Source organism: Pelophylax lessonae (assembly GCF_965119305.1).
Source record: "Pelophylax lessonae genome assembly, chromosome: 10".
NCBI classification, from domain to species: Eukaryota; Metazoa; Chordata; class Amphibia; order Anura; family Ranidae; genus Pelophylax; species Pelophylax lessonae.
The window spans coordinates 161705089-161968810 of record NC_138777.1 but is presented as its reverse complement, the minus strand read 5'-3'; the positions used below and the strand labels follow the sequence as shown (position 1 = coordinate 161968810).

The 263722-nt window shown below is 45.4% G+C and overlaps 2 protein-coding genes across 2 annotated transcripts; one reads left to right on the top strand and one right to left on the bottom strand.

Annotated features, from left to right (window-relative positions):
• Positions 1–25968: 25968 nt before the first annotated feature.
• Positions 25969–144411, bottom strand: DPP3 (dipeptidyl peptidase 3). Its single transcript, XM_082269641.1, has 18 exons — positions 144334–144411; positions 133305–133597; positions 108370–108459; positions 108133–108270; positions 99150–99224; positions 98940–99033; positions 98591–98724; positions 97890–98020; positions 89909–89967; positions 78833–79027; positions 77401–77513; positions 71212–71304; positions 59080–59142; positions 55058–55182; positions 48243–48363; positions 41931–42110; positions 39297–39459; positions 25969–26154 (listed from the first exon to the last, which is right to left on the bottom strand). Exons 2-18 carry the CDS (start codon positions 133575–133577, stop codon positions 25997–25999), a joined length of 2205 nt encoding a protein of 734 aa, XP_082125767.1. The 5' UTR covers positions 133578–133597; positions 144334–144411; the 3' UTR covers positions 25969–25996.
• A 21188-nt stretch (positions 144412–165599) lies between these two features.
• MRPL11 (mitochondrial ribosomal protein L11) lies at positions 165600–224788 on the top strand. Its single transcript, XM_082269740.1, has 6 exons — positions 165600–165757; positions 173070–173194; positions 189581–189676; positions 195540–195633; positions 216050–216209; positions 224500–224788. The coding sequence occupies exons 2-6, from the start codon at positions 173072–173074 to the stop codon at positions 224603–224605; spliced, it is 579 nt and encodes a 192-aa protein (XP_082125866.1). The 5' UTR covers positions 165600–165757; positions 173070–173071; the 3' UTR covers positions 224606–224788.
• The last annotated feature ends 38934 nt before the right edge of the window (positions 224789–263722 follow it).

Sequence of the window (263722 nt, the reverse complement as noted above, 5' to 3'; positions counted from 1 at the left end):
ACATTGATGGTCAGTGGGAAGAATGGTCCTTACATTGATGGTCAGTGGGAAGAATGTCCCTTACATTGGTGATCAGTGAGAAGAATGTCCCTTACATTGGTGTTCAGTGGGAAGAATGTCCCTTACATTGGTGTTCAGTGGGAAGAATGTCCCTTACATTGGTGTTCAGTGGGAAGAATGTCCCTTACATTGGTGATCAGTGAGAAGAATGTCCCTTACATTGGTGTTCAGTGGGAAGAATGTCCCTTACATTGGTGATCAGTGAGAAGAATGTCCCTTACATTGGTGTTCAGTGGGAAGAATGTTCCTTACATTGGTGGTCAGTGGGAAGAATGTGCCTTACATTGGTGGTCAGTAGGAAGAATTCCCCTTACAATGGTGGTCGATTGGGAGGAATGGCCCCCTTACATTGGTGGTCAGTGAAAATTATATAAAGTAAATAAAAATTGTTAAAAAAATGATTGTAAAGCACATCCAGGTAGAGGGCTATGTAGGATGAGCACACATATGTGAACAATAATGGTGGCACATATGTATGGTATCATCGGGAACGTCGCACTGAGCGCAATTCTAGGGCCATCATTTTGTAACATGCTGGTCAGAGCTTTTTATTTTTTGTATTTTTTTTTTATTAAACTGTTCAGCTAAGAAGACATTGGTTGCACCTATTATATTGTGTTAATTCATGAAAACCTTAGGCTCGGTTCACATATATGCGATGCGGGAAGGCTGCGAATTCGCAGCCTGTTCCCGCATCGCACACGCACCCCCGGCAGTTCACACTGCCATATGCGATCCGCTGGGGGTGTCAATGTAATCTTAACGACACCCCCAGTTTGATCGCATATCGCAGTGCGATCGTGCAGTTCGCACAGGATCGGATCGCACAAGTGTGAACCGCGGTGCGATCCGATCCTGATGCGGCAGCAAAAATGCCTCCAGTGCGTGTTTGCTGCGGGTGCGATGCGAATTTAGCCATACAAACTGTATGGCTAAACTCGCACCGCACAGCTGATCGCAAGTCATGTCGGAGCAGTGCGCTCCGACATGACATGCGAACCCCGCACACGCAGTAGTGTGAACCGGGGCTTAATTTTGGAAATGTACCATTGTTGCACTTTATTTAATGTAAGTTTATTTTCTTTTTTTTCTATAATATACATTTATTTTGAACATAGTGTAGAGAAATTCTGTGACAAACAAATGTAATGTGGGCAGTGCAAGATGTAGGCGGGGCTTTGTGTGGGTGTGGCTTGAGTGTGGGCGGGGACACATGGGGCCCATGATCTCTTATTGCCCGGGGGCCCCATGAGTTGTCAGTCCGCCCCTGGGCGGGCGGCAAGTGGTTAAAGATGAAAAACGGACAATAATGCATCCCTATTGAAAAACGGATGATCATTCATTTACATTCACTTCCGTCAACATCAGTTTTTAAAAATGGATCAAAGCTCTATTTTTGTTTGTTAAAAAGGAGGAGGAAAAATGGACGTAAGTGGACAAACAGTCTGTTTTTACATGAAAAAATGCCTTCTGGACTCAAGTGGTTAAGGACTCTAGTTGGTAGATTTAAAAAAACAATGTAAAAAAAAAAAGGATGAAAAACTGATGTAAACTTCTTCCATTTTCTTCTGTAAAAAACCATGACTGAGCTGATGAAACGAACGGTCCGCCTGTGTTAGTGGGGCCTAAAGCTTATTTCCCTCAAAATAATAAACACGTTATACTCACCTGCTCTGTTCAATGGTTTTTGCACTGAGCGACCCCAAACCTCCTCTTCTGGGGTCCGCCGATAGTGCTCCTGGCTCATCCCCTTCTCCAATTGCCTCCATAGCAAGCCAATTGCTATGAGGAGCACACATGGGAGCTTGATCCTGTCCATAGACACATACAGAGCAGCTTGGCCCCACCCCCTCCTCAAAGGATTTGAATGAAAGCAGGAAGAACCATTGGTTCCCACTGCTGCCGAGTCTCCTGTAATAAGAGGGGAGGGGGGGGGGGGGGGGTGCTGTAGACTGGCACAGTGCTGGACCAAGATCACGCTGAGGTAATTGTTTAAGTTGTTTAAGGGCGGGCTGGAACGTTTTTTTATACCTCAGTGCAGAGAATGCATTAGGGTACAGTGCCTTGCCAAAGTATTCGGCCCCCTTGAACTTTGTGACCTTTTGCCACATTTCAGGGTCAAACAAAGATATAAAACTGTAATTTTTTGTGAAGAATTAACAAGTGGGACACAATCATGAAGTGGAACAAAATTTATTGGATATTTCAAACTTTTTTGACAAATAATAAACTGAAAAATTGGGCGTGCAAAATTATTCAGCCCCTCTACTTTCAGTGCAGCAAACTCTCTCCAGAAGTTCAGTGAGGATCTCTGAATGATCCAATGTTGACTGAAATGACTAATGATGATAAATAGAATCCACCTGTGTGTAATCAAGTCTCTGTATAAATGCACCTGCACTGCCATAGTCTCAGAGGTCCGTTTAAAGCGCAGAGAGCATCATGAAGAACAAGGAACACACCAGGCAGGTCCAAGATACTGTTGTGGAGAAGTTTAAAGCCGGATTTGGATACAAAAAGATTTCCCAAGCTTTAAACATCCCAAGGAGCATTGTGCAAGCGATAATATTGAAATGGAAGGAGTATCAGACCACTGCAAATCTACGAAGACCTGGCCGTCCCTCTAAACTTTCAGCTCATAGAAGGAGAAGACTGATCAGAGATGCAGCCAAGAGGCCCATGGTCACTCTGGATGAACTGCAGAGATCTACAGCTGAGGTGGGAGACTCTGTCCATAGGACAACAATCAATCGTGTACTGCACAAATCTGGCCTTTATGGAAGAGTGGCAAGAAGAAAGCCATTTCTTAAAGATATCCATAAAAAAGTGTCGTTTAAGGTTTGCCACAAGCCACCTGGGAGACACACCAAACATGTGGAAGAAGGTGCTCTGGTCAGATGAACCCAAAATCAAACTTTTTGGCAACAATGCAAAACGTTATGTTTGGCGTAAAAGCAACACAGCTCATCACCCTGAACACACCATCCCCACTGTCAAACATGGTGGTGGCAGCATCATGGTTTGGGCCTGCTTTTCTTCAACAGGGACAGGGAAGATGGTTAAAATTGATGGGAAGATGAATGGAGCCAAATACAGGACCATTCTGGAAGAAAACCTGATGGAGTCTGCAAAAGACCTGAGACTGGGACGGAGATTTGTCTTCCAACAAGACAATGATCCAAAACATAAAGCAAAATCTACAATGGAATGGTTCACAAATAAACATATCCAGGTGTTAGAATGGCCATGTCAAAGCACAGACCTGAATCCAATCGAGAATCTGTGGAAAGCACTGAAAACTGCTGTTCACAAACGCTCTCCATCCAACCTCACTGAGCTTGAGCTGTTTTGCAAGGAGGAATGGGAAAAAATTTCAGTCTCTCGATGTGCAAAAGTGATAGAGACATACCCCAAGCGACTTACAGCAGTAATCGCAGCAAAAGGTGGCGCTACAAAGTATTAACTTAAGGGGGCTGAATAATTTTGCACACCCAATTTTTTCAGTTTTTTATTTGTTAATGCCCAATAAATTTCGTTCCACTTCATGATTGTGTCCCACTTGTTGTTGGTTCTTCACAAAAAATTACAGTTTTAGATCTTTATGTTTGAAGCCTGATATGTGGCGAAAGGTCGTAAAGTTGAAGGGGGCTGAATACTTTCGCAAGGCACTGTATATATATAAAAAATAAAAGCCTTTATGCTTTTGTAAACCACTTTTTTTTTTAAAATATTTTTTTTAAAAATGTTTTTTTCAATTTTGCATAAGGTGTACAAGAGACAGTACAACAGGCCCCTGCCAAGAAAAGAAAAAAAAAAAACATAAAAACCTTGACTGCAGCTCCACTCTTAGGCTTGGTTCACACCTATGCAGGTTGCAGTTTGCATATTCCAGGTGCATTTTGTTTTTCAATACACGTTTTTGATCTATTAAAGTCAATGGAACCAAAAAAAAAAAAAAAATAGTGGAGCAGCAGCAGCAGCAGCAGAGTGAAGGTGCTTCTGCAACGCTGAATAGTGGGAAAGAGCATGGCGCATGCCGAACATTCCAATCAAAGGGTACCAGCGCTTAGTCCCTCAGCATTAATCCTTTCTGTGGTGAGACTGATGAAAAGCAGGGATTTTACTGGCGCCAAGCTATCTTTTTTTTTTTTTTTTTCAAAACCAAGCTATCCTAATAGTAAGGTAACTTCCAGGGTTCAGCTCACACAGCTTAGGGTCCTTTCACACGACCGCTCCGATCAGATCCGCCTGTCAGTTTTTTTGGCGGATCTGATCGGATGCTCCATGCATCCCTATGGGGCAGCGGATGTCAGCAGAGACATCTCCGCTGACACCAGCTGCCATCCGCATCCGATCCTGTCCGTGAAATCTAGACGGATAGAAACCCTATTTTCCATCCATCCAGGGGATCGGATGGGATCGGATGAGAGCGGAAAGGCGGTCCGCTCTCATCTGATTCCCCCATAGAGACGCATGGGGCTCTGACACCTCCCTTTCCGCTCATAGAGCGGAAAGGGAGCTGTCACCTTCCTGCTCAGCGGGGATCTGTGTTTACGGAGGCGGACCGTGTGAAAGGACCCTTACTCACTTATGGAGTCTTCAGAGACAGAGTCACAGTTTGGGCTTTGCCACAGCTCTGCACTTGGAGAACACTCCTTGACTTAAACCAGTTCACTCTGGTCTGGAAGGCACTACAATGCACAGCCCAGTACCCAAAAGGTCACATTTTACGCTAGCCTGTAACGTTTGGTGCAGTAAGTTCTGGGTATGGCACTCCAAAGTCAAGCTGAGACATTGATTCAAATAGCTATATATATATTATATACATATATATATATATATATATATATATATATACATATACCTGCTCAAACAACAATGGTAGGAATCTTGAATTAAGAAAAAAAAAGAAGGAGTAGCTAGTAAAAGAGGATAGACTTTTTTTCAGCAGAGTATTGCAAGCATTCATCTTCCTGGACAATAGCAAAAACAACCGAAGCATAAATTCCTATGGCCAACAGGTGAGAAAGAAATACTTTTTGCAAGTCAATATTGCCAAAAGAAAGCCGAGCTTGGCCTGAATAAATATAGTGTAAATGTAAAAATTGCTTTGGTTCATAAGCAGTAAAAAGGTATTAGCGCTAAAGTGGTTAAAAAGTAAAAGTATTTTTGGGCTAAGACTCCTGCCAGTGAAAGCAGTCCTAGTACCTACCACTTGATGAAAACATTTAGTGTTATTGTTAAAACTTCCAGAAGAATAGCCTCTTATCTCATTGTTATCATATTTAAAGGATTGTATTGTGCGGCACATCACACTGTCCCGGGAAAACACAAATTGACTAAACATACGGTATGTGGGGCAAGGATACGATTTGCTGTCATGCTGCGTTGGGTTAGTGCTTGCGGTAATGGTCATGTTGGAGCACATCCAGCTTTAATCTTATGCTTTTATACTGGTCTCTAGACACCTTAGCTTGCGAGTGCAATACTTTTAATACATTTTAAAGTTATTTAAAAAGGTTTTTATGGTACACGAGCAATCTAAATGGGGAGGAACGTAAAAAAAAAAAAAAAAAAAACACGATATTGTTGTAAGAACGTATCGTAAAATCCTTTTCTCTTGAGTTCATTGGCAGACGCAGCCCTTATGCTTCTTATACCATTGGGTTATGCTGCCCCCTAAAGGAGAAATACTAGGGAGGAAATAAATCAATTCACCACGCCCAAGGGGGCTGTCCCAATAAGCATAACCCCACACACCCTGCTCCAGCAAACCAGTTTTATTGCAAGCAGTGAAAAAAAGACACAAACCATCCCCATATCAGAGGGGCGGGTGCTGCGTCTGTCAATGGACTCAAGAGAAAAGGATTTTACAGTAAGTTCTCACAAAAATCCAGTTTTCTCTATCGTCCATTGACAGATGCAGCCATTATGCTTCTTATACCATTGGGACATCCCAAAGCAGTGTAGGCATGAGGGGTGGGGAGAACGCAACCAGATAGTAAATACCGAAGGCTAAACTTAGCCAACTGAGTAACATGAAGCTCAACCAGGAACAGGAGCTCACCCATGAAAGAAAAAAAACCCCTAAAGAGAAATAAACATTTCTCTTATGAAACAGCAGCCTGTAAAACCTTGCCGCCAAAGGAAGCATCCGAAGATACCAACAAATCTACCTTGTAGAATTTTGTAAAAGAGTGCACAGACGACCAAATCGCTGCTTTACAAACTTGCACTACTGAGACCTGATGGCGAAAAGCCCAAGAGGCACTCAGTGCTCTAGCAGAATGAGCCTTCACAGGGAAAGGAGGAACCCGACCCTTCAGTGAATAAGCCTGAACAACCGTCTGCTTGATCCATCTGGATATGGTTGCAGCAGACGCAGCCAAACCTTTGAGGTCCTTCGGTAAGAACAAAGAGAGAGTCCGATTTCCTAAGACTCAGTTACCGTCAGATAACACCTTATCGCCCGAACTACATCTAGATCCAGAGGAAGGCGAAAACCCCAGCAAAGCATGATCCAATTTGCTACAGCAGGGGAAAATTTTTCTTCCTGATCCCGAGAGGCAATAGGATTTTTCTTGGATCAACATTACCTATAAATGTTAGTACCCAGTTATATTATGTACACCTAGGAAATATCCCAGGCCTTTTTTAAAGCAATCTACTAAGATGGCCAGAACCACCTCTGGAGGGAGTATATTCCACATGTTCACAGCTCTTACTGTGAAGAAACCTTTCCGTATTTGGAGATGAAATCTCTTCTTGGGATGCTTAGGCTGAGGACATAGGGAAGGCAACACAATGACTTCATTAAGATTAAAACCCAACACCACCTTAGCAAGAAGACGGATTAGGTCGGAGTACCACTTTATCTCCGTGGACCACCAAATAAGGTGAACGACAGGACAGTGCTGCCAACTCAGACACTGCGGGCAGAAGTAATTGCCACCAGAAAAGCAACCTTCCGTGACAAAGAAAGCAGAGAAATCTTCCTAATGTTCTCAAAAGGAGGCTTTTGAAGAACAGACAAAACCAGATCTAGATCCCACAGAGGCAATGGAGATCTCCTCAGAGGAGCCAGATGATGCACCCCCTAAATAAAAGTGTAAATCAAGCTATTAGTAGCCAACGGACGTTGGAAGTAAATAGCCAAGGCCGACACTTGTCCCTTGATAGTGCCCAAAGCCAACCGCTGCTCAACCTCTTTTTGTAAAAAGGCCAAAACCCTAGCTACAGAAAACAAGCGAGGGTGCAAGCTGCAGCGATTCACACCATGGAATGTACAATTTCCACGTACGATCATAGCTCTTCCTGGACATCAACTTCCTGGTCTTCAATAGTGTAGGAATCACTGAATCAGAAAGACATCTATCTCTCAACACTTTGCTTTCAACAGCCATGCCGTTAAAGCCAGCAACCATAAAAGCAGGATGGAAGATCAGTCCCTGGGACAGCAGATCCTCCCGCAGAGAAAGTCTCCACGGAAGATCTACGACCAATTTTACTAGGTCTGCATACCAAGACTGACAAGGCCAGTCTGGGGCCACCAGAACGACCGCAATTTCTTCTGACGCCACCCTGCCAAGAAACCTCGGCAGGAGTTTGATCAGAGGGAAGGCATTAATCAGCCAATACTGGCTCCAAGGAGCCACCAAGGTGTCTGTGGCGTCGGCCAGAGGGTCCCGAGACCTGGCCAGAAACCTCTTGACTCTTTTGTTGAGGCGAGACACAAATCGATCTACCTCCAGAGTTCCCCAGTGGACACACAGGAGATGAAACATCTCCAGATGAAGGGACCATTCTCTGTGATCCAGCACCTGACGACTCAGAAAATCCGCTTGCCAATTCTCCACACCAGGAATGTGGATTGCGGAGAGAGCCGGAACATGGTCTTCCGCCCATATTAGAATCTCGGCCACCTCCGTGGCTGCCAGGACACTCGTGGTGCCACCTTGATGATTGATGTAAGCCACGGGCGTGGCATTGTCCGATTGGAGAAATGCGTAGCCGATTCGTCCAGTGGAACAGGCAAAGCTTGATAGCTCTGAGCTCCAGAATATTGATCGGTAAGGAGGACTCCTCTATCAACCAAGTCCCCTGGGCACAGAGCATCCCGAGCACTCCACCCCAGCCTGGCAGGCTGGCATTCGTGGTGATCACCATCCAAAACAGCGGCAGGAAGAACTTGCCCTGATGCAAAGCTGGTGACTGGATCCAACAGGATAGAGCAGACCCCGTGAGGTGCTCAAACGCATCATCTTGTCTAAAGACCGTGGATCCCTGTTCCATTTCGCAAGAATCTCTTTTTGTAGAGGTCTCGAGTGAGACTGAGCAAATGGTACCACCTCGAAGATTGATACCGTCAGACCCAGGGCTCTCATGCAAGTCCATAGGGAAGACCGATCGGTTTCCAACAGCAACCTGATCGCACCCTGCAATTTCTGAAGTTTTTCCAAGGGAAGAAATACCCTCGCCAAAGCGGAATCTAGAGTCAGCCCAAATAAGTCAACCATATTGAGGGCATCAGAGCAGATTTTTTTTAAATTGATCGTCCACCCCGAAATATCTGAAGGGTCTGAACTGTAATTGACAGGTCGCCCAACAGAGCCGAGTGAGAGTCTGCTCTTAATAGGAGATAGTCCAGATATCCCAGGATCGCAACCCCTTTCCGACGTAACAAGACCAACACCGGGCCCAGAACCTTGGTAAAGACTCTGGGAGCAAATCGCTGGTGTCCCCCGTAGATGGGGATGTGCAAATATGCCTATTTGATATCGATGGAGGCCAGAAAATCCCCTTATTCATAGATGCTACCACCGACCGAATGGACTCCATTCGAAACTTCTGCACCCGTACAAAATAGTTCAGAGCCTGAGGTCCAGGATTGGACGCACCTTGCCGTCTTTTCTGGGCACCGTGAACAGGTTTGAATAGAAACCTTGAAAGCATTCCTGCGGAGGAAACGGCACGATCACTCCTTGAGCAAGGAGATCCTGCACTGCGTCCTGAAGAGCCTTTAAACGATCTGGAGATCTGGCGAAGATTTGACTGAAAAAACCTGTCCGCCGGCCAGGACCGAAATTCGATCTCATACCCAGAACGAATCAGTTTGTGAAACCATTTGTCTTGAAAAAAGGAACTCCAGGGTTCCTGAAAGAAGCACAGACATCCCCCCACCCCAGAAACAGGTGAGGGCGCCCCTTCATGCTGAAGAGGACTTGTCTGTAGAACCGGACTGACTGGTCTTGGGCTTGTCTGACCAGGACTTCTTAGCCCCTCCAGAAGTTCTGAACAACTTACCTTTTTCTTGTGCCCCTGAGGCACGAAAAAAACGTCTATGAGTGGTAAAGGAAGTCCCCTGCTTATTACGGGGTGTTTTACCTTTGGAGGAAGAAGAGTACTCTTCCCCAACAGTTAGACCCTTGATCAACGAATCCAGCGAGTCGCCAAACAATCGCTCTCCCAGGAAAGGAAGATCTGTTAAGGCCTTCTTGGAAGCCTGGGCAGCCGACCAGCTTTTCAGCCACACCATGGCAAACCTAAGGCAATCCCAACAGCTGACACTCTGGCCACCAGGGGAGCCGCATCCAAGGACGCATCACACAGGAACACCAAAGCCTGGGCCACCTGGTCCATAAGTTACATCAGCTCTGGGGGAATTAAGTCAGGATCCAAGCTCCCCTTCAGAACCTTTACCCATTCCGTAACCGTCTGTGATACCAAAACAGACACAAAAACCAGTTTCAGGATTGAACCCCGCCAACACATGAAGGTGGCGGGAAAAGGATTTTACCCGCCTGTCCACCAGATCCGTGAATACCGTGATTCCGGGAGTCGTCCACAGGCACTATAGTAGAGTTGTTCAACCTGGAAACAGGATGATCCACCTTAGGCGGTACATAGGGAAGGCAACACAATGTCTTCATTCAAATGGAAATCTGGCTCTTGATGGTACTCAAGGTCAGGCCCTGCTCAACCCTACATTGGAGGAAAACCAATAGCCAAGCCACCGAAAAGGAGTGAGGGTGAACCCTAAGAGACTCACACCACGAAATGTATGTCTTCCAAGTGCAATAGTAGATCCTCCTGGAGGTAGATTTTCTAGCCTTTAACTGTGTAGGAATCACCAATTCAGACAAACCTCTATCCTTCAGCACCTGGGTTTCAACAGCCAAGCCGTTAAAGCCAGCGACTGTAAAGCACAATGGAAGATTGTCCCTTGGGACAACAGATCTTCCCTGAGAGGAAGAATCCAAGGAGCATCAGTGACCAGCCGTACCAGATCGGTGTACCAAGACCGACGAGCCCAGCCTGGAGCCACTAGAATGACTGGAATCCCTTATGCCTTGATCCTGTGCAGGAGTCTTGCCAGAAGTTTGAGAGGGTGGAAGGCGTAAATCAGACGATACTGACTCCAAGAAGCCACTAATGCGTCTGTGGCATCGGCCAGAGGATGCTGAGACCGTGCCACAAACCTCTTTACCTTCCTGTTGAGACAAGAGGCCAACACAGGGTTCATACACATTTTTACCAATAAAATTCCATGACTTTACGTAAATATTCATGACCTAAAGTTTCATGAAATGTCTATGTATACATGTTAAATAAGAAGAAAATCCATGTCACACCCAGCATATTTTTACTAAAATAAATTACAAGCTTTGTAGTGTACAGTACCTCTGCAATTAGGGTTTCGTTTCTGGATACAGCGTGACTCAAAATGGTCCCTTGTTTTACAGTGGATGAGATGGAAGCATCGTTGCCACAGCTGGGAGCCGGTGTCACTTCAGGCGCACGGGTGAAAAAGCCAGCGATCGGATTGGAAGCTGTTGAGCACGCAGCTGCAGACTGGTGCTTTGCACCTTTAGCGTGGCTAGACAGCGCTGCCTCTCCCATGTTCGAAATTTCAAACATTTTACGACACACACTGTACATTTAGCACGTCCCGGCTCCTGATCTTTCTCCAGCCACCTCTCATACTTTTCATCATGAAGCCATACATTTTAAAGCTGCATTTCCCTGGCATTGCTACCCTGTGAATACACTAACTAGCTGAAACTGTGTTACCCCCATAAAGTTAACTTGTAATTTGACCAATATACTGTAACTGGAGAAAGAAGATTAATGGCTGCTCCTGCTTGGGGAAAAAGCTTCAGTTTAGGCAGTCATGATGGAGGTGCACCTGGACTGGTATGGATGGCACAGTCAGATGCACAAAATGCGGCGCTTGCTCTTTAGGCCCAAGCCACAGTCATGATGGAGGTGCAGGTGGACTGGTATGGATGGCACAGATGCAAATGCGGCGCTTACTCTTGTCTATACTCAGGGGTCAAGTCCTGGGAAAAAAAGTGTGGGGCTGTGGACATGATACAGGAGGTGGTCAAAGGCTGCAGACATGGTACAGGAGATGGTCAGAGGTTGCGGACATGGTAGAAGAGATGGTCAGAGACTGCAGACATGATACAAGAGAATGTCAAGAACTGCGGACATGATAGAAGAGAACCAGGGAGGCTGGAGAGCACAGGGGGAAAGAGGAGAGCACTGGAGGAGCTGAATGGCACGGAGGGGGGAGGGCTGGAGAGAATTAAGGGGGGGTTTGGAAAGCATTGCAGGGGGGGTGAAAGCAGGGAAAACCAGGGGGATGGATAGCACAGGGGGAGGGGGGAACTGGAGAGCACTGTCTGGGGGGGAACTGGAAATAACTAAGGGTGGGGGGAGCCAGGGAGCACAGGGGGGTGGAGAGCACTGGGGGAGCCAGAGAGCATGGGGGGGGGGGAGATGAAAAGCACTGTGGGGAGCTGAAGAGCACTGGGGGGGCTAAGAGCGTGGGGGGGCTAAAGAGCACTGAGGGGGGCCAGCAAAGGAAGTTGTACAGGAGGGGGATGGGGCAGCTGCATATAGATGAATTGAACTTTCCATATTCCCCCTGCAGCCGCTGAGAGGAATAACAAGCATTCAGCGACAGCATGAGGAATAAATATGGAAAGTTCAATTCATCTCTATGTAGCTTCCCCATCCCATCCCCCTCCTATGCAGCACACAAAACGAGACTCCTCAGGCACTGACCTCCTTCCTGCTGCTGCCTTCTAAGAAGTTTTCCTGCCGCTGCCTTCTAAGAAGTTCTTCACATGGAGATGCGGACACCGGCCTGACACCCATCAGTGCGGCGATGCGGGCGGCCCGGCGGACACCAGCCTGACACCCCCCAGTGCGGCGATGTGGGTGGCCTGGCGGACACCGGCCTGGAAAGTGTCATGTCAAAATCCCATGACTTTTCATGACCGTACGAACCCTGCCAACAGGTCCACCTCGGGAGTACCTCACCGGAGACACAACTGATGAAAGGCCTGCGGGTGAAGTGACCATTCCCCCCGGTCATATACCTGTCGACTGAGGTAATCTGCTTGCCAATTTTCCACCCTTGGAATATGTACAGCAGAGAGTGCTGGAACTAATTGTTCTGCCCACCTTACTTCCCGAGTCACCAGGGCACTTCTTGTGCCCCCTTGGTGATTGACATAGGCCACGACCGTGGCATTGACCGATTGAATTAGTACCGGACACCACTGAAGACGAATTGCCTAATGACAAAGTCTGATCGCTCTGAGCTCCAGTATATTGATTGGCAGTCCAGACCCCTTAAGCACAAACTGTGCCGAGGACGCCTCCCCACCCGGACAGGCTGGCATCCATGGTGACAACCGTCCAGTACCGGGGGAGAAGGGATTGAAGTGCTGGAAAACGAAGCCACCAGATCAGGGACCCTCTCGTACCCTGGCTCAACAGCATCAGATTGGCTACAAACTGTGGGGTTTTGTCCCATTTCACCAGAATCTTTTTGCAGAGATCTTGTTTGGAACTGTGCAAATGGAATGGCCTCGAAGGTAGACACCATCAAGCCCAGCAACCGCATGCAAGCCCGGAGTGATGACCGTCTGCTGGACAACAGAAGCTGGATTGCCTCCTGCAATTTCTGAAGTTTTTCCAGAGGAAGAAAAACTCTGGCTGAGGCCGAATCCAGAATCAGACCCAGATAGTCCAGTCTTGTGGACGGAACCAGAGCAGACTTCTGGAGGTTCAGAATCAAACCGATCTCCCTCAGAATTCGAATGCTGTAATGGACAACTTGGAGATTACTCTGCGGAGACTCTACTCGCAGAAGAGGATCGTTCAGGTACCCCAGTACCGCAATCCCCTGCTGACGAAACAGTGTTAGTACCAGGGACACCACTTTTGTGAAGACCCGAGGAGTGGAGGCGAGACCAAAGGGTCATGCCACAAACGGATAATGCTCCTCGACCACAGAAAAGCGGAGGAATCGCTAGTAAGGTACATATTGGAATGGGAAGGTAGGTGCCCTTAATGTCGATAGAAGCGAGAAAATCCCCCTGATGTAGGGATGCCACTACCTTGCAAATGGACTGCATTCAAAACTTCTGTACCTGCACAAAGCAGTTTAGCGCCTTGAGGTCCAGAATTGGACGTACCTTGCCTTCTTTCCTGAGAACTAGAGCTGCACGATTCTGGAAAAAATGAGAATCACAATTTTTTTGCTTAGAATAAAGAGCATGATTCTCTCACGAATCTCGGCGTTACATCTTTTACACTATACAAAAAAATTGGGCTAACTTTATGGTTTCGTTTTTTAAAATTCATTAAAGTGTATTTTTCCCCAAAAAACTGCATTTAAAAGACATCTGTGCAAATACAGTGTGACATAAAAGATTGCAAGGATCGACATTTTATTCTCTAGGGTCTCTGCAAAAAAAAAAAATATATATATACACACATATATTTATACACACACCACACACACACACACACATACATACATACATACATACATACATATATATATATATATATATATATATATATATATATATATATATATATATATATATATATATATATATTACACACACACATATGAAGTGCCTTGCGAAAGTATTCGGCCCCCTTGAACTTTGCGACCCTTTGCCACATTTCAGGCTTCAAACAAAGATATAAAACTGTAATTTTTTGTGAAGAATCAACAACAAGTGGGACACAATCATGAAGTGGAACGAAATTTATTGGATATTTCAAACTTTTTTAACAAAAAACTGAAAAATTGGGCGTGCAAAATTATTCAGCCCCCTTAAGTTAATACTTTGTAGCGTCACCTTTTGCTGCGATTACAGCTGTAAGTCGCTTGGGGTATGTCTCTATCAGTTTTGCACATCGAGAGACTGACATTTTTGCCCATTCCTCCTTGCAAAACAGCTCGAGCTCAGTGAGGTTGGATGGAGGGCGTTTGTGAACAGCAGTTTTCAGTTCTTTCCACAGATTCTCGATTGGATTCAGGTCTGGAATTTGACTTGGCCATTCTAACACCTGGATATGTTTATTTGTGAACCATTCCATAGATTTTGCTTTATGTTTTGGATCATTGTCTTGTTGGAAGACAAATCTCTGTCCCAGTCTCAAGTCTTTTGCAGACTCCATCAGGTTTTCTTCCAGAATGGTCCTGTATTTGGCTCCATCCATCTTCCCATCAATTTTAACCATCTTCCCTGTCCCTGCTGAAGAAAAGCAGGCCCAAACCATGATGCTGCCACCACGTTTGATAGTGGGGATGGTGTGTTCAGGGTGATGAGCTGTGTTGCTTTTATGCCAAACATAACGGTTTGCATTGTCAAAAAGTTTGATTTTGGTTTCATATGACCAGAGCACCTTCTGCCACATATTTGGTATGTCTCCTAGGTGGCTTGTGGCAAACTTTAAACGACACTTTTTATGGATATCTTCAAGAAATGGCTTTCTTCTTGCAAATCTTCTATAAAGGCCAGATTTGTGCAGTATATGACTTATTGTTGTCCTATGGACAGAGTCTCCCACTTCAGCTGTAGATCTCTGCAGTTCATCCAGAGTGATCATGGGCCTCTTGGCAGCATCTCTGATCAGTCTTCTCCTTGTATGAGCTGAAAGTTTAGAGGGACGGCCAGGTCTTCGTAGATTTGCAGTGGTCTGATACTCCTTCCATTTCAATATTATCTCTTGCACAGTGCTCCTTGGGATGTTTAAAGCTTGGGAAATCTTTTTGTATCCAAATCCGGCTTTAAACTTCTCCACAACAGTATCTAGGACCTGCCTGGTGTGTTCCTTGTTCTTCATGATGCTCTCTGCGCTTTAAACGGACCTCTGAGACTATCACAGTGCAGGTGCATTTATACAGAGACTTGATTACACACAGGTGGATTCTATTTATCATCATTAGTCATTTAGGTCAACATTGGATCATTTAGAGATCCTCACTGAACTTCTGGAGAGAGTTTGCTGTACTGAAAGTAAAGGGGCTGAATAAATTTTGCACGCCCAATTTTTCAGTTTTTTATTTGTTAAAGTTTGAAATATCCAATAAATTTCGTTCCACTTCATGATTGTGTCCCACTTGTTGTTGATTCTTCACAAAAAATTACAGTTTTATATTGTTTTATGTTTGAAGCCTGAAATGTGGCAAAAGGTCGCAAAGTTCAAGGGGGCGAATACTTTCGCAAGGCACTGTGTGTGTATATATGTATATATTTATATACACACATATATACACACACCGTTTGGGGGTTCTAAGAAATTTTCTAGCAAAAAATACTGATTTTTAACTTGTAGGCAGACAAGTCCCCCCACCCCAGATAAGGGTGAGGGCGCCCCTTCAAGCAGAAGCCTTGTCCGCAGGTCTGGAAGAGCCCACTCGTGACTTACCAGACCAGGTCCTCCTGGGACCTCCGGTGGAGGCTCTGAAGGGCTTAGATCCTTTATCTTGAAACCCTGAGGGATGAAAAGGCCTCTTATGAGCCGAGAAGAATGGCCCACATCTAAGACGGAGCTCCTTGCCCTTTGAAAGCCTGCAAAAGAAGTACTCTCCCCTCCAAGTGAGGCCCATAATGATGTCATTCAAGGAAGCTCCAAATAGGCGATGCCCCCCACAAATAGGAGATCAGATAAGGTCTGATCCGCAGACCAGCATTTCAGCCAGATAATACGCCAAAGGACCACTGCTGAGACAGACAGTCCAGAAATCCAAGGACCGCATCCAAAGAGGCATCAGACAAACTGTAGCCCCTGGACCAATTGATCTGCCAGCTCCGCAAAGGCAGGGGGAAGCCGTTTCTCCCCCCCCCCCAGCGTAAAAGTTTAGTCCACTCAGTCAGAGTTTGCAACACCAGGGAAATAGTAAATACGGGCTTAAGTGCCGAACCAGCCACCGGGAACATATGGCGGGCCAGAGCCTCCGACCTCCTATCAGCCGGATCGTTAAAGGCCGGAGACTTCTCAGCTGGAATTAGGGTAGCTTTAATTAAGCTGGAACCTGGCGATTCCACTACAGGTGGAACCATCCACTTTTTAAGCAGGGAATCCTCATAAGGATACCTCATCGCAAAACGCTTAGGGACAACCCCGCTGTTTAGTGACAATATTATCAAAGTAAGTGGGAAAGGGGAACACCCTCGCTGCCGTGGAGGGCCTGTGAGTGACAAAAGGGATCGGCGCCTCTGACGCAGCATCAGCCACATCCTCAATTTTTAAAGTTTCGTGCACTGACACAATCAGCGCATCCACCAGCGCCTTTTTCATGTGCGGCTAGAGGAGCAAAGGAATCATCCTCACTATCTGAGCATGCAGGCTGTGTGGACACAGACCCAGAACGGTAACTCGCATCCGCGTCAGCCGAATCAGATTCACAATCGGATGAAGCAGGTGAAGGCAGGGGACGCTTTGTGCTAGCCCATTTTCCAAGGACCAATTCCACCTTGGACACTAAGGACTGCAGGACTGCCACCAGTGCTGTCAGGGATTGTTGGGACCCGGAGGGCCCGGCAGCCTCAGAGGGGATTAGGTGGGGAAATGTGCTACAGCGACTCCATTAGAAAAGAGGGGGACTCACGCAAAAAAAAGGAAGTGTATACCACTGCAAGGGACACCCATAAAGTGCTGGCGGCACCACAGGGTCCAGCATAGTGCACTACCACTGCTATAGCAGAGACAGAGGAAGAGAAAACCCCCAAAAAAGACTCGCCACCACCGATCAGGCACTTATAGCACCAGGCAAACTGCACACCATGCGGCAATCAGGAAGAGAAAGATCCAGGAGTCAGCACTAGGTGATGAGGGGCTCCCACTGCCAAAATCACCGCCCATATAGCTTCAAAAACATGGTCACTGCTTTTTTCAATGAGAAAACACACAAGAAAATGGCCACCGAGGCTACACAAACATGGCCGCCAATATGCAGCACAAAAGGCCACAAGAAAATGGCAACCCCACGCGGCTCCCAGGGGGGACCCAAGGGGCACCGAACGCGATCCCAGTAAAAAGGGGGGTCCTGACAGGAGCCCCCACCAGGTTCAGACCCCACCCAAAAGGTCGATCATCTGGTCGCTGGCAGCACACTCCCCCCACCTCCATCGCCAGCTTGACACCCCAGACCGATCTAAAATGTATGGCCATCCCACGGGAGGGAGGGTGTTGGCAGAAGATGGGTAACAAGTCTGCAGAGGACCACCGAGAAGAGGGGGGCGCTGCATGGTAAGGAGAGGAACCCGTGGATCTGACCTTCCCAGGGAGGGGCCCACGTCCACCCCAAAAACCTCCAGTGTTAGAGGGGGGACAGCTACTTACCATACCAGGACCAGGGTGGGCACCGCTCCTGACAGACCACGGCTCTATCAGAATAAGGGGGGATGTCGGCCAGGAGGAACGCTGTGACTCAGGCTGAGGACAGGTTGTATGCGCCCTTGCAAGACGTTTAACTCGCAGGCCAGCCCCCGTCCAGTGGGGCTATGTCACGGCCAACCTAGCGCAGAGCTGAGGCCTGCGCACACTTGGGGGGACCCGCTGGATCTAAATTATCAAGTCGGTCGCCCAGTCCGGCAGTTGATAGTAGATAACAGGAACAAAATAAAGATAGGAAAAAATTTAGTTTAAAAACTTGCAACATCTGTGGCATTGTGCTGTGTGATAAAACTGCACGTTTCAGAGTGGCCTTTTATTGTGGCCAGCCTAAGGCAAACCTGTGCAATAATCATGCTGTCTAATAAGCATCTTTATATGCCACACCTGTGAGGTGGATGTATTATCTCGGCAAAGGAGAAGTGCTGACTAACACAGATTTAGCCAGATTTGTGAATATTTAAAAGAAATAGGCCTTGGTAATGCTGCCCCCTAAAGGAGTAGGACAAAGCTTTACCACACATATGGGGCAGTCCCAGGAGGTATATTTCCACTTCCTGCTATAGGCATTTAGTTTTGTTGCAAGCAGTGTCAAAGAATAACCCAACTCAATAGACGGGTTGGTGCTGTGTCCATCAATGAACATCAGAGAAAAGGATTTTACGGTAAGATCAAAATCCAATTTTCTGTTTCAGTCATTGACGGACACAGCTCCAGAATCTTCTTGACCATTAAGACGTCCCAAAGCAGTGTTAAACATGAGGGGTGGAAAAAAACACAGCAGAAAAAAATCCCAAAGGCTAAACCTAGCCAACCAGGTAACATGTAGCTCAACCAGGAACAGCTGGAGCTCACCTGAAAACAATACATCCTCTAAGAGGACCAAGTCCTCTCAAACAGCGGCCTGAAAAACCTTGCGGCCAAAAGCAGCATCCGCATATGCCAACACATCTTTGTATAATTTTGTAAAAGTGTGCACAGATGACCAGGTGGCCACCTTGCAAACCTGTATCACTGACGCCTGATGGCAGAAGGCCCAGGAGGCACTAAACGCCCACGTAGAATACGCCTTAACAAGGAAAGTAGGAACCTGACCGTTGATTCAATAGGCCTGCACTACCGTCTGTCTGATCCATATGGAAATGGTCGCAGCAGACACGGCCAGCCCCTTTGCAAGGACCATCCATGAGGACAAAAAATTAGTCAGATTTCCTAAACGACTCGGTTGCCGCCAGGTATACCCTGATCGCCCGAACCACATCCAGAGAATGCAAGGCAATCTTCTTAGGATGCTTAGGCTTAGGACACAGGGAAGGCAACACAATGTCTTCATTCAGATGAAAACCAGAGACAGCCTTAGGAAGGAACGACTGACAAAGGCAAAGCACCACTTTATCTCTGTGACCCACCAAATAAGATGAACGACAAAAAAAAGCTGCCAGCTCGAACACCCTGTGTGCGGATATATTTGCCACCAAGAAGGCTACCTTCTGAGACAATGTAAGCAGAGGAATCTCGTGAATATTTTCAAAAGGCGGTTTCTGAAGAGCCGACAGTACCAAATTGAGGTCCCACGGTGGCAACGGAGACCGCACAGGTGGAGCCAAGTGGCGAACCCCCAGAACAAATGTGCGAACCAAGGAATGCATAGCCAAAGGACGTTCAAAGAAAAATTTCCAAAGCCGAAACCTGGCCCTTGATGGTACCCAAGGCCAGGTGCTGTTCCACACCTCTTTGGAGGAACACCAAAATTCGAGCCACTGAAAAGGAACAGGGAGAAACCCCCAGAGACTCACACCACGCAATATATGACTTCCAGACACGAAGGTAGTGGGAATCACAGAGTCAGACAACCCCCTATCCTTCAGCACCTGGCTTTCAACAGCCAAGCCGTTAAAGCCAGCGACTATAAGGCAGGATGGAAGATGGGCCCTTGGGCCAACAGGTCTTCCCTGAGAGGGAGTCGCCAAGGGACATTGGGGATGACTGGAATTCCTTCTGCCTCTATCCTTCACAGAAGTCACGGCAGAAGTTTGAGGGGAGGAAAGGCGCATATCAGAGGCTACTGACCCCAAGGAGCCATCAGTTCATCCGTAGCATCGGCCAGAGGTCCCAACACCTTGCTACAAATCTCTGCACCTACAACTCAGGCCAACAAGTCCACCTTGGGAGTTTCCCACTGGAGAGACAGCTGATGAAACACCTCAGGATGAAGTGACCATTTTCCTTGGTCCAAGGCCTATCAACCAAAGTAAGCCGCCTGCCAATTTTCCACCCCCTGATATCCGTGGTGATCACTGTCCAGTACAGGGGAAGGAAGTGTAATGGACCGTTTCAGCAGACAAGGGGTTAAAATCCGTTTAGGCGATATGCCCCTTTGAGAGACAGGCACAGCTACTTGCAGGACACCAAACTCCCGAACTGGATACAAAATAGCACTCCAACCTGGAACCTCACGAATAGCTGCTAGCAGACGAACAGGAAAAGCATACATCAGCTTACACTCCTAGCAATCAGTCTCCAACAGTCTACAGTGAATCCCCCCAAGAACGAGACAAGGCTCCGTGTGAGGCTCAAGCAGTGGTCTGACTTAGAACTGTTTATTAAATCCACACAAACACATTATATACACTATCAGGTAATGGGAGTCTCATTGCATTAGCATATGCAGATAGATTTGTAAACAGGCACAAAATAACACTAAACTAATTATCTAGCCACCTGGCCAGAACAATGCAAGGTCATTAGCATGTAAGAATGGAACAGGAATACTTAGCACACCCGACAATAGGTGAATGCAAAGCCACCTCTGACCAAAAGCAACATTTTCATAACTTCTAAAATATGCATCACATTCAAATAAAAAAACTTACATTTTCAGAATCAGCATACTTCAAATGCAAACATAACCAAAAATCATAGAAATCCCTCCAGGGGTTAAAAAGTTAGACGGAAGTCCTTTTCTAACCGACCGCAGGCACATTTTCATGCCCAAATACAGTCTTAAAGGGGTAAAAGCCCCTAGGTCCATAGTCATATTGCAGGAGGCAAGCAACCAGGCTTCTCCAACGCCCAGTGGCGAGATTGGTCTCGTCACAGGAAGTATTTTCCCTGTTGAAGAGATGGAGATCGAAGCCACCAAATCAGGGACCCTCTCGTACCCCCGACTCAACAGGATAAGATTGTCTAGAGACTGTGGATTCTTGTTCCACTCAGCAAGAATCTCTCTCTGCAGAGATCTTGTGTTGAACTGAGCAAATTAAACTATCTTGAAGGTAGACGCCATCAGGCCCAGCACCCGCATGCAAGTCCTGAGAGACTACCAACTGCTGGACAACAGGAGTCGAATGGCATCCTGCAGCTTCTGGAACTTGTCCAGCAGGAGAAACACCATGGCTGAGGCCGAGTCCAGAGTCAGACCCAGATAGTCCAACTTGGTCAACGGAACCAGAGCAGACTTCTGCAAATTCAGAGTCCACCCAAATGCCTGCAGAGTCCACACATGGATGTCCAGGTTGTCCCGTAGACTCTGTTCGTAGAAAAATATCGTCCAGGTACCCCAGCACCACAATCTCCCGCTGTCGCAACAATGCCAGCGCTGGGGCCAACACTTTTTTTTAACACCATTGGAGCTGAGGCGAGACCAAAGGGTAATGCCGCAAATTGATAATGCTCCTCGTCCACAGCAAAGCAGGGAAAGCGCTGATGTCGGACATATATCAGGATATGGAGGTAAGCATCCTTGATATCGATAGAGGCCAGAAGATCCCCTTGATGAAGTGATGCCACTACCTTGCGCATGGACTCCATCCGCAACTTCTGTACCCGCACAAAGCAGTTTTGGGATTTGAGATCCAGGATTGGACGAACTTTGCCTTCCTTCCTGAGAACTGTAAACAAGTTTGAATAAAAACCCCAAAAATGTTCAGAGTTTGGAACCGCTACAATCACTCCTTGCAGTAGCAAGTCCTGTACCGCCCCGAAGAGACCACGCAAGTGGTCTGGGAACAAATGCAGGTTGGGAAGAAAAAAACTCTCTGGAAGATAAGACCGAAATTCGATCTTGTAGCCGGACTGAATCAGCTCGTGGACCCACCTGTCTTGAATCAAAGATGTCCACTGGTCTGGAAAAAAACAAAGACGTCCCCCCCACCCCAGATGCGGGTGAGGGTGCCCCTTCAGGCAGGCCTGGATGGACCTGCTCTTGGCCTACCAGGCCAGGGCCTCTTGGAACCTCCGGAGACGTTCCGAAACGGATTTGCCCCAGGAAGCCTGTGGGAGGAGAATACTCTTCCCTCCTGTGGCTCCCATAATGATTTCATCCAGGGAAGACCCAAACAGGCAATCCCCCATAAAGGGGATCCGCTAAGGCCTTCTTGGAAGCTTGGCTAGCAGACCAGCATTTCAGACATATCATGCGTCGAAGCATCACTGCTGTCACAGACAGCCTAGAAACGAAGGTAGCCGCATCCAGAGAGGCGTCGCAGAGAAACTACAACCTCTGGACCAACTGGTCTGCCAGCTCTGCAAAGGCAGAGGGAAGCGGTTTCCTCTCCAGATCTTGGCGCAAAAGCTTAGCCCACTCAGTCAAGGTCTGGGACACCAAGGCAATGGTGAACACCGGCCTCAGGACTGAACTGGCCATAGTAAACACGTGGCGGACCAAGATCTCCGCCTTCCTATCAAAAGGGTCTTTAAAAGCCGGAGACTCCTCCACCGGAATCAGGGTGGATTTGTTCAGCCTGGAAACCGGGGAATCCGCCATAGGTGGGATCCTCCACTTTAACAGGGACTCTTCAAAAGGGGTACCTTCTAGCGAAATGCTTGGGAACCAAGACATTGCATTTAGGATAACCCCACTGATTTGCGACAATTTTGTCAAAATAGGTGGGAAAAGGAAAAACTTTTGCCGCTCGAGGATTTTCGGGTACCGACGGTGACTGGCACCTCCGACTCAGCCGCATCCTCCATTTTTAAAGTTTCCTGCACAGATACAACCAGTGCCTCTTCATGCGCGGCTGTAGTGAAAGAGGAATCATCCTCACTATCAAAGCACTCAGCAGGGTGACTCGCGCCTGCCAGATCAGACTAAGAATCCGAGGGAACAGAAGAGGCAGGTGAGGGCGGTGGATGCTTTTTTGCAGGACCAAGTCAACCTTGGACACGAATGACTTCACACCTGCCGCCATTGCAGACAGGGTGGACTGGGACCCAGAAAGGCCCGCCACCTCTGAGATGAGATCAGGGGTGAAATTTGCTCCAAGGACTCCATGTTAACCAGGGAACCACACAGGCAATCCATAAAAAAAAAAAATCACTGCTAAGGGAACCCCCGCCGCCGCACTACAAGTCCCAGCACAGCTGAATTGCTGCTATAGCAGAGAAAGGGAGATCTGCCCAGGGCACCCGCAATAACTTACTACCGCTGGTTAGCACAGAGCAGAGTGCTGGAATCTGTACAACATGCGGCGATCAGAGAGAAAGAGGAAGTCCAAGAGTCAGCACTAGAGGTCCACCGCCACAGTCACTGCCCACAAGGCTCCGAAAACATGGCCGCCGTCCTGTTCAATGGGAAACCACATTAAAACGGCCACCGGACAACACAAACATGGACGCCGAAAACACAGCTAGCCATCCATGGCAAAACGGCGGGCCGAAGCAGCTCCCGGGACCCACAGGGGACACTAAGGGACATTGTACATTAAAGGGGTGCCCTGGCAGGACAAAACACCAGGACCCCCCCCCCCTCAACAGACCGCGTGTTCGTCTGCCAGTGGCACGCCCCCTGGCCCCCATCGCCCGCTCCGCAAAACACCCCTGGACAGGTCTGGCCGCCCCCTGAGGGGGAGCAAGCTGTGGGCAGAGAGACTAGGGGGGTGGTCCACAGGGGACCACAAACACATGGGGAGGACGCTGTGTGGGAAGGAAGGGAACCTGGGGGTCTGACCGTCCCAGGGAGGGGCCCACGTCCATCCCGAACGGCCACCAGGGAAGGGGTGACACTACTTACCATACCATGGAAATGGATAGGCACCGCCCCAGACAGACCACCTCTCCATCAGAATGGGGGTGCTGCAGGCCAGGAGGCATGCTGTAACTTAGGCCTGGACCAGGTCCTTGTGAGACGTTTAACTCACAGGCCAGTCCCTGTCCAGTGGGGCCATGTTGCAGCTGACCCAGCGCAGAGCGAAGGTCACTGGCCAGACTGATGAGACCATAAGAATCTAGAATATCCAGTCCGTCTCCCAGTCCAGCAGTTGATTGTAGTTCTCACAGGAACAGAAAATAAGGAGGAAAAAAATCCATTTAAAAAAGAAAAAAATACTAGGACCATAGATCTCAGCAAGGAACTAGGTCCTTCTGACTAGGCAGAAAAAAAACTGAATGCCTATAGCAGGAAGTGGGAATATACCCACTGGGACTGCCCCATAGGCGTGGTAAAGCTTTTTCCTGCCTAGTGTCCTACTCCTGTAGGGGGCAGCATAACCCAATGGTCAAGAAGATTCTGGAGCTGTGTCCATCAATGAATGAAAGAGAAATAGGGATTTCTCCATCCTTTTAATCTCACTAGTCTTTATCCAAAAAAAAATATATAAAAAGCTTACAGCAAAATCAACTCTAGAAAACCACCACAAACCTGAATTCACTTAAAGGGGTGACAAAGAGCAGTCCCAAACTCAGAGGGAAATTTACAGCTCCTATACTTTGTTTTGGACCAATCTTATTAAAAACATATCCGCTTACAGTTTTATACTATATATATATTAGATGCAACTAAAGCAGAATATATGGAGCAAGTAAATATTTTTTCAAACAATTTGATTTGAAGACAAATTGTGTTTGGAGTTGGAGATTTAAAAGTTTTTACTGAACTTTTACTGGAATTGTGAGAGTGTTTATTGTTTATATGGACATATGACTTTTATAGAACGAATGGGCATAATTTTATATATATATATCTTGATTTAGCGTTTTTTTTTTTCATACCAAAGTATTGTTTTCCAGTCTGATTTAAAAATGCAATGGAGTTTCACTAATTACTAGCGCTGTACAGGTTAATGATTTTGGAGTTCCACTAACTTCAACTTCACATTGTTTAGGGGTACTTTTAGTACTGCAGCTGTTGGGGTATTATTGTCTTTTTTGCTTTTTGTTGTGTGGATTTAGCCACTAGTTCATAGAAGTATTATCAAGATAAATTTATGACTTATTAAAAGAGCTGGACTAGCTGTAAAACAGCTAGCCAAATTGCAGATTGGGGCGCCCTCTCAATAAAATCTGCAGGTCATGGCTATCTTAGCTAGTCTTGCTCAGTGTATTAGGGCTCATGCATACTGCATCTCAAAGAAGCTGCTACTCAGGCTTTTGAGCTCCCTTTTTTTCTGCCTGGAAACTCCCCTCCATGTTAGCCAATATGTACATGCACACTATGGCTTTTTCAGGAGTTTACAGGTATATTGCTCTTACAGGCAGAAAAAAACCCCACCAAACTCGCATTTTTGAGAGTAGCTTTCGGGCAGAAGAGATGCCTAAGTGCCCAAAAATGCACGAAAAAGCATGAGAATGCTGGAAACCACACACAAATAAATAGGAAAAATGAGCTGAAGGAAGGGTTTGTTAAAAAAAAAAAAAATGCTTAGGTTTAAAAAAGATCAATAAAACTGTGCAAGAGCACAAAAAAGCACAAGCTTCTTCAAGCTTTTAGGCTGAGAAATAAAAGCTCAAACGCCTGTAAAAGCAGCTTTCATTTTTGAGCTGCACTGTGCATGAGCTCTTAGGAGTGCTTGATTCACAGAGCAGAGGCCTTCAAACATAAAAGGATTTTTTTTCTGTTGCATCACCTTGTTTACTAAGAAAGTCACAGCAACAATTAGCAAGCAAAAAAAAAAAAGAAAATCGAATAAAAGAAACCGAGTCTGGTTTGGTAAAATTATTTATATTTTTTAATGCATTCAGTTTTAGTCCTTATCTCATGTTTGAGCCACAAAAACCTGTACTTGTCAGACCTACATGACCCACTGCAATACAAAGAAGGTCCTTGCCATTCTTTCCTTAAGGAATTTCAATCTTGACATGTTCCCATTAAATTTTTTTCCATAATCATTATAAATGAATACACACAAACCCATTCCCTGCATTGGCCTGCCATATTGCGAATTACACCCAATCCAAGCTGAATGCCTGCAGAGTACAGCTCTGCAGAATGTGATCTAGAAGCCAGTGATCATCCACTGCACTCCTTCCCCCAGAAATGGGCATCTGCACAGCTCATTTCTAGCATTAAGCGCTCCAGCTCCTCTTCGTCATCAGGGAATCGCTCTATGACAGACTGGATCAGACCTGAAGGACTGCTTTCATACCGCAGGGCTTCTACAGCTGCCCCTGTAGAGAAAAAGAAACAGCATTTTTGTACTCACCAAATAACCCTTTTCTTGGAGTCCACTGAGATCACGTGGAGTCTCAAACTGCTTTATAAAAGCATTATAGGAAGTAAAACAAAAACAACTAGGAACCATTAGAGAGTTTGTATATGTGCTGTAAATCTCTGCAGTCACCATGCTGCTTTATTTCTGACTTTCTTAGTTGCCTACTAGCAAGTAGTGACATGCCTACAGCTTGGACACTGGTAAACAATCTGTAGCCCAACTCAGAATAACCCTTCCTACTCCTTGCATGCCTCGGTTTGTAGCAAGTGGTGCCAAGAGAAAGATCATAAAGGATGGTGAGACCTGTGTCCCTCAATGTACTCCAAGAATATTTTCTTTTTACTGGTACTTATCCATGGCAGCATACCTATGATAAAGCGGTCATCCAAACTCCTTCCCCAGGTGCAGTGAATAGCATAAAAGAAAAGACTAAGACATGCCCAAGAATTCTTCCCTAGGTCTTTTGGGGTTAGCAGGAGTCTTCACTAGGAGCATTTTTCTCTGCCAAATTTTTAACATGGTGTTAAGTTTTTGATCAAGGCCAGGAGAGCAGCACACTTACCTTGCTTTTCATCCTTTCCCACTTTATTGTGCTTGTCCTTCCTTCCTACTCTGTGGCAGACACTGACCTATCTCAGCCAGGGTCATCAACTAGCAGCCTCCCTCTTCCTATGTCAAGACGAACATCCAAGGAATTTCCAGAAAAAAAAAATCTTCAAAAGATTCATAGCCATCTGGCTTTAATTTAGTGGTTGTAAAGGTAGAAGTTTTTTTTTTTTTTTTACCTAAATGCATTCTATGTCTATGCCCTCATAGCAAGTGGCTTGGTATAGGAGCACTTGGCAGGGGGAAGAAGCCAGTAGCACCGGCGGGAGACCCCAGTAGAGAAGGACCTGGGCTGCTCTGTGATAAACCATTGCACAGAGCAGGTAAGTATGCCATGATTGTTATTAAAAGTTAAAGTCACTTTTAGTTTCTCCCTAGTGCAGCCTTATTTTCAGGCAGTCAAACATGCCATCAAGGTTGGGATGTTAAAAATTAAAAGAAATTAAAGAACTGATAGAGGAGGAAGATTTTCTCTAAATTGACGGAACAAATGCAACCTGTGTTTTTTGTAGCAGTGGTCCTTTTAGCCAAAAATATACCATTACCCACGGAGGACTCCGTGTCTTTCAAAGACCCTCTTGATAGGTGCATCAATCAATAACCTGGAGATAACTTATCGAGCAGCAGGGGGTGCATATAAACATAGCTCTTACATCAGTCTCTGACGCTACCAAGTTATACTGTATACAGAAAACACAGAGGCAGCGATGTATCCAAGGAACACATAATCACGGGACCATTCGTTGTTGTCTGGGAAAAGTCCAGATAAACAATCTGTTTCTATGCTCTAGGTTAGATGATACCCCCTGTCTCTGAATGTATGAGACCATAGCTCTGTTGTCTATCTGTAAGAGTACCAGACAGTTCTTGATTTGTGCTAAAAAAGCCTCCGGAATGTCTAGCACATTTGATAGGACATCTGTAGTGGGAGATTGCCACATCCCTTGAACTTTCCCCAGTGTGCCCCCCGGCCCTTCATACTGGCATTTGACGTAAGTATGGTCCATGAGACAGGACCTAAAAAGGCGAGACATTCGGAGTACTTCTTTCTTAATCCACCAGAGAAGGCCATACTGCATGACAGTAGTTATTTGTATTAGCAGAGGTGAAGCCTCTTTTATTGAGTTAGGATTCCCATCTGGAAATGTCTGAGGTGCCAGTGGGCCCACGGCACTAGGGGGATGCAAGCGGACATAATGCCTATCAGACTCAAATATTGTGATGCTGTTAGATGGGAATAGGTCAACACTCTAATCATTCTCTGTAAAATGACTGATACTTTCTGTGGTGGGAGAGATACTGATCGTTTCAGGGTGCAAAATATTGCAGCCAGATACACAATCTGTTGTACTGGGGATAACTGACTTTTTTCTTAGTTGATTAACCAGTCGAATTTCCTAAATGTCTTTGTTGATCGTGAGCTGCTCTGGACTTTTTGTCAGGAGTTGAATGATGTCCAGGTAATGACATACACTGAGATCCCTTTCTCTTAGGGGGGATAAGACAGATATGAGGACTTTTGTGAAAACTCGGTGCGGAGTTAAAAAGACAGACATTGAAATTGTAGATAGACTTGATTGACTGCCAATTTCAGACACTTCTGGAATGTAGACAGGATATGGATATGTAGGTAGGCATCTTTGGAGGTCTGTTGACACCATCTGATCCCCCGGTTGGACAGCCTAAATAAGTATTTGTAGTAACTCAGTAATGAGGTCCTCAAGGCATATGTTACAATTTATTCTCTTTAAATCTTTTACCGGTCTCCATCCAGTTTCTCTTTTGTACCAAGAACAGGTTGGAGCCTGTAAACTTTTTGGAGGAAGGTATCAGAATAGCTGCTCCCTGCACCTGTAGTGAGGTTAAAAACTGCTGAAGAATTCCTACTTTCTCTTGGGTGAGGATGGCACCTTTGTGGGGGCAAATGAATTGCAAGATGGCGAGCGTGACAAAGTCCAAAAGTGTCTGAAACAGATCAAAACAGAAAAGTGCAGCACTATAAATAAATGAAAAAAAAATCCAAAATTGAATGCGATAAAGAACTTAAAATATAGAAGCCAATGCGAGGGTTAAACGGGTAGAGATCCAAAAAGAGCCACCCCCAACACACTGCCTCTTACCCCTGATAGTGGACCTCCTGTAAGGGAGGTCAAATGAGCATAAGGATATCCTCAGCGATTAAGGAGGTAAGGTTAACCAGGTAAGATTTATTAGAAATAATAAAATACTCTCATAGTATACTCACATTGCAGTGGAGAAGCCTGTTTGTTTCCAGAAAACCTATTGTTTCCAACCTAAAAGATGGTCGATACGTCCGGGTGTGCGATGACGTTGCACGTCTAACCTCCTCCCAACGTGTTTCGTCAGGGATGACATCATTAGGGGTGTGGTTAGTGTGCGGCATCGCACCATTTATAAGAAAGTAAGACCAGCGGCCGAAAGTTGAATTGATTGCGTTCCAACAAGCGGAAGGAAGGAAGGGTAACGATCCTCCCACACCACAATATACCATAGCAGGCCATGCATCCCAATGACAAGATGCAAAGACCATAAGTGGGGAGAATTTTAAAAGCTGGTCTAACAGTCCACATTCAAGTGACAGACCACACTTTTTAAATATAAGGCAACTGATAAAAACTAAACGGATCGTTGAAATCACCCAAAGGTCCCGACACTGATCTACCCAGACTCTTGCATGATGTTTCACAGCCTGGCTCCAACCGGGAGCGTCCAGGCAGGCCTCATGTCAAAAACACTTTTTTGACTCTTAGGGGGTAAAAAGGGTCTTCTGTTTATGTGCCTTCAGGAAGGTCACCTGAGTGTTCCTCAAGGTCCTTTTAGCATCTTTACCCTTTCCCGAGACGGTCAGAAGTCTCCGACTCTTTATGCTGGATACTCACAGAAAATGCCCTGGAATGCCTTAACCATCTGTTTTGAGGCAAAAGACCTGATTTACCTCCTGTTACACACAAATAATATCCTTCTCTTTTGTTTAGATGTGGGTTGGCTGACCAAAGATTCAGCCATAAGACACCAAACTGCCAAGGTTTATCTCATGCCTCCTCCATCAACTAGAGGAAGGGGCAGATGCTCTCTCATACCCATGCAGGTGCAGTCTAGTATACCCCTTCCCTCCATGGACTTATCTTGAAGTTCATCTTGTGACTTTCAACTGAAGCAATAACAGTCATATTGGTTTAACCACATTGGCCAGGGCCGAGATTCCTTCTGGTGATGCAACTCAGTGACATTTCCTCTTGTCCCTCACACATTGACACAAGGAAGGTTTTCAGTCACCGACACCCTCATAAGCTGGACCTTGAAATTTGAAGGTTGAAAGGAAGAGGTTTGAGTTCCTAGGGTGCTTATCGGAAGAAAGAAAAGAAAAAACTTTTTTTGGAACTGTAGTATGTAGCTCAAGAGAAGAATGTCCACCAATAACAGGTGCCTCCTGAAAGTGGAAAGTGAAATCCTTGACAGTCCAAAAACTTTAAAAGATTAAGTCTTCAGGATAAAGACTACCTGATCCTCAGAGGCTGGCAATTCAGAAAAAGACCCACCCCAGTGGATGCAGAGGCTGAGGTAGATTGGTGAAAAAGGGGGATTCTAAAAAAATAAATAAAAAAAAGGCACCAGGGAAAACACACTATAACTAACACCCTGGAGAACATCTATTATTTAGGGGCGACAGAGAAGTCAAAGCCCTAGGTAGGATAGTAATCGGTAAGTACTCATCCTAGCGGACCATAAAAGTCAGAGGGTTCCTCTTGGGAAGGCCAGGGGTGATGAATTTGATGAAAACTAAAACACAACTGATTGCTTCTTATGTCCAAAGGGGTTATAACTAGGAATCGACCGATTATCGGGGGCCGATATGCACTTTCCCTGATATATCGGAATTGGCCCTAAGTTGCCAATATTGCCGATCTTTTCGGGACGTTATTGCTTATGTTGCGCTGCACACATTCTGCCTTCTCAGACCGCCTCCCACGCCTCAGACAGCCTCGTGTGCAGCCAGCTGTAGTCCGGTTCACGATGCCAGCCAGCCAGCCAGCCACAGCACAGGCCCTGGCCTCAGCCACCCACCACAGGGTGCCAGCCACCAGCCATCCGACCACAACAGAACAGGGTGCCAGGCCAGAATCCAGCCACCCACCCCTCAACAGGGTGCTGGCAGCCAGCTCACAACAGGGTTCCAGCAAACCAGCCACCCAGATGACACCAAGCCAGCCACCCACAACAGGCAAGGGTGAGTGACACCAAGCCAGCCACCCACCCACCAACCACAGGGTGACACCAAGCCAGCCACCCACCCACCACAGGATGACACCAAGCCAGCCACCCACCCACCCCACAGGGTGACACCAGGCCAGCCACCCACCCACCCCACAGGGTGACACCAGGCCAGCCACCCACCCCACAGGGTGACACCAGGCCAGCCACCCACCCCACAGGGTGACACCAGGCCAGCCACCCACAACAGGGTGACACCAGGCCAGCCACCCACAACAGGGTGACACCAAGCCAGCCATCCACAACAGTGTTCCAGCAAGCCCGCCACCCACAACAGGGTGACGCCACGCCAGCCACCCACCACAGTGTTCCATGCAAGCAAGCCACCCACCACAGTGTTCCAGCAAGCAAGCCACCCACCACAGTGTTCCAGCAAGCAAGCCACCCACCACAGTGTTCCAGCAAGCAAGCCACCCACAACAGGGTGACACCAAGCCAGCTACCCACCACAGTGTTCCAGCAAGCAAGCCACCCACAACAGGGTGACACCAAGCCAGCCACCCACCACAGTGCTCCAGCAAGCCAGCCACCCACCACAGTGTTCCAGCAAGCCACCCACCCACCACAGTGTTCCAGTAAGCCAGCCACCCACAACAGGGTGCCAGCCAGCCACCCGTACTGCCAGGCATCAGCCACCGACCCACAACAGGGTGACAGCAGCCAGCCACCCCACAACAGGGTGCCAGCAAGCCACCCACACTGCCAGGCGTCAGCCACCAACCCACAACAGGGTGACAGCCAGCCACACACCCACACTGCCAGGTGTCAGCCACCAACCAACAGGGTGCCAGCAAGCCACCCACACTGCCAGGCGTCAGCCACCGCCTCACAACAGGGTGCCAGCCAGCCACCCGCCCACACTGCCAGGCGTCAGCCACCGACCCACAAAAGGGTAACAGCAGTCAGCCACCCCACAACAGGGTGCCAGCAAGCAAGTCACCCACACTGCCAGGCATCAGCCACCGACCCACAATAGGGTGCAAGCCAACCACCAACACTGCCAGGCGTCAGCCACCGACCGACCTTAACAGGGTGCCAGCAAGCCACCCACAGCAGGGCAGGGTGCCAGGCCAGAAGCCAGCTAGCCATTTTTTTTTACTTTTTTTTGTCTCTTTCAAATTGCAATGAAGATGGATGAGGACAGAAAAAGTAAAATTGTGGTCTGGGACTATTTCTCGTCTCAATCATCTCCAGGAAAAGCAGCATTGTGCAACATATGCACAAACAATATAAACATGGGATCAGTAACTGCAAAAAACAAAAATACGTCAAATCTTTGGGCCCATCTAAGAGTCAATCAATTATATCATGCAGCACAGAAAAAACAAAATGAATATCAATGTGATTTTGAAATACCTCCTCCACTATCCCAGGCAACAATAAGCAACAATAAAAAAAAAAAAGTGTCACTGTCTAGATTCAGATGGAAGATCCCAACTGCTGGACAGAGTAATCACAGAGATGATTGTCACTGATAACCAGCCATTTACAATGGTGTCGGACTCGGGATTCAAGCAGTTGATGTCTATACTTGTGCCAAGCTACACACTGAAGAGTGAGAAGTATTATCAAACAGAAATGCCGGGAAAGATTTACCAAAAGGTAGTTGAGAAAGTAAATGCTATGCTGCAACCAGAGAATGCTGGCAACTCACTCTCATTCACGACGGACTGCTGGTCATCAGGACAAACAAAATCAGAGTCACTAATGATTCTTACATGCCACTTCATTAGACAGCGAATGGACAAAAAGGCAATTGGTGTCGAATACAAAAGTGATGCAAGGATCCCACACTGAGTACAGTAGAGAAATGTTTCTAGGCATGCTTGAAGACTGGGGAATCAACAAAGACCGAGTGATGCCTGTTCTACTTCGAGACAGTGGAGCAAACATGCGGAAAGGAATGAGGCTTGCTGATATGTCAGACATCAGTGTCATGGCACACAACACCCTCCAACTTTCAAATGATGGTCTGTCAAGCCAAAGAGCTTTGATTTATTTATGTTTTAAGAAGCATGAAGAGATTGAAAATGTTGTGCTTGCAAGTCTTTTGAATCCTCAAAACAAGAACCATGCATTCTCTTCTGATGATGTACTGGCTAAGGCAAAACAATGGCTGACAGAAGATGTTCAACAGGAGGTGCAGGAGGTTCCTGCCGAAAAGACAAGTCCAGAACACCATTTTTAAAATCTGAAAGAGCAGCATGCTGCAAAACAGAAAAATGTCCAAAAATAAGTCAACAAACAGAAGAGAATCATCTTCATCGTGGTCAAATTGATCAGGACATTTTCAGTGGATTATGAACTTCATCCCTATTTGAAGGGACCAGTAATTGACAGAAGAAGTGATCCTCTTCAGTGGTGGAAAGGAAATGAGGCACGCTACAAAAGACTTGCTTCCCATGCTAGAAGATACCCCTCTCTCTCTGCTCCTCTGTCCTCCTCTCCTCCTGAGCATGTTAATGAAGTGGCAGCATTATATGAACAAAACAGAAGCTGTTTAACAGGTGACCATGGACATGCTGAAATGTTCTGCTTCCTGAAGTATAATATTGTTCTACTTAACTGGGAGTATTGAAAAGTGTAGTAGTAGTGTCCACTCCAATCCACTGTGTAACCTTTGTCTAGCTTTTTTCTTGCAGTTTTGCACTGACTGCAGTAGTTGCACTGAGTGCCCTACTGCAGCGGTAGTCCACTGACTCCAGTCCAATCCACTGTTGGTAACAAGGCCAGCACGGGGGCCAGGACCTTGGTAAAAGCCGAGGCGAGACCAAAGGGCTGCGCCACAAATTGAAAGTGCTCCTCTGCCACCACAAAGTGGAGAAATCGCTGATGTCCCTTGAATATGGGGACATGGAGATACACATCTTTAAGATCGATGAAAGCCAGAAAATCCCCCTAATTCAAAGATGTTACCACCGACCGAATGGACTCCATTCAAAACTTCTGCACCCGCACAAAGCAATAGGACGCACCTTGCCCTCCTTTCTGGGCACAGTAAACAGGTTTGAATAGAAACCTTGAGAGCATTCCTGTGGAGGAACTGGCACAATCACCCCTTGAGCCAGGAGATCTCGTACAGCCTCCCGCAGATCCTTCAAACGCTCCGGAGACAGGTGAAGATTTGACTGAAAGAACCTGTCCCCTGGCCGAGACCAAAATTCAATCTTGTACCCAGAGCAAATCAGTTTGCAAACCCAATCGTCTGGAATGAAGGAAGCCCAGGGTTCCTGAAAGAAGCACAGACGTCCCCCCACCCCTGACACGGGTGAGGGCGCCCCTTCATGCTATAGAGGACTTGTCTGCTGCACAAGACTGGCTGGCCTTGCCCTAGGGCTTCTTAGCTCCTCCAGAAGTTCTGAACGGCTTGCCCTATTCTAGCGCCCCGGAGGCACGTAAAAAAACGTTTATGAGCAGAAAAGGAGGGACCCCGCTTAGCACGGGGTGTCTTACCCTTAGAGGATTGAGGAAGAAGAGTACTCTTACCGCCAGTCAGGCCCTTGATTAACTCATCTAATGAGTCGCCAAACAACCAGTCTCCTAAAAAAGGGAGATCAGCTAAGGCTTTCTTAGAAGCTTGATCAGTCGACCAGCTCTTCAACCAAACCATGCGTCTTAAAACAATGCCCATGGCCGAGACCCTGGCCACCAGAGGAGCTGCATCCATAGATGCATCACACAGGAACACCAGCCTGGATCACCTGGTCCAACAGTTCCAGCTGTTCCGGGGGAACAGTTTTGGGGTCCAAGGACTCCCGCAAACCCCTAATCCATTCCCTCACCATCTGTGACACTAACAGACACAAAAACCGGTTTCAAAATGGAACCCGCCAGCAGATGAAGATGATGGGAAAGGCATTCCACCCGCCTGTCCACTGGATTCATAAAAATTGGGGAATCCTCCACAGGCACAAGGGTAGATTGGTTCAATCTGGAAACAGGATGGTCCACTTTAGGTGGCACCATCCAATGGTTGGAGACCTTTTCAGCAAAAGGGTACCGGTGTTTAAAGCGTTTAGGCACCACTAACACGTGCTTAACGCGCTGCCATTGGTCATGCACAATATCGTGAAAGGTGTTAGAACAAGGGAAAACCCTGTCAGATTTTGGAGACTTCTGGGAGCCAAAAGCTACCCGCGTCCCTGCCAGCGTGGGCACATCAGTCAATTTTAAAGTATCCCGCACTGAAATAATCAGGGCTTCCACTACAGCACGTTCCCGCGCTGCAGCTGAAGACAGGTCCTCTTCACTATCTGACTGCGAGGACAGCGACCCCTCAGGTACAGGGGCGTCCGGGGTGACCCCATCAGCCTCTGAATCAGAGGAAACCTCTATAGAAGGAGAAGGCAGTGGCCGTTTTCAGCCATCAACCTTTTTCATGACTATATCAACTTTAGTCGCCGGGCTTTCCAGGGGCAGCACAAATTGGGACTCCATATTTCAATTTTCAAAAAATTATGTACTGCCATTTTAGGAGCGCCGATCGCGGTATCCACCACCGATTGCAGCGGTCTGCAGGGAACCCCTTTAAACCAAACTGACAGCAGAAAGTGCTAAGATATGCCTGCAGGGACCCCAAGTACTGTACCCCCTCAGACAAACCGACCTCCTGAATCCTTCAGCAGCATGGAGAGAAAGGCAGGAAGTGACCTCGGCTCAGCAGCAGGAAATGACTACACAGGAAGTGATGTCGCCTGAATAAGGTTACACTGCTGGGTATAGCACCAGGGCTACACAAAGATGGATGCCCATACAAAACAATAGAAAGCTTCAGGGAAAATGGCTGCCCCATACAAGTCTATGGGGGAAAAATATCACATTGCCCACACTTAAGATGGCGGCGCCCACGACGAACCATGCGGCTAGGGACCGACACATGAAGGCCTCAGGAACCACAACAGGTACCAGCAAGCCCAAGGTACCATGTCACCCCCCCCCCCCCCCCCCAGAGTGCCAGGGCACTCCAAACATACAGACCGGGCAGGCCAGGGGGATCTTTTGGGAGGCACAAATCCCATTATCCCCAGGAGAGGGCCCAGATCCCCCCAAGGCCGGCAGGGGCAAAGGGGGTATATTTACTCACCATACCATGGACCAGGTGGGCTCCGCTCCGAGCAAACTGCCTCCCACCAGAAGTGGGGGTGCTGCCAGCCGAGGGGTACGCTGTGACTCAGGGCGTTCCAGGTTGTCGCGTCCCGGCGAGGCATCTGCTCGCAGGCTCGTTCCCCTCCAGCAAAGGGAGACCGTTGTGGCTAGGCCTAGGTTGGAACTATAACCTGCTCACACTCGTATGCCAGACTGGGGGGACCATAAGGATCTAGGATTATCCAGTGCGAAGCCCAAGCCGGCATCGTTGCTTGCAGATCACCAGAAAAATTCTTCCCTAAACACTAGCTAGCAAGCGAGTAAAGAGAAATAAAAGTAAAATATTCTTAAAAGAAATAAAAAACTGAGACCGGAGTCCCAGCAGGAAACCTAGGTCCTACTCCTTCTCTAGGCAGAAACAAACGGATGTGCTGGGCTATGGCAGTGGGGGTTATGCCTGGAGGAACAGCCCCTAGGGCGTGTACATTCAAATTTTCCTGCCTAGACTACTCCTGATGGGAGGAGCATAACCCACTCAGCTCATGGAGATGGGGCTGCATCTGTTGATGGACGATAGAAAAAGTGTATTTTTTCCAAAAAAATTGCGTTTGTAAGACCGTTGCTCAAATACGGTGTGATAAAAAATATTGCAACTATCTCCATTTTATGCTCTAGGGTCTCTGCTAAAAAAATATATATAAAATGTTTGGGGGTTCTAAGTAATTTTCTAGCAAAAAAAAAAAAATTTTACCTTGTAAACAACAAGTGTCAGAAAAAGGCCCGGTTCTTATGCCCTCTACTGGTCTAGTGGTTACTCAGTTAAGATCGGCTATTCGCAGATCCATGGTGGGTTTAGACCACTGTGTAACAAATTCCTTCCCAAGCAGGAACAGATCCAGTAAATGCTCAGGGTGGTCCCTGGGCCCGCTGTAGTGTTTTCAATCTCTGTTGAAGAATACCTCAAAGAGCAACAGAAAGTTAGCTGCAGCTGTACGAGTTCTGAAAGCTTGGAGTCCAACAAGCTGATCCAATAAATGCAAACATTTGTCCTGCATTAATAGCGCCTGAGATGGTTTCCTGTAAATCTGGGAAAACGGCAGAAGACTGCAATCTCTCTGGTCATATCCAGGAGAGACCAAGGTGACCCCGTATCAGAGTCCGATATCACCGCAACTGGTGGCTCAGTCACTTTCAAGAAAGATAGGAAAGCAGATAGGAAACTTTTCTGCAGGGGAAGGCGAGGGAGTGCACTTAAGAGTCTTTGCAGTCAGCACCAGCGAGGAACACAGTGAATTTGCCTGCAAAGTCTTGAGTGACTGCAGTACAGACCCCAGACAAAACCGCAAGGGACTAACCTTCATCAGGCAGGCAGAGCCAAGGAGGACTTGGAGGACGAGGTGGACCCTGTATTTATAGGGCAACTGGATTCCATATTGCAGACATCAGAGCTTTCAAAAGACAGAAAAATTCCAAGGAACCACTAGAGCAGGGATATGCAAAATGTGGCCCTCCAGCTGTTGCAGAACGACAAGTCCCACGAGGCATAGCAAGACTGACAGCCACAAGCATGAAACCCAGAGGCATGATGGGGCTTGTAGAGGGCCATAGTTTTCATATCCCTGTACTAGAGGAATGTGGGCTGAGACCATCTGTAGCAGTAGGTCTGTCCCCTCTGTCTAGCAGGGTCTGGGTATGGCAATCCAAAGCTTGGCTGAGGAAAGGCCAGTCCAGAGAGCTGTTGTTGTAGAGACCAGTTTAAGCACCAATTAGGCATGGAACCTTGACTATAGAAAAAAATAAATAAAAAAAGTAGGAAAAAAATGCTAGCAAAAAAAAAAAAAAAAACTAGGTTAGATTTTTACAAGTTGAGCTGGGGAAAATGTGTGCATCCCGCTAGGACACTAACAAAAACACTGAGACATGCTGCCAGTAGATGAGGTAACCCTGCTCTGGCCTACACTTTTTTTGGTTGCAAGCATCCAATCTTCCAATAGGTAGCAGTAAAAACCGCATCTACTACGTCTCTTAACAGATAAGAAAGAAACAAGATTAGATACAGCTTTAGGCCTCTTTTTGCAACTTTCTTGATGCTGCAGTGGTTAGAACTGTTCTGTGTCATTACTTGCAGGTAGGCAAATAGGAAAGTCAAAAACTAAGCATTATGATAACTGCAAAATGTAAATTAAAACCTACAGTACTAATGTGCAAACATACACAAAGCCATAACTGGAGCTAGCAGTCATAAAAGCAAGCAGTTGTTTCTATTTCGCTACATACATGGTTTTTGTAAAGCACTTTTAAAGCCTCTGGATCATTGTGTTCAAATTTTAAATACGATTATATGTGCTGTTAACTTACAGTTATTGCTCTTTTGGCATACATTTTACTGTGTTCATCTATGAAAGGTAATAAGAATGCATTCTTAGCACATGGTAAATGCATCTACAGTAAAATAAAACCACTGAAAGTACCAGAGAGCATGGTGTCCTTGACTTGTTTGATAGTGTGATGTCAGTGCAAACCAACCTTAAAACTTATCATCAGGCAAAAACCAATTCACTTATGAAAATGTTTAATAGATGCTGCAGGAAGAAAAAGTTTAGAGGTGCGGTTAAGCTTGTGGAAGCTGCGGGGATAGACACGGCCCAGCCCCAAGCTCAAAGGAGTACAAAAAAGCCAGAGTTTGGAGTTTAGGTTAGAGATGAGTTTGAAGGATTGCCAAGCGCATCTCTAGTGCTGTTTAAAGTTATAGAATTAAACCTCAAATCTTAGCTAAACATCCCTCTACCCTGTAATCAATGAAATCATTGTCTCAGCCTAACACCATACAACCTGCCAAACATTCCTTAATAGATAATGCATTTAAAGAGTAAATCCACTCAAAGCGGACATCTCAGTTTTGGGCAGAATGTAGTTGTTGTTGAAGAAGGTGACACTTGACACTGTGGTGCAGATGACAAGACTATGGGCATTATTAAAATCTTTTTTCAACATCTCACAACAGTAATTTGATATCTAGCTGATTGCAGTTGGCTAACTGCACTTTATTCTATTTAATAAGCCTGCAGGCATTTTTCTTTTGTCCAGGAGTCTGCAGCCCTAGCAATTACTCACCTGTCAACCGTGTGTTTATCTGTACAAATGATTTGCGCTCCTCTTTTCTTAAGATCACAATGTCTCGCAGTGTTAGAAATTGATAGGGTTTGGAGTCTGTAACTGTGGAGTATCCATCATACATCTTACGTGCCCTGTCTACATCAGCTGTGGATTTATATACCTAAGAAAATCAGAGGCAATGTGGAATAATAAAAATGAATGCAAACCATAACCCATTTTATTTTAATTATATGCCTTTTTTATTTTAAAAATATTTAAGAAAAAAAAAAAAACTGTGATAATTTGGATACCAATATACCAGAGAATGCATTACTGTGTTACCAGGGAGATACCCATAAAAAAGGCAGTTCTGAGGTGGCATGAGAGACAGGACATTGCCACCCGGACAAAGTTTTTGAAGCTAAAATAATTGTAAAGTGGGTAAAAAGGCAAACAAATGTGACCATAGCAACATTTATATAGATTGCGTGGATTTCAAGTGAGATACAAAAGTATGCTAATCTTGAATATGTGAGATCTTTTAGTACAGAAGAAGATTATTAATTGTGTCAGCTGCTTCATTGCTCTATTTCAGAGACAGTAGGGTTTACAAAAGACAATTAGAAGGTTCACTTAGCAAGAGAGGCTATGCCTTGCAAGGGATTAAGGTAAAGTTTTGCCGACTTTCATCATCCAATCATGTGCAAGTAATGCTTTTTTTTAAAAAATTTTCCTTGCACATGATTGGGTATTCCTTGCATAGATAAATTTCCCCCTATTAAAGCGGAGTTCCACCCAAAAGCGGAACCTCCGCTTTAGGAGGTTCTAACCCCCTGACATGCCACATTTGGCATGTCATTTTTTTTGGGGGGGGGGGGGCGGGTACCCAGTTTTGACAGGTACCCGCTCCCACTTCCGCTCGGAGCGCCGCGGCGCCCTGAGCGGAAGTTCTCCTCTCCCCCTCCCTCCCTGCAATCTTCTGGGACATGTCAGAGGTCCCAGAAGATTGCCGGCCAATCACGGCGCGTAGAGCAACTGGCGCATGCGCAGTGCGTACCCGGCTGTGAAGCCGCAAACTGTCACAGCCGGGTGCCCACACCAGTGATGCCAGGGCCGCAGAGCAGAGAGGGAGAAGAGCGATGCTTCAGGCGGCCGCATCGCTGGACCGTTGGACAGGTGAGTGTGTGAGGCTGGAACTCCGCTTTAACTAAGCTCTGTGGAAAACTCCCTTGCAAAACGCAACTTTCATGAAAAAATTGAAATTAAATTTGGTGTCGGCAGTTTTGCAAAAACAGCCTTTTGAACCTCTGGGGCAGGTTCCCCTGGTTCTTTTGACCAAGAAATTGGTCTTTTTGATTGCGATAACTTCGGCTAGAAGGGTATCGGAACTAGCAGCTCTTTCTTGTAAAGAACCATTCTTGGTATTTTATCAAGATAGGGTGATTTTAGGTCCTCACCCAGAATTTTTTGCCCAAGGTAGTGTCCGCCTTTCATTTGAATGAGGACATTATACTACCTTCTTTTTTTCCAGATCCTCACTCTGGAGGAAAAGTTATTGCATTTCCTTGATGTAATACGTGCGCTTAAATTTTTTTTACAGGAAACAGCTCATATTTGTAAAACTGAGAGCTTGTTTGTGCTGCCAGAAGGCCCCAGGAAGGGGTTGGCAGCATCAAAATCTATGATTTCCTGTTGGATTCGCCAGGTTATTACCCAGGCATATGATTTAGTAGGAAAGGTTCTGCCTTTTCCTGTAAAGGCACATTCTACCAGAGGAGTAGGTGCCTCTTGGGCACATCGCCATCAAGCTTCTATGGCTCAGATTTGCAAAGCCGCGACCTGGTCGTCGGTGCATACGTTCACTCGTTTCTATAGAGTGGACGTTGGGACCCAGGAGGAGTCTGCTTTTGGCCGCAGTGTACTGCAGGCAGCGGTGTAATCCTTCTTTTAAGAGTCAGATGGCGGTATTGTTTTGGTGTCCCCCTCCCCTCAGATGCATTGCTTTGGGACGTCCCATATGTTATGATTATGGCTCTGTGTCCCGTGACCTACGAAAAGAAAAATGGATTTTTAATACAATTTACCTGTAAAATCCATTTCTTGAAGTACATCACGGGACACAGAGGTCCCTCCCCTCTTCTATGGGGTATTTTATTGCTTGCTACAAAACTGAGGTACTTCCTGTTTGGGAGGGAATATATAGGGGGGTCATCAATTCTGATTGGTTGCCAGTGCTTCACCTATAGGTGGCCTATATAACTCATATGTTATGATTATGGCTCTGTGTCCCGTGATGTACTTCAAGAAATGGATTTTACATTAAGTTGTATTAAAAATCCATTTTTTGTAAGAACAGCAGGCACAAGACTGTTTTGCTGCCCACAGAAATTAAATGATTGCAAATCCACAGAATTTCCCAGAACTCACTTGTTAATTGCTGACTGGGAAACAACTGTTCAAGGATAGAAATCTGCCCTGATATAAACAGTCCCTACCAGCAGGGCTGGTCTCTTCTCCATCTTAACAGAAATGTTCGGCGGAACATTTTTCTTCATGGAGCGCTCAGACAAGTGTCTGCTTGAACAACTGCTCTTCTATGGTTTTGGGCACTCTTACAGTTCTTTTTCATACTATGATAATATATACACACACCTGCAAACGCTGCAAAAAATTCTGGATTGCTGGTCGGCCCACACTCATAATCTTGCTTCTGTCCAGTGTCACCTGTACATCTGGTCGTCCATCAACTCCAACTTTCTGGGTGAGAGTGACAAAATTTTCTCCAGCTTCTAAGAGGACACGAAGAATGACAAATCGGGCCTGCATGTGAGCCTGGAAAAGTTAAACAACAAGCTGTGACACATAATTTTCTTGATAGACACAGTTACCAGCAGTGGTGCTTGATTTAAATAGTGTAGAGTAATGACCTTAAAGCTAGCCATGCCAAGCTTCCAGAAACATTAACATACCTCATATTTTACTGAAAAACAAGGACCTCTTCAAAAAGGAAAAGAGTTCAAACCTCTGCCTATTTTATCTTCGCTTCATTTCTGAAGTTAGATCAAAAAGGACTAACTGATTCAGTACATTAATTAAACTAATTCTCAGCGCTGCCCTGGGTTGTCCAGTGTAAAATGATTAAAATTAAAAATGTATTATACAGTGCCTTGCAAAAGTATTCACCCTCCTTGACTTTTTACCTAATTTGTTACATTACAGCCTTCAAGTTCAAGGTTTTGTTAATCTGAATTGTATGTGATGGATCAGAACACAATAGTCCAAGTTGGTGAAGTGAAAAGAGAAAAATATATACATAAAACTATTTTTTAAAAATAGAAAACAGAAAATTGGCATGTGCGTATGTATTCACCCTCTTTGTTATGAAGCCCATGAAAAGCTCTGGTGCAACCAATTACCTTCAGAAGTCACATAATTAGTGAAATGATGTCCACCTGTGTGCAATCTAAGTGTCACATGATCTGTCATTACATATATACACCTTTCTTGAAAGGCCCCAGAAGCTGCAACACCTAAGCAAGAGGCACCACTAACCAAACACTGCCATGAAGACCAAGGAACTCTCCTAACAAGTAAGGGACAATGTTGAGCAGTACAAGTCAGGGTTAGGTTATAAAAAAATATTCAAATCTTTGATGATCCCCAGGAGCACCATCAATTTGATCATAACCAAATGGAAAGAACATGGCACAACAGCAAACCTGCCAAGAAACGGCCACCCACCAAAACTCATGGACCGGGCAAGTAGGGCATTAATCAAAGAGGCAGCACAGAGACCTATAGTAACCCTGGAGGAGCTGCAGAGTTCCACAGCAGAGACTGGAGTATCTGTACATAGGGCGACAATAAGCCGTACACTCCATAGAGTTGGGCTTCATAGCAGAGTGGCCAGAAGAAAGCCATTACTTTCAGCAAAAAACAAAATGGCACATTTTGAGTTTGCCAAAAGGCATGTGGAAGACTCCCAAAATGTATGGAGGAAGGTGCTCTGGTCTGATGAGACTAAAATTGAACTTTTCAGCCATTAAAGAAATTGCTATGTCTGGCGCAAACCCAACACATCACATCACCCAAAGAACACCATCCCCACAGTGAAACATGGTGGTAGCATCATGCTGTGGGGATGTTTTTTCAGCAGCCGGGACTGGGAAATTGGTCATAGTGGAGGGAAAGATGGATGGTGCTAAATACAGGGATATTCTTGAGCAAAACCTGTACCACTCTATGCATGATTTGAGGCTAGGACGGAGGTTCACCTTCCAGCAGGAAAATGAACCCAAACACACTGCTAAAGCAACACTTTAGTGGTTTAAGGGGAAACATGTAAATGTGTTGGAATGGCCTAGTCAAAGCCCAGACCTCAATCCAATAGAAAATCTGTGGTCAGACTTAAAGATTGCTGTTCACAAGCACAAACCATCCAACTTGAAGGAGCTGGAGCAGTTTTGCAAGGAGGAATGGGCAAAAATCCCAGTGGTAAGATGTGGCAAGCTCACAGAGACTTATCCAAAGCGACTTGGAGCTGTGATTGCTGCAAAAGGTGGCTCTACAAAGTATTGACTTTAAGGGGGTGAATAGTTATGCACATTGACTTTTTCTGTTATTTTGTCCTTTTTGCTTGCTTCACAATAAAAAAATAAATTAAAAAAAAATCTTCAAAAGTTGTGGGCATGTTCTGTAAATTAAAAGATGCAAATCCTCAAACAATCCATGTTTCCATGGATTCAAATCCAATTCCAGGTTGTGAGGCAACAAAACACGAAAAAATGCCAAGGGGGCGAATTATTTTGCAAGGCACTGTATGTACATATGGGTGTACACATATACACAAAAAGAAAATCTATCAGGTGCCCAGTCTGGTTAAAATTCCAACTCCAAAATCAATCTAAAAGTTCCAACTCCAAAATCAATCTAAAAACCAATCCAAAATAACTGTGGTCTCAAATGGAAGCTAGGCAGCCTGCACAGGGGAGAGAGGCACCAGGCAACCAATAGTGTTTGGCACCTGTCAAACCTTGAGGAGAACAGACCAATTGGGCTGGCTGGGGCAAGGACTACTCCACGAGGGATCTTCACCATAGCCCCATCCAGGCATAGACTGCCACCACTGTCATCCTGTGAGTTGAACTGGTTATTGATTTTACATGTTTTTTACTCCATAAACTGTGCTACACTATTGGTTGCCTGGCGCCTCTCTCCCCTTCAACACATAAATTACTGCACATGGACCTTGGAGTTACATCGTCCTGGGATGCAATTCCATTCTTGCCAGCATATAGAAGCCAGGAGGAGTATACACCACATTGTGCATGAACTGCTTTTTTGTACTTCCAGTCAAATCTTTTTCTTTACTTCAAATAAACCACACAACACAGGTCTTGAAGATCTATTTAAACAATGAAAAAAATGCAGCTAGGTTTCCTGTGGTAACATGGATGAGTCAGTCTCACCAATTAGGCTCCATTGGTTTAAGAAAAAGGCAGCCCGCCTTAAAACGCACAACGTTATTTCCAGAGCCATGTAAATTCCACCAACTTCAGGTCATCCTTTGCCCTCCAAAGCTTCCACTGGCATCTACAGGAATCTAGCTGCTGTGGAACCCAGCCTGGCCTTTGTTTCCAGAAGAGCTGAGATACTGACGCACCTGTGTGAGTCTGACCCATCCATGTTACCATAATAAACTTAACTGCTGTGGAGCCCAGCCTAGCCTTTCTGTTTCTGAAGGAGATGAGAAACTAACAGACCAGTGTGAGGTTGACTAATTCATGTTACCTCAAGCCGAGATCCTGGAATTCCTTTAAGGAAGCGTGTCCTGCTGTGAATATTCATCCCCAGAAGCTGACATATGTGTGCTTGCATGCCTGTTATCACGTAAGTTGCTAATTGTCTACCTAAATAAATGTTTTTAATAAACATTACACTCATATGCGCCCTCTGCTGTCCATATCTGTTTCACTCAGGATTCTGCTAGTGAGATGTTTATTTATAACTTCTGGGTCAGAGTATATGCACTGGTATCTGATGACCTGGCAGAAACTGTGGACATAGTTGCATTGGTCAGTGTTTTCTTTATACTAAAGTGCACAGTTTGTCATCCCTGACAGATACTGTGGTATCTAAGAAGTTTGCATGTGTGCTTGAATAGTCCATTGCTAGTTTGAAAAAAATTGTAATTGATTGTAAAAGGTAAGTTTTTTTTTTTTTCTAAGCTTTTTTTCTCTCTTACAAAAAGTTATACTTACCTGCTCTGTGCAATGATTTTGCACAGGGCAGTCCCTTAACTCTTTTCAGCTGTGTGCTGGGGTGGGGGATACCCATGCAGGCACTGGCAAGGGAAACAACAGCTGGACCCCTCACAGAGAGAACACAGTCTTAAAGTGATAATAAAGACAACATTTTTATTTAAATCACAAACATGTTATACTTGCCAGCTCTGTGCAGCAGTTTTGCACAGAACAGCCCTGATCCTCCTCTTCTCGGGTCCCCTGCTGACACTCCTGCACTCAAAGCAAGCAGTTTGCAATGGGGGCCCCCCCGAGCAGGCACACTTCCGAGCTGCTGCTTTGTGTCCCCATTCATGCTTGGCCCCACCCCCTCTTTCTCATTGGCTCACTGGCTATGATTGAAAGCAGCAGAAGCCAATGGCTCCCACTGAAGTCTCAGCCAATGAGGGTGAGACGCAGCAGAGCTGAGGCTCCCGTGCATAGCGCTGGAGAAAGATCAGGCTCAAAAAATAATTTTGGGGGGGGGGGGGGGGCTAGGGGGTTGCTGCACAGGAAAGTTTTTTTTACCTGCATGCAAAGAATGCATTAAGGTAAAAGCTTGAGCCTTTAGAACCACTTAGAACCACTCTGCCTGAATGAGATCTGTCATGCCCGGCAGTTAAGCCCCGTACACAAGTGTCGAAATTTGGCAGGGAATTTTCGGCCAACGTCCGATCTGCCCATTTTCGGCTTGTTAGTATGCTTCCGACAACCAACTCCGACTTTTCGTCCAAAAAAAATCTGGTGTGCAGACTATAACATTTTTGTTGGCCGTCGACACAACGGCCGATTTTCGTGCAGTCAGTACAGATTTCGACAGGGAAAAATCTGATGAGCAAGTCTGGGCATGCTCAGTGAAGAAAAAACACAGAAAACAAACCAGCACATGACATCACTTCTGAAGTAGAATTTTGTTTGCCGAGAAAATTCGTGTGCAGTCTAGGCACATTCCAACCAACAAAACACAACTTGGACAAAAGTCAGACGATCAGTCGGCCGATGATCTTTGCATGTGTACGGGGCTTTACAGGAGGCCCTTAAAACAGGGAAGGATGGTGCTGCTGAAAATGGGGAGGATAATAGCAATATAACAATGTGCTCAGGCTCAGATGCATAAGATGATGCCGTGTGCTCGCCATGCACCCAGGAAAGCTGCCCCACACCCCAGCATCCTGGAAATGGCTTTCGATTACATCTCCAACTGGTGCTTGCCCCTGCCTTGAGTAAATATGGCTCCTGAGCTTCTGTTATATGACCCAAGTAAGCTTGGGGCTCCTGGGGCTAGTAAGTAGACAAAGTACATGTTTTCCCACATGAGATATTTCAAGGTACCCCTAAAATCCTGGACAGAGTTCTAACAGCTGAACCCTGTAGATGGCAGGAACTGCATGCACTTGCCAGCTGAACCCAGTCAGCAGTTTATTAAAGATCTAAGAAACAAATATATATATTATACACACACATATACACCCTGCAAAGATAAGGGAATGAAGATTCTGAGCACGAAGCTTAGGGGCATATTCTTGAGCTGTCTCTAGCAGATGGCTAGTTTAGCCGATAGTAGGGGCCATTCCTAGGTTGTGGTTTTGTTTTTTTGTGCTTCGCATTCTCCTCCTGGGGGAGGCACTATAATCCATCAGTCAAATCTTCAAGATCTACGCTGTGTTCTTCAAAAAACAGAAATAAAAAAAAATTGCTAGCAGACCAGTAAAGCAGTTTTTGCTTTTTAAAGTCTCCTCTATTAAAATAATCTACTGTCTAATGAATTAAAATAAAATAAAAAGATTAATGGAACAATTGAATTAAAAAAAAATTATGAAAGGATTTATATACAACTAAAATAAATAAAAGAATTGAGAAAGTTTTGATATCGCCTTTCTGTAATCCGCTGTACAATTGACTAGGAGAAAAAGGAACAGTCTTGTAAGGCAATCAGGATTTACTTCATTACATTTAACAATGAGAGAAGTCAGAGGAGAAGAAAGCAAATAACGATCTCTTAAATGTGCTGCTTATCTTCCCTATCCTTTCACAGGCTGGGTGGATCCTGGACCAAGCTGTGAAGCTCAACTGCAACTTAGACCGGCCAAAGACCATGCAATTTCTTTCTTGCACCCACGGGTTGCAGGAAAGAAATTTGCACGATTCCCCCATCAGACAGTTTTGACAGGGGAATCCCTCACCGGGAGAAGACCGTGCTTATTGCTAGCAGCTATAGGCTACATTCAATCTGCCCATACACAGTTTGAATCTCAGTCAGTTCCTGCTGAACCAATCGAGATTCGACTAGTCTATGGCCGGCCTTGGTCTACAGAATCTTTTAAAGGTATTTGGGGCATGGCTATGTTGTCTGGATCATTAAACTAGTTCACAAAAAAGCCAATTATCCAGTGATCAGTTTGCAGACAGCTCATCTGGGCTTTTAGAAGGCTTCAGAGCAAGGCTGTAGCCTTTTGCTTGTCAGTCTGGGCCACCTCCTGGCTTCACAAAGACTGCAGAAATGGAAATGAGTTAATTTATAAAATGATCAGGTGTGTAGCAGATTAGAACCGTCAAAAAATATGCATAATTCCGAGTATATAAAGATGGCCCCCTTTATTTTCAAATGGGAAATATTACAAGCTGCCTGTGACTGTTCAATGCTCCATTATGTGATTTCTTTTTTCAATAAGAATGCATTTACCTGTCTCCAACGCCCAGTCTCAGGTGTGTAGTATTCCAGTCCCATCAATCCAGCCCGTACCATGTTAAGCCAGTTAACATACAGAACATCTTGTGCCTCCTGAGCTTCATGGCCAAATATCCTGTGGTTTGCACAAACCATATAGTTAATAGATGGGTCAGTAGCTCTTCTCCAAGTGTGCCAGTTTATCTTATAATTGACATTATGGGGTTGGTTTGCTGAAACTAGAGTGTGTAAAAAAACTGGTGCAGCTCTGCACGGTAGCCAATCATGTTCTAACTTCAGCTTGTTCAATTAAGCTTTGACAAAAAACCTAGAAGCTGATTGATTTCTATGCAAAGCCGCAGCATATTTTGCACTCTCCAGTTTTAGTAAATTAACCCTTATATGACCATTAAAGTATGCTTTGAGCAAGTAAGCATTTGGGATTTTGCAGTAAGGACTGGCCAGAAAGGGATCACTGATGCGGTTGGCCAGCCTTAACCACTTAAGCCCCAGAGGATTTTCCTGCTAAACGACCAGGGGGTATTTTGCGATTCGGCACTGCGTGACTTTAACAGACAATTGCGCGGTCGTGCGACACTGTATCTAAACAAATTTGGCGTCCTTTTTGTCCCACAAACAGAGCTTTCTTTTGGTGGCATTTGATCACCCGTGCGATTTTTACTTTTTGCGCTATAAACAAAAAAAGAGCGTACATTTTGCAAAAATAACAATATTTTTCACATTTTTTATATGAAATTCCCCCCCCAAAAAAAAAATGTAAAAATCAAAATTTTTTAAAATTTTTGGCCAATTTGTTTTATGCTACCTATGTTTGGTAAAAAAAAAAAAAAAAAAAAAAAAAAAAAAAAAAAAAAAAAAAAAAATCGCAAAAAGCGTATTTTGATTGGTTTGCGCAAAAGTTATCGCGTTTACTAACAAAGGGAAAGATTTCTGTCATTTTTGGTGTTTTTTTTTTTTAACGTGTAATAGCGGCGATCTGCGATTTTTTTTGCGGTACTGCGACATTGGGGCGGACAGATCGGACCCTTAACTGACATTTTTGACACTTTTGGGGTTACCAGTGACATTTCTACAGTAATCAGTGCTATATATATGCACTGTTACTGTAAAAATACACTGGTAGTGAAGAGGTTAACTTTATTTGGGAGGGAGGGGCTGTGTGTGTCCCTAGGGGCTTGCTTTCTACTGTGATTGGCTGTGGCTTGAGCTGTAAGGACACTGATCAACGGATCTACATACTAGATCCGAGTGATCAGTGTCTTTACAGCGAGGAGAATGACAGGTGGCTTGTTTACACAAGCTGCCTGACATTCTCCCTCTCCTCCGCCGATCGCCGAGTGACCAGCGGACATCGGGTCCACTGGTCACACGCGTGGGGGGGTCCGTGACCGCGCGGGAGCGCTCGCTCGCTCCCCAGAGCCTCACAGGCGAGCGACGTAGACCTACGTCACTCTGCCTGTGAGGGGCCGACTGCCGCAGTAAATATACTGTGAGCAGTCGCCAAGCGGTTAACACGTAGTGCAATGTAAAAAAATCAAAAAACCTTTTTTATGAAAAAGTTTGCTATATGAGTACATAAGGTGCAGAGCAGTGTGCAGAGAGTTAGTTAGGAATTTTGGGGCACTTGAACTTTTGGGCTGGTTTGCCTGGCAACACACGTATGTATGCACTATATAGCAGCTTTGTGGCGTTTGATTCAGATCTGCGCAGTTTCAGTACTGAATGTGCAGGTGCTCGTGTGTGGAACAAGTTTCCTGGCAAGGCAAGCATGCATATGTTCTGCACAATACAACTATTGTTGGTTCTGAGGAAACAACCAACCAATACCTTGCAAATAGGTCTTTATTAAAAAGGTGCCTATAAACATTATACACCAACAATACTCTGATCTATTTCAACCAACATAATTATTTTGTTACATACAAATAGGATATATAATTTTATTTTCATAAACATGGTTCACAGCTATTGTATTCCATCCCACCCTGCCAGAGTCAAAATTTCTCATGCCAAAGCAATCTTGAATTGTATTATCGAGTTCCAACAGGAATAGAGAATCCAAGTGATATTGAGCAGGGTGCGATGGAATACGATAGCCGTGACACAGGTTTATTTAACAAAAAAAAAAAAAAGATGTATTCTATTTTTATGTAAAAAAATAATTATAAAATATGTGAACCCAGCGCGGTCTAACAATAAAAAACCTGTGCTAAACTACATATTATCGCTCTGTGCAAATTGTGTTGAAATCATCTGCATAAATGGAATATATAAATTAAAAAAAAAATCAAACAAAAGGTTTATATAGTGAAGCATATATCCGTGTATCTATTCAGCGCAAACAATTGAATTAGTCCTTCAACGTGCAATCTGTGCTTCAGTTTTCTTGTGCCAATGATGTGCAATAAAAAGTAATAAAGTGCTGTGCTCCCCTCCTCATGTGCCCTCACTCACCAACTCCCAACAGGTATAGCGCCTGTTAGCAGAGTGACAATCCTCAGATGTCTGTGATGGACAATTCACAACTCCATATGTTCCAGCAGGGTAACCGGTCCCTCATATGCATGATCATGCAAGGCAAATCAGGAGATATCCATAGCATAATTCCATTTTATTAATAAGATTTGTTTAAAAACAGTTTAACACCTACATATATTATTCTTGGGTCAATAGCATGCAACGCCTGGCTTGGAACACAACTTCCGCGGTTTGTGCTCCAAACACAGGCCGTGATGTCACCGGAAGTTCTCACCTAATGCATTTCGCTCCTCCCCAGAAGTGTCATCAGAGGTTAGGAACGACTGTGATGGGTAGAGGTGATTTTATTAGTGTATATATAGGCATTAGAATAATAATAATTTCATGTGATAAAAATCACATGAAATTGAGAGGTTGGGGTTGTTCGTATACATGAAAATAAGAAACAAATATGTTTACATTTTTAATGTCGCAAGCGTTAAATAATTATTTTATAATTTATATTTTTGTATACTTTCATATTTTTTTACTATTCATATTGACAATAGGGAATACCTATACAACACCCCACAGGTTTTTTGCATTACAGAACAATGATATAAGTGAAAAACAATGTTTGAATTATAAAATGCAAAGATGTAAAATGTCAGTTTTTAATAAGGGACATGCAAGGGTAAACGTTATGTTGGATTATTGTATTTGTAGGATAATTAAATTGCTAATTAAGAGTGGGATGAATGGAGCTTAAAGCGGAGTTCCGGGCACAAAATCGTTTTTTTTTTTAATGTCCCCCAAACAGTGACCCTTAGACCTCTATACATCCGCTAATCCTGTTTCTCACAATGAAATAATCGGTTTGCACGTATAAAAACTTACTTTATAAAATGTATGATGAGCGCCGCCATCTTTGTTCTAGATCGCCGAGTCCGTTGTGGGGAAATGTCTTCCCTTCTTCCTTGTTCTAGTGGGCGGAGGCCTGTGAGTCCAGCGCGAAATCTCGCGCATGCCCAGTACTATGCGATCGGCATAGTACTGGTTTCCATAGGGATGGCAATGTTGAGGAAGTTGCCGCCCCTATAAAGCCATCCTCCGCCTCCCGGAAGCTCAGAAAACGTGCAGGAGAGGAGAGAGAGGAGCAGACCGCCTAACATCGCGCCATTTCCTGTTTGGAAATAACGCGATGAGAAGAGCGGCCGGCTGCCTACGTCACTGCACATTGCATCCTAGGAGCGACGAGTAAGAGCTCCCAGGACGCATTGCGGGACAGGAAGTGCCGGGGCGAGCCGCCGCTCAGGAGGGAGGAAGTCGATGGAAAGGTGAGTATATAATGCTCTCTAAAAAGGTAAGGAAAAAAAAAAAAAAAAAGGCTGGGAATATCCAATTCTGGCACAGCAAAGGATAAGGAAGCCCATGCAGTAAATTCTACAGACACGATTCTGTGCCCGGAAATCCGCTTTAACAATAGGATTGTGAGCAGAACCTCTGCTGGATCATAACAGGGACGAGTATCAATGGGCAATATGCCCGAATTCCAGCTATGTAGTCATGGACAGTATGCCTGAATTCCTGCTATGTATCCACGTACCGCGTAAGCAACAACAGGGTGCATTGGGAGTATATATGTGAGGAGTAGGAGAAGTCACCTTAATAAATAGTCCACACCTCACCGGCGTTCCTAACCTCTGATGACGCTTCCGGGGAGGAGCGAAATGCATTAGGCAGGAACTTCCGGTGACGTCACATCCAGTGTTTGGAGCGCAAACCAGTAAAGTTGTATTCCAAGCCGGCATTGAGCCAAGAATATTATATGTGAGTGTTAAATCTGTTTTTAAACAAAGCTTTTTCATAAAATGGAATTATGCTATGGATATCTCCGGATTCTCCTTGCATGATAAAGCATATAAGAGACCTGTTACCCTGCTGGAAAATATGAAGGAGTTGTGAATTGCCCATCACAGACATCTGAGGATTGTCACTTTCCTAGCAGTCACTATACCAATTTGGAGTGGGTGAGTGAGCGCACATGAGGAGGGGAGCATAGCACTTTACTGCACATCATTGGCACAAGAAAATTGAAGCATAAACTGCACTTTAAAGAAATAATTCAATCATTTGCACTGAATAGATGTACTAGGCAGGAAAAAAGCTTAACCAAGCCTATGGGGCTGTCCCTGCAGGCATAACACCACACACTCTGCTATCGGCAAACAGTTTGGTTGCAAGCAGTGTTTAGAATACAAAAAAAAACCCCACTCAGTAGTAGAGGGGCAGGTGCTGCGTCTGTCGAACTTTAGAGAAAAGGATTTTACGATAAGTTCTTACAAAAATCCAGTTTTCTCTGTTGTTCATCGACAGACGCAGCTCCATCTCTTCAGAGACCATAGGGATGTCCCAAAGCAGTATATTCATGAGGGGTGGGAACACAACACAAAGAAGCCACAATTCCCCAAAGGCTAAACTTAGCTGACCAGGTAACATGGAGCTCACCCAGGAACAACAGGGGCTCACCCAGAAAAAAAATACACCCTCAAAGAGAAACAAAAAAGATTCTCTTCAAACAGCAGCATGCAAAACCTTGCGGCCACAGGAAGCATCCGAAGATGCCAACACATTAACTTTGTAGAATTTTGTGAAAGTATGCACAGACGACCAAGTTGCCACCCTGCACACTTGCAGCACTGACGCCTTATGGCGAAAAGCCAAAGAGTAGAACGTGCCTTCACATGGAAAGGAGGAACCTGACCCTTCAGTGAATAAGCGTGAACAACCGTCTGCATGATCCATCTGGATATGGTCGCAGCAGACGCAGCCAATCGTTTGAGGTCCTTCGGTAAGGACAAAGAGAGCATCCGATTTCCTGAAAGATTCAGTAGTCGCCAGGTAAACTCTAATGGCCCGAACCACATCCAAAGAATGCAAGGCAATTTCCTTAGGATGCTGGGGCTTAGGACAGAGTGAAGGCAACACAATGTCTTCATTCAAATGGAAATCAGAAACCACCTTAGGAAGAAACAACTGATTAGGTCGAAGTACCACTTTATCTCTGTGTACCACTAGATAAGGTGAGTGGCATGACAACCCTGCCAATTCAGACACTCTGCGAGCAGAAGTGATAGCCACCAAGAAGACAACCTTCTGGGACAATGAAAGCAGAGAAATCTCCCGAATGTTCTCAAAGGGAGGCTTTTGAAGAACAGACAACACAAAATTGAGATCCCACGGTGGTAGCGGGGACCGTCTCGGAGGTGCCATATGGCGTACTCCCTGAAGGTACAAATCAAGGCATGCATAGCTAATGGGTGTTGGAAATATACAACCAAAGCTGACACTTGGCCTTTGATAGTGCCCAAAGCCAACCGCTGGTCAACCCCTTTCTGCAGGAAGGCCAAAACCCTAGCGATCAAAAACAAGCAAGGGTGCACCTTCAGCGACTCACAGCGTGAAATGTACCATATCCACGTAAGATGATAGATCTTCCTGGAAGTAGGCTTCCTAGCCTTCAAAAGCATAGGAATCACAGAATCGGAAAGACCTCTATCTCTCAACACTTAGCTTTCAACAGCCACCCTGCCGTTAAAGCCAGCGACTGTAAAGCAGGATGTCATGCCTGCAGGGACAGCCCCATAGGCATGGTTAAGCTTTTTTCCTGCCTAGTGCCTATTCTTGTTTGGAGGAGCATAACCCTGTGGTCTCTGAAGAGATGGAGCTATGTCTGTCGATGAATAATAGAAATGTAGTTTAGCACAGGATTTTTATTGTTAAAAAGTGCTGGAATCACATATCTTAGCTTTACAAAAAGACACTGCACCATTTACCATAGCAGCAGTTTATATTACAATATATTACACTGGTACACATACACGTGGGGACACTAATACTTGAAAAAAAAAATAATAATAATTATGTTGGTTAAAATAGGCCATACATTTCTATCTTTTTATAGGATGTTGACATAGGATTGTGTATATGGGATTGTATGGTTGGGTTTTCATTACTGTTTTTTTTCTTGTTTGTTTTTTATTGGTTGAGCCAGATGGTCTTTTTTCAACCTAACTATGCATGCAATAAACTTTTGTACTTTATAAACATTTTGCACCAACAATAATCCTAGACACCTTTAAAGTCCCATACGCAAGGCGTTGGTTGTTTATTTGTTCATAGTTTTGGGGATTGCTAGTGCCCGTCAAGGCAGCCCTGACAACATGGACATACATGGTTGTTTGTTTGTCATGAGCATTAAAGCTAAAGCTTTATCACGTGCAAGCAGTATATCAATGCAGTTGAAGTTGGGGGTCACATTTAACTTTTACTGTAGTGGTCCACTTTCTTACCGAAGCACCTCTTCATTGACGCACAAATAAAGGCCAACACACTCTGCTCTGCATTCCTCATAGGTAGAGGCAATTGTTGAGAATTTACCATCCCAAGTTTCACCTGGTTTATACCAGCTCTTCACCTGTAGGTAGAAACGCAATATTAGAAACATAAGATAAGATATGGTTGTAAAGGCTAAAAGTTTTTACCTTAATGCGTTCTCTGCATTAAAGGTGGAAAATTTGATTTTTCCTACATCTTGCCTGTAAAATCCATTTCTTGGAGTAGATCACGGGACACAGAGCAGCCATAATAATTACTATCTGGGTTATATACCCCCTATAGGTGGACGGACACTGGCAACTAAAAAGACAGGAAGTCCCCCTCAATATAACCCCTCCCATACAGAAAGTACCTCAGTTTTGTAGCAAGCAACAAACTTCCCAGGCACGAGTGGATGGACCTCTGTGTCGCGTGTTGTACTCCAAGAAATTGATTTTACAGGTAAGATGTAGGAAAAAATTTGATTTTTTACTTACTGTAAAATTAATTTCTCTGATGCTCATTGACGGACACAGCACCCACCCCTCTGTGGAGTTGTAATTCTTCTGACACTGCTTGTAACAAAAATACCTATAGCAGAGAGAGGGAGTATACCCCCTGGGACTGCCCATAGGCTTAGCCAGACTTTTTCTGCCTAGTGTCTTACTCCTGTAGGGGGCAGTTTAACCCAATGGTTACATCAGGTCAAGAGCTGTTTCAGTCAATGAACGAAAGAGAAATAGCTAATTAGGAACTACGCATGCTGGCTGGATAGTGTGGAAAAATGTGTGTAAATCACAGCATTGGTTGTACAGAATTACAAACTATTTAGCTCTTTAAACAGTAAGCATACTCTGGGAAACCTTTACTTTCGATACCACCCACTGCCTGGTGGATTCAGATTGGTCCAACCAGTTTCATTTGAAGTCCTCAAAGGACAGATTCAACCTTCCATTCTGGAAGGCCTTTCAACTACACCACTTTCTCTTTCCCTGTCAGGTCCCACTGAATTTGCTGTAGGCTCACTGATTTTGAAAAAAATGTGCATTGGAGAGGGCACTCTTAGGCATTCTTTATCGCACATTTACTCCTCCCTGACCATGCCACACTATGATGGCCATCCTTCCTTTTATACATGGGAACAGGACCTGTACATCCCCATCTTCAGGCCATCTCCATAAAATATACCTTCTCACGTTTAAATCATTGATTTGTACCAAAATATAGGAATGCAATTTCAAAATAATTACTAGGTGGTATAGGACACCATCTCTACTTCATAAATGTAGGTCCTCCATTACAGAGGACTGTTGGAAATGTAGAGCAGCTAATGGAAACCTACTACATATTTTCTGGGACTGCCCCAACTCACAACTTTTTGGGACAGGGTGCAAAAAATTGCCCAATGATTTACACACTTCACGTTACTCAAAGATCCGGCTGTTTTTCCTCCTTCATTACAACTCGATCCCAATGAAAATATACCAGAAATTGATTCCATCCATTCCTGTGTGCTGGAAATCAGTATCTCCACCCTCAATCTAAATGTGGCTTCAGTGGGTCAAGAAAATTAGGAGAATGGAAGAGCTGACACACTCTCAGACACACTGGAGGCCAGTTCAAACACAAAGAAAAATCTGGCTGGCCGCACATTCGATAAAAATGCCTTTAACGATTCTTCATGTAAAAACACTTCCACAAAACATGATGGCAAAAACAGCAACTTCGGCGAACGTGTTTTGTTTCGAGCTCTATTAGCGCTTAGTCATAGCTCTGACTAAGGGCTAATGGAGCATGAAATGCATTAGTTTGAGTTGCTGCATTTCTCATCATGTTTTATGGAAGTGTTTTTACATGGAGAATCATTAAATAATGGTGATCTTATCTGATTTGCGGCCAACCATATTTTTCTTTGTTTCCTGAAGACTGTTGCGGATAGGGCCAGCACCTGCTACTGTGTGAGTGGTGGTGGAAGAGGGGACTGACCTAGAGCAGTGTTTTGCTTCCTAAGCCTTGTTCAAAACTTGGCGGCTCTGGCATATGTTTCTATTTTCGGAGGGCAAAGGGCTGATGGCTGGAGTGAAGTGAAGAAGAAGCACCGGGGTGGAAGCTTGTTAAGATTTCATCCTTTGTCATTATATTGCATGGGGGCCCTGCTGGCGCTCCCCCCCTTTTTTTTTTTTTTGCTTTCTTTTCCTCTTCTTATTTACACAATATTCCACAGTTATCTCCTTTTCCAACTTTAACAAAAAATGTGATGGCCAAACGAGATTATACCAAGTTGAGTAAAGAAACCTTCTGTTGTGAAGAGTGGTAAGGTAATAGTTTTTGCACTTTGATCATACCCAAACAATATAGCGTGACACTTTTACGTTTGCCAAATCTCTCTGCCTACTTGAGGTTTGTGAACTTTTGCTCAAAAACATGTACTGTTATTCAAGATGTGTGAATGCCTCATGATTTTTTTTTGTACTCTCATGTAAGCCTAATAAAGAATTAAAAAAAAAGTAAACATACAATATATAATCCCCTCTAGAGAGGATATCCCAAAGTCTGACTATATATTTTCCATTCCACAATTATCAGGAAGACAGACAAATACATCAAAATTTAAACATGTATTGGTATCTACTGCAGGAGGCATTTCCTTGCCTTGGTAGAATATCAGTCACCACTGTGGTCCTACACCATCTTGTCAGCAGCTGATCTTTTGCCCATATTATATTTCATGTGGAACACAGCATACAATCTCTATTGCTTGCCCTAAAAATACACACGTTTACCCATTTCTCTTACTAGGGTTGTTCTCCCTCTAACAATAAAGCTGATTTTTAATCCACTTATAATTTGCTTTCTCTGGCCCCCACCCCCTACTCCCATCAACATGCTAATCAAAGTTTTAAATAAAACATACCTTATTGTAGAGCTAGTGACATCATTACTGAATCTTTGTGGTTCCATATACAATGCAGGCATTATAGCTGGCGGGGAAGGGGGGTGCATTAACTAGCTTTCTGAAAACAGCACCATTCCTTGGTACACCTTGAAGGGGCTCTGAACCCTGATGCAATCAGAGAGTTAGTTATTGGGAGGAATTTAACAACTATAAAAAAGCCTTGGATGTGCACATGCCAAGCCTGATTGGTGGACATTCGTAGGCAGGCTTCATTTGTATGCATTCTGCCTTTGATACCACCCATATGGGATACGGAGTCTTCAGGACTTAAAGAAATAAAATCCAAAAAATGGGATGGGCCAGGGATAGTAAGGCTGGGGAGCTAGACACTGTTGAACGTCCGTCAGCCCGTAAACAAGGTGGACCATATTTCACATTCTGCAGTCAAATCCCTGTAAGCAGATTCAGTACAGGAGATGAGCCTGTTCAACTGTGTAAGGCTCAAGGCAATGCTGGAGTTAAAGTGGATGCAAACCCTCTCCTATACCCAGTGAATTAAATAGCCTCAGAGGATACACAGAGATGAAACAAATCTCCCTACATAAGTTTTACATGTATAACTTCGGTCTTCAGCTTTATATACATTTTACAAAGTATACTTTGTGTTAGATTTTTTTTTTCTTCCCGTTTCAGTTGTGGGAGTGTAGTCTTGGCATACACTGTGTGACAGTTGATTGGAGGAAAGGCACACACTCCCTCTCCACATAGGCAGAGGAAGGAAGGAATATGCAGAGATGTGTTGTGAATAGCTCTCTGCTAATCTCTTTATAGCACCCACCCAGATACAAATTTCCAGCTGCTTTTATCTCCCGTCTCGGAGAACTTGTCAGAAGTTATCATGCTGATAACAGAAGAACGGAGCAGCATAAAGAAACTGGACTTAGGGCTTTGGAGAAAGATAAGTAAACACAACAGATATATGTACCCAGGTCAAATTTCATGAATCGGGTTTACTTACGCTTTAACATTCACAGAAACTAAAATTCAACTGCATTTTAAATGAAAAAAAAAAAAAACACGTTTCTCAAACTTTATACTCACCAATTCCCCAGTTTCTGGGTTGATAACACTGTCTTTATCAAAGTTGAATCCTCCTTTCTCATCCTGCAAAAAAAATTTACCTATAGCATAAGGAAGCTGAATTGAATATAAACTCAATAAATATAAAGCCTAGATAAATATATCATTGAAATGTTTTGATATGTCTGTTCGATAAGTGCAAAAAAAAAAAAAAAACATACAAACACTGATTTAGCTAGAAATATTTTTACTTCCTGTGTTATCGGTCAGCAATATGAACAGATCTCTTTGTGGGTTAGAGAACAGCTCCCCCCAATAAATTATGAAGATGAAAAGAGGGGGGGGGGGGGTGTTCTGTAGTAGTGAACCATTATTTCTGACAAATGGATCTCTACTGTGGTTTATGCAAACTTAACGCAGTACAGCCACAAAATAAATGCTGACAATTGCAGTGTTCATTCACATTTCATTGGACTTTTGTAAAAAAAAGAGCTGCAAATGTTTTTTATTGGCAAGTGAATACAGGTTTCGGAATTGTTTTTCAAGTATTCAAGCTTTCAGGCCTTTTAAAGTATTTCACATTCTTTGCCCTACTTACAACAGGTCCTGTATACTGTACTTAACAGATCCAATATGGTATTAGACATAGACAGCATATTGCTGATTTTATACTGTAGATGGTTTCCAGTTTGGAAACTTTTTTGTTTGCTCATACTGCAAAAACTTAAGCAGATTTTCTTACTGTAAATATACTGAATTATAACCATAACAGGGTATATTTTTTATGCTGTATAAACAGTAAAGCAGGAAAAAAACAGAAAAGATAGGCGCTTGGTATATAATGTAGGATACCAAATATGAAGGTATTCCACCCCTCCTAGAGTTAGATGAAATACAACAAGGTGCCTGGTGCACCTAGTGTCAATATCAAATGACTAACTTCACAATAATGTAGAGCAACTCTGTTAAACATAAATGGATAAATGAGAAACTCCAATGGAATAAAATATACAATGATTAGCAATAGACTAGTTCTACTGGGAGAATAGTAAGTCCATGTATAATTAGCAATGAAATGCGTGAACAATAGAGAATACCAACTGTCCAAATACAATAAAGCACATGACTAAAAAGAATGTTGCCTGGAGATACTCCCAATCACCACTGGATTCACCGTGCAAAAACCCTGGCAGTGTCTACCTCATATAATCAGTGGTCAGTGCCTCCTCCACACACACCAGGTGCAGTATGGCTGCGGCTGGCAAAGCAGCCTTCACACAGTTAACTAGCGATCTTTCGGTTATGGTTCTTTTCTATTCAATCTCCTCCTCCAATATTTCCACTATGGGAACGGTTTCTTATGCCACAGTGCATAAAATAAAACACTCCCAGAGAAGGATCATTGCGCAACTCATTTATTAAAACAAGCATTTTAAACTCCAAAGAATAAAAATGTACTCACATTTTTTGGGTGTCTGTGAGATACCAACACATTCAGGCCAGCTAATGTCCTGTACAGCAGCGTGACCCGGTCCTATAGAAACAGGTCCCATAGAACCCATAGTGGAAGTATCGAAGGAGGAGATTGAAGAAAAAAGAACCATTAGAGGGATCACGATTTAACTGTTGGAAGGCTGCTTTGCCAGCCGCAGCCATCTAAGAGCATTCTGCACCTGGGGTGTGGAGGAGGCGCTTACCACCGATTATATGAGGTAGACACTGACATTTTTTTTCATTGTGGATCCAGTGGTGATTGAGAGTCTATCCAGGCAACATTCTTTTTAGTCAAGTGCTTTATTGTATATGGATTGTTGGTATTTTCTACTGTTTAAGCATTTTATTGCTAATTTTACATGGACTTACTATTCTCATAGTAAAGCTAGTCTATTGGTAATCATTGTATATTTTATTCTATTGGATTGTTTCTCATCTATCCATTTATGTATAACAGTTGCTCTACATTATTGTGAAGTTAGTCATTTGATAATACCGTTAGGTGCACCAGGCACACTGTTGTATTTCATCTAACTTTAGGAGGGTTGGATTACCTCCATATTGGGTATCATACATTATGTTTTTTTCCTGTTTACTAAAGGGGGGTTTTTACACCTTAAAGGGGCAGCTGATAGGCATTAGTGCCATTATTTTATCCACTAAGGCTTTTCAGCCCACTTTAGATCAGGGCAGCACCATCTTTTTTTGGTATTTATAAAAAATAAAAAAACAGAGGTTCTCTAATGCTTCGTTTCCACTGAGCGGTAAAGTTCAGTAAGCAATTTTTGCAGTTTCCATTGTCAAAAGTTTTGAATGGAACCCTAATTCCGAACCGTACCACTTTTTTGGGACCCTTTCGTTGGGGTACCAAGCACAATCGTACCGTACCAACAGGATGGAGCTACACTCTGCAGAACATTGATTGGTTGACAGAGAATCGTCACTTCCGCGGGCGACTTTTATAATGTTTACAGAAGTAACACAAATGTCGGTGCGCAGGGAAGTTTGGTCGACCCAAGAGGTGCAGATCTTCCTGGGTATCATTAGCGAGGAAAGGGTGCAAAGGGAACTCTATGGCATGGAAAGGAACGAAAAGTTGTTCCAGCATGTCTCTGAGAAGCAAGAACAAAATCTGCATTACTTCCTCCATTGTTGGTCGCTGTGTAGCTTTCTTTTTCGCGCGAGAATTCTCTACTTTCCAGCATACACCAACCATGCCTATCACCACGCCTATCAAGTGATGTCGATCACTACTTTCTGACTACTCCATGCCTATCATATAAGGGTACTGTTGGCGGTGGAAACACAAGCCTGATCAAGGTGTACCGTTCTGAACCATACTGAACTGTACCGAACATAAAAAAAATAGATTTTACAGTAAGTCAAAAATCCCATTTTTTCTTTTGTTCATTGATGGACACAGCTCCTTATATTCATAACCTTTGGGATGTCCCAAAGCAGTGTTAACATGAGGGGTGGAAACAACAAAAATTTCCCAAGGCTAAACATTAGCCAACCAGCAACAGGAGCTCAACCAAACAACTGGAGCCCACCTGACAAACAAAACACCCTCAAGGAGGATCAGGTCCCTAAACAGCAGCCTGCAAAACCTTGCGAACAAAAGAAGCATCTGCAGATGCCAACACATCCAATTTATAAAACTTTGTAAAAGTGTGCACCGACGACCAGGTGGCTGCCTTGCAAACCTCCGTCACTGACGCCTGATGACGGAAGGCCCAGGAGGCACTAAGCGCCTTAGTAGAGTGCGTCTTGACAGGGAAAGGAGACAACCTTTGGAAGGAATGATGGACAGGGGCGAAGAACCACCTTATCCCTGTGGCTACACCAATAGGCAATCCCTGTGAATAACCAGGTAAAGTGCACCTGGTATCCCTGTCAATAACAAGGTAAGGTAAACCCCAGAAGAACGCCGCCAGTTCCGACACCCTGCGTACAGAGGTTATAGCCACTAAAAGGTCACCTTCTGGGACAGCGTAAGCAGGGAAATCTCCTGAATATTTTCTAAGGGTGGCTTCTGTAGAGCTGAAAGCACCAAATTAAGATCCCAAGGCAGCAACGGAGCCTGCACTGGAGGAACCAAATGTCGGACACCCTGACGAAAGGTATGCACAAGGGAGTGTGTGGCCAAAGGCCGAAGAAGACCTGCAAAGCCGACACCTGGCCCTTGATGGTAGTCAAGGCCAATTTCTGTTCAACCCCTCGTTGAGGGAAGGTCAAGATCGGAGCCACCGAGAAGGAGCGAGGAAGTACCCCAATAGACTCACACCACGCAATGTATGTCTTCCACGTACGATGGTAGATCTTCCTAGAGGTAGATTTCCTAGCTTTCAACAGTGTAGGAATTACTGACTCCGATAAACCCCTATCCTTCAGCACCTGGCGTTCCAACAGCCAAGCCGTCAAAGCTAGCGACTGTAAAGCAGAATGGGAGATTGTTCCTTGGGACAGCAGATCCTCCCTGAGAGGTAGCTGCCAAGGAATGTCAGCGACCAGCCGCACCAGATCAGCGTACCAAGCCCGGCGAGGCCAGTCTGGAGCCACTAAGATGACCGGAATCCCTTCTGCCTCGATCCTGCAAAGAAGTATTAGCAAAAGCTTGAGAGGAGGGGCCACCAGCGTGTTTGTGGCATCTGCCGGAGGATCCCTTGACTGATCCACAAACCTCTGCACCTTTCTGTTGAGCCGAGATGCCAACAGATCCACCTCGGGGGTGCCCCACCGAAAACACAGCTGATGAAACACCTCCGGATGAAGGGACCACTCCCCGTGGTCCAATGCTTGCCGACTGAGGCAAATTTCCCACCATTCTGCCCACCTTAGAATTCTGGCTACCTCAAGAGCCGCCAGGACACTTCTTGTGCCCCCTTGGTGATTGACATAAGCCACGGCCATGGCATTGTCTGATTGAATGCGCACTGGACAACCCTGAAGACGATCCAGACACAGTCTGATCGCTCGGAGTTCCAAGACATTAATCAGGAGTCTGGACTCTTCTAGCGTCCAGATCCCCTAAGCAGAATCCTTACCAAGGACGCCTCCCCAGCCGAACAGGCTGGCATCCATGGTGACCACTGTCCAATACAAGGGGAGGAAGGAATTTCCCAGCCGAAGAACGAAGCCCCCATATCAGAGGCTTCTTCGTGTCCCGACTCTGCCGGATCTGATTGTCCAAAGACTGTCTTGTCCCATTTGGTCAGATTTTCCCTTTGCAGGGACCTTGTATGGAACTGTGCAAAATGGAACTGCCTGGAAGGTAGACACCATCAGGCCCAGCATCCGCATGCAAGTCCGGTGGGATGACCATTTTTTTGACAGCAGGAGGCGAATTGCAGCCTGCAATTTCTGGAGTTTGTCTAGAGGAAGGTGCACTCTGGCTACGGATGAGTACAGAGTCAGGCCCAGATAGTCCAGCTGGACAGAACCAGGGCAGCCTTCTGAAAACTTTGAATCCAACCGAACTCCTGCAGAGTTCGTATTGTGATCTCCAGGTTCTCCACCAGAGCAGAGGGAGACTCTGCTCACAGAAGGAGATCATCCAAGTAGCCCAGCACCACAGTCCCCCAACGGTCTAGCAAAGCTAGCACTGGAGCTAACACTTTTGTGAAGACCCGAGACCACCAAAGGGTAACGCCACAAACTGATAATGCTCCTCTCCCACACCAAAGCGGAGAAAACGCTGGTGACTGGCACATATTGGAATGTGAAGGGAGGCATCCTTGATATCGATAGAGGCGAGGAAATCCCCCTGACGCAGGGATACCACCACCATTCGAATGGACTCAATTCTGAACCTCTGTACCCGCAACAAAGCAGTTTAGCACCTTGAGGTCCAGGACTGGACGCAAATTGCCTTCCTTCCTGGGAACTGTGAAGTGGTGTGAGCAAAAACCCTGAAAACGTTCTGAGGTCTGAACTGGGACAATCACCCCTTGAAGGAACCGGTCTTGTACCGCCCCAAACAGGCCCTGTAAGCGGTCTGGGGACAGGCGCAAGTTGAAGGAAAAAAACCTTGCCGGGGAGACAAGAGCGAAACTCGATCTTGAAGCCGGACTGAATGACTACGTGGACCTACTTGTCTTGCACCAGGGAAGTCCATGGGTCTGGAAACCAGCAAAGATGTCCTCCCACCCTCGATATGGGTGAGGGTGCATCTTGGCTTGCCATACGAAGTTTCTTTGGATCCTCCAGAAGAGGCCCTGAAAGGCTTCGAGCCTTTGTCAGTCGACCCTGAGGGACGAAATAAACTTCTTATGAGCTGAGAAGGAAGGCCCACATCTACAACAAGGTTTCTTGCCCTTAGTAGCCTGTGGAAGAAAAGTACTCCTCCCCCCTGTGAGTCCTTTAATGATGTCATCCAGGGTAGCTCCAAACAGGCGATTTTCTTGAAAAAGGAAGATCAGTCAAGGCCTTTTTGAAGTCTGATCCTCAGAGCCAAAAAACCATGTTGGAGGACCATTGCCAAACAAACAAAACAGAGAGGTGAGCCATCAGGGGAGCCGCATCTAAAGAGGCATCACAGATAAACTGCAGCCCTCGTTTAACTTGCAGGCAAGCCCCCGTCCAGTGGGGCTATGTCCCGACCGACCTAGCGCGGAGCTGAGGTCTGCGCGTGCTCGCTGGCCAGACTGGGGTGGCCAATGGATCACGATTATTCTATCTAAAAAATGTTTACCAGGACCAAAGATCCCAGCAAGGAAATAGGTCCTTACTCCTGACTGAGTGGCTATAGTAGAGAGAGGGAGTATACCCCCTGGGACTGCCCATAGGTGTAGCCAGAATTGTTTTCTGCCTAGTGTCCTACTCCTGTAGGGGACAGTATAACCCAATGGTATGAATATCAGGAGCTGTGTCCGTCAATGAACGAAAGAGAAATTATAGCCGTGTTCTGTAGTCTAAACAGACAGCCTTTTAAAAATTTATGTCAAGCCAAAAACTTTACGATATACAGCAAATACAGACAGTTTTTTTACTTACCATTAAAAAAGTGGGTTACACTTCTAAAAACTAGAGGGATAGAAGGCATGGAAATGGGAGCCTTCTGAGCAGTAAAAAAAAAAAAGAAGGAGCAGAAGAATCAGTAAATTCTAACCTGTAAAGGGGAAAAATCCACCAGAAGAGTAAGCGTAGGTATCCCTTTAGGCCTCCTGCACACTGGTTTCTTGTAAATGCTTTTTCTCCTAACAGGAGAAAATCAGCAACTTAAACTCACCTAAGCTGCGTTATGTTTAAACAAGTTTAGTCGAGTTTAGTAGTGTTTGGAGTTTGGGCATTTATTTATTTAATTGGCCAGAACTTTAATTTATTCTAGCCATTGAAATAAACGCTGAAGTGCTAAACATGCCTAGCGTTTACATGCATTTAGCAGCATTCAGCTTTCTTGTGGTCAAAGTTCCTTCTCCTGAACACGATTTTAGGGTGTTCAGAAAACATCCTCTAAACTCCCCTGCTACTAAACTGCTAAAAACCTCCATGTGTGCATGGACACATAGAATTACATTAGTGGAGTTCAGGGTAGAAGAAAAATAGCCTAAACTAAAACGTGAGTTTAACAGCAGAAGTTTGCATGAGGCCTTAGGAACACTGCAAATAATAGTGTGAAAAAAGGACTAGAGGAGAAATCTATTTTTATAAACAGATCCCATGAATGCTTCTGGAAGTACAACATCCCAACAAGGGAAAAGAGTACTGTCAGTAATATAGAGATCTGTCTTCCTCCTTCTAAGGAGGAAGGTAAAACCCTGAGAAGAATGACTCTTGTGGTTGGAGATGAGAACGAAGCATCTGATTTAAGCCCCGTACACACACGCAGATCGTCGTCATACAAATGTTCGTCTTTTCTCCCCGGGATGTCGGTGTCTGTTGAAAAGTGCAAAGACAGCACAAGGACAGCACAAGAATTTTGTCTGCAGACTTCAGCTGACTGCAGAAGTGATGTCATGTAATGGTTAACTTTCCCTGTGTTTTTTATTTTCTGAGCATGCCCAGTCTTGCAAATCTGCGGTCTGTCGGCCGAATTCTGTACTGACAGGCGAACAATCGTCCGTTCTGGTGTCCGCAGACAAAAATTTTCATGTTTGCAAGAAAGACTTTTGTCCGCGGATTGTGCGCAGACAGCTGTCGGAGGCACCATACTAACACGCGTACAATCGGCAGATCTTTCGTCCGCCGACGTTTGTATGCCGACGATCGGTACGTGTGTACGGGCCTTTAGGGATCGGAAAATGATCTGCTTTATAGAAACAGACTAGAATTGTACTGTTCCCAGGGTGAAAGAAAAGATAGTCTTTACTGAAATCTGCAATTTTAATGGGGGGTCTGAAGGAAAAAACACTAGATAGATGGATAACCCAATTCAGATTCTACAAAAAAAAAAAAAAGAAATGACAATGTATAGAAGAAATTATGACAGGGAATTTTCCAGATTTATTCCACAGATCCTCTCAGAAGAGCAATGTGGAAGATTCTGATATACCCAAGAAAGGGCAGCAAGCCTTTCAAAGCAAGATAGGACATGGACTCCTTTCACTGAAAATATGGAAGGGTAGTCAAGAAATAGGAAACAGCAGGGAGAACCAAAAGTCCTTGCCATGAGTAGGAAAAGCAAAGACTATCAGAACACTGTAGAATCTGGTGTCATAATGGTTATCGAGTAATGGAAACTAGTTCCTGTTGATGTAGTAAGTTACGAAATCCATACAGAGAGGGATAGGGCTTGAAGAGAGTCAAAAGGTGGGAGAAGAAAAGTGGAGGGTGCTAGTAAATGACATTAATAATCTGTTCTCTCAGCCTCAACTGTCACCATGCGAAGGTGGGGACGGCGGGAACATTGAAAAAATGTGCAACTGTCCCACCTGTGAAGTAGCTTCTAATGCTTCAGTCCAACCGTCCTTAATTACTATGTGATTTCCTAAAGGCTGGGCACATCATGGGATGTGCCACAGCTCTCAACCTAAAGAGCACTTTGTAACTGACATTTTGCACTGAGATTTAGGAAGTACCCATATGTCACATTCAAGGGAAATGGATGGGTCATTGGATGTGACATCACACACGCTGTGTGGGGAGTTGGACGGGATCGCATGTACAGTGGGGAAAATCATGATCCCCTGCAGATTTTGTAAGTTTGCCCACTTACAAAGAAATTAAGGCACTATAATTTTTTATCATGGGTGTATTTTAAATGATAGAGACAGAATATCAACAAAAAACCCAAATGCAGTTCAGTGAGTAAAATAAGTATTTGATCCAAAAGCAAATAATGACTTAGTACTTGGTGGAGATACTCTTGTTGGCAAGCACAGAAGTAAGACATTTGTAGTTGGTGACCAGGTTTGCACACATCTCAGGAGGGGTTTTGGTCCACTCTTTACAGATCTTCTCTAAATCCTTAAGGTTTCTTGAATGTCTCTTGGCAACTCCAAGTTTCAGCTCCCTCCATAAATTTTCTATAGGATTAAGGTATGGAGTCTGACTAGGCCACTCCATGACCTTAATGTGCTTCTTCTTGAGCCACTCCTTGGTTGCCTTGGCGATAGGTTTTGGGTCATTGTCACGCTGGAAGACCCATTTACGACCAATCTTCAGTGTTCTGGCTGAGGGAAGCAGGTTTTTATCCAAGATTTTACAATACGTAGCCCCTACATTGGCCCCTCAATGTGGCAAAGTTGGCCTGTACCTTTGGCAGAGAAACATCCCCAAACCATCATGTTTCCACCTCTGTGCTTGACTGTAGGGGTGGTGTTCTTTGGGTCATAGTCAGAATTTTTCTTCCTCCAAACACGGCGAGTTTATGCCAAAGAACTCAATTTTGGTCTCATCTGACCACAACATCTTCTCCCAATTCTTCTCTGAATCATTTAGATGTTCATTGGCATACCTGTACATGTGCCTTCTTTAGGAGGGGGACTTGCCGTATTTGGAGGAAGAAAAATGCTGAATATGACCCTAATAACATCACTACAGTCAAGCAAGTAGGTAGAAACATCATGCTTTGGGGCGGTTTCTCTGCTAAAAGGTACAGACCGACTTTTGCCGCGTTGAGGGGCCAATGGATGGGCCATGTAAAATCTTGGATGAGAACCTTCTTCCCTCAGCCAGAGCACTGAACATGGGTCGTGGATGGGTCTTTCAGCATGACAATGACCCAAAACATACCGCCAAGGCAACAAAGGAGTGGCTCAAGAAGAAGCACATTAAAGTCATGGAGTGGCCTAGCCAGTCTCCAGACCTTAATCCTATAGAAAATGTATGGAGGAAGCTGAAACTTTCGAGTTGCTAAGCGACAGCCAAGAAACCCTAAGGATTTAGAGATCTGTAAACAAAAAAAAAAAAAAAAAAAAAAAAAGGAGTGGACCAAAATCCCTCCTGAGAGGTGTGCAAACCTGATCACTGACTACAAGAAACGTCTTCTGCGCTTGCCAACAAGGGTTTCTCAACTAAGTACTAAGTTATGTTTTGCCTCAGGATCAAAAACTTATTTTACTTATTAAACTGTGACTCAATTTATAATACTTGTATCATGTGTTTTTTCTGGATTTTTGGTTATTATTCTATCATTTAAAATACACCAACAATAAAAATTATAGATCCTTCATTTCTTTCTAAGTGGGCATATTTACAAAATCTGCAATTTTCCCCACTGTATTTTGTTGCGGTACTGCCTTAGATTGTTATTTTAATATATGAGCGCGCACTTTACTTTAATAACACACCATAGGTTTTTAAACTTTACTACTCTATGCGAGTTGTTTTCCCGCTATAGTTTATAATTGAGGGGGACTGGCAGATACTTCCCAGGATAGGTCTATGCTGGTGCAGTAGAGACCAGGAGACGTAAACCCTTCATGCTATGTTTGACAATTTGTTATACAGGGGTCATTTTGAGTTGGTAAGAGTCTTGTGCATTCATTGTGGGAAGCACTCGTTGTTGTGTCTCCTTCCTGATATTATACCTATCACATGGAGCAGACTGTTGGGTGTCTTTCCTGGACAGCACTTTTACAAGGAATGAAACACAAACACTTTTCCTTTGGACTTTTATTGATGCGATGAGTTGAGAATTAGGTTTTAATCAATCTTTTATATATCATTTATGTTAGGATGACAGTATTTGGGATTATTGGAATTTCAGGTATTTCATGTTTATATGGTGTATATATTTATGTTTACCTATATATTGGATTTGATACAAGATACAGAATACTTTATTAGTCCCGAATTGGGAAATTGTTGATACAGAATACTTTATTAGTCCCGAAGAGAAATTGTTGCAACAAATTTTAGTACTGCACTTTTTATTACACATAAAATTGGTATCACAAATTTTAGTATAGAGGGGATTTGATATGGCTCTATAAATGCCACTACATGGCTCTATTCATTAAATAGGTCACCTGGGAGATTATGCCATGGCTCTATACTTTGAGAGCACCCTGCTGCTAACACAGTACACAGATGTCTAGAAAGTGCTAAAAGGCAGACTCAGTGAGTGAAGGTCACATACTACACAAACCCACAAATTACAGTTCAGAGGGGTAAAAGTAGGGGTCCCCAAGCTATGCTAAGAAAATACCCAAGTGCTTCAACTGGAAGGCTTTGTTAAAGTAAAAGTATAGCTAAAGACAAAACTTTTTTTATTCAGTTTTGAAAAGAGTGGAGAGGGATTAGGACCCCTGTCAGTTTTTATAGCCGTCTGTGCCCCTGTTAAGGAAATCCACCCTCTCTATTTTCTCTGTTTACCAATATCCTCAAAAGTAAAAGAAAGTCCCAAATTTTGTGTTGTCCCCAGAACAGTAATAATAGAGGGGGAATCTTTTAATAGGAACCCTAGTTCTGGGGACCCTGGTGACAGCCAGGGATTCCCTCACTTTGGAGGGATTTCCTCTCCCTTCCTATTTTGCTTTCGGTCAGGAAGTGAAGGGAGTCCAGTGGCTGAAGTTCACGTTCCAAGCTAGCCCTGCAATCTTCAGTCCAGCAGAGTTGATTACGGCCTTCAAAGCGGTTGTTGAGGATAGTCTGATCTGGATAACTGCTGTGAAGAGACTAGCTGAAGAAGCAACCAAAGAAAAAATATCCATGGTGCAAAAAAATCTTGTATGAAGAGAAGGAATCACAAGAAAAATATTGTTTTCCACAGCAAAGTTGAGGAAAAGGCATCAAAACTCCTAGGACACTTGGCATGACATGACAGCTGGAGGCAGGGTTCTTTTTTTTTTTCAAACCTCTTGTAGGTAACAGTATAACCTATACGTTCTTCTCACTCCGTGTGCAGAGTCAGTAGGGCAAAAGTGAGGGGAATCTATTTAGTGGAGCCCCAGATAAAAGAAAGGATTTGAATTCTATCCAACACTAAGAAAAAAGATGGCTTGACATATGCTTTCCATATGGTATACATTTATATATATAGGTGCACCAAAGCAGGCCATAACACAATCGTGCAATGTAAAGAAACAGTGTAACATCATTTTGTAGCAATTCCTACACTGATTTCCATATGATTTACAAATACTAATTTAAGTATATTTTTATAAAATATTTTAGACGGCATATTGATTATATCACATGTAATTTACTAAAAGGATTCATGTACTAGATGAACATGTGTGTGAGACCATGAAGAATATACCTATAGTCACATACCTGAACAAAAAGCTTCCCACTGCCATGACCGAGTAATTCATGCAGACCAACCTGAACTTCAAAAGATGGTCCACGATACTTGATAAAAACATCCTGAAGAGAAAAAAAATACTCTGTCACTATCCCATTGCAGAAGAAGGAGGGTGAAAAAGAGTGGGATATTAAGTGTATCTCCAGATAAAGTTTTTTTCTTTAACAGATATACACTATATAATCACCTATATAATCACTAAAAACATTTTCTTCCTAAATCACAATAGCCCCAAATTTTGAACTTCACACAGCACTCAAAATCAACACGTTGCAATAATCCCTTCTTTTGCTAAAGGTTAGGCTCTCTCCTCTGTCACCATTTTCAACATGGGGTTGTCCATACATAGCTGTCTTGGACCCAATGTATGATATATCTTGCATGGGTGATTTGGTACCAACCCTACTGGGATCTATATACTGTATAATTTTGAGACTGAGGGCTCAATTTACCAAGTACATTTTTTTAAAAATAAAAAACATGTTATACTTACCTGGCCTGTGCAGTGGTTTTGCACAGAGCAACCCTAATACTCCTCTTCTCGGGTCCCCTGCTGGAGCTCCTACCTCATCCTCTTCTCTGTGTACCACCATAGAAAATCGCATCCTAAGGTGGCACATGAGTAGGCTTGATCCTGAACCAGGCTGTGCATTTCTATAGACATACACACAGTGCTGCTCGGCCCCACCTCCAGCTTCCTCGTCAATGGATTTGATTGACAGCAGCAGGAGCCAATGGTGAGAGAGAGAAAGAGAGAGACAGAGACAGAGACACGGTTCTCAGGCACAGCACTGAATCCAGATTGGGCTCAGGTAAGTATTTAGGGGGCTGGGGCTGACAATAGGAGGTTTTTTTTTTAACTTAAACCTTTCGCTGCCAGGTCTGTTGGGGAAGGGGGGGGGGGGTGTTAAACATGTTTTAGCAGCCCCCCCCCCCCTTTCCTGAAAGAATGCAGTCAGCAATCACTACAGAACGCTCCTGAATTATTTAATCACTGACATATAGTAAACTGTTTTACTTTGTGTCAGTTTTGTGAATTTGAACAATGTTTCATTTTACAAATCAATAGAGGTCTATTCAAATAGAGTGCAGCTCAGGAAGCAGAGAAAGAGACTGTCTTTAGTCTTTTTCTCAGTTTCAAAAAAGAGACAGAGGTCTGTTTAGACCCCCGATGTCTCTCCAAAGCGCCCCCACCCCCCAAAAAAAAAAAATAATAGTAAAGGTAAAGGTAGATGTAGACATGTGTCTAAGGCCCCTTTTACATGGGGCGGATCCATTTTGACGGACTCTGCTTTCTCAGCGGCGATCGCTCCTCTCATCCCCGGTGAGCAGGCAGTTGACAGGTCCATCTACGCTCACTGTGCAGAGATAGACCGGTCAAAGTCCTTCTCTCCTCTATGGTGAGATCGGATGAAAATGGAGCTATCCGATCCAACTCGCTGGATGGATGTCGAACGTATCGACATACGTCTGTTTTCAGCGGACATTGTTGGATTGGATGCCAGGCAGGTGTCAGCGGACATCTGCTTCTCCATAGAGGAGAATGGGTGGCCAGATTGGGTCAGTCTAAAAAACGGACAGGTGGAGCCGATTGGTTGGATCGTGTGAAAGGGTCCTAAATCTCCCTTGCCTCTGAAGCCCAATCCACAATTGGATCAAGCTTCAGAGGCTGACAGGCGGTGAGAAAGCAATGTGATGCTTCCTCACTGCCAGCTTTAACCCCATTTTACCAACAAATGCACTGCAAACACATGCATTGCACAAGGTTGCGGAGAGTTTGTGTCGCTTCCCCTTGACATGAATGTGTAGCGTTTGGTGGAAGACATTGCTACAAGTGTGGGTCAAGTTTGCCGTGGGCGCAAAGCATCACAGCATCAGCACCCTGTCCACTGCCTAGTACAGCTTAAAGCAAAACTCCAGCCAAGAGAGGAAGCTCTGCTTTTTTGCACCCTGTCCAGTACCACATTTGACACTTTTTGGGGGAAGGGGGGAGCGGGTACCTGGTTTGAAAATGTATCTGCTTCCACTTCTGGAACGGTCTTCAGTTCCTGCTTGTTCTTGGGGCATTTTTCCTTCAGTTTTGTCTTCAGCAAGTGAAATGCATGCTCAATCGGATTCAGGTCAGGCGATTGACTTGGCCATTGCATAACATTCCACTCCTTTCCCTTAAAAAACTCTTTGGTTGCTTTCGCAGTATGCTTCGGGTCATTGTCAATCTGCACTGTCAAGCGCCGTCCAATGAGTTCTGAAGCATTTGGCTGAATATGAGCAGATAATATTGCCCAAAACACTTCAGAATTCATCCTGCTGCTTTTGTCAACAGTCACATCATCAATAAATACGAGAACCAGTTCCATTGGCAGCCATACATGTCCAAGCCATGACACCACCACCATGCTTCACTGATGAGGTGGTAAGCTTTGGATCATGAGCAGTTCCTTTCCTTCTCCATACTCTTCTCATCACTGCGGTACAAGTGGATCTTGGTCTCATCTGTCCATAGAATGTTGTTCCAGAACTGTGAAGGCTTTTTTAGATGTTGTTTGGCAAACTCTAATCTGGCCTTCCTGTTTTGGAGGCTCACCAATGGTTTACATCTTGTGGTGAACCCTCTGTATTCACTCTGGTGAAGTCTTGTCTTAATTGTTGACTTTGACACACATACACCTACCTCCTGGAGAGTGTTCTTGATCTGGCCAACTGTTATGAAGGGTGTTTTCTTCACCAGGGAAAGAATTCTTCAGTCATCCACCACAGTTGTTTTCCGTGGTCTTCCGGGTCTTTTGGTGTGTCTGAGCTCACCGGTGTGTTCTTTCTTTTTAAGGATGTTCCAAACAGTTGATTTGGCCACACCTAATGTTTTTGTTATCTCTCTGATGGGTTTGTTTTTTCAGAAGATGGCTTGCTCTTTGGATCTCATATTGAGAGTTGACAGCAACAGATTCCAAATGCAAATAGCACACTTGAAATGGACTCTGGATCTTTTATCTGCTCCTTGTAGATGGGATAATGAGGGAATAACATACACCTGGCCATGGAACAGCTGAGCAGCCAATTGTCCCATTACTTTTGGTCCCTTAAAAAGTGGGAGGCACATATACAAACTGTTGCTATTCCTACACTTTTCACCTGATTTGGATGTAAATACCCTCAAATTAAAGCTGAAAGCCTGCAGGTAAAGCACATCTTGTTTAATTTCAAATACATTGTGGTGTATAGAGCCAAAAAGATTAGAGTTGTGTCGATGTCCCAATATTTATGGACCTGACTGTAAAAGTCTTAGATCCTTCTCCTGCGTGCTAGAGGCATGAAAGGGCAGCTTGTATGCTGAAAAAGAGGGACCCCATCGTGACGAGGTGCCTTGCAGATTAATAAAGAGAGTACTCTTTTCACCAGTAAGACCCTTGATAAGTTCATCCAAAGAAGAACCATGTAAGCGATCCTCTGTAAAGGACAGGTCTGACAGAGCCTTTTTGTAAACCTGGTCCGCAGACCAGCTTTTTAGCCACACCATGCGCCTCATGGTTACCCCTACCGTGGATACTCTAGCCGCAAGGGGGGCCACATCTAACAACGCATCACATATAAATTTTATACCTTGGATCATTTTGTCCACCAGTTCGGCAAGGTCAGGGGGAAGCGGTCTCGCTTCCAAATCACTCTTCAAGAGCTTTGCCCATTCCATAATGGTCTGGGACACCAGAGCGATCGTGAAGACTGGTCTAAGTTTTGAGCCCACTATCACATGTAAGTGGCAGGACAGAGCCTCATCCTTCTATAAACAGGATCTTTAAAGACCGGAGGCTCCTCCACCAGAATCACAGTTGATTAGTTCAGTCAGCAGACTGGGTGGTCCACCTTTCGTGAAACGCTTCGGCACCACTAACGTGTTTAAGGCATCCCCACTGTTTAGTGGCAATTTTCTCAAAAAGTTCCGGACAAGGAAAAACCTTGACTGACTCTGGGTTTTGCAGGTTCCAAAGACACATGCGCCCCCGACGCTGTAGAATCATCTGCCATTAAGGCAGACAAGGGTTGTGACCTGGAGGTCCCCGCAACACCAAAGAGGGGATTAGTAGGTGATACTTGCTCCTGGGATTCTATGCTAACCCGGGGACAGCGCAGTGTCACTTTAATGCTGCAAAAAAATGGCCCCACACCGCTGCACCAGCGGTACTACAAGCCCCAGCACACTAAGCTGCAATATAGCAGAGTGATGGAACCACCTACTGGACCCCAATAGACTCACCACCGCCCAATATTTGGGAGAGCAGAGCCGGTCTGAAGTGTACAGAAAACGATCCTCACAGGAAGAGGAAGTCAGCACCAGAGGTAAAGCTTTGCCACTCACTGCTGTACAGCATTCTTGGACTCTGAGAAAATGGCCGCCCAATGCATTTCAAGAAAAGGCAGCGTCCCCGGCACACCATGTGGTCTACAGGCACACCATGCGGCCTACAGGATCTCCTGAGGGGTCTAGCAATCAATCAGGCAAAGGGGGTCCTTGGCAAGGATCACCACGAGGGTTAACCTCCCCCCCCCCACCCCCCAGCGGATCGTGCGATCAGCGGCATCGGCGAGCAGCCCCCCCCAGCCTGCTACAGCTCCTGCACTGTACCCAACTAAGGTAGGGACCCCCTATGAAATAGTGGGGAGGATGACCTGCGGGGGGGGGGGGCCTTGAATGGCCGATGGTCCCTAGGGACCCCACAGACAAGGGAGGTACATGGGGGATGGGGGGTAACCCGAGGGTCCGACCGTCCCAGGGAGGGGCCCACATCCACCCTGAGTCGGCAAGAGAAATGGGGGACACTACTCCCCATACCAACCGTATTTGGGTGGGCGCCACTCCACCCGGGGTGGGTGTGCTGACGGCCAAGCCAAACCAGGTCGTGTGCTGGCAAGGTGTTTCACTCGCTGGCCAGCCCCCGTCCAGTGGGGCTATGTTGTGGTGAGACCTAGTGCGGAGCTGCGACCTGAACATGCTCTTTGACCAGACTGGGAGACCATAAGGATCTAGAATATCTAGTCCGACGCCCTGCCCGGCTGTTGTTTGTAAGTCTCAGGAACATAACTAGCTAAAAAAAAAATAAAATTTAGACAAAAGGTTCACTTTTTACATAAAAAAACACGCTAGGACCGAAGGCCCAGCAGGGAACTAGGTCCTTACTCCTGACTAGGTAGAAAAAAAATGGAATGCCTATAGCAGAGTGAGTAGGTGTATACCCCCCCCAGGGACTGCCCCATAGGCGTGGTAACGATTTTTCCTGCCTAGTGTCCTACTCCTGTAGGAGGCAGCATAACCCAATGGTTAAAAAGAATATGGAGCTGCGTGTCAATGAACGAGAGAGAAATGTGTATTTATTATATTTTGTTGCAGAAGCCTGGAAAATCTCCTGCATTCTGTTAGTGTATCAGTTTACCTGTACATCCCATACAAGTAAGCAAAAACTCCCTGACAGGAAGACTAAATGAGCTACCACAGCGCTCCACAGTGCTGTAGTTGTTCATTGAGAACTACAAGCTGACAGTTGCAAAGGATGCCGGAGCTTGTAATTCATTCAGACACACACACAGATGTGTGTCTGAATGACACAGCTGTGTGGGCGGAGCCTCGCACAGCCGCACGGTATTCAAATAGTGGCAGCTAGTAGCTTCCCATACTGCTGCCACAAGGAGGGGGGTAATGGTTGGCTGCTGGGAGCATGTTACATGTTTCACACTAAAATCGTTGAACTTATCCTTTAGGTAGGGTGGATCTGAGGGTAGCAAGCCAATGTCAACATTCAGTGAAGCTTATCCTCACCATCAGAAGCTCTGGTGAAGAACGCCTGACCCTTTGACTTCAAGCCCTGGGGAATCCTGCGTGACCTGCTCTTACAATAAACCATCTTTTCTCAGAGTCCTCCAGCGTGTTTCCAATTACGCAGATTCAATTTCCAGGTCTGATCTGCCCCATGGTGCCCTGACTCTAAAGAGAAGTGACTTTCAGACTTCTTGGGTACACCTACCATCTCTTTTGGGTATCTTTTATAGTGTAGCTAGAGGGCCCATATCTGCTGTCCCCTTGACACAAAATACATACACATTTACTATACAAATAAAAACAGAACTCTGGACTGTTTCCCATTTTAAGTCAATATGTTTGTATACTGCACCTTGTCTTCCTCCGATAAAAATGTCAGCTTTTCACGCTCAGTGGTTGATCCAACTGATAAAACATTTCCCAAAGAGACGTTCTTAAATCCAACACTCTGCCTGATATCATCATCTGAAACAAAAAAGAATAGTACCCATGGCATTCAGCATTATAACAAAACAAACCATGTCAAACTATGTGAAATTTTTATAAATACACCCCTAACAGAGAGATGTTAACTGTTAATTTTAAAAATTAGGTTATGTTTTAAGGCTTGGAAAAGAGGGCTATGTGTTAAAGAATTAGTTCATTTTTTACAAAAGAAAAAATAAATGCACATTTTTGCAGGTAAAAGAATTTGCAGTTTTTTTCTTAGGAGCATGCAGAGCATTGCACCCACAATCAGCAGCTCGCAGGTGCAATGCAAGGCTCCTGCACGCTCTCAGTGCAAATGTCTGTTCGTACCTCCCATACAGACAGTTACTGAAGCCAGGGAAGAACCAATGAACTACAAGAGTGCTCACCAGCGCCCTTGCAGTTCTTCGAGAACTACAAACCACATGCAGTGGTGACAAATGGGACTTGTACAGTAGTTAATTCACTCTGTGCGGAATCCTGCATGGCCATGCTGTTTTTAAAGTGGTATTAAACCTGAAAGCAAACATTTAAATTGCACTTTAGCATTACATACATTTGATGCATTCATTTTTATTTTTAGGCTTCCTTCTATTTTCATCAGGTGATCCAGCCAGCTTGTTTTTTAAAAGAACACATGAGCTCTCCAGCAGAATGTATCAGGTATAGAGATTAGACAAACCATTTACCACTGACATGGGTGCGTACAATGATCAGCTTTTATTTATGTAAACCTGTAACTTCTTATAAAGCGTTGTCTGGAGTTTGGCTTCAATTTGTTAGTGTATCTAAATCTGCTAGTATATCCAACAATCCTCTTCCCCCAGACTGACAATGCTTCTAATCAAAAGGTGCCCCCTAAGCTTCTTCATCCAGAGTGGGGGCACTTTATTACACGGGGCGTGTTACTGGCCTGATCAGCAGGAGGAAAAAAATAGTCTAAAATGAGAAAACGAATGCAGCCACCACATCTAATAATTGGTAAGCTGCAAAATATTACATTCTTGGATTTGGGTTTAATACCACTTTAAATTGTGACAGTAGGTGCAGGGAGAGGATCCCCTGTCCGCTGTCACAGAGAGGGGATCAGGGGAGGATACTGAACATGTTATGCCCCAAATATGAATGTAACATGTTCAGAAACATATCATTTAAGGTCTGTTGAAGAGTAAAGGGTAGGGGTTAAAGCATGCTACAAAATCATGTTTTTTAGCACTGAAAACCACCTCATCAATTTCTGTCCATCTTTAATTCACCATATACTGTTCTGTGGTCTAAACAAAGCACATACTGTTAGCAGAAGTTTAGCAACTCACAATTGGGTATGTTGATTCCAGCTGGGATGCCACTTCCACTAAATGTTACAACATCCAAGGAGGTGAAGTCTGGACGGAGGAAAGCATCCTTCTCATATGGAGATGGCCATGGAAGGCTTGCCACAAGGCTCTCTGCTGCGGACACAAGCTGAGCAAAACGAGCACTTACCAATTTGTTAACTACTGCTACAAAGCCTGTGAATACAGCAAAGTGTTTGTTACCAACAAGGAAGAAAGAAAGAAATAGTTTACACAATAAAATTATACCCTTCCAAATTTTAAACCCCTTTATTTACCAAAACTCTGAATCAATATCCTATCAATGTACGGTTTAACATTTGTTTAATTTTGAAGAAAACGGGGAGGGGTTGATTATAGTTTGGAATCATTTTTAGCAAAAAGAAAAAATGAATTCCCCACTGATTGGGACTATAATAACCTACATATGAAGTATAGGGGGTGAGTATGAAGTGTTGTATAAAAATATAAATTTTATTAATAATATTGGTAAAAACATGTACAGTGGGTACGGAAAGTATTCAGACCCCCTTAAATTTTTCACTCTTTGTTATATTGCAGCCATTTGCTAAAATCATTTAAGTTCATTCTTCTTCCTCATGAATATACACATAGCACCCCATACTGACAGAAAAACACAGAATTGTTGACATTGTTGCAGATTTATTAAAAAAGAAAAACTGAACTATCACATGGTCCTAAGTATTCAGACCCTTTGCTCAGTATTTAGTAGAAGCCCCCTTTTGATCTAATACAGCCAGGAGTCTTTTTGGGAAAGATGCAACAAGTCTTTCACACCTGGATTTGGGGATCCTCTGCCATTCCTCCTTGCAGATCCTCTCCAGTTCTGTCAGGTTGGATGGTAAACGTTGGTGGACAGCCATTTTTAGGTCTCTCCAGAGATGCTCAATTGGGTTTAAGTCAGGGCTCTGGCTGGGCCATTCAAGAACAGTCACGGAGTTGTTGTGAAGCCACTCCATTATTTTAGCTGTGTGCTTAGGGTCATTGTCTTGTTGGAAGGTAAACCTTCGGCCCAGTCTGAGGTCCAGAGCACTCTGGAGAAGGTTTTCGTCCAGGATATCCCTGTACTTGGCCGCATTCATCTTTCCCTCGATTGCAACCAGTCGTCCTGTCCCTGCAGCTGAAAAACACCCCCACAGCATGATGCTGCCACCGCCATGCTTCACTGTTGGGACTGTATTGGACAGGTGATGAGCAGTGCCTGGTTTTCTCCACACATACCGCTTAGAATTAAGGCCAAAAAGTTCTATTTTGGTCTCATCAGACCAGAGAATCTTATTTCTCACCATCTTGGAGTCCTTCAGGTGTTTTTTAGCAAACTCCATGCGGGCTTTCATGTGTCTTACACTGAGGAGAGGCTTCCGTCGGGCCACTCTGCCATAAAGCCCCGACTGGTGGAGGGCTGCAGTGATGGTTGACTTTCTACAACTTTCTCCCATCTCCTGACTGCATCTCTGGAGCTCAGCCACAGTGATCTTTGGGTTCTTCTTTACCTCTCTCACCAAGGCTCTTCTCCCCCGATAGCTCAGTTTGGCCGGACGGCCAGCTCTAGGAAGGGTTCTGGTCGTCCCAAACGTCTTCCATTTGAGGATTATTGAGGCCACTGTGCTCTTAGGAACCTTAAGTGCAGCAGAAATCTTTTTGTAACCTTGGCCAGATCTGTGCCTTGCCACAATTCTGAATCTGAGCTCTTCAGGCAGTTCCTTTGACCTCATGATTCTCATTTGCTCTGACATGCATTGTGATCTGGAAGGTCTTATATAGACAGGTGTGTGGCTTTCCTAATCAAGTCCAATCAGTATAATCAAACACAGCTGGACTCAAATGAAGGTGTAGAACCATCTCAAAGATGATCAGAAGAAATGGAAAGCACCTGAGTTAAATATATGAGTGTCACAGCAAAGGGTCTGAATACTTAGGACCATGTGATATTTCAGTTTTTCTTTTTTAATAAATCTGCAACAATGTCAACAATTCTGTGTTTTTCTGTCAGTATGGGGTGCTATGTATACATTCATGAGGAAGAAGAATGAACTTAAATGATTTTAGCAAATGGCTGCAATATAACAAAGAGTGAAAAATTTAAGGGGGTCTGAATACTTTCTGTACCCACTGTATATGTAGTCCAAAACAATTAGGACGTGATTGTTCATACAGCAGAGACATCAACATATCTGATACATAAATGCAAAATCTTCCATGCAACAATATAGCTGACACAAAGATGGACAGAATGTGTAGTGCAGAGGCTGACAAACCCAACGCGTTTCAAAATAATTGATTATTCCTTCTTCAGGGGGTTTTCGTATGTCTTGTAATAGCCTGATTGCTTCTATAAAAAAAAAAATTGAATAGATTATATTTTAGAACAAATTGATGCATAGTAAACTATGTAAGGTTGCTCCTCTCATAGCAACAAACACTGCATCTGATGGCAGCCATATATACTTACATAGCGGAAGTTGTTTAGAAGCATTAAGAACACATCACAAATTAAAACCATAAACGGGATAGCAGCGGACAAGGATATAGGACAGGAGGTTCCAATCCCAGAGCCCCCACAGCGGCATTCACTCTGACAAGACAAAGAATTAGTCTACAATATGTAAAAGATGTATATAAGCAATAAAAAAAAAAAAAAGCTACAAAAAATAGTGTTACGTCAAAATGAAGCGACCGAAAATGCCCCATAAATGTATAGGATATATTGTACAAAGTATGTCAGTACAAATTATGAATAAGATATTAGGCAAAATTTTGCAAATTATATGGGCATATGCATCTAAAAAACCCAATTTGTGCAACAGTTTTAAAAAAATAAAATAAGGTATAGGTGTGCAGAAAAAGCACATGGAAATATCAATGCTAATGCAGAGATCGCAATACCTGTGAAGCAGGAGGCAGTTAGGGAAAGAAACGAAAAAGGTTTTACGTGGGAGACAGGTATTTGCAACATTTTGCCCTTATATTGGGCGAATATCTTATTCATATTTTGTGCTGACATACTTTGTACAATATATCCTATACATTTATGGGGCATTTTCTGTCGCTTCATTTTGATATAGCTATTTTTTGTAGCTCTATTTTTTATTGCTTATATATATCTTTTACATATTGTAGACTAATTCTATATATCTTCATAGGTGGCCCTGCTCGGAGGCCATCTGGTCTTGTCAGAGTGAATGCCGCTGTAGGGGCTCTGGGATTGGAACCTATATTACCTGTCCTATATGGTTTTAATTTGTGATGTGTTCTTAATGCTTCTAAACAACTTCCACTATCTAAGTATATATGGCTGCCATCAGATGCAGTGTTTGTTGCTATGAGAGGAGCAAACTTACAATCAGGCTATTACAAGACATACGATACCCCTGAAGAAGGATTAATCAATTATTTCGAAACGCGTTGGCTTTGTCCGTTAGCTACACATTCTGTCCATCTTTGTGTCAGCTATATTGTTGCATGGAAGATTGTTTTGCATTTATGTATCAGACATGTTGATGTCTCTGCTGTATGAACAATCACGTCGGCACGTCCCAATTGTTTTTGACTACATATACATTATTTTACCAATATTATTGATAACATTTATATTTTTATACAACTCTTCATACTCACCCCTTATACTTCATATGTAGGTTATTATAGTTCCAATCAGTGGGGAATTTGTTTTCCTTTTTGCTAAACATTTGTTTAATTAACGCTAAATAAAACTATGGTGGTAAGCAGGTAGTCTAGGTACCTCTAGGCCCTAGAGGCAATTTCATACATTTAAGAGACTGCTTTTCCATAAAGACACTTCTCATACTACATTCATCATAAAGAGTAACACGTTTCTTTTCCTTGTGTCAAATATTCAGATGTGAAGGAGGCAGTGCTGTGTGTGTGGGGAGGGGAAGACGTGAAGGAGGCAGTGCTGTGTGTGGGGGGGGGAGATGTGAAGGGGGCAGTGCTGTGCGTGTGGGGAGGGGAAGATGTGAAGGAGGCAGTGCTGTGTGTGGGGGGGGGGGGAGATGTGAAGGGAGGTAGTGCTGTGTGTGGGGGGGGGGGGAGATGTGAAGGGAGGTAGTGCTGTGTGTGGGGAAGGGAAGATGTGAAGGAGGCAGTGCTGTGTGTGGGGGGGGGGGGGAGATGTGAAGGGAGGTAGTGCTGTGTGTGTGGCTGGAGATGTGAAGGAGGCAGTGCTGTGTGTGGGGAAGGGAAGATGTGAAGGAGGCAGTGCTGTGTGTGGGGGGGGGGGGGAGAGATGTGAAGGGAGGTAGTGCTGTGTGTGTGTGGCGGGAGATGTGAAGGGGGGCAGTGCTGTGTGTGTGGCGGGAGATGTGAAGGGAGGTAGTGCTGTGTGTGTGGCGGGAGATGTGAAGGGAGGCAGTGCTGTGTGTGTGGCGGGAGATGTGAAGGGAGGCAGTGCTGTGTGTGTGGCGGGAGATGTGAAGGGAGGCAGTGCTGTGTGTGGGGGGGGGGGGAGATGTGAAGGGAGGCAGTGCTGTGTGTGTGGCGGGAGATGTGAAGGGAGGCAGTGCTGTGTGTGTAGGGGGAGATGTGAAGGGAGGCAGTGCTGTGTGTGTGGGGAGGGGAAGATGTGAAGGGGGCAGTGCTGTGTGTGGGGGGAGGGGGTGAGGTTAAGGGGGCAGTGCTGTGTGTGGGGGGAGATGTGAAGGGAGGCAGTGCTGTGTGTGTGGGGAGGGGAAGATGTTAAGGGGGCAGTGCTGTGTGTGGGGGGAGATGTAAAGGGGGGCAGTGCTGTGTATGTAGGGTAAGGTGAAGGGGGCAGTGCTGTGTGTGTGGGTGATGTGAAGAGAGGCAGTGCTGTGTGTGTGGGGTGATGTGAAGGGGGCAGTGCTGTGTGTGGGGGTGATGTGAAGGGGGGCAGTGCTGTGTGTGGGGGTGATGTGAAGGGGGGGGGGTTCTGTGTGTGTCTGGGTGATGTGAAAGGGGGCAGTGCTGTGTGTCTGGGTGATGTGTAGGTAGGCAGTGCTGTGTGTGGGGTGATGTGAAGGGAGGTAGTGCTGTGTGTGGGGGTGAGGTGAAGGGAGGGGGTTCTGTGTGTGTCTGAGTGATGTGAAGGTGGGCAGTGCTGTGTGTGGGGTGATGTGAAGGGGGGCCGTGCTGTGTGTCTGGGTGATGTGAAGGGGGGCAGTGCTGTGTGTCTGGGTGATGTGAAGGTGGGCAGTGCTGTGTGTCTGGGTGATGTGAAGGTGGGCAGTGCTGTGTGTCTGGGTGATGTGAAGGTGGGCAGTGCTGTTTGTCTGGGTGATGTGAAGGTGGGCAGTGCTGTGGGTCTGGGTGATGTGAAGGTGGGCAGTGCTGTGGGTCTGGGTGATGTGAAGGGGGCAGTGAAGGGGGAGGGGGGGAAGTTCTGTGTGTGTATGGGTGATGTGAAAGGGGGCAGTGCTGTGTGTGTGGGGGTGAGGTGAAGGGGGAGGGGGGGAAGTTCTGTGTGTGTATGGGTGATGTGAAAGGGGGCAGTGCTGTGTGTCTGGGTGATGTGAAGGTGGGCAGTGCTGTGTGTCTGGGTGATGTGAAGGGGGGCAGTGCTGTGTGTCTGGGTGATGTGAAGGGAGGCAGTGCTGTGTGTCTGGGTGATGTGAAGGGGGGCAGTGCTGTGTGTCTGGGTGACGTGAAGGTGGGCAGTGCTGTGTGTCTGGGTGATGTGAAGGGGGGCAGTGCTGTGTGTCTGGGTGATGTGAAGGGGGGCAGTGCTGTGTGTCTGGGTGATGTGAAGGTGGGCAGTGCTGTGTGTGTGGGGGTGAGGGGGGGGGGGAGTTCTGTGTGTGTATGGGTGATGTGAAAGGGGGCAGTGCTGTGAAGGTGGGCAGTGCTGTGTGTCTGGGTGATGTGAAGGTGGGCAGTGCTGTGTGTGGGGTGATGTGAAGGGGGGCCGTGCTGTGTGTCTGGGTGATGTGAAGGGGGGCAGTGCTGTGTGTCTGGGTGATGTGAAGGGGGGCAGTGCTGTGTGTCTTGGTGATGTGAAGGTGGGCAGTGCTGTGTGTCTGGGTGATGTGAAGGTGGGCAGTGCTGTGTGTCTGGGTGATGTGAAGGTGGGCAGTGCTGTGTGTCTGGGTGATGTGAAGGTGGGCAGTGCTGTGGGTCTGGGTGATGTGAAGGTGGGCAGTGCTGTGGGTCTGGGTGATGTGAAGGGGGCAGTGAAGGGGGAGGGGGGGAAGTTCTGTGTGTGTATGGGTGATGTGAAAGGGGGCAGTGCTGTGTGTGTGGGGGTGAGGTGAAGGGGGAGGGGGGGAAGTTCTGTGTGTGTATGGGTGATGTGAAAGGGGGCAGTGCTGTGTGTCTGGGTGATGTGAAGGTGGGCAGTGCTGTGTATCTGGGTGATGTGAAGGGGGGCAGTGCTGTGTGTCTGGGTGATGTGAAGGGGGGCAGTGCTGTGTGTCTGGGTGATGTGAAGGGAGGCAGTGCTGTGTGTCTGGGTGATGTGAAGGGGGGCAGTGCTGTGTGTCTGGGTGACGTGAAGGTGGGCAGTGCTGTGTGTCTGGGTGATGTGAAGGGGGGCAGTGCTGTGTGTCTGGGTGATGTGAAGGGGGGCAGTGCTGTGTGTCTGGGTGATGTGAAGGTGGGCAGTGCTGTGTGTGTGGGGGTGAGGGGGGGGGGGGAGTTCTGTGTGTGTATGGGTGATGTGAAAGGGGGCAGTGCTGTGAAGGTGGGCAGTGCTGTGTGTCTGGGTGATGTGAAGGTGGGCAGTGCTGTGTGTCTGGGTGATGTGAAGGGGGCAGTGCTGTGTGTGGGGTGATGTGAAGGGGGGCCGTGCTGTGTGTCTGGGTGATGTGAAGGGGGGCAGTGCTGTGTGTCTTGGTGATGTGAAGGTGGGCAGTGCTGTGTGTCTGGGTGATGTGAAGGTGGGCAGTGCTGTGTGTCTGGGTGATGTGAAGGTGGGCAGTGCTGTGTGTCTGGGTGATGTGAAGGTGGGCAGTGCTGTGGGTCTGGGTGATGTGAAGGGGGCAGTGAAGGGGGAGGGGGGGAAGTTCTGTGTGTGTATGGGTGATGTGAAAGGGGGCAGTGCTGTGTGTGTGGGGGTGAGGTGAAGGGGGAGGGGGGGAAGTTCTGTGTGTGTATGGGTGATGTGAAAGGGGGCAGTGCTGTGTGTCTGGGTGATGTGAAGGGGGGCAGTGCTGTGTGTCTGGGTGATGTGAAGGTGGGCAGTGCTGTGTGTCTGGGTGATGTGAAGGTGGGCAGTGCTGTGTGTCTGGGTGATGTGAAGGTGGGCAGTGCTGTGTGTCTGGGTGATGTGAAGGTGGGCAGTGCTGTGTGTCTGGGTGATGTGAAGGGGGGCAGTGCTGTGTGTCTGGGTGATGTGAAGGGGGGCAGTGCTGTGTGTCTGGGTGACGTGAAGGTGGGCAGTGCTGTGTGTCTGGGTGATGTGAAGGGGGGCAGTGCTGTGTGTCTGGGTGATGTGAAGGGGGGCAGTGCTGTGTGTCTGGGTGATGTGAAGGTGGGCAGTGCTGTGTGTCTGGGTGATGTGAAGAGGGGCAGTGCTGTGTGTCTGGGTGATGTGAAGGTGGGCAGTGCTGGGTGTCTGGGTGATGTGAAGGTGGGCAGTGCTGTGTGTGTGGGGGTGAGGTGAAGGGGGGGGGGGGAGTTCTGTGTGTGTATGGGTGATGTGAAAGGGGGCAGTGCTGTGAAGGTGGGCAGTGCTGTGTGTCTGGGTGATGTGAAGGTGGGCAGTGCTGTGTGTCTGGGTGATGTGAAGGTGGGCAGTGCTGTGTGTGGGGTGATGTGAAAGGGCGCAGTGCTGTGTGTGGGGTGATGTGAAAGGGGGCAGTGCTGTGTGTGGGGTGATGTGAAGGGGGGCAGTGCTGTGTGTGTGGGGGTGAGGTGAAGGGGGAGGGGGGAAGTTCTGTGTGTGTATGGGTGATGTGAAGGGGGGCAGTGCTGTGTGTCTGGGTGATGTGAAGGGGGGCAGTGCTGTGTGTCTGGGTGATGTGAAGGTGGGCAGTGCTGTGTGTCTGGGTGATGTGAAGGTGGGCAGTGCTGTGTGTCTGGGTAAAGTGAAGGGGGGCAGTGCTGTGTGTCTGGGTGATGTGAAGGTGGGCAGTGCTGTGTGTCTGGGTGATGTGAAGGTGGGCAGTGCTGTGTGTCTGGGTGATGTGAAGGGGGGCAGTGCTGTGTGTGGGGTGATGTGAAGGGGGGCAGTGCTGTGTGTGGGGTGATGTGAAGGGGGGCAGTGCTGTGTGTGGGGTGATGTGAAGGGGGGCAGTGCTGTGTGTGGGGTGATGTGAAGGGGGGCAGTGCTGGGTGTGTCTGGGTGATGTGAAGAAGGGCAGTTCTGTGTGTGTGGGTGATGTGAAGGGGGGTAGTACTGTGTTTGTGGGGGAGGGGTAGATGTAAAGGGGGGCAGTGCTGTGTGTGTGGGGGAGATGTAAAGGGGGGCAGTGCTGCATATGTGCGGGGTGGGGGTGATTTGAAGTTGGCAGTGCTGTGCGCGTGCATGTTTGTGTGGTGACAAAGTTTTATGTGAGGTGAAGGGGGCAGAGGACACTACTGCGGGGGGTCATGTGAAGGGGCAATGGACAGTACTGTGGCAGAGGGATGATGTAAAGGGGCAGGAAAACAATACTGTGGGGGAGGGGGCTGTGAAAGAAGCAAAGGACACTACTGTGGTGGGGGTGGGGGTGGTAACTGCTGTGAACAAGGTCAGTGTGTAATGTGAAAGAGGTTCACAACACTACTGTGAAGGGGGTGATGTAAAGGGGGCCTGAACACTACTGTGAAAGGGAAACTGTAATGTGAAGTGGGGGACTGAGGACATGAATGTATGAACAGGATTGTGATATAGGAGAGGGATTTGATGTGAAGAAACTGAGGCCAGAACACATTGGCTCTATAAAAGATGACAAAGGGAATCTGGCTACAAAGGACAGAGCGAAGCAAAAGGTACTAAATAAATTCTTCTCAGTCTTCACAAAAGAATTGGGGGGTTACACTAACCCAACATGTAATGTTAAAATTGATAATACATCACAGGAAGCACCCCCTATGGTTAACAGAAATAGAAGACTCAGAACTAGACTTTGGTCTCCGGGGACCAAATGGCTTACACCCGAGGGTCCTTAAAGAACTCAGCCGGGTGATAGCTAGACCATTGTTCCTAGACCATTGTTCCTAATTTTTGATGGATAGTCTACTGACGGGAATGGTGCCAGCTGATTGGAAAAAAGCCAACGCGGTGCCAACATTTAAAATAGAGCTGAGATATATCCCGGGAAACTATAGGTCGGTTAGCCTAACAACAATAGTCTGTAAGATATTGTAGGGGATAAGAAGGGATTATATACAAGACTTTAGTAGTGAAAACGGTATTAGTAGTAATCAACATGGATTCATGAAGAATCCTTCTTGCCAGACCAATCTATTAACCTTCTATAAAGTAGTAAGCTGCCATCTAGATAAATTTAAGCCTGTGGATGTGGTGTATCTGGGCTTTGCAAAGGCATTTGATACAGTTCTGCACAATCGCTTACTGTACAAACTATGGTACATAGGTATGAACCATAGGATGAGTACCTGGATTGAAAACTGGCTCCAGATGTGAGTCCAGAGGGTGGTGATAAATAGTGAGTACTCAGATTGGTCAGGTGTGGAAAGTGGGGTCCCCCAAGGATCTGTCCTGGGACCAATCCAGTTTAATTTATTCATAAACAACCTAGAGGATGGGATATCTAGCACAATCTCTGTATTTGCGGACGATACTAAGCTAAGCAGGCCAATATCTTCTATACATGATGAGGCAACCATGCGAACAGACCTGAACAAAATATCAATGTGGGCAACTACATAGCAGATGAGGTTTAATGTTGAAAACTGTAAGGTAATGCACTTGGGTGTCAGCAATACGAACGCACGTTACTCGCTAGGGGGTGAACATCTGGGTGAATCTAGAAAAGGACCTGGGGGTCCTAGTAGACAACAGGCTTGGCAATGTCATGCAATGCCAAGCTGCTGCAAGCAAAGCCAACAGAATATTGGCATGTATAAAAAAGGGGATTCACACCAGAGATAAAAACGATTATTCTCCCACTCTACAAGACTGTGGTCCGGCCACATCTGGAGTATGCCGTCCAGTTCTAGGCACCGGTCCTCAGAAAGGGTGTGCTGAAACTGGAGAGAGTCCAGAGAAGGGCAACAAAGATAATTAGGGGAATGGAGGACATCAGTTATGAGGAAAGACTACAAGCATTGAACTTATTCTGTCTGGAGAAGAGACGATTGAGAGAGGATATGATATCAATGTACAAATACCAAACTGGTAACCCTAGCATAGGAAACAAACTTTTCAGAGAAAGGGAACTCAATAAGAAACTTTGCCACTCGCTAAGACTAGAAGAAAAGCGGTTTAACCTTAAGCTGCGTAAAGTGTTCTTTACTGTCAGAGCGATAAGGAAGTGGAATTCTGTTCCACAAGCAGTGGTATCAACAGGGAGCATTGAAAGTTTCAAAAAACTATTAAATGGGCACAATAAAGACCACAACATACATTGGTATACAATGGACGGTTAGCAGAAGACACACATGCAGACACACACACCATAGGTTGAACTGGATGTACTGGTGCCTTTTTTCAACCTCACTAACTATGTAAGGATCAAAGCAGAAAAATTTACTGACCGGACCTACATGAATTTTAATTCAATACCCCTGCTATATAACCAACCACGTTGATGTCCAAAAAACATTATCCAATTGTGGGACAAGACGGAGTTAGGGAGCACTGCACTAGCAGATACATTTCCCGAGCAGCTGTTACTTTCAAAGTAGATTTGTGACTGAAGGTGCCTATTTTTGTAAGACTATACTAAACATTTCCATTCACCAAAGCATTCCTGCATTTCCCTCACTATACAACTGCAGTGTTGTAATCCATTTTAGCTTTTATTGTCTTGGTATAAACCTGCAAACCTAATGACTGACAGTTGCAGCCTACTAAAGCAAATGGTATTTGCCTCCATTTAATTAATCCCAATTACTGAAAAAATCACCAATGTTCTATTAAGCATTAGGTTATTTAGTGCCTCTCTGCAAACTCACCTTCAAATTCTCCGCGGGAACCGAATGGATCTCTATAGCTCTCAATAAACCCAATGTAACTGAAAAGAAAATGTACTGTGAAAACACAAATTTCCCAAGAAATACTCACACTTATTTTTCTGTATATATGCCCACAGTTTACAGCTAAAGTCTAGGCAAAAAGCTAAACACACAATCAAAATACACATTTACGAGTCGTTTTTGCCAAAGAATTTTGTATTTTTGTCCATCCAGTCTTCCATTTTCCTAGCCTAATAGTAAAGGAGCAGCAGTTCATCCATTTGCTTATACTAAAAAATACTCTCAATATGATCCCTACGCTACACCTAACTGAAATAAACAAATATCAAAATTGCACGTGTCAAGAGCTGCTCATACTAATATGTACAAGCATTGCCCTCTCCTCCAGTCAGCAAGCTTTTTTCACCACATGTACATGCAAAGCAATTGACTTGCTCCTAGTTCTTCCATTCCTATCCCAGTCAGACAGTTTTAGTACAAGGGATTATAAGAGGCTGCCACAAGTCATATTTGAGGACCTAAAGCGAAACTAAAGTCCAGCTTTCAAAAACTGCAAGCAGACAAGATCTTTATTGCAGACGAGACATGCAATTTCTCTTCTGCAATAAAAGAACCTGGTTTGCTTGCAATCTCCTCTGGAATGTACACTGAGATGTGCAAGCGCTGCTCAGTTTGCGTTCTGGCACAGCGCCCATGTGCCAGGAGGAGTGCACTTATTGGCATGTGCCGGAGTGACGTCACCCTTGCCAGCCAATGAAGACGTCACTCAGAAAAAGCCAGGTGGAAGATGCCGGCACCGGCGAGGAATGTCTGACCATTGAAGGAGAGGTACGTTTTTTGGAGTTTAGTTCTGCATTAAATTAGCTGCTCTTAAATACATTTTGTTGTTGTTAATGAACACATAACTGAATTAATCAGTGTTTTTTAATACCTGCCATAATTTCAGCCTTAACTGAAGAAATTAAACTTCAGGCTTAACATAATGTCTAGTCTTGGTGAGGCTTCTAAATTTTTCTTTTTTTTTTTTTAATCAATGGCCTGAACACTATAGTGAAGTTTGATACCACAAGTGAATTACTTTTTACCACCTAATATTGACCAACTTATTCACTTGTCGTGCCCCCCACATCCTCACTCCCCCTTGCCCTTCTTTTTTTTTTTTGCTTTCCCGCTTTATTGTTGTACTTTCTTCCATGTCAAGAACGTAACCATTAACTCCTCACTTTCTACCCTCTAAATCAGGTGTTTCAAAACTGTGGCCATAGGCCAGATATGGCCCTTTGCTTGCCTTTATCTGGCCCTCGCAACACTATTCCTTCCACTGATATGTGGCACTCTTTCTTCCACTGACACCAAAGACAAGGCACTGTTCCTCCCACTGACACCAACAATGGGGTACTATTCCTCCCTCTGACACCAACAACGGGGCTCTATTGCTCCCACTGACACCAATGATGACATTTTTTTTACTCCCACTGACCACCAAGCCTTTGGTATTGACTACTCCCACTGGCCACAGTCTGGCCCCCTAAAGTTTGAAGGGCAGTAAACTGGCCCTTTGTTTTGAAAGTCTGGAGACCCCTGCTTTAAATAGTATGCGATCTATATAGTCACATCACTGAGTGTCCTATGCTTCCACATCCTGTATACCAGAATAAATGTATTTAGATCATGGTATTGCCAACAAGACAGAACTATTCAGTGTTAATTTCGTCGACTAAAACCGACTAAAACCTTTTCGTCGACTAAATTAACACAATTTTAGTCGACTAAAATACGACTAAAACTAAAACAATTCAGATGACTAAAATACGACTAAAACTAAAATGGCATTTTAGTCAAAAGACGAACTAAATCGAAATTTGCTGCCAAAATTAACACTGGTGCATGCTCAAAGCTTAATACCATAAATAATAACATATTAGATTTTTCACTCCAGGACCAGCAGTAGTATATAATGAGTTTGGAAATTGTAGAGAAATGCTTAAATAATGCATTAAAAATTACAATTGAACTACACCCATTCGATTATAGATGACTAAAATGTACTGGAGTTCTAGTCGACTAAAATGTACTGGAGTTCTAGTCGACTAAAATGTACTGGAGTTCTAGTCGACTAAAATGTACTGGAGTTCTAGTCGACTAAAATGTACTGGAGTTCTAGTCGACTAAAATGTACTGGAGTTCTAGTCGACTAAAATGTACTGGAGTTTTAGTCAACTAAAATGTACTGGAGTTTTAGTCGACTAAAATGTACTGGAGTTTTAGTCGACTAAAATGTACTGGAGTTTTAGTCGACTAAATACGAAAAACACTTGCAGAAGACTACCCATTCGATTATAGATGACTAAAATTTACTGGAGCTTTAGTCGACTAAAATGTACTGGAGTTTTAGTCGACTAAATACGAAAAACACTTGAAAACTAAAATGGGACTGAAACTAAAATTCCATTTTAGTCCTAAGACTAAGACTAAAAGTAAATTGAAATTTGCTGCCAAAATTAACACTGGAACTATTCCACATTTTAACCTAGGCGTATCATTTTATGTAACGCTCCAATGTCGTATAGGTATTGGCCTTGGTTGTTTGTCAATGCTGTACTTTACAAAAAATGTTGTATTTCTTTTAATCAGGGAAATTTGAAACACTGCATATTAATATTTACCGCTTACAGCCTGCAGGTTGTGCAATCAAGGCAAAAAAATAGAGCTCTGCTGAGTTATACTACTACACGGTGAATCGGACCTTCAGTTTCAGCTCAATTCACAACACACACAAGGTTAATGGGTCAGGCAGGAAACACGCCCGGTCTAGCAATATCGCTTCTAGCATTGAAAAAGTGACCAACCAAGTCTGAGCTTTCTTGCTATAAAGCCCAGCCGACTCTGTTAAAGCGTAAAAGGTAGTTTATTTGTGAAATATTGTTTTTATAGAAAACAAAAATTATGTATAGAAATCAGTTTACAAACATTACATCAAAATCAAAAAAGAATAGTTTGCTTTTAGTTTTTAATAGAGTGGGGAAGGGTTAGATCCTCTGCCAAGCTTTTATTGTGGCCTGTATCCCTGTTGAAGTGATTCACCCCTTTATTTGTCCTAGTAAGCATTTTCAATGAAACAGAAAGGAAGGGGAAAAACAGGATTTTTGTCTTCCCGTAAAACCCTTCTCTCTGAGGTTCACTGACGGACACAGCTCCATGTCTTCTAGACCCTTGGGCTTATGCTGCTCTATCTTCAGGAGATGGACTAGGCAGAAACAAATTTTCGGCTACACCCCTGAGGCAGTCCCAGGGGGTATATCATCACTTCCTGCTATAGGACCTCTGCAGTGTCAGAAGAATACATAACTCAACCCAACACAGGGAAGGGTGCTGTGTCCGTCAGTGAACCTCAGATAAAAGGATTTTACAGTAAGACAAAAATCCAGTTTTCTCTTTCAGTCACTGACGAACACAGCTCCATGTTTTCTAGACCCCTGGGATGTCCATAAGCAGTATCAACATCAGGGCTGGGAAAAAAATAGCAATACATATAATTCCCAACAAGGCTAAAACACAGCCAACCAGGTAAAACCGGAGCTCCCCCCGAGACTCACGCCAAGTAATGCGCGCCTTCCAAACTCGAAGATAAACCTTCCTGGAAGTAGATTTCCTAGCTTTTACCAGAGTAGGAATCACCGACTGACAGCCCTCTGTCCTACCGCACCTGGCTTTCAAAAGCCAACCTGTTAAAGCCAGCAACAGTAAAGCAGGATGGAAGATTGGTCCCTGAGACTGAAGATCTTCTCTGAGAGGATGTTTCCAAGGGACATCCACTACCAGCCTTACCACGCCTGCATACCAAGACCGGCGAGGCCAGTCTGGTGCCACCAGAATGACTGGAATCCCTTCTACCTTGATTCTGCATAGCAGTCTCGACAGAAGTTGTATTGGAGGAAAAGCGTAAATCAGACGATACTGACCCCAAGGCCACCAGGGCATCTGCGGCGTCAGCCAGAGGATCCCGAGACCTCAACACGAACCTCTGCACCTTCCTGTTGGGACGGGAGGCCAACAGGTCCAAAATTAGGGGTCCCCCACCGAAAACACAGCTGATGAAACACCTTCAGGTGAAGAGACCATTTTCCCTAAAACAACGTCTGTCGCCTAAGATAGGCCACTTGCCAATTCTCTACTTCCGGAATGTGCACAGCAGAAAGGGCCGAAACATACAGTTCCGCCCACTTTAGAATGCCAGCTACTTCCCGGGCCACCAGGGCACTCCTTGTGCCACTTGATGCTTGACATATGCCACCGTAATAGCATTGTCCGATTGTATCCTCACCGGGCATCCCTGCAGACAATCCGTCCACTGGGACAGACAAAGTCTGATCGCCAGAATCTCCAGAATGTTGATCGGCAGACTGGACTCCTCTCCAGTCCAAACACCTTGAGCCGAGTATACTCCTAAGACACCTCCCCATCCAGACAGACTGGCATCCATGGAAATCACTGTCCAATACAGGGGAAGAAAGGATTTTCCCAGGCAAAGCACCAGGGAGCTGAGCCACCATATCAGAGACCCCCCTTGAACCCTGACTCAACATGATCAGACCCAGCATTTGCATGCAAGTCCTGAGCGACGACTGACGGTTGGACAACAGGAGCTGAACCGCATTCTGCAACTTCAGAAGTTTCACCTGTGGAAGAAACACCTGGGCCGACACGCTGAATCCAGTGTCATACCCAGGTAGTCCAGCTTGGTGGACGGAGTGTCAAAGGCAATTTTTTTAAATTCAGTGTCCATCCGAACTCCTGCAGAGTTTGCACAGTAATGTCCAAGTTGACTTCTAGAGCCGAGGAAGACTCTGCACACAGAAGCAGATCGCAAAGGTAACCTAGTACAGTGATCCCCTTCTGCCGAAGCAAGGCCAACACCGGGCCAAGACCTTTGTGATCACCCTAGGAGCTAAAGCAAGACCATAAGGTAACGCCACAAATTGATAGTGCTCCTCGCCCACGGCAAAATGAAGAAAGCGCTGGTGCACGACATATATTGGAATATGAAGGTAAGCGTCCTTGAGATTGATGAAAGCCATAAAATCCCCCTGATCCATTTGTCCTGAATGAGCAAGCTCCAAGGGTCCGGAAAGAAGCGAAGACGTCCCCCCATCCCAGATGTGGGGGAGGGCGCCCCTTCAGGCTGGAGAAGACTTGTCTGCGGAACCAGTAGCGCCCACTTGACTTAACATTCTGGGGTCTCTTGGAGCCTCCCGCAAAGTCACGGGTGGATCGCGAACCCTTATCTTGCGATTTAGATGGACGAAAAAGGCCGCTTATTAGCAGAGAAAAAAGGACCACCTTTACCACGAGGTTCCTTGCCCTTAGCTACCTGCGGTAAGTAAAGTACTCTTACCTCCCGCAAGACCCTTAATGATTTCCTCCACAGAGGCACCGAACAGTCAACTACAAAAGGTAGATCAGTCAGCACCTTTTTACAAGCCTGGTCAGCCTACCAGTACTTAAGCCAAATCATGCGGTTTAGAATCACCACCGTCTCGGATACCCTGCCAGCCAAGGGAGCCGCATCCAAAGACACATTACAGATGTACTGTAGCCCCTGGATCAACTGATCCGCCAGCTCAGGAGGGTGTTGACCCCCTTCCAGGTCCTAGTGTAAAACCTTTGCCATTCCGTTAAGGTCTGAGATACCAAGGTGATAGCAAACACCAGCCTCAACATTGAACCTGCCATGATGAAAAGGTAAGGAACCAGAGCCTCAGCTCTCTCGTCCACAGGATCCTTAAAGGATGGAGAATCCTCTACCGGTAAAACCGTGGCCTTATTCAGTCTTGAAACCTGAGAGCCCACCGACGGTGGAACCATCAGTTTCTTTAAGAGAGACTCCTCTAAGAGATATCTCCCAGAGAAACGCTTAGGTATTCCAACCATGCGTTTCAGGGAACCTCACTGACTAGTGACAATTTTGTCCAAAATAGGCAGGAAAGGGGAACACCTTAGTCACCTTGGAAGATCTGCGGGTGCGAAACTGCACCGGCGTCGCCATCTCAGTATCAGCCCTCCAACTTTAAACTTTCCCGCACTGACACCATCAATGCCTCCACCAGCGCTTTTTCATACGCGGCTGCAGAGGGGGAGGATTCATCCTCACTGTTAGAGCACTCAGGGTGTGTGGATGCAGACCCAGTGGGCTGACTCGCGTCCGCGGCTGCCAAATCCACCTCAGACTCTGAGGAGGCAGAGGATAAGGGGTAAAGGCGGGGGGGGGGGGGGGGGGGCTTCTTGCAAGGCCGCCTTTACAGGGCCATATCAACCTTTGACACAAGTGACTGCAGGGCCGCCTTCATGGCCGCCACCGCAGACTGAAACCCAGATGGTCCCGCAGGTTCAAGGAGTGGGTCAGGTGGTGATACGCGTTCCAGGGGAATCATGGTTAAATCAAAGCCGCACTGTGCACACCGCTCGGAGCACCACAAGTAGCAGCGCACCCGTGGCGCTCTATATAGCAGAGGAAGGATCGTATACCCACAGAGACTCACCACCCCAGAGATAAAGAGCGCCAAACAGCCTGCCATACTGTGACCAAAGAGGAAGTGCCGACACTGACACTAGAGGCCCCCGCTGCACGTCACCACACCATATTATAAGAAAATGGCAGCCGCTATCCTTTACATAGGGAAACCCAAAGCATGGCCGCCGAGGACAGAAAAAAATCCATCAACGGCAAAATGGCAGCACCACGCGAACCCTGGGACCCCAGGGAAGTAATAATCCACCAGGGGGGAGCCCCCTAGGGACCCCCCCCCCACAGTGTAAAGAATGCAGGCACCCCTAAAAGGGGGCTGCCAGCGGTACACTCCCACCGCCCTCCGGCCCAACTCCAAAAAAACGCCCAAGCACCCCAAAAGGAGGACTAGGGGAGGGAACAGGTGAGGACGACCAATGTGGGGGAAACCCTGCTAGGGAGAGGGGGAAAAACGTGAGGGGAGGAAGAACATGGGGGGCTACCATACCCAGCAATTCCCAGAGAAAAGAGGGGGGCACTACTCACCACACCTTGGCATCAGGCGGGCACCACTCCCGGCAGTCCACCGCACCATCTTGGAATGGGGGTACGCTGCGACTCTGATCATGACTGCTGTCGTGACCAGGGCTATGCGACCTCGCGAGGTGTTTAACTCGCCGGCCAGCTCCGGGCCAGTGGGGCTATGTCAAGGCCAACCTAGCGTGGAGCCAATAGTTGGGTCGTGCTTACAGGCCAGACTGGGAAGACCATAAGGATCTAGGATATCCAGTGCATCGCCCAGTCCAGCTGTTGATTGTAGTTCACACAGGAACAGGTTGATTTTAGTTCACACAGGAACAGAAAATAACAAAGAAAAAGAAAAAAAAATTCCATTCAAAAAGAAAAAAAGATGCCAGGACCGCAGATCCTAGCAGGGAGCCAAGTCCTTACTCCTGACTAGACAGATAAAACTGAAGTCCTATAGCAGGAAGTGATGGTATACCCCCTGGGACTGCCTCAGGGGTGTAGCCAAAATGGTTTCCGCCTAGTCCTACTCCTGAAGAGAGCAGCATAAGCCCAAGGGTCTAGAAGACATGGAGCTGTGTCCGTCAGTGAACGAAAGAGAAATCCTAAATTTTAGAGTTGTCATGAGAGCAAGAAGTGAAGGGAAGTCATTCAATGGGGACACATTTTCTGATCACAATGGTCGAAGATGGGAATTCCCCTCACCATGTGGACACTTCCTCTCACCCCCTCTTGTGTCTTCAAGACAAATAATAACCTGATAGGAATTTAATCTGCTAGGGAATTAACCCTTCCCTACTCTAGGCAAAATAGAAAGAAAATGTAGTTATACATATACTTTAAAACTCGTACAATTACCAAAAAAAAAAATGCTTTTATTGACTATATGCCACTTTCTGCCTTCAGTCTACTTGGCCTTCAGGTACCCACCTTTCCACTATTGGTCCTTTGTCCTGCACCCAGTGCTTGGACCCTTCCTTATGAGCTTGGATGGATCCTTCCTGAAAACTGCGTCCATATTCATCCAGCATCTTTCTCTGATTATCATTGGAAGCATAGGCCTACGGATTTTGGATTACAAAGAAAACATGAAATAATGAGGATAACAGAAACCAAATGACACACCAAAGCGTGCAGATGATTGGAAAGTTCGCAACCATTCTTTTGACAATCTTTATTTCTGGATGAAGGGTCTCTGTGATCATGTAATAAAAAAGAAACGAGCTTGTCGATGTACTAACGGCATATCTTATCCATGGCATACACCGTGACCAGTCAGGAGTCATTGCAGTACCCCCTTAACCATTTGGTTATTTTCAGTATGGTGTGCAAATTGAATACTTATTTCCAAGAGGGTCCCCCATAAAGTAAGGAACCATTATGCTAGGCTAGTCGTATTCAGTATGTTGCCTATTATTGAGATTAATGATTTTTAGGACTGGATTTCACAGTACGTTTTTCTTGTAATCATATAGACTATCAATTTGGAAAGGATCACAAATTAATTTAAATTCTGTATGTTGACAGTTACAATGCAACTTTTGTTAAGTCCCAGTTTACATTTTAAAAATGGTTATCCTTTAAACTTCCACTGTTCACACCCATTTCCACACAGAAATAATAGTGATCACCTTTGCTTTTTCCAGGTTTTCCCTCACTCGGAGTAGTAAGGCAGAGTAATCGCCCCTTGTGACAATGATCTCATGGCCCTCAAACTCAAATGATCCCAAGAGGTTTGAAAGATCTGAAGACTTATCTGCAGTTCCTGGTTTGTGACATAAGGATAATGTGAGTGGGTGCAAAGAAAATATAGTACAGTGCAAACAAAACTTGTTGGTATTCACACTATGCCTGGAGAAGTGTTGATCAAGTATACATCATTAAGAGCAATGCTGCACCATGATGGAAAATCATGTAACTAAGATGACTTCTGTTTAGCAGCTAGACTAAACCATATTACTGTATTCATGAAACTCCCACCTTCTTTGGTAACAGATGCCAGTCGAACCTCATACTTAGCCCTGCCTCCTTCATCCTGAGTTTTAAACAGTCTAGTGTTGTAGGCACTAAGATTCTGGAGAGAAACAGAAAAAAGTACAGAATAAATTGTAAAAACCTTCCCATAGAAAAATGGTAATGTAAGCTGGATTGGCAACAACTAATAAAAAAAGCACAATGGTAACTGTATACCTTTGAGTCGAGGAACCTCTGAATCAGTTCTGCATCTGCTATAGTGCAATTTCCAGAGAAGTAAGTGGTAATTCCCTATGACAAATAAAAAAACACTATCATCACGCATCCTTGTTACACAGTCATTAAAAAGCAACTCCATGTGATGCAGCGTAGTTGGGAAGGGGGAGAAAAGTGTCAAATGTAAGTAGTATTAGGAACTGAAAATTTGTTTGATTCATTCTGGGATATGTGGATTTTGCCTCAATCTTCTGCTCAAGATAATTTTTTTGAGCAAAGAAAAACATATCAATTTACCTCATAGGACAAGGAACTTACTGGCAACTCTATTTCCAGTAGTCACCCAGGACCACTCCTAAGACGTAGAGCTCTTCCCACCAAGATAGGAAACAAATTACCCCACAAGCTTTAAAATGTTGTCCTCTAGTAGTGTCCACATAAGCTAGAAGATATCTCCAAACAATTATCAAGTTAAGACTCCTCTCTGTCTCCAGAAGGAGAATTGCAGAAAGTCAGCAATACAATATCCTGAGATCTATGAAAAGATAACCCAACCTTGGATAGAAAACCAGGGTCAGTTTTTAGAATAAGATTTTAAAAAATATGGAGAAAGAGTTCTCTAATATAAAGAGTCTGTAATCCACATTACTGCGGGCTGAAGTAATGGTAACTAGAAAAAATGTTTTCAAAGGCTTAAAAGGAGGAAATTGATAATAGCCTCAAAGACCAAGGATAGACCCCCCAGGCAGGACAAACTTTGATAGCTCTTTCACTTGCCATGAGCTCTCTCCAATTCAAGGAAGCTCTGGCTTTGCTCTTGGACCACTGTCCATGTGCCACTTTGCAGTTTAGATGAGCTTCCTAACCCCAAGATGTTGCATCCATTGTCACTGTTTGAGAGACCGGCCAACTCCTAAGAAGACCCTTGGATGTGCCTGGGATCTTCACCACCAGAGGGCTCACTTGACTTGTTTGAATCTCCACGGGTCTCTTTGAAGCCATTCCAAACTCCCAGAAGGAATGACTGCAGGGGCCTCTGGTGAAGACGGGCCCAAGGAACTGCTAGGATGGAAGCAATCACTAGCCCTACAACCACCATTACCATCCTTATAGAAACCAGCTTGTTCATCTACAGCCAGGCTATCTGCTGGTCTATCTTGAAAATCTTAACCTCTTAAAAGAAATTTTTTTATTTCTAGAATGGATGCTGTAACCCAGAAATTCAACTACCTGAGATTGAATCCTGCTTCATTTTTTCCATGTTAATTAACCATCCTAGGTCTGCATGCCCAGAAGATCGTCATAAATGTTCCTGTGACAGAGTAATGAGCAGGTGGTTATCTAGATAAGGGACAATGATGACCTCAATCTTAAATGTGTCAGAGCTTCCCCCAAACTCTTTGAAAAAAATCCTTGGCACTGGGGAGAGCCTGAAAAGGAAGTGCCCTACATTGATCATGATAAATCGTACCCCCTATCTTTACCGCAACTCGCAGAAACTTCTTAAAGTCCGTGTGGACAAGAATGTGAAGGTAAGTGTCCTTCAGATTCATCATGGCCATGAAATATTTGGGTTGAAGGACAGACCTGATTGAGAAGATCAACTCAATGCCATGGATCTGTTGAGAGGCTTTAGATTTAAAAAAAATCAGATGATTTTTCCCTGAGGGATCTTTATAACAAAAGGTGTGGGAATAAAACCTATGGCTCCTTTGTCGGTTAACAGGTACTAACACCTCCTGATCGACATAATTCCCCCCCGCCCCCCACACCTGGAGACACAAGGGTTTTTGCTTTGTCAGGATTCCTGAGCAGCTTGTTCACCAAAAAGCTCACGGGTGGAGGCCAATTGAACTCCAGCCTGTAGCATCTTTTGATCAGGTCTACAACAAATCCATTGGAGGTGATTAGTTTCAATTGTGGGAGGAATCCCCACAATCTTCCTCCCACAGGAGGAACTGAGTCATTGGCATTTGGCAGGCTGCTGAGGGGGTTTGAACAGGAAAACCCCAGTTCTCTGCCTCTATATGGCTTGTCCAATGCTTCTTAGGTCTCGCTTCCTTCTCCTGCTGGCTTTGAAACCTTTGGCCACAAAAAAACTGGATTTTTGACTTACCGTAAAATCCTTTTCTCTGAATTTCATTGGCAGACGCAGCGCCATATTCTTCTTAACCATTCGGTTATGCTGCCCCCTACTGGAGTAGGTCACTAGGCAAGAAAAAAAAAACAAAAAAAAACTTTACCACGCCTATGGGGCAGTCCCTGCAGGCATAGACCCACTCACTCTGCTCTAGGATTCAGTTTTGTTGCAAGCAGTGTCAGAAGTAAAAATCCCAACCCACGGCAAGTCAAAAAATCCAGTTTTCTCTATCGGTCATTGACAGACGCAGCTCCATATTCTTCTTATCCATTGGGACGTCCCAAAGCAGTTTTTGCATGAGGGGTGGGAAAACAACGCAGAGAAAGAAAGTAATACCCCAAAGGCTAAACTTAGCCAACCAGGAACAACTGGAGCTCACCTATAAACAACATACACCCTCAAAGAGAAAAAAATGCTCTTTTAAACAGCAGCCTGCAAAACCATGTGGCCAAAAGAAGCATCCCAGAATGCCAACACATCTATTTTGTAGAATTTAGCAAACGTGTGCACCGACGACGAAGTTGCCGCCTTGAAAACTGTATTACTGATGCCTGATGGCAAAAGGCCCTAGAGACACTCAGCGCCCTAGCAGAATGCGCCTTCACAGTGAAAGGTTGAACCTGACCCTTAAGTGAATACCCCTGTACCACCATTTGCCTGATCCATCTGGATATGGTCGCAGCAGACGCAGCCAATCCCTTCCAAGGTCCTTCTGTGAGGACAAACGGAGAGTCTGATTTCCTGAAAGACTCCGTAACCGCCAGGCAAACCCTAACTGCCCAAACCACAGCCAAAGAATGAAAGGCATTTTCCTTCAGATGCTTGGGTTTAAGACAGAGTGAAGGCAGCACAATGTCTTTATTCAATGGAAATCAGAAACCCCCTTAGGAAGAAACGACTGATTAGGTCGAAGTACCACTTAATCTCTGTGGACCACCAAAGAAGAACGGCAGGACAGCACCGCCAATTCAGACACTCTTCGGGCAGAGGTAAAAGCCACAAAAAGGGCTAACTTCTGTTACAGTGTAAGCAGAGGAATCTCCCAAAGTTTTCAAAGAGAGATTTTTTAAAGAACAGACAGTAACAAGTTAAGATCTCACAGAGGAAACGGGGAATGAATCGGAGGAGCCACTGGCTAGGAAGAGGGAGGAGACACACGGCTGGAGAAGCACAGCGGCTCAGCCGTCCAGCACTCCCCGGCTCGGACAGGGGGGAAGGAGGAGGTAAGGAGGCAAGCCATTCGGGGAGGGGGGGGTGCGTTGGTTTGCCCCCCCCCCCCAAATTACCGAGCACCAGCAGCCACTGGATAGGAGGGTGTAATACTGCTTTAAGGCTGTCAGCAGATAGGCCTCTACAAATTCAGAAGTGCCTAAAAATAGAAAGCAACTGAAAATGTGCAGAAGAGCAGGGTAAGACAGTGTATTAATGGATTTTAAACAGTATAGGCACTTATTTTTAATGTTTTACATAGCTATACCTGCAAAAGGGGCAGTCTGGCGTGATCTAGCAGGACTTAATTTTCTGACTAAAGTTCCACTTTAAAGTCAGTAAATTTCACTGATGCAAGACAACTCCCTATGCAGAGACACATAAAGTAGAAGAGTAAAATAAAACCACAGAAATACAGTATTGGGTCCACCATTTTCACTTTCTTATGAAATGCATATTAAATGAATATATATTATACATATAAACCTGATTCCAAAAAAGTTGGGACACTGTACAAATTGTGAATAAAAACAGAACGCAATGATGTTCAAGTTTCAAATTTCAATATTTTATTCAGAATACAACATAGATGACATATCAAATGTTTAAACTGAGAAAATGTATAATTTTAAGGGAAAAATAAGTTGATTTTAAATTTCATGGCATCAACATCTCAAAAAAGTTGGGACAAGGCCATGTCTACCACTGTGTGGCATCTCCTCTTCTTTTTATAATAGTCTGCAAACGTCTGGGGATGGAGGAGACAAGTTGGTCAAGTTTAGAAATAGGAATGTTGTCCCATTCTTGTCTAATCCAGGCTTCTAGTTGCTCCACTGTCTTAGGTCTTCTTTGTCGCATCTTCCTCTTTATAATGTGCCAAATATTTTTTCAGTACCCGAATCCTTCTTCTATGCAGCCATGATGTTGTAATTGATGCAGTATGTGGTCTGGCATTGTCATGTAGGAAAATGCAAGGTCTTCCCTGAAAGAGACGACGTCTGGATGGGAGCATATGTTGTTCTAGAATGTGGATATACCTTTTAGCATTTGTGCCTTTCCAGAGGTGTAAGCTACCCATGTCTCACACACTCATGCAACCCCATACCATCAGAGATGCAGGCTTCTGAACTGAGCATTGATAACAGCTTGGGTTGTCCTTGTCCTCTTAGTCCGGGTGACATGGAGTCCCAGTTTTCCAAAAAGAACTTCAAATTTTGATTCGTCTGACCACAGAACAGTTTTCCACTTTGCCACAGTCCATTGTAAATGAGCCTTGGCCCAGAGAAAATGCCTGCGCTTCTGGATCATGTTTAGATATGGCTTCTTTTCCGGCCTATAGAGTTTTAGCCGGCAACAGCGAATGGCACGGTGGATTGTGTTCACCGACAATGTTTTCTGGAAGGATTCCCAAGCCCATGTGATTTCCATTACAGTAACATTCCTATATGTGATGCAGTGCCATCTAAGGGTCCGAAGATCACGGGCATCCAGTATGGTTTTCCAGCCTTGACCCTTATGCACAGAGATTGTTCCAGATTCTCTAAATCTTTTGATGATAATATGCACTGTAGATGATGATAACTTCAACTCTTTGCAATTTTTTTCTGAGAAACTCCTTTCTGAAATTGCTACACTATTTTTCGCCACAGCATTGGGAGAATTGTTGATCCTCTGCCCATCTTGACTTTTGAGAGACACTGCCACTCTGAGTGGCTCTTTTTATAGCCAATCATGTTGCCAATTGACCTAATAAGTTGCAAATTGGTCCTCCAGCTGTTCCTTTGTGTATATATATATATATATATATACATACACATACATACATATATATATATATATATATATATATATATATATATATATATATATATATATATATATATACACACACACACACACATACATACATTTAACTTTTCCGGCCTCTTATTGCTACCTGTCACAACTTTTTTGGAATGTGTAGCTCTAATGAAATCCAAAATGAGCCAATATTTGGCATGACATCTCAAAATGTCTCACTTTCAACATTTGATATGTCTTCTATATTAGATTGTGAATAAAATATAAGTTTGAGATTTGTAAATTAGTCCATTCCTTTTTTACTCACAATTTGTACAGTGTCTCAACTTTTTGGAATTGGATTATTGGATTTGTATATTTATATATATATATATATATATATATATATATATATATATATATATATATATATATATATACACACACACACACACACACATATACATACACACATATACATACACATACATACATACATACATACATGTATATATTTATATACACATTACACTGCTCAAAAAAAATTTAAGAAACACTTTGAAAAACACAACAGGTTTCAAAGGGGAAAAATATCATGCTGGATACCTATACTGATACGGACTGGGTACCTATACTGATACGGACTGGGTAATGTGTTAGGTACGAAAGGATGCCACATTGTTTGATGGAAATGAAAATTATTCTATAGAGGGCGGATTTCAAAAACACCCAGAAAATCAAAGTGAAAAAATGATGCAACAGGCTAGTCCATTTTGCTGAAATTTCATTGCAGCAACTCAAAATGGTACTCAGTTTGTATGGCCCCCAGGTGCCAGTATGTATGCCTGACAACGTCGGGGCATGCTCCTTTTGAGACGACGGATGGTGTCCTGGGGTATTTCCTCCCAGATCTGGACCAAGGCATCAATGAGCTCCTGAACAGACTGAGGTGCAACCTGGCGGTGTCGGATGAACCGAAAAATAATGTCCCAGAGGTGTTCTATTAGATTTAGGTCAGGCAAGCATGGGGACCATTCAATGGTAACAATTCCTTCATCCTCTAGGAACTGGCTGCATACGCTGGCCACAGATCTACAGCAACTGCACTTCCAAGTGCACAGTGGATTTATCTTTAGTAATTAAACCCTAATGGTTACAAGGATTTTATCCTGATAACTAATGGCAGTCAGGGTGCCATTGTCTAGCCTGCTTCCCCAGACCATCACTAACCCACCAACAAACCGGTCATGCTGAATGATGTTACAGGCAGGATAACATTCTCCACGGCTTCTCCAGACCCTTTCACGTCTGTCACATGTGCTCAGGGTGAACCTACTCTAATCTGTGAAAAGCACAGGGCACCAGTGGCAGACCTGCCAATTCTGGAATTCATTGGAAAATTCCAATCTAGGTCCACGGTGCCAGGCAGTGAGGACAGGGCCTACAAGAGGACGTCGGGCACTCAGGCTACCCTCAAAAAGTCTATTTCTGATTGTTTGTTAAGGAAAATTCACACCAGTGGCCTGCTGGAGGTCATTTTGTAGGCCTCTGGCAGTGCTCATCCTGTTTCTCCTTGCATAAAGGAGCAGATACTGATCCTGCTCATGGGTTAAGGACCTTCTTTGGCCCTGTCCAGCTCTCCTAGAGTAACTGCCTGTCTCCTGGAATCTCCTTCATGCTCTTGAGACTGTGCTGGGAGACTCATCAAACCTTCTGGCAATGGCATGTATTAATCTGATAACCTGGAAGAGTAGGACTGCCTGTGCAACCTCTATTGGGTCCAGGTATCGCATCATGCAACCAGTAGTGACCCTAGCCAAATGCTAAACTAGTGAAGAATAGTCAGAAAAGAGGAGTAGGGAAAACAAAGGTCAGTGGCCTCCACCTGTAAAACTATTCCTGTTTTGGAGGTCATCTCATTGTTGTCCCATCTACTGCACCTGTTGTTAATTTCATTAACACCAAAGCAGCAGAAACTGATAAATAACCACCCTGCTACTTAACTGACCAGATCAATATCCCAGAAGTTTAATTGACTTGATGCTTAAGGCTCGATTCACACCTATACATGTTGCTTTTGAGCATTTCTGCAGTGCTATTTGTTGTGCTTTCCACATTTTTTTACCGTGATTTTGCTGCGATTTTATGTTTTTTTTTTTTTTTTTTTTGTTTTTTTTTTTAAATCGGTTAGGCAGATTTAAAAACACAAACCGCAAATCATGGCAAAAATTGCGGTAAAAACGTAAAACTTGCATTTTGGATGCAGGTCCATTGAAGTCTATAACATGCAAAACACTGCATTTTGCAGGGAAAAAAAAGTCTCTGACCCTTTCCAAAAATGCAGAGGCACAAAAATGCATTGATGTGAACATGTTCCATAGGAACCCATATTATAAAAATGAAATGCATTACTGCAAAAAGCATGAAAAAGCATTTGTGTGAATGGAGCCTTAGTGTTCCTTTAATTTTTTTTTTTTAGCAGTGTATATACAAACACTATTTTTACCAAAAGTAATGGCACGCCTGCCTTTACACGCAATTTAATTTTAATGGCATCCCAGTCTTAGTCTGTAAGGTTCAATATTGAATTGGCCCACCCTTTGCAGCTATAACAGCTTCAACTCTTCTGGGAAGGCTGTCCACAAGGTTTAGGAGTGTGTCTATGGGAATGTTTCAACATTCCATGTCTTTTTGGACTTTGCTTTGTGGACTGGTAGAAATCATTTGGTGTAGGGGGGGGGGGGTTATGGTGTGTGGGTGTTTTTCAGGGGTTGGAGTTGGCCCCTTAGTTCCAGTGAAGGGAACTTAAGGCATCAGCATACCAAGACATTTTAGACAATTTCATGCTACCAACATTATGGGAACAGTTTGGGGTTGGCCCCTTCCTGTTCCAATATGACTGCGCACCAGTGCACAAACAAGGTCCATAAAGACATAGATGAGCGAGTTTGGGGTGGAGGAACTTGACTGGCCTGCACAGAGTGACCTCAACCTGATAGAACACCTTTGGGATGAATTAGAGCAGAGACTACGAGCCAGGCCTTCTCGACCACATCAGTGCCTGACCTCACAAATGGGCTTCTGGAAGAATGTCTATGGGAATGTTTGACCACACTCCTAAACTTTGTTGACAGCCTTCATAGAAGAGTTTAAGCCATTATAGCTGCAAAGGGTGGGCCAAACCAATGCCGAACCCTATGGATTAAGATTGGGATGAGATTAAAGTTCATGTGCATGCAAAGGCAGGGGTTCCAATACTTTTGGTAATATAGTGTATATCAAAGCTTTTTCAAATCTTGCAAATGGAATTTCATATTTCCTAAAATATAATCTACCAATAGTTGCAGTTAGGTCATGCCATCTATGCTTAGTCTAAACCTGGAAATGTAACTCTCCTATATTTACGAAACCGGTCTGGACCTTTTTTTTTAACTCGGGCTAAAAATAAAAATTTTATCAGTCACTGATTTTAAAATTATATGGATATTAAACTGTAGTGAACTATGGCATTTTAAATTGTTAATGAACACACACAAATGTTCCTACAAACATTTAAGTAGTTCCCTGGGTTGCACATGGAGTCAATAATTCAATGGGGGCTTTGAGCCACACCTTGCTATTGGCTGCAAAATGTAACTGGAAACCTCAATCGACCCATGTTGAAGGCCCAGAACACCATCTCTCCCACACATTTGGCAAAGTGACAGAGCAAGGCTACCTCTCCAAGCGTTAAAACACAAGTATGTTTTCACAAGTCCACTTCCAAAGTATTTGATCCCAAAAAATGTATTTTTAACAAGAAATGAGAGAAGAAAATGCACACACTATATTGCGGTGCCTTCACCTGGTACTGACCTGGTCTCCCAGTCCTAGCTGCCTCTCACGTGGTTCTAGCGAGTACATATGTTCCTCGACAATTTTCCAAAGGCTTTCCGTTCCCTCCGGATCCTTAGCAAAAGCATCACTTGCCCGTAGTAACTTCTCTAATTTCTCCTGAGGGCAAACAATAGTCAAAATATAAATTTAAGAAAATATATATTTTTCATGGTCTTTGGAGAACTTGTGATTGTCATCACTGGAACAAGAACTTACTTTGGAGACATTGGGGACAAACTTCGTATCCCCAAAGGACTTGTAGTTTCCCATGTTTGCAAAGAAACCAGCAGCATATACCAAGAGAGCCTGTGGAATGAATGGTAAAATCTAAGTGAATACATGATATACACTAGGTACAGTGTGTATTATATATTAGATCTATATCTAGATATAGATCTATATCTATATATAATCAGCATAAAGAACTCCAAGCCCAATGCTAGAGAATTCAGGTGTGTCCACGTAGAAATAATGTCATTTCCATGACCTTCTTTCAGCATTCTGTGAACAAAATTCATAGCGCCTAGAGGTCACTTTGCTGATGAGGTCATTACATTTTCTTACCGGTTTGAAATCTTCCAGAAGGTTTTAAATTTTATGATCTGCTGTAAACATCATACAGATCTTTGCTTACCTTCAGAGTGCTGTTGATATTGGAAAGTCAGAAGCTATACCAGGACATTGTCACTTTCATAAACTTTCAATAACTCCCATGCTCATTGCTTTCTATTCCTATTATCTCAACTGATACCTTACTCAGACAAAAGGACTTGCATTCTATGTCTCAGTGAGCATGTTTTAACTGAAAATCCACTTTTTTCAAATGGTCTGTTATCACTAATACATTGCAGCAACTTTCAAAAAAATGCTTAATTTGAGCATAGTAAACAAATGGTAAGAAATATCAGCGCTCAACCCTATCAGATAGCAGCTGAACACTAAAACAGGCCCAGAAACAAAACCTGGGTAGCAAAAATATAAACGGTAAAACAGTGCAGCGCTCTAAAAATAATAAAAGTAATGAACAACAATGGAATAAAATCACAGATAAAATCGAAGATAAAACACAAAAGCAAAGTCCATCTATAAGTGCCAGATCAAAGGTCGGGTAAGAAGGATCAAAAAAGGTAATAGGAGTAATAGTCCTTATAAGGTGCAAAGATTCCTAATGGATTCACGAGGAGCCAGGTGCAGATAGCAGAAGACACACACACTCCCTCCACCTTCCAGAGTGGCCTCTCACCTTATTAAGGTATTACACGGGCATTGTAAACATAGACACATCACCAACTCCGACCTCTTGATAATCCTTCCAGTTATCAATGAAGGAAACCAATCTGTAGTAAGCATAAACCTACACAGCTTCGTACTGCACACTCCTGGATGTCTCTCCGATGGCAGGGTATTGAAAGTAAAAAAAAACGCCAGGATAGTGTAATACTAACTTTTAATATGGTTAAAACATCACAAAGTGGCCTCTTACTTGGTAAAGATGGACATCAGGCATAAAACAATAGAAGGACCGGGACAGCGGGACTCGCTCGGTGTCACTCGGTCTCCTCCGTGCCAGCGGGTGACGTCAGACGCTCGACTCCTCCTCCCTCCGCACGCGTATCGCCTCCGTGGTTGGAGGCTTCGTCAGCGATGAAGAGGATTGGTCCAACGTCACCATATAAATAATCCTCCCCTTAATCTGATTGGCCAGTCCTTCTAAAACGTTCCTATGGATAGCCTAATGCCGGAACTAGAGGGAAATCCCGGCTCAGACTTCAGACAATCCCGAGTATGGCTATAAACAAGATGAGAGGAAACTTAACCCCTTCTCCACCTTCGGGCAGCTTAATACACTCCCCAAAGCCAATTATTAACAGGATCAGGATGGATAGCACCCAATTAATGTGCTTAATTAAAGGTTTAAAATATAATACAACAGCGTATGACGCCGTATACCCGTTGGCACGGAAGTTGCATAAAAAATATATACATCGTAAAGATACATGTTAAAAACGATAAAAACTTTAAACATGATAATACAACTACTTAGGACACTGCACATATAGCTATATAAAAATAGAAATAGAAATGAACATAAAGGAATAATTTATCGATCAGAAATAAAACAATTCAAATCTAAATCCGTGTTCAGACCCCGGGGTACGGCAACCTTCATTTCATAAATCCAAAAGGATTCCCTTTTACTTAATTGGCGAATGAAGTTGCCGCCCCTCCAGTGCTTTTTAACTTTTTCAATGCCCCAGAATTTCATATCCTTGGGGTCTTTGTTGTGGAAGTTTTTGAAATGCTGGTACAGAAAATGGGGAGATTTTCCTTTTCTAATGCACCTAACATGTTCAGCCAGTCTTACTTGGAGGGCTCTTGAGGTCCTACTAACGTACTGTAGTCCACAACTACATTCGATCACATACACAACCCCAGTAGTCGCACAGGTAATAAGGTCATTGATCTTATACTCTCTACCTGTCGCCTGAGCCACAAAATCCTTCCTGCGTTTCACATTCTTTTTCGCAGAACGGCACACAATGCATTTGCCACATGCATAAAAACCTTTCAGGAAAGCAAACAATTTATTATGTGCCTCCACTGGAGGATCTACTACTCCTGGGGCTAAAATATTCCTCAAAGTGGGTGCCCGTTTATAAACAAAACGTGGTCTGGCTGGGAGATGGTCGCGTAGTACTCGGTCTTGCATCAAAATGGGCCAATGTTTGTCAAAAATACTTTCAATTTTTTTATATTGAATATTGTAATCTAAAACAATCCTTACATCACCCTTTGGTGCTTCTCGTTTGGGGCCACTAGTTAACAGCGTATTACGGTCAATCTCTTTGACACTTGAGAGGTCCTTAGATAGTCTCTCTTTGTTGTATTTATATGGTGACGTTGGACCAATCCTCTTCATCGCTGACGAAGCCTCCACCCACGGAGGCGATACGCGTGCGGAGGGAGGAGGAGTCGAGCATCTGACGTCACCCGCTGGCACGGAGGAGACCGAGAGACACCGAGCGAGTCCCGCTGTCCCGGTCCTTCTATTGTTTTATGCCTGATGTCCATCTTTACCAAGTAAGAGGCCACTTTGTGATGTTTTAACCATATTAAAAGTCAGTATTACACTATCCTGGCGTTTCTTTCCTTTCAATACCCTGCCATCGGAGAGACATCCAGGAGTGTGTAGTACGAAGCTGTGTAGGTTTATGCTTACTACAGATTGGTTTCCTTCATTGATAACTGGAAGGATTATCAAGAGGTCGGAGTTGGTGATGTGTCTATGTTTACAATGCCCGTGTAATACCTTAATAAGGTGAGAGGCCACTCTGGAAGGTGGAGGGAGTGTGTGTGTCTTCTGCTATCTGCACCTGGCTCCTCGTGAATTCATTAGGAATCTTTGCACCTTATAAGGACTATTACTCCTATTACCTTTTTTGATCCTTCTTACCCGACCTTTGATCTGGCACTTCTAGATGGACTTTGCTTTTGTGTTTTATCTTCGATTTTATCTGTGATTTTATTCCATTGTTGTTCATTACTTTTATTATTTTTAGAGCGCTGCACTGTTTTACCGTTTATAATTTGAGCATAGTTACATAGTTAGTGAGCTTGAAAAAAAAAAAACATCAGTCCATCCAGTTCAACCTATGATGTGTGTGTTTGCTTTTACCGTACATTGTATACCCCTGTATGTTGTGGTCTCTAATGTGCCCATCTAATAGTTTTTTGAAACTATCAATGCTCCCTGCTGATATGACTGCTTGTGGAAGAGAATTCCACATCCTTACCGCTCTTACAGTGAAGAACCCCTTCCGCACTTTAAGGTTAAACCGCCTTTCCTCTTGTTTTAGTGAGTGGCCACGTGTCTTATTGTATCTCCTTTCTCTGAATAGTTTGTTCCTTATGCTAGGGTCGCCAGTACAGTATTTGTACATTGATAGCATACTGACAAAGGAAAGTTTACCTTTCTACAAAAAAATAAATAAATGCACATCTTTTACCGGTAAAAAAAAAATGTGCATTTATTATTTTTCGTTGCAGGAGCCTGTAAAGCATTGCACCAACGATCAGCAGGTCTCCTGCACACTGTCACAGTGTATCTACTTGCTCGTACAGCCTGTACATGGAAGCCGATGCTCGCTGACAGGAAGACTACTTTTTTAATGGGCCCATCACTGGTCTGGGCAATCCTAGCTTGTGAACTATAGCGTGGTATTATCTCCAGTACACAGAAAGTACTGGCTGATCAGCTCAGTTTAAGGTAACATTATGTCACTATATCACCTTGTGGAAGGAACCCTGGATGGCCCCAAAACGTTGGCTTATTCAACTGATGTGACATTGCGCTAATAAAAATGAATATTCTAGCAACTAAGTGCTGGTGACACGTCATATTTTACGGATGACAGATGTAGGCACCAACAGTTGCTCACATGATCATTTGGACATTGTTCAAAGATATGAGCCACTTACAGACTAATTTCTACCATGAGACCCAACGTAATGGTCAGTAGCAGTTGTTTTTAACTCAACTGTCATAAGGATTTTGAATTCTCTTCAGCCAATCTTGAGGTTCACTCACCCCTACAGCACAACATAACCAAGTGTCTGAGCTCACTTTTATACGCTAGCGTGCGTGTAACCTTAAAGCTAAAAACACTGCTGACCTTTTCATGACTTTCTGCATAATCACTATCCATTCACAGGCTGGAACAGGTCTTTAGCCAAGCTGTAGGATAATACAGCTTGGTCAAGGACCTGTTTCAGCCTGTGAATGGCTAGTGATTATGCAGAAACTCACTAAAAAGGTCAGTAGTGCTTTAAGGCTCTATGCACAGTAGCGTTTTTTTAACCACTTAAGCCCCGGAAGATTTTACCCCCATTCGACCAGGGGGTATTTTGCGATTCGGCACTGCGTGACTTTAACGGACAATTGCGCGGTCGTGCGACGCTGTACCTAAACGAATTTGGCGTCCTTTTTTTCCCACAAACAGAGCTTTCTTTTGGTGGTATTTGATCACCTGTGCGATTTTTTGATCACGCGCTATAAACAAAAAAAGAGCGTCAATTTTGCAAAAATAGCAATATTTTTCACATTTTTTTATATGAAATTCCCCCCAAAAAAAATTTAAAAATCAAAATTTTTTTACTTTTTCGGCCAATTTGTTTTATGCTACCTATGTTTGGTAAAAAAAAAAAAAAAAAAAAAAAAAAAAAAAAAAAAAAAAAAAAAAAAAAAAATCGCAAAAAGCGTATTTTGATTGGTTTGCGCAAAAGTTATCGCGTTTACTAACAAAGGGAAAGATTTCTGTCATTTTTGTTGTTTTTTTTTTTTAACGTGTAATGGCGGCGATCTGCGATTTTTTTTGCGGTACTGCGACTTTGGGGCGGACAGATCGGACCCTTGACTGACATTTTTGACACTTTTGGGGTTACCAGTGACATTTCTACAGTAATCAGTGCTATATATATGCACTGTTACTGTAAAAATACACTGGTAGTGAAGGGGTTAACTTTATTTGGGAGGGAGGGGCTGTGTGTATCCCTAGGGGCGTGCTTTCTACTGTGATTGGCTGGGGCTTGAGCTGTATGGACACTGATCAACGGATCTACATACTAGATCCGAGTGATCAGTATCCTAACAGCAAGGAGAATGACAGGTGGCTTGTTTACACAAGCTGCCTGACATTCTCCCTCTCCCCCGCCGATCGCCGAGTGACCGGCGGACATCGGGTCCGCCGGTCACACGCGCGGGGGGGTCCGTGACCACGCGGAGGCGCGCGCTCGCTCCCTAGACCCTCACAAGCTAGTGACGTAGCCCTACGTCACTTTGCCTGTGAGGGGCTGACTGCCGACGTAGATCGGCGTTAGGCAGTCGGCAAGTGGTTAAGCTTAAAAAAAAAAAAAAAAACTGGATTAAAACGCTCATAATATTTTTGTGCCGGCTTGTAGTAGCGTTTTAGTAGCATTTAGTAGTGTTTAGCATTTTTCCTGCCGGGAAAATACTCACAAAAACTCTACAATTATTTTATTTTGCTCCTAAAATGTGGAAGGCTCAAAAGTGCTTCTAGCAAAAAAAAAAAAAAAAAAAGCATGCATGGACACAAAAGATAACACTTAGCATGTAGGAGCCAAAAAAAAATAAAAAAAAATGTTCATAATAGCTTCAAGAAGCTTAATAAAACGCTAGTATGCATGGAGCCTAAAAGTGAATCTAATTAGTTTACAGTGCTCCACATTACTTGCCAAGTCTGAATCCTGATGTGTATGGGGAAAGAAATTGGATTTTTGTCTTACCGTAAAATCCTTCTCTCTGAAATTCATTGACGGACACAGCTCTAAAATCTTCTTGATCATTGGGTTATGCTGCCCCCTACAGGAGTAGGACACTAGGCAAGACGTTTTACCAAACCTATGGGGCAGTCCCTGGGGGTATACTCCCACTTCCTGCTATAAGCATTCAGTTTAGTTGCAAGCAGTGTCAGAAGAAAAATAACCCAACTCAATAGAGGGGTGGGTGCTGTGTCCATCAATGAACATCAGAGAAAAAGGATTTTACGGTATGACAAAATTCCAATTTTCTCTTTCATTCAGTGACAGACACAGCTCCAGAATCTTCTTGACCATTGGGACATCCCAAAGCAGGTGTCAAAACATGAGGGGTGGGAAAAAACACAGCAAAAAAAATCCCAAAAAGCTAAACCTAGCCAACCATGTAACATGGAGCTCAACCAGGAACAACTGGCGCTCACCTGAAAAAAAAAAAAAAAATACACCCTCAAAGAGGACTAATCCTCTCAAACAGCAGCCTGCAAAATGTGGCCAAAAGCAGCATCCGCAGATACCAGCACATCTATTGTATACACCGGACACACAGTAGATGAAACAACTCCGGATGAAGGGACCATTCCCCTTGATCCAACACCTGATGACTCAGGTAATCCGCCTGCCAATTCTCCACACCCGGAATGTGGACTGCGGAAAGAGCTGGAACATTGGTTTCTGCCCAAACCAGAATCTCAGCCACCTCCCTAGCTGCCAGAGCACTCTTGGTCCCCCCTTGATGATTGACGTAAGCCACGGCTGTGGCATTGTCTGACTGAATCCGAACCGGAGAGCGGCATAGCTAACTCGTCCAGTGAAGCAGGCGGAGATTGATCGCCCTCAGTTCCAGAATATTGATAGGCAGGGAAGACCTTTCCGGCGTCCAAGTCCCCTGGGCACAGCGCTTCCCCAGCACTCCACCCCAGCCTGACAGGCTGGCGTCCGTGGTGACTATCGTCCAAAACACCAGTAGGAAGGATTTGCCCTGGCATAGGAGAGGAGACTGGAGCCACCAAGAGAGAGCTGACTTGGTGAGATGGCTCAACCGAATCTTCAGGTCCAATGACTGGAGATCCCTGTTCCATTTTGCCAGAATTTCCTTCTGCAACGGTCTTGAGTGAGACTGAGCATACAGGACTGCTTCAAAGGACAAGACCATCAGACCCAGGGCCCTCATGCAGGCCCGCAAAGAGGACTGATTGGTCTCCATCAGCAACCGGACCGCCCTTTGCATCTTCTGAAGCTTGTACAAGGGGAGGAAGACCCTCGCCAGAGTAGAGTCGAGGATCAGCCCCAGATAAGTGACCAGCACGGATGGTGTCAGAGCAGATTTTTAAAAAATTGATCGTCCACCCAAACTCTTGAAGGGTCTGAATAGTGATAGAGACATTGCCCAGCAGATCAGAGTGGGAAACTGCTCACAACAGGAGATCATCCAGATATCCCACAATTGAGATACCTCGCTGACACAACAAGGCCAGCACGGGGGCTAGGACCTTGGTAAAAACTCTGGGAGCCGAGGCGAGACCAAAGGGTAACACCACAAAATGAAAGTGCTCCTCTGCCACCACAAAGCAGAGGAAATGCTGAGGTCCCTCAAAAATAGGGACGTGGAGATACGCATCTTTGATATCGATGGAGGCCAGAAAATCCCCCTGATTCAAGGATGCCACCACTGACCGAATGGGCTCCATTCTAAACTTCTGCATCCGCACAAAGCGGTTCAAAGCCTTGAGGTCCAGGATTAGGCGCACCTTGCCCTCCTTTCTGGGCACCGTGAACAGGTTTGAATAGAAACCTCGAGAGCGTTCCTGCGGGGGAACTGGCACAATCACCCCTTGAGCCAGGAGATCTTGCACAGCCTCCCGCAGATCCTTCAAATTCTCCGGAGACAGGTGAAGATTCGACTGAAAAAAACCTGTCCCCTGGCCGGGACCAGAATTCGATCTTGTACCCGGAACAAATCAGTTCACAAACCCAATCATCCTGAATAAAGGAAGTCCAGGATCCTTGAAAGAAGTGCAGATGGGTGAGGGCGCCCCTTCATGCTGAAGAAGACTTGTCAGCAGCACCGGACCGACCAGCCTTGGGCTTGCCCCAATGCTTTTTAACCCCTTTCAGAAGCTCTGAACGGCTTACATTCCCCCCGAGGCGAGAAAAAAACGTTTGTGAGCAGAAAAGGAGTGAACCCGCTTACGAGGGGGTGTCTTATCTTGGGAGGATTGAGGAAGAAGAGTACTCTTCCCGCCAGTCAAGCCCTTGATCAACTCATCCAAAAGAGTCGCCAAACGCTCTCCCAGAAAAGGGAGATCTGCCATGATTTTCTTAGAAGCTTGGTCAGCCGACCAGCTCTTCAGCCAAACCACGCATCTCAAGGCAATTCCCACAGCCGAAACCCTGGTCACCAGGGGAGCCACATCCATAGACGCATCACACAGGAACACCAGTGCCTGGATTACCTGGTCCAAAAGTTACAGATGTTCTGGGGGAACAGTTGCAGTGTCCAAATACCCCCGCAAACTCTTAATCCATTCTTTCACCGTCTGCGAGACTAAAACCGACAAACACCAGTTTCAAAATAGAACCCGCCAGCACGTGAAGATGGAGGGAAAGGGATTCCACCCGCCTGTCCACCGGATCCGTAAAGACCGAAGAACCTTCCACAGGCACAAGGGTAGATTTGTTTAATCTGGAGACAGGATGGTCCACTTTAGGAGGCACCGTCCAAAGGTTGGAAAACTTTTCAGCAAAAGGGTACCGGTGTTTAAAGCGTTTTGGCATCACTAACACGTGCTTAACGCGCCGCCATTGGTCATTCACAAAATTGTGAAAAGTGTCCGGACAAGGGAAAAACGGAATTTTTGTAAAATCTTACCTGTAAAATTCCTTTCTCTGAGTCCTCCGACAGTCGCCGACCACTTCATATTCATCACCAATGGGTTATGTCCTTTATTCCGTAGGAGTAGCTAGGCAATAGAATATGTTAGTACAAAGACTTTTAACATATCCCACCCCCAGGGGGTGGTCCCCTCAGTACATAACCCTCCACTTCCTGTATCCAACTCAGTTTCAGTGGAATAGCAGTAGAGAGTACATCAAAACCCCAAAAGAGGGGCGGGGGCGGCGACTGTCGGAGGACTCAGAGAAAGGAATTTTACAGGTAAGATTTTACAAAAATTCCGTTTTCTCTTACGTCCTCCGACAGTCGCCGCCCACTTCATATTCATCACCAATGGGGATGTCCCAAAGCAGTATAAACATGAGGGGTGGGAAGAACTCAGCCGCGCCCAAGGAAACGCCGTCTCCCCATCAGAGAAAGGAACCTTACCAAAGGAAGGAAACCAGTTGGGCATAAGAACAAAACACTCGCTCAACAGGAGCAAGAAAACCCAGGGAAAAAAACAAAAATCCCAAAAAGCCAAAGAACCCGTAACAAGGGCTCTAGGAAACTGCCGCACTAAGAACCTTGCGGCCAAAGGAAGCATCAGCCGATGCCTGAACATCTACTCTGTAGAATATCGTGAAAGAGTGTACGGTCGACCAAGTCGCCGCCTCACACACCTGGGCCACAGAGGCCCCATGACGACAGGCCCAAGACGTACTCAGAGATCTGGTAGAGTGCGCCTTCACAGGTACAGGGGGAACTTTCCCCCTCAAAGCATAGGCCTGATCAATGGTCCGTCTGATCCATTTGGCGATTGTAGAAGCCGAGGCCGCCATGCCCTTCCGAGGACCTCCCGGAAGGACAAACAAGGCATCCGACTTGCGAGAAGACTTAGTCGATTTGAGATAGACTCTAATCGCCCGGACAACATCCAAGGAGTGAAGCAACACCTCCGTCGGATGCTTCGGCTTCGCGCAAAGCGAAGGTTTGACAATGTCCACATTGAGATGAAAGTCCGAAACCCTTTTTGGAAGAAAAGAAGGGTTAGGTCGCAAGACCACCTTGTCCAAATGCACAACCAGACACGGAGACTTGCAGGACAAGGTTGCCAGCCCCGACACTCGACGAGTCGAGGTGATAGCCACCAAAAAGGCGACCTTCTTGGATAACAAAGACAGCGAGATCTCCCTGAACCTTTAAAAAGGAGCACGCTGCAATACTGATAGAACTAGATTCAAGTCCCAAGGGGGAAGAGGGTCCCTCCTAGGAGGGATCAGATGACGTACCCCCCGCACAAAAGTGCTAACCAAAGAATCAGATGCCACAGGCCGTTGAAAAAGAACGGCCAAAGCAGACACCTGACCCTTGATCGTGGCCAGCGCCAGACGCTGGTCAACACCCGTCTGAAGGAAGGGCAACACCCTAGACACCGAATAAGTGTCAGGAGAGAAACCCCTGGATTCGCACCAGGCAAAATACGCCTTCCAAGTACGGTATTAAACCTTCCCCGAGGAACACTTCCTCGCATTTATTAAGGTGTGAATGAACTCAGGGGAAAGACCCCTGTTCTTCAGGACCTCGGTTTTAACAGCCAGGCCGTCAAGGCCAGCGACTGTAAAGCAGGATGGAAGATCGGTCCTTGCGACAGAAGATCGTCTCGAAGAGGCAGACGCCACAGGGCGTCGATTGCCAGATTTACGAGGTCTGCGTCCCAGGACCGGCGAGGCCAGTCCGGTGCCACAAGAATCACCGTGGCCGGTTCCGCGAAGGAACCTGGACAGCAATTGAATCGGCGGGAACGCATACATCAGTTGGTACTGATGCCACGGGGCAACCAACGCGTCCGACGCGTCTGCCCGAGGATCGCACGTCCTTGCCACGAACCGTGGTACTTTGTAGTTCAGACGAGACGCGAACAGGTCTACCTCCGGAAGACCCCACCTCGCGCACAACATCTGGAAGACAGCCGGGTGAAGGGACCATTCTCCCTGGTCCAGGGTTCGACGGCTCAGATAATCCGCCTGCCAAATTTTCACCCCCGGAATGTGACCTGCCGATATTGCCGGGACATGCGTCTCGGCCCAAGACAGAATCGCGGCCACTTCTCGAGCCGCCCGGGCACTCCTGGTGCCCCCTTGGTGATTGATGTAAGCCACCGCCGTGGCATTGTCCGTCTGCACCCGAACTGGGTAGCCGTGAAGATTGTCCGTCCAACGACGAAGACAGAGGAGTATCGCTCGCAGTTCCAGAACGTTGATCGGAAGGGAGGATTCCTCCGTCGACCAAACACCCTGGGTGGACAGAACGCCCAGAACACCACCCCAGCCCGACAGGCTGGCGTCCGTGGTGATCACCGTCCACGAAAGGGGACGAAAAGACTTGCCCCCCAATACTGAGGGGGATTGAAGCCACCACAGAAGATCCCTTCTGGTCTGAGAACTCAATGACATCTGGAGATCCAGAGACTGCGGACGCCCGTCCCACTTGGACAATATCTCCGCTTGGAGATCCCGTGTGTGAAACTGGGCGAAGGGAAATCGCCTCGAAAGCCGAGACCATCAATCCCAGACACCGCATGCACGTCCGAATGGACGAAGATGGAACGTCCCTGAGGGACCTGACTGCCTCCTGAAGAGCTGCGAGTTTTTCTTCCGGCAGGAAGACCTATGCCTGGACAGAGTCCAGAATCATACCCAGGTAAGAAATCCGAACCGATGGGCACAATGTCGACTTTGGAAAATTGATCGTCCAACCAAACTCCTGCAGAGTCTGCAACGTGACGGACAGATCCTTCTCCAGACTCTGGCTGGTCGCAGACCGAACCAGAATATCGTCCAGATACCCCAGAACCGAAATGCCCTGGGCCCTCAACAAAGCCAGAACCGGTGCCAGCACTTTGGTGAACACCCTTGGAGCCGAGGCGAGACCAAAAGGCAACGCCACAAATTGGTAATGATCTTCCGCTATGGCGAATCGAAGGTACCTCTGGTGACCCTCGAAAATCGGGATGTGAAGATACGCATCTTGCAAGTTGATGGAAGCCATGAACTCCCCCGGAACCAGGGCAGCCACCACCGACCGCAGGGATTCCATGCGGAACTTGCGCACCCGCACAAGGCGGTTCAGCGCCTTCAAGTCCAGAATCGGACGCACCTTGCCCTCCTTCCTGGGCACGGTGAGCAGATTGGAATAGAACCCCCGAAATCTGTCCCGATGAGGCACCGGGACCACCACTCCCTGAGCCCTCAGGTCCTGCACCGCTAGATGCAGGTCCCGCAAACGCTCCGGGGATAACAGAAGACTTGAGGGAAAAAATCTGCTCTCCGGCCGAGAGAGAAACTCGATCTAGTAGCCAGATCGAACGATTTCCTGTGAAGTGGGTGAGGGCGCCCCTTCAGGCCGCACTGTTGTGGGCCGCAGAACCGGATTGGCCGGACTTTTGCTTACCTGCCCACGGCTCCTTGCGGGAGCCTTGACCCTTGGACGGCTTGTCCCAAAATGTGGCCGAAAGGCACGAAAAGACCCCTGAGGGGGCCGAAAGAAAGCATTCTTTTTTCCAGGAGCTGTCTTAGTCTAGTGGGATTGAAGTAAGAGCGTGCTCTTACCCCCCGTGACCCCTTTAATTAGGGCATCCAGGGATTCGCCAAAAAGGCGAGAACCATCAAAAGGCAGATTGGCCAAGGTCTTACGGGAAGATTGATCCACAGACCAACACTTCAACCAAACCAGGCGGCGAGATAACACCGCCACACTGTGTACTCGTGCAGCCAACGGAACCATATCCAGGTCCGCATCACACAAATACATGACACCCTGGTGGATTTGATCCACCATATCCAAAGTCGCCTGGGGGGCAGAATCAGCCACCAGGACACGCCTAAGCACCTGCGTCCAGTTCGCGACCGCCTGGGCCGCCATAAGTGAAGCAATAAAGCTTTCAACATAGAACCCATAATAGAATAGGTACGACGGGCAAAGGACTCCATCCTCTTGTCCGTGGCATCCCGGAACACCGGGGTGTCTGCAGCAGGAATCGCAGTGGACTTGTTCAAAACTGCTAACGCCTGGTCCACCGGAGGTGGGACACACCAACGCCCACCAGTAGCGGGCGTAAAAGGATAGCGCAGCTTAAACCTACTTGGTACAGCAAAAGGTTTGCGTATATTACGCCATCGTTCTTTCACAGTGCGCTGAAAATCATCAGTGCATGGAAACATCTGCGATGATATGCGCCTTTTCTGCGTCCCATAAGCCGCCAAGGCAGCTGGAGGACCTGTTTCCTCCTCCAAACGCAGAGTTTGCTTGAGAGAAGTAACCAATTCATCCATGAGCGCAAGCTCTTCAGACGAGCCAGGGGGAGAATTATCAACCCCCTCTACCTCAGCCTCCATTTCTGACCCTATAAGGTCCCGGGAGGAACGAGACCCCGATAAGGAGATCTCTGCCCCAGCAGCCCCAGTACCATCACCCTCTGAAACAGAGGAAATTGAAAACTCTGGGCCTTTTAGAGGATTGAGCAACCACCAGCATTTGCACCTGAGTCGCAAGGCTAGCCACAATCGCAGCCAAATCCCCCCCCGGGGGGGGGGGAAACCGCAGTCCCCTGGCTTCCCACTAAATTGGCAGGAAACTAGTATTCCTGAGAATCCATGCCCTTGTAGCAGCAAAAATAAATGGGTGACCGCCCCTTTAAGAGAGCGCTGCGATCGTAGCCCACTCACACTAAGCATCCCACACAAGGGACCCCCACAGGGACAAGTATACCAAGGCAGGATACAGGGAATAAAAAGAAATGAACCTGGAGAGATCGGTGCTGCTGCTGCTGCCTGCGGTGCTCCTGAAGGAAAGGAAATGCTGGCATACAGGGTGCTCTATGAAAGCCTATGGAGGCTACAAGAAAATGGCCGCCATGCATGTAAAACATGCGGCCGGAGCGATCGCAGCCAAAATGGCGTCGTTTGGCGCCGAAACCGCCGCTCCCACACCCCATGAGGGAGAAGTAAAACACACCATCTGCCCAAAAAAGGAACATGGTAAACCGCCGCAGCGGCGCTGTAATGTGCCCCAAGCATGAGAAACTCAAGCCCCACAGCACACAGCCGTTCACACAGACAGAAAACTGACACAGAGTGCAGCCAGCCCCCCCTCCTGCAGCCCGCAGCTTGCAATGTGAGAGATAGGGAAAACGTAATAGTGTGAACACAGGGCAAGGTACACAGTCCCAGACTGACACCCCCCAGACAGACAGGTCCCCACATAAATGCACTTACCTCTCACATGGCGTGGGGGACCCGCACAGGCGAACAAACCGCTGCACATGAGGCAGGGAGAGTCGCATCCAGGACGCATCAGAAGGTGGGTTGAGAAACCGCACAGCGTCCAGTGAGGTAGCCACCTCACCTAGCATCCCTGCACGGAACAGGGATGGGTCGTTCAGATAACTCAGGAGCGATACCTGACTGAACGCTCGATGGCGGGCTGAGAAGCCACTGACCCACAGCCTGCTACCAGGGGGGTCAGCCCGAGACGCAGCCCGCATGATCCTCTTCATCAGAAGAACTAACTAATGCTGGTAAAATAACAGCTAACAAGAAAGAGAGAAAAAACTCAAATAAAATCCAAAGAAAGGAAAGAGAGCTGAGACAAGGTGCCCCAGCACAGAAACTTCCAGCTACTCCTGACAGCTAGACAAATGAAACTGAGTTGGATACAGGAAGTGGAGGGTTATGTACTGAGGGGACCACCCCCTGGGGGTGGGATATGTTAAAAGTCTTTGTACTAACATATTCTATTGCCTAGCTACTCCTACGGAATAAAGGACATAACCCATTGGTGATGAATATGAAGTGGGCGGCGACTGTCGGAGGACGTAAGAGAAACCTTGCCAGATTTCTGAGAATTTTGGGAGCCAAAAGCTACCCCTGTTCCTGCCTGTGCGGGCTCATCAGCAAATTTTAAATTTTCTCGTACTGAAATAATTAGGGCTTCCACTAAAGCGCGTTCACGCGCTGCAGTCGAAGAGGACAGGTCCTCTTCACCATCTGACTGCGAGGACAGCGACCCCTCAGGTAGGGTAGCATCTGGGGCAACCTCATCAGCCTCTGAATCAGAGGACACCCCCAAAGATGGAAAAGCCAGCGACCGTTTCTGGCTATCAACCTTTTTCATGACTAACATGACATGACTTCATCAACTTTTGTTGCCAGGCTTTCCAGAGCTGTTGAAATCGTGGCCAGGGACTGGCATCCGGACTGTCCGGGAGTCGCACAGTGTGGGTCTGAGGGTGAGTTCACAGTCTGGGCACTTTGCAAATTACAAAAAAAAAAAAAAAACGGAGTACTGTCGCTTTAAGAGCGGAGCTCGCGGTTCCCATCACCGATCGCAACAGTCTACGGAGTCCCCCTTTAAACTATAACAAAAGCAGAGTGTGCAGGGATTTGTCCACAAGGACTCTAGTACTGTACCACCTCAGAGAAAAGACCTCCCGAAAGTTCCCAACAGCATGGAGACAGGAAATGACCTTGGCCAGCAGCAGGAAACGGAGCACAGGAAGTGATCTTGCCTAAATGTAAGGTCAGGCTGCACAGAGCAGCCCAGAAGGCTACACAAACATGGATGCCCATAGAAGTGAATAAGAAGCTCAGGGAAAATGGCTGCCCCATGCAAGTCAATGGGGAAAATTCTACATTACCCACACCTAAGATGGCGGCGCCCACGGCTTGTCATGCGGCCAGGGACCGACACTATGAAGGCCTTAAGGATTGACGACAGGACCCAGCAATCCCAAAAGATACCCTGCCACCCCCCCCCCGGGCGCTAGGCACCCCAGACATATAGCCCCCCCCCTCGCGGGAAAGTGGGGGTCTGCCAGCCAAGGGGTACGCTGCGACTCAGGGCGTTCCAGGTCGTCACATCCCGGCGAGGCATCCGCTCGCAGGCTCGTCCCCATCCGGAAATGGGGCACCGTTGTGGCGAGGCCTAGTGCGGGACTATAACCTGCTCATGCTCATAGGCCATACTGGGGGGGGGGGACTATAAGAATCTAGATTATCCAGTGCAAACCCCCAGCCGGCATTGTTGCTTGTAGATCACCAGGAAATTCTTACCTGAACACTAGCTAGCAAATGAGTGAAAGAGAAATAAAAAGAAAATATTATGAAAAGAATAATAATAAAAAAAAAAAAAAAAAAACTAAGACCGGAGTCCCAGCAGGAAACCTAGGTCCTACTCCTTCTCTAGGCAGAAAAAAAACTGATGTTCTGGGCCGTTTGTGTGAGGGTTATGTCTGGAGGGACAGCCCCGTGGGCGTGTAAATGTAAAACTTTGGACAAATGTACTGCCTAGACTACTCCTGCAGGTGGCAGCATAACCCATATAGCTCATGAAGATGAGGCTGCGTCTGTCATTGGATGATAGAGAAATGCCAATTTTTAAAATTACTCAGAGAAGCATTAAAGACAAAATGGCAGATAGTGCCACAATATAGTTAATACCCAAATCCTCTGCCCCCTAAACTGCATAGCGCGTGATGCCCTGTGGATATTTTTGTATAAAAGCCAGGAACCAAAGTCTATATACAGGGAAACTGTTGTATCTTATCCACGACACTGGGCTTATTAAGATCCAGGCCTTGCCAGTCACGGTGGTCATAGCCCCCCAAAGGTGTTTTCAGGGTCTGGGAACCATATGAATTGACCATGGTCATGGACTTCATGCCAAGGTGAGTGCCTAATGCAGGGTCCAGTGCCCAAAGCAAACATTACAGGCTGGCCTCAAAGACACAATGAGGGTAACCAAGGTATGAGGTAAACAACAAGGGTAACTGATCTGGAAACCGGTAGGTAGCACAAGGCTATGCATAGTCAGATGTCAATAGAAGATTCAGATGAAAAAACTGGTGGAGAGGTGGACCTTTACCTAAGAACACTAGGCATAGGCAGATTATATGGCTTTAGGGGCAGCCCTAGTAAAAAATGTTGCCAGTGTACAATCAACTGGAGGCAGCAGCATATAACCCATGGTTTATGAATACTAGTCCTGTGTCCAGTACTGTATGATTAAAGTGATACTAAATTCTCTTTTTTTTTTGCTTAAAAAAAATAAAATATATATTTATATTTATTTATTCTTACCTGCTCTGTGCAGAGGTTTTTCACAAAGCAGCCCAGATCCTCCTCTTCTCGGGTCCCCCTTTGGCGCCCCAGGCCCCTCCCTCCTGATGAGTGCCCCCATGGCAAGCAGCTTCCTATGGGGGCACCTGAGCCAAGCCGCAGCTCCGTTTGTCCATTCAGACACGGAATCGCAGGTAGGCCCCACCCCCCTTCTCCTCATTGGCTCACTGACTTTGACACCAGTGGAAGCCAATGAGTAGGGAAGAGTCCCGGGCAGACGAATCTCTCCTGCAACATCGATGGATAGAAAAGGGGCTCAGGTATGTATTAGGGGGCTGCTGCACAAAGAAACTATCTTAATGCATAGAATGACTCAAGATAGGAAAAAAAAAAAGTGTCTGCCTTAACAACCACTTAAGGATAACATATTTAGGAAATTTTTATTAATCGAACAACAATTAAATGTACAAACCGGATTCCAAAAAAGTTGGAAAACTATACACATTGTGAATAAAAACAGAATGCAATGATGTTGAAGTTTCAAATATCAATATTTTATTCAGAATACAACATAGATGACATATCAAATGTTTAAAATGAGAAAATGTATCATTTTAAAAAAAGGGATAAATACGTCGATTTTAAATTTCATGGCATCAACATCTCAAAAATTTGGGACAAGGCCATGTTTACCACTGTGTGGCATCCCCTCTTCTTTTTATAACAGTCTGCAAAAGTCTGGGGACTGAGGAGACAAATTGTTCAAGTTTAGGAATAGGAATGTTGTCCCATTCTTGTCTAATACAGGCTTCCAGTTGCTCAACTGTCTTAGGTCTTCTTTGTCACATCTTCCTCTTTATGATGTGCCAAATGTTTTCTATGGGTGAAAGATCTGGACTGCAGGCTGGCCATTTCAGTACTCGGATCCTTCTTCTACGCAGCCATGATGTTGTAATTGATGCAGTATGTGGTCTGGCATTGTCATGTTGGAAAATGCAAGGTCTTCCCTGAAATAGATGACGTCTGGATGGGAGCATATGTTGTTCTAGAACTTGGATATACGTTTCAGCATTGATGGTGCCTTTCCAGATGTGTAAGTTGCCCATGCCACACACACTCATGCAACCTCATACCATCAGAGATCCAGGCTTCTGAACTGAGTGCTGATAACAGCTTGGGTCGTCCTTGTCCTCTTTAGTCCGGATGACATGGTGTCCCAGTTTTCCAAAAAGAAAATTTTGATTTGTCTGACCACAGAACAGTTTTCCACTTTGCCACAGTCCATTTTAAATATGCCTGCGCTTCTGGATCATGTTTAGATATGACTTCTTTTTTGGCCTATAGAGTTTTAGCAGGCAACGGCGAATGACAGTTCACCGACAATGTTTTCTGGAAGTATTCCTGAGCCCATGTTGTGATTTTCATTACAGTAGCATTCCAGTATGTGATGCAGTGCCGTCTAAGGGCCAGAAGATCACAGGCATCCAGTATGGTTTTCCGGCCTTGACCCTTACGCACAGAAATTGTTCCAGATTCTCTGAATCTTTGGATGATATTATGCACTGTAGATGATAACATAAAACGCTTTGCAATTTTTCTCTGAGAAACTCCTTTCTGATATTGCTCCACTATTTATCGCCGCAGCATTGGGGGAATTTGCGATCATCTGCCCACCTTGAATTCTGAGAGACACTGCCACTCTGAGAGGCTCTTTTTATACCCAATCATGTTGCCAATTGACCTAAGTAGTTGCAAATTGGTCCTCCTGCTGTTCCTTATATGTACATTTAACTTTTCCGGCCTTTTATTGCTACCTGTCCCAACTTTTTTGGAATGTGTAGCTCTCATGAAATCCAAAATGAGCCAATATTTGGCATGATATTTCAAAATGTCTCACTTTCAACATTTGATATGTTTTCTATATTATATTGTGAATAAAATATAAGTTTGAGATTTGTAAATTAGTCCATTCCTTTTTTACAACTTGTAGTGTCCCAACTTTTTTTGGAATTGGGTTTGTAGATCTTTGCCCATATTTTTAAACACTAGGAAAGGTACTAGTTTAGTTTCCATAAAAAGGTTAGTAAGCCACATTTTCCTACCAGTCCTCTTTGATGTTGCCGTCATTTTTTTCTAGAAGGTAAAGAATTATGTAGGACTTTCATCAGAGCGGAAAGATTTCACTCTGCTACAAAAAGATTAGTCAGTTGCAAGCAACCAGCCAGTCAGAACCAGTTAGGAAGTCTTTTACATTCCATGCTACTTCTGTGCAAGCTGAATATGTTGGGGACAGCTATATTGGAATATAGTTAATTGATCTCTATGGTAAAAGCATCCACAACATATACCCTCTTCAACTGGACATAGCAAAAATAAAGCATTTTTCATTAAATTAGCAATTAGTACTTAAAGCGGTTGTAAACCCTATAAAAAATAAAAAAAATAAAAAAAAAAAAAAACCTGAAAGACAAAAGGCATAATGAGCTAGTATGCATGGCCAGGAAGAGAAGGCTCCGGCGCGCTGATTGGCCGGAGCCGCGATGACGTCACTCCCGCGCATGCGCGCGGGAGTGATTTTTCCGGCAAGCTCCCGGCAACTTAATTGAAGGTTCCCCCAGACCTTCAGAGCGCATGCGCCGCTCGCGCGAGCGGCTGCATGCACTGTAAATATCTCCTAAACCGTGCCGGTTTAGGAGATATTATTTGTACCTACAGGTAAGCCTTATTATAGGCTTACCTGTAGGTAAAAGTGAAAAAGCGGGATACTACCGCTTTAAAGGAGAGATTGAAAGACTGAATGATCAATGGTACCTAAGAAGAGCACCAACCAGCCATCTTGTCATGTACATTATAGGCAGAAAGAATATGTATTTGTGCAGATTATGACACCTGAAAACCATTATTCTACATCGGTTACGCATTTTTCAGTATCTATAAACAAACATAAAATGTTAGCCTTCTGATCTGTCTGTTTTGGTGGACTGGCCAACAGTTTCATGCCTATGGGCAGCTTCAGACAGCCCTAGTTTACAGCACTTAGGGATGAAAGTGATGTTACAGGATTTAACCAGAACAAAGCAGGTTTGGAGCATGACAGTTGACTCTTTCTTGCATAAATTATATAAATATCCCCACACTATGGTATATTAGTGTGGTAATTACTAATCTTCCTTGCATAGTCTATAAAAAAATTGTGTGGCTCCAAAGTTTCTGTTTATGGCTTAATAGACATAAGACATTTTAATTATATAGTAGCTGAGGATGAATAAAGACGATAGTCCATCCAGTTCAACCTGTGTATGTGTGTGTGGACGCAATCATCTCGCATACCCCTGAATGTTTTGATCCTTGAGATGTACTCCCTGCAGTAACTACCATTTGTGGTAGAGAATTCCACAATCTTGTAGCCCTTACTGTAAAAAACCCCCTGCGTAGCCTAAGGTTAAATCTCAGCCCATTCAAGACCTCCACCCAGCCTGTGGGGTCTCCAGATAGCACCCCTCCCTAGGATCTTTGGGAAGAGGGTCACATTGACCGCCAACCTCTTGAGGCCTGTTTTGATCCCCCATTCTTGCATACCTCCTTCCGGCCACGGTCCACATTCTATCCCTCTCATTCCAGAGGTCCCTTCCTGAAAGCCTACTACCACGTTGTCTATAAAGAACTTATTGCCATGTGTGATTCTCGTGCTTTGCAGAGGTCTAATTGGTCACCATCTGAGTTGGACACTCTGAAAGCGCTTGAATCGAATGGTGACATCGTGAGGCAGTATCGTGGTCCAGGACCGTGAGGCCTACATCCAGGAATCCTTACGTTTAATATCGGCTAGCAGCATCTACATTGTCCTGCCTCAGGATCCCCTTTCCGAGTTTCAGTTGGCCCTTAGGGACATGGTACAAGCCGCAGTTGGGGCTGAGGTGCTCACTAAGAGGGAGAGTCTTTTTCTCTTACCAACAGCAGTTAGCACCCCTTATTTTTACTATCTCCCTAAGGTCCACAAATCTTTTCTCAAACCCCCAGGCAGACCTATCGTGGCCGGCACAGATCAGTGGATTGTCGCAGTACATTGATTGGTTTCTACAACAGATTGTTCAACAACTTCTTACATCCGCGACTCAAGTCACGTGTTGGACATATTACAATATCCCTGGGACAACCGTTATCTGTGGGCCTATTTAGATGTATGTTCACTTTATACATCAATTCCTCATGATGTGGGTATCCAAGCACTTAATTATTTTCTAACCAAGGACGCACAGTTGAACTCTCGACAGGCATCCTTTTTGGCAGAGGGAACGAAGTTTTGTTTGGACCACAATTACTTTGCTTTCCTAAATAAATTCTATCTGCAAACTAAGGGACCTAGCTTTGTGCCTTGCTATGCAAACCTCACCATGGGTTTTTGGGAAGAATTCAACATCTGGCAAAATAATCCCTTCTCACAACACATCATTTACTATGGAAGGTATATTATATTGATGATGTGCTCGTCATCTGGGACAGGGATGTTGACACCTTTCAGGCCTTTTGTCTCCCACTGTAACGCAAACGTTCTGGGCCTGACTTTTACAATCGTCATTGACCCGGTTCGCTTGGTGTTCCTGGATTTGCAGCTTAGGACGGCGCCATAGTCTCTCTTAATCACTCCAGGCCAGTGGCCGGCAACTCCTATTTACATTTTAGTAGTTGCCAGTGCCACCACGCCTCCTGGAAGAATAACATTCCTGGAGGGACTGTTCCTGAGACTTTGCAAGAACTGAACCCCGAAAGGAAGACTATGTTGCCCAAACGACAATCAATGCTGGCCAAGTTTCGTGAGAAGGGTTATCCTGAAGACCTCCTACAATCAGCTTACAACTCTTGTATGGACACGTGCCCTACTCGCGGTTCTGAGATCAGCTCCCATAGGGGTCCTGTTGCCCCCCAGGTTAGGTTTATCACCAGTTTTCACAACAACTTTAGAAAGATCACCCACATCATCAAGAAACACTGGCCCATTTTGTGTTCTGATCCCAGATTGGGTCCCCATCCTCCACAGTCCCTCAAGTGGTCTATAGAAGGGCACGCACTCTCGAACCGCATCACCCTGAGAAAACTACTAAGCCTACAGTTGAGAGGGTTATGGACATCAGGTCCTATTTTGACAACAGGGTAGGTGTTTTCCAATGTAAGAGGAGTTGTCTGACCTGTCAGTACATCCCCCATGGCCACAGCTAATTTTTTGACTCCTCAGGCGACCGCTTTTTTTATTAAGCAGTTTATTACATGCTCCACACAATTTGTTATACATGTCCTGTGATGTTCGTGCAACCTACTTTATGTGGGTCGCACCATTCACCATCTACGTACGAGGATTGGCGAACATTGCAGGGAAATCGTTAAAGGGTTGTCCACCACCAATAGGAAAGTCCCCCTCAGCGTCTCCCGCCACTTTGCCACCCATCACAACGGGAACCTACAGGATCTTACGGTTTTGCAATCAAAACCATACCTAGGGGAACTCTGACAGATAATGAGCGGTTCTCTTTGTTATGCAAAAGGGAAACCTTTTGGATTTATAGACTCCATACGCTCTCGCCTCATGGGTTGAATGAAGACCTGGAAACACATTTCTGTGATGTAGAGGCCTAAATCTTTTATACATATTGCATTTTATTTCCTTTATTTTTTTTTTTCATATATACATGGGATATATATATTACACACACACACACCCATACATTCTTGATATTATACATACATTTTTGTATTTTATCATTTCTTTTTATTCATTGATGTTCTGTGTCTCTCCTTTTTACGTCTTTCATAATTAATGTCATTTGTTTTCATGTTTTTTGTCAGCAGTTTCCACCAGGGGGAGCCAACGCGTGTTGAGGTTTCCTCCTCCCCTTCCTCCATTCTATAAATTCCCCCCAAATTATGCCATTATAGATCTGATGAAGGGGCGTGTCCCTGAAACATGTTATCTCTTTTGGAATTTTAATTTCCCCTTATTGCCTACAAACTCTCCAATATTTGCCCTGTGAGAGGACTGTTGCTGCTGGATTGATCGTGTCACCGCTCTGGCCGCTGACGTCATCAATTGGCGCGGCCGTGGTTCCAGGAAGTGCAGGCGAAGCAAACGTTCTCTGCGGTGGTGGCCGGGTCATCTACGCAACCTGCGGTGCCATATAATCCCGGAACGAGCGAATGCCTTGGATACCCTTCTTCTCTTGTCCCTTGTGAGGTACTTATTTGGGGCGACCCTCTATGCACATTACATACAGCCCTCGTCATCATTCCTTTGCATCCATTCACCTGGACACATCACTTGCAGCATTGGCTCCCTCTTCAGGTTCTGTCCCATCGCCCATGCCCTTATGGAGTTTTGTGGATGTTCTTTGCCATCACTATACCGGAGCCTTTTGTAGTGACATTTTATTAAATTGTGACATTTAACTTTTACTTTTCAGCCTTGTGGTTCTTTTGTTTCGATGAGCGCTTATCACCCCATCAATGTTTAAGGTTAAATCTCTTCTCCTCTAATCGCATTGTATGGCCATGTGTCCTCATGCATTCGTTGCGACTGAACAGTTTTTTTTTCTATGTTGAGATCACCTTTGAGGTACTTGTATATCGCCATCATATCCCCTCTCAAGCGTCTCCTTTCCAGGGAGAATAAATCAAACGCTTGTAAGCGCTCTTCATAATTAAGATCCTCCAATCCCCTAATCAGTTTAGTTGATCTCCTCTGGACTCTCTCCAGCTCCATCACATCCCCTTCTGAGGACTGGCGACCAGAACTGGACAGAATACTCCAGATGTGGTCGACCAGTGATTTATAAAGTGGTAGGATTACAGATTTTATCTCTGGAATACATCCCCTTCCTTATGCATGCTAATATTCTGCCGGCTTTGGCAGCTGCAGCTTGACATTGCATGCTACTATAAGTCTATCTTCCACTAAGACTCCCAGATCTTTCTCCATTTTTGATTCCCCCAGGCCCCCCCCCAAAGCATATTGGGCGTTTATGTTTTTAGTCACCAAGTGCAATACCTTACACTTCTCCACATTAAAACTCATTTGCCATGTAGTTGCCCACTCTTATTTTGTTCAGGTCATTCTGTAAGATTTCTGCCTCACGATGTGAAGTTATTGCCCTACTTAATTTTGTGATATCGGTCATCGAATTGTGCTTGAGCTTTTGAGGTCTATGGCCAAATCATGCAGAGTAACGCGATTGGCATTTCTAAATCTTCACATGTAGGAAGAAAGGCTACCGTACGAATAAGAGGGGTATAGAGGAGGGTTTTTCTTTTTCCTCAAAATACACTAGGCTTTAGTTCTACTTTAATGCCACGCACCAGATGATGCATGAGATATAGCATGGTGAGTAAGTTTGGTTAACCTAGGACAGGAAGTGTGTTACTGCCGGGATCACCAGAAGAAAAAGGGAAAGGAAAGCCAGAGAAAAACATAGCCACAACATTTAAAGTATGCGTATGCTATTATATATTACATTTACTGTAGATCATCTTTCAATCATCAGAAAAGATATATATTGATCACTGGATCACACACACATTAAAAAATCAATTAAAGATGAACTTATCTTGCATAAAATGTATCAGAACATGTAGATCAATTGAATGGCTTGCCAGAATATTTCCTGTACATGTGTAGTAATAAAAAGGATCTCTGAAGTGCTGACTGTTCCTAAATTAATTTTCCTATATCTATCATGTCTGGCCAGATATACCCCCAAAAAAAAGAAAAAAAAAAAAAAAAAAAACAGTCATGTGACAGAAATGATTGCTTAATCAAGCAGTGCACAACATTAGTATACCTGGAATTCATCCTCCGTTAGTCCCTGGGTGAGAGCCACTCCATGCAGTGCTGAAGGCCCCTGAGCTCTGAAAATCCTATTCAACAGAATATATATGGCTGGAGATTCAGATGAAGTCTGGAACAAAACTATTAAACCACCATAAAATGAGGCCCGAGACATGTAATGGGTATAAAGCTTCTCCTCTGATGAAAGGAGTGAGAAGGCCTCTTCACAATCCAACAAGGCAACTGGCAGATCATTAGGGAGGACATATTGAGATGGGGGCGACATGTTGCTTGCAGATGTTCTTCCTGAAATAAAGAAGGAATAAATATTGTACTACTACTACAATAAGTACATGGAAACATTTTTAAAGCTGAACTTCAGGAAACCTAAAAATCTTCTCTTGCATTGAGGTTGTACCTGCAGTGTAATGCCCCGTACACACGTACCGATTGTTGGCCGTAAATATTTGGCCGACGACCGATCGGCCGATTGTAGGCTTGTTAGTATGAGGCTTCTGACAGCCGACAGCGCATTTTCGGCCGAACAGAATCTGTCGTGCAAGCATTAAAATTTTTGTTGGCCAACACCAGAACGGCCGATTGTTCGCCAGTCAGTACAGATTTCGGCCGACAGACAGCAGATTTGCAAGACTGGGCATGCTCAGAAAAGAAAAAAGACAAGGAAAGTTAACCATCACATGACATCACTTCTGCAGTCGGCTGTTGTTGGCCGACAAAATTAGTGTGCAGTCTTTTGCAGTTTTCAACAGACACGACAGCCCTGGACAAAAGACGGCCGATCGTTCGGCCGACGATCGGTACGTGTGTACGGGGCTTTAGAGTGAACTATTTGTTTAGGTCAGGGTGACATGGTAAAGCACTTTTACTTACCTGATCTTCTGCTCCTGCAGGCTGCCCTGTCCTACTAGACCAGCCCCCGCAGCCTCTCCTTCCCTATGCTCTAAGATCTCCTGACGTCATCAGGATTGATGCAGGGATCATAGCCCTGCACTAGAAGAATCGCATTCAGGATTGGAATGTTTTGACCACTGGCCTCGGGAAAATGCAAAACGCTGTAAATGTAGGCAGGGTGTAAATGAAACCTACAGTTTCCTGGTGTTGGGTTTTAAAAATGACCAGTTTAAATATATCTGCTAGAGCAGGGGTCTCCAAACTATGGCCGTCCAGTTGTTCTGGAACTACAATTTCCATCATGCCTAGCAATGTCTGTCAATGTCAGTTTTACAATGCCTCATGGGACGTATAGTTACGCAACAGTTGGAGGGCCATAGTTTGAAGATCCCTGTTGTTTTTTTTTTTTATTTCAAAAGGAACTACCCATTTTGTTACCATGCACATTAAAAATTATGAAATGTGAAATTTCACAATAGGTTCAAAGAACAGTCTGCGAAGGTTTGTATAGTAAAAGAGTAAATATATTTTTTTGCTATGGGGTAATTACAGAATATCTATGACAATGCTTTTTTCAGAACACCAAAACTAAAGAATACCAAAGAGGTGCCACTGAAGACAGCATACTTTTAGCTTTATATATAGACTAGCAAAAATGTGCCCATTCCAGTGTGGGCAATTGTGTCTTGTTCAATGGTTTTAGACAAGGTTTTTTATTTCTTTTTTTTCTCTCTTTAAACAGAGGAGTAAACCAAAAAAAAGGAAGAGGAGGAGGTACATCCAGAAATAGTTGTACACACAGATTCACAAACAATCATACATTCAGGTCCAATAATATTGGGACAGCGACACAATTCTAATATTTTTGACTCTATACACCACCACAATGGATTTGAAATGAAACAAACAAGGTGTGCTTTAACTGCAGACTTTCAGCTTTAATTTGAGGGTATTTACATCCAAATCAGTTGAAAGGTGTAGGAATTACAACAGTTAGTAAATGTGCCTCCCACTTTAAGGGACCAAAAGGAATGGGACAGATTAACAATCATAAATCAAACTTTCACTTTTTTAATACTTGGTTGCAAATCCTTTGCAGTCAATTACAGCCTGAAGTCTGGAACGCATAGACATCACCAGACGCTGGGTTTCATCCCTGGTGATGCTCTGCCAGGCCTCTACTGCAACTGTCTTCAGTTCCTGCTTGTTCTTGGGGCATTTTCCCTTCAGTTTTGTCTTCAGCAAGTGAAATGCATGCTCAATCGGATTCAGGTCAGGTGATTGACTTGGCCATTGCATAACATTCCCCTTCTTTCCCTTAAAAAACTCTTTGGTTGCTTTCACATTATGCTGCGGGTCATTGTCCATCTGCACTGTGAAGCGCCGTCCAAAGAGTTCTGAAGCATTTGGCTGAATCTGATAAGATAATATTGCCCGGAACACTTCAGAATTCATCCTGCTGCTTTTGTCAGCAGTAACATCATCAATAAAGAGAACCAGTTCCATTGGCAGCCATACATGCCCACGCCATGACACTACCACCACCATGCTTCACTGATGTGGTGGTATGCTTTGGATCATGAGCAGTTCCTTTCCTTCTCCATACTCTTCTCATCACTCTGGTACAAGTTGATCTTGGTCTCATCTGTTCATAGGATGTTGTTCCAGGACTGCAAACGCTTTTTTAGATGTTGTTTGGCAAACTCTAATCTGGCCTTCCTGTTTTTGAGGCTCACCAATGGTTTACATTGTGTGGTGAACACTCTGTATTCACTCTGGTGAAGTCGTCTCTTGATTGTTGACTTTGACACACATACACCTACCTCCTGGAGAGTGTTCTTGATCTGGCCAACTGTTGTGAAGGGTGTTTTCTTCACCAGGGAAAGAATTCTTCGGTCACCCACCACAGTTTTCCGGGTCTTTTGGTGTTGCTGAGCTCACCGGTATGTTCTTTCTTTTTAAGGATGTTCCAAACAGTTGATTTGGCCACACCTAATGTTTTTGCCATCTCTCTGATGGGTTTGTTTTGTTTTTTTAACCTAATGATGGCTTGCTTTACTGATAGTGACAGGTCTTTGGATCACATATTGAGAGTTGACAGCAACAGATTATAAAATGCAAATAGCACACTTGAAATGAACTCTGGACCTTCTATCTGTAAATGGGATAATGAGGGAATAACACACACCTAGGCATGGAACAGCTGAGCAGCCAATTGTCCCATTACTTTTGGTCCCTTAAAAAGTGGGAGGCACATATACAAACTGTTGTAATTCCTACACCTTTCACCTGATTTGGATGTAAATACCCTCAAATTAAAGCTGAAAGTCTGCAGTTAAAGCACATCTTGTTTCATTTCAAATCCATTATAGAGCCAAAAAAAAATGAATTGTGTCGATGTCCCAATATTTATGGACCTGACTGTAGAAAGGCAAAATCCGCTCTATGCAAAATCAATATACAGAGTAGGTAAATAAGACATTGCTTTTTTTAATGTATAAAAAAAAAACTGCATTTAAAATCAACTTAAAAGCCCTACCTAGGGGGCTCGACCACCACAACAAAGGTTTGCCTTCCTCCAGCCTGTCAACCATGCTCCTTCTTCCGTTTCCCTAGTACAGTGATGGCAAACCTTGGCACCCCAGATGTTTTGGAACTACATTTCTCATGATGCTCAACTACACTGCAGTGCATGAGCATCATGGGAAATGTAGTTCCAAAACAATAGGGGTGCCAAGGTTAGTCATCGCTGCGCCTAGTCCATCAGTCATTGTCTCACCATCTCCCATTGCACTACTGCATTTCTGAAATGATCTAGACCCCAGGGCAGGTTTTTTTTTTTATAGCACACTATAGGTTCTAGTGCTGGAGATCACATTCATCCAACCAAAACCTGATGCTACTCTATGCTGTATTGCAGCTTATCGGCCCTCAGATGTATTGGCTGCATTATCTTCTTTTTTAACCACTTCCCGCCCACCCAATTGGCGTGACGTTGGGAAAGTGGTTGCATTATCCTGACCGGACGTCATATGACGGTGACAGGATAATGCGCGCAGAGCGGCGATGCGGCGGGTCAGTCTGACTCCCCGCATCTCCGATCTCGGTAAAGAGCCTACTGAAGTAGGTTCTTTACCATGTGACCAGCCGTGTCCAATCACGGCTGGTCACATAGTACACAGGAAGAGCCGTTGATCGGCTTTCCTCAGTACGTGCCTGTCCGGCACGAGTAAAGGAGCGCCGATCGGCGGCTCCCCTGACGGGGGGGGGGGTCGGCACTGGTAATCAGATCATTGATTACCAGTGCAGACCCTCGGGGGGGGTACCACCAGGGATGCCCACCCATTGCCCTCCCCATCAGTGCTGCCGCCAGTGCCCTCCCCATCAGTGCTGCCCACCAGTGCCCATAATTACCATCTATCAGTGCTGCCCACCAGTGCCCATTATTGCCCACCAGTGCCGCCTATCAGTGACCATTAGTACCCATCAGTGCCGCCTGTCAGTGCCGCCTATCAGTGCCCATCAGTGCCACCTACCAGTGCCCATCAGTGCCACCTACCAGTGCCCATCAATGCCACCTACCAGTGCCCATCAATGCCACCTATCAGTGCCACCCCATCAGTGCAGTCTCATCAGTGCAGGAAAAAAAACTTATTTATTTACAAAATTGTATAACAAACAAAAAAGCTTTTTTTTTTTTTCAAACTTTTCGGTCTTTTTTTTTTTACGACCAAAAGTCCAGAGGCCAGTCCAGAGAGCACAGGATGTTGCAAGCTCACAAGACTTCTGGCTGGGTGTACAGTTTTTTTTTTTGCACCTGTCAAAAAGGTAAATTAAAAACGCTTTCATTGGCATGTTTAACAGACCAAGAGAAATGTTGTTAAGAGTTTTCATTCACACACTACAATCCGTTTTACAGCCTATGTACAGTTTTCCTTATTAGCAGTGAATTACAAATTTTTGCTCTGCCTGGATATTATTTTTTTTTGTACACAGATCTGTCTAATGTGTGCAGAAGCACACAATTCAGGAATCCTGTATGATTCCCCTCAGACATTTTAGGGAAATTCAAGAAAGGTTGCTGAAACACCTGATTTGCAAATTAGTTCTGCCTAAGGGCTCTTTCACACACTCCGTCCGTCGCCGATCCCCCCCTGAGCAGCAGGAGGACAGCTGTGTCTCCGCGCTGTGTGCGGAGACACAGCTGACAGTTCCCCATGCATCTCTATGGGGGAAATCGGATGTCAACGGACCGTCAGTCCGTTCTCACCCGATCCCATCCGATCCGATCCCCTGGACGGATGGAAAATAGGGTTTCCATCCGTCCAGATTTGACGGATCGGATAGGGTCGGATGTCAGCGGACATGTCTCCGCTGACATCCGATGCCCCATAGGAATGCATGGGGGGACCGTTCAGATCCGCCAAAAAAACGGACAGGCGGATCTGAACGGTCCGCCTGTGTGAAAGGGGCCTAAGGCCTCTTGTACATTGCAGCTTAAAAAAGCTCAGTACAGCTTTTTTTTTCTGAGCTAAAATACAGCCCATTCATTGTAATGTGCCTATGCACACAGGCGTGTAAATGAGCGCCGTGCATTCTTCAGTAAGAACAAAATAGAAAAATCCGCATTTTTGGACAGTAATTTACGCCTAGTGCGCGCAAATATGCGCAATTGCGCACAAATGAACGCACACGAACGTACTGTTGATCTGAAGAATGCTAATTTGCATATTTTACAAAAACGCGAGAATACATTTGCGCGAAAAGACGCCAATTTGCGCAAACGCATATGCGCACATCTCAATAAGCCAAATTCACGGCTAAAAAAAAAAAAAGGAGATGCTCAAGAGTATCGTGTGTAAGAGGCCTAACACAACAGCACCCATGCACACAATTATCCTGTCAGGGCAAAGGGCAGATACTGCCAGTAACTGCATGCCATGTATTGGGCAACTAGGAGTGTACTTAAAATTCATAAAAACGCATTACTTCCTTCTGTTTAATTCAGATTAGACTGGAAAACCTGGTGCTACTCGATTGACAACAAACACTCCCAGACTTCTCTAAAAATTGCAGATTACAATATTCAATCTGCTTACATGTAAAATATGCATATTTCTCAACTCAATTTGGATTTTTTTCTGCTTTCTGCAACCTGGTAGGTTATGGAGGTACAGGCAACTACAGTAACTTTTCCTGTCTTGTCTCGCCTATTTGTCAGGAGTCAAACGATTGACAGTCACATAATGCGGCAGCAGAAAAAGCGGGCTTTAACGCTCAGCTGCCACACGTGTCTAAGGCAGAGTGAGGCTGTGTGCTGAGAGTGTACTCATTGTGTACTCCCAAGCACATTGGCCAAGCTGTAGCTGACTGCTCTTTGTCATGCCTCTTGATCATGTAAATGCTGAGAGCCAATCACAGCAGTCACTATGGAAATTGTAGTGAGCACACAGCAGTACACTCAATGGCAACAAACGTGCAATGCTCATTCTGAACAAACAGAATTGAGGGAAGCGAAGGGAAAAGGAGTGGTTCAGGAGCTCACAGAGGATATTACAAAGGAGTCAGAAACACTAAGAAACAATTTCATAAAAAATTAAATACAGGGCCAAAAGGTCCACACCACAAACCGATAATGTTCCTCGCCCACAGCAAGACAGAGGAAGCGTTGGTGACCGGCACATTAGAATGTGCAGGCAGGCGTCCTTGATGTCGACAGAAGCAAGAAAAAATCCCCCTGACGTAGGGAAGCCACTACCATGTGAAAGGACTCCACGCTGAACTTCTGTACTTACTAGAGCTGCACGATTAATCGTATAGGAATTGTGATCTCGATTCACCCCCCCTAAGATCTCAATCCAGAATGTTAACAGTTCTCAGTGTTATGTGTCTATGACACAGACAGCTGCAACCCTGCATGCCAGGGACTTGGGATGTCTGGCTAACACTCGGGCGATATCACAGTTGTCTGTGTCAGAGCTGAGCTGACAGAATGGAGTTGATGCTTCCTGTATAGTTTCGGCTCCGTTCTGTCACAGGCAGAGTGATATCAAATGAACTGTGCCTGTGAGAGGAGACCGAGGAGAGCTGAGCTACAGGAAGCATCGGCTCTGCGCCACTCCTCACATTTTGTCAGCAGTACCCACAGCAGTAGCCGCCAGCCAGCAGTACCCACCAGCAGTACCCAGGGGTAATCCATGACTGGGGGGGGGGGGGGGTAATCCTAGTCACAGCTTTATTGGTTTATTGGAAATGGTTAATATATATATATATATATATATATATATATATATATATATATATATATATATATATACATATATATATATAAATAAAAGATTGAGAATCGGGATCTTGATTCTAAGCCAAAAAAATTGTGATTCTCATTTTTGCGAAAATCGTGAAGCTTGAGTACTCGCACAAGCAGTTTAGCGCCTTAAGGTCCAGAATTGAACGTACCTTTCCTTCCTTCCTGGGAACTGTAAATAGGTTTGAGTAAAAACCCCTGAAAACGTTCTGAAATCGGAACAATCACCCCTTGAAGGAACAAGTCTTGTATTACCCCAAAGAGACCCATAAATGATCTGGGGACAAGTGCAGGTTGGAAGGGAAGAACCATTCCCGAGAATCAGACCGAACTCAATCTCGTAGCCTGACCGAATAACTCCTTGGACCCACGTGTCCTATACCAGGGAGGTCCATGGATCTGGAAACCAGCGAAGACGTCTCCCCACCCAAGATACGGGTGAGGGCGCCCCTTCATGCAGAGGCAGCCTTGTCCGCAGGTCTGGAAGAGCCCGCTAGTGGCTTGCCAGAGCAGGTCCTCTTGGAACCTCTGGGACAAAAAACCTCTTCTGAGCTGAGGAGAATGGCCCCTGTCTACAATGGAGCTCCTTGCCCTTGGAAGACAGGATCAAATAGCCCCTTTACTGCGTATACAGACTGATTTTATGGTTGTGGGTTTAGTAACACTTTAGGCTCTGTCCACTCCCTGCTCAAAAAGACTGCCCAGTGAGGGCACGCTCACTGCATAGGGAAAACAGGGGGGGGGGGGGTGGAAGGCTGACCGTTGATGGAATATAGCCATAAATTCCCAGGAAATCCAAAGGGGGCAAAGAGAGGCTGTCAAAAATGAAACCTTGGATGCAACGATTGTCTAGGCAGCACAACTCAACAAAGGAAGCTGGGTCTGGTCATCTGAATAAGCTGTTTAAGTTTAGAGAAAAAAAAAAAAAAAAACTCTATAGCTTTATCGAACCAATTTACCTGTAATTAAGAATGTCCCATGTTGTGCAGGCAGCTGGATCCTGTGAAAATCTTCCGTGCATCTTCAATTACTCAATAGTCCCAAGTCTTAGGTGAAGCTGCAGTGAACAAGCTTCCTATGGAATCCCGCCTCTTCCATTGGAAAAAGAGGTCCATAATGTATACTATATAACATGATCTGTGAATGGAGGAGAGAATCCTGTGAATCGCCAGACCCTTCCTCATTCACAGATCATGGTAAATTCAATGTATAATATGAAACAACTTCTCCCAATGAAGGGGTGTCCCTATTGAAAGCTTGTTCACTGCAGCTTTACAGAAGGCTCCGAGAATTACCTCGTGCAGCATCAGAAGTTAAAGGAGTTGTAAAGTCAGAAGGTTTTTTTTTTTTTATCTTAATGCATTCTATGCAATAAGATAAAAAACCTTCTGTGTGTAGCAGCCCCCCCCCCCCCCCCCCCAATGCTTACCTGAGCCCCATCTCTATCCAGCAATGTCCACAACTATCTCAGCCATCCAGGGCTACCCTCCTTCTCATTGGCTAGGAAAAGCATCTGATCAAATCGATCTGTGTTGGATCAGATGCTCTTAAGGGCAGAGAAGGATCAGGGCTCTGTTAGAATCCAGGGTTCTCCATAAAGAGGATCTTTCACTGACAAAGCTATCACAAGGGATGTTGTTCATCCCTTGTGACAGCAATAAAAATTAAAACAAATGCAAAAAAGTAAACCAATATAAATTTAAATAAAGTGAAAAAATAATGTAAAGCACCCCCGTGTTTACGCAGAAATGAAAACATGCGCTTAGGTCCAGCATGCATATGTCAACAGTATTTGCACCAAACATGTGAAGTATCATCACAAACGTCAGAGTGAGAGCAATAATTCTAGAACCAGAGCAGTGTAACTCTAAACTGGTAGCCTGTATAGGCTTTTAAAGTGGAAGTAAACGCTACCATTTTTTTACTTCCCTGCAAAGTAAATACATAATGTGCTAGTATGCATAGCATACTAGCACATTATGTGACACTTACCTGCAAACAAAGCTTGCGTTGTCCCCGCTGGCAGCCGCATCCATCTTCCCCCGACTTCCTTCCGGGTCTGTGGACTCCAGCTGTATTACTGGCCGGAGCCACGTGACGTCACTCCAGGGCATGTGCGCGGGAGCCACTGGTCACGGCACAGGGCTCTGAAGAAACGGCACGGGCAGCCGTTTCTTCAGAGCGCATGCGCTGATGACATCATCGGCACCATGCAATGTAAATATTTCCTAAATGGTGCAAGTTTAGAAGTTTACAGAGATATATATATATACACACACATACGGTGCAAGTTTTGGAGATATTTACAGTACCTATAGGTAAGCATCATTAAAGGCTTACCTATAGGTACAAGTTAAAAAGGTAGGTTTACAACCATTTAAAGAAGTTGTAAACCAGAAAAAAAATTATTTTTTTTCCTTTTTGCAACCTGAAAGAGGAACACATAATGAGCTAGTATGCATCGCATACTAGCTCATTATGAAATACTTACCTTAGAACGAGCCCCTGCCGTGCCACCTGCTTACCTGTATGACGGGCGACATGTCCAGTCGCCCGTCTTCCGGGATCACGGCATCCGGCCATCTGATTGGCCGCAGCCGCGGTGACGTCACTCCAGCGCAGGAGCCGACGGTCACGGCACGGGTCTCTGAAGAAACGGCACCAGCGGCCGTTCCTTCAGAGCGCATGCGCCAGTGACGTCACTGGCTGCATGTAAGGTAAATATCTCCTAAACGGTTCATGTTTAGGAGATATTTACAGTACCTATAGGTAAGCCTTATCATAGGCTTACCTATAGGTACAAGTTACAGAGGAGGGTTTACTTCCTCTTTAAAAACAGCGCCTATGGCTAATTTTAGCTTGTTACCATTTCACAGGCTTGTGCAGTTTTAAATCGTGACATGTGTAGTATATTTACTCGGCACAACATCATCTTTTATATTTTACCAAAACACTGGGTATTATATTGTGTTTATGTGCCCGAAATAGATTTTTTCCTTAAGGCTGCATTCACACTTGAGCATAGCGTTTTCACATGTTTTTTTTTTACCGCGATTTTCAGGCGTTTTTGGAGGCAGGCATTGACATCTAACAAAAACGCTGGTAATCAGCCCAAAAAGAAGCTCCTGTACTTTTTTCAGCTACAGGCGTTTTGCTTCAGGGGACAAAACGCTCAGATGTGAACAGGGGCCATTTAAATGAATGGGGGTTTTACTTGTTGGGCGTTTTGGAACGTTTATTTTGAGCGTTTTTGGAGCTGAAAAATGCCCAGGTGTGAATGGAGCCTAAAATGTGTGCTTGATAAACAGCTGCCCCAATATCACGTGACTTAAAAGTAGCAACAACCACCATTTATTTGCCCAGGGCTTTTGCTTTCACAAAATATATAAATGTTTGGGGGGTTTTAGGTCATTTTCTAGCAAAAAATGCTGATTTGAACGTGTATGTTGGAAATGTCAAAATTGCCCCAGATGGCAAGTGGGTAATGTAGGAAAAGAGGCGGCACCATGTGAGGTCAGCTCTCAGATCTGCACAGGTAAAGAATAGAATAGGGTCACTCTGATAAAAGTCCTGACAGAAGGAACAAATAACCATCAAATATAAAATGACATTCTAATAACCCATCCTAATCACAGCACTGAAACCCATACTCCCCATCACCCTGCTTATATATGAACCCATCTCTCAGCTCCACATTATCCTCCAGCATATTATTACAAATCCTGTCTGCTAGGACGATACGAGCTCATGCTATGGGCAGCACATGCTCTATGAGATCTCCGCACATCCCTCCATTCACAATACTCTCTCCTCTCTCTCTCACCTGCTCGTGTCCCAGATGAGACTGCTAAAGTAAAGCCACATCCGGGTTACATCGCGATTCAATTGGCGCCACGCCCCCCCATAACAGCTATACACTTCAACCAACCAGCGGCCCCAAAGAGATCATCCCAGTCAATGAAAGTAAAGGGGCGTGGTGTTTCGTAGCCATATAGAAGCAAGAGTGTCTCAGGGGGCGTAGGCAGGCGGCGTTAAACCAATGAGTGAGAGCTGTGTGGGACTGACAGCTTTCGAAACCTATTGAGGAATTGAAAGTTTATAGACAGGATCCAATGGGAGCTGCGGGATATACGGCGTCTATGCAGTGGTCAGTGTAGAGGAGAGCTCGCTAGTAGCTAGCAGGAAGTAGCAGTGCATACAATGGGAATATGGGAACATAAAGGAGATGATGTAAGCCCTGGCTGGATGACATTCAGTTATCTAAAGCACTGTGTATCCTAATCAGAGTTTTATTCTTTCAGAAAATATTTTCACCTTTTGACATCTTTTGTACCACTTCCTTTCTATGAGCACTTGCTTCAGCATCTGCAGCACATCACACCACCGGCTTGGTGGTCATTGGCCTGATGCAGGGGCGTACCTAGAGCATTTGGCACCCGGGGCGGATCCTATATCTGGCACCCCCCCCCCCCCCGGCGTGAAGGCGACGAACCCCACATTGACCCGGCGACCAGGCCCCTCCTCCTCTGCAAAAACTGCGCTGATTGACCTGAGGCGCCAGACAGAAATACATGTAACTGGCAGTGGCATACTTACTGTGTGCTACGGCCAGTGGTGTCACTAGGGTTGGTGTCACCTGGTACAGTAAACCATGGTGTCACTCCCCCCAAAAATTTTTTCCTGTTTTCTGAAAGCGTGCCAAAGATGCAGCATGCAAGACTTTTGGTGCGCTTTCAGAAAGTGCAGAAAAAAAAAATCTATAGGACTGCAGTAATAACTGCAAGTAAAATGTAGGAAGACCCCCTTTACATTACACAGCCCCCGTACCCCTGGACCCCTTTACAATGCAGACCCCCCCAATAGAACCCCTTTACAATGCAACCCCCCCAATAGAACCCCTCTACAATGCAAACCCCCTATAGAACCCCTTTACAATGCAGACCCCCCCAATAGAACCCCTTTACAATACAACCCCCCCAATAGTACCCCTTTACAATACAAACCCCCCCCCCAATAGAACCCTTTACAATACAAACCCCCCCCCCATAGAACCCCTCTAAAATGCAGACCCCCCCAATAGAACCCCTTTACAATGCAGACACCCCCCCAATAGAACCCCTTTACAATGCAGACACCCCCCCAATAGAACCCCTTTACAATGTAGACAACCCCCCCCCCAATAAAACCCCTCTATAATGAAGACCCCCCCCCATAGAACCCCTTTACAATGTAGACAACCCCCCCTCCAATAAAACTCCTTTACAATGAAGACCCCCCCCCCATAAAACCCCTCTACAATGCAGACCCCCCCAATAAAACCCCTCTACAATGCAGACACCCCCCCAATAGAACCCCTTTATAATGCAGACACCCCCCCCCAATAGAACCCCTTTACAACGTAGACAACCCCCCCCCCAATAAAACCCCTCTATAATGAAGACCCCCCCCCCCATAGAACCCCTTTACAATGTAGACAACCCCCCCTCCAATAAAACTCCTTTACAATGAAGACCCCCCCATAAAACCCCTCTACAATGCAGACCCCCCCCCCCAATAAAACCCCTCTACAAAGCAGACACCCCCCAATAGAACCCCTCTATAATGCAGACACCCCCCCCCAATAAAACCCCTCTATAATGCAGACCCCCCCCCCCAAATAAAACCCCTCTATAATGCAGACCCCCCCCCCCAATAAAACCCCTCTATAATGCAGACACCCCCCCCCCCCAATAAAACCCCTCTATAATGCAGACCCCCCCCCCAATAAAACCCCTCTACAATGCAGACCCCCCCCCCCCAATAAAACCCCTCTACAAAGCAGACACCCCCCAATAGAACCCCTCTATAATGCAGACACCCCCCCCCCAATAAAACCCCTCTATAATGCAGACCCCCCCCCCCAAATAAAACCCCTCTATAATGCAGACCCCCCCCCCAATAAAACCCCTCTATAATGCAGACCCCCCCCCCAATAAAACCCCTCTATAATGCAGACCCCCCCCCCCAATAAAACCCCTCTATAATGCAGACTCCCCCCCCCAATAAAACCCCTCTATAATGCAGACCCCCCCCCCAATAAAACCCCTCTATAATGCAGACACGCCCCCCAATAAAACCCCTCTATAATGCAGACACCCCCCCCCCCCATAGAACCCCTTTACAATGTAGACAACCCCCTTACAATGGAGACCCCCCTCCCCCCCCCCAATATAACAACTTTAAAATAAAATTGCGCCCCCCTCTCTTACCTTATGAGGAGCAGAGGAGGAGAGCAGAGAGGGAGGAACTGTTCAAAGAGAATGGGAGAGAGGCTCACGAGCCCTGCATACACAGCGGTCAGCGGGAAATGCCGAAGTTAAATGTGCTTAGTAGTTAATGAGCCGTGATTGGTTGCTAGGCGGTCCAAGCAACCAATCACCTTCTCATTATCTAGCACACTTAACTCCGGCATTTCCCGCAGTGTATGCAGGGCTCGTGAGCGAAGTGAGTCTCTCTCCCTTTCTCTGCTATAGTTTCTCCTCCGGCGGCCGGCCCCGGGTGTCACCCTGGTGCTCGCTGACACCCCCCTAATGTGTGGCACCCGGGGCGGACCGCCCCCCCGCCCCCCCTATTGGTACGCCACTGGCCTGATGTGATGTCATTCTTTCTGACTGACAGCAAATCCCACCCTCTCAATGCACTTGTGCTGCAGTGAAATGCACTGACTTGTTGTGCGCTGTGATAACACTGCATGCACCTTTTTTTTTAACCAATTCGGGACTGGAAGGATTTGCCCCCTTAACCACAAGTACCAGAAGATTTTACCCCGTTCCTGATCAGGGCCTATTTTGCGATTCGGCCCTGCGTGACTTTAAAGGACAATTGCGCGGTCGTGCGACGCTGTACCTAAACAAATTTGACGTCCTTTTTTCCCCACAAACAGAGCTTTCTTTTGGTGGTATTTGATCACCGGTGCGATTTTTTCATCATGCGCTATAAACAAAAAAAGAGCGTCAATTTTGCAAAAATAACAATATTTTTCAAATTTTTTTATATGAAATTCCAAAAAAAAATGTAAAAATCAAAATTTTTTAACATTTTCAGCCAATTTGTTTTATGCTACATATGTTTGGTAAAAAAAATCACAAAAAGCGTATTTTGATTGGTTTGCGCAAAAGTTATCTCGTTTACTAACTACGGGAAACATTTTTGTCATTTTTGTTGTTTTTTTTTTAACGAGTAATGGCGGCGATCTGCGATTTTTTTGCGGGACTGCGACATTGCGGCGGACAGATCAGACCCCTGACTGACATTTTTGGGGTTACCATTGACATTACTGCAGTAATTAGTGCTATACATATGCACTGCTACTGTAAAAATGACACTGGCAGTGAAGGAGTTAACTGTATTGGAGAGGGAGGGGTTAAGTGTGTCCTAGGGGCGTGCCTCTAACTGTGATTAGCTGTGGCTTGATGTGTAAGAACAGAGATCAACGGTCCTACATAGTAGAACCGTCTGATCTCCATTCTTACACAGGAAAGAATGACAGGCGGCTTTGTTTACATTAGCCGCCTGCCTTTCTTCTGGTGTAATGAACGATCGCGAGTGCCCGGCGGCCTCCCTAGAGCCTCACAGGCTAGCGACGTAGCCCTATGTCGCTTTGCCTGTGGGGGACTGACCGCCGCAGTAAATAGTCGTGCGGCGGTCGGCAAGCGGTTAATGACCAGGCCATTTTTTGCCATTCAGCACTGCGTTACTTTAACCACTTATGACCGCCCACCATAGTTATACTGTGGCAGGCAGCTGCTCCTGCGCGAACCGCCATAACTATACATCGGTCACGCACAGGAGGCGCCCATCAGCGGGGAAGCCGATGCAACGTACAGGCGGCTCCGATTGACGCCTGACACCCGCGATCGTTCCCCGCTGAGAAAGGACGATCAGCTGTTGTAAAAACAGCTGACCGTTCTTCTCTCTGGAATGATCACGGAGCCCCTGTGATCCTTCTATATAGGTACACAGGTCTCTATGGTCATTTCACAAGCCACGCCCCCCCACAGTTAGAATCACTCCCCTAGGATCACATTTAACCCCTTGATCACCCACAATATCAACCCCTTCCCTTCCAGTGTCATTATTACAGTAACTGTAGCGGCCCCTTTGGCATCGATTAAAAAAACGAGAGGAGAGCTTCTGACGGGTGCAGTACTTTTATTCTTATGCATCAAAGGTGTGCAGGAGGGTTGAACGTTATTCTCTTTAACACCATGAACACCATAGCACCGTTGCACCGTGAAAACTGTAAACGACATACAATACATTTGTTTACAGTTATCACCAAAAAGGGGGTTACAAGGTTAATTACAAATGTGAAGTTACAAGGTGGATTACAGTTGTCTGCACACATATCTAAATGACATTAAACATATAAGGAAACATGGCCAACATGCAGGATGCTTTGGATTATCTATAGCATATTTAAACTAACAGCATGGACACAAATTATGTCTAAGAACATATACATCTTTATATATAATGCACTCTTATTGCGTACCTCGCTCCGCTCACCAAGGGGTGCTAAAACTTTAAACTTTAGGAATTCTCTCAGCAGTCATCTTCCTGCTCTGTATATAAAATCTGAGTCATAGAAAACTTTTACCTCAGAGAGAGTGGGAGTGGTCTAGTGGTTCTGCTGATTAAACATTCCTCAGTGAACCAAAAGGAAGGCAGAATGGTTCCACCTAGCAATAAGTGCTGAACACAGATTTACAGTGATAAGCGGACAGTTACACTCCCACCAAATTATGTAATGATGAACATAACTTAAAGAGTCATACATAATTTACAAAACATAACCATGGCCGCTATAAAACATGGCACATCGTACACAATTTTGCTTATAGGTACCTCTGTAACTGGCTACTGTCTTGTGTGGTGGTATGCTAGTGTATCACTAAAACTGAACTTATTTGCTTTCTATGAGGACTACTAGCTTTTGAATAGGACGTTCAATAATTGAAGGTTTTGATACATAGTCCTTCTTATCTTGCAATCTTCTGTCACCTACTAACACCTTGACTCGACGAACTAGACCATCCTTTTCTATTGAAGTTTCAATTACTCGTCCTAGTTGCCACTGGCATCTGGGAGACATATCTTCTTTGATTATGACAATGTCATTTACTTTGAGGTTACGTCGAGGTGTGTGCCATTTCTGTCTTGTGGTATTCCCTTTTCCACCGACTCCAGAATTGTTCTGCTAAATACTGTACTCTACGCCACCGTTTAGCTGCATATACATCTTCCTTTACGAATTTCCCAGGTGGAGGTAATGCAACCTTGGATTTCATCAGGATGAGGTGGTTTGGAGTTAGAGGTTCTGGTGCCTTGGGGTCATTGATTCCATCGACAGTTAAGGGACGGCTGTTAACAATGGCCATGGCTTCATAAAATAGCGTTCTAAGAGAAGCATCGTCTAGTCTACTTGAACATTGGACTGTTGTAGCATTTAGCACATTACGAATGGTTCTAATTTGACGTTCCCAGATTTCACCTGCATTACTTGCGAAAGGAGCATTGAAGATAAACTCACACTGTTTATCAGCTAGGAACATTTCTAGTGCTTTCAACATGACACTTAACCTTGCTGCGGTGACAGCAGCTGAGAGTTCAAGCCTTGGGATGCTCACAATATTCGTTGGTGTGACTCTTGCTTTAGCCATTACGAAGCTGCAATGGACTTGATCTCTGTCATTCTTGTACCTAAGGTACAAACAGGCACCATATCCTATGTTGCTGGCATCTGAAAAGTGGTGTAGTTCCACTTTCACTCTGTTACCGAAGTCTGGGGGATGGTAACATCTGGGTATCTTGATTTCCCTTAAAGCTTGCAGACTACTCTTCCAAGCCTCCCACCGTGGACATAAGCTCTCAGGAAGTGCTTCATCCCAACTGATGCCCCTGCGGCAAAGCTCTTGAAGAATGCACTTGCCACTCAGTAAGAAGGGGGCTATGAAGCCTAGAGGATCATAAAGAGAGGCTACAATTGAGAGGATACCACGACGAGTTGAGGGTTGATCCTTTATGTCAACACTGAAACTGAAGGTGTCGTTTTCAATTGACCACTGAATGCCAAGTACTTGTCCTTCTGTTATTGAGTCTGGGTTAAGTTTGACAGGTACACTAGTTGTTGCTCTTTCTGATGGAGCTATACAGGACAGGACGTCCTTTTTATTAGAGTTGAACTTATGCAGTCGTAGGCCAGCATTTTTACATAATTCTTGTGCTTCGAGGATTAGATTAGAAGCTTCACTGACTGTTGGAACGCTGGTTAGGCCGTCGTTGACATAAGAGTTCTTCTCGATGAAGGCTGATGCTGAGGGATATTCTGACTTGTGTTGTTGTGCAAGATACTTAAGGCCGAAGTTGGCACATCCTGGAGAGGAACTGGCACCGAAAAGGTGAACTGCCATTCTGTATTCTTTCGGTTCTGTTTCCAACTGACCGTTCTCCCACCAAAGGAACCTTAGGTAATTGCGCATTTCTGGGGGGACGTAGAACTGATGGAACATCTTTTCAATGTCGCATATCACAGCAACTGCTTCCTTCCTGAAGCGACAGAGGACTCCCACTAGAGAATTTATCAGGTCGGGACCTGTCAGTAAGGTGTCGTTTAGGGAGATGCCTTTGAACTTTGCTGAACAATCAAAGACAACTCTTAACTTGTCTGGCTTCTTGGGGTGATAAACCCCATGATGTGGGATGTACCACACTGTCTCTTCCTCTGATAATGAAGGGGCTGGTTCTGCATCACCTTTTCTGATTGTTTCTTCCATGAATGCAGTGTATTGTTCATGGTACTGTTTATTTGCCTTTAATCTTTTCTTTAGATGATGAAGTCGAATAATGGCCAGCCTCTTATTGTTTGGTAGTGCCAGTTGACTGTTGTCTTTAAAGGGTAACGGCATCTCGTAGTGTCCATCTTTCCTTTTCATTATAGTTTCCGAGAGAAACTGCACAAAGCGAACGTCATCTTGAGACACGTACTTATCGTCATAATTTCTTTCAATGAAGTCCATTTCTAAAGCCTTTAACACATCAGTGACTGGGGACATTGGCATTTCTTTTACTGCGACTCGGTGTAAAAAGCTCTGGCTACCCTGTCTATCAAGATGTGGATTTGCTGATCCTATAATGCTCCAGCCAAGCATAGTTTTTTGAGCGAAGGGTTCATTTTCGGAGCCGATAACAACCTCCAAGGGAGCCAGTGCTGATGGGCAGTCATAACCGATCAGCAGTCCTACTTCGCAGTCTTGAAGTGGCTGTAACTTGTTTGCCAAGTGTTTGAGGTGTGACCACTGGAGTGCAGTCTCCTTAGTGGGGATGTGAGACATATCTACTGGAATAAAATCTCTCGTATAGGCTTGACGGAGTTGGACTTGAGCTTCAGAGTTGAAGCCACGCACTTGCAGACCGTGAGCAATTTGGCTTGATATAACTGTGTCAACAGCTGTAATTGTGCTGAGCTTTAGCTGTAATGGCTTGGTGCTCACACTTAACTTCGATACCAGGTCTGCCAGAATAAATGTTGAATCACTCTGTGTGTCAAGTAAGGCATAAGTGAGGATTTCCCTCTGAGGCTCCGCCGTAGCTGACAACAGAACTGGAACAATGCAGGATGTGGCAGAAGTATGTCTTGTCAAAGTATGGGACATAACTTTGGGAACGTTGTCGTTTGCCTTATTTCTCATGGCTACTGAATCATCGTTTGATGTTTTGACAGGCTCAGTGTTTCTCTGTATGTGCAAACAGGTTGGATGACGTCGACTGCATATACTACACGTGTGTCTTACTTTGCAGTTTTTTGTAGTGTGGCCCTTTCTTAAGCAACCAAAGCAGAGGTAGTTTTCATGAATGAAGGCCTTCTTTTCATCGATGGTCTTTGCTGCAAAAGTCGGACATTTAGCGACACCGTGTGTTTCGTCTTTGCAGACTAGGCAAGGTGGTTTTGGTCTTGAAGCTGAGATCTCTGGAACGTTGGAGGTGGAGGGCTTCATTTGAGTGCTTGTGTTGAGCGCTTTGGCTCTCTTGGGAATTCTCTCATCTGTAGTCTTGGTACTGAGGAGAAAGGGAGAGGCAATGGGGTTGCATGCAATCTTGGCTTCCCTTTGCAGGAACTCTGTGAAGCGAGCAAAGGTTGGATATTCTTTAGACTTGTCAAGCTTGTCCACAACAATGCGACTCCATCTGCGCACGATCCATTCAGGCAGTTTCTTGAGAAGCTTGTGGTTTTCTTCACAATCATTTAGAATAGCTAGGCCTTTAACATGAGGAATGGCCTCCACACAACCTTGAAGGAAATCCGCAAACTCTCTTAATGCTACAGGGTCGTTTGCTGATATCTTTGGCCATTTAGCCAACCTTTCTCTGAAAGCTCTTTGCACTATGAATGGACCTCCATACCTGTCCTGTAGGATTCCCCAAGCACCTAGATAGGCATCTTCTGAATTTCGGTAGAAGAACCCTTCCACTGCCTTATGAGCTTCACCACCGAGATACCTCTTCAAGTACAGAATTTTTTCGCACACAGGGAGTGGTTTCTGATCAATCAGCGCCATAAAGGATATCTTCCAATCTATGAACTTCAAAGGATCACCTGTAAATACAGTTGGTTCAGGTAAAGGGAGGCGGTTGGAGATGAGCAGACTTGCAAGTTCTGGGGTTAGACTAACTTCTTCTTTTGGTCTTGACACCTCAAGTGGTGAATTTGAAGGATGAAATGGCACAGTCTTTGGATTCAAAGAGGTTTGAGGTTTATTATTTTGGCAGAGGTATTGCACCTTGTGGTCTGTCTCCTGTTCATAAATTTCAAGACTATCAAAGGCGTGGTAGGCTTTCACCCTTGCTGCAGCTACTTTGACTTCATTTTCTGCTTGTAGCTGTTGCAGTCTTGTCTTTTCCTCTTCTAACTTAAAGTGGAGTTCCACCCTATTTTTATACTTACCTCCATCTTCTCGCTCCGGGTCACCTGAAAAAGAAATGGATAATCGCATATTTTTTTTTTTTTTACTTACCTCGTAGCGAAGAAAATATACTTACCTTACTTCCTTCTTCCTCCTTCCTCGGCCGCGGCCCGTCGTCACTTCCTGGCTCTGCAATGATTCCTGGGAACTGGACGTCATAGCTCCCAGGAATCATTGTGCCTGCACCGGCCCCGACGTCAGTTCCGGGTCGCGCGCGTCATCCCCTTCTAAACAGCTTCTGGGCATGCCCAGAAGCTGTGGAGGGATGACGCGCGCGACCCGGAAGTGACGTCGGGGCCGGCGCAGAGCATCGTGGGACCAAAGAAGGCGGAAGAAGACGCCGAAGAGGACGCGCTGGCTTCAAGCTGCCCACATCTGAGATGGCAGCGCTGGACAAGACGTTTGCAAGGTAAGTATTTGTCCTAACAGGTAAGTGCAACCCGGGACAGATCAGAGGCTAGCCATTGTGGAATGCACTAGCCCTGACTGTCCCGGGGGTATTAAAAAAAAATAAAAAAAATCCAGGGTGGAACTCCGCTTTAAGTTTAATTTCTGCCTCCAGTTTGCTCAGCTTTGCCTGTTCTATCTTGGCTGCAAGATCTGCTTCTGCGTCTGCGCGTTTGCTAGATCTGGAAGTGGCTCTCGAGCTTGCGTTGGAGTCTGGTAATGACTCTGAGAGGACAGTTTCTGTTTCTGAGTTTCCAAAGACTGACTCATGCTCTTCCTTATTAAGCACCATCCTCACCTTTTCCCTCTCAAGTTGATCGTTAAAGATTTCATCTACATTCTCTAGCCGCTTGCTGATGAGGTTGCAGATTTCAGCCGTTAACGCGGCGCATGCATCCATTCTCTTAACAACGTATGGGGTAGTGGAATTATTTTGGCACATGGACTCATACTGTTGGTGTACTAACGCTTCTTTGGCTTTAATCTCTTTCAATCTTGTATTAAGATCTTCAGTTGAGCAGAAATCCTTTAACTTTGTCCTAAATTCCTTTGCTAGCTCCTTCCAAGAGTTGTACACCTTGTTGAATGCCTTTTCATTTTTCTTAACTGTTCCTTCGTGCATTTCTTTGCCCTTTTCTGTTAGGCTTCGCTCTCTGGAGCTGGACCGCACCTGTTGTGACTGTGTGGATTTGTCTGTTTCTTCAGCAGGTGACAACATTTTGTTCTAGTGTGCCTTTGCCTTTCAAGTGTGTGTGTGCCTGAAACCTAACTTGAATGAGTGTTGCCTCAAACTTGCTACTAAGGCCTATGACAGAAAACAGGCATTTACACTTGTAACTAAGGATTAGCAAACAATGCATACAATACGACAAAATGTTTTAAACGAATATACTGCTGACACTTCCTAACCAGACAATTAACCCTTTACGTAACTAGCTGCAGTTTAGTGGATTAGGAACTTGGAAGATAGCGTTGTTTTAAATCTGACACTAGGCCTCTAAACACAAATATAATAACTTAATCACTGCTTTAGAAAAATATTAATTATTTGGCTCGCATACTAATTAAAGGGTGGCTTCCAGTTCACATATAAAGAGTCCGCTATATTTAAAAGTCCACGTGACACGTTTACTTTTCAGCCAAGTCTCTGTTGCCAAGATGGCGTCCGCATGTGTCCTGCGGGGCGTTGGGAAGCCTTTACTCACAGTTTGATGAAGACTGCGACGCAGCTGATGATTCACTTCAGTGGCGGGTTTTTACTTCAGCGTCGGGTCTCCACCGCAGCGTCGAGTTTTCACTGGCAGTGACAAGTTTTACTTCAGCGTCGAGTTTTCACTATAGCGGCCCCTTTGGCATCGATTAAAAAACGAGAGGAGATCTTCTGACGGGTGCAGTACTTTTATTCTTATGCATCAAAGGTGTGCAGGAGGGTTGAACGTTATTCTCTTTAACACCATGAACACCATAGCACCGTGAAAACTGTAAACGACATACAATACATTTGTTTACAGTTATCACCAAAAAGGGGGTTACAAGGTTAATTACAAATGTGAAGTTACAAGGTGGATTACAGTTGTCTGCACACATATCTAAATGACATTAAACATGGCCAACATGCAGGATGCTTTGGATTATCTATAGCATATTTAAACTAACAGCATGGACACAAATTATGTCTAAGAACATATACATCTTTATATATAATGCACTCTTATTGCGTACCTCGCTCCGCTCACCAAGGGGTGCTAAAACTTTAAACTTTAGGAATTCTCTCAGCAGTCATCTTCCTGCTCTGTATATAAAATCTGAGTCATAGAAAACTTTTACCTCAGAGAGAGTGGGAGTGGTCTAGTGGTTCTGCTGATTAAACATTCCTCAGGGAACCAAAAGGAAGGCAGAATGGTTCCACCTAGCAATAAGTGCTGAACACAGATTTACAGTGATAAGCGGACAGTTACAGTAACAGTGCATATTTTTAGCACTGTCTACTGTAGTAATGTCACTGGTACCCCCCAAAAGTGTCAAAAATGTCAGTCAGGGATCCGATCTTTCCACCGCAATGCCGCAGTCCCGCAAAAAAACGCAGATCGCTGCCATTACTAGTAAAAAACAATAGATAATGGCATAAATCTTTCCCGTAGTTTGTAGACGCAATAACTTTTGCGCAAACCAATCAAAATACGCTTATTGGGATTTTTTTACTAAAAATATGTAGCAGAAAACAAATTGGCCTAAAATGTTTAAAAAAAATGTATTTTTACATTTTTTTTTTGGGAATGTTATCCAGCAGAATTTGAAAAATATATTTTTTTTTCTCCAGAATTGTCGCTCTTTTTTTGTTTATAGCGCAAAAAATACAAATCACACAGGTGATCAAATACCACCAAAAGAAAGCTCTATTTGTGGGAAAAAAAGACATCAATTTTATTTAGGTACAGCATCGCATGACTGCGCAATTGTGCGTTAAAGTAACGCAGTGCCGAATCGCAAAATATGGCCTGGTCATTAAGGGGGCAAATCCTTCTGGGCCAGAAGTGGTTAAGGGACAATTGCGTGGTTGTGCAACACTCTACCAAAATAAAATTGATGTCTTTTTTTTTTCCACAAATAGAGCTTTCTTTTGGTGGTATTTGATCACCTGTGCGATTTTTATTTTTTGCGCTATAAAACAAAAAATAGCGACAATTCTAAAAAAAAAAAAAAAAAAAACAATATTTTTCACATTCTGCTATATAACGTTTCTAAAAAAAATTAACATTCTAGGCTAATTTGTTTTCTGCTACATATTTTTGGTAAAAAAAAATTGCAATAAGCGTATTTTGATTGTTTTGCGCAAAAGTTACTGCGTCTACTAACTACGGGAAAGATTTAGGTCATTTTTAGTGTTTTTTTACTAGTAATGGCGGCGATCTGCGATTTTTAGCAGGACTGCAACATTGCGGCGGACAGATCGGACCCCTAACTGACATTTTTGACACTTTTGGGGGGACCAGTGACATTACTACAGTAATCAATGCTAAAAATATGCACCGTTACTGTAATAAAGACATTGGCAGGGAAGGGGTTAAAACGGTGATCAAGGGGTTAAATGTAAGCCTAGGGGAGTGTTTCTAACTGTATGGGGGTTAGGCTTTTGAAATGATCAGAGACCTGTGATCCTAAATAGAAGGATCTCTGTGATCATTCAAGAGAGAAGAACAGTCAGCTGTGTTTACAACAGCTGACCGTCCTTCTCTCTCAGCAGGGAACAATCGTGGATGCCCGGTGGCAATCAGAGCCGCCGACCTGTGTATCGGAGTCCCTGCTCCTGAGTGGGGGCTGGAGCATGCCGGCAGCGGTGCACGCTCGCCCCCTAGCTGCAGGCGTGCGACCGACGTACAGCTACGTTGATTTGCGCGGGAGGGGCTGCCTGCCGCAGAAAATCTGCGGCGGGCGGTCCTTAAGTGGTTAATGTGTGATTTGGTGCATTAAGCAGCCCATTCAAATGAACTGGTTTTGGCAGCCCCAACTATCGCAGTTTGCTGCCAAACACATGCAAGCACTACTTTTACAAATTACGCCACACCATACCGCATGGTTCATAAAAATAAGCGGTACCCATGTGCGGCTTGCAAGGGTAGTGTGTGATTATGTGCAGTGTGGGGAAATGCCTCCTACTTAGGAACACAGATCCCTGTGTTGATTCCATAAGCCCCCCCCCCCCCCCCCAGTTAGAGAACACCCCCTAAGCATATTTTTACCCCCTTGATCGCCTCCTGATGTTAACCCCTTCCCTGCCAGCGTCATTAGTACAATGACAGTGCATATTTTTAGGACTGATAACTGTAGTAATGTCACTGGTCCCTCCAAAAGTGTCAAAAATGTCAGTTAGGTGTCCGTTCAGTCCCCCTAGAAATCACTTATCGTCGCCATTACTAGTAAAAAAATAAACAAATAAAAATGACATAAATCTTTCCCGTAGTTTGTAGACGCGTTAACTTATGCTTATTGGGATTTCTTTTATTTAAAAAAACATGTAGCAGAATACAAAATTGGCCTAAAATGATTTTTGGAAATGTTATATAGCAGAAAGTGAAAAATAATGTTTTTTTTTTTTTCAGAATTGTCGCTTTTTTTTGGGTATAGCCCAAAAAATAAAAATCACAGAGGTGACCAAATACCACCAAAAGAAAGCTCTATTTGTGGGGAAAAAAAGGATAATTTTATTTAGGTACAGTGTTGCATAACCGCGCAGTTGTCAGTTAAAAATAACACAGTGCCGAATCGCAAAAAATGGGCTGGTCATTAAGGGGGAATCCTTTCGGTCCAGAAGTTGTTAAAGGAGTTGTAAAATCAGGAAGGTTTTTCATTCTATGCATTAAGATATAAAGCCTTCTGTGTGTATCAGCCCCCTTCAGCACCCCTAATATTTACCTGAGCCCCCTCTCTGTCCAGTGATGTCCACGAGTCCCTCAGCCGTCCTGGGGACTCTCCCTCCTGATTGGCTGAGATACAGCCGCGGCACAATTGGCACCAAGTTAGTAAGCTAATCAGCAGAGAAATGGCAGCTCTGTGTCTGCTGAATGGACGCACGGAGCTGCAGCTCAGCTTGGGTGCCCCCATAGCAAGCTGCTTGCTGTGGGGGCACTGGATAGGAGGGAGGGGCCAGGAGCAGGAACAAGGGACCCGAGAGGAGGAGGATCCGGGTTGCTCTGTGCAAAACCAACTGTTTGTTTTTTTGTGTTTTAAAATGAGACTTTATAATTACTTTAAAGCAGAACTAAAGTTCTGCAGTCACAGACAGAGAACAGGCAGCTTTTTATTGCAAAAAAAACATGCAATGTCTTTTCTGCAATAAGATGAACCTACCTTCTAGCTCGCTGTCTTCTCCGGCATGTACACTGACCTATACATGCACCACTCAGCTTACCCCTCCAACCTGGTCTGTGTGTCCTGGGATGACTGACTCCTGTGTATGTGCAGGAATGAGATCATCCTGCCTGGGTCAATGAAGGTGACCAAAGACCGCCGCACCGAAGAAGAGGCCGGCGCTAAAGAAGTGAGTGGAATGAAGGTAAGTTCCCAACTGTCCCTGATTTCGAGGGACTGTCCCTGGTTTGGAACAAAGTCCCTCTGTCCCTCTTTCCTCCTTATTTGTCCCTCATTTTGATCCAATCTATATAGCTGTATATAAAATGCACTTTTTATCTTTCAAAAAGTGTTTCCCAGTGCTAAACCTTTCATCTAATTTCTAAATTGCTGCATTTGTAAATTTCACAACACAGTATAAAGGAATAGTAGTGGTAAAAAAAAATCACTTGTGAGTGTAACTAATCATTTTTTTGTGTAATTCTCCTTTAATGGGGCGTGGCAGGGGGTGTCCTATGCCTACGTACTTTTGCTAATACTAGCATACCTCCCAACTTTTGAACTTCAAATGAGGGACAATTGTGGGAGTAAGTGAGCTGTGGCACGCTTAATGGCAAAATGTGGGTGTGGCCAAAGATGTAATGGTAGGAGGGGCTTAAGGGTGTGGTTAAACAAAACCCAGCTATCTCACCAATGCCCCCCAGCCCTTACTAATGCCCCCCCCCCGCTCTCTCACCTCTCACAAATGCCCTCCAGCTCTTTCACCAATACCCCCCAGCTCTTACCAATGCCCCCACCCTAGCTTTCTCAGTAATGCCCCCCAAGCTCTCTGAGCAATGCCCCCCCCCAGCTCTCTTACCAATGACCCCCTGCTCTGTCACCAATGCTCCCCCTCCTCTCTTACTAATGCCCCCCCAGCTCTCTCACCAATACCCCCTTCCTTTCTGACTAATGCCCCCCCAGCTCTCACCAATTTCCCCCAATTTGCTCAGCAATGCCCCCCGAGCTCTTTCACCAATGCCCCTCCAGCTCTCTCAAAAATCCCCCCTTTCTCTCTTACGAATGCCCTCCCTAGCTCTCTCACCATTTCCCCCTCCACTTATACTAATGTCCTCCCCAGCTCTCCCACCAATTCCCCCCCTCCTCTCTTACTAATGCCCCCCCCAGCTCTTTCATCAATTCTCTCCTCCTTTCTTACTAATGCACCCCCAGCTCTCTCACCAATTCCCCCCTCTTCGTATACTAATTAGATTGTAAGATCTTCTGAGCAGGGCCCTCTTAATCCTCTTGTATTTTATTGTATTGTAACTGTATTGTCTCCCTCTAACATTGTAAAGCGCTGCGTAAACTGCTGGCACTATAGAAATCCTGAATAATAATAATACTAATGCCCCCATCTCTCTCACCACTTCCTCCCTCCTCTTATACTAATGCTCCTCTGGTCCTTAGCTCTCTCACCAATTCCCCCTTTTCTCTTACTAATGCCCGCCCGCCCTTAGCTCTCTCACCAATTCCCGCTTCTCTCTTACTAATGCCCGCCCGCCCTTAGCTCTCTCACCAATTCCCGCTTCTCTCTTACTAATGCCCGCCCGCCCTTAGCTCTCTCACCAATTCCACCTCGTCTCTTGCTAATGCCCCCCCCCACCCCCAGCTCCCACACCAATTCCCCCCTTCTCTCTTACTAATGCCCTCCCCAGCTCTATCAGCTTTTCCCCCCTCCTCGCTTGCTAATACCCCCCCCCCCACAGCTCTCTCACCAATTTCCCCCTCTTTCTTACTAATGCCTCCCAAGCTCTCTCACCAAGTCCCCCCACCTTTCTTACTATTGCTTCCCAAGCTCTCTCACCAATTCCCCCCACCTCTCTTACTAATGCCCCCCCTCCCCAGCTGGTAATTGGTTGGTATAAGATACTGCTGCTTGAGTCTTAATGACTAAGCTTGTTGGTCTGTTAATATTTAACTGTGGTTCTGTTTGGCATTAAAGGTTAAAGTATATTTCACAATTAAAATTGATTTAAACTCAATGAAGGGGGTTTACTTTATTATTTAGGTATATTGTTATGGTATTATGGGTGTTAATGAGGTATATAATCTCATGTTGGAAAAAAACCCTTTCCACCAGCTGTACACATTTATGTGGCAGCACATCTGTTGTCTTTTAATGCCATGCTGTCACAGACAGTATATGTGTGCAGTGTCGTTGTTTTATACTGTGAGTGCGCTTACTTGGCACCCCCAGCACTGTGACCACACTGTCACTGACAGCTCACTGTTGATGATCAGGAGCCAATGGGATGGACGGAGAGAGCAGGGGCGTGGCCAATCCCCGTATCCATATGTGAATGGACTCACAGAGCAGCGGCTCAGGAACAAGTCTGCTCGAGTTGCGCCATAGAAAGCTGCTTGCTATGGGGGCAGAAGGGAGGGCCCAGGACTGCTGGCGGGGGACCCGAGAAAAGGAGGATCAGGTCTGCTCTGTGAAAAACCAATGACATGTTTTTTATTTGAAAAAAAAACTGGCTTTAATATCACTTTAATAGTTATCCCATTTATTGAGTAATAATTAAAAAATATGTTGTAAAATGCAGATGGGTATTAAAATGATACTTTATGTGTATCAGATATGCTAAGTACCCCACATTGCCTTCTATATACTAAAAAAGTTACAACTTAATAATTTAATGAATATTATTAAAGCCTAACTCCGGAAAGATAAAGTATCCCTTTGCATTGGGCTGTCTTTTGGCGTATTCACATTCAGTGCAGGGCTATGGACATTGTTCTGGTCTTGATGATGTCAAGAAAGACCCTATACCGGTGGAGCCTGGGGGGGTCTAAGCTTTTATTATTTCACTAGACGTAGACGAGAAATTAACCCTTACAGCCCAACCCACTGTAAGGAATATTTTTATATTTGCCTGGAGTTGGGCTTTAACCCCTTAATATAAAACACAAAAGAGAGGACGTACCGACCTAATGCATTACCATAACTCAATTTTGTAAATAAATATCAAGTGAATACTTACAAACACAGATATAGGCATATCTGAAATAGCTAATGAGACCGCCTTCAGATCCAGCACAATCCGTAAATGGCATGGGAAGACCTCATAGCGCACAGGAACGGCTGACGCATTTCGAGGCTCAAGCCCTCTTCCTCAGGAGAGCCAATAAGAGCTGCAAAGCTGGAGGGTGGCTGGATAAGTGTGGAGAAAAAAGGAGACTGCAGAGATCCATGAGGAGAAATGTGCAGGCAAGCAGTGGAGTGTCTGTCTGTCTGTCTGTATATATATATATATATATATATATATATATATATATATATATATATATGTATATGTGTGTGTGTGTGTGTACCAGCCTAGTGCAATTCCATTAAACATTTATTGAAAGATAAAAAAGGCGTCATACATCATACTCACAAATGCTTGTAATCAATACGCATGTCAAGGCACTGTATGGACAGATATCCTCCAGGACATGGACTGTTCCAATACTGCAAGGAGGCCAGATGGCATCTATACAGGTGAGGCTGACGCGTTTCAAGGGAGAACCCTCTTCCTCAGAGCCAAAGACACAAATGACCCACTACACAAATATATACCTACAAGTTGGACTGCCCTCATTATTTAGTCCCCCCCCCTCACATATCATTAATGGTGTATATTGTTCGAAGGCAACAATCATTGTCTAAAACAGGATATACTGTGCAATATATCTTAAACATACTCATTACAGTACAATATACATTTGACATGTTAGTTTGCATGTGACATGTTCATAAACCAAGCATATATCCATTTGTATTTAGGGCTCCAGGCTCCCATTGGTGTACCCACGGTTATTTTTCTGGACCTTGTCTCAATTCTCTGAGAGGGTAGATTCACATAGGGGGTTATAGTAGTGGTGCTTGCCAGTATTCCCCCGCAAGTACCGGGTAACAAGCAGTGTGGGGCCACCCCAGCCGCCATCTCAGGCCGCTCCAAACGATGTTAGAACACATGCTACTCATGAACCCAGAAGTGCGGGCGAGCATGCTTTCCACCGGCCTCTATGTCACTTCCGGCGGCTGACGCCCAGTCTAGAAGCTCTGATGTGATGAGTGATGTAAGCTACAATCAGCCAGGACAGACCCACTTATCATTGGTCCTTACTTTACCTGCTTATTGGAGAGAAGCACCCTAATGGGGCTAAAAGAGGGAGTAGCTTCAAATCTAGCAGCAGTAGTGTAAAACCATCATTCGTGGGGGTCATTTGAGTTCTTAACTTCCTAAAACCATACTCCAACTTGTAACAATATTTATTTATAAGGTAAAATAAAGTTGGCCACTTGTTAAAAAATTCTCCTAAAGTCCAAAGTGCATATACACTGTAAAAGGTAACTATTAAAATATAAATATAAATGTAAAAAGGCCTAAAGTCACATTTCGACACCGACAACCACAAAAAAAGGGCAACCCCCCACTTTTCCCAAGGAGTGCTTTAGAAAGATATTTAAAAAATATAATAAATACAAAAAATGGATACTAAAAAATAGACACTGGTCAATACAAGTAGATAAATAAATAAAAAAATAGAGACTGCCTGGAAAGTGGTTGAAACAATAACTAGTGGGTGTGCGCCAAGCAAAATAAAAAAGTGGGGGGGGGGGGGCCGAGATCAGGTAATGCATATTAAAACTACGGGACGAATGTTGAAAAATGTCAGAATACGTGTCTCTAGAGACTCAAGTTGGGTCCCAGGTATAGCCACTATCCATAAATAAAAAGTGGGGGAAAAAGGGGGGGGGGGGCTATTGTGAAAATAGAGCTGCAAGACTGGGTATACACAAAGTCTCTCCTAAATAGAGTAAGAGCCAAAATAGCAGGGAAAGGGGCCTGTACAGGTCAAGGCCGCTGAGCAGATTACACCATTAGGGCGAGATAGTCAACATGTCCTTTATATACAGTGTGTAAGATCAATGCAAATAGTGCCAGCAGCACAGGGAAATAGAATCACATTGCAGAATGACTCTCTATTTCCTCATTGAGTCCTTAAGTTGTCAAAGATCCTAAGGTGAAGATCCAAAACGCTTCTCTTATGCAAAGCTTTCAGTGTCTTCTACCATTATCTAAATCATTCCCAATGGCCTCAATGTCAAAGACCTTTAGGCCCTCTGTGCTGGTATTATGTATATCCGCATAGTGCCGAGGGGCTGAGTAGTTGTCTTTCATAGTAGTGATATTGCTCCTATGCTCGCCTATTCTCACTCTCGGTGGATGTGATGTACAGCACACATATAAAAGCCCACAAGGGCACAGTAGAACATAGACCATGTAGGAGGTGCCGCAATTAATAAATTGTTGAATTGTATGCACCTAAATTACCATAGTCTGAGGGAAGCAATAACAGATTTCACAAATTCCATCTGAAATTCTGATACACAAAGAAATCTGTTTAGGGATTTTAGGTCCAGAGTTTAGGTCCCCCATGCTATTTGGGACTGTGAAATAGAAAGTCTATTTTGTACCCTTTTGAAATGACAGATTGCACCCAGAGGTCCGGGATTCATGTGATCCAGACTGGCGCAAGGCCAACAGATGTCCCCTCACTCCAATTGGGGGTGCCCCTTCATTGTGAGGAGGGTTTCTGGGAAGGCTTGGTAGGTCAGGGCTTGCAAAAAAAGGAAGTGTTAAACCTTTGTGTAGAGGTTAACGCCTGGGGACAACAGAAAGATCCCTTTCTTAGATTAGAGGTAGAAGTAGGAAACTTGGGCTTTTCCAGTGGAAGTACCAGGTACTTTCTTGATAATTCCCGGGAAGGGATTCTCCAAAAAAGGCATTCACCATCGTCTATAGCAGACGGCCGGCTGTCTTGCAATGACAACCGATGTGGCTGAGAAGCCACTCGGCTGTCATTACAAAAAGCGGGAGGGGACGTCCCCCCCCTCCAGCCGCCTTCCGTGGCTCGTCCGGGTCTCCCGTCCCACCGGGAGACCCAGGCAACCAGCCTGCACGGCCGCCGAAGACCCAATCATTCAGCTCTGATCGGGTCTCCATGCAAAAACCCGGAAGTGATGTAATTTCAAGTGACATCACTTCCGGGACTGTCTGTCGCCAGATTCAAAAAAATTACAGCATTCAAAACAGTCAAACTTGGCGTTTTGAATGCTTTTAAGGGCAGAGGAGGGGTTTGGGGTATTTTAGACCCCCAGATCCCTCCACAAAAGTATCTGTCAAAAAAAAAAAAATTATTTTTTTTAAATATACAAAAATATCGGCCCATATCGGCCGATACACATTGGCCAAAATATCGGTATCGGCAAACGAAAAACCGATATTGCTCGATCACTAGTATATATATATATGTATATATATATAGTTCTTTGCATACACCTGTACACTGTGTACTCGTGTTCGCAATAGTACAGCTGTGCACAGCCATTCATGCCAATGGCAGGCTTTATGCTTCACCAGGGCTACCTCAGCAATCATGCTAGCCTGTGTTCAAGAGCCCTAATTGCCTGCTGTTATTTATACACTTCACTTCGTAAAATGCAGTAAAGCCTGATGATCCCTGATGTATATGCCATAAAAGCTGCCTAGGCTTCGACAATATGGCGCCTTTATTAGAGACACGAAAATACCGACCATCCTTCCTTCACAATCTGAGTCACATCGTCATGTGACATCTCATGACCAATCAACGCTCTGTTAGGAGATACCATGAATCAGCGGCACGGAGATAGAGGTTTGAATGATGGATGAATTGACCTATCGGAGTAAAGTGTGAAAGCTCCGCCTCCACAAACAAATCCTAGAGCGGTAATGAGTCGCGTTCCCATTCTGGTTTCCGGTCCCCAGCTCCAGGCTGCTGTGCCATATGCCGGTGAAGGTCGGAGAAGTGTCAGCCTGAGTTTGAATAGGGAAGCTGTGGGGTGTACTAGTCAAGACCCCGGCTTTTAGAACTAAGGTAGGTGACGCTTAGGACATTGCATGAGAAACATGGTCTCCAGACTGATAATGTGCCAACTGCTTGTAATGCTGAAAGATGTCACCACATCAAATTCCACAGGCAAAGTGTATGGAAACACCTAATTAATAACATTTAGGGGCATATTTAAAGAGTTATTTTACCTTCATATTCACCTATGTATTCCAGCTTTTTTCTGTATATCAAAAAGAAGTTCTTAGGTTGCTGAAAATGATCTACACCCCCCCCCCCTTTTTTTTTTTTTTTTTTTTTTTTTTTTTTTTATAAAAAGGACACTTACCTGTCCAGGGATCCAGCTTTTTCCTTGCCTGGGTCAGTTCTTCACCGGTCTTCGGGTCGCCAGTGTTCTGCCGAAAACTCCAGTTTACCAAAATCTCCAACCACGTGACTACCTGTGACTGTACAGCAACAATAATTGGAGATTTTGCAGAGATGCTGTTTTTGCAGAACACGGCAGCCTATACACTCCCATCCACGACGAGTAGAGTGTTTTTACAGAACACCGGGTAAGTAGAAAAAAAGTTGTCGCTGCTTTGGAGGCAGCCATGTTTTTGGTTAGTAGCGGGCAGACTAACAATGTCACTCATTTTATTGTGTACCAGAGTGTACAGGCTGCTGGTGGTCTTTAATAACAGCAACTCGTCAATCTTTTCTTTTTGCTGCTGTACAGTCACCGGAAGTTACGTGGTTGGAGATTTTGGCGAGTTGGAGTTTCCAGCAGAACACTGGCACCACCATGTTTACTTTTAGGAAGCCAGTTGTGACTCCTTGTGGCTTCACAGCTGACTCCCCACTGCGCATGTGTGAGTGCTGTGTGAATGGTCCCGCAGCCATCTGAGACCTGTGTCGTGTCCCAGAAGGTTGCCGTGCTCAGAAAGGTGGGCTGAGCCTCAGCTCGGATCGTCTAGGGCAGTAATGGCGAACCTTGACACCCCAGATGTTTTGATACTACATTTCCCATGGTGCTCACCTACACTGCAGAGTGCATGAGCATCATGGGAAATATAGTTCCAAAACATCTGGGGTGCCAAGGTTCGCCATCACTGGTCTATGGGATTTGAATTAAAATGGGAGCAGGTACCTATCAAAAACTAGTTACCCCAAGAAAAAAGTGGCTGAAAGGGAGGGAGGAGTCGGGAAAGTAGATCTTCCAATTTTGGGTAAAGATCTGCTTTCATTTTAAAGGCATGGCTGCAGGCAGTGTACGGCCTCTTGCCAGCTGGTTCACATTAGTGTGGTGCGTTTTACATGCGTTCTTGACTTCTATTGAATGCATGTTTTTGATGAAAGTGCATCAAAGTCCTGCATGCTGCATCTTTAAAGCACTTTAATCCAAATGCGCATGCTATAGCTTTTTTTTTTTAAGATTGTGGCAGGGATCGGGGGAGAAGATCACCTGCTTGCTTTCAAAATAGGGGATCATGGAGTTGTGGGGGCTGGTACATTTGTCCTGAATATGGGTGTAACATGTTACAAAAGGTGAACTTCTGCTTTTAAGATTCCCACACATTATAGTCAGACTTTTAACATTTGCTTTTTTTTTTTTTTTTCCAGTGAGAATTAAGTTTTTGACTAGATGTCATAACTTGAAGTGCTCTAGTCTTAGAGCCCATTCACACTGCCGCGACTTGTCAGCCTGACAAGTCGCGGTCGGTCGTAGTCCATTGAGTAGTACAGGACCCGTTTTAATAGGAGCGACACAAGTCGCTCCGACTTAGAAAAAGGGTCCTGTACTACTTTGGGGTGACTTCGGAGCGACTTGCATAGACTTCCATTATGTGAAGTCCCTGCAAGTCGCGCCGAAGTCGCGGTGCACACGACTTCACAGGTTGCCCCCCAAAGTCTCAGTGTGAACCGACTCTTAAAGTAATTGTAAAGTCTTGTGTTTTTTTTTTTTTAACAAACATGTCATACTTACCTGCCCTGTGTAGTGGTTTTGCACAGAACAGCCCTGATCCTCCTCTTCTCAGGTCCCTCTTCTGTGCTCCTGGCCCATCCCTCCTATTGAGTGCCCCTACAGCAAGCAGCTTGCTATGGGGGCGCAGCCGAGCTGCTGCTCTGTGTATCCATTCAGACATGGAGCTGCCATTTGGCCCTACCATCTCTCTCTCCTTATTGGCTAACTGGCTTTGATTGACAGCAGAGGGAGCTAATGGCGCCGCCGCTGTGTCTCAGCCAGTCTGGAGTGAGAGTCCCGGATGGCCGAGGGACGCGTGGACATCGCTGAATAGAGATATGGCTCAGGTAAGTATTAGGGGGTGCTGGGGCGGCTGCTACACCCAGGAAACTTTATCTTAATGCATAGAATGCATTAAGATAAATATTCTTCTGCCTTTACAACTCCTTTAAGCCCTGATTTAAAGGTGTTGTTTTCCCATAAAACATTGGCATATTTGTAAGAATGTTAGCACTTAAAGTGGTTGTAAAGCATTCTATGCATTAAGTTGAAAAACATTCTGTGCTTCAGCCCCCCCAGACCCTACCCCCTTTTTCTTACCTGAGCCTGATCCAATCCAGGGATGTACACAAGCGCATCGGGTCCAGCCGCTGTCACTCTCCTCATTGGACAGATTGATGGCAGCGGGAACCATTGGCTTCTGCTGCTCTCAATCAAAAGCTGTGACGCAAGTCCCGCTGTCTGCGTTTAAAGGACGCAGCAGCAGGATATGGAAAGCATTTTTCTGTGGGCACACCGGATGAAGAGGAGGGGCTTGGAGCGCCGGCGGGGGACGGCTGCTCTGAGCAAAACCATTGCCCAGAGCAGATAAGTATAGGCATGTTTGTTGTATTTAATTTTATTTTTTTTTAACATATACAACCAAGTTTATAAAAAGTTTATCGACCCCCTAAATGTTGTGGAACTTTCTTCACTTTGACTTTTAATCCAAGGGCCCATTGCATGGCCATGGTTTATTGAAAGTTGCTTGCATGTAGCTAAGACCCCCTGAATCCATTTGGGATAACTGCGCCCTACTAATTTGACTTTACCTCATAGTGGAACTGTTTTTATTTTATACACACTGCCAGCCCCCCTGCCATTCTTATACTCGCCCATCTATGACCAGATTTGTTCATAAATTATCTGTTCATATTTTGTCTTTGCTTGCCTTTAGAAATTCTGATACTTCTGAATATGCAGGAATGTGAGACATTACCAGTTGCTTCCACAGTTCAGCTCTTACCTGAATGGCCATTCGCATGGCCTGAACCCTTTCACATGGAGGATGGGCTTGCTTAGGTCCCGCAAAAGCTGTGACGTTTTTTTTTTTTTTTTTAATAATACTTGTTGCAAGGTGGTATGAGGGCATATTTATAAGATGTTCAATGGCACACTTTTTTGTAATTGCTTTGTAGCATAAAAGCAGTCACTGCACATTAGCAGGGCACTTGGAGAATGTGACGGGTACCAAATGTGTCATGTTCAGTAAGCTGCTAATCCAGTGAATGCGCAGGTTGGAGCTCCCCATTGTACTCTACTCTACCTGTGCAGTCAATATCAGGTCTAAAACTAACACATGGGGGGCAAATGCTCAGCACTTTTGATTCCTTAAAAAGTAATAACCTCTTAGTAAATATTGAGGCAATGGGGTTTATTTACTAAAGGCAAATCCCACTCTGCACTACAAGCTGTAGATCTGAGGGGGACATGCAAGGAAAATAAAAGAAAAAACAGCAATTTTGCCTGCACATGATTAGATGATAGAAATCAGCAGAGCTTCCCCTTTTTTTCATATTTTCCCCTCAGATCTACAGCGACTGCACTTCCAAGTGCACTTGTAGTGCAGAGTAGATTTGCCTTTAGTAAATCAACCCCATAGTTTAGAGCATGAGTGGCCAACGTTTTGAAGAGCGAATGCCACTTGGTAACCGGTTGCAGGCCACAATGAGCGGATGACAGGTCCGTGTCCACTTTGCATATGTAGAGCGGACATGGACACAGCCCACACTACTCTATGAGCCCTCTTAGCCGATCTGCCCAGACAGAAGGGGGACCGATCCCATTCTGGTGTGTGTGAATCTTTTTTTTTTCTAGCAGTTTGGATTGGAGGTAGGCGGGTGTAAAGGGACACAAGTCTGTTAAAAATCTGCTGCTCCAGAGGTGAATGGAGGGAACCACACCTGCAGGATATATTAGAAAAATATGACAAAGTACAGCTAACCCACAGGAAAGCTGCAGGTGCACTGCGCTGCACCTGTGGTGAGGGTAAACCGCAGTGTAAAAGCAGCCTTGGGTCCCTTTCATACGATCGGTCCGATAGGACCCGCCTGTCCGTTTTCAGGCAAACCCGATCTGACTGATCATGTGCAAGTGGTTTAAGGCTGCTTTCACACTGCTGTAGTGCAGTGCACCTGTGGGTTAGCTACACGTTCCCATAGTCTTCTATTATATCCTGCATGTGTGGTTCACTTTCTGAAAGTGGACCAAAACTTCTGCATTAAGGAGTTTGTGTGCTTTCAGAAAGCACACCAAACCCACAGTTAATAACCTGGCTTTGTGCAGGTAACCCGCAGGTGCAGTGCGCTGCACCTGCGGATCAGTGTGAAAGCAGCCCACATAACCACTGCAGAGCAGTTATGCCCATATATACACTGTGATTTTCGTAATAAACTGACCTTCGTTTAATGAGGTTGTAAACCTCAAAATTAAAAAAAAAAACAAAACCAACACCTGAAAGAAAAACACATAATGAGCTAGTATGCATCGCATACTAGCTCATTATGAAATACTTACCTTAGAACGAAGCCCCACAGTGCCGACCGCTCACCTCTCACGGGTTACATGTTTTGTCACCCTTCTTTCGGGTTTGTGGCATCAGGCCATCTGATTGGCTTGAGCCACGATGCGCGTGGGAGCCGATGTTCACGGCACAGGGCTCTGAAGGAATGGCCCGAGCGGCCGTTCCTTCAGAGCGCATGCGCCAGTGATGTCACTGGCTACATGCAAAGTAAATATCTCCTAAACGGTGCATGTTTAGGAGATATTTACAGTACCTATAGGTAAGTCTTATCATAGGCTTACCTATAGGTACAAGTTGCAGAGGGGGGTTTACTTCCTCTTTAATAGCAGTCTTCCTTTCTTGTATCGCTGGCTGCTGTTGTCCCTGGCGGAGTGTGCAGTTTGTATCACTCAGCCTGTGATAGGAGCTGGTGCTATACAGGGAGCATCGGCTTATGCTGCTCCGCAACTACTTGCTCCATTCTCAACACTGACGCTCTGGGATGATGGGTCAGCAAACCACAGTCTGGGCTTGCCAACCTGCCATTCCAGAACAGGGGATTGCAGGCCACAGGAGGGCTCCGCGGTGTACCTGTTGGGCACCCCTGGTTTAGAGTGCAGGAAAGGCCAAGTATTGAATATTTATCCTCCTGCAAAGCAACTTGTTACTCTTCCTAGTATGAGAAAAATACAGGTTAATTTAAAGAAGAATTTCAGGTGTGATACCTTAGAGAATAAAATGGAGATCGTTGCAATACTCTGTCGCACTCGCACCGTATTTGCGCAGCGGTCTTACAAACACAATTTTTTGGGGAAAAATACACTTTTTAATTTAAAAATTAGAAACTAGTAAAGTTAGCCTAATTTTTTCTATAATGGGAAAGATAAAGTTACGCCGAGTAAATAGATACTGATGTCCTGCTTCAAAATTGTGCATGTTTGTGGAATGGCGACAAACATTGTTACCTAAAAAATCTCTATAGGTGGTGTTTTAAAAATTTCAGTTTTAAGTTACAGAGGAAGTCTAGGGCTAGAATTATTGCTCTAACGATCGCGTCGATGCCTCACATGTGGTTTGAGCACCGTTTACATATGTGGGCACGACTTGCGTATGTGTTCTCTTCCGTGCGCCAGCTCTGAGGCACAGGGTGCTTTAAATTTTTTTTATTTTTATTTATTTTTTTATATTTTTATTTATTTTACCTTTTTATTTTTTATTTTCACACTGTCCCTTTTTAAAAAAAAAAAAAAAATTTGATCACTTTTATTCCTATTACAAGGAATGTAAACATCCCTTGTAAAAGAAATAAGCAAGACAGGTACTCTTTAATGTGAGATCTGGGGTCAAATAGACCTCTCTCACATCTACCTTTAAAAGCCGCCGCTGGGACCACTTTTATGTGAAAGATGACCACTCGCCCTGTAAGAAAATACCAGCTATCTGCTGCCATAACACCGGTATTTAATGTCAAAGTACCGACGTAAAACTGCGGCGGGCAGTCCGGAAGTGGTTAAAATAAATAACACTATAGCGGAGATTTACAAAAACTGGAGAGTGCAAAATCTGGAGCAGAAGGGCATGGTAGCAAATCGGCTTCTAAGGCCCCTTTCACACGGATATTACAATTGAGTCCATTTTTCTTTATGGAGCGGCAAGTGTAAATGGCCTACATCCAATCAGATCTGCCAAAAACAGATGGATGCAATCCTTTCCATCTATTGGATTGAATCAGATGGCAGTTGGATGTAAACAGACAGGTGCTCTGTTTGCATTCCCACCATCCACAGAGCTGTCTGTGTCCGCTTTGTGTTGAGCTGTGAAAAAAAAAAAAAAACCTGGAAGCTGATTGGCTTCCATGCAGAGCTGGACCAGATTTTCCTATACAGTTTTAGTAAATCAATCACTATGCATATATCATACCTGTGTTCACAATGCTACATGGCAGTTGTTCGGCACAGGACTCAGAAACAAATGGCGATCATGGGAGTAGTGGTGTCTACTACAGTGATTTCCAGCTTCCAGAGTGATCTCACAGGTATGGTGGGTAAGCCATTACATTACATGTTATGTAACTATGTAAAAAAAAAATACCATACCTGGAGTAGTTCTTATGAAAATATTCATATGACAATTTTTTCTTTCTATTTAATGAATACCAAATTTTAGATGCTATGGTTACCTGTTTGTCAGTGTCTCAGTATGCCCAGGGTGGGGCAATATTTACAGCCGGCTTGCAGCCCGCTACCTGTACAGCAGTGGAGAAGCAGCAGCTATGGAGTATACTTTCTTGTCCCAGCTCCATACGTTAAGCTGAAGGTGGGTAAAGAAGGGTGAAGGGTGGACCACCACATGTATGTTATAGTGGAGGATTCTTTTTTCTCAAGTGGCAAGTAAGCAGTGGCAGTGACAAGCGCGTTAGATTGTCATCTGAAGTTTGTGTGTGTGTGTGTGTGTGTATGTGTGTATATATATATATATATATATATATATTTACTAATTTAAAAAAGGCAGGTAACTTTAAAAGAGGGCACATTAGCTGACTCCTATCTCCCATTTTTGTTTATTTTTTATAGCCATGTCTAAGGCTTCACGGGCTGCTAAAGCTGTGAAGAAAACAGATGTTTCTGGTGTGATTCGAGCACTCCTAGGTGCTGGGCAGGCTGCACCAGGACCCCCTCTAGGACCCATCTTGGGACAGGTAAGATGAGAGTGGTGCTTTGTATTGGATAATTTTGTACAAAACCCAATAATTCTACCAGTAGACATAATAACCTAACTTCAAATAATGATGGCAGTTCACTGTTGCATAATGCATTTTTCTCTAATCCTTTTCCAGGGCAGCATCTGAGAAATAGGCTCCTCCCAGCTAAAACAGGAAACACAATAGTCCAGTTTATAAAAATGTTAGTCATACCTGTGTGCCTCAGTTTGATTGTTTCCTCCGGATCCACAGGAGTGAGGGTCAGGAAAGGCAGGTTCTGGTGATAGGCGCCTCAATTTTTAGAAGGACAGAGAGGGCAATCTGCTAAAAGACCGTAAGCGCCGAACTGTTTGTTGTTTACCGGGCGCTTGGGTTCGGCACATCACGCATCTGGTGGACAGATTATTGGGTGGGGCTGGGGAGGACCCAGCTGTCTTGGTACATGTGGGTACCAATGAAAAAGTTAGAGTGAGATGGTATCCCAAGTAGTAATCAGCATGGATTCATGGAAAATCGCTCTTGGAAGACCAATCTAATAACCTTCTATGAAGAAGTGAGCTGCCATCTAGATAAAGTAAGGCCTATGGATGTGGTGTATCTGGATTTTGCAAAGGCATTTGATACAGTTCCCCACGAACGTTTACTAACAAACTAAGAGGTACGTAGGTATGGACCATAGAGCAAGTCCCTGGATTGAAAGCTGGCTTCAGGGGTGGTAATAAATGTGGGAGTACTCGAAATGGTTTGGTGTGGAAAGTGGGGTCCCCCAAGGATCTGTCCTGGGACCAATCCTATTTAATTTATTTATAAACGACCTAGAGGATGGGATAAACAGCTCAATCTCCGTATTTGCGGACGATAATAAATTAAGCAGGGCAATACCTTCTACGCAGGATGTGGAAACCTTACAAGAAGACCTGAAAAAAATAATGGGATCGGTATCCACTTGGCAAATGAGGTTCAATGTTGAAAAATGTAAGGTAATGCATTTCGGTGCCAGACATACGAATGCATGTTACTCGCTAGAGGGAGAGCCTTTGGGGGAATCTAATATGGAAAAGGACCTGGGGGTCCTAGTAGACGATAAGCTCAGCAATGGCATGCAACATCAAGCTACTGCAAGAAAAGCCAACAGAATAATGCCATGTATTAAAAAGGGGATTCACTCCAGAGATAAAACAAAAACTCTCCCACTCTACAAGATTCTGGTCTGAACTTATCTCAAGTATGCTGTCCAGTTCTGGCCACCGGTCCTCAGGAAGGATGTGCTGGAACTGGAGAGAGTCCAGAGAAGGGTGACAAAGCTAATAAAGGGACTGGAGGATCTCCGCTATGAGGAAAGACTACAAGCACTGAACTTATTCTCTCTAGAGAAGAGACGATTGAGGGGGGATATGATATCAATGTACAAATGCTGTACTGGCGATCCTAGCATAGGGAACAAACTATTCAGCGAAAGGGAATATAAAAGGACTCTTAAGTGGCCATTCGCTAAAATTAGAAGAAAAGCGGTTTAACCTTAATTTGCATAAAGGTTTCTATACCGTCAGAGCGGTAAAGATGGGGAATTCTCTTCCACAAGCACTGGTGTCAGTGGGGAGCATCGATAGTTTCAAAAGAGATTAGATGGGCACCTTAACGACCACAACCTACAGGGGTATACAATGTACTATTGGCTTAAACACTTATCATAGGTTGAACTGAATGGAATGGTGTTTTTTTTTTTTCAGCCTCACTATGTAGCTGAAGCGGTTTGTTTATTTTTTGTTTTCCTAGTCTCTTTGCTAATTGCAGGGGACTCCCTGGCCAGCCTCCCATCCAGCCCAGCGGGCTTTGGGTAATGCAGGTCAGGGGCAGCAATTTGGGCAAAGCTGGCCTCCTCTTGACATTTCACCACCTATACCCCTATTGAGGGGCATGCAACCATCCTCCCAGCTGTACAAAATCGCAACGGCCTACCCCCTCTCAAAAGCATGGCCACCTTTGCACCTGGTGCCCTGTCTGCCCAGATACCATGTGTGCAATCTGCTGACCAGCAAGCAACCTCCCGCCCGACAGACCTGTCGTCCACAAACCCTAGGCGATCCACGCTGACTGGAGGAGCAAGATGGCAGTGGGAGCGTAATTTCCGGCAGCTCATGGCACTTCCGGTGACACATTTCTGGTCCGCAGCCATCTTAGTGTAGGCTGAGGCCCGGACCTGGACGATAGAGAGAAAAAAAAAAAAAAAAAGGAAGAAGAAAAAAAGGACAGGTGGACTCCCTTTCCCAATGGAACATCAGGCCTGGGAGGACACCAGGAGAGCAGTGGCAGTGCAGGTATGTCCTCCAGCCTGCACTGGGTCAGCTGGAGGCGAGGCTGCAGCAGGAAGCAGTTAAAAGCCCCTAAGCAAGGGCTGACCATGTCGGATGCTTCTGCAAATCCTGCTTGTCGATACACTCTGAGGTAAGCCAGAGCTCTCTGGATTTCCCTCTGTCTTTACCTCACTACAAACTATTCCTTATGTTTGTGTATGGCAACCGCCTATCTCACTGGGTTCTCTGTGCTTATTTACAGACAAAGACCCCAGAAGAGAAAAGGGCAAAGACCAGCAGCAAGGCATGCGCATCTTGTGGTCACAGGTTTCCTCCAGAATGGAAAAAACCATTATGCCAGAAATGCATCAACAAAAAGGTGGCCAAGGAAGCACAGGTTTTCCTTTAAAGACATGCTCAACTCCTTCAAAAAGGAAATAAAAAGCATGATTGGGCCACTACATTCAGGTATAGAAAAGCTGAAGGTTCCAGCAAGATCCAGCCAGACCAGTACCCCGTCTACCGGCAGGCCATCCATCCCCCCCGTACAGGGAAGAGGTGGACATAGCAGAACAGGGAGCTGATTTAGATGACTCAGAATCCGAAGACTGCCTATGCTCGGACTCAGATGATGAAGACCCAGCATCAGAAGGCACCCTTTTTTTTTCCTTCGGAAGACAGACAATCTGCTGAAAAACGGATACGCTGGGCATCAAAGAGCAGAAAAATGCAGAGCTTTCCTTACAGGATAAGATGTATAAAGGCTTAGAACCGAAAAAACCGAGAACATTCCCGATACATCAGACTCTGAAAAAAATAGTTAACCACTTACGGCTCGCCCACCGTGTATTTATGTTGGTACTTTGACGTTAAATACCGAGGTTATGGCAGCAGATTGCTTCCTAGCAACGGATTTAAAGAGCCCATTTTTTTATCCTTTCTTTTTTAGTGTACATTTGAGATCTGAGGTCTTTTTGACCCCCAGATCTCACATTTAAGAGGTCCTGTCATGCTTATTTCTATTACAAGGGATGTTTATCACAAATGATCAACAATTAAAAAAAATGTGTAAAAATAAAAGATAAAATAAATAGGGAAAAAATAAATTAAAGCGTTCGCTCGCGCGCAGAAGCAAACGCAAAGTCGGGCCCTTATATGTAAACTGAGTTCAACCCGCATACATGTGAGGTATCGCTGCGATCGTTAGAGAAAGAGCAAGAATTTGAGCCCTAGACCTCCTCTGTAACTCTAAACTGGTAACCTGTAGACATTTGTTGCCTATGGGGGTTTTTAAGTACCAATGTTTGTCGCCATTGCACAAGCATGCGCTATTTTGAACCATGGCATGTTGGGTAGCTATTTCTTCAGGGGTAACATTATCTTTCACATTGTAGAAAAAAATTGGGCTAACTTACTTTTTTCTTATTCTTAAAGTGAATTTTTTCCAAAAAAAATTTGTTTGTAAGATCGCTAGGCAAATATGGTGTGATTAAAAAAATATTGCAACGATCTCCATTTTATTCTCTAGGGTCTCTGATTAAAAAAAATATATAATGTTTGGGGGTTCTAAGTAATTTTCTATAAAAAAAAAAAAAAAAATATTTTAACTTGTAAATAACAAGTGTCAGAAAAAAAGCCTGGTCCAGAAGTGATTAAGAAAGAATGGGAAGAGCCGGAAAAGAAGCCCTTCACACCAGCCGTGATTAAGCACAGGATACGAAATCCTGGGCAAAATGCCCTAAAGTAGATGCCTCCCTTGCCAGAGTCTCAAACCGTTCCAACTTAGCCTTTCGATTACTCCGGGACCTTCAGCAATCCCATGGAAAACAAGATCGAGGCACTGCTAAAGAGAACTTGGTAAGCTGGAGCAGCGAATCTGAATCCGGCTATAACTTCCTGCACGGCTATGACCTTATTAGTCTGGCTGACTCAGCTGCAGAGCTGTAAGAGAGAGATACCCCAAAAGAAGAGTTAGCAAGGACCATACCCGCGCTAACCAGAGCGGCAGTCTTCCTCACGGATGCATCGGCAGAAGCAGTGAAGGTATCAGCCAGGACCACTGGCTCAGTTAAAAAATAATGGCAGAAGCCCTAAAAAAACCCAAGAAAGCAAGGCATAAGCGTGGTGCCATACTTATACAATCTGCTATTCTTCGCTGAATCAGCAGAGAGCCTGGAAGTAAATCTGCCCATGAGCATCTCTTACTTGCAAAGCTTAGCATGGTTAGTGAACACAGAAAAATCAAAATTAATTCCAAGTCAGAGGGTTATATACATGGGCTAGGTAGTAGATGCCAAAATAAACCAAAATTTATGGAGGAAAAAGTTGAGAAAATCACAGGTTATAGTATCTCTGATGGGGCCAAATTCATGACTATCAGACGGGGCTTGGCAGTGTTGGGACTAATGATGTCCTCAATTCTGACCACCACCTGGGCACAGCTCTATATTCTGGCCCGATGGGATGGCAACCCTTCATCCCTAGAGACGACTATTCCGGTTACTCGTTCAGTCAAAAGAACACTCCCAGTGGTAGCTCTGCATGCTGCTTTACCTCGAGGGACGCAGACCGATCTGGTGCGAATCACTATGGACGCCAGCACTCTGGGATTGGGAGCTGACATATGGCAGATCACTGCATACAAGGACAATGGAACCCCCCATTGGTCCCAAGCCCCCTCAAAAATGAGGAAATTAACCACTTTAGGACCGGAAGGTTTTACCTCTTGATGACCAGGCCATTTTTTTGCGATACAGCACTTCGTTGCTTTAACGTACCCAAATAAAATTGATGTCCCCCCCCCACAAATGGAGCTTTCTTTTCCCACAAATAGAGCTTTCATTTGGTGGTATTTGATCACCTCTGCGTTTTTTTTTTTTTTTTTTTTTTTTAGTTTTTTGCGCTATAAACCAAATACGACAATTCTGGTAAAAAAAAAAAAACCCAATATTTTTTACTTTCTGCTAGAAAACATTCTCGGGGAAAAAAAAAAAAATAATATATAATTTTTTTTCATCCATTTAGGCCAATACGTACTCCTGTGTTACATATTTTTGGTAAAAAATCCCAGTAAGTGTATATTGATTGGTTTGCGCACAAGCTATTGCATATACAAACTAGGGGATAGATTTAGGTCATTTTTATTTATTTTACTGGTAATTGATCATCGATTTTTAGCGGGACTGCGATATTGCAGCGGACAGATCGGACGCCTAACTGACACTTTTGAGGGGATCAGTGACATTACTAAAGTAAGCAGTGCTAAAAATATGCACTGTTACTGTACTAATGACACTGGCAATGAAGAGGTTCACACCAGGGGCAATCAAAGGGTTAAATGTGTGCCTAGGGGATGCTTTTTTTTTATCAAAGTCTGCAGTATATACAGTTCAGTATAAAATTACAAAAGGGAAATTTAGAAAAAGTTACCCTGTATCTTATATACACAAGAAAGGTAAGGGCCAATAGTGCGATATCCTAAGGGGTAGTAGGATTACAGACAACATTAACACAGATTAAAGGTAAATCGGAATGTACAACCAGCAATAAAAAGGAGGAGGGGGGCAAGGGGGGTGGGAAGGGGGAGCAGAGAACAAGGTCATAGGCAGCCTCGAAGAACCCACATTACAGGTCAGCAAAGTAGAAGTAAAGCAGGGCATGTATCACACGGTGTCACCTTGTGCATCAACCCAACAGATCCAAATTTTATCAAATTTATGTAGGCAATTCCTACTAGCATATGTCAGTTTACACAGTGAAAGAGTATCATTAACAGCTTTCTTCCATCCGCTCACAGTGGTGGGGGGGACTTCTATTTCAGAAGAATCTCCCTACGTGTGTAGTATGCCATGTAGGACACAAAAAGTTGCGTGTACCTGACAGGCACCACCCCTTCCACCAGGCCCAACAACCAAATGGTCAGATTCAGTGGAAGGGAAAGATCACCTACATTGCTGACCGTGTCCACCACTCCATTCCAATACCGTTGTAGAGCAGGGCATGACCAAAAAACCTGAAAATAGGAACCCACTTCCATGTCACAATGAGAGCAAGTATCTGAGCACCCAGGGTGTATAAAGAAAAGTCGCTGGGGTGTATAATACACCAGTGTTTCTCAACCTTTTTCAGTCAAGGCACCCTTTAAAATCCTAAACCATCTCAAAGTACCCTTTAAAATTGTGGACAGTCTCGGGGCACCCCATTCTAAAATGTAAAAAACTATTCGAATAGTTTTACATAATGCAGCAACATCCACACATAGGACACCCAATGTTAGCGGTGATTTATTCTTTCAAAGCAAATAACGTTTGCATACTGGTACTGACTAGTATTCTTATGTTTCTCTTCTCCTTTAATTCTCTCATCTAATGTGACCTCAGTGCTGAGGGACAGGGGCACAGGAGGGTCAAACAAGAATGCTGTGAAGGCAACAGGCATCCTCCATATCAACTGATGACGTCATTGGTTGTTTGGATGCCAGTGTCTAGAAAGATGTAATGGCGCATAATGAAAACCTGTGGCTTTGTGTAACTAAAAGACAGGTTTCATCCACCTGCTGGCTTGTGTATAATGTTTAATCAATTTTTAGGCATTTTGCCAAGGCACCCCTGGTTGAAAAAGGCTGTAATACATGATGGAGGAATTTTAGTTGAAGAAACCGATCTCTAGAGGAAATCGTAGTTTTCAGAAAATGGAGCACGCAGTCTTCCCAGTCATCCTCCCTCAGGGAGGGAATATTGGCTAGCCATTTGTTATAAAGATCAGTCATTTTGGATACGGTTAAAGGAAGTAATTGAGGATAAAATGCCGATAGCGGTTTAGGGAGATCTCCAGAAGATAACAGCTGTTCGAAGGGGTCAGAGGTTAGTATAACATTACGACGATATTGTGCAGCAGCTGCATGTCACAATTGAAGAAATTGGAAAAACCTATTATTGGGTAATAAGTCTTGCAGCGTATTAAAGGACAGAAGGGGACCCTGTGGCATAATATGCTTGAGTAGCGTTATTCCGTGTCTGGCCCATAGTGAAGGACCCGGAATCATGTGGCAGTGGGAAAGATTGGGATTGCCCCACGGGGGTAAATGGGGAGTATGTGTCATCTGCCACATATTGAGCTCTAGCTTGTTTCCAAACCATAAATGTTTTCATAGGAGTAGTAAGAACAGAGCTAGACTGCGGTCCTCGGAAAGGCAAATTGCTGAGGGCTGCATAAGAGCCAAGCAACGCGGCTTCAAGTGTAACCGCAGTGTTGTCCCTGGGTTGTGCAAACCACCAGCGCACCCTCACAAAGACGGCTGCCCAGTAATAGAGCACAAAATTTGGGAGAGCCAAGCTACCACGAGCAAGTGGAAGATACAAAGTTGGCCTGGCTATTCTAGGGAGGGGTCCAACCCAGAAGAAAGGAGTGATTTTTCTTTTTTCAAATTTGGGGAAAAATTACTTGGGTAAAGGCATCGGGGATTGATGGGAAAAATTAAAATACAGGCATTTAGGTAAAAAAAAAAAAAAAACTTTTATTTTTTTTAAGAGTTTGCCCGACCAATTGTTCTAAAAGGTAGAGATTTCAATGTAGCACAATTCCTAACAAAATTAAGAAGCAGCGGTAGATGTCTGTCTGTTATCTAGCAGGAAAGATTACACTGAACCTCTACGCCCAGGTAACGAAATTTAGTCACAGCGGAGTGGTCAAAGTGGAGCAAAAGAAATTGTGGGCAGGGATCATGAGGTAATAGGTAACACTAGATGCTTATCCCAGTTGACTCGAAAGCTTGAAAAAATGCCGAAGGTATCAAGCGCAAGGACAGAGCGGAGGGAAGAGCCCAAATCTCTTAGATATAGCAGGGTGTCATCCACATACAGTGATATTCTTTCTTCCCAGGTACTCACCGGTAGTACCTGCAGTAAAGTCGCTGAGCAGAAAAGACGCGCAAGGGGCTCAAGCGCTAAGGCAAAGAGCCCCGGGGAAAGTGGACAGCCCTACCTAGTGCCCCAAAAGACATGTATATTAAAAAAGAATAGCGCACACATGCAAAAGAAATTACTACCAAATTTGAAGACAATCCATAAATAAAAATGGGGATTTGGTCCCACCATATGGCCATATAGTGCTCAAGCCCACCACTACGTCAAAGTACCCCATTATCAGTGGGCTACTTTTTTTTTGAATCAAAGTCAAAGCTTATTAAACCACAAAATCGTACAGCAAGTATAAAAAGACAAGTGATAAATGCAATACTGTCTACCATAATTAAGTGGCATATGCAAAAACAACAAAAACAAACCCCCCCCCCCCCCCGAAACAAAGTCCCAAAAAAACTGCCATGGGGACCCCCACCCGGGCCAGAAGGGCCCATCCAAACCACGTCATGCGTCTCAGCAGCCATCCAGTGCGTGCAGTATAGGAAAACATAACCTCAACTATACGATATGTAGAATGGACTCCTAGGTAGCACACGTCAGTGACGACTGTAGCCATCTATCCCAAATTTTATGGTACTTAGCAGGACACCCCCTATTAACATATATCAGCTTCTTATATGGCAGAGTAGCATTGATGTCAGCAATCCACGCGGCCAGGGTAGGAGGCGAGGACTGCATCCATCCTTTTACACTGCCTAGTGCCCCTAAGCAATGGAAAGGAAGGGGACAGTGTAGAACTAGTACGGACACAGGCAGTCGGATTACATTAGAGAGAACAGACCCATGACATGAAATTGGGGTTGAAGCCAACTTCCCAAGGAGCTCCAAATGATATAGCCACTCCAGAGTCGAACGCCTTTTCAGCATCTAATGCAACTATCACGCCTTCCTCCCTCCCAGGCCCAGTCACGGAAATGTTCGTAAAGAGTCTTCTTATATATAATCTTTATTTAGGTATACAAAATGTTTATACAAAACAAGACCCAATAAAAATTGTTATACAAAGAAAGGATATGTGGCAGGAGTCCAAACATTGATCAAAGCAGTAAAAAAACAGGGAAGAGTGCATATCAACTAGATTTTTCCCATAGGCCAAACAGAGGTTTACCCTAATTTTAATCTAACCTGTGTGTCAGACTGGTCTTCCCAGAAACTCGACGTTGTTAGACCAGTCGGAGAGTGCAGTAAAGCAAACGCAATGAAATATCATTGGGCGAGTGCCATCATGTAGCGGTGGATACATAAAAACCGCAGAGAAGAGGAAAAGACATGCAGAGAAAAGGAAGAAAACACAAAATTGGAAAGTAAGATCCAAAGTAGGGGAAAAGCCAGAGAGCCACAGCGCCAAAGTAGTATAAAAACAAATACGTGGCGTAAAAAGTCTTCTAATGTTGAGATCAGTACCCTTACCCAACATAAAGTCTGTTTTGATCTGGATGTACCAATGTAGAAAGAACACCCCCCCCCCCCCAACCATTCAGCAAGGATTTTTGCAAACACTTTGGCGTCCGAGTTAGGAAGGGAGATAGGACGCTAGGACAATAAATTACGGCTTCAGACATAGAAGCAGGAAGTGAGCTAATCTCTTAAACCTCAGACAACATCCGGTGTAAATGTAGGGCCAAGGAGTCAAGATAGGTTTTATAAAACTCTACGGGAAAGCCATCAGGTCCAGGGGTTTTACCTGATTGTAGCCCCGCAATGGAAAGCTGCACCTAATCTTCCGAGAGCTTAGGAATCCTAATCCTGTCTAAATATTGAAGTAGACTAACGGTGTCATAAGCACATCTGGATGTATATAACTTTTTTTAGTATTCATAGAAACAATGGTTGATGCGGACAGGGTCCTGCATCAGCATGCCATCCAGTGCTTTAATACTGGCATTAGGGGTCAGAGGGGTTTGCTCTCTTGCCAACCATGCCAAAAGTCTAGTGCGGTCCCCCTGTTCAAAAATGAGTTGTGTATAAGTTAGAAGCCTTTTCCTAGTACTATTTGTACGCAACAGTAAAACCTCCCTGGTAGCCATTCGCAGATCATGATATGTGTGGGAGTCCGAAGTAGATGCATAAGTGTTTTCAAGGTCCTATGCAAGTTGTTCAGTTCTCTGCAGCTATGATCTACGTTGAGCCTGCAAATGTTTGATAAGGGTACCATATTGACCCAGAGAAAAGGCCATGAAGGCATCCCACACCACTCCTGCCCTGGCGGAGTCGGAATTAATTAACATGTATTGACCCATAGCATCCCCCATAGAGGTGTTTCCACCTCCAGGGTCAGTTAAACCAGTAGCAGGAGGAAAGCCTCCAGAGCCGTTCCGATGGGGTAGCCGAGAGATGAAGACAGAGAGCAGCAATGGAGCATGGTATGAAATCCCTCTCGGGAGTATGGAAACCTCTACAACACGAGCCAGAACAGGGAGACTAGCTTACATCAGGTCTATCCAAAACCGAGTTTTATAAGTGGCAGACTGACATGTAAAAGCTCGAACATCTGGGTGCTTCCAGCGCCAGACATCTGTAGATTGATAGACCTCCGCCCACCTGGTCAATTCCGAGTCTGCAGGTGCATCTGGAGGGAGTTTTGTCCATAGCCAAGTTAGGGGGCATGTTAGTCACCTGCCAGTAAAATACTATTAGTCGGGTAGGCAGCGAGGAGGGATACCAGCTTAAGGGGCAACTGCATGGAGGTGGAAGGAGATATATACAACCCAACAATAACCAGTTCTAAGCGATCAATCAGAGCATGCACTCTAAAAAATTTGCCCTCAGGGTCCAGCTTGAGATGGAGGAATGTAAATGGAAGAGATTTGTGAATAAGAATGCTAACCCCCCCGTGCGTAAGATGAGTATGTAGCATAATATGATCCCACCCAAGCCTTTTTAGGACTCCTAACTCTCCTACCCAACAAGTGGGTTTCTTGGAGTATACATATATGGGGACTGTACGTTTTCAAAAATTGGAACACCTAGGAACGTTTAATGGGGGAGTTAGGGCCCCACACGTTCCAGGAGATACACTTAAGGGGGTTCCCCATAACCACAGACAAAAAAAGCAGGAAAAAAATCTCTCCCATGCTGGAACCAAGAGATTTAATTGAGCAGACCATAGAGTACATTCCACATAACAGAACATTAATATAGTATAACCAAAGGGATCCCACAGTAATGTGCAGTAGAGACACCATAAACCAACACCACAAAATAAGAATCCCAGAAATAAATACCCACCCCCCAAAACTGGAGCAGATTTAATTCCCCAAACTAAAGATGAAACACCATGGGGGTAGTTGCACATAGGGTAAGGGGATGCCGCCTACTAACAAAAGCGGTGCAGGTCTCACGGACAGTACAGAGGGTACATAACTTATAAGGTATGTTTATCACATTGCTAAAGGGAAGAATTGCAAGGTAATGCCAGGAGCCGAAAGGCACATATGGTACATAGGCAGAAGAGCAGGAGCTTTCACAGGTCAAAAATGAAATGAAACAACAAAAACAAAATCTGTGAAAGGAAAGGAAATCCCCGCGCGTTGAGTGAAGAAGTCACGAGCCTCCGCTATAGAGAAATACAGGATGCAAACTGAAATTAAAGGAACCTTTCGATGGGGGGGGGGGGGGAGTCATGAAAAAAAGCGGGGGGGGGGGGTGGCTGGGGGGTGTCCTGGGTTCGGGGCTCATCAGGTGGCTTGACGAGTTTTTCTTCTTCTGACGAGGTGAAGAATTTTGTAGATCCCCCATGTTGAACTCGGAGTTTAGCGGGAAACGGCATACTATAGGTCACACCTTTTAAGATGGAGCTGGGCTTTAACAGTGTCAAAGGATCTGCAGAGGTATTGGGTCTCCATCGAGTAGTCAGGAAACATCATAAATTTTGCGTTTTCATAGCGAAGCTCTCCTTGGGATCTAGGCTCTTGAAGTGCCAAGTCACGATCCTGATAATTAAGGAGCTTAAAGATAAAAGTTTGTGGTGAGGCGCCCCGCCACTCTCCTTCTCTGATCTGAGGAATACAGCAGGGGGGGGTGGCGTTGAGACCCCCCCCCCCCCCCGACGTGAGCTGGGAGGTCACGTGACCGCACAGAGGCAATGTGAAATAAGGTATTTAGCTTAACTGATAAAAATACACACATTTTACTGTATAGCTTGCTGTGCGTATAGTGATGGATGAAAGCAGATAGTATGCTAAATGTTGAATCGCGTTGGCATTTCCAGGACTATTGTAACACCCACTGTACCCAATAGGATATGGATGAACACTCCCTTACATTAGCTGGAATTACGACACTGGGCCAAGTAATCTTCTATACGATGAAATAGGGCTTTGTATGGGTTTCACAACTTAAAACTGAATTTTTTTTGTCTTTTTGTTATCTGTTTTGCAACAAATCGTCATGTTGTATCTTTTAGGACAAAGACCCAAAGGGGTCATTGTTATATGTATTTAAATAAAATGTAATTGCTTTTATGCAGTTTATAGTATACTTTTATTTGGATCCCAATCAAAAGTTGCCTACACAATCCCACAAAATAGAAGATAAAAAATGTTTTGGAAAGCAGATAGTCTTGCCTAATTTAAAATGGTTTGTATCATGCCTTTTTGTAGATTTTAAGACGGTAGGGTTGGTATACATACATACTTCCGGCTCTGGGTTGTACTACGTTGGTAAAACCGGAAACATTTTCTAGAAAAAATATTCTGGAAATGTATCAAAGATCATGTTTATGATATCTCAACAGGGGATTTGAAAACCCTGTTGCAAGACATTTTGGCGAATTCCATCAGTATAAAGCTGATTCCTTAAAGTTTTTAGTGTTGGTGAGAATACATCCTCCACAGAGACACGGACATTTTTGACATAATAGCTTAGGTACATTGGGTATTATGTGTTCTGTTTATTTGAAGTGTTATTTTTGTCTCTGTAGTAGAGTATAAACAACGAAGATTGTTGTTCTGCCATCCCAGTGTTCTAGGTCCTTGGTGGTGTTGTCCTTGAAATGCATAGACCCATGTTAGCTGTGTTTTTATTTATTTACATATGTTGTGTTCATTAATGTGTCACAACTTTTATGGGTCATATATAGCAATAAAAAAAGTGTTTTTAATGCATTTGTTTTTTCCAGCGGCCATCAGTGTAGTCTCCTCCCTTTTATTTATTTATTTATTTATTTATATATATATATATATATATATATATATATATAATCACACACACACATATATATATTTTCCTGTTCAATTGTGTACATGGATGATGCCTTGGGATATTATTTTGCCAATTTTGTTTTAGTTCCTCCACCTTCTTAAATGCACATATTCACAGGCGCAGCTGTGTCACACGTTTTACAGAACTTGCCACCTGAACTATGGGGGTGCTGAGCGGCGTATCAGGAGGCAAAGTCAAAATGAAAGTCTATGCTGTGACTATAGAGCTCCTTTAGCATTTCTTTCAAGGTTACAACACACTTTCTGTACTGTGTAATTAGTGATATGGGGATTACTATGAACAATGATGCTGGTTATATAGTTTGTGAGGTTGAAAACAAGACAAGTCCATCCAGTTCAACCTATGATGTGTGTGTGTTTGCTGTTAACCGTACATTGTATACCCCTTTATGTTGTAGCCTTTAAGGTGCCCATTTAATAGTTTTTTTTAAACTATTGTTGCTCCCCGCTGATACCACTGCTTGTGGAAGAGAATTCTACATCCTTCCCGCTCTGACAGTAAAGAACCCCTTACGTATTTTAAGGTGAAACCGTTTTTCCTCTAGTTTTAGTGAGTGGCCACTTGTCTTATTGTATTCCCTTTCTCCAGGGAGAATACAATTAATGCTTGTAGTCTTTCCTCATAACTGATGTCCTCCATTCCCCTAATTATTTTTGTTGCCCTTCTCTGGACTCTCTCCAGTTCTAGCACATCCTTTCTGAGGACCGGTGCCCAGAACTGGATGGCATACTCCAGATGTAGCCGGACCAGAGTTTTGTAAAGTGGGAGAATGATCTCTTTATTTCTGGAGTATTCTCCAGAAAAAGCCAGTATTCTGTTGGCTTTGCTTACAGCGGCTTGTCATTGCATGCCACTGCCAAGCCTGTTGTCCACTAGGACCCCCAGGTCCTATTCCATCTCAGATTCACCCAGAGGTTCCCCCCCCCCCCTCAGCAAGTATCTTGCTTTCGTGTTTCTGATGCCCAAGTGCATTACCTTACATTTTTCAACATTAAACCTCATCTGCTATGTAGTTGCCCACCCCATTATTTTGTTCAGGTCTGCTTGTAAGGTTTCCACATCCTGCATAGAAGATATTGGCATGCTTTGTTTAGTATCATCCGCAAATACTGAGATTGTACTAGATATCCCCTCCACTAGGTAGTTTATGAATAAATTAAACAGGATTGGTCCCAGGACAGACCCTTGGGGGACCCCACTTTCCACACCCACCCAATCCGAATGCTCCCCATTTATCACCACCCTGTGGACTCACCCCTGGAGCCAGTTCTCTATCCAGGTACTCTCCCTATGGTCCATACCTACGTACCTTTGTTTGTACAGTAAGCGTTTTGTGGTTATCTCATTTGGTTCTCCTTTTGCTTTTTGAATACAGAGTGTGACAGGGATGCGTGTGGCAGTTAGACCAAGCATAACGCAGAAGTAAACCCATCAATTTAACAGTTTACAAAAAAGTTTCATTCCTGGATGTTGCCGGGAATGTAACTGTCACATTGATGTGCTCTCAACCAAACTGTCAAACCATCCAATGGCAAATGTCATAACTGAATATAAATAAGTGTCACCATAGCATATTATGGGGCGACAACTATGGACACTACAATTAAAATCAGTGCCTCATCCTGAATTTTAGTTCAAAAGGTATAAAGTAACAAGATGGACTTCAATGGCACAACATAGTTTACACCACTTAGTTGATTTTTATAAAAATAATAATTTTATTATACTTCATTAAAATGTCACATTAATGACCATAAAATACATGTATGACAGTATATTAACAATAAACCAAGCCTTCTCCAACATAGAATAGCACTGAAGATCACCCTTAAAATCGATGCAGGAGAGTAAACCCCCCCCCCCCCCCCCGAAAACCTGAAAGGTGTACCCCAACCCGCAGGAGGGAACCACTAAGTGGTAGTGGGTAGCCAACATTGACATGGTGACATCAAGTTTTGACACTGGATTCTACGTGTTTTGCACCCTAGCGCTTCTTCAGGAACATGTCAAATGGGCCTATCAGTATCTTCTATGGAGGCAAACAAAACCGATATAAACATCATGATATAGTACATAATTGACATAACACCCTAAATTCTTTCCTTGGTAGGTAAATTGTTGGTCTACCGAACAGTAATTGAATACAAATTCTTCTAGAACAATATAACATCAGTTGAGTGGGGGTATAGCTGAATTCATACTGAGATCATGGAGTTGGGGTGCATCTAAGAAGAACAGTAAGGTAATGTGTAATATACACCAAATGGGGTAATTGGATACTAGATCATAAAACAATACTGGTGGCATAATATTATCCAATGATGATAATCTTACCATTAAACGTGTTGCCATTTACAAATTATTAGCCATCAAGATGAGGGTAGATTACTCTGTAGATGCAATATTCTGAGCAATGATGAAGCCTAAAACAATAAGTGGTGTAAACTATGTTGTGCCATTAAAGTCCATCTTGTTACTTTATACCGTTTGAAATGTCCTAACTGATCACATGTGCAGCATCATGGCAGTTGAAGATCAGAGACCAAGATGGCAGCTTCCTTTGCTAAAAATAATGGGAGGGTTTACTTCCACTTTAAGGCCTCGTTCACACCATGTGCAGAGACGTCAGTTTTTCTGCACACGTTCTGCAAGGGCATAAAAAAAATGTTCTCTATGTGCCATATTAACACGACAACACTAGCATCACTTGCAGTTTTTATTCTGCACGGGAATCTGCAACGTGTATAAAACTCATTAAAACCTGCATGAAAACTGATGTAAACTCGTGTCAATGCAAGTGAAATCGTTTGTTTCTTTTAGTTTTTCTGCATGTATGGTGTGAATGAAACCGCTTTTCCTCCCCTTTTTTCCCTTTTTTTTTTTTTTTTTTTTTTTTTTTTTTATGTCTCTAAAATCCTTGATTTAGTATTTTCTTTGTCTTTCAGAGAGGGATACCAATTGGACAGTTTTGTAAAGAGTTTAATGAGAAGACCAAAGACATCATCGAAGGAGTCCCTTTGCGTGTGAAGATCTTTGTTAATGTAAATACTTTTGACATACATTCTACTATTTTGCTATCCATGTAATATTATATACATTTAGGGATATAAACCAGCACAAGGGATAATGTCTTATGATATATGATCTCTAACTACTGTGACAACAGATGCAGGTCTTTAGTTTTCAACATTCAAATGTATGTATGTGTATTTAATAATTGCAAAAGTCTTCTCTAAATTTTGTTTTTATTATAACTTCCATTTTTACTAAATCATTTTTCTTAAAGTGGTTCTAAAGCCTTTGAGGTTTTTTTACCCTTATGCATTCTTTGCATTAAAGTGGTTGTATACCTAGAAACATAAAACCTTGTTCCTGCCTCTTTAACCACTTCAATACTGGGCACTTTTACCCACATCGTGCCCAGGCCAATTTTCAGCTTTCTGCACGGTCCCACTTTGAATGACAATTGCGTGGTTTTGCAATTTCTTTTGGTGGTATTTAATCACCGCTGGGTTTTTGAACATTTTGAAAAAAAAATTATTATTTTTTTCAATTTCTGTCAGTAAATTTTATAAAAGTGTAAATACATTTTTCTCCTTCACTGATGTGCGCTGAGGCGGCACTGATAAGCTGCACTTATGAGTACTGATTGGGGTCACCGATGGACACTGTTTTTTACTGTACTGTATTTTACTGTAATCAGAGCACTGATGATTAGTGCCCTGATTATCTGTCCTGGACTTCCTTTTGAGGAGGAGCCGCTGATCGACTCTCCTTGCCCCACTCTCTAACAGTGTGAGGCAAGGAGCATCGATAAACGGCACTTCCTCATTTACATGTGACCGGCTGTGATTGGACAAAGCCGATCACATGGGTAAAGAGCCACATCATTGGCTTTTTACCAAGATTGTGGTCGCATTGTGTCCTAGGAACACGGAGCGGCCATTCTGGGGCAGTGTCATGACGTCCTCTCAGAACGAGAGCCGCATCTCTCCGCCGTCATTTGACGGTGGGCGACAAGTAGTTAACTGCTTGCTTTATAGTAAAATGATGACCCCTATCTTGGTAAAGAGCTGAATGATGTGGCTCTTTACCCATGTGATCGACTGTGTCTAATGTTCACTGACAGTGTGAGGGGAAGAGAGCCAATCAGTGGCATCTCCTCACAGGGGAGACTTTACAGATAATCAGTGCAGCCCCAACAGTGCCCATAAGTGACACCAGTCAGTGCCCATCAGTGATGCCCATCAGTGCAGCATATCATTGCCCAAAAGTGCTGCCTATCAGTGCGCATCAGTGCGGCATATTAGTGCCTTCTCATCAGTGCAGCCAGTGTTGGGGTAGTTACTCAAAAAATGTAACTAGTTCCTAGTTACTAGTTACTTCTGTAAATTGTAACACGATTACTTTACTAGTTACTGCATTTGAAAAGTAACTTCACTACTTATTACTTTACATTCCTCTTTCTTAATTGACCGTGTAGAAGAAGATGCATGACACTCTTTCTGCATAGAGTTTATTGTATAAACACAGGCTTTGGGAAACATGAGAACAAAACCTGAAAAAACAGAATAAAACATAAAGTGCAACAAAAAGTCATAAACTTCATCCCTCTCTATTCTTCGAAATAACGATTGTATCGCACGGCTTGGGTGACGCAGGAAAGCGCGTTCCTATAGCCTAGTAAAGTAGTGTAGTTACCTCCTATAGCCTAGTAAAGTAGTGTAGTTACCAATATTAGTATTGTAACTAGTTACATTACTTAGTTACCAAAAAAAGTAATGTAGTTACTGTAATCTGTTACTTTGTAACTAGTTACCCCCAACACTGAGTGCAGCCTATCTGTGCCGCCTCATCGGTGCACATCAGTGAAGGAGAAAAATTACTTATTTACAAAAATTACTGACAGAAAGTAAAACTTTTTTTTTTTTTTAATTTTTTTTTTTTTAGCAAAAAAAATAAAAGACCCAGCAGTAAATAAATACCACCAAAAGAAAGCTCTATTTGTGTGAAAAAATGTCATTGGGCAGTCTTGCAACACTGTACCGAAATTGTCATTCAAAATGCGACAGCACTGAAAGCTTAAATATGGCCTGGGCAGGAAGGGGGTGAAAGTACCCAGAATTGAAGCAGTTAAGGTAATTAAATCTGTGTGCTAGTTCCCCCCCCCCCCCCCACCCCCTTTTTTCTGCTGCCAGTGAGCTATAATACCGGTTGAGCCTGCCTGTGTCCCTTCTCGTCAGAGTAAACTGGCCATGCTAGCATGGCTGCTGATCCATACTAGCATGGTCAGTTTATGTCTTGTGTCATCACATTCTCATCCTGCTTTCTATACACCCGCTGTGCAAGACCACATGCCTGTGTAGTTCTGTTTGTTTGTACAAAGCCATGCCCTCTGCCCAGTCCCCCTGCCTTGAATCACAGACCATTCCCCTGAAACTCCTCCCCTCCTGTTTGGTAATGCTTCCCTCTGCTGACATATAGAACATGTCAGAGAGGATCAGAAACACTTCCCAGATGTCTCCCTGAACTCAGGCTAGCGAGTAGAAAATGTTATATGACAGCTGTACAGCGGCAACCAAAGAGTTTACAGTTTTCATTTACCACTTGCCGACTGCCTAACGTACATTTACTGCTGGAAAGTGGCCCTATTGTGCAAAATTGTGTACCTGTACGTCATTTTGTGCAATAGCCATTAGATAGCATGTGCGCGCTGCTGGAGGTGCGGCCGCAAGCTCATTGGAAGAGGGGAAGCCAATTAGCGGGTTCGGCAGACCTGATGTCCGCTGGCCACCCGCGATCGTTCCTGAGACAGGCAGAACGGCTAACTGCCTATGTAAACAGGGTCTTTCGCCATTCTGACAGGGGAGAAGATAAAGAACTTGTGTTCCTGATAAGCAGGAATATGGATCTCTGTTTTCCCCCAGTCAGAGCAACCCCCACACAGTTAGAAAGCACCCCCCTAGGGCACATTTACACCTTTGATCACCCCCTGATGTTAACCCATTCCCTGCCAGTGTGATTACTACAGTAACAGTACATATTTGTAATTCTGATCACTGCAATAATGTCACTGGTCCCCAAAAAAGTGTCGGTTAGTGTCTGCTTTGTCTGCCGCAATGTCGCAGTCCCAATAAAATCGCAGATTGCCGCCATTACTAGTAAAAAAAGAAAAAGAAATATCCCATAGTTTTGTAGACGCAAATAATGTTGCGCAAACCGGTCAATATATGCTTATTGGGATTTTTTTACCAAAAATATGTAGCAATATGCACATTGGCCTAAATTGATCAATAAATTAGATTTTTTTTTTTTTTTAATAGATGTTTTATAACAATAAGTAAAAAAGTATTATTTTTTATTTATTTTTAAATTTGTCACTCTTTTTTTAATAGCGAAAAAAAACAAACAAACCCAGAGGTGATCAAATACCACCAAAAAAAAAGAAGCTAAATTTGTGGGGAAAAAAGGGCATCAATTTTATTTGGTTGCATCGCACGATCACGCAATTGTCAGTTAAAGTAACACAGTGCCGTATTGCAAAAAATGGCCTGGTCATTAAGGGGGTAAAAATTTCCTGGGGCTTTGTTGGTTAAAAACAAATTACTACAAAGTCATACTGAGAGATGATTAGGTAATAGGAATGATATTGTGGAATTACTAATCTGTGTTTTACAATCTCACTTTAAGGTTAAAAAAAAAAAAAAAACGTGTCTAGGACCCCCTCCCCCTTCTCCCTTTTTTTTTTTTTTTTTTTTTCTTCTCTTATACTTTTATACTTACCGTATCTCACAAAAGTGAATACACCCCTCATATTTTGTAAATATTTTATTCTATCTTTTCATCTACTGGCAAGAAACTATTCTTTGTATTCCAACCCCCATGCAAGCTACGCTCATATCAACCATGTGTTTACCCAGAAACAATTCCTTCCTCAAGCTATATCTGCCTTTATCCTGACAGTACCGTGGTCAGACTATGGCCCTGTCTTGGTTGCATGTACAGTATCTCACAAAAGTGAGTACACCCCCTCACATTTTTGTAAATATTTTATTATATATCTTTTCATGTGACAACACTGAAGAAATTACACTTTGCTACAATGTAAAGTAGTGAGTGTATAACGGTGTACATTTTCTGTCCCCTCAAAATAACTCAACATACAGCCATTAACGTCTGAACTGCTGGAAACAAAAGTGAGTACACCCCCTAAGTGAAAATGTACAAATTGGGCCCAATTAGCCATTTTCCTCCCCGATGTCATGTGACTAGTTAGGGTTACAAGGTCTTAGGTGTAAATGGGGAGCAGATGTGTTAAATTTGGTGTTATTGCTCTCACTGTCTCATACTGGTCACTGGAAGTTCAACATGGCACCTCATGGCAAAGAACTCTCTGAGGATCTGAAAAAGGAATTGTTGCTCTACATAAAGATAGCCTAGGCTATAGGAAGATTGCCAAGACCCTGAAACTGAGCTGCAGTACGATGGCCAAGGCCATACAGCGATTTAACAGGACAGGTTCCACTCAGAACAGGCCTCGCCATGGTCAACCAAAGAAGTTGAGCGCGCGTGCTCAGCGTCATATCCAGAGGTTGTCTTTGAGAAAAAAACGTATGAGTGCTGCCAGCATTGCTGCAGAGGTTGAAGGGGTGGGAGGTCAGCCTGACAGTGCTCGGACCATACGTCGCACACTGCATCAAATTAGTCTGCATGGCTGTTGTCCCAGAAGGAAGCCTCTTCTAAAGATGATGCACAAGAAAGCCCGCAAGCAGTTTGCTGAAGGCAAGCAGACTAAGAACATGGATTACTGGAACCATGTCCTGTGGTCTGATGAGGCAGGGATAAACTTATTTGGTTCAGATGGTGTCAGGCGTGTGCAGCGGCAACCAGGTGAGAAGTACAAAGACAAGTGTGTCTTGTCTACAGTCAAGCATGGTGGTGGGAGTGTCATGGTCTGGGGCACCATGAGTGCTGCCGTCACTGGGGAGCCACAGTTTATTGAGGGAACCATGAATGCCAACATGTACTGTGACATACTGAAGCAGAGCATGATCCCCCTCCCTTCGGAGACTGGGCCGCAGGGCAGTATTACAACTCAACGACCCCAAACATACCTCCAAGACGATCACTGCCTTGCTAAAGAAGCTGAGGGTAAAGGCGATGGATTGGCCAAGCATATCTCCAGACATAAACCCTATTGAGCATCTGTGGGGCATCCTAAAACTGAAGGTGAAGGAGCGCAAGGTCTCTAACGTCCACCAGTTCCATGATGCCATCATGGAGGACTGGAAGAGGACTTGAGTGGCAACCTGTGAAGCTCTGGTGAACCCCCCCCCCCCCCCCCCCATGCATAAGAGGGTTAAAGCAGTTCTGGAGAATAATGGTAGCCATACAAAATATTGACACTTTGGCCCAAATTTGGACGTTTTAACTTAGGGGTGTACTCCCTTTTGTTGCTAGTGGTTTAGACATTTTTGCTGTGTGAGTTTTATGAGGGGACAGCAAATTTTACACTGTATTACAAGCTGTACACTCACTACTTTACGTTTGTAGCAATATGTATTTTTCTTCCGTATTGTCACATGAAAAGATATAATATATTTACAAAAATGTGAGGGGTGTACTAATTTTTGTGAGATACTGTAAGCTCGATTTTTGATCCAGCAATGTGCCTGAGAGCAGCAGCCCCTCCTTTCTCCCTCCTCAGGAGAAGCCAGGAGAACCAGCTGGGGAACCCCAAAAGAGGAGGATCGGGGTTGCTCTGTGCAAAACCATTGCACAGAGCAAGTAAGTATAACATGTTTGTTATTTAAAAATACATTTTTAGGTTTAAAATCAATTTTAAGATATTTTGTGTATGGAAATTTTTTTACTTTTTTTTTTTTTTTTTTTTTTTTTTTTTAGCCTGATCGAACATACCAATTGAAGATTGGACTGCCACCTACATCTTACTTCCTCAAAGCTGCTGCTGGCGTTGAAAAAGGTGCTTCACGCACAGGTTTGTAATGACTACAAATCGATAGTGATTGTAAATATTGTAAATTAACTTGAGCCAGGAATAGGGGCGTCAGAGATGACTTTGATAAAATTTCTTCATATAGAATTAAGTCTGCAGCCAAAAAAAGGTTCCCCCCCCCCCCAGAATGTAGAGAAATGTGAGATCTTCCGTCAAGGTTTTTTTTTTTTTTTTTTTTTTTATAGGCCTTGTTCACACAGCCCACACACTAATCCACTAAAATAGTGGATGGGCAGCGTCCGTTTTTGCTGCTGTGAGCCACGGTGAGAGGGCGGTGTGAAGTGCTTTTTACTATATCACACAGTTCCCCCTTCTTTTTTTCTTTTTTTTTTTTTTTGCATTTGCAACCTTATGTGAAATGCACAAAGTGACACTTTATGTCACCGTACAGCGGCTCGGTGCATTGCGTTGCTGTGCAGTGACATGTGGTGCCTTCCTGTGCGCACACATCTGCATTTTCTTCACAGTAGCCTGCAATGCATATGTGGGAGCAGCACACTTCGAAAACATTTGTGTCCTCTGTGCCCTAATGGTGACTGGTGTGCCCTAATGGTGACTGGTGTTCTTCCAGTGGGGAAAAAAATGTCACCACACTAGTGTGAACGAACCTTTAATTCTGCCTATTCTCCTTATTTGGCTGACTTTCCTCATTTAGAATCTTTATTGAAAAAAAGTGTTTGTCTTGATGGGTCCTTTTTTATAGGGAAGTGATCCCCAAAAAACTTTCCCAATGGGATTACCAACAACAAGGATAATCTATGGAAGAATAATTCACTTCTCATACTATATTTGGTTTGAGCTTTCACTCCAAATAGTAACTCCACTGTTGTTAAATGTATAACATATACAGTCATTTCTACATTTTCAGACTGCTGGAATATTGTAGGATTTTATCTCTTAGACTGTTGCTGGATAGTCAGAGGTAGGGTGGGGTTTGTTATGTGTATATTATTAAAGTGATTGTAAAGTCAGAAGGTTTTTAATCTTAATGCATTCTATGCCAGTTTGGGGCTCCGGGTCTGTGGACACAGGGAGCTATGACTCTGCTTGGGCGCCTCCATAGCCAGCTGCTTGCTGTGGGGGCATGCAACAGGAGGGAGTGGTCAGGATCACAGAAGAAGAACCTGAGAAGAGGATCTGCAACAGGGCAGGTAAGTATAACATGTTTGTTATTTAATTGGTTCTATCCCAGCTTCTTGTCTGTGTACGATGTTTGGGGTAAAAAGGGCTGGTGTTAGCTCTCGGTCTGCTCGGAGTGGTTTGGAGGGCAGGAGGCACTGTTTGGCGGAAGAAAGAACCCAAGCGGGGTGCCAAAGCAGTTCTGTCACATTTGGTGGCAAGCTGTGGGATGCTTTCTGCAGTCTAGGATATCCAAACCACCACCATGATCCAAGGTTCGGATAGCAAAAAAGGAAAGGTACAGATACCAGCTACTATGAAAGAGGAATTTGGAAGGAGGCTGCGAGAGATGCGGATACAGCACAGGGGACCAGTGTTAATGCAGGTCCTGCTGGGATGGTATGACTCTGTCTGCCGGCAACTCTGGAAGGAAGCACTAGCCCATGAGCTGCGCCACCAGAGAATAATTCTCCCCTCCATCGAGGAAAGGTACTGGTCACAGTACGAAGTGCGAATGCTGTTGTTGGGAAAACAACCGCACAAGAAGTGGATAGCAGGCTGGTCCAGGCAGAGATTTGGCTGGACGAGAGCTACAGAGCCCTCTGCTGGCATGTTTCCCAAGTGTGCCCGTGGACAGCGGAATACCGCCTGACAGAAGGCTTTGGCTACTGTGACCTGGGGCTGTTATACTTGAGGCTGTCCAAGGACCCTGACTTTAGGAGCGATCTGGAGTGGCGTTTGGCGTAAAGCATGGAGTACAGAGACCGGAGGCTGAAAGTCTTAAAAGTGCTCTGGTCACAAAGATTTGGAGCTGGAGATCGCCTACAGACTGCTGCTAGACTCTGTTCAGCAGCAGGGCTTGGCTCCCTTTACATGGGACTATCAGGAAGTTCCAGCCGACAGCTCTGAAATCTTGGCTTAAGTGTTGGCAATGAGGCAGAATAACAGTGTGCGTTGCTCACCTCCACCTGAAGCTAAGCAAGCGAAACGCTTATGGTGGATGCAGCAAGTGCTGACTCACCTTGACAAACCTGTTTCTGCACAGGACGAGCTTGGATGGAAGAATGCGCCTGTCCTGAAGTGCTGCCATTGGCGCAGAATATTGCCAAACTCTGCCCAGCACCCTCAGTGGCTCTGGGGATCCAGGGAGAAGAGATGGTGAATCTCCTATTCCCAGCTACTAGGGCCAGACAGCGTGGATTTAATAGACTTTTTTTTTTCTGCTGAGGAGGAACATCCCAGTCAACCACCAGCACTGCTGACCTGCAACAATCGGTGACCCTGGAGAATTTGTGCAAGCCCACCGACTTTTCAGTTTACTTCACAGCAGAAGAGCTCTGCCCTTCACCAACAGCAGTTTGAGCCTCTTTGATAGAGGCAGCTGGCCTTTTTCCCACACCACAGGTGCTGCTGACAGGAAATCCCATGTCCCAGTTGAGTTACAACAAACTTTCCCAACTAAAGCGCTGGCATCAGTGAAAAGTGGTACAGACCTCTGCCCCACACCCATGGCAGTTCTGGAGGCCAAGGGTGAGAAGGTGGCGGTCACTTCCCACCAGCCGACCAGAATCCAGGGAGAGAAGGTGGTAGGGACTCAAAAGCGAAGGAAGTCTTCCTCGCTCCACAACTGGAGTCTGGGAGATGGAGCGACCGTCTCATCTCCCCAGTGGCAGACAGCTCCACAGGCTGCTAGTGGAGGGAGCCGGCCTCCCTCACTAACAGTTAGCTGGAGCGGATGGTGTGGGGTCCTCAGCAGAAGCGCTGGTGTCAGGGCAGAGTGCTACAGACCTCTGCTCAGTTCCAGCAACAATTGTGCAGTTCCAAGGAGCCGGGGAAGTTGGCCCCTCTCCCCAGCAGCAGACCCAGCCCTAGAATGGTAGAGACCACCCAGCTGAAGCAATGGCAACAGGGCAGAGCGCCGCTGGCCTCTGCCTAGCACCTCTTGTTTTCATGGCTTCAGGGTCCTGGAGCAGTCAGCCCCTCCTCCCAGCAGCAGACCAAGCCCCGGAACGGTAAAGACCACCCAGCTGAAGCGCTAGCCACAGGGCAGAGCACTGCTGGCCTCTGCCTAGCATCTACAGTGTCTCTGTGTCTTCCGGGAGCCTATCGGCCCCTCTCCCAAGCAGCAGACCGAACCCTGGAACGGTAAAGGCCACCCAGCTGAAGAACTGGCAGCCAGACAGGGTTTATGACCTCTGTCCCACACCTACTGACGACAACCCTTCCCTGCTGCTAAAATTGGAAATCAGGTTGACCACCTATGTGGGTTCACTTTGACTGACTAACGTAGGACTTTGTCTCATAGACTGTTGCTAGATAGTCCTAAGGTGGGATTTGTGTTTTGTTAAGTAGGTATTTCCCATTGTTCTATTGTTTCTGTCTGTCTGATCATCTCTTGTGGATGAGATTAATATTGTAACCACTTTAACTTGTTACCAAACTATTGTGGGATATTATGATTGTTGATTAACTTACTGTTTAATGTACTGTTTAAGATCATTGTTGTTAATTGGATTTGTGTTAGAAGTTTGCATCGTCATACGTCCTCCTATGAGGTATAAACTGTGTCGGAGTTTCAATAAACAGTTATTCCTTTTGGTATCCCAAAATCTTGTCGGTTTACAATGTTTGGCGTAAAAAGGGTTGGTAATAGCTCTTGGTCTGCTCATAACGGTTTGGGGGGCAGGAGGCACTGTTTGGCAGAAGGAAGCACCCAAGCGGGGTGCCAAAGAGGTTCCGTCACAGAAATGAGATGTATAAAAATTACACGTCTAGTTAAGTCTTCAAACAGCTTTTGATTTTGTGAACAAACTGTCTTCTTTGTATGGGGGTATTTAGTAATGTTGGTGGTGGATTTCCCCACAAATTTAATTTTTAATTTTTTTGCTTATGCGATTGACTTGCTGCTGTTCTAGGCAGTTTTCTTTCAATGCAGCACTGAGAGTGTAGCAGGAAGACCCTTCTACTTAGGGAAGTAAAAGGTTGAAAGAAGCAGAGTTCATGTGGAAGTTAGTACACATGGTAGCAATCGGAATTTGCAAAGATGTTTAACCACTTGCCGACCAGCTGTCGTAGTTTTACTGTGGCAAGTTGGCTCTATTACGGGAAAACAATGTACCTGTACGTCGCTTTGTGTAACAGATAGTGGGGGCGCATGCACACACGCCGCTTGGCCAGAGGGGGAGCCAATCGGCAGTTCCTTCGGACACTGTCCGCCGGCCACCCGCGATCGCTCTCCATGGAGATAGCATGGCAGTCTGCCTATATAAACAAGGCAAACCGCTGTTCTGTCACCGGCGAACACAGGGATTTTGTGTTCCTCCTATTTAGGAACACAGGTCTCTGTGTTCATCCAGTGAGTTGATCACCCCCATACAGTTAGAAAGCACCCCCTAGAAGCACACTCAACCCTTTGATTCCCCCCTGGTGTTAACACTGTCCCTGCCAGTGTCATTAGTACAGTAACAGTGCATTTTTTTTAGCACTGACTACTGTTTTAGTGTCCCTGTCCCCCTCAAAAGTGTCAGGTGTCCGATCTGTCCGCCGCAATGTCGCAGTCCCGCTAAAATTCGCTGATCGCCACCATTACTAGTAAAAAAAATTAAAAATAAATGAAAATTGCATAAATCTATCCCCTAGTTTTTAGACTCGATAACTTTTGTGCAAACTAATCAATATACACTTATTGGAATTTTTTCCCCAAAAATATGTGGCAGAATACATATTGGCCTAAATTGATGAACATTTTGATTTACTTTTTTTTTTTTTATTGGGAGTTTTTTATAGCAGAAAGTAAAAAATATTGTGTGTGTTGTGTTTTTTTTTTTTTTTTTTTTTTTTTTTATATAGCGCAAAAAATAAAAAAACGCAGAGATAATCAAATACCACCAAAATAAAGCTCTATTTGGGGGGGGGGGGGGGGAGAGAGGACATCCATCATAATATATACAGCGTCACACGGCTGCGCAATTGTTAGTTAAAGTAACGCAGTGCTGTATTGCAAAAAATGGCCTGGTCATTAGGAGGTAAAATCTAAGTGGTTCAGCTCTTGCAATATATGTAGTTGACAAGGGAATTCACAATTTCCCAAGTCCTCTTCTAGGATGGCACATAAGCAAAAGAGCACTAATCAGTTATTGTGTTTCCTCCATCTGGAGGAAACATGCTACTTGGAAACTTGTGACAGGAGGCTCTGTTCAGGGATCTGCATCTGCATTTCTCCACCTACCCCCTTTGTATTTTTGTAATTTTTTTTATTCCAATACAATAAGAAAGATAAGGCAAAAAAAAAAAAAAGGTATAATAACAATGAGTAGCCATAGAATATCAATGCATCTTATGCAAATAATGCTCCCCAAATACAAAGTGAGAGCGGCAACAGCCTTATACTATACACAAACATGAAAAAAGCAAGATCTGCAGAGCAGCAATTTGTAAGAGTAAGTTGTCCTTTGTGTGCAAAAAGTGCGAAGAGGACAACCTCCAGGCAATTCAAACAATCTCATACAATTCATACCTCTGGTGTCCTAACCCATCTGTGATCTAAATGGCAGATATGAGCAGGAGGCCTGGCATGAATTTAAAAAAACATGTGATATGTGTATGTGTGTATATATATATATATATATATATATATATATATATATATATATATATATATATATATATATATATATATATATATATATATATATATATATATATATATATATATATATATATATATATATATTATATTCACTTTTCAGCCAGAGCCTGCTGGAGCTTGACAAAATAGGAAGAAAGCACATAGAGATCAGAAACAAAGGAGGGAATTGGGGACCCCAGGGGTTTGAGGCTGGACCACTTAGAAGCTCGCAATTCTAGAAATCGGGAGGTCAATTGAGAAGGTGGGAACTGGTCTATCCAGGGTTGCCAAGTCTGTTGGAATTTGTCATACTTGTCCTCAAGGATCACCGTCAAACTTTCATCAGTGGGCGTGCCATGAACCTGATTTTTAACCTCTTCAAAGCTAAGAAGTGGCGTTTTTCAGGACTGCGCTATGGTTTGCTTCGTCGCAATAAAAATAGGAGTAATTAAAGTGCATTTCCGATGGGTAACATCAGCAATCGGTTTTATGTAAAATTGCTTCCCATGGATCTTTCTGTAAATTCACATGAAGAACTGTATCGACCAATGTGTATTAGTGATTGAGCGATAACGTTTTTTTTTTTCTTTCAAAAATTTTATTTTGTTGTAATAAGAACAAGAACACAACAAATACAACAACAAGCATAGCAGATATGAACTGGGTTACAAACTACAATAACATGTGAGAAGGGTTCTGAAAACATTCGGAATGCTTGAATTGCTCTAGCAACAGGACATCAAACCATAACATTTCCAAGAATTAGGATACTGGCTATGATCATAAAAGGTAATCCAAAGAAAGGGAATATCCAGGATATATCAAGTCCAGACTAGACCCTGAGCAAAAAGACTTAAAACGTCCCGAAACTGGATAAGACAAAAAACAAAAAAAAGGGAGACTACAAAACCCCATCCACGACCCTCCCTCCCCGGGCAGATCCAGGAGAGGAGGGTGGAATTCATGTAGACAAACTCAGGCAAAAAAAACTTGTGAAGATTAAACGACCCAGTTCAGAATGAGAGGGATAGAGAGAAAAGAAGGAGAGTGGGTAAGAGCGGGGGAAAGAAAAAGAAGGGGAGGGAGGAAGCAGCTGCGAACCGGAGAGGCACGCCCAGAATTGGTAGTTTAAGGCAGGCCCGGAACAAATGATATTCCCAAATAGGCTGCCCATGGTTCCCAGATCCTTTCAAACTTAGTAACTGTGTCCGTTAGGCTGGCTACCATCTTTTCTTGTGACATGATCCACGTAATTTTATTTCTGATTTTTCTGATAGACACCGTTCGTTGCTTCCATGCTGCCGCAATTGTCATTTTGGTCCCCAGAAAAACAAAAAACAATAGTTGTTGCGTATGTTTGGGTATTTTAGGTACTCTGGCGTTTAGTAATGCAATGGCGGCTTGTCTTGGGATTCTGAGTCCAATGACTTTGGATATCATGTGGAATACTCTATTCCATGTGCCTCTCAGTTGTGGACAATCCCACCACACGTGGAGCATATTACCCGGACTCTGGCAGCCTCTGAAACATAGTGGAGAGGAAGAGGGAAACATTTTATGAAGTCTCGTAGGCACCAAGTACCAGCGAGTTGAGACTTTTATGTTTGCCTCAATCAGGGATATGTTTTTGATTCCTTTAAAGTGGAGTTCCACCCTATTTTTATACTTACCTCCATCTTCTCGCTCCGGGTCACCTGAAAAAGAAATGGATAATCGCATATTTTTTTTTTTTTTTACTTACCTCGTAGCGAAGAAAATATACTTACCTTACTTCCTTCTTCCTCCTTCCTCGGCCGCGGCCCGTCGTCACTTCCTGGCTCTGCAATGATTCCTGGGAGCTGGACGTCATAGCTCCCAGGAATCATTGCGCCTGCACCGGCCCCGACGTCAGTTCCGGGTCGCGCGCGTCATCCCCTTCTAAACAGCTTCTGGGCATGCCCAGAAGCTGTGGAGGGGTGACGCGCGCGACCCGGAAGTGACGTCGGGGCCGGCGCAGAGCATCGTGGGACCACAGAAGGCGGAAGAAGACGCTGAAGAGGACGCGCTGGCTTCAAGCTGCCCACATCTGAGATGGCAGCGCTGGACAAGACGTTTGCAAGGTAAGTATTTCGTCTTGCAGGTAAGTGCAACCCGGGACAGATCAGAGGCTAGCCATTGTGGAATGCACTAGCCCTGACTGTCCCGGGGGTATTAAAAAAAAAAAAAAAAAAAAAAAAAAAATCCAGGGTGGAACTCCGCTTTAAAAGAGCGAAAAAACATATGTCCCCATTCCTCTGCCTCCCATGACTCCGCCAGGTCCTTTTCCCATGCTTCCATGTAGGGTAGTTTAGATCCATCAGACATTAGAGCCATGTATATCAAGGAAATGCCACCCCTTTGTGCCTCCGAGTTTCCGCACCACGTCTCATATACCGTAAATGACATTGGGGGAACCATCCCTGCAGAAATTGATTGTAAAAAGTGAAGGATTTGGTGAAACCTGAAGGTTTCCGACTTAGGCATCTTTAGCTTATCACAGCAATGTGTCAGGGAGTACGGGCCCCTAGAGGTAAAGAATTGCCCTATACGGTATAGACCCTTATCTAGCCACCATTGAAATGCTTTGATGTTCATACCCGGTGGGAATCTTGGGTTGTTGAAAATATGAGAGAGCGGTTGAAGAGAGGAAATCAGGGCTGGTAGAGTTTTCAGGGAATCCCAGAGTGTAAAAGAAGCCGATAGTGTAGGAGCTAGGATAGGCGGTCTTAATTTAGAAGGGACCCAAAGAAGGAAGTCCAATGTAAACGTCGGTACCGCCTGTCTCTCCATTTGAACCCAATCTGGTTTTTCAAACCGCGAGTATACTATTGAGAGTTGAGCTAGCCTCGCAGCCGGATAATAAGCCCAGAAGTTCGGGACTCCCAGTCCCCCTTGTTTTCGTGGCCTAAATAGTACTTTGCGTTGCAGCCTATGGCCCGATTTACCCCAAATAAATTTCATTACTGTATTTTGAAATTTTTTCAGCTGATCCCTGAGTACAGGGATAGGCAAAGCTCTAAAAAGATATAATAATCTCGGAAGCACATTCATCTTGATCGAGTTAATTCTGCCCAGCCAGGATAGATTATGAGCAGACCATTCCGCCAGTTCTCTCCCCAAGGATTGATAGATTGCTGTGTAATTCAATTTATGGAGTTGTTCTATTCTGGAAGATAAGTTTATGCCTAGATATTTGATATGAGACTCCACTTAAACTTGAAAGAAGATTGGAGGCTAAGGGTTTCCTGGGAATTGACGGAGACATTAAGAATGGAGGATTTAGCGAAATTCACCTGTAGTCCCGAGATTTTCGCAAAATTGTCTAGTAAGGAACAGATGTTTGGGAGGGTTGTCGTGGGGGATGTGACAAATAAAAGATCGTCCGCAAATAGAGCACACTTGTGTTCAGATGGCCCGCAGAAGACTCCTTTGATGTTGGGATCCGCACGGATTGCCAATGCCAAAGTTTCTATAGCTATTGCAAAGATTAAAGGTGAGAGAGGACATCCCTGTCTCGTGCCTTTTGAGATAGGGAAAGGTTCAGAGTAAAACCCCTGATACCTAACTTTAGCTGTGGGTGTCGAATATAGGGAGTGCATAATACCCATGAATTTGCGTCCGAATCCCCATTTGGTTAGCAGCACGAAAAGGTATGGCCATTCCACCGAATCGAACGCTTTTTGTAAGTCCACCGAAAGCAGCAGTCCTTCCTGGTGCCTCGACCCGTCCCACCCTGATTGAAGAACTGTGATAACATCCACAGCCCTTCTAATTTGGTCTGGACCTTGCCTGCCTGGCATAAATCCCACCTGGTCCTTATGGATGTATGTAGTTATAAAAGAGGATAACCTATTAGCTAGGATTTTAGTTAGTATTTTTAAGTCGTTATTTATCAGGGATATTGGTCTATAATTGCTTACCTCACCAGGGTCTTTGTCGGGCTTGGGGATTACTGAGATGAAGGCTGAATTACTGTCTTTTATCCAGTGGGTTGCCTGAGTGTATATTGTTAAAATATCTGACCATGTGGGGGGTTAAGTACGTTTGAAAAGTTTTGTAATATAAATTAGAGAACCCGTCTGGGCCAGGTGCTGAGTTCACTTTAAGCGATTTGATAACCTCTGTGACCTCAAATTCTGTAAAAGGCTCATCAAGCCTGGCTCTATGGTCAGAGGATATAGTAGGAATATTGAGGTCCGAGAGAAAATGGTCTAGGTTAGAATCAACCCCTGTCTTATCGGAGGAGTACAGTTGTCTGAAAAAATCTGCAAAGGCCGGAAGTATACGTTTGGGGTTTTGGGATCTGTGGCCCCCTGGGAAAGAAAACTTGGGTATGTGGGTCGCACGAACTTGGGGTTTCAGTTTAGACGCTAGCATGGAGCCTATTTTATCTCTGTGGTGGTAGAACTTGGCTCCCTGCCATCGCAGGTACTTTTCGGCCGAACTGGTGAGGGCCAGATTAAGTGCAGCTCTGGCCTCATCCAATACGCGTGTAGAAACCGAAGAGGGGTCAGCCTTGTGTTTGGCAAGTAGGACAGAATAGTCCTGTTCTAAATTGGCAATATGTGCCCGTCTATCTCGTTTAATTTTAGAAGCCATTTGGATCAGTTTGCCCCTAATGGTGGATTTATGAGCCGCCCACAGCACCTCCGAGGAGGTGTCCCCTGTATTGTTGAGAAGAAAGTATTCAGAGATAGCCTTTCCAATTTCGGTTACCCTGCAAGGTTCGCTAAGCATAGCTTCATTAAGTCTCCAGTGGAAGGTGGCATTAGTGGGGTGGGGTCGGGAGATCGTAGTCACTACCATTGAGTGATCCGACCATACTGCGTCCTTAATGGACGCGGAGTGGACAAACGGCAGCAAAGAAGAAGACATGAGAATGTGGTCGATTTGTGCGTACGTCTGATGTGGGTGAGAGAAGTGAGTATAGTCTTTGGTTGTGGGATTGAATTCCCTCCAGCAATCTACCAATCCAGTTTGTTGAAGCAACTTGGCTATTTTCAGGCTGTACTTAGGGGGTCTAATGGACTGGGATCCCGGGGGTCTGGATTTATCCAGGCTAAAATCAAATGCTGTGTTGGAGTCTCCCCCAAAAAGTATATGGCCCTCCAAATGAGGGAGGAGCTTCTTAAACATATTCTGAAAAAATTTTAATTGATTATGATTTGGGGCATAGTAAGATACAAAAGAGTATAATTGGCCATCAATTGTACCTTTGACTAGCAGAAATCTACCTCCTTCGTCCGCTAATTCCAAAGAACATGTGAATCTGCAGGACTTGGCGAAAAGAACCGCTACCCCACGTGTTTTGGTTTCAGCGTTTGCTAGGTAAAAAGTGGGGAACTTAGCATGTAGAAATCTGGGTTTATATGTTTTCGGGAAATGAGTTTCCTGAAGCATGAGAACGTCAATTTTCCTATGGTGTAGTTCCTGAAATGCTTTCCTACGCTTCACGGGCGAATTGAGGCCCTGAGCGTTATGTGTAGCTATGCGGAGACGTGGAGTGGAAACCTTAGAAGAAGACATCATGGCTGAAAGAGAGAAGCCCATGGAACGATAAACCACTTACCCCACCTGTAGTATTCAAAGTACGGCCATTGCTGATTCGTGATGAAGTGGAACCTGACATAATGCGAGATGGAGTAGAGCCACTCCGGCACACAGCTGCAGGGAAACAGAGAAGAGAGATCAGAAAAGGAAAAAGAGAGAAGAGTCGCAGACCAACGTCCAAAAAGGACTCTCGGTAATGGATTGTGGTCTGCATCAATCCGAACCAACAAGTAGACAATGTCCCGTCCCCCTGATGTGGGTGACGGGGTCTGTCACACAGGGAGGGTCAAAATATCGAGTTCCCCGGTGACAGGTGGAGGCGTCATCCGACCACTCCGACAGGGCTCCCGCCCATCTGAAGCATTACAAATAATACTAATGCATTCATAAAAAGGTGAGCCAAAACAATATATAGCTAGGCTTAGAGACAACAATAATTTGTAACAGAATGGGATTGAGAAGGGTTGTAGACATGCCATAAGGGAGTAGGGTGAAGTAATCTACATCTCAGCATAGAACGGTCTTTGCAGAGGGAGTTCCTGACCCCGCATTGAAAAATAACATATTTTGCGGAAGAAAAAGTAAAAAAAAAAAAAAAAAAAAAAAACTCGGCATATCAACCCAAATGAGGCTACATCAAGTCAGGTGCCACCAGGTGGAAAATGGACTTCGGGAAGAAGTGACCATGGAGGAGTACATCCTCATGAGTGAAGAGTGTGAAGAAGTGACCGGGAAGTTCACGGGGGGTTGCATTCCTTGGATCGCTTGAATTTAGCTCTGTTCCACACAGGCGTCAAAGGGCTCGTCGGGTTCGGGCGTTTAGAAGTTCCTGAGCTGGTAGACGGATTCTGTTGTTCCGGGGACTGCGAGAGAATATTGAGATGAAGGAGCAGTCTTTCACCTTCCTGAAGGCTGGAGAAAGAGAAGGTTTTATTTCTATGGGAAAACTTCAGGGCAAAAGGAAAGGCCCACCAATACTTGATCTCTTTCTGTGTCAAGACGGTAAGAAGTGGTTTCAGTGCCCTTCGTCGTTGAATGGTAGACGGAGCTATATCAGAAAAGATTTGAACCTGATGTCCAAGACAGGTGAGCTGTGAGGCATTTCGTGCCCTTTTGATGATTTCCTCCTTTACAGTATAAAAGTGTGGCTTAACTACCACATCTTTCGGGCTACCGTCCTTTCTAGGAGGGCCTAAGGCCCTGTGGGCTCTATCCAATTCAAGCTTGTGGTCTTGTATCTCCGGGATGAGATCCCTGATCAGGCTATGGATGGCTGCGGGGATATCCGTGACCGTGTCCGGGAGTCCTCTCAGTCTGAAGTTTTCCCTGCGAGACCTGTTTTCCAAGTCCTCCACTTTGAGTAAGGCAGAATCCAACTGGTCTTGTAAAGTTTGGATCAGAACGGTATGTTGATTAGTTTTAGCTACTGTCATGTCCAATTTAGTTTCGATCGCTTCCATGCGCGATCCCAGGTTCTGGAGATCAATCCTAAGGTCAGATGTGATCTTAGATGCAATTTGGGCAAGACCTGTATCCAGAAGGTGCGACATCTTAGTGATAATGTCATCTGGGTTTAAATTGTCAGGCTTAGTGGTGTACTGTAGGCCAGGGCTATGCAGATTTGTTGCAGGAAAGTCACAGGCCGGGGACAGTGAGCAATCCGCCGCCATTCGTCCCAACAGGGACTCCGTGGATGCTGGCGATGGGGTGAGAAGCAGATTAGTACTCACTGTGCCCCTCGGAGTGAAGTGTTGCGTGCCGCTCATAGCGGGGAGGGCCTGTGAGAAATCGCCCTCCTCCATCTCTGTTGTGTGAGGCGCCGGATCTGCCATCTTGGATCGAGCGGTCTCCGGCGATGCGGCCTGATATTCCGGTCTGAGGTCCCTCCTGACCTGACTGTGGGATATGTATCAGGTCCCGAGGCGGTAAGGGGTCGAGCTGTCGTCTCTGGGCGCAGAAAAGGCGCAGAAAAGGTGGCTATCACCGGCTCAGGGCGGGGAGCAATGTCGGGGTGGCACGGAGCTCCAGGCTTAAGCGGCCATCTTGGAGAGCTCCGCGCATGCCCCTCCCATAGTGGAGCTTTTAAGGTTTATCGGGTGGACGGCAGGGGAGCCCCCTCTTTACATGTTCCCCGCCATGTGCAACTGTTGCAAATCCAGAGAGGTGCTAGCGGGTGATCAGTAGAGCAGCCAGCAGAAATCTAAAATGGGGGTGCTTGCTGGATAGGGTGGAAATTGTGCTGCCTGTTGAGAGTCTCTGTCCCCTTCTGCAGTCAAGATGGCGGACGGAGCTGCTATGGTAAGCTTGTGGGGTTGTCAGAGGCCTTTCTATGGGGAGCAGGAGAGGATAAGTGATCCAGGGGGCACCCAGGAGGAGGAAGAAGGAAGGAGGACCCAGGTGGGGTTGGGTCTTACCGAATCTCGGCGCTCGCGATCGGGGCCCTATCTAGGAAAGGCCTCGGCTTCAGTACCTGTGTAGGCCTCAAAAAAACGGACCTTCAAACTGAGTCCTTCCTTCAAAATACTGCTTGATATTGATCCTGGTGGTCTAGCTGGATCCCCCAGAGGTGTTTACAGCCACTATTAAGGGGAGATGGAGGAGGATTGCAGCAGATTGAAAGCAGCGGTCACGGAGCTCTCCCCTGGCCCACACGGCCTCCGGTCACCAGAATTTCTAGCCGATCAGGTCCCCCAAGGGGTGGGGTAGCTGGTGATGGGGGTAGAAAATCCACTAGAGGGGGGATCGGAATCGGATGCTGCCGGATACCGCTATAGGAAAGTCCGCGGCTTTTCGTGCGTGTAGGCCGCGGCTGGATGTCCGTGCTCAGCGGCTCTTTCTCTTTCAATTTTTAGCTGGTTGGGACCCCAGGGGATAGGGTAGCAGGTATTTGTGGCAGATGTTCTCTAAAAGAAGGGATACGGAGAGGATTGCAGTGGATTCTTAAAATAGATCGGCGGAGCTCTTCTCCTAGGCATCCGACACGGTCCGCTTCCGGCCACGCCCCCGCGATAACGTTTTTTTTTATTGCCGATACTGATATTTTGGTCATCGCATATCGGTATTGGCCGATATTTTCGTACATAAAAAAAAAAAAAATATATATAGATTATTTTATTTATTTATTTATTTTTTTAAAGGTACTCTTGTGGAGGGATCTGGGGGTCTAAAAGACCCCAAACCCCTACTCGGCACTTAAAAGCATTCAAAACTCCAAGTTTGGCTGTCTTGAATGCTGTCATTTTTTTTAATTTGGCGCCGAGTACCCGGAAGTGATGTCATGACATCACTTCCGGCTTTTTACATGGAGTCCCGATCAGAGCCGAATGCAGCTTTGATCGGGTCTTCTCTTCGGCGGCCGTGCAGGATGGTTGCCCGGGTCTCACGGTGGGACAGGAGACCCAGGTGAGCCGCGGGGGGGAGGGGGGAACGTCCCCTCCCGCTCCTTGTAATGACAGCCGAGTGGCTTCTCAGCCGCATCGGTTGTCATTACAAGAGAGCCGACCATCGGCTGTGGACGCCGGTACCGGGGTGATGCCTCTAGCTGCAGGCATTACTCCAGTACATGCACTTTCCCGAAATATCGGTAACCTCAGCTTTGCCGATAAACGGTCGATCCCTAATCTGTATACCCTAATCCATAACCTCTGGACCTTTGGGACAGGTCCACCATATGTTTCATGACCAAATCCAAGCAACCTTGGAAGCAGTTGGATGGATATGATGGAAGACCTTTTGTGATCCTAGCTGGGGTAAGGTACCAACGGACCTAATTTTAAAAGAGTTTTCGAGGGCCAAAATATTACGAGAAGATTTAAACAGGGCCTCCCAAAGTTAGCACCAGTCTCCTGGCTGCAGAGCAGAACCCTGGTCATTTGTCCATTTTCACAGTACAAAAGGATTTGCGGTACGAGTCGTGGGATTGGTTCGACCTCTGGTCTCAAAGACAATAGTGGGTGTTCCTTATGTTTGGTAAGGGACTCTAAAAAAGAGATATCAAACGTCTTAATTCGGGGATTTCATGCGAGTCCCATGAGTGTTGGTATGAACAGATTCCTCTAGCCGTAAGCAAAGCACAAACCATATAGAGACCCTTATGCTTCCACCAAAGGAAACTTCAGGGATCCTCCAACCCAGGTAGAAACAGAGGGCAGCTGAGCAAAGATAAGAGAGGGAGGTGAGGAGATATCGGGCGAGCAGGATATTTAATGCAATCCCAGACCAAGAGAGTATGGGCCAAAGCTTGATTATAAGTTTAGGACGGTGCACGGGAAGAACCCATGATACAGAAGAAAGAGGAATTGGGTCAGTATCCAAGACATCTACAGTATCTCACAAAAGGGAGTACACACCTCACATTTTTGTAAATATTTTTTAATATCTTTTAATGTGACAACACTGAAGAAATTACACTTTGCTACAATGTAAAGTAGTGAGTGTACAGCTTGTATAACAGTGTAAATTTGCTGTTCCCTCAAAATAACTCAACACAGCCATTAATGTCTAAACCACTGGTAACAAAAGTGAGTATACCCCTAAGTCAAAATGTCGTCCATATTGTGCGAAAAGTGTCAATATTTTGTGCGGCCACCAATATTTTCCAGCACTGCATTAACCCTCTTGAGCATGGAGTTCACCAGAGCTTCACAGGTTGCCACTGAGGTCCTCTTCCACTCCTCCAATGATGACATCACAAAGCTGGTGGATGTTACAGACATTACGCTCCTCCACCTTCGGGTTTGAGGATGCCCCACAGATGCTCAATAGTGTTTAGGTCTGGAGACATGCTTGGCCAGTCCCTCGGCTTCTTTAGCAAGGCAGTGGTCGTCTTTGAGGTAAGTTTGGGGTCGTTATCATGTTGGAATACTGCCCTGCGGCCCAGTCTCCGAAGGTAGAGGATCATGCTCTGCTTCAGTATGTTACAGTACATGTTGGCATTCATGGTTCCCTCAATGAACTGCAGCTCCCCAGTGCCAGCAGCTCCCCAGTGCCAGCAGCACTCATGGTGCCCCAGACCATGACACTCCCACCACCATGCTTATAGTCAAGACACTCTTGTCTTTGTACTCCTCACCTGGTTGTCGCCACACGCTTGACACCATCTGAACCAAATAGGTTTATCTTGGTTTCATCAAACCACAGGACATGGTTCCAGTAATCTGTGTCCTTAGTCTGCTTGTCTTCAGCAAACTGTTTGCAGGCTTTCTTGTGCATCATCTTTAGAAGAGGCTTCCCTCTGGGATGACAGCCATGCAGACCAATTTGATGCAGTGTGCAGCATATGGTCTGATCACTGACACACTGACCCCCCTACCCCTTCAACTTCTGCAGCAATGTCTGGAAGCACTCTTATGTCTATTTCCCAAAGACAACCTCTGGATATGACGCTGAGCACGTGCACTCAACTTCTTTGATCGACCATAGCGAGACCTGTTCTGAGTGGAACCTGTCCTGTTAAACCACTGTATGGTCTTGGCCACCATGCTGCAGCTCAGTTTCAGGATCTTGGCAATTTTCTTATAGCCCATCTTAATGTAGAGCAACAATTCTATTTTTCAGATCCTCAGAGAGTTATTTGCCATGAGGTGCCATGTTGAACTTCCATTGACCAGTATGAGAGAGAGAGCGATAACACCAAATTTTACACCCATCCTCCCAAATTCACACCTGAGACCTTGTAACACTATCGAGTCACATGACATTGGGGAGGAAAAATGGCTAATTTGGACATTTGCACTTTTGTTCCCAGCAGTTTAGACATTAATGGCTCTGAGTTATTTTGAGGGGACAGAAAATTTACACCGTTATACACTCACTACTTTACATTGTAGCAAAGTGTCATTTCTTCCGTGTTGTCACATGAAAAGATATAATAAAATATTTACAAAAATGTGAGGGGTGTACTCACTTTTGTGAGATACTGTACATGTAACCAAGATAGGGTCATAGTCTGACCACGGTACCGTCAGGATAGAGGCAGATATAGCTTGAGGCAGGAATTGTTTCTGGGTAAACACATGGTTGATACGAGAGTAGCTTGCATGGGGGTTGGAATAAAAAGAATAGTCTCTTGCTAATGGATGAAGTTCCCTCCAAATATCCACTAGGCCATGTTTGTCCAAAAGGTTGCAGTATGCCTTAGAAAGATTCTCTGGCTATGACTAACAAGGAGAGGAATGATGCAGTTTAGTGCTAAGGACCCAGTTAAAGTCTCCGCACAAAAGCAATGTGCCTTTCAGATGGGATTGGATTACAGAAAACCAATGTGACCTAAAATAAAGCAGTCTCTCATATGGTGCCTAAAAAAAAAGTGCAAATCGTAATCTCCGTGTCCATCAAAGGACCAAGCAAAAGCTAGCGCCCCTGTGGATCTGCAATAGACCTGTGACACGTGAAGGGGTCCCGCTTGTGAAAAGCCACCATAAGCCCATGCCTGTTGACTGAGGCTGAGGCATGATGGGTTTGTGGATAGCAAGCATCGAAATAGCGTGGGACCGACGAGGAGGCCAGGTGTGTCTCTTGCAGGCACACAATGTCTATCTTACAAGAACACAGAAACCAGAAGACCTTTAACCGCTTCTGAGGTAAGCTGAGACTCTGAACATTCAGGGAAAGCCAGGTAAGAGCCATAAACCCTGAGGGTAAAACTATAGTCTGATACAGAGGACCATCCCATTAGAAACCCGTGGGGGGGAAAAGATCATGGGGAACATTAAGAAGAAAAGGACCCTAGAGTGGGAGAAAAGAAGGTGGTGGGGTCTAAAAAAAAAAGGCCTCACTCAGAGTATGCAGTCCAGCGTAAATAAATATCATCGGTACCATGGGGGCCAGAAAAACAAAAAAAACCTAACCTCCGGTCTGATGGGGTAGGGGGTGCATGGGTCAACCTGGGCGAAGTCAATCCCCAAACATGTATCGATGTGGAAACAGAACCTTAAAAAAAAAAAAAAAAAAAAAAAGGCACCAATCTCAAGGAAAAGAAACAATGATAGTGCCTTGATTGCCAAGGGAGAGAGCGCAAAAACAATAATTATGGCTCTAGTACATACTGCATCTCAGCGTTGTAGGCTAAGATAGGTAGCAACATGCCAAATAAGCTAGCGGACATACCAAAAATATCGGGGAGGGCCAGGTCCACACAGACCATTATGCATAACAAACTTTGACGTGTAGTTTTTCTTTATCTCAAACAAACGTTTCAAAATAAGAGCATTTTTCAACCCATTTTGCGTTAAAGAAAAGGGAGGGGAGGAAGGGGGGAAATATCCCAGGGGAAGGAGAGGGGAGAGGGAAAGGGAGGAATGAGTGGGGGGGGGGGGGGTTTGGTGTATGGGGCTGGAGCAGGGAGCAATGCTAGAGCAGGGGAGGGGAAGAGAGAGGAAGGGCAGTGCCCCTCCTCCAGCTGGGAGTAAAAAAAACAACTCCTAGTCTCTGGGGGGGGGGGGGGGGGGCAAGGCTGTGACACCAATCCAAAAAAACGCTAAATGCTATTGTTTTCTTTGGCAATTAAACAATTTGAGCTATGATAGATCGTGCATACAGTACTCTTATTAGAGAGAAAAGAAAAGGCTGCATTAGTCTTGAAGGACTAGACTGCTAGATATCCCAATTATTAATACGCAGGGTAGGGTATTGGGGTAGGGTATTGTTCTGCTTTCTTGTAAAGTAGCAAATACTCTTTAGAGATATAGTTGAAAGGTGATTCCGATTTTGAACTACTTTTGGAGCGCATATCAAAAATGGGTCTGCAGAATCTCATTGACCTTTAGGTGAGCAACACACACAACAGGTCAGGGGCTGTGTTTCATCCCCTTTGCATTATGCTAGGTTTCAATGGAAAACGCAGCATATGACTAGAACACCAGACAATGTGAACCCTTTGATTTACATTCCAGTGAAATGTGTTGGACAGTGTGTGAAAGGGGTTATTACCCTAGTGAGGGTTAGATTTGCCAGTCTTTTTATTGCTGTATGCCAAATCAGGAGATTTCCCTAACCTTGTCTTGGAGTTACATGTCACAGGTATGGGAAATTAAGTGGAATCTTTCTAGTTTGACAAAGAGCTGCAAAAACTTCTTCAGTGAACATAGAAATTAGGAAGTGTGCCAGGTTTGTTTCTGTCTTCTTGTCTCACTGATCCCTGATTCCTGTATTTCTTGTCATTAAAGGGACAGGGGGGGGAAAAAAATCTCTGAACTGTGGTTACAGTAGGCTCTTCTTGAGATTCCGACTTTTCCTATTCTATCTAAAATAAGTTTCACTGATATTTTATTCAACACCAGCTCCTCCATACTTAATAGCACATTGGCACTGGCTGCTCTGGTGTTTTAGAGAAGGGATTGGACGTCTCCAAGCTGTTGACGTTTCTTTTTATATTTTAACCACTAATAAAAGTAATAATGGGAAATCCAAGGATTACCGTATATGTGCAACCTACAGGGGAAATGGTTACTAGGCATGGCCAGTCCCCTAGAGTCTGACCTCTCACACCTACTCAGTTTCGCTTTGTGTCATCGGGAGACTGGATGTGCTTTCTTCACCTCTGCTGTTTTTTTGTTCATTTTGAAAGATTTTGCAACGATCGACAACTGCTGGGAGATTCATGCTGGATTGGAAAAACGCTGCAAGTCACTCCTGGCAGCCAACAAGCACAGGTTTTTCCAATCCATTACTGCTGGTGTCTCTCTCTGGGACAGCCCTGAGTTCTTTGATGTTTCTCTAGTCAGTTTGAAAGTGCAAGTTATCCAGTTCTCTAGTATACTGTGGTATAGTTTCAGTGATGATACTGCTGTCTGCAGTAACTACCCATCTGTATTCAGATTATAGGCTCCATTTTCAGTCAGGCCAGTACAGGGATTCCTTATGCAGTTATCAGGACCAGAGCTGAGACTTTTTTTTTTTTTTTCTGACCCAATCTCTGAAGCTTAATTGTTGCAAGAGTACACAGAAGACCTCTGCTAGGTTGAGGTTTCCTCTGTTTGGTACGAAGGCTACACATTATTATTGCTGCTTAAACAGCTACTGGCATTGTGAAGGATTTGATGGGGAGTACATAAATGTAATCTTTTTCTTCTCCTGTGTCATTAGGTCATGAAGTTGCAGGGATGTTGACCTTGAAGCAGCTATATGAAATAGCACTGGTGAAATCTAAAGATGAGTCGTTTATTCTCCGGGATTTGCCACTGATGGAAGTGGTAAAGTGTCTCCATGGTAGTGCCCGTTCACTGGGAATCAAAGTTGTCAGAGAGTAAGTATGTCATCTAGGGACAAAACTAACACTTTTTAAAGCTAAATTCTAGGTATTTTTCCCTTAACGTCTTTCAGGGCAGCAACTTGAGAGATGGCTCCTCCCACTTGCCAACAGGAAACGCCACTTCCACCAAACTTAAAAGGAGGCCTTTCCCCACAGCTCATCAGTTTGTGTTTCCTCCACGGAGGAACATCTAGTTGGGAGTCAGGACCTCTTAGGTGCTGTCCTGGGAGACAAGCCTTCCTGCTCCACCATACCTGTTTTTTTTCCTTTTTAAGAGAGTCTGTTCCTCTCATACCGCACGAGCTGTTGTTGGATGGGCTCCCTCTCCCGCTTCAGTGCTCGGGGAGAGCCTACAGTGCTCATGGATGCCGCTCCTAGGCGGCGGCAGAAATTGGCAGTGGACATTCCTTTTTTTCCTAGTCCCACCTGCTGGTCTAGTTGTGCATCTTTTTGGATGCGGAGTGGTGACTCACCCGACCGGAAGTGAGGTATCCGGTGAGGGGCGGCGCTCATGGAGCAGGCGTGCGGCATCACTTCTGCCGAAAAAAAGCACAGGGGATGAGGGCAGGAACAGATCTGGTGTCTTTTTCCGGATCTAGGTCCGGCCGGCGTTCCTAAGCCACGTGTGGACACTGCAACACCTCTATGGTCGCGGCAGCAAGTGGGACAGGCACATGCACCAGCAAGGCCCAAGTAAGAGGTAGATTGTGCATCTTGCCTTGATTACTGTGGGGTCTCTCTCCTTCTTTCTTTCCCCCCCCCCTGGTGGCTGGGGGCCTGTCTGGGCACTTGGAGTTTGTTTATGCTTCCTGTGCACCTGGGGTGACCCAGATGAGAAATGGTTGACTCACTGGGATGACGGTTTTGTGTTTTTTTTTTTTTCTCTCGTTATGGCCGGCTAAGAGCTCTGAACCTGGCAGTTAAAAATAAATGCCCTTCATGAAAGCAAAGCTACCTGATGGTTGGAAGAAAACACTGTCAGACATGCATATACTCCCTGGTTAAAGGGGAAGCTTCTACTGCATGCAGCGATTTAATCGCATCGGTTAAAAAAGAGCTGGATGCTACCATTCAATCCTGTCGCTCTTCGCTAACAAATCCACCGTTAAAGCGGAGTTCCACCCAAAAGTGGAACTTCCGCTTTAAATAGTCCTAACCCCCTGACATGCCACATTTGGCATGTCATTTTTGGGGGGGGGGGTGGGTACCTCGTTTTGACAGGTACCCGCTCCCACTTCCGCTCGGAGCGCCACGGCACCCTGAGCGGAAGTTCTCCTCCCTCCCTCCCTGCAATCTTCTGGGACATGTCAGAGGTCCCAGAAGATTGCCGGCCAATCACGACGCATAGCGCAACTCGCGCATGCGCAGTGCGTACCCGGCTGTGGAGCCGCAAACTGTCACAGCCGGGTGCCCACATCAGTGATGCCGGCGCCGCGGAGCAGAGAGGGAGAAGACGGCGCATCGCTGGACCGTGGGACAGGTGAGTGTGCAGTTAGGCTGGAACTCCGCTTTAAGTCAGCCATCTACCTTACAATCCTCTCAGGGGGCTCACAGTTAATCCCTGCGGTGGAGGATGAGATAGGTTCTCCTACCCAAGAGGGACTCATTCCAAAGAAGATTCGAAGGTAGAAGAGGAGGAAGGGGTAGAATATATACCCTCAAAATACAAGCTGTCTTTAGACCAGGTTGATGGTTTGTTGAAGGCAGTTTGTTACTTTGGGCTTGGGGGAAGAGAAAAAAGAATGGTCTCTGAATGATTGGATGTATGCAGGTCTAGAGGGACCTAAAAGTCGCACCTTTCCTGTACATTGTTATCTCTGAGGCCAATAAAAAGGAATGGGCAGAACCAGAGAGGAAGCCTTTTTTTCCACAGGCCCATAAAAGGCGTTTTCCTTTTGATGAAGACCCAGAGGCACTTTGGAATAAAGTACCTAGACAAGGTGCAGCCTTTCCCCAAGTTTCCAGGTCAACTAACCTGGCATTTGAGGACATGGGAATATTAAAGGATCCCGTGGACAAAAGGATGGAGAAACCGCTTAAAGCTTGGCAATCCATCATGGGCAATCTCAAGCCAGCTATGGTGACTACTTGCGTATCTAGAAATCTGGAGTACTGGATAAATTCACTCAAAGCGCATATTGCAGATTCACCCAAACAAGAGATTGTTGATTTTTTTTTCTACTCTGTAACCTACAATGCAGATGCATCAGCCGAATCCGTTCGAATGACAGCAAGATCTGCAGCCTTAGATATTTCAGCCAGAAGAGCTCTATGGTTGAAGACCTGGCCAGGTGATGCAGCATCCAAAAGCAAGCTTTGCGGTATTCTGTTTATGGGGTATCTGCTGTTCGGTCCTGATTTAGACTCGGTTTTAGACAGGACAGCTGACAAAAAGAGATCATTCCCTGTTAAGAAGAGAAGAAAACCAGCTAAACGGCTTTTTTGACCTCAAGGGGCTCAGGAACAAGATGGCTAGCCCCAGGGGAAAAGAAAGAATTGTTCAGTGCAGAGGACTAAAGGAAAAGGAAGTGCCCTTTTTCATCCCTCCTACATAATGACAATTTGTTGGTTGTGGGAGGAAGACTTCAAAAATTCCTCCCCCACTGGGCAGCTGTGACAGAAAATCAATATATTCTAGCCATGCTGTCCCAGGGTTACCAAAAAGAATTTTCAGATCCTCCTCCAGAAAGATATTTTGTCACAAACCTTCTAAAAGACACAACAAAAGCCCTGGCTATGAAGGACCTGGTAAAGGACCTTATGCGACAGGGGGGTTGTGAGTCCTGTATCGCCAGAGAACAACATCAGGGATTCTATTCCCATATCTTTCTGGGAAGGAAGCCATCCGGGAGTTATCGTCTCATCCTCAACTTAAAACCATTGAACCGGTCAGTCCTGTACAGAAGATTTTGTATGGACTCATTCTTCACTGTCGGGAATCTGTTGACCAAAGGATGCTTCATGGCATTGATCGATTTTAAGAGATGCTTATCTACATATTTCCATAGCCCCTCAGTCCCAAAAGTTCCTGAGGATGGCAGTGGATATGGGGAAGGAAGACCTGCATCTACAAAGCCCTCCCTTTCGGCCTTTCATCTGCCCCTCGGATTTTTAGGAAGGTAATGGCAGAAGGCCTTTCTCCTCTCCACCTTCAAGGGGTCTCGGTAATCCCATATCTGGATGACCCTCCTATTCTTTGCTCCTTCCAAGGAAAGATTGCAAGAAGACCTGGGCAAAGCCCGGCAGTCACTTGGAAACCCTGGGTTGGATTGGGAACCTTCAAAAGTCAAATTTCACTCCAGCTATGCTACAGACAAATCAGGTAATGTTGGTCAGAAGGCTTATGTCAGCCCTATGGACCCTAACCTCAACTATGCCAGCCATTCAGTGGGCAAGGCTCCATTTCAGGCCACTCCAGAGTTTCCTGCTGAAGGTTTGGGATCACAGTCCAAAAACCCAGAAGCAAAGGTAAAGATCTCCGCCAGGGTCAAAAGGACCCTTTAGTGGTGAAGAAATCAATTGATCTTGTCGAAATGCCTATTATGGACCTTTTCAATCAAAAGAAGAGTGACAACAGATGCCAGCATGTGGAGATGGGGGGGGGGGGGGGGCGGGAACTGGGATCAGAATCTGGCACAAGGAGTTTGGTCCCAAGCCGAAGCAATGAAGTCCTCAAACTGGAGAGAGTTAAAGGCAGTCTCTTTAGCTTTGGCTGCCTTCTCTCCAAACCTCCGGGGGTCCCATGTGTAGATTTTATCAGACAATGCCACTGCCGTGGCTTACTTAAACTAGGGGGCATGAGAAGCAAGGCCCTTCAGTTGCTGTCAACAAAAATCCTGGAGTGGGCAGAAATTGACTTGCTTTCCTTCTCAGCGGTCCATCTCAAAGGCACATTAAACGAGGTGACAGATTTTTTGAGCAGACGGAAGATTCAGGAAGCAGATTGGAGCCTGAATCCAGAAATCTTTGAATTAATCACCAGGACGTGGGGGCATCCACAGGTGGACTTGTTTGCGTCAAGAGAACGCACAGCTCCCTCAATTCTTTTCTCCCCACCGAAATGACGGTTCTCTGGGGATGGATGCCTTAGCGCATCCTTTGAACTTTCTCATGGGTTACGCCTTTCCCCCTTTTTAGCTAATTCCGCTGCTATTAAGGAAGATACAGAAAGAAAGAGATTGTCGGTAATTCTGATTGCTCCATTCTGGCCAAAGAGAGCTTGGTTCTCCACCATTCTACAGATGGCAGTCAAACCATTCTGGCAGCTTCCTCCCCAACAGGATTTGCTACTTCAAAGCCCAGTATGTCACCCGGATATAGCCAGGCCAAACCTCACTGCCTGGTATCTGAAGAGCAGCTATTGAAGAATAAGGGATTCTCAGAACCTCTAGTAACCGCTTTCTAGTAGGAAGGAAGTAACTAGGGCTATTTACGCTAAGGTTTGGAAGGTCTACAATGCTTGGTGTCATTCTACTAATCGAACCTTAAAATAAAGGAATGGCTGGCGCTCTGATACACTGGGTAACAGCTACTGTGGAAGCAAGATATCAGGCCAGTGCATAGCAGAAAAAGAAGAAATATACATTATAGGAGTTGCCACCACCCCACGTGGATAAATAACATACCCAAAGGGCAGTTTTGCCGGTTACGGCAGAACTGCACCAGGGACCAAGACTACCAGTCTCAGAGTTCCCACCTAAAAAATAAATTTCTTGATAAGGGCTACCCATCAGACTTGGTTGACCTAGCTTGCAATACATATGCCAAAGGAAAGCCCCCCAAGGTTCCCAAGCCGGAAGCGGACCAACCGGTTCGTTTCATTACTAGATTCCACACCAAGTTCAGAAACATGGAGGGGACACTCCGTAAACATTGGAATATTTTGTTGCAAGACCCACACCTCAAAGCAATCTTACACCCACGTCCTATAGTTACCTATCGGAGAGCACCAACATTAAAGAATAAAATAGCCCCCAGTAAACTACCTGAGCATTGCAAAGCCCCATCATTGAACCTCATTCCCCTCAAGGGAATGTATCCATGTAAGAAAAAATTATGTAAGACATGTGATTTTATGATTTATGGACAAAAATCCTTTTCCCATGAAGGCCACACATATTCGTTGGACAATTTTTACAATTGTTCCACAGATCATGTGGTATATTGTCTGACTTGCCCTTGTAAATTATTATATGTGGGCCGCACCATATGTCCTTTGCGCCAACGGTTTGGCAAACACCGGTGGCTTATTGAGGAAGGGTCCGATAAACATAGTGTCCCCAGACATTTCCTAGAATATCACAACAAATCTACTGAGGGGTTGAGAGTTTGGATTATTGAGGCCATATCCCATAAATTACCAGAGGCCCAGCGGTTCTCTAGGCTCTGCGAACGTGAGACTTTTTGGATTTTTTCTTTGAACACATTAAAACCGTATGGACTAAATGAGGAACTTGAAATCAGTACTATTTTATAATTATTGTTTCTTTTATAGAGGTCCTTTTATATAAAATATACACCATTAAATATTGTGACTTTTTAATATTTTATAATATATTTTTTAATATATTCATCTCACCTGCCATATACATGTGTATGTATGTATGTATGTGTATATATATATATATATATATATATATATATATATATATATATATATATATAGTATGTACATACATGTATATGTCCATTTTTCTCACATCCCTTTATATCCTTTTATATAATCTTATATTAATTACTCCCATATTCTTTAAACACACGTTTTGGAGAAAATATCTTTTAACTAATATTTTTATTAAACATTTATTGTATACTTTTTTATGTGTACATATGGGTGTGGGCGGGTACGCGTATGCATATGCATACATAGGTATATGTGTGTACATGTGCGTGTATCTTTTACTCCCAAACTCAGTATCAATGTAGTATTTCCCATCATCATTTGGCACTCTCATCATATAAATTTCATTACACTCATTATTTTTCTTTATATTTTTTCATTTTTTATTCATTTTCTAGCTATTACTCTCCATTATCATTTACCATTTTATATTTTATTCATTCATTTATTATTATTTTTATTTTTATTTCTAATTACTTTATTTTATTTTATATTGAGATATTAGCTTAGGGTTTATATCTACATTGTACTCTTCTTTGTTTATATATGTACACATTCCCCTCACATTTCTTTTTGTTTTATTTATTTAATTATTTATTTTCACCAATAGTGTATGTTTTATCTATTACTGTGTAATCTTGCATGGTTTGAGCCTTTAAATATGGCCGCCATAGTACCTCATTGGTCACTCAATCTTCGTGTACTCCTATTCACACATTACGTGTGTATAAATTCCCTGGCTTACAATGGTCCCGACATCTACACCTGAAGAAAGAGCGCGCATGCTCCCCACGAGCTTGGCGCACGCTCAGAAACGCGTCGTGTGCACCTTGACCCTGCCTACGTCACATGGTCGACGCTGAGTAACAGCCTGCCTCGAGAGTCCGGTCCCGGCGAAGCGAGAGCCGGCATCTCCCCGCCATTCCATCCACCGGATAGCACCAACTTCTCCTCTCCCGGCACTAGCTATTGGACGGCTTGACCCCAGGACGTTGCACTTGAGCCTTCATTTCCTTTCGTCTAGTGAGTTACTTCACACTGTATGTTTGTTTTTTTCTCCATTAAACGTATTGCATTTAGAGGCGCTCCGCTTGTTCTTTTCTTTACTAATCGAACCTTGGAAAGCATTGTGTCAGTGTTGGAATTCCTACAGAATTGGGCAGACAAAGGTCTGACAATTGGTAAGGTGCAAGTGGCTGCATTGGGAGTATTCCTGGAGAGACCAATTTCTTCAGAAGCCTTGGTCACAAGATTTTTTTTTTTAGGGCACTTACTCGTTCCAGACCAGCACCATCTAAACATTTTCCTAAGTGGGATTTATCAGTGGTTCTACAGGCCTTCACAAAGGAGCCTTTTGAACCTTTAGAATCTATTTCTTTGAGAAATCTTTCCCTCAAGAAGGTATTTCTAGTTGCAAATACATCTGCCAAAAAAAAATCAGTGAACTGCACACACTATCCGTTAATGAGCATTTCTTGTCCATCTACCTGGATAGAATTATACTCAAAACCGATCCAGGTTTTTTTGCCAAAGGTGGCGTCAGTTCAAACCGGTCTCAGGATATTTTCCTGCTGACATTTTGTCCTAACCCTTCAAGGGCTAAAGAACACTTTTTCACAATGTAGATGTGAGACGAATCCTTTTACATTACCTAGAGGTAATAAGAAGCTTCAGGTCTTCGGACTCTTTGTTCTTTTTTTTTTTTTTTTTTTTTTTTTCCAGGCAACAAACAGGGCCACCAGACATCGAAAAGGGTCAAATGCTAGGTGGCTTAAATCAGCTATTTTGAATGCTTACTCCCAGATGGAATTCTCTCCCCCGCTGTGGATTTGAGCACATTCTACTAGAACTATTGCTCTAGGACAGAAAAAGCTGGTGCCAACCCAGATCAAATTTGTAAGGCGGCCACGTGGTCAAGCTATCTAACGTTTGTCTGCCATTACAGGCTGCACCTTCTATCAGCAGGGGATCAGGCTTTTGGCAGAAAGGTCCTTCAGGCTGTTGTCCCCCCCTACCCCCCTAATTAGTTAGTCTCGTTTATTATCTCAAGGTGCTGTCCTGAAAGACATTAAGGGAAAATTCAAGTTAGACTTACCAGTAACTTGTTTTCCCGGAGTCTTTCAGGTTAGCAACAACCCGCCCTTCTGTTTTTTGCTGTTATTAACCATATTGTGATTATGTGTTCTAGCATGGGACGGAGATACTCTTTTCCAACTGATGAGCTGTGGGGAGAAGCCTCCTTTTAAGTTTGGTAGAAGTGGTGCCTCCTGTTGGCAAGTGGGAGGAGCCATCTCTCAAGGTGCTGTCCTGAAAGACTCCACATAGTTATATTGGTACTATGGTAAGTATAAATATTGCACACCTATGTGAAAACAAAGGACCACTGTAGTAGCAATGTGATGAGTCAAAGCTGGACCAAAATAATGTGAAAAAAAAAAAAAGAAGAAATCTCGGAAATCAGCTTTAACTTAGATTAAACTAATTTCTTTAAGAGAAAAAAACTTTCATTGGAGAAACATGAAGGCTGTCATTGCTTACCTTTTCTTAATAATTCTAGGTGGCAGCCACACTTACACTTGCTTCAATACTTTTAATCTGACACAAGTATGCAAAATATTATTCAAACCTGTACATCAGTCTTTCTTTTGATGTTTGCCTCCATAGCCTGTGCCCAGAAGAGTATGGAAAGTTTCTAGAGGAGCGACAAGCTGTCCTTCAAGCTGCTGCAGAAGCCCGACTAGCAGAAGCTGCAGCAACAAAGAAGAAGTGATGTGACCAGAGAAGTTGAACTCAAGTACTGTGCCATGTCACAGAAAGCCATGTTACCCGCTGCTGTGAATACTTTTGTACAAATTGCAGCCTAGTGACTGTACAGCATTATATTGTAAAGAAGATTGCATGGAACCACTATCAACACTTCATTTCTAGTGTAATAGAGAGGTATTGTGTGCGGTGAACCATTGCTATGGCCTAATAATTGTTACTTGTGTCTTTTTTGTGTCTTTTAATAAAAGTAAACTAAAACCAATAGTGTAATATTTGCAAGAGGCTGTGTGGTGTTCACTAGATCATGTAACCCTGTTCAGCTAGAAACCTGTCTTTTTTTTTTTTTTGTAAGTGTAAGTGGCATGTACAGAGTGCAGACGGCTTCACAAACCCTCCTTTTATAGCTGAATCACAGGCGTTTCTGACAGGCAAATCTCCAACACTTCCAGACAGTCTTGAAGCTTACTGCTAAGCACAGGCCCCGCACATTCCTTACCTGCACATCTCTATGGTGAGGAGCCTCAAGTAGTGCTGAAGTTTCCCACCTCCTGCACATTTCTATCAGAACGTATTGTAGGAAAAAGCTGGGACTTGGATGAGACTGTAGGGTTTGAGAGGTTGCTACCTTTTAAGTTAATGCAATTTTTATACCTGAGCAGTTTTTTTTCATTTATTCAAGTGATAGTTTCTCTTTAACCACCTCAATACTGGGCACTTTCACCCCCTTACTGCCAAGGCCAATTTTCAGCTTTAAGCGTTGTCACACTTTCAATGACAATTGCGCGGTCATGCAATGCTGTACCCAAATTAATTTTTATCATTTTCTTCCCACAAATAGAGCTTTCTTTTGGTGGTATTTAATCGCTGTTGGGTTTTTTATTTTTTGCTAAAAAAACGACACATTTTGGAAAAAAAAAAAAAAAAAAGTTTATTTTTGTAAATAAGTCATTTTTTTCTCCTTCGCTGATGTGTGCTCATTAGGCTGTACTGATGGGCACTGATCAGCTGCACTAATGGGGAGGCACTAATATTCAGTATGGATGGTCACTGATAGGCGGCACTTATGGGCAACCATAGGTGGCATGGTTAGGTGCCATTGATGGGTGGCACTAATGGGCACTGATGGTGAGCACCGATAGGCGGCATTGATGGGCACTGAAAAGCATCACAGATTGGCCTCACTAATGGGCACAAAATTGCATTACTGATGGGCACAGGTTGGCAACACAGATGGGCACAGAGTGCCATCAGTGATAGGCACTGTTGGGGCTGCACTGTAATCAGGGCACTGATCAGTGCCCTGATTACAATCCATAAATGAAAATGGGGGTTTGGTCCCACCATATGGCCATATCGTGCTCAAGCCCACTACTGCAAAGTACCCCATTATCAGTGGGTCCTACACTATCCATGAAAAAGAGATGAATCCAGCCTTTCTAACCCTTGGAGATAATATTCCTTGCTGGGAAGGAGTGCCCTGATTACCTATACAGGTCTCCCCTGTGAGGAGATGCTGCTAATCGGCTCTCCTCGCCTCACACGCTGTAAGTGTGAGACGAGGAGAGCAGATAAACAGCATCTCCTTGTTTTCATGTGATCAGCTGTGATTGGACACAGCTGATCACATGGGTAAAGAGCCGTGGGTCCTGCTGTGTCCCAGGGACACAGTGTGTCCGTGATTGCCGTGCTGCAAGGCCCCCCCCCCCCCCCGCGAGACTGGGCGATGTCCTAAGAGGTTAAACTGTACACCTTTTTTGTGAAGTTAAAACAGAATACAGAAAACAAGGATGCATACTTTTAGGTGAGGAATAAAATCTAGCATACCTGTTCAAACATTTAGTTTATTTGAGATCTTGAGGAATGATGGATACCTGTAAAAAGGAGGGTTGCACGGTCAAGTACTCGCCAATACCAAGTATGGATAACTTTGCAGTGCAATATGAGCCCATACAAAATGAATGGGCGCAACTCGCACTGCAAAGAACCACATGCAAGGTGCGATTCCTGTCCGAATGGCATGCGGTTTTCCGCACTGCTCCTGTGTGAACCCAGGCTAAAGGTCATGCAACAATGTACCCAAATAAAATTTGTATCATTTTTTTAAACAAATAGAGCTTTCTTTTGGTGGTATTTAATCACTAATGGGGTTTTACCTTTTGCTGAACAAACCAAAAAAGGCCGAAAATTTTTAAAAAACAAAACAGTTGTTGTAAAATTTAGCAAACGGTAATTTTTCTCCTTCATTGATGTGTGCTGATGAGGCAGCACTGATGGACCCTGATGGGCACTGATAGGCTGAACTAATGGGCACTGATGGGTGACACTGAAGGCCACTAGTAGGTGGTACTGAAGGGCCATAATAGTTGGCACTGATGGGCAATGATAGGCATTGGTAGGTGGCACTGGTGGGCACTGATAGGTGGCACTGGTGGGCACAGATGCTCCTCTCCTCTTCAGGACCGATGTCCCTCTGACAGCAGCGGCGATTGGCTTTTTTTTCTCCTCACGCTGACAGCGTAAGGAGAAAAAAAAAAAAAAAAGAACGCCGGTGTCGTGTTGAGGAATGCCCTCCGTTGGATAATGCCTAGGTCGGACTGCGCATGCTCCGTAAGTGACGTCACTCCAGCTGATCGGCTGGGGTTGGCGCGTGCGCAGTCCGTCGGGGGCACAATCCGACGAGAGACAGAACGGGGAAGAATCTAATGTCAGATTCTGACTCGCTCTGTAGCGCGTGCGCAGTCCGTTGGGGGCATTTCTCGACGAGAGACAGAGTGGGGAAGAATCTAATGTCAGATTCTAACTCGCTCTGTACGATCAGTACACATATGAAGATTCTAACTCGCTCTGTACGATCATTACACATATGAAGATTCTAACTCGCTATATGTAACTATATATATATATATATATATATATATACACTATATATAGTGTGTGTGTATATGTGTATGTATGTATGTATGTATGTATATATATATATATATATTATAGTGTATGTATATATATATATATATATATATATATATATATATACTATATATAGTGTGTGGTGTGTGTGTGTGTGTATATATATATATGTATATGTGTATATATATGTATATATATATATATATATATATATGTATATGTGTATATATATATATATAGCTATATATAACTCATATGGCACACATTAAAGGGGCACCCTGAAATACTACGATCAGTACTCATATGGGACACATTAAAGGGGCACTCTGAAATGCTACGATCAGTACTCATATGGGACACATTAAAGGGGCACGCCGACTGCAATAATAAAAGGGCACTCTGGAATACTAAAGGGGCACACCGACTGCAATAATAAAGTTGCACTCTGACCGTGGGTCATAAAGGAGCTATGTGACTGGGACACATAACGGGGCACTCTGATAGGGACACTGATGTAAAGGAGGACTCTTAACGGAGACACTGATGTAAAGGGGAACTCTGATGGGTCACTGATGTAAAGGGAGACTCTGGGACACTGATATAAAGGGGGACTCTGATAGGGAAGCACTGGATGTAAAGGAGCACTCTAATGGGGACACGGATGTAAAGGAGGACTCTGACAGGGACACACTGGATGTAAAGGAGGACTCTGACGGAGGCACAGACACAGGCCAAATTACGGCGGGGGGACATGAACTGCATGACGGCGGGGACACAGGGTGGATGACGGCAGGGACAGGGGCTGAATGACGGCAGGGACAGGGGCTGAATGACAGGGGGAAACAGGCTGCATGATGAGGGACACACTGATGAGGCACAAATGAGGAGGCACTCATTGGCATGATTTAGACACAGATGGGCATGAGACACAGATGGGCATAAATAGGGCAGAGATGGGCATGGATGAGGCAGAGATGGGCATGGATGAGGTAGGGGTGGTGCCCATCGGTGTGTACAGCGTGCAAAGAGAGAGCTAAACCAGACATGCAGCGTTCTGTTGACAAATGATCGCTCTGTCATTGGATGGAGCGATCACATGGTAAATGGCCCCTGTCGTTGGCCCTTTAACACAATCCGTGGGAAGCGCGATTCGGATGTCTCTGTACGCCCTCCCAGAATAGGCCGACCATGCTGTAGCCATCATTGGGCTATGCCCTGGTCGACAAGTAGTAAATCCCAATAGTCTTAGCTATCCGATATTACCTGTAAAACGGGGCTTTGCATTGCTTATGTTCTGCAATATTTGGCCAAATTCGATCACAATGCCAGTCTCTGTGAAAATTAGGCATTGCCCCCAAAAAATGTGTGTGGCTACTGGAGGTCCTCTAGTATAAGTTTGCCAAGTATGGTGCCCTGAACCCCCGTGGTTTGGGCTCTACATTTATAGAAGCTTGGCCTGCTATGTTAATCTATGGCAGAGTCTTAGTCTGGAAATTTGAGGGGCTACAGCTAGGACCCCAAATGAGTCCGGGGGCCATATTTGGCACAGAGGTAGGGGGGTCCTTCCTTTACCACCCCGAATATTTTGGGGTTTGTTAGCTCAAAATTTCCTGATCAACTTTTTCTAGGGCCCCTTGAGAGTATGTGGCCCCCGGGCCATACGGCACAGCAGGGAGTGCTGGATACCATTAGACTATTCTGCGGTGGTCAGCTAAAGTCTACCCCAATGCAGGTCCCTGTGAAAATAAAGCATTGGCCCCAAACAAATGTATGTGCCAAATTTGGTGCCCCTGAGCACCATGGTTCGGCTACCACAGGGCCCTACATTTAAGCTAGCCTGGCCCATTATGTTAATCTATGGTGCAGCCGCGATCAGGAATTTGAGGGGCCACAGATCGGGCCCCAAATTAGTCCAGAGGCCCAGAGGTAGGGAAGGTCTTCCTTTACCACCTCTACATTTTTGAGGTCGCTAGCCTGAAGTTTTATGGTCAGCTTTTTAGGGGGCCCCTTGGCAGTGTGTGGCCCTCGGGCACTAATGCGGAGTGGGGATTGGTGAGTACTGCAGGAATCTCTGGACTCTTAGCTATTTAACAATATTTGCAGAGCCTGGCTCTGCAGTTCCTATGTCCTGCGGTGGTTGGGCAAATTCCACCCCCATGAAGGTCCTCATAAAAATTAAGCATTGGCCCCAAAAAAATTTTGTGGCCCCTGGGGGTCCTCTAGTAACCCTATACCAAGTTTGGTGCCCCTGGGCAACATCGTTCCGCTACCGTGGGGCCCTAGATTTAGGTTAGTTTGGCCTAGCCTATGGTAATATATGGCGCAGTAGGGAATTTTGGAGGGGCCACAGCGTGGGCCCCAAACATGTTCAGGGAACCTGGACTCTTTCAGGGCCTGGGCTGTGGCCCCTCAAATTCCCACCCCCATCAGAGTCATGGATTAACATAGCGGGCCAATGTACCAAAAATTTAGTGCCCTGTGGTACCCAAATCACGGGGGGATATGGTCACCAAACTTGGTACAGGGATACTAGCTGACCCCCAGGGTCACACAGATTTTTTTGTGGACGATGCCTAATTTTCACGAGGACTGGCATGGGCGTCAAATTTGCACAAATACTGTAGAACATAGGTACCAGTGAGCCCTGCTCCGCAGGTAACATTGGATAGCTAAGAATATTGGGATTAATATGGTTTCCAGCAGTCCCTTCTCCACGGTACTGCCCCAGGGCCACACACTCCCAAAAGGCCCCTGAAAAAGTTGACCAGAAAATTTCAGGCTAGCTACTCCAACATTTTCAGAGTGGTAAAGGAAGATCTCCCCTACCACTGTGCCACATATGGTCCCCTGGATTTGTTTGGGGCCCTGCAACTGTGCCCACTCGAAGATTGCCATACTGCACCAAGCTGACCTAAATTATGGGCCTAGTGGTACCTGAACCCTGGTGGCTAGGGGCCTCAAACGTGGCAGGGGCCACATGCTTTTTTCAGGACCAATGCTTAATTGTTACAGGGACCTGCATAGGGGTCGATTTGGCTAACCACTATGGAATACAGGAACTGCAGAGCAGCGCTATACAGATACTGCTAAATAGCTAAGAGTCCAGCTAAGAGTCCAGGGATTCCTGCGATATCCAGCACTCCCTGCTGCATGGTACGGGCCGAGGGCCGCAAACTCTCAAGTGGCCCTGGAAATAGTTGACCAGTACATTTTGGGCTAGCGACTCCAAAATGCTTGGTAAAGGGAGCCCTCCCCTACCTCCGTGCAAAATATGGCCCCCCAGACTAATTTGGGGCCCGAGCTATTTCCAGGGCCACTTGAGAGTTTGCTGCCCTCGGCCCGTACCATGCAGCGGGGAGTGCTGGATATCGCAGGAATCCCTGGACTCTTAGTTATTTAGCAGTATCTGTATAGCGCTGCCCGATCTGTGGCCCCTCAAATTCCTGATCGCGGCTGACTGGCATTGTGATCGAGTTTGGCCAAATATTGCAGAACATAAGTAAGGCAAAGCCCCGCTTTACGGGTAATATCGGATAGCTAAGACTATGGGGATTAACTACTTGTCGACCAGGGCATAGCCCAATGATGGCTACAGCATGGTCGGCCTATTCTGGGAGGGCGTACAGAGACATCCGAATCGCGCTTCCCACGGATTGTGTTAAAGGGCCAACGACAGGGGCCATTTACCATGTGATCGCTCCATCCAATGACAGAGCGATCATTTGTCAACAGAACGCTGCATGTCTGGTTTAGCTCTCTCTTCGCAAGCTGTACACACCGATGGGCACCGCCCCTACCTCATCCATGCCCATCTCTGCCCTATTTATGCCCATCTGTGTCTCATGCCCATCTGTGTCTAAATCATGCCAATGAGTGCCTCCTCATTTGTGCCTCATCAGTGTGTCCCTCATCATGCAGCCTGTTTCCCCCTGTCTTTCAGCCTCTGTCCCCGCCGTCATTCAGCCCCTGTCCCTGCCGTCATCCACCCTGTGTCCCCGCCGTCATGCAGTTCATGTCCCCCCGCCGTAATTTGGCCTGTGTCTGTGCCTCCGTCAGAGTCCTCCTTTACATCCAGTGTGTCCCTGTCAGAGTCCTCCTTTACATCCGTGTCCCCATTAGAGTGCTCCTTTACATCCAGTGCTTCCCTATCAGAGTCCCCCTTTATATCAGTGTCCCCGTCAGAGTCCCCCTTTACATCCAGTGTCCCCGTTAGAGTCCTCCTTTACATCCAGTGTGTCCCTGTCAGAGTCCTCCTTTACATCCGTGTCCCCATTAGAGTGCTCCTTTACATCTAGTGCTTCCCTATCAGAGTCCCCCTTTATATCAGTGTCCCAGTCAGAGTCCCCCTTTACATCAGTGTCCCCGTCAGAGTTCCCCTTTACATCAGTGTCCCCGTCAGAGTCCCCCTTTACATCCAGTGTCCCCGTTAGAGTCCTCCTTTACATCAGTGTCCCTATCAGAGTGCCCCGTTATGTGTCCCAGTCCCATAGCTCCTTTATGACCCACGGTCAGAGTGCCCCTTTATTATTGCAGTCGGTGTGCCCCTTTAGTATTCCAGAGTGCCCTTTTATTATTGCAGTCGGCGTGCCCCTTTAGTATTTCAGAGTGTCCCTTTAATGTGTCCCATATGAGTACTGATCGTAGTATTTCAGAGTGCCCCTTTAATGTGTCCCATATGAGTACTGATCGTAGTATTTCAGAGTGCCCCTTTAATGTGTCCCATATGAGTACTGATCGTAGTATTTCAGAGTGCCCCTTTAATGTTTCCCATATGAGTACTGATCGTAGTATTTCAGAGTGCCCCTTTAATGTGTGCCATATGAGTACTGATCATAGTATTTCAGGGTGCCCCTTTAATGTGTGCCATATGAGTTATATATAGCTATATATATATATATATATAGTAACTATATATATATATAACTATATATATATATATATATATATATAAATATACTATACTATATATATATATACTATATAATATACTATAATATACTATACTACTATAATATATATAATATACTATATATAGTATATATATAGTATAGTATATATAGTATAGTATATATATATATATATATAGTATAGTGTATATATATATAGTATATATATATATACTATAATATACTATATTATAATATACTATACTACTATAATATATATATATATATAACTATATATATAGTATATATATATATACAGTGGGTACGGAAAGTATTCAGACCCCCTTAAATTTTTCACTCTTTGTTATATTGCAGCCATTTGCTAAAATCATTTAGGTTCATTCTTCTTCCTCATGAATGTACACATAGCACCCCATACTGACAGAAAAACACAGAATGGTTGACATTGTTGCAGATTTATTAAAAAAGAAAAACTGAAATATCACATGGTCCTAAGTATTCAGACCCTTTGCTCAGTATTTAGTAGAAGCCCCCTTTTGATCTAATACAGCCAGGAGTCTTTTTGGGAAAGATGCAACAAGTCTTTCACACCTGGATTTGGGGATCCTCTGCCATTCCTCCTTGCAGATCCTCTCCAGTTCTGTCAGGTTGGATGGTAAACGTTGGTGGACAGCCATTTTTAGGTCTCTCCAGAGATGCTCAATTGGGTTTAAGTCAGGGCTCTGGCTGGGCCATTCCAGAACAGTCACGGAGTTGTTGTGAAGCCACTCCTTCGTTATTTTAGCTGTGTGCTTAGGGTCATTGTCTTGTTGGAAGGTAAACCTTCACCCCAGTCTGAGGTCCAGAGCACTCTGGGGAAGGTTTTTGTCCAGGATATCCCTGTACTTGGCCGCATTCATCTTTCCCTCGATTGCAACCAGTCGTCCTGTCCCTGCAGCTGAAAAACACCCCACAGCATGATGCTGCCACCACCATGCTTCACTGTTGGGACTGTATTGGACAGGTGATGAGCAGTGCCTGGTTTTCTCCACACATACCGCTTAGAATTAAGGCCAAAAAGTTCTATTCTGGTCTCATCAGACCAGAGAATCTTATTTCTCACCATCTTGGAGTCCTTCAGGTGTTTTTTAGCAAACTCCATGCGGGCTTTCATGTGTCTTACACTGAGGAAAGGCTTCCGTTGGGCCACTCTGCCATAAAGCCCCGACTGGTGGAGGGCTGCAGTGATGGTTGACTTTCTACAACTTTCTCCCATCTCCTGACTGCATCTCTGGAGCTCAGCCACAGTGATCTTTGGGTTCTTCTTTACCTCTCTCACCAAGGCTCTTCTCCCCCGATAGCTCAGTTTGGCCGGACGGCCAGCTCTAGGAAGGGTTCTGGTCATCCCAAACGTCTTCCATTTGAGGATTATGGAGGCCACTGTGCTCTTAGGAACCTTAAGTGCAGCAGAAATCTTTTTGTAACCTTGGCCAGATCTGTGCCTTGCCACAATTCTGTCTCTGAGCTCTTCAGGCAGTTTCTTTGACCTCATGATTCTCATTTGCTCTGACATGCATTGTGATCTGGAAGGTCTTATATAGACAGGTGTGTGGCTTTCCTAATCAAGTCCAATCAGTATAATCAAACACAGCTGGACTCAAATGAAGGTGTAGAACCATCTCAAGGATGATCAGAAGAAATGGAAAGCACCTGAGTTAAATATATGAGTGTCACAGCAAAGGGTGTGAATACTTAGGACCATGTGATATTTCAGTTTTTCTTTTTTAATAAATCTGCAACAATGTCAACAATTCTGTGTTTTTCTGTCAGTATGGGGTGCTATGTGTACATTCATGAGGAAGAAGAATGAACTTAAATGATTTTAGCAAATGGCTGCAATATAACAAAGAGTGAAAAATTTAAGTGGGTCTGAATACTTTCCGTACCCACTGTATATATATATATATTTACATATAGCGAGTTAGAATCTTCATATGTGTAATGATCGTACAGAGCGAGTTAGAATCTTCATATGTGTACTGATCGTACAGAGCGAGTTAGAATCTGACATTAGATTCTTCCCCGCTCTGTCTCTCGTCGAGAAATGCCCCCAACGGCCTGCGCACGCGCTACAGAGCGAGTCAGAATCTGACATTAGATTCTTCCCCGCTCTGTCTCTCGTCGGATTGTGCCCCCGACGGACTGCGCACGCGCCAACCCCAGCCGATCAGCTGGAGTGACGTCACTTACGGAGCATGCGCAGTCCGACCCGGGCATTATCCGACGGAGGGCATTCCTCGACACGACACCGGCTGCTGTTTACATCACGTGATCAGCTGTCATTGGCTGACAGCTGATCACGTGTTACGGAACCAGGACCGGCCCTTAATCTGATCTGTGATCAGCCAAGTCTCATGGACTCGCTGATCACAGAGCGAGCTGCACGTGCTCCGCAGGGAGCACGCAGGCAGCTCATGCACGGGAGGATGTAAATGGACGCAATTCCGGCAATTAAGGTCCGCGCTGTAGCCGTCTTTCTGGTATAGCGCGGATGGGAAGAGGTTAACTACCCAACAATTTTTCAGGGAAAAAATGCAAAAATTAGTTTTAGTGCACACAAACACCATATAGTACTCAATTTTTAATTCCCAAAACATTAAAAGATGGGGTTGTGTTGAGGAACTAGGTGCCAAACATGTGAACCCTTAAAGTGTGCACCCGTGAAATGGTGAAAAACTCCAGCCTCTAAAATTGTCCATAGGTGAAGCTTTTACAGATTAGCAATTTAGAGTTTAAACTGAACTGTTATCTGAGCACTACAGCCCTAAAATGCTTATTCATTCATTTTTAATAGTCAAAGCAAACTCTCTTTCTTCCTGGAATCCATTACCCTAAAGGCCCGTACACACGTACCGATCGTCGTCATACAAACGTCGGCGGACGAAAGATCTGCCGATTGTACGCTTGTTAGTATGGTGCCTCCGACAGCTGTCTGCGCACATTCTGCGGACAAGAGTCTTTCTTGCAAACATGAAAATTTTTGTATGCCGACACCAGAACGGACGATTGTTCGCCAGTCAGTACAGAAATCAGCCGACAGACCGCAGATTTGCAAGACTGGGCATGCTCAGAAAAGAAAAAACACAGGGAAAGTTAACCATTACATGACATCACTTCTGCAGTCAGCTGAAGTCGACGGACAAAATTCTTGTGCTGTCTTTGCACTTTTCAACAGACATCGACATCCCGGGGAGAAAAGACGAACGTTTGTATGACGACGATCGGTACGTGTGTACGGGGCTTTAGTGTTATGATGCCCTTGAAAATCTTGTGCATGGCAGTAAAAGATACATGGGCTGTACACTTTTGCAGGGTCAGGCATGCAGGCAGGAGGGCTTGCTTAGCTGAGAAAAGCCCCTCCTCCAGGTAAATGAAAAACAAATGCCCATGAAGACTCTAGGGATGTATAATTGTATTTTATCCTAGGCCAGGAAGCAACTGAAGAAATGTAAAAAAAAAAAAAAAGTTTAACACAGCTGAATAAAATATACCTTCCTATATATTTACAAGGCAAGCAGCATCGACAAATCGACATAGGTGTACGTTGGCTCAGGGAAGTGGTTGTACCGGGAGGATGCCTGCAGCTGCAGGCATTAACCTAGTACCGTTCTTTAGACCCGACGGTCGGCTTTCAGAAGATAACAGCCGATGTGGCTTGGGTCACGCTCAGCCGTTATCCCAGCTTTCCGCCGCTCTGCCCAGGTCTCCTGTCCCATCCGGAGACCCGAGCAACCAGCAGCGACGTGCCCGCTGGTTGGAGTCCCAAACAAAGCCAGATTCGGCTTTGATCAGTCTCCGATGTATTAACCCGGAAGCAGCGTCATGACGCCAATTCCAGTTTACTCGGCGGGCTAACAGGGCTAACAGCGCCGAATTTAAAAAACTGTCAATATTCAAAAATGCAGATTTCTCCATAAAGAGTACCTGTCACTGCCTATTACTGTCACAAGGGATGATTACATTCCTTGTGACAGCAATAAAAGTGATCAGAATTTTATATTTTTTTTTTATAAAAAAAACGTGCAAAAAGTAAAAAATGAAATAAAATAAATATGAAAAAAATTTTTTTAAAGCGCCCCAGTCGCTGTGAGTTCGCCCACGAAAGAGAACTCATACATAAGTCGCGCCTGCAAATGAAAACGGTATTCAAACCACACGTGAGATATCGCCATAGCAAGAGCAATAGTTCTAAAAAAAGACCTACACTGTAACTCTAAACTGGTAACCATTAAAAATGTTTAAACCGTCACCTATGGAGATTTTTTAGTACCGTAGTTTGTCGCCATTCCATGAGTGTGCGCAATTTTAAACTGTAATATGTTGGGTTTCTACTTGGCGTGACATCATCTTTCACAATATACAAAACATTGGACTAACTTTACTGTTTAGTATTTTTTAAATGAAGTGAAATGTATTTTCTCTTACGTCCTCCGACAGTCGCCGCCCCCTCTAAGTCATCACTGTTGGGTTTTGTCTTCCCATCCGCAGGAATAGCTAGGCATATAGACTTAGTCCAAAGACCAAAGGCATTAGCATATACACACCCATGGGGGCTGTCCCATCTGGTCAATACCCCCCCTGCATCACCACTCCCAACTCAGTTTTAATCTGCCTAGCGTCAGGAATAGTCAGACTTCCCTTGTGCTGGGGCTTCAGTCTCAGCCTTCCTAATCTTTTATTTGATTTTCTTTGAAATTGTCAGTTTTTTTCTTTCACTTTACTAGCTGTTTATTTTGTCAGCTTTTAGTGTTAGTCTTCTCTTCGGATGAAGATGGATCCTGCGGTGCTGGGATTCGGACTGACCGCCCTGGTTCTCCAGAGCAAAAGGGTCAGCCCGCCAGCCCGCCATCGAGCGTTCAGTTATGGTTCGCCCTGGCATTACGAACGACCCATCCCTGTTTGCTACAGGGATGCAGCCGTGAGGTGGCTACCTCACAGGACTCTTCTGCGGTGCTGCAGCGTCATGTCCCTGGCTCACGGCACTCCCTGTCAGATGAGGACAGAGGTTTTCCGTGCATGGAGGCTCCCCACGCCATCTGGTACAGGTAAGTACTTTTCTGTGTGGGGCCTCTGTTTGGGGTGGCAGTCTGTGTTGCTGTGTGTTCCCCGTGTCTGTGCCTGTGTGACTCCCTGTGCGATCCCTGCGGGAATCGCTTGTGCAGATCTGTATGTTGCCTGGGGGTCCCTGTCCCTGTGTCACCTAGGTGCACTGTTGGGGGTGCAGACGTTTGTGCTTATGTCGGCGGCCATTTTGGCGTAGCCTCCAATGCATTCCTATGGGGCAGCCATTTTCCCGGGGTCTGGCATATAGTCCAGCCCTCTCCAGCAGCACTTCCTTTCCATCAGCAGCAAGGACACTGGTAGCAACGCTCTGCGGGCTCTGCAGGTTATCACTCTGTTTCCCTCTGTATATCGCTTCTGGCTCAGTTTCTTTTCTCCTGTTGGGGTCTTTCATCACTGTAGCAGTAGCGGTGGGCTGCGCACACCGCAGCGCTCTTAAAGGGGACAGTACACCGTTTTTGCACTGTAGTTTGTTCTGATAACTTGAGCCATGGATTCTCAGAAAAGCAAGTTTCCTCCAGCTTTAGTGGGGGGCCCCAGTTCTCCTGTGGCTCCATTGCGACCCGATCTGGCTGCTGTAGTAGCGACTTTGGTGGCAAATATGGAAATGCTGATGTCTGAACGGGCTGTGAGAAAGAGGCGCAGGTTGTCTCTCTCTTCTGATTCAGATGGGGATATGGCTGCTGCGAGCGTGCCCTTTTCAGGGTCCCGCTCATCCTTAGACCCCCCGGGGTCTGAGGGGGAGGCTGAAATGGAGGGTGTTGACACATCCTCCCCAGGGTCACCTGAAGAACGGGCGACCATGGATGAGTTAATTGTTTCTGTTAAAGAAACCTTGCATTTAGAGGATGAGCCCTGTCCTCCGGGCGTTGTATCCTCATTTGGGACGCACAGGACCCGCAAGTCTGCGCAGGTTTTTCCCTGCCCAGCGGAATTCCATTACACTGTTAATGAAATGTGGCGCACGTTGAAACGTCCATTCCTGGTACCTAGTCGGTTCAAATTGCTTTATCCTTTTGCGCCGGCTACGGAATCACAATGGTGTGTGCCTCCACAGGTAGATCACACTGTGGCCGTGTTGAACAAGGCTACCTTGGTTCCTACTGAGGATACCCCGGTTTTTCGGAATCCCTCGGACCGGCGGTTAGAGTCTCTTGCTCGCCATTCCTATACGGTGGCGGGTTCGTTGCTCAAACCCGTTTTCGCGTCCGTTCTGGTGGCTCAGGCGGTGGCTGATTGGACTAAGATGCTTAGAAGCAATCTTGTGTCTGATGACGTGCCGCCTGCCCGGCTGGAAATGGTGGATCAGATCCACCAAGGAGTCATGTACTTGTGTGATGCAGCCTTAAATGAGGCTCCCTTGGTGGCTCGCCTCTCTAGTGTCGCGGTACTTAACCGGCGACTGATATGGCTGAAGAGCTGGTCGGCCGACCAGTCCTCGAGGAAAACTGTTGCTGATTTTCCCTATGCTGGCTCTCGCCTTTTTGGCGAGGCGTTGGACACCCTGGTGAAAGGCGTCACGGGGGGCAAGAGCACTCTGCTGCCCCAGAACCCGAAGAACAAATCTTTCCGAGGCAAGCGGGGTTCTGCGCCTAGATCCAACCAGGGGTCCTTTCGTGCCTTTCGGAACCAATCCAAGGGCAAGCCCTTCAAGGCTCAGGGCAACCAGAAGAAGCCCTGGGCGGGTAAGCAGAAGGCCGGCAGTGCCAGCTCGGTGGGACAATCCGCCTCTGCCTGATGGGGCACCCTCACCCGTTTTCAGGGGTGGGGGGACGTTTGCGCGGTTTCCTACAACCTTGGCTGCTCCGGATATCGGACAGGTGGGTTCAGGAAATCGTTCGATCAGGTTACAAGATCGAATTCCTTTCCCGGCCGGCGGACAGATTCTTTCCCTCCAATCTCCATCTGCTTCCGGGGCGTCTGCAGGACTTGCATCAAGCGGTGCAGGACCTGCTTGCTCAGGGAGTGATTGTCCTGGTGCCTCATCGGGACAGGTTTCGGGGGTTTTATTTGAATCTGTTCACTGTGCCCAGGAAGGAGGGCAAAGTGCGTCCTATTCTGGACCTGAAAGCGCTGAACCGCTTTGTGCGTGTTCGGAAGTTTCGAACGGAGTCTCTCCGTTCGGTAGTGGCCTCCTTGAGTCCAGGAGAATTCCTGGCTTCGATAGATCTGATGTGCGTACCTGCACATCCCCATTTTCGATGGTCATCAGCGGTACCTTCTGTTTGCTATCGCAGAGGACCAGTACCAGTTTGTGGCGTTACATTTCGGTCTCGCTTCGGCACCAAGGGTGTTTACCAAGGTGTTGGCGCCGGTTCTGGGCCTGCTGCGGGCCCAGGGCATTGCAGTCCTGGGATACCTGGAGGATCTGCTTCTGAGATCATGTGCCAGCCAGGACCTTGTGCGCGATCTGTCCATCACGGTACAGACGCTCCAGGAGTTCGGATGGACCATCAACGTTCAAAAATCGGCGTTGTCTCCATCGCTTCGCCTTCCCTATCTGGGGATGGTTCTGGACTCTGCTCAGGCAAAGGTGTTCTTGCCGGAGGACAAGCTCCAGACTGTGCCGGACGAACTCAGGTCCCTCAGGGACAATCCGTCCTCGTCACTCAGGACCTGCATGCGGGGCCTGGGGTTGATGGTGTCGGCCTTCGAGGCGATTCCCTTTGCCCAGTTCCACACGTGGGCTCTCCAGACGGAGATCCTGGCCAGGTGGGACAGACTACCTCAGTCCTTGGATCTGGATGTCTCCTTGAGTCGCCATACCAGATTGGCTCTTCTGTGGTGGATACAGTCCCCGTCGGTGGCGGAAAGGAAAGTCCTTCCATCCGTTGGTGTGGACAGTGGTTACCACGGACGCCAGCCTGTCAGGCTGGGGTAGAGTCCTGGGCAACCTGTCTGCCCAGGGCACTTGGTCGGAGGAGGAGTCCTCCCTCCCGATAAATGTGCTGGAATTACGAGCGATAAAACTCTGTCTCTTCCAGTGGTCGGACCGTCTCCGGGGCCTGCCTGTTCGCGTACAGATGGACAATGCTACCGCGGTGGCTTACATTAACCACCAGGGGGGCACCAGGAGTGCTCGAGCAGCCCGGGAGGTGACCGACATTCTGTCTTGGGCTGAGACTCATGTCCCGGCGATCTCAGCAGTTCACATTCCGGGTGTGGAAAATTGGCAGGCCGACTATCTGAGCCACCAGACCCTGGACCAGTGGGAATGGTCCCTACACCCGGAGGTCTTTCAGATGCTGTGTGCGAGGTGGGGATCCCCAGATGTGGATCTGTTGGCATCCCGGCTAAATCGAAAGGTGGAAAGGTTCGTGGCAAGAACGCGCGATACGTTGGCGGCCCCTTGGCATCAGTATTGTCTGATGTACGCCTTTCCTCCGAATTCAGTTACTATCCCGGTTCCTTCGCAGATTGGTCTCGGAACCGCACATGGTGATTCTGGTGGCGCCGGACTGGCCTCGCCGGTCCTGGTACGCCGACGTTGTTCACCTGGCAGTGGCGCCTCTGTGGCGTCTGCCCCTGCGGGAAGATCTCCTGTCTCAAGGTCCGATCTTCCATCCTGCTTTACAGTCGCTGGCTTTACCGGCCTGGCTGTTGAGACCCAGGTCCTGAGGGACAAGGGTCTATCCCCTGAGGTTATCCTTACCCTAATCAAGGCTAGAAAATCCTCCTCTGGTAAGATCTATTACCATACCTGGAAAGCCTATTTCGCCTGGTGTGAGTCCAGGGGGTTCTCCCCTCGTTCTTACTCGGTGTCGAGAATCTTGGCTTTCCTCCAGTCTGGAGTGGATCAGCGCCTGGCGCTGGCCACGATAAAGGGCCAGGTGTCTGCACTGGCTGTCCTTTTCCAACGCCCTGTGGCGTCTCATTTCTTGGTGCACACCTTCATTCAGGGTGTGCGACATTTGGCTCCTCCCAGGAAGGAGCCTTTACCTCCATGGGACTTGAACTTGGTTCTGTCCGCGTTACAGCGTGCTCCCTTTGAAAGCATCAGGGAGATATCGTTGCCTCTGCTGTCGAAAAAGGTTGCTTTTCTGGTGGCGATCACTTCCGCTCGCAGAGTGTCGGAGCTGGCGGCGTTGTCTTGCCGCTCCCCTTACTTGATAATTCACAAGGATAAGGTGGTTTTGCGACCACCCCCATCCTTCATTCCCAAGGTGATCACTGAGTTCCACCTTAATGAGGACATTGTCCTGCCTTCGCTTTGTACGAAGCCTAAACATCCGAAGGAGATTGCCTTGCATTCCTTGGATGTTGTCAGGGCGATCAGGGTTTACTTGTCGTCTACGGAATCCTTTCGGAAGACGGATTCCCTCTTTGTCCTTCCTGAGGGATCTCGGAAGGGCATGGCTGCGTCCACAGCAACTATTGCCAAATGGATCAGACAGACCATTGAGCAGGCTTACGCCTTGAAGGAACGGGTTCCGCCCTTCCCTGTTAAGGCGCACTCTACCAGGTCTTTGAGTGCATCCTGGGCCTATTTGCATCGGGCCTCTTGGCCCAGGTGTGCAAGGCGGCGACTTGGACGTCAGTGCACACTTTTTCCAAGTTCTACAAAGTAGACGTTCTGGCATCAGCTGATGCTTCTTTTGGCCGCAAAGTCCTCAGTGGGGCAGTGCCATGATGGACCCTTGAATTTTTTTCTGGGTCCCTGGCTGTTGGCATTTGCTTTCCTGGGCTGTTGCTCCTGTTGAGCATTGTTTTTTTCTGTTGCCCAGTTGGTTCTCTTACAGTGCATGTAAGATTCCTTTCTCTGATGTGGGTACTGCGTTGCCTCTTCTACTGTTGCGTCTCCCACCCCTCATGTCTATACTGCTTTGGGACATCCCAACAGTGATGACTTAGAGGGGGCGGTGACTGTCGGAGGACGTAAGAGAAAACTGAATTTTTGTAAAATCTTACCTGTAAAATTCCTTTCTCTGAGTCCTCCAACAGTCGCCGCCCCCGCCCCTCTTTTGGTGTTTCTTATTACCTACTGCTATGCTACCAAACTGAGTTGGGAGTGGTGATGCAGGGGGGGGGTATTGACCAGATGGGACAGCCCCCATGGGTGTGTATATGCTAATGCCTTTAGTCTTTGGACTAAGTCTATATGCCTAGCTATTCCTGCGGATGGGAAGACAATACCCAACAGTGATGACTTAGAGGGGGCGGCGACTGTCGGAGGACTCAGAGAAAGGAATTTTACAGGTAAGATTTTACAAAAATTCAGTTTTTCCCAAAAAGTTGCGTTTGAAAGACAAAAAATATTGCAACAACCTCCATTTTATTCTCCAGAGTCTTTGCTAAGATATATATGTTTGGGGGTTCTAAGTAATTTTCTAGCTAAAAATACTGATTTTAGCTTGTAAACAACATGTGTCAGAAATAGGCTTGGTCTTTAAGTGGTTGGGAGAGTAAAGTTCCACTTTACCTTCAAATAGTGACACAAGGATTATGTTGCTTTTCATATACACGTGCATGCCATGTTTGGTTGTGTGCTTGTAACACTTTTTCATCATTTAACTTTCTATTGTATGGGGGTAACAAGCTCCCTCCGTGATAGCATGGAGAGATGACAGGTTTTCTTTATGGAGACAGCAGGAGTCTATTAGATCTCTTATGTCACCTCTGCCCTCAACTACAGGTAATCAAGCACACATCGTCCTTTAATAGCTGTTTTCCCAGATACAGCGGGAATGACCGCTCTGAACCTGGAAGTGACAAAATGCTCATAGCTTCGGGGTTCATTCGAGGCAGAGGAGATCAGTAAACCCATGATTACTAAACACTTCCTGTCAAGTATTTGTTATTCATTTTTGGTTTTTAACACAAAATAAAAAATGTAGGAAAAGAAAGATACTGTGCAGTCCAGTTACAGACCATAGTGGCGCAATACAATTTGTCTTTAGGATACACATAGTTACATAGTTATTGAGGTTGAAAAAAGACACCAGTCCATCCAGTTCAATCTAAACACATCACAGTCACAAAAATAAACGGAAAAGGAAAACATTTTCCTGCTCTCCATCCTTAAACCTTTTACCACCTGGGCTGAAAACTTGTTTTAACCCCTTAAATACCAGAATGTTTATAAATGTACCTTGGTAGACAAGGGGTTAAAGAAGAACTCTGATGAGATCTATTCATTTTAAAATATGTGCAAAGTAAGTGCCATGTTGTTTTCGGTGTAATGTATTTTCTAATAATCTTTAGTACTGAGAAAAGAAACTACAAGCCGCAGTTTAGGACCACTATGAATAATGGTCCAACCCTGAACATCAGGGAAAAGAAAGGAGCAAACCCGGAGAAAGGTGTAAATGAAAACAAACCTTTTTTTTTACTTATTTTTAGTTTACTTAAAATAACAAATGCAAATTTTTTGCAGGTAAAAAAAAACGTATTCTTTTTTTTCTTAGGAGCCTGCCCGTGATCATCAGATTTCAGGCTGTTGCACTCAGTACAGCTATTTGTAGCAGCAGACAGTTACTGAAGTACAGGAAGAGTAATGAACTACAAGGGCATTCATCATCGCCCTTGCAGTTCATTGGGAACTATAGGCCCTCTGCTGCAGTGGCAGGCGGGAATTGTATTAAATTTTTTTCACAGATCCATGTCAATGAAAGAAGCTGTTTTCTTAAATTGTGACAGCGGCTCTGAAGAGCGGATTCCCCCGCCCCTTGTCATGAGTGAGATCAGTGAGAAGTGCACAGTAACATGTTTTTCTTTCCTTCATTGACTGACACAGCATCAGTTCTTCATAACTGTTGGGTTATACTGTCCCCTACAGGAGTAGGACACTTGGCAGAAAAAAAAAGTCTGGCTACACCCATGGGCAGTCCCAGGGGGTATACTCCCTCTCTCTGCTATATTTTCTGCCTAGTCAGGAGTAAGGACCTTGTTCCTTTGCTCCACTGGATGGGGGCTGGCCTGCGAGTTAAACGCCTCACGAGGTCGCATACGACCGGATCTCAGCCCAAGTCGTGGCATTCCTCCTGGCCGTCAGCCCCCCATTTTGATGGAGAAGGGTTCTGTCTGGAGCAGTGCCCGTCTGGTTCCTGGTATAGGGAGTAGCTGCCCCCCTCTCTCCCTGGAGGGTTTTAGGGTGGATGTGGGCCCCTCCTTAGGATGATCGAACCCCAGGGTTCCCCTCCTTCCCGTTATGCATCCCCCTTGTCATCTGTCCCCCATCCTACCCCTCCACATATGTTGGGGCTATTTGGGTGGTCTGATCCACCTCCTGGGGTGAGGGCAGGGCGTTATGCTGGCGATGGGGGCCGGGGGGGGGGTGCGCCGTCGGCGACCGGATGATCGACTGGGCGGGGGGGCTATTCCTTTCCTTCATTGACTGACACAGCATCAGTTCTTCATAACTGTTGGGTTATACTGTCCCCTACAGGTGTAGGACACTTGGCAGAAAAAAAAAGTCTGGCTACACCCATGGGCAGTCCCAGGGGGTATACTCCCTCTCTCTGCTATATTTTCTGCCTAGTCAGGAGTAAGGACCTTGTTCCTTTGCTCCACTGGATGGGGGCTGGCCTGCGAGTTAAACGCCTCACGAGGTCGCATACGACCGGATCTCAGCCCAAGTCGCGGCATTCCTCCTGGCCGTCAGCCCCCCATTTTGATGGCGAAGGGTTCTGTCTGGAGCAGTGCCCGTCTGGTTCCTGGTATAGGGAGTAGCTGCCCCCCTCTCTCCCTGGAGGGTTTTAGGGTGGATGTGGGCCCCTCCTTAGGATGATCGAACCCCAGGGTTCCCCTCCTTCCCGTTATGCATCCCCCTTGTCATCTGTCCCCCATCCTACCCCTCCACATATGTTGGGGCTATTTGGGTGGTCTGATCCACCTCCTGGGGTGAGGGCAGGGCGTTATGCTGGCGATGGGGGCCGGGGGGGGGGTGCGCCGTCGGCGACCGGATGATCGACTGGGCGGGGGGGCTATTCCTGGCGAGGGCTCCTGCCAGGGCCCCCCGTCGTGCCTGAGTGTCCTTGAGGTCTTGGTTCCCTCCTGGGTCCTTGTAAGCCTTGTGGGGCCGCCATTTTGTTGAAGCCCCTGTGTTTTCTATACACGGTGGCCATGTTTCTGTAGTCCAGCAACCATTTTGAGGTGGTTTGCCATTTAAAATAGCAGGGGCCATGACAGTGGAGCCCTGTGGGTGGTGATTTCTCCTCCTCATCCCCTGGTGCTTTCTCCTGGATCCTTTCACTTCCTGAGTATGTGGAGTGCAGATTATCCTGGTGGCTGCAGGTGCCTGTTTCTGCTGGGTGGTGAGTCTGGTGGGGTTCTCTCCCTCTCCGCTAAGGATTGCTTGGTGCTTGTGCCTGGTGACCGGGTGATGCTGCCAGCGCGGTGGAGGTTGTCCCTTGCAGTGTTTTGCTCTTTTTCTTATGTCCTCCGACAGTCGCCGCCTCCTCTAAGTCATCACTATTGGGTATTGACTTCCGCTCCGCAGGAGTAGCTAGGCATAAGACTTAGTCAAAAGAACAAAAGCATTTGCATAGACACACCCATGGGGGCTGTCCCACTGGTCAATACCCCCCTGCAGTGACACAACCAACTCAGTTTGTTTCTGCCTAGCGTCAGGAGTAGTTAGGCTTTCCCTGTGCTGGGGCTACAGTCTCAGCCTTTCTAATCTCTTTTATTTGATTTTCTTTAAAAAATGTCAGTTTTTTTCTTGTTATACTAGCTGTTTGTTTTGTCAGCTTTAGTTTTTAGTCGACTTTTCGGATGAAGATGGATTCTTGCGGAGCTGGGAATTGGACTGACCGCCCTGAGGTCAGTGGGACCCCCAGCCCGCCATCGAGCGTTCAGCCATGTGTTCGTCCTGGCATTATGAATGACCCATCCCTGCTTGCAGCAGGGATGCAGCCTGTGAGGTGGCTACCTCACTGGACACATCTGCGGTGTTGCAGTGTTCTGTCCTTGGCTAACGGCATTCCTTGTCAGATGAGGACAGCGGCTTTCCGTTCATAGAGGCACCCCACGCCATCTGGTACAGGTAAGTACTTCTGTGTGGGGCCTCTGTCTGGGGTGGCAGTCCTGTGTTGCTGTGGGTCCCCCATGTCTGTGCCTGTGTGGGGCTCCCTGTGGCGACCCTTGCGGGGGTCTTTTGTATATGCGCTGCAGTGCTGTGTATTGTTGGGGGCCCCTTCTCCTGTGTCACTTTGGTGTTTTTTTCTGGGGGTGCAGACGATGTGTGTGGCGGCTGCAGCGGGGAGAAAACCGCGTGGTCCGCCATTTTTACTATGGGCATGCATGTCTGGCTTCACTGTAGGCTACATTACATGCTGTTTTGGCGCCATCCGGCGCCATCTTGCGTGTGGCAGATCGATCGGCGGCCATGTTCCTGAAGCCTCCCATTCAGTTCTATAGGCAGCCATTTTCCCTGGGTTATTGCAGCTTATAGTTCAGCCTCTTATGACCTCACTTCCTTTTCCTCTGAAGCAGCAATCGATGTGGTAACACTCTGTGTGGGCTCTGCAGACTGTCTCTTCCATAACTTTCTGTTTTGTCATTCCTGGCTCAGTTTCTTCTCCTTCTTGGGGGTCTTTAGTCACTGTACATATAGCGGTGGGCTGCGCACTCCGCAGCGGTATTAAAGGGCCAGTACCTTTTTATTGCACTGTTGTTTTCTAACTTGGGCAATGGATTCTAAGGACAGCAAATTTCCTCCAGCTCTGGTGGGGGACCCCAGTCCTGCTGGGGCCCCTGTTATACCTGATTTGGCCGCCGTAGTGGCGTCTTTAGTGTCCAAAATGGAGGTACTGATGGCTGAACGTGCTGCTAGGAAAAGACCCAGATTATCTATCTCCTCTGATTCAGATGGTGATATGGCTGCTGCGGCGGGCGTGCCCTTTTCAGGGTCTCGCTCATCCTTGGACCCTCTGGGGTCTGAGGGGGAGGCGGAGATGGAGGGGATTGATGTTTCTCCCCCGGGGTCACCTGAAGAACGCTCGACCATGGATGAGTTGATTGTTTCTGTTAAAGAAACACTACACTTGGGGGATGAGCCCAGTCCTCTGGGCATTGTGTCCTTGTTTGGTACACACATGACCCGCAAGTTGGCGCAGGTTTTTCCCTGCCCCGCTGAGTTTCATTACACTGTGAATGAACTGTGGCGCACTTTGAAACGTCCATTCATGGTTCCTAGTCGGTTTGAACTGCTTTATCCCTTTGCGCTGGCTACGGAATCGCGATGGTGTGTGCCTCCACAAGTGGATCACACTGTGGCCGTCTTAAACAAGGCTACCTTGATTCCTACTGAGGAGACCCCTGTTTTTCGGGATCCCACGGACAGAAGGTTGGAGTCTCTAGCCCACCATTCCTACACGGTGGCGGGTTCCTTGCTCAAACCTGTTTTCGCGTCCGTTCTGGTGGCTCAGGCGGTGGCTGATTGGACTAAGGTGCTTAGACGCAACCTCGCGTCTGATTCTGTCCCCCCCTGCCACGCTGGCTATGGTGGATCAAATTCACCAAGGAGTCATGTATTTGTGCGATGCGGCCTTAAATGAGGCCCCTTTGGTAGCACGCCTATCTAGTGTTGCGGTGCTTAACCATCGACTGATCTGGCTGAAGAGCTGGTCGGCTGACCAGACATCACGTAAAACTGTTGCTGATTTTCCTTATGCAGGTTCTCGCCTTTTTGGCGAGGCCTTGGATACCTTGGTAAAAGGTGTCACGGGGGGTAAGAGCAGCATGCTGCCCCAGAACCCCAAGAACAAGTCCTTTCGTGGCAAGCGGGTTCCACCTCTCGACCCAATCAAGGGTCCTTTCGTGCCTTTCGGAATCAAACCAAGGGCCAAGGTAGCCAGAAGAAGCCTTGGGCGGGCAAGCAAAAGTCCGGCAATGCCGGTACGGCGGGTCAATCCGCCTCTGCCTGAAGGGGTGCCCTCACCCATTTCAGGGGTGGGGGGACGTTTGCGTGGTTCCCTCCAACCTTGGCTGCTCCGCATTCCGGACAGGTGGGGTCAGGAAATCATTCGATCAGGATACAAGATCGAATTCCTTTCCCGGCCGGCGGACAGATTTTCCCCCTCAAATCTTCATTTGACCCCGGGGCACCTGCAGGACCTGCATCAAGCGGTGCAGGACCTCCTTGCCCAGGGGGTGATTGTCCCGGTGCCTCATCGGGACAAGTTTCGGGGGTTTTATTCCAATCTGTTCACTGTGCCTAGAAAGGAGGGCAAGGTACGTCCTATTCTGGACCTAAAAGCGCTGAACCGCTTTGTGCGCGTTCGGAAGTTCCGTATGGAATCTCTCCATTCGGTGGTGGCCTCCCTGGGCCCAGGGGAATTCCTGGCCTCTATAGACCTGAAGGATGCGTATCTGCACATCTCCGTTTTCGAGGGTCACCAGAGGTACCTTCGTTTCGCAATCGCGGAGGACCACTATCAAGTTTGTAGCATTGCCTTTCGGTTTCGCTTTGGCTCCAAGGGTCTTTACCAAAGTGTTGGCGCCTGTTATGGGCCTGCTGAGGGCACAGGGCATTGCGGTCTTGGGGTATCTGGACGATCTCCTCTTAAGATCGAGTGTCAGCCAGAACCTACTGCGCGATCTGTCCACCACGGTACAGATGCTCCAGGAGTTCGGATGGACTATCAACGTACAGAAGTCGACCTTGTCTCCTTCGGTTCGTCTTCCCTATCTGGGAATGATTCTGGACTCTGCTCAGGCAAAGGTGTTCTTGCCGGAGGACAAGCTCCGGACCCTGCAGGACGAGGTCAGGTCCCTCAGGGACAATCCGTCTTCGTCGCTCAGGACCTGCATGCGGTCCCTGGGGTTGATGGTATCGGCCTTCGAGGCGATACCCTTTGCTCAGTTTCACACACGGTCTCTTCAAGCGGAGATCCTGGCCAGGTGGGACAAGCTACCTCGGTCCTTGGATCTGAGTGTCTCCTTGAGTCGCCAAACTAGAATGGATCTTCTGTGGTGGCTCCAGTCCCCGGCAGTGTCGGAAGGCAAATCTTTCCGTCCGTTACTGTGGACGGTGATTACCACGGATGCCAGCCTGTCGGGCTGGGGTGGAGTCCTGGGCAACCTGTCTGCCCAGGGCACTTGGTCGGGGGAGGAATCCTCCCTTCCGATCAATGTGTTGGAATTGAGAGCGATTAAAACTGTCTCTTCCAGTGGTCAGATCGACTTCGGGGCTGTCCTGTTCGGATACAGACGGACAATGCTACCGCGGTGGCTTACATCAACCACCAACCGCCAGGAGTGCCCGGGCGGCCCGGGAGGTGACCGACATTCTGTCTTGGGCCGAGACTCATGTCCCGGCGATTTCAGCAGTTCACATTCCGGGTGTGGAGAATTGGCAGGCCGCCTATCTGAGCCACCAGACCCTGGACCAGGGGGAATGGTCCCTGCACCCGGAGGTTTTCCTAATGCTGTGTGCGAAGTGGGGATCCCCGGACGTGGAAAGGTTTGTGGCAAGAATGCGCGATCCTCTGGCAGACGCCTTGGATGCGTTGGTGGCCCCTTGGCATCAGTATCGTCTGATGTATGCCTTTTCTCCGATTCAGTTGTTGTCCAGGTTCCTTCGCAGGTTAGTCTCCGCACCTGGTGATTCTGGTAGCGCCAGACTGGCCATGCCGGTCCTGGTACGCCGACGTTGTTCACCTGGCAGTGGCGCCTCCGTGGCGGCTGCCAATGCGGGAAGATCTACTGTCTCAGGGACCGATCTTCCATCCTGCTTTACAGTCGCTGGCTTTAACGGCCTGGCTGTTGAGACCCAGGTCCTGAGAGACAGAGGTCTCTCCCCTGAGGTCATTCCTACTCTAATCAAGGCTAGGAAAACCTCATCTGGTAAAATCTATTACCGTACCTGGAAAGCTTACTTTGCCTGGTGTGAGTCCAGGGGGTTCTCCCCTCGCTCATACTCGGTGTCGAGAGTGTTGGCTTTCCTCCAGTCTGGGGTGGACCAGCGCCTGGCGCTGGCCCCAATAAAGGGCCAGGTGTCTGCACTGGCTATTCTTTTCCAACGCCCTGTGGTGTCTCATTCCTTAATTCACACCTTCATTCAAGGTGTGCGACATTTGGCTCCTCCCAGGAGGGAGCCTTTCCCTCCATGGGACTTGAACTTGGTTCTGTCCGTGTTACAGCGTGCTCCCTTTGAAAACATCCGGGAGATATCGTTGCCTCTGCTGTCTAAGAAGGTTGCCTTTTTGGTGGTGATCACTTCGGCTCGCAGAGTGTCGGAACTGGCGGCGTTGTCTTGCCGCTCTCCTTACTTGGTAATTCACAAGGATAAAGTGGTCTTGCGACCTCATTCATCTTTTCTTCCTAAGGTGGTCTCTGAGTTCCACCTTAATGAGGACATTGTCCTGCCTTCTCTTTGTATGAAGCCTAAGCATCCTAAGGAGGTCGCTTTGCATTCCTTGGATGTTGTCAGGGCGATCAGGGTTTACCTGTCGTCTACTGAGTCCTTTCGGAAGACGGATTCCCTCTTTGTCCTTCCTGAGGGACTTCGGAAGGGCATGGCTGCATCTGCAGTGACCATTGCCAAATGGATCAGACAGACCATTGAGCAGGCTTATGCCTTGAAGGAATGGGTTCCACCCTTCACTGTTAAGGCGCACTCTACCAGATCCTTGAGCATCGTGCCAGGCTGCAACTTGGTCGTCGGTGCACACCTTTTCCAAATTATATAAGGTGGATGTTCTGGCATCAGCTGATGCCTCCTTTGGCCGCAAAGTTCTCAGTGCGGCGGTGCCATAGGGGACCCTTGTTTTTTGTGGGTCCCTGGCTGTTGGGGTTGTTTATACCCTGGGTTATTTGCTTTCCTGGGCTGTTGCTCCTGTTGAGCTTTGTTTTCTATTGCCCAGAAGGTTCTCTTACTGTGCGTGTCAGGTTCCTTTCTCTGATGTGGGTACTGCGTTGCCTTTTCTACGGTTACGTCTCCCACCCCTCATGTCTACACTGCTTTGGGACATCCCAATAGTGATGACTTAGAGGAGGCGGCGACGACTGTCGGAGGACGTAAGAGAAAACTGAATTTTTGTAAAATCTTACCTGTAAAATTCCTTTCTCTGAGTCCTCCGACAGTCGCCGCCCCCGCCCCTCTTTTGGGGTTGTTATCTTGTTTAAATACTGCTATTCTACCAAACTGAGTTGGGAGTGTCACTGCAGGGGGGTATTGACCAGTGGGACAGCCCCCATGGGTGTGTCTATGCAAATGCTTTTGACTAAGTCTTATGCCTAGCTACTCCTGCGGAGTGGAAGTCAATACCCAATAGTGATGACTTAGAGGAGGCGGCGACTGTCGGAGGACTCAGAGAAAGGAATTTTACAGGTAAGATTTTACAAAAATTCAGTTTTTTGTTGGGTCCCCCTGGTGACTCATAGACTCTTTGTTGCACATCTCCTCACCTGATCCCCTCTCTGAAGCTGCAGGGCCCTCCGGGTCCCAACCATCCATTGATGCACTGATGGCGGTCCTGGAGTCCTTGGTGTCTTGGGTGGAGGTGGTCTTCGGGCGACGGACTAGCAAAAAGCACCCCCTGCCTTCCCCAGTCTCTTTAGATCCTGAATCTGGCTCGGCCACTGCGGACATGGGTCAACCTCCTAGGTCTGCAACCACATGCCTGGAATCCTCTGATAGTGAGGATGATTCCTCCACGTCTGCAACCGCGCATGAAGACGCGTTGGTGGACGCACTAATTGTATCTGCGTGTCAGACCTTGAAGATGGAGGATTCAGCTGCAGCTGCGACAGAGGCGCAGGTTTCCTTTGGCACTCACAAGCCATTCAGAGCGGTAAAGGTGTTTTTCTGTCCCTGCCTATTTTGACAGAGTTGTCGCTAAAGAGTGAGGCCAACCAAAGCATCCTCGTGGGGTCCCTAAGCGCTTTACAAGGTGTTACCTCTATGAGGAGTCCCTTCCTAAGAAGTGGACTTTTCCACTGGTGGTGGACCCTCCGGTTTCTAGATTAAACAAGGCAATGATTCTGGTTGAAGAGTCTCCGGCCTTTAAGGTTCGGCTGATAGGAAAGCGGAGACTGTGGCCCGCAATATGTACACTCTGGCTGGGTAAGCTCTGAGGCCGGTATTCACAATTGCCCTGGTGTCGCAAACTCTGACCGAGTGGGCTAAGCTTACGTCATGACCTGGAGGCAGAACAGCTCCCCCCTGCCTTTGCTGAGCTGGCGGATCAGCTGGTCCAGGGGCTGCAGTTTATCTGTGATGCCTCTTTGGATGTGGTTCTCTTAGTGGCTCGACTCTGTTTAGGCAGTGGTCCTTCGGCGTGTCTTTCTGGCTCAAATGCTGGTCTGCAAACCAGACTTCTAAAAAGGCCTTGACTTCTCTTCCCTTTAAAGGAGATCACCTGTTTGGAGCTACCCTGGATAAAATCATAAAAGGTCTCCCAGGGGGGAAGAGTACCTTTTCTCCACAGGCTACTAAGGGCAGGGAACCTCATTATAGACGTAGGCCTTCCTTTTCGGCTCATAAGAAGTTTTTTCGTCCCTCAGGGTCAACTGACAAGGGCTCGAAACCCTTTCAGGGCCTCCTGTGGAGGATGCAAAGAAACCTGGTCTGGCAAGCCGAGAGCGGGCTTCTCCAGACCCGCGGACAAGGCTCCTTCAGCATGCAGGTGCGCCCTCACTTGAATCGCGGGTGGGGCGAAATCACTGGTTTCCGGACCCGTGGACTTCGCTGGGGCAAGATAAGTGGGTCCACGAAGTCACTCGGTCTGGCTACGGTGGCTTCGTTCTCCGGTGCTTCAGCTGGGCAAATCCTTCCTCCCCTTGTATTGGACAGTGGTAACCATGGATGTCAGCCTGTCTGGCTGGGGAGGTGTCCTCCGCAAGCATTCTGCTCAGGGGATCTGGACGCTGGAAGAGTCCAGACTAGGAATCAATGTCTTGGAACTCCAAGCGATCAGACTGTGTCTGGACCATTGGACAGCTCGTCTTCAGGGTTGTCCAATTCAATCAGATAATGCCACGGCCGTGGCTTATGTCAATCACCAAAGGGGCAAAAGAAGTGTCCTGGTGGCTCTGGAGGTAGACAGCATTCTAAGGTGGGCAGAACGGTTTGTTCCAGCCCTCTCCGCTGTACACATTTCAGGGGTGGAAAACTGGCAGGTGGATTACCTCAATTGGAAGGTGTTGGACCAAGGGGAGTGGTCCCTTCATCCGGAGGTGTTTCATCAGTTGTGTCTGTGGTATGGCACCCTCAAGGTGGATCTTGTGCCTCGGCTGAACAGAAAGGTGCACAGGTTTGTACAGATGTTCCCATGGGGGTCAGTATCGTCTGATATACGCCTTCCCTCCTCTCAAGCTTCTGCCAAGACTTCTATGCAGGACTGAGGCAGAAGGGATTTCAATCATCTTAGTGGCTCCGGACTGGCCTTCCCAGGCTTGGTACGCCATTCTGATGCGGCTGGGCGCTAGTTCCTTGGAAGCTTCCTCTCAGGGAGGATCTGCTGTCCCAAGGACCGATCTTCCATCCTGCTTTTATGGTCGCTAGCTTTGACAGCTTGGCTGTTGAACGCCAGGTGCTGAAGGATAGCCGTCTATCCGAGTCCCTACAGTGTTAAAAGCTAGGAAATCTACTTCTAGGAGGATCTACCATAGTTCGTGGAAGACGTACATTGCGTGGTATGAGTCTCTTGGGGTTCATCCTCGCTCCCTCTGTGTGTGGCTTGGATCTTGACCTTTGGCCACTTACTCCCTGGTGCATACCTTCCTTCAGGGTGTCTGACATTTGGTTCCTCCAGTGTGGGCTCTGTTGCCGCCTTGGGACCTCAATTTGGTGCTTTCGGTCCTTCAGAAGCCTCCTTTTGAGAATCTTTGGGAGAGTCCCCTGCTCACGCTGTCCCAGAAGGTGGCCTTTTTGGTGACTTTCACCTCTACATGCAGGGTTTTGGAACTGGCACCATTATCCTGTCTTCGCCCCCTGTCCCTCGTTCCTCCCAAAGGTTGTCTCTGATTTTCATTTGAATGAAGACATTGTGTTGCCTTCCCTGTGTCCCAGGCCGAAACATCCAAAGGAAATTGCCTTGCATGCCTTGGATGTGGTTCGGGCAATTATGGTGTACCTGGCAGCTACGGAGTCTTTCAGGAAGTTAGACTCTCTCTTTGTGCTCACGGATGGACCTCGAAAGGGTTGTTGGCTTCCTTTTGATTTTCACTAGCTGTAAGCCTAAATCATCAAAATTAAAAGAAAGAAATGTTTGAAACATATCACTCTGTGTAACGCATCTATATAAAATATGAGTTTCACTTTTTGAATTGAATTATTGAAATAAATAACCTTTTTGATGATATTCTAATTTTATGAGATGCACTCAGATTGGATAGGTGGGAATACCCATGCGATCTGACTCCGGGGCGGCCAAAAAAAGGGTCCTGCTTGTTTGTGGTGTGGATTCAGGGCAATTTGAGCCATACAGAATATTGGTTTAAATTGTACTGCTGAAGGATTGCATGTGATCTGAACAGGAATGCAGTGCAATTCCTGTTCAAAAAACACATGTGGGTCCTCAATCTACAGATCCTTGATGCCAGGTGTTCATGTGGGTCTGGAGAGATTGCAGGAATTCTGGGCGGCGGAGGTGCAGGACCTGGATTCGGAGGATTGGGAGGACGTCTGGGACTATCCATTCAAGTATTTGGTCTCCTCGAGGGACCGGCTAGTCCAATTTAAAATAGTACATAGGTTCCACCTTACGCCCTCCAGATTGCACAATGTGTCTACCGACATCCCGGATGCCTGTTGGCGCTGCGGTGCTGGTTCCCCATCCTATACCCATATGATCTGGCACTGTCCGTCCCTGCAGGGGTTTTGGTCTGAGGTCCGGGGTTTCATTACCAAACTGACTACTATTCCTATCCCGGCTGAGATTGAAACTTGTATTTTGGGACTTGTGAACGCGCTGGCCCACACTGTTGCTACACGTACCCTCCTGGGGCTTCTGCTCTTCTATGCCAGGAAACTTGTGGTGATGCGTTGGAGGGCCCCTGGGGTTCCGACATTATCACAATGGAAGTCGCTGGTGAACTCCATGATACCTCTTTATAAAGCGGTGTACAGATTTAGGGGATGTTCCAAAAAATTCCACAAAGTGTGGGATCTGTGGCTGGATGCTGCAGATACCGCAGATGATTCTTCGGCTCCAGCCATTGATGTGTCTCGACCAGCTACTTAGGTTTACTAGTATATATGCATTGAGATGTGTGAATTATTTGATTTACAGGATGCACTGGACCGTGATTTGGGAACACCAATGCCTAATAGACTCGGTACTTACACCTGTGATACTCTGGATCACCTTTGAGCTGCAGCCACTGTTGGGGGGTTAGTGGGGGGGGGTTTCCCCCCCCCTTTTCTTTTTGTTATTTTTGTTTCTCTTTTTCGTTGTTCTGTGTTGTCGAGCCAGGGTATGCCCAATGGCTCTGTTTTGTATGTTGCTATAAAACTCAATAAATACAATTTTCAAAAAAAAAAAAACACATGTGGTTCCCGCAACCCACAGTGTGAACCCAGCACTTAAGAATCTTTACAGATAATTTTGCCGGTAACCAAATATACATTGTTCTGTTCTCACTACACGTATGCCCCAGGCGTGTGCAGCTCAACATACAGCTAAACCTTTAATCCTGCAATAACCAGTCCTTTTGTAACTTAAGGCTTTATTCCAGAGATAGAATAGTGGTCACATGAACAGGTTACAAGTCAGAATGGATATGCGAATAGGATTGTGAATAGAGAGAGGCGAAACTGCAAATAAACAGATAAAGGCATACAATCAGTATACAAACATTAACAAACATATGCATTGAGTATATAACTGACAGTTCTGAGCATACCAGCGATGCTTCAAAGGAGGGTTAAGGAATCTTCCCACAGGAACTTCAGATGCTGTCTGGCTGTGTCACAAAGTGATCTAAAATGGAGATTCTCTCAGAGAGGGGTGGAACTAATCCAGCAATAGATAACAGGAAGTACCATAAAGTGCTGTACAACAGTCTATGTCACAGTGGCATCTTGTGGACAAGATTGGTATTACAAGTTCCAATAGAATTAATTACTTCCTTATGCTGGAGGCATGACATACACATATATATATATATATATATATATATATATATATATATATATATATATATATATATTCCAATACCTGCTCCCAAAACAGTTAAACTTTCAGGCACTGCCACAATCGATGTGCTAACATTGATTTATATATTTTACATATAGAACATATTCTTACATTCATAGAAGAGGGTTTTTTTTAGGAAAGGAATATATGCTCTGTACAATATAAAATTTTGTTTCTCTGGGGGCGTGGCCAATAGCGGCATGTGAGCAGTCACATCTCACAGAGCTCCTGGATTACATCCTGAAAATATCCTGTTCCCAGACACCTAAACGCTCTAAATCTTCTGCAATCTGCTCCCACAAGTTCACTGCTGTACCAGGCAGGTAATCTAAAGTCTACAGTGGCCATGATGACCCGAAAGCATAAGGAAGATACAGCGCTGCCTGACTCCCAAAATGTCACCCAGCGGGGAAGCACACGTGGAACAGACAGAAAGGATGCTGTGAGTAAACCTCCTAAAACACCCAAAACGCCTTCCAGGGATAATCAAAGGGATATGAGATTCTTTGCCCAAAAATGATCTGACCGTGAGGAGAGGATGGTGGATGAGGAGTGTGCTTGTCCCCCAGAGATATCTGACACAGAACAGGAAGAGTCAGAGTGGCTGCAGCAGCATACAACTCATGCTGACCGGGCTGACTGAGCAGGAGTGGAGCAGTCTGTTATGGGAGAGGGAGGTAAGGAGCCTGCACAGCCGACCCTGTCTGATATTCTGAGAGCTGTTAATAAATGTACAGCTTCTGTGGACACCTTGAAGGCACAGTTTGGGGAGCTGACAGAGGCAGTGGCCCTGATTAGACAAGACCTCCAAAAAGTGCGGGAAAGAACAACAGCAGCAGAAAGCAGGATCAGTGACATTGAGGACCAGCTGCCACCCCTGCTCAGGGAGTCAGTCCACAGCTAGGCTGGCCTGAACAACGGATATGAGAACTGCAGTCATTGAAAACCACCTCAGGCAGAATAATATATGGATAGTGGGCCTATCAGAGAAGGTGGAAGGCAGGGACCCCACTGACTTTGTGGAATGCTATCTATTGGGTGTTTTTGGCAAGGAGGCCTTCTTTGCCATGTACACAGTGGAGAAAGCTCATAGAGTCCCCACGCAACTGTTACAGCCAGGAAGACCACCGCACACCATGCTGGTGCAACTTTTGAATTACAGCGATAAGGAAACAATTCTTCGCTTGGCCAGAGAACGACAGAACATTCAGTTTAATGTGGGGGTCATATACAGTCAAGTCCATAAATATTGGGACATTGACACAATTCTAATCTTTTTGGCTCTATACACCACCACAATGGATTTGAAATGAAACAAACAAGATGTGCTTTAACTGCAGACTTTCAGCTTTAATTTGAAGGAGACCCCAAACGGGTTTACTTCAAAGTTAGTCCGCAGTTCCAGTCCTCCAATGTCTGCACCCAAAAGTACCCCAAACAAATTGTCAGGGACAGGACGTCACTCACCCAGCCAACCTCTGCCACTCTTTTAGAACATCCCCTCTGTGGGGAAGAAGCATGAACTGGCCCTTCTCCCAGGATTCCTTTCAGCTGCTGGAGAGAGGACAGGGTGGCTGGGCTCACTTCCTCATGCTGTTGGGGATCTGGGCCAACTGCCCAGCATCCCTGGGGTATACAGGTGGGGATTGTAATCTCATCCACCTTCTCAGGAAATCCATCCTTGTAAGTTGAGGGCAGAGGCCAGCAGCACTCTGCTCTGTTGACAGCCCTTCTGCTGGATTGGTGTCATCATTCTGGGACACACTCTGCTGCTGGGAAGGGACCGCCACCTTTTCACCCTGGGCCTCCAGAACTACCACAGGTGTAGGGCAGAGGTCATGAACCCTCTGTCCAGTTGTCAGCGTTTCTGCTGTAGAAGTATCTTATAACTCCACAGATGCTGCTCTTGGTGTTGGGCAGAGCTCAGTGATATAAGACCCTGATGCCAGTGGTTCTGCTGGCAAGTAAACTGCAATGCCAGTGGCCTGGCACACACCTTCCTGGGTCACCAATTGCTGCATCCAGAGGTCAGCAGCACTATGCCTGGATGGCTGCTCATCTGCTGTAGGCTCACTGGGAGGTTCCTCCTCAGCTGAAAAGTCTAATAAATCTCCAGTCTCTGGAATTACTGAAAGTCCAGGACACAGACTGGTGTCACTTGGGCCCAGTGCCAACACTTTTTCAGGTGATTTATAATCCAAATCATCCTCTGATGGAAAGTCCATTAAATTTGTAATCCGTGGTTGGGGAATGAAGATGGCTTCCTCTTCTCCCATACCTTTATCCTGCTGCTGGACAGACGCATTCCTCCATCCAATCTCATCCTGTGCAGAAACAGGTTCATCCAGAGTCAACACTTGTGGCATCTGCCATAAAACCTCCGTATTTAAAGCTGGGGTTGCAGGTGAGCAAAGCACACTATTACTGTGCCACTGTAACGCTCCTGCATTTTTATTATAGGCTGGATTTGCAGCTGCAAAATCTCCACTCAGTAGTCATGTAGAGATGTGTTGAATACCAGATCCAACTCTCCAGGACTCATCACCGTGGGCCTGTCAGCTTCAACATACAGATATATACACACTCAATGAGATGTTCCTGGAGTGATAGGATGTATATGATAGTATGAAGGTGATGTGCTGAAGGGACAGGTGTGAACAGTGACAAGGATGGTAATCACTTGATAGGTTTTGTATAGGAGAGTTCAAGATGGTATTTAGGAATGCAGATAGGTTAGTATCGAGTATGCTAACAGGTGGTGAGGACAGCAGATGACAAATACAGGATAGACTAACCCAGTGCAAGGATAGATAGTAGTAGACAGGAGAGCTAGCAATCTATGCAGCAGTGCAGATGATAGATGGTAGTAGGCTGAAGAGCTAGCAATCTATGTAACAGTGCAGATGATAGGATAGTATAGATAGGTAGTAACAGTCCTTAATGTGCATAGGTAGATAGGGCAATAAGGTTATGGAGGGTTCCCCTGCGGGGTACTTATCACTTGTAATGTTAGTAGTTTAGAGAGGTCCAGTAGATAAGGGATGGTCCGGTAACGAGATACAGGGATCAGTAGCGAGGTTCCGGTCTGCTCCAGGTAGAGGGAATAGCTGGAGGTTCCGATCGAGAGACAGGCTTGAAAGCATGTGGATAACAAGGCAGGTTGAACGAACAATGTGAGTGAGACCGCCGGCGGTTGAAATAGCCGCTTTGCGGCACTCAGCAGTGACATCATCGTTCTTAAAGGTATATGCGTACCACCTGAAGAGAAAGGTGGGACGCATTACAGAGGAAAGTGGTGATTAAGGGTACCGGAGGTACCAGAATCTTACAGCCACATTGTCAAATCTTCAGCCAGGATTTCCAGACTGTCAGCTGGTACTTCTGGATTTTTCCAGGCAAGGGGAGCCCAGCCCTGGCGCTGAACAGAGTCAAGCAGCCTTCTCTATAATCTGCAATTTCCTCCAAACGCCACTCCGAATCGCTCCCAAAGTCAGGGTCCTTGGACAGCCTCTCTAATAACAGCCCCAGGCCGTCATAGCCAAAGCCTTCCGTTGGGCTGTTGTCTGCTTTCCATGGGCACACTTGGGTTATATACCAATGGAGTGCTCTGTAGTCCTCATCCAACCGTATCTCCACCTGGACCAGCCTGCTTAACTCTGCTTTCCATTCCTCATGCGGTTGTCTCCCCAAAAACGCCATTCGCACTTCGTGCTGTGACCAGTACCTTTCCTAGGAAAGGTAGGAGGGGAGTATTTTTCTCTGGCGTCGCTGCTCACGGGCAAGCGCTTCTTTCCAGAGTTCCCAGCGAATTGAATTACCCAAACGTAGTAGGACCTGCTCTGACCCTGGTTCCCTGCGATCTACTGGTATCTCTCGCAACCTCCTTTCGAATTCCGCTTCCATGGCTTGTGTCCTCTTGTAGCTGTCCTTCTGGGCTGTGGAAGTCATCCCGCCGCTTGCCACCAATTGTAACGACACCCCAAAGTATGAAAGGGGTTACAGTTTTCTAGGATAATCCGCTCCAGAACACCAGGACAGCTATCGACTACTCCAATCCGCCATACATGAAGCCCATACAAATAGTTCCCCCTTCCCCAAGTATGAGACAAGGCTCCGTATTGAGGTCAAGTGAGAATACCACATGAACAATGACTGTGTAATTACATTCCTTAGTAGACAGCCAGGTGAGCTCATTAACATACTTATCAATAGTCTCAGGCCCAATTAACATACTGTCCTATTTTAGACAAAAGCACTTAGTTAATCAGTAGACATTCTTTAGGAGGGGCTGCTGGAAACACCCCCCCCTCTCTCTGCAGCTAATACACATTGATTAGCAGACATGGTGCCTCTCATAATTCCTGGACGCCCACATTAGGAGTTGCACTTCCTGTGCCTTACAGTGTATAGGAATAAGATAGATCTCCATATTTCCTGAGAGATACTGGTAATCAGTGGCGGCTGGTGCTCAAAATATTTGGGGGGGCGCAAACAGAAAAAAGAGTGATCAACGTGCCCCCAATCAATGCAGAGTGCCACAGCATGCCCCCATCAATGCAGAATGCCACAGCATTGCCCCCAATCAATGCAGAGTGCCACAGCATTGCCCCCCAATCAATGCAGAGTGCCACAGCATGCCTCCCAATCAATGCAGAGTGCCACAGCGTGCCCCCCAATCAATGCAGAGCGCTACAGCGCGCCCCCAATCAATGCAGAGCGCCACAGCATTGTCCCCAATCATTGCAGAGCGCCACAGCATTGTCCCCAATTATTGCAGAGCGCCACAGCATTGTCCCCAATCAATGCAGAGTGCAACAGCATTGTCCCCAATCATTGCAGAGCACCACAGCATTGTCCCCAATTATTGCAGAGCGCCACAGCATTGTCCCCAATTATTGCAGAGAGCCACAGCATTGTCCCCAATCAATGCAGAGCGCCACAGCATTGTCCCCAATCATTGCAGAGCGCCACAGCATTGTCCCCAATTATTGCAGAGTGCCCACAGCATTGTCCCCAATCATTGCAGAGCGACACAGCATTGTCCCCAATCATTGCAGAGCGCCACAGCATTGTCCCCAATCAATGCAGAGCGCCACAGCATTGTCCCCAATCATTGCAGAGCGCCACAGCATTGTCCCCAATTATTGCAGAGCGCCACAGCATTGTCCCCAATCAATGCAGTGCGCCACAGTCCCCAATCATTGCAGAGTGCACAGCATTGTCCCCAATCATTGCAGAGCGCCACAGCATTGTCCCCAATAATTGCAGAGCGCACAGCATTGTCCCCAATCGATGCAGAGCGCCACAGCATTGTCCCCAATCAATGCAGAGCGCCACAGCATTGTCCCCAATCATTGCAGAGTGCCCACAGCATTGTCCCCGATTATTGCAGACTGAACTGGTCAATTATTATTGCACCCTTTACCTCTCCAAACAATCCCACACAGAGGACCAACTGGTACGATATGTGGATGCTGTCCCTTTGCTTGCTTTGCTTTGATTTCTTCGATGTTAGATGCACCACTGACGTTGGAGGAGTTGAGGGAAGCGACTAGTCTGTTCCCTATGGAGATGAGATCTTACCTAAATTGCTACAGGTGTTTAATAAAGCCAGGGCCAGTGGTTGCCTTCCTCAGTGTATGACCAGGGCTAATATTATTCTGTTGCCGAAACCTGGGAAGGATCCGCTGGATCTAGGGTCCTACAGGCCCATTTCGCTTTTACAGAGCGACATTAAGATACTCGAAAAGGCATTGGCCCTGCGACTAAACAAGGTTATTGCATCTATCATACATGATGAGGGGCTGCTGGAAACAATCCCCCCCTCTCTCTGCAGCTAATACACATTGATTAGCAGACATGGTGCCTCTCATAATTCCTGGACGCCCAAATTAGGAGTTGCACTTCCTGTGCCTTACAGTGTATAGGAATAAGATAGATCTCCATATTTCCTGAGAGATACTGGTAATCAGTGGCGGCTGGTGCTCAAAATATTTGGGGGGCGCAAACAGAAAAAAGAGTGATCAGCATTGTCCCCAATTATTGCAGAGCGCCACAGCATTGTCCCCAATCAATGCAGAGGGCCACAGCATTGTCCCCAATCATTGCAGAGCACCACAGCATTGTCCCCAATCATTGCAGTGCGTCACAGCATTGTCCCCAATTATTGCAGAGCACCACAGCATTGTCCCCAATCAATGCAGAGGGCCACAGCATTGTCCCCAATCATTGCAGAGCGCCACAGCATTGTCTCCAATCATTGCAGAGCGCCACAGCATTGTCCCCAATTATTGCAGAGCGCCACAGCATTGTCCCCAATCAATGCAGTGCGCCACAGCATTGTCCCCAATCAATGCAGAGCACCACAGCATTGTCCCCAATCATTGCAGAGTGCACAGCATTGTCCCTAATCATTGCAGAGCGCCACAGCATTGTCCGCAATCATTGCAGAGCGCACAACATTGTCCACAATCAATGCAGAGCGCCACAGCATTGTCCCCAATCAATGCAGAGCGCCACAGCATTTTCCCCAATCATTGCAGAGGGCCCACAGCATTGTCCCCAATTATTGCAGACTGAACTGGTCAATTATTATTGCACCCTTTACCTCTCCAAACAATCCCACACAGAGGACCAACTGGTACGATATGTGAATGCTGTCCCTTTGCTTGCTTTGCTTTGATTTCTTTGGTGGACCGATACATGTTAGATGCACCACTGACGTTGGAGGAGTTGAGGGAAGCGACTAGTCTGTTCCCTATGGGGATGAGATCTTACCTAAATTGCTACAGGTGTTTAATAAAGCCAGGGCCAGTGGTTGCCTTCCTCAGTGTATGACCAGGGCTAATATTATTCTGTTGCCGAAACCTGGGAAGGATCCGCTGGATCTAGGGTCCTACAGGCCCATTTCGCTTTTACAGAGCGACATTAAGATACTTGAAAAGGCATTGGCCCTGCGACTAAACAAGGTTATTGCGTCTATCATACATGATGATCAGGAGGGCTTTATGCCACAAAAATCTACATCAATTAACCTACGCAGACTATTCCTAAACTTACAATCTCCAGGGGATAATGTGGGTAACAGAGCGTTGCTGTTGCTTGATGCTCATAAGGCCTTTGACA

Bases quoted from the DNA above. Each gene is read 5' to 3' on its own strand.
- DPP3 (XM_082269641.1), bottom strand. From the start codon at position 133,577: ATGTCGCCCCCATCTCAATATGTCCTCCCTAATGATCTGCCAGTTGCC. The intron at 99,034-99,149 runs GTATACAGTTAC...GTTTCTCTCCAG, and splicing joins AGAGGTTCCTCGACTCAAAG to AATCTTAGTGCCTACAACAC. The intron at 59,143-71,211 runs GTATGTGACTAT...TTTTTTTTGCAG, and splicing joins GTGGGAAGCTTTTTGTTCAG to GATGAGAAAGGAGGATTCAA.
- MRPL11 (XM_082269740.1), top strand. From the start codon at position 173,072: ATGTCTAAGGCTTCACGGGCTGCTAAAGCTGTGAAGAAAACAGATGTT. The intron at 189,677-195,539 runs GTAAATACTTTT...TTTTTTTTTTAG, and splicing joins GTGTGAAGATCTTTGTTAAT to CCTGATCGAACATACCAATT. The intron at 195,634-216,049 runs GTTTGTAATGAC...CTGTGTCATTAG, and splicing joins AAAAGGTGCTTCACGCACAG to GTCATGAAGTTGCAGGGATG.